Source organism: Phocoena sinus, chromosome 2, assembly GCF_008692025.1.
Source record: "Phocoena sinus isolate mPhoSin1 chromosome 2, mPhoSin1.pri, whole genome shotgun sequence".
NCBI classification, from domain to species: Eukaryota; Metazoa; Chordata; class Mammalia; order Artiodactyla; family Phocoenidae; genus Phocoena; species Phocoena sinus.
This window is the reverse complement of record NC_045764.1, coordinates 51,548,094-51,836,451: the sequence shown is the minus strand read 5'-3', so window position 1 is coordinate 51,836,451 and position 288,358 is coordinate 51,548,094. Positions and strand designations below refer to the sequence as shown.

At 40.3% G+C, this 288,358-nt stretch overlaps 3 protein-coding genes across 7 annotated transcripts; 2 read left to right on the top strand and 1 right to left on the bottom strand.

Moving 5' to 3' along the window:
- Positions 1–71,039: 71,039 nt before the first annotated feature.
- On the bottom strand, positions 71,040–118,808 carry ASB7 (ankyrin repeat and SOCS box containing 7). 3 transcript variants are annotated; one of them, XM_032624548.1, is made up of 6 exons: positions 118,319–118,808; positions 118,054–118,148; positions 111,301–111,425; positions 109,133–109,394; positions 87,141–87,746; positions 71,040–72,961 (listed from the first exon to the last, which is right to left on the bottom strand). In XM_032624548.1, exons 4-6 carry the CDS (start codon positions 109,341–109,343, stop codon positions 72,822–72,824), a joined length of 957 nt encoding a protein of 318 aa, XP_032480439.1. In that variant the 5' UTR covers positions 109,344–109,394; positions 111,301–111,425; positions 118,054–118,148; positions 118,319–118,808; the 3' UTR covers positions 71,040–72,821. The 3 variants fall into 3 exon arrangements, with proteins under 3 accessions (XP_032480439.1, XP_032480440.1, XP_032480441.1); XM_032624549.1 differs by having other exon boundaries at positions 118,054–118,163; positions 118,319–118,753; XM_032624550.1 differs by having other exon boundaries at positions 118,372–118,753.
- Positions 118,809–119,124: 316 nt separating this feature from the next.
- Positions 119,125–142,240, top strand: LINS1 (lines homolog 1). Of its 3 annotated transcripts, none has more exons than XM_032623704.1 (7): positions 119,125–119,226; positions 134,491–134,985; positions 135,088–135,177; positions 136,018–136,159; positions 136,618–137,097; positions 138,440–138,611; positions 140,466–142,240. In XM_032623704.1, the coding sequence occupies exons 2-7, from the start codon at positions 134,587–134,589 to the stop codon at positions 141,349–141,351; spliced, it is 2,169 nt and encodes a 722-aa protein (XP_032479595.1). In that variant the 5' UTR covers positions 119,125–119,226; positions 134,491–134,586; the 3' UTR covers positions 141,352–142,240. The 3 variants fall into 3 exon arrangements, with proteins under 3 accessions (XP_032479595.1, XP_032479594.1, XP_032479596.1); XM_032623703.1 differs by having other exon boundaries at positions 119,129–119,226; positions 136,618–137,208; XM_032623705.1 differs by lacking the exon at positions 134,491–134,985 and having other exon boundaries at positions 119,179–119,226; positions 136,618–137,208.
- A 19,345-nt stretch (positions 142,241–161,585) lies between these two features.
- CERS3 (ceramide synthase 3) lies at positions 161,586–283,150 on the top strand. Its single transcript, XM_032623620.1, has 11 exons — positions 161,586–161,625; positions 183,356–183,529; positions 200,544–200,661; positions 206,505–206,623; positions 213,985–214,042; positions 214,998–215,048; positions 218,677–218,769; positions 221,482–221,610; positions 224,952–225,058; positions 242,576–242,729; positions 282,773–283,150. Exons 2-11 carry the CDS (start codon positions 183,357–183,359, stop codon positions 282,935–282,937), a joined length of 1,167 nt encoding a protein of 388 aa, XP_032479511.1. The 5' UTR covers positions 161,586–161,625; position 183,356; the 3' UTR covers positions 282,938–283,150.
- The last annotated feature ends 5,208 nt before the right edge of the window (positions 283,151–288,358 follow it).

The window sequence follows — 288,358 nt, the reverse complement described above, 5'->3', positions numbered from 1 at the left end:
TTTATAGGGTCAGTTCTATAGGCTACCTAAAAAATTCAGAATCCATGAGTTAAAATCACCTCTTGCTTTTGGCTTTATTTCCCATGGTTTTATTTTCACAAGCCAAATACACCTTCAATGGACCCAAATTTGCTAGCATTAAGGGTTTCCTGTATGGCTAATTCTGCATGTAAGATCCTGGAAGCCAGTTCCAAAGATGGGTTTTGAGAATGCCTTGGTGTTGTCCCTGGCATCATGCCTAACTTCTCAAGGAGGCCAACTTTCAAAATCAGCACTCCTTTAGAGGCAAAAATCCTGGTAGGGTCACCATACCTAGGGATATGGTGGTGACTTTGTTTTTTGTTTTTGTTTTATTTTCACCAATCTTTATTACTGGGTTATTTGGCAACAATCCAAATTCTCCAGAATAGGGAAATAATTAAAGTACAGTAAACCCATACAGTGCAACTCTATACACCATGGAAGGCAATAATGTAGATATTGATGATACATAACAATTTACATGGAAAGATGTTAGTGATGTAATGAGTGAAGGTTGTACAACCTTACGTAAAATATAACATACATAATAAGTATGTGTCTATTCATCAATTACATACTTATATAGATATAGGATTGGAAGATGGGTGCAGAAAGATTTGGCTGGTTTAAATTTAATTTTGTTTATGTGATTTTTCTAATTTTTACATAATGAATACACATGACAAGTGCAATAAAAGTATTTTTATTCTTTTAAATATGTAGTAAGATGTTCTTTCTGGGATGGTTTAAGTGACATCATTGTGACGTGCTCTCAGGTTATGTGTTTTCATTTTTTCTTTTAAAGAAGGTTAAGGGATCAGATGATGACTTTCTGGTCTTCCAGCAGGGTTCCCCATGCAGTGGCTGCAGAGCCCCAAGGGACACTTGCTCAACAAAGACTGAGGATGGGCCGTCCTGCCAACCTGGGGCCCTTTTGGGAGACAAATCCAACAGCGGCTGTGCCGTGTGAGATGGGGCAGAACTGGACACGGAGCAGGTCCTCACGCTCCACTGCAGACAACAGGGTGGTGACTCTGAATGGGGTAGATGCCACTGGGAGTCCGGGTCCTGCTGGCTGCCTTGCCACACCCCTTGGGGAACCCCTGGTAGGCCTCTCTTGTGGGGGCGAGGGAGGCAGGGAAGTTGGAAACTCACTAGGCTTCTGTTTGCATTTCTTTTGCCAGGTGTAGCCACTTGTCGGGGTGAGGGAGGCAGGGAAGTTGGAAACTCACTAGGCTTCTGTTTGCATTTCTTTTGCCAGGTGTAGCCACTTGTGTGGACAAGTATTATTAGGATGACCTACCTGGATTTAGCTAGTCAGGATAAATTAAAAATCTTCTTGGCTTTCAAAAGTACTTTTGAATTTTATAATAAGGACTCTGTGCTTCACTGCAATCAAGATTTAAACACCACAAACCAGTAGTTGGAAGTGATGATTCATTTAAACAGCACATTCACTGATTTTGAAACAGAGCATGGACCTCTCTGTCCACATAAACTCGTTTTATTTCTTTTTCAGAATTCAGAGTCATCAGGCAACTGAGACCTGAACGTCAGCTCATTCAGGCCATGTTCACGGTTTTGTTTCTGTCAACCTGAGGAGTGGGATGCCCTGACATCAGCAGTGTCAGCTCCTTCTCTGCCTGGCTCCTTGCTTCAGCTGGATTGACTCTTGACTGCAAATGGTTCTCCACAGTGCCGTAGGGCCTTTCTTCTACAAGATTTATTAGGGCCAATTAGCTCCTCAGAGGGGTATTGCAAAAATACCCACAAAGTACGTTCAGGAGACGCCTCCCTTCAAGTGGACAGTGTTCTACCAACAAGCTGTAACATACCAAGAACAGTGACACTAAATTCTCAGTCTTCAGGACACAGCCTGCAGCCCTCCTTCTTTTCCCCCGCTGCCTCTGGAAGCATCCTTGCCGCATGGACAGGGGACAGACAGGCAGATGGGCTGGAAAGCAGCGGGGCACCATGACATATGTGAAGGGGATAACTGGCCTGGGGTTACCCACTTCTTGTATCTAATCTAACCTGGATAGTTGTGAGGCTTTCCACAAAACTATTTACATACTGAAACTGTCTCAATAATTTGTAGATACTCATCTCTTCTGGAACTTTCATGAGTAATTTGTCTCGGTATCTCTATGTAACTGAGACAGAAGGCTTGGCTCTACCCACGAAGGGATTAGTCATTTATATAAATAAGGATACAAACAGCTTGGGGAAATAGATTCTGTGAGACTGTAAACCAGATCACTGGGAACTAAAACACACAACACTGGAGCACGTCATGGCACATGCCATCTAAGTGTCATTCCATCCACTCACCCCCAATATCAACACCACCAGCAACATCAGCAATGAATAATGGAGAAGAATGTGCCCATTGTGGTACCATAGACGTGCCCTCTTTCCAGCTAACCAGCACACAGCACTCACGAATTGATTTGTTTGACATTCCTTCATTCATTCCTTAATCTGTCTTGACTCCCCATTCCCTCCCCGCCCCAAACCCTTGGCCAAGTTCTCTGGAACTCTCCACCGCCTCAACCTCTTCTCTTAATCTTCCCTCAACTCTTCACCTTAACCTGAAGCTGGCTGCCCCTCCCTAGAGGACTCCACTTGCCCTGCGGCCTCTCGGGGAGGAGAAGGGGCACTGGTTTAAGAGGAAGGCGGTGTGCCAGAAGACGGGCACTCCCCGCTGCTGCTTCTGCACCACCGTCTTTCCTCCTCCTGCACTGTCTCCCTCTCCTCGCAGCTGTCATCCACCAATCCTCATTCACGCAGGACTTGAGCCAGCTCACTGGCTTTGTCTCCTGTCACCCATGTGGATGACCGGCTACTCAATGGACAATCAGGTCCTGACCTCCTCACCACCGCTGACCTCTCCCTCCCCTCCACCTCACCGATCATTCCCATGGTCCCACCCTGTAACTGCTAATAACTGACATAGGGAAATGAAGGTGCTGCTGACAAGAAGTGTGGAGGGTTGCAGGGCAGGGCAGGATATCAGATCCACACAGCAGTAGATGGGGAGCTGGAGGCCAGACCAGGGAGATGCTGAAGGCTTGAGGAGAGTAAAGCTGAGCATGGCACCTGAATGGACCACAGCTGTTTTGCATCTCAACCTCTCCCATAAAGGCCATAACGACTTGAGATCAGTCTGGCTCAGGCAGGCTGCTGGGGCCGAGCATCCAGGGGTGTCCTCTGGGCATCCTCCTCCATGGCCGCCACACTCTGTACCCACAGCTCACTTCCTCGGTGTCCCCTCTGCTGCAGGTCATTCTCCTCACTCAGCACTTGCTTACTCCCTTCTCTTCATGCCCCTCCATCATTATAACCCTTACCTCCCTGCCCACCCCTGGCACTGTGGCTACTTCTGGCAGAACCCCAACCTTGAGTGGATGCAACAGTTTGTCTTTTCCACATATTTGTCATTTCCAGAGAAAATCTCCCAACCAAGCTGACTGGTTTCACCTCAGTCCATTAGCACAAGTCTCAGGAATGCTCAATACCCAGACTCATTCCCCTGGGGTTGATTTTCCTTCTCTTGAAGCAGTTTCTTGCTCTTTCCCATCCCACGCCCCACTTTCAGAGGTGCCCTCACCTCATATCTTACGTGTGAGAAACTGAAGCCATCATAGGGGATATCCCTCAACTTCCCACCACTCCATGGGAGCGCATACCTACATGGTCCCCAACTCCCCATCCTCCCCCTGGTGCAGCGGGGATGCATCCTGCTCTGCCCCTCAGCCTCGCGGGGGTCCTGCTTCCTCATCCGCTGACTGTCCCTCTCCCTCACTGCCACCTTCCACCTCACCACTGGAACATTCCCCACAGAGTACACACACACTCTAGCACCTTCCAACCTGAAACAACACTCAACCAGGACACAGAGCCCCTCTGCCTCATTTCTCCTGTCTCATCACTCTGCTCTCCTCACCACCGTCTCCAGATTGCTGTCTCAGCTCGCTGTCTCCACTTCTGCACCTCCACGATCCACGGCGCTTCTACTCTCTCCAATCTAGCTGTTGTCCCCTTGCTTCACTGAGACTTCCTTTATTAGGGTCACAAGTGTGTTCTTGTGGACAAATCCAAAAGATGCTTCCTTCACCCCATCAGTGTTGCACACATTTGTCCATACCCCCAACTGAAGTGCCCTCCTTGCTCGGCTTTCCAAACCCTCCACCCCATCCACCTAGTCTCCTCTTGCTGCATTTCCCACCCGTGTCTTGACACCATTTTCTGGCTCCTCATTTTCTGACCAACACTCAACATTCCAGCACCACATGCCCGGCACTGGGCCCTCTCCTCTTCCCTGTCCACATTCTCTTCCTTGGTGACCACATCTGGTCTCATGGTTTTAAACAATTTCTATTTGCTGAAGACTACAAGGGGACCTCTCCAGCCCTTGCCCCTGATCCCAGTGTTCTTATACCCTGAAATGTAAGAACTGCCCCCCTGAAATCCCTATCTGGGTGTCTAGGAGGCATCTGAAATCCTCCTTGAAATCCCCACTGCCTCCTTGAAATCCCCACTTGGGTGTCTAGGAGGCATCTGAAATGAAATATTCAATACAACCAAAATGGAACATTTGATCCCCTCTTCCCTCTGGGAAAACAAAGCAAAACAAACACATTTATTCTCTGGCCTTCTACAATCCCGATCTCAGCCTGAATGTCCACGGGTGCCTGCTGCCCAGAGGACACAACTGGTTGCTCGGCCCCAGCAGCCTGCCTGAGCCAGACTGATCTCAAGTCGTTATGGCCTTTGATGGGAGACGTTGAGAGGAAAAGCAGCTGTGGTCCATTCAGGTGCCATACTCAGCTTTACTCTCATTCAAGCCTTCAGCATCTCCCTAGTTCAGCCTCCAGCTCCCCATCCACTGCTGTGTGGATCTGATATCTTGCCTTGTCCTGCAACCCTCCACCCTTTGCTGTCAGCAGCACCCTCATAGGGAAATCTATGTCCCTATATTCCCATAGTCCCTGGGAGGAAGCCATCTCTCCTCCAAGCTCAGTTTGCCTGTCCCAGTGCAAGATGACACTATGCCCCAGACCCATGACAATGAGCAGGTGACCCAAATGTGGCCAACCAATCTATCCCATTTCCCTGGGAACATGACCCAAGCCAGGACAAAAAGACCAAATTCTAGGACTTTGGGCTTACTAGAAGAGTAAAGCTCTCCTCCAGTTGAGAGAGTCCTGATGCCATTATTAGAGTCCCTGGATCCAGCTAAGCCCCAAGTTATTTCTGCACTTGTCAGTTATGGGAGCCAGTAAACACCCCTCCTTTATTTTTACTTAAACCAGTTTGAATAGGATGATTTTGCTCACAACCCAAAGAGCTCTAATTAATGCATCAATTCATTCACTTATTTACTCACTCATCCCCCTACTAGGTAACAGGCACTAATCCCTCTGCTAGTGACTTGTCCAAATCATGTCACTGAAACCACAGATATCCCCCCTCTCTGCCCCATTGCCTATGGGGTCAAGCTCTGGCATTTATAATTCCTTAATTGGGTCCCATCCGATCTCATTTCTCAAGACTCTCCTTAAATGAACCCACTACACCAAGGTCAATTGTAGTCCCCTTCAAAAACCACATTTAGGGCTTCCCTGGTGGCGCAGTGGTTGAGAATCTTCTTGCCAATGCAGGGGAAGCAGGTTCAAGCCCTGGTCCAAGAAGACCCCACATGTCGCAGAGCAACTAAGCCCGTGCACCACAACTACTGAGCCTGCGCTCTAGAGCTTGTGAGCCTCAACTACTGAAGCCTGCAGACCTATAGCCCGTGCTCCACAGCAAGAGAAGCTACCACAATGAGAAGCCCACACACTGCACTGAAGAGTAGCCCCTGCTCGCTGCAACTAGAGAAAGCCTGTGTGCAGCAACAAAGATGCAACTCAGCCAAAAATAAACAAATTTATTTAAAAAAAACCCACACACATGTATTCCACTCCCAATCCCTTTCCTTGCATGCTCCTCATCTGATTCATCTTCCAGACTCATCTCTCAGGCACAGCCCCTTTGAGGAGTTGCCCATGTGACTCTGGCTTACACATCACAGATCCTCTCCAGCAGCTCCTGGACAACATCCCCTCACCCCCCCCCCCCACCCCAATGGAACTCAGCCTCCCTGGTCTCAGTGAACATGTGTCTTGTTTCCCAAAGGGCAACATGAAGGCAGGCCTGGGTCTCATACTCCTTTCAGACCCCAGAGTGTCTGGGACAGAATTGGACATCCTCATTAATAACAGGGTTTAGCATTGGCCAGGCCCGGTTCCACATTAATTCTGCTAACTCTCACAGTAATCAACAGTTGAGAAACTGAGGTGCTCAGAAACCCACCCAGCGTCACCCAGCTGGAAGGTGTTGGGCCAGAGTAGGAACATGGATCTGCCTTAGGATTCCCTGGGCAGGAGTGGACACTTTCTCAGTGAGGAAGGGGAAGAGAGAGGAAAATGCATTTCTGAGGCCACTTTTTCCCACCCAGCGCCTGTCCTGCCATCTGTGGTGAAGAACAAACTTGAACCCATCTCTGCCCAGTTGGTCCAAGAAGAGGAGTCCACGGATCACATGTTTGGCGCTTGCAGCCAGGACACACTGCTCTAAACGTGTTGAAATGCTTCCGCTCAGCACCTGTATTCGTAGCCTCACACTCCAGCAACAAACAGCAAATAAGGCTTCAGGCAGCAAATCCAGCCACTGCTTTTCAGGGGAGCCTGGTGCCTTTCTCTCCAACCTTTCCTCCTCAACCCTGTCCCTTGTGGGCAGCTGCATCTGAGCCTGGAGTCCACATGACCAGAGAGCTGAGCAGGGAGGCAGGGAGCCAGCCTGGAGGAGACACCAGGCAGAGCGGGACCCTGGGCAGGGGCACTGCTGAGACAGCAGAGGGGAAAGCAGCGCTGCTCAGCCCCCAGCTCCCGGAGGTCAGCTCTGTCACAGACCAGCGAGAAACCTCGGGTTCAGCACCAAAGGCTGTCGGGTCTCCTCAGACGTCAGGCCGATGGCCCTCGAACCAGAGGTTAATGGCCTCTGTCCAGTAAATGCTCCAAGTTTCATTCATTCTTTCAACAAATGTTTATTGATTGCCAGGCTCTGCGCCAGCATTCAAGATAGAACCAAACCATGTCTCCTGCTAGTCGGGGGACAGACGCCTAGATAAGAGTTCAGGCGGACAGTCATGGATGGGTAGACAGCGAAGAAGAGGGGCGACAGAGAGCCCGGAGCAGGTCTCCGGTTCTGTGCCGTGGGAAGCTGCAGGGAGCTGCCTTTGCGCTCACCTGGTCCAGACCATTCTTGGCATCAGATCTTTCCAGGGGGCCCCCCAGTTAACAAATGAAGGAAAACCTGGGATCTGCACCTAAGGAACTGGAACTGGGCCAAGGGGCCCCTGATAAATCCTCCCCCTCCTCTGACCCGTTTTCCACCCGCCATTCTTTCTCATAGCAGGAACCTGATGCTCTGGGCCGGAATCTGTCACTTTCCCAGCAGACACTGAGAGGCTGTTAGGAGGATAATGCTCCTTCTCTATCCTGAGAGGCAGCATAGCAGGATCAGGAAGCTGGTCTTTGACCTCAGGAAGATCTGGGTTCAAATCCTAGCCTGGTCACTTTGCGAGGATGATGTAAAGTGGTTGAGAGCCAGACTCTGAGCCAGACTACCTGAGGCCAAATTCCAGCACTAGCTGTGTCACACTGTGTCACTTAACATTCCTGTGCCTCAATTTCCTTCCCCATAAAGTGTAGAATCACTGTAGTACCTGCCATGGAGTGATCAAGGGGACTGAATGAGTGAATTCGTGTAAAGTGCTAAACAGAGCCAAGCTAACCATAAGCACTTAGTTATTGTTAGCTATGTTATTTATTGTATGTTAGTTATTGTTAGCTACAGTTATTACACCAACTCACAGGGATACTGAACAAACTAAATGGGCTAATCACTCAAAATATTGAATAGGTGCCTGACAAGTATTACTGTCCTTTCTCATACATTTTTTTTATGCTTTTTTTTTTTTTTTTTTTTTGCCGTACGCGGGCCTCCCACTGTTGTGGCCTCTCCCGTTGCAGAGCACAGGCTCTGGATGCGCAGGCTCAGCGACCATGGCTCACGGGCTGAGCCGCTCCACGGCACGTGGGATCTTCCCGGACCGGGGCACGAACCCAGGTCCCCTGCATCGGCAGGCGGACTCTCAACCACTGCGCCACCAGGGAAGCCCTCATACATTTTTTTGATAAGATAAAGAGCGGGTGGAAGGCAGAATCTGCCCTCCCCACCAACCCAGGGAGCAGAGGCCTGCTGTAGATGCGCATGTCCAGGGGCTGCTCCTGCTGCCCCTTGGGAGGGTATCCCCAAGTCCTCTAAAGAGGCTGTGAAGTTCTTGAGAAAATATCCATATAAGTTCACCTTAATGCTTACACACTGTTTTTAAAAGGTAGATTTTTAAAAAAGAAGCAGGAAGGCAGAGAAGTGGGAGAAGCTGACGGCAGTGGCCAGCCAGCTGTGGGTCCAGGGGAGTGTCAGGGTGGAGCCCAGGTCACCCCTGCCCATGACCCTGGGGGCAGATGCCAGGAAATCCTCTCCCTGGAACAGATCCTTCACCTTTTGCAGGGAGGGAAGGTGAGTGCTGCCTGGAAGAGATGAGCTTAAAAATGCTTAGTCCTCCCAGAATACAAGCTTTTCTTGTTGGCTTTCCCAGACATTTTTGTGAAGGAAGGAAGAAAATTGTCCAGGGTCCCTGAGCTGAAGCTTGGAGGCTGGAGGTGGGAGGGGAATGGGAGGACCCCCAGCTACAATCTCCCACTGGAAATTGCTGCCCACCGCATGACCGAGGGGTAAGGGGTCTGGCTTGGCGTGAGGGGTCCTCAGAGCCCTCCTCTCTGTAGTCATCCTGGTGTCCAGTCCCTGCCCATTTTCAGGGAGGGGAAAGCCCCCTGAGGGCCTTTCTCCACACAGCCACCTGAGACCCTGAGATCATCCCCACACGTGCTCCCAGGAGGGCTGGGATGCACCTGGCCTTAAACCCCTCTTCCTGAACCCAGACTGGTGCCCCGCTGTGCTGACTGGACTGTCCAGTTGGGTCAGTAAGTCGGAAAAGCTCCCCAGAAGTCACTTGTTCATGCTGGCCCTCCCCCAAACTGCCCCCTATGGCTTGGGTTGATTTGCATTTAAATGGTGACCCAGCTCCTGACTAGGGCCTCACCTTGGGACTCGGTTTCTCCTCTATCTCTGACCCCTGGCCTCTGTCGGCCTCTCTAACTGGTAATGTCCTAACATGCCAGGGCTGAGGGCACAAATAGATACCCCTGGGCTGGGCTGGCTGAGGTGAGACCAGGGGAGCCCAGGCCAGACACAGGCAGGCGAGGCAGGTAGCGTGTGATGAGGTCTCCTTGGGAGAGCAGCTTGGCAGGTGAATCACTCCTGAGGAATCCTCTGCATTATAAATAGGCCTGGCTGGCAGTGATGGGAGGGAGAACAATGAAGGACCATTGTCCTTCCTGATAGGTTGTCACTAAACCATGAATAATCCCTTTGAGGGAACTGAGTCTACAGATAGCCCCAGAGCCCCTTCCTTTCGAGGCACCAGCACTGTTGATGATACTAGGTGCCCGGAAGCATGCTGGGGCTGTACCTATATGACGGCATTTAATCGATCAGGATATCAAACCAGGAGATAAGTATGCTTATCCTCAATTTAGAGATGGATCAACAGATCAGAGAGGTTCCCTGCCCATGTTCACGGCTGAGTCAGTGTTGTAACCCAGGTCTGCCTGCAATGAGGCTTCTGCTCCTTCAGCCAGGCCATGGAGCTCCCAAGGGCAGGCCCAGGAACCCCAAAATGACCAAGCCAAAGAATCCACTGAGACTCAAGCGCAAAGCTAGCTGTGGGAAATGTCACCCATGGAGAGGAGTGGTTGGAAATCCTTTTAAGCAGGTATAGATCTATTACATTTTTTTCATCTTTATTTCCCTTAAAAACATTAAATAAAGGGCAGGGCCAGGAAAGTCTTCCAATAGGAACTAAGCAAAACCTGTTCTTTGTTACAAGGTCATCCTGCTTTCATTGCCAATGAGGGTCAGATCCCTGTCCCCACAAGAGGTCCAGAGACCATTCTAGCAATTCCTGAGCCATCACACCACGCCTGCCCCTCCCAAATGCCCCTGGGATGGAACAAGACTGGGCCTGCCTAGGTGGGCATCAGAGGCCTCAGATAACCAAGATGTGGTTTGATCGGGACCCCACCCAGTTCCTTGAGCCTCAGGCTCAACATGCAGGGGTACTCACATTCCAGAGCTGCCTGGGACCTGGACCCCCGGGGGCAAACATCATCAGAGCCTGAGAAGAGCCTCCTCCTGGTTGGCCGTGGACTCCTGAGTCTGCTGGGGTTGGAGTATGGGGAAGTTTGCCTGCTCCCTAGGCATTACAAGCCCAGAGCTGGAGCAGGCCAAACCAGGTCTACACTGGCAAGGTTAGAAGGGCACATCGCAGCTCCATTAATGCAAGTTGGGAGGGAGGTTGGTTTGCATATTTTTGTTTTTTGCATCAGCACCAGACACCCATCTCTCCTCCCCTTCCCCAAATCTTCCCTAAAGCTACATGTGAAAGCTCTTAGTGGGGGATGCATTTTAGGGAGGAAGGAAAGGGGCCAAGTCTGCCTGGGTGTCAGCAGATCTGGGTTGTCTGAGAAGGTCCCTCCCACAGTAGAAATCCGCATGGAGCTGGCAGCAGCCTGGACACACGGGCTACCCCCAGAGCCACCACTGGAAGCCCTTGCCTTTTCCTCAATACCATAGGATGACATAATTCCTAAGCCAGGCCTCAGGGTTCTTCCTACCAGGGATTTTCAAGACCTGTGGCTTCCTCAAACCCTGGACATCTTACACACAAGTCAGAACCAAGAACAACTGGTTTAGGTTAAAATGGACTTTGAACTCAACAAGTAAAACCTCAAAAAATGGCTCTCTTTGAATGACTATTTCAATGAAATATCGTGCAATGTCTGTGTACTTGGGGGCTACTTTCCTATAATGCCTCTGAGTACAGGAACCCAGATTCACAAGCCAAACCCAAACCCACAGCAAGGATCCCCATCCCCCACCCCCAGCCTTCCTTCCTGACATTGGCATCAGTCTGTGATGATATGTGGGCACTTCATCAAAGTTTAAAGAGGCCAAATAAGTGCCAGGCACGCTGCCGGGGCCTTTGGCCTTCAGCTCCACTAGAATTGCCAAGACATTTGTCAAACAACCCAAGATGGCAGAGGCCACTGACACAGTGCAGCCTGAAGGGCTTGAAGGAAAGGAATCTGTGTGCTCTGAACACACACCCAGTTGACATGCAAGCAAGACACCCATCTGCAGAGCCATTGTTCACTCCTGTGCCAAGCCCAGCTCCCTTAATCTGCCAACCCAAGCCCAGCCAAGGGAATGAGACTAGGGCCTGTCACTTCCAAATGGCACACAGACCCTTCCCTGCCAACAGGCTGCCTGTGAGAAACTGGGCCAAAAGCACGAACCTACTCCCTTAGGTCCATGACAAATAGGGCAGGGCCATCCTGGTTCAGATGGAGCTGTATTGGCCCTCCTTCCTGTAAAAGCAGGACCTGCATTGGACCACTGGATCTTATGCTTAGGAATTTTCTGGTAGATGTGGCACACCAGGGACATAGCTGTCCCTTCCCATTGGAGCTTATCTAGGAGACCGTGACCCAAGCAGACACTATCTAGACCCCTTATCTTCATCTCTGCTTGATTTTCCTATGGTTCCATCTACTTCTGTGGCTGTTGACCCAAATCTATACCTGCAGCCCGGAGCCCTCTCCTGAGCCCCAGCTCACAAAACAGCAGTTCTTCAGGACACCCTGCGTATGCTCTGCAGATGCCTCAAACTCACTAAGTCCAAGATGAGCTGACTTTATTTTCTCATATCCCATCCTGGTCCCAAACCTACCTTCTTTTTACATTCCCTATCTTGATAAATCCATCCAGACACCAGGTCAGAACTTTCTACTACTCCCCACCATCACCACCTCCACCTCCACCATGACCATTGCTACCACCTTCATCACCATCACCTCCACCTCCACCGCAACCACCATAACCATGATCATCACCACCACCTCCACATTCACCTCCACTAACACCTCTACCTCCACCACCAACTCCACCACCTCCCCTCCCCCACCACACACACACACACACAGACACACACTCATAATGTGTCATCCAGTCCTAGTGATTCTTTCTTCCAAATTCCCCTGGAGTCTGTCCCTTCCCTGCACCCATCCAAACACCACCTGAGCTTAGGACTAGTCCGTGTTAATGTTGCCCTAACCAGCTCTCCATTCTTCAGCTCCTCCCCCTCCCCTTTGCTTACACACAGCTGTAAGAGGAAACTTCTAGAGTGCTCAAAGCCCTGCAGTGACTCCCTTCCACCTGCTCCCAGACTTTCTCAAACATGCCCTTTAAAAGAGAGTTTTGATCAAATTTCGGGGGTGCTGGACTAAAAACTTAAATGTTTTTCGTTATTGCAAGATTTGGCAGTCTTTAATATGAATGAGCATGGAAACACTTCCAGGGGAAGAAAGTAGATGCACTGTGAAGAGCTTCCTGAATTTCCCTAATCATGTAACTTTGGCTGGAGCTTCTCAGGGAGGAGGAAGGGAAACCAAGGCACCCATTTGGCCCTGGTTTCCCCTTCTCATGATTCTCTCCCTGCTGGTAAGTCTCCTCAGAAATGTCCCTCCTCCACTTCTTCCAAGGTAGACATAACCACCCCCCACCTACTTCCTCACTCCCTTTCTAACACTATAATTGTTTACATCTCTGATTTCCCCACTGGTCCAGGAGCTCCCTAAAGGCAGGGAGTAATGGGGATCCCCTCAGCTAACACAGCACCTGAGAAATGGTGCCATCAGTGTTTGTGGAGCAGCTGTCAAATGCTCACTGGTCTGGGCAAGAAAAGTGGAAGGAAACCAAGCAGTGTCTGCACGACTTGCCTGCACCATGCATCTCCTTCCCTCCCCTCCCCCACTGCTCAGCCCACTGGCCCCTGGAATCTGTTTCTGCCCCTCCATCAAAGTAGCTCTTACTCGTGTCACCAATGATGCAAATCACTAAACTTGCCCTGCTGTGTGTCAGTTTTCAGCTGCCTCAATCTCTAGGCAGAATCTACAGTTGCCCCTCTGTCTTTCTGGGCCAGTCTCACGCACAGGCACCCCCCCACCTCGACCACTCTGTCCTGGTGTCCTTTGGGCCCAGGCTCTCCAGGCTTCCCTCAGTGCTGCATTCCTCCAGGCATGCCTGGCTGCCCTCTCCTGCTCTGGGCGCTCCTTCAGCCATGTCCCTTGCAGCTGCCCCCATGGCCTCAGCCACTCCGAGCCCTTTAATAACTCCCTCATGCTGTGTCTACCCCGGTCCTCGGTGCAGAGCTTCCAGTCTGATTTCACCAGCAGCCCACTTGACAAATATACTTTGATGTCTCACTGGCACCTCAAACTCTCTGTGGCCAACATGTTAACTCTTGTTCCTCCCCATCAAACCTAATCTGCCTCCAGCATTTTCCCATCTCCGTAGACGACACAACCACCACTTGCTTCCCTCAGCTCCACAGCTTTGCCAATAGTTAGTCTCCCAAATATATTTTTTAAATTTTTTAAAATTTATTTTGTTGTAAAGGAACATTTGACACGGGATCTACCTTCTTAAATTTTCAAGTGCACAATACGGTATTGTTAACTAAAGGCACAGTGCTGTACATCAGATCACCAGAATGTCTTCATCTTGAATAACTGAGTCTTTATGCTCATTGATTCCATAGCTCACTGCCCAGCCCACTGCCTCCAGCCTCTGACAACCAACTTTCTACTCTCTTTCTATGAGTTTGACAATTTTAGATACTTCATATAAGTGGAATCATACAGTATTTGTCAGAAGGACAAATCTTTCTTGAGCATCTTTCTTAGTCCACCCATTTCTCTTGGCTGCCACCCAATCCAGATGCCATCCTCTCTTGCTAGGATTCTTGCAGGAGCCTCCAAACAGTTCTCACCTCACCCAACCTCACCCACCTGCACCCGCATTCACTCTACACAAGCAAAGAAATCTTTCCAAACACAAACCATTCCCTTGCTGAAACCCTCTGTTTCCGCATTACTCTCAGGATAAAACTGAGCATCCCTAGTGTGGTTCCCTCACCTCATCAGCGGGGTTCCTAGTTGCAACTCCAGCTTCCTGCAGGTCAACTACACCAGCTTTAGTGGAAGGGGTACTTCTCCCTTCCTGCATCACTTACACAAACTCCTACATGTAACTCCTCACGTCCTTTGGAGCTCAGTTCAAATATCCCTTCATGCCAGACACCTGCCGTACATCCGCATACACATTCTTGTGACACCATGTGCTTCTTCTTCTTAAATTCACTATGATTGTGATTAAATCCGTAACTATGTTAGGATCTGTTTCCACTGCCAGAATGCAAACTACAAAAGGGCAAGGAGCATGTGCATATTGTCCTCACTGTGTCCCCAGTGCCTAGAAACAGCCTAGCACATTCAGGACTCAGCCAGTACTTCTGCAGTTAATGCTTGAGGAGCTTTGCTTATTCAGAGGCAGCTTCTCTGTGTTGAAAGCAAAGGTCTTGGAGTCAGACACACACGGCTCAGCCTCTCGCCAGCTTTGGGACCCTGAGACTCAGTTTCCTCATTGGTAAAGAGGGATGACTGTGTGGGGGATCTGGCCTGGAGTCTGAGTTCAGCGAATTTCAGCAGCTATGGTGCAAGGCCAGAGCAACAAAAAATCTCTATTCTTGCCTCTTGAAGGAGATATTTTTCTCACTGAACACAGAACAGAGGCTGTATTAAGTAGTTTCCTAGGGTTACGATAACAAAGTACCACAGGCTGGGGGCTTAAGCAACAGAAATGCACTGTCTCACGGATCAGGAGGCTGGAAGTCTAAGACCAAGGTGTCAGCAGCATTGGTTCCTTCTGACTGACCGGGAGGGAAGGTCTGTTCCAGGCCTCTTCCACAGGTTCTGGTGGTTTGTGGCAATCTTTGCGTTCCTTAGCTTGTAGAGGCACCACCCCCATCTCTGCCTCCATCCTCATATAGCATTCTCCCTGTGGGTGCGAGTGTATCCAAATTTCCCCTTTTTATAAAGACACCAGTTATTAGGGGCCTTTCCTACTCCAGTATAATGGCATCTTAACTAATTACATGTGCAACAATCCTATTTCCAAATCAAGTCACATTGTAAGGTACTAGGGGTTATGACATCAGCTTCAGTTTGGGAGGGATACAGTCCAAATCATAATAGAACCTGTCCACCGGGTCTGAAGAGGAGCCCCCACTGCCCTGGATGGGGTGACTTGGTGTGGGTGGGGTCCTCTGTGCTTGGTGGCTCTCAGGCAGGCTGGGCTACCCGCAAGGTGTGGCAGGTACGAGGCTGCGTAGCCAGCATGATGTGCCCTCAGACTGCCTGGGCTCGGAATGTCCCTTCGGAATGAAGGGGATTTCTCTCACCTCCAGGGCAGGCAGGTAGCCCCACTATGTCTCTGGTGAGGGCTTGAGAAAGGGCTTCTCCAGCGCTCTCCTGAGACCCCTTGCCCAGGGGCCCCACTGGTGGGCTCCCCCTGACTGCAGGAGGCCTTGGCCCCCACAGCTTCTTGCCTCGCAGAGGAGGGAGCCCGCCCTCCCCTCCCCTTTCACCACATTACCAAGAACTGAGGCAAGCTGGAGCCTCCCCAGAACTTGCAGACCGAATGGGAGTGAGCGAGCATTGCTGGGCCTCGGCTCTGTCCCCGAGACTGCTGGGTGAGCTTCACGGGAAGGGCTTCTCCGCCCACAGGGGTCCCAAGGGTGCGCCCACCACAGCTACACTGGGCTGTCCAGACCCCACAGTCTGTGTGACCCTCAGCAGCTAGAAGGCATGGCAGGCCTTTTGCACTCAGCGTTTTGTCTACTTTAAAGGTGGCAGAGGGATTCCCACTGAAGCTACCCCCTGAGGCTGCGTGGTCACCATCATGATTTCCCCCTCACCCCCTCTCTCTCTCACACACCCCAGCTTCTCAGTTTTAAGCTGGGACCTAAAGCTGGTGAGTGACAGCCCAAGCACATAGTAGGTGCTTGATAAATGTTTCCCTGATGCTTCCCATGCGCTCCACTGGCATTTCCAGCTTCTAAGTGAAACTATCTTTAGCCAAGCTCTCTCCCAACTCCTCCTCGTTGTCCCCTGCCAGTCAGGGCACCAGCACCACAGCTGTCCAGTTGCCTCAGCTAGAAGCCCTCTCATTAAAGGCCCCAGCATCTGTCTTCCAGTTTCCCTCAAGCCCAGCCTCATCTCTCCACCCACACAACCTCCCATCAGGCCCACACTTGTCTTGCTTCCAGCTTGATGACTGTCTTCTCCCTGGGCTCCACTCTCGTGGTTTCCTTCCATCCTATCCATCTGCCCCTCTGCCTCCAGAGCCCCAGGACAGCTTGGGACCCCGCATCCAACTCTGTACCATCTGGATGTACACAGTCTGTCCTCCACTTATCTGGTCATCTTCCCCTGCCAGCTTCCCCACGTCACCCTCTGCCTCAGCCACTCCAACCCACACGCTGTGAGAACCAACTCCAACATCACCTGTGACTCAGCCCTGATCATGCCACTCCTTCATCCTTCCTCCCAAGACAGGTTGGACACACGTCCACTATGGTGTTTGTCCCTCCATATTGTGATCCTCTGTCAGTTAGTCATTCTCTCCCATAAGAGCCCCAAAGTGCACAAAACCACAAGGCAGCATCACAAAAAAGGTAGGTTGTCTGGCTCCAAGCCAAAGATTCTGATTGTGGGGCCCAGGAATGTGCATTTTAACAACACACCGGGTGGTCTTGTTACGGGTGGTCCTTGGGTCCCACACTGAGACCTGCTGCTCCTGTGAGTTACAGGCTGGGGGGTCTGGTCTTGTTCATGGGTGAGTGTCCCCAGCTCCAGCTCAGTGTCCATCACAGGAGAGCCCTAGTGGGGGCCTTGGCTCACATCGTGGCTGCCCCCTTCCACCAGCTCAGGGACTATGCCAAGCTCCTCAGCCTCTCTGAGGCTGGCTCTGGGCTTCCTCTGGAAAAAGGAGGATACCAGGCCTGGCTCACAGAGCTGTGAGGAGAACTGGAGGACAAACAAACCTCAGCACGGCTTTGAACCCAATACACCATCCTTGAACAAGGCTGAACCTATGGCAACCTGTGCGTCATAAGATTTCCCAGAAGTGCTGAGGCCTCACTCCAGCCCTATCAGGGGATATCTATTGCAAAGTAGATGGAAATTCTACTGGGAGGAAATATCTCCTCCCTTCTTTGGAATCAATAGAATTTAAATCCTGTTCTGAGTTTGCCTAGGTCTCTTGTCAAGTTTTAGGAGGGTGGATATTAATGCACAGAGATGAAGGCACCAGCATTTCCCAAGAAGACAAAAGGTGAGAAGTGTTTCCAGCATGCTGCATGATGGAGATGGGCCCTGATGTGAGAACAACAGGGTGCAGCAGTGGCCCTGGGCCTGACATGCTGACCAACGGAAGTGCAGGTGGCCAAGGGCCAGGGCCTGCCTGGAATTCAGCACCCTTGTCCAATTGGGTTTGACCCTGCACCCACCTCTGGGCTCTGTCTCACCCTCACAGTAAGTCATTCATTCATGCAGCAAATATTTATTGAGTGCCTGCTCCATGCTAGTGCTGTGCTAGACCTGGAGATACAGAGGTGATAAGATAATCCTCTCCACAAAAGGATTTACAATATTGGGTGGGGGACAGATAAGCAAGCAGGAGCAAGGCAAGATGGTAATGCTGGGATGAAAGTAAATAGAAAGTTCTGGAAGGACTTGAGAGAAGGACGACCAAGATGGAGTCTGGCCTTTACCTGTGAATTGGGATAGAAGAGGCCAATGCCTCCTGTATCAGAATCAAGACCTGTCTGGGCACCACATGCTGCCCTACTTCTCCCAGTATAGCCCATGACCTGCAACCTCATCTACTGACTCCTGAGTCCACAGGCCTGCAGGGGTGCTGGGGCTGTCCAGAAGGACCAAGCAGAGAGGGCAGAAAGAACCCGGAGGAGCAGGCTTATCAAGAATCTGAGATGGGAACCCTGCCACCCAGACACAGATTCCCTGTGCTAATTCTTGTAGTGCCTAACTATTTGGGGCTGATTCTTCTGGGATTCCTGTGAGCCCTTTGTAGTCTTATTTAAGGAAACATTTTACATGAACCAGTTTTGTTCATTTGTTTATTCAAAAAAGTATTTACTAAGCATAGACCAGGTGCCAGGTGTAATGCTAGATGCTTGAGTTATATCAGAGAACAATTTTAACAAAGACCCATGTTTTCATGGAGTGTGTGTTCTAGAAGGGGAAAACAGACAATAAACAATAAGCATAACAAATAGGTCAATTATATAGTATGTAGAAAGTTGTAGGTGCAGGAAGAAGAAAGCAGAATAGAGTGAGGGAATTGGGGGCCTCGCGAGTATGGGAGCAATTGCAACATTAAATAGGGTATAGGCTGGTCAGGTGAGGCCTTGCTGAGCAGGTGAAATGAGAAGGCTTTGAGAAGGTGAAGGAGACACTGTCAGGGTATCTGAGGCAAGAGTGCTCCTGGCAGAAGGCACAGCAAGTGCAAAACCCTATGTGGGAGTGCTCCTGGAATGTTTGAGGATCAGCAAGGTGACCGGGGCCTGGAGCAGAGTGAGGGAAAGGCAGAGCTGTGGGAAAGGAGACAGGAGAGGTGAGGGGGCCTGAGGCTGGGGGCAGCCACTGGAAGAAGTGAGCCGAAGAATGTCAGCATCTGAGTTTCACTCTAAAATGATCACTCTGACTGTTATTTGAGACTTGATGGGGAGTAGAACAGGAAGACTAGTTTGGATGCTATCGCATACTTCAGATGTGAATCAATGATGCTCTGACAAATGTGGGAGCAGGAAACCTGCTGAGCATTAGGCAGTTCTGGATCTATCTTGCAGGAAGACCAACAAGGTTTCCTGACAGATTGGATGTGGGCTGTGAGAGAAGAGAAAGGTTGAGTTTGAGTGGGTTTCTGTTGCTTGCAGCCTAAAGAGGTGAGTCCTGAAACTGGTCCCCTTTGCTTTCACCAGAACTCTCAAGGTGGGCCTTCTCAAGCCCACCTTTCCACTGGGCTCAAGGCCTGGCAAGACACTGCCTCAGAAACCACCCATTGCCCTGTGAGGAATTAGAGGTGATGACTAAGCCAAGGGATTGAGTGAGCTGGGCTGTGTTTACACATAGAAGCCTGAAGTCAGAAAGAACAAAGGGTGTGAATGAGAAATCCAGGAAATAGACCCAGGAGCTTATTTGGATTCAGCACATTTTCCCACACACTGTCAGCAACTGTAAGGCTATTCTTCAACTCTGTGGCTGAAACTTCTCAGTGAAGGCATCAGACCACACACATCATTCCTTTTACCACAACTCTGCTGGTCTTGTGGAAACAGTTGATGCTCACCTACCTACTATCCATGAGCTCCCCTACATTTCCCAGCCTCCCTTACTATTAGGTCAGGTCACATGACTAACTCTGGCCAATGGACTGTTAGCACAGGTGATATGATTTCCTCCCAGGATAAGCAATAAGAGGCTGTATGTGTCCTCCATCCCTCTCTTCCCCTGCTCCAGTGACCTGGGAAAAAACGGAGGCAGCCTGGTTCCCTGAGTCACTAGGTGGAAAGAACTACTACCAGACTTCATTGGACTTTATGTGAGCAAGAAATAAACTTTTGTTTATTACAGGGTTAATTTATTGTGACCGCATGGCATAGCTTTCTCTGATGAATACCACTGACCAAAGACTTTGGAACCAATTTAAACAATAACAAGATAACTAATATTCCCAAACTACCTCATAGTTTAAAAGAACTTTTGCTTACTTTCATTTGATACTCACCTATTCCATGAATTTGGTAGTTCCCTTTGACCATCTTCAAATGAACACCTTCTGACCAGTTGAAAAAAAGCAACCATAGAGAAATCAGTGGCTTTCCTCTGTAGAAAACAAAGTGGAAAAGAAGACTTCTTTACCACACTATCAAAAATTAACATATACATAGGAACAAAGTTACCAGGAGAAAAGCAGGATTTTTAAGAAAGCTATGAACTCTACTGAGGGAAACAAGATAAAATTTTAATAAATGGAGAAAGATATTTAGTTTTTTATTAGAAAGATCAACATTGTAAAGATGAAAACTCTTCCCAAATCAGCTTGTAAGTGTTATGTACTTCCAATCAAAATACCAAGATGACTGTTTGAGAGACTTGACAGCATTAATATAAAGTTCCTCCTGGAGAATGAAAAGGTAAGAGAGGAGAAAATTTGGCGGGAAAAGTACAAATGCACGAGCAGATAATAAAAGCCTATCTTCAAGCCATAATCATCGAGAAAGCATGGTACTGGTGGAGAAATAAACATATCAATGAAATATAATAAAAAGCCTCCAAGGAAACCCAGGTATTTCAGTAATAGAAGATAAACTCCAAAGGCATAAGTGACAAGAGTTTAATTATTTTCAAATCCCCAAACTCTGGAGTACTGCACACATTCCCAGGGTAACAGTACTCACCATGACAAAGATGTTCATTGGAAGGGCCTGAGATGGAAAGGGAATCATTTAGAATGTGTGTGTGTGTGTGTGTATGTGTGTGTGACTTTGAAAAATTGTCCCTGTATGTACATACGTAGTAAAGTGATGAGAAAATGCAAGAGAATAATAAGCAATTCAAGACATCCCTTACTTCTTCAAGAGAAGGAAGAGAATGAGGTCAGAATGACCTTCAAAGGGCCTCCAAAGATTTTGTGATGTTCTATTTATTAAGTTGAGTGTTGGGTAGATGCGGGTTTATTATATTATTTTTTATTCCTTAGATAGACATTATACTTATTTTTTGTATGTATAAAAAAGTTCTTAATACCTTTTTTTTTTTTTTTTTTTTTTGGGTACGCGGGCCTCTCACTGTTGTGGCCTCTCCCGTTGCGGAGCACAGGCTCCAGACGCACAGGCTCAGCGGCACTGGCTCACGGACCCAGCCGCTCCGTGGCATGTGGGATCTTCCCGGACCGGGGCACGAACCCGTGTCCCCTGCATCGGCAGGCGGACTCTCAACCACTGCGCCACCAGGGAAGCCCTCTTAATACCTTTTAAAGCCCCTGAGGTATATTGATATCCCTCTCAGGAAGGTGTATCTACCCCATCTCTAGTTATGAATCACTGAAATAAGAAATGATTAATAAAAGAAAATTTGAAGAATGGAAGAATTATAAGTAGTATACATGACTCACCATATTTTGAAAAAAAAATGGTGGTGAGGAAGATGAGGTCCAAATGCTTCCATGAAAGCAAGTGAGGAAATAAATTTTAGTGCCATCCCTTTCTTTCCCCAGCAACTCTCCCTCCCAACCCCACCATACAAAAAGTCATTGACTTCCTATACTTTAGCAATAACCTTTATAATTATAATAGAGGGGAAATTTCATTTAAAAGAACATGAAATAATATTTTTTAAACCCCCATAGGAAAAAAATTATAAATTCTATGTGAAAAAAATATATTTATTAAAGAACATTTTTAAAAGCCTGAATAACTCCATAATTTTCATTGGAAATGCTCAATTTTATAAAGTTTCCGTGAAATGATACACAAACTGAAAAAAATCCCAACCAAAATCCTAAAGGAGTCCTTGAAATTTGCAAAATGATTCTGTTTTAAAAATATCTGATAGTATAGCCATAAGTGTTTAAAAAATAAGAAAAAGGAAAAGTCTTGATATACTAGATATCAAAATAGTCTATAAAGTTAGAGTAATTAAAATATTATGGTACTGGTACCAGAATAGACAAGTAGATGGATGGAAAAGAACAGCAAGTCTTGGAACAGACTCATGATTTTTTAGGAATGTAGTACATGATGGAGGTGTCATTTTAAACCAACAGAGACAGACTAGAATGTTCTAGTCCCATAAATGAAGATAGGATGACTAATTAGTATTAAAATAAATTACATAGATCCTTAATATATCACTATTTACAAAAATAGAATCCAACTGGATTAATGAATCAAATGCCAAAAAATAAAATCATAAAAGTATTAAAAATATATATATGGACATATCTTCAAATTTGATATGCAAAAAGTTTTTCTGTGTGATCCCAAATCCATTAGCCATAAAAGAAAACACTAACAGATTTAACTACTATCTATAATTTTTAAAACTTCTGTACATTAATGACATCATTTGCAAAGCTTATTGATGAGAGAAAATTAGGGGAAAAATACTTGTCATATGTATAAAAAACAGTGTTTAACTTACAAATTATATAAATTTCTAAAAATTTATAAAAGAAAAAGGAACATCCTAGTAAAAATAAATAGGCAAAATATATTTATAAACAATCCACAGAAGAACTACAAATGTTAGTTAAGTCATGAAGTATTGCACATGGAAATGCAAATTTTAAAATCTATCAGAATGGCAAAATTTTTTTTAAGATTGATAATGTGGGTTAGAGTGTGAGAGAAAGAGATCCATCACATGCTTTTGGTGGGATTGTGGAACATGGACTCTGTTGTGGAGGGCATTCAGTGGTACCTGTCAATGGGCCACTCTCTGGACAAACAATCTCACAGTTAAGAATATAACTGACCTAAATCTTTATGCCATGCACAGGGCCATGCATTCAGGAACATTCTCCACAGCATTGTTGGTAATAGCTAAAATTAGAGAAATTTAAACATGTCAGGATGGGGCTTGCAAAGTAAATGATGGTATATTCCTACTATGAAATATCATGCAGCCTTTCTCAAAAAGGAGGTGGTTCTAGATGTCCAGAAGTGGAAAGAGACCAAAGATCTATTCTTAAATGCAAGACATAGAGCCTCAAAACAACACCTTTATTATGACCCTTTTGTGCAAGTGCAAAAAAAAATGTATTATAAAACAAAAAATTTAAATGGTCCTCACAAAACTATTTATATTACTCTAGCAAGAAAAATGAGATTGGAGGTGAGGTGGAGATATTGGATTTGCAATGAAGAACATTTACTTTTTTTTTTTAATTGGGTATAGTTGCTTTACAATGTTGTGTTAGTTTCTGCTGTACAACTAAGTAAATCAGCTATATGTATACATATATTGCCTTCCTCTTGGACCTCCCTCACCCCCCCACCCCACCCATTGAGGTCACCACAGAGCACCGAGCTGAGCTCACTGCTCTATATAGCAGGTTCAGCTATCTGTTTTACACATGGTAGTGTATATATGTCAATCCTAATCTCCCAGTTCATCCCACCCCCCTTTCCCCCCCACATGTCCACACATCTCTTCTCTATGTCTGCGTCTCTAATACTGCCCTGGAAATATGTTCATCTGTACCATTTTTCTAGATTCAGCATATATGTGTTAACATACACTGTTTTTCTGACTTACTTCACTCTGTATGACAGACTCTAGCTCCACCCATGTCTTTACAAATGACCCAATTTCATTCCTTTTTATGACTGAGTAATATTCCATTATATATATATATATATATATATATATATATATATATATATATATACACCACATCTTCTTTATCCATTCATCTGTTGATGGACATTTAGGTTGCTTCCATGCCTTGGCTACTGTATATAAAAGACACATGCACCCCAATGTTCATTGGTTTTAATAATCTATACTTTTCAGACTCACAGATATAGAGAACAAACTAGTGATTACCAGTAGGGAGAGGGAAGGGGGGAGGGGCAATGTAGGGGTAGAAAATTAAGAAGTAAACTATTAGTTATAAAATAAGCTACAAATATATATTGTATAACAGGGGAATATAGCTAATATTTTATAGTAACTATAAATGGAGTATAACCACTAAAATTTGTGAATCACTATATTTTACACCTGTAACTTATATAATATTGTACATTAACTATACTTCAATAAAAAAAAAACTCCATAAGATACTCATCCATAAAAACAAATTGCCCAGAGTTATTTAAAGTAGAATTATTTAACAATAAATTGTTATATTGACTAACAAAACGTTTTTGTTGAATGTACACACAAGTGAATGAATAAAGCAACAAGTAAATATTTTTTACAATCTATACTTCTTTTGAATTTGATATTTTAAAAGGATTTTTTTAAAACAATAAGTACAGAATTATTCCATTTTAGTTTTTAAAAGACAAGTACTTAAATACACATATAGTGGTCCTCACTTTGCATGGTAGTGTGGACCAAAAACTGACTGTGCTATCTGAAAGCATGCAAAGAGATCTTAATAATCAATGGAGAGGGTACACTCTAAAATTCCTCTGGGGAAGGAACTGGGACTGGGTCTTGAAGAGGGACATACACATTTTTCTCAATATACTTCTGTGTTATTGGATACTTGACAATGATCCTTGGAATTTTAAAAAGAAATACGACATGCAGAAAAAGAGAAAGTCATCTGACACAAATACCATTGTTTTTCTAAAAAGATATTAAAAACACATTTAAATAAAAATACTTCGTTAGATTTTTATTTAATTATATTTATTAGATTTTTGAAATTATGAAGTAATACATGTCTATAATAAGTGAAACAATGCAAAGACAATAAAAATGTTAATATTTATGGACTTTATTTTGTTTCATTTGTTTCTGATTTATGTGATTATTTTTATGCCAATTATTAAAGCCGTTTTAAAGTGAGTTGTAAAAATCTGGGGAGGCAAACCACTCCCCTGCCACCATTCTCTTATAAAGTGTTCTGAGTTATTCTCAGACTTTATTCTTTCATATTACCCCAACGTATAAATATTTGTTCAACCCCAACATATAACATTGGAATTCCATTTAGAACTATATTTTATTTTTGTTTTTATACAAATTTGTGTTTATATCTAGGAACACAGTATGTCTCTCCATCATTGTTTTGCTTTATTTAATAAAGCTATATAATTTTCTTCAATAGGTGTTATATCCTTTTTGCTAGATTTATTTCTATGAATATTGTTGAATTTTTGTCACAAACATGAGTAGGATCTTTCTATTTTCATTTCTAACTAAATTTTATTAATATGAAGAAAGGCTACTGATTTTTATATATTTACCTTGTATCCAGCAAGCTCACTTAATTTTCTTACCAATACTATTTTTTTAGTCTCTTGAGTTTTCAAGATGTCCAATCAATTACAACTGCATATAAAGCTAATTTCACCTTTATTCCTAATACTTATATTTTTAATTAATTTTTATTTTTTATCTTAGTAATAAAAGCATATATTTAAAAACCATATAATACTAGAAGACTTAAAATTTAAAAGCAGCAGTTTCTTGCCACACTCTTGTTTCCATATCCTCAGACAAAGCCACTTATCTCTTTTAGCTATTTTTTCTGACTTTTTCACAGTGCCATATTTCTAAATGACATGCTTATACTAGTATCTTTTTATTTTTTAGGTTTAGATACTATCTATTCACTTCCCCAAATGGAAAACAAGAATTTAAGTCTCTTACACCACCCCTCACCCACATATATATTCCACATCTCTTAATATAGTTTTTTCACAATAAACCAGTTTTCCATATTCATAAAGTCATGGCTTTGTAAATATTATCTATAGATGAGCCATGCACCCAATGACTATGACCATCTTTCCTTTACTTACAGCTTTTCTTTTTTTTGCAGTATGTGGCCTCTCCACAAAAGGAGAGGTTGTGGCCTCTCCCATTGTGGAGCACAGGCTCCGGACACACAGGCTCAACGGCCATGGCTCACGGGCCTAGCCACTCCACAGCATGTGGGATCTTCCCGGACTGGGGCACAAACCCGTGTCCCCTGCATTGGCAGGCAGACTCTCAACCACTGTGCCACCAGGGAAGCTCCACAGCTTTTCTTTTTCCCAGAGTTAATAATGGCTTTACTTTTCTGTTTGTTTCTTTGTTTTAGATGTGTGTATATGTATGTTGTCATTATTATTTTGTTTTGCTTAGTTATTCACCAGCATCACTTCTGATACATTCTCCTCTCAAAACACTTAAACACATCCAATAATCTATCAGTTTTGTTTCTTTTTTGGATATCTTTTTCCTGTGGCTATCTTCCTGCTCCAAATGAAACTGGCTGTGTTTAGCCAACAATGTGGCTGCAATCCTGGACTGTCATTCACATTAGCCATTCACAACACCCATTTGCCTTTCAACTGTGTTTCCTTTTCATTTATTTCTGGTTTTTCCTCATCTTTCTTTTCCCTGCTTTACTCTCTCTGGTAAATAGAAGGTAAATTGTGAGAAAGAGAAGGTCATTCTCACTTGCTTAAAATGTTTTCTAGTAAAGAGAGAAACATAAATTGTTAACCAAAAAAGGCAGATGAGAAGGAATTAGCTAAAAGAGAGAAACTGTGATCACCCGAGATAAGGAGATAATCTGTAGGAGAGTTTCCAGAGATTACACATGAATGAGCTGGCTTTGGAAAGGGAAGTCTTCCCACAACCATCATCAGGGACAGCTGAAAGATAGACTCCATTTCTGGGAATTTGGCAGACAAGATTACTTGGCCAACCCTCCTGCTGAAAACAATTTAAAATGCTAGATAAAAATAGAAGAAATATCCAAAGGCTGGCTAAATATTAGATTTATTAGATTTGCCTTTTGACAGCCAAAAATGGCCAACTGATAATAATTCCATATGTTTCAATCTGGTAGTAAAGAATCTAATAGTAAAGTAACAGGACAAAAATATAAGGGAAAGAAGGATCCCTAGAATTGTAAGAGCAGTACTGGAGCTGCTTTTGCTCCAAGGGCATTTGTTTTTATTATTTATTTATTTATTTATTTAGTTAGTTAGTTAGTTAGTTAGTTGAGGTAAAGTTGTTTTACAATGTTGTGTTAGTTTCTACTGTACAGCGAAGTGAAGTTGTTCCCTGTGCTATACAGCCGTTTCTTATTAATGATCTATTTTATACTTACTAGTGTATATATGTCAATCCCAATCTCCCAATTCATCCCACCACCACCACCCTTACTTTCCCCTCTTGGTGCCCATACGTTTGTTCTCTACATCTGTGTCTCTGTTTCTGTCCAAGTGCATTTGTTGATCTAAGCAAACCTGAACTTTGGCTTCTTGATGGTGGGGCAAAAGTCAAAAGTGTAATAGGAGAATCTCCCACAATATTCTATGAACCTGAAAAGCTATACTCTTAGAAAAAAAGATGAATCAGGGAACTAAATGAGAGTTGCTGAGACACTGAGCAGAATGGGAGGAGGGAATCCCCTAAAAATTTGTAATCATAAGTTGACCTTTATGGAGATTTGTAACCCAAGTTCACATTTTTAGGAGGGTCCCAAAGTAAGCTCAAATGTGAGTTTGGTTTAAAGTGGGCTTGGTGGGAGTCACCCCAGACAACTTGCAGAAACAAATGCAAATCCTGAAAGGAAGCATTTCGTCCAACAAATACTTTTTCAAGGAAAATGAGCAGCATGCAATAAAAAATAACCAAGCCCATAAGGAAAAAGGCACCATGGTGAGATCCAGCGGAAACAATAGACAGCAGAAACAGACCTACAAAAAAGTCCTGTATTAGAAACATAAGACATAGATTACAAAATAACTGTAATTTATGATGTTAAAAGATATTTAAAGCTTAAAAAATATCTGCAGAGAATAAGAGTCTATAAAAAGTGACAGAAAATTTGAAATAGAACCAAATAGAACTTCTAGGAATAATTTTTAAAAGAATCATCAAAATTTTAAACTCTTATCTTTTTTTAACTTGTTTTTTATTTGGTAAAATATAACAAAACATGAAACTTACCATTTAAGTCATTTTTAAGTGTACAATTCAGTGGCATTAAATATATTCTTATTGCTGGGTAGCCATAACTACCATTCATCTCCCGAACATTTCCATCTTCCCAAACTGAAACTCTGTACCCTTTAAATACTAACTCCCCATTTCCTCCTCCCCAGCCCCTGGCAACCAACATTCTACTTTGTGTCTCTATGGATTTGAATACTCTAGGCACCTCGTATGAGTGAAACCGTACAGTATTTTCCCTTTTGCGTATGGCTTAAATCACTTAGCATAATGTCTTCAAGGTTCACCCATGTCATAGTATTAACATTTCCTTCCTTTTAAAGAAGTTTATTGTGATATACACACATAACATAAAGTTCACTATCTTAACCATTTTTAAGTGTACCATTCAGTGGTTTGAATAGATTGACATTCTTGCGAAGCCATCACCAACATCCATCCCAATAACTCTTTTCATCTTGTAAAACTGAAACTCATTAAACAATAACTCCCCATTCTCCCCTTTCCCCAGCTCCTGGCAACCACCACTCTACTTTCTGGCTCTATCAATTTAACTACTCTAAGTATCTTATATAAGTGGAACCATACAGTATTTGTCCTTCTGTGACTGGCTTATTTCACTTAGCATAATGTCCTCAAGATTCATACATGTTGTCACACATTGCAGAATTTCCTTCTTTTTCAAGGCTAGATAATATTCCATTGTATATATATACACCACATTTTGCTCATCATCTGTCTATGGACAGTTGGGTTGCTTCTACATTTGCGCTATTGTGAACAATGCTGTTATGAACATGGGTGTACAAATATCTCTTCAAGATCCAGTTTTCAATTCTTTTGGGTAAATATCCAGAAGTGGAATTACTGAATCATATGGTAATTCTATCTTTAAATCTTTGAGGAACCACCATTGTTTCCCACAGTAGCTATACCATTTTACATTCCCACTAATAGTGTACAAATATTCCAACGTCATTATATCTTCACCAACATTTGTTGTTTTCTGTTCTTTTAAAAGTAGCCACCCTAATGGGTGTAAGATGGTATCTCATTGTAGTTTTGATTTACATTTCCCTAATGATTAGTGATGTTGAGCATCTTTTAATGTGTATATTGGTTATTTGTATATCTTCTTCGGTGAAATGTCTATTCAAGACCTTTGCCTATTTTTAAACTGGATTGTTTATTTTTTGTTTTGAATTTTAGGAGTTCTCTATATGTTCCAGATATAAATCAATTACCAGTTAGATATATGATTTGCAAATATTTTCTCCTGTTCTGTGGGTTGCCTTTAGGCTGTGTTGATGGTGTCTTTTGATGCACAAAATTTTTAGTTTTCAAAAAGTCCAATTTGTCTATTTTTCCTTTTGTTACCATGGATATGTTATCATATCCAAAAATTTGTTGCCAAATCCAATGTCATGAATCTTTTGTCCTATGTTTTTTTCTAAGAGTTTTATTGTAGAGCTTACATCTAGGTCCTTGATCCATTTTGAGTTAATTTTTGTATATGGTTTTAAGGTAGGTATCCAACTTTATTCTTTTGCATGTGGATATCCAGTTTTCCCAGCACTGTTTGTTGAAAAGACTGTCATTTCCCCGTTAAATGACAGTCTTGGCACCTTTGTCAAAAAATCACTTGACCATATATACAAGTGTTTATTTATGGGGTTTCTATTCTATTCTATTGATTTTTATGAATGTCTTTATTCCAACACCACACTATTTTGATTACTGTAGTTTGGTAGTAATTTTTGAAATTGAGAAGTGTGAGTCCTCTGATTGTGGTCTTCTTCTCAAAGATTGTTTTGGCTATTCAGGGGATGTGTTTCTATTTGTATATGTATTCTTTAACTTTCAGCAGTATTTTGTAGTTTTCACTGTACAAGTGTTTTACATCCTTGGTTAAGCTAATTCCTAAGTATTTTATTCTTTTTGATACTAATTGTAAATAAAATTGTTTTTGTAACTCCCTTTTCAAATTGTTCATTGTTCATGTATAGAAATGTTACTGATTTTTGTGTATTGACTTTGTATCCTGCTACTTTGTCAAAGTCATTTATTAGTTCTAACAGTTTTTTTGGTAAAATCTTTAGGGTTTTCTACATATAAGATCATATCACCCACAAACATAGGTAATTTTACTTCTTTTCCAGTTTGGATTCCTTTTATTTCTTTATCTTGCCTAATTGCTCTGGCTAAAAGTTCCAGTACTATGTTAAATAGAAGTCATGAAAGCAAGCATTCTTGCCTTGCTCCTGATCTTAGAATAAAAGCTTTCAGTTTTTCACCAATTTAGTATGATGTTTGCTGTGGGTTTTTCATATATGGCTTTTATGATGTGGAGATAGTTTCCTTCTAGTCCTAGTTTTTTGAGTGTTTTTATAATGAAAGCATATTGAATTTTGTCAAATGCTTTTCCTACATCAATTGTGATATTACTTGAGCTTTTTCTTTCATTCTGTTGATGTGACATATTACATTGTCATTAATTTATGTTTAACCATCCTTGCATTCCCATTTGGAAGAATCCCACTTTGAACAAATCCCACTTGTTTGGTCATGGTGTATAATCTTTTAATACGCTGCTGAATTCTGTTTGCTGTACTTTGTTGAGCATTTTTGCATCAATGTTCATAAGGGATATTGGTCTGTAGTTTTCTTTTCTTGTAGTGCTTTCGTTTGGCTTTGGTATCAAGGTAATGCTGGTCTCAGAATGAGTTAGGAAGTGTTCTCTCCTTTTCAATTTTTTTGGGGAAAGTTTGAGAAAAATTGGTATAGTTCTTTTCTATATGTTTGGTAGAATTCACTAATGAAAACATCAAGTCACTGACTTTTCTTTGTTGGGAGATTTTTTTGTTACCGATTCAGTACTCTTACTAGTTATATACCTAATCAGATGTTTCTATTTCTTCCTGATTTAGTGTTGGTATGTTTTGTGTTTCTAGGAATTTGCTCATTGCATTTAGATTATGCCAATTTGTTGGCATGCAATTGTTCATAGTACTCTCTTCCAATCCTTTTTATTTCTATAGAATTGGTAGTAATGTCCCAACTTTCATTTCTGATTTTAGTAATTTGAGTTTTCTCTTTTTTCTTGATCCATCTATCTAAAGATTTTTCAGTTTTGTTGATTTTTTTCAAAGAGTCAACTTTTGGTTTCATTGTTTCCTCTATTGTTTTCTATTATCTATTTAATTTATATCTGTTCCAATTTTTATTATTTCCTTCCTTCTGCTAGCTTTAGGTTTAATTTGTTCTTCTTTTTCAATTTCCTTAAGTTGTAAAGTTAAGTTGTGGATTTGAGATCTTTCTTTTTTAATGTAAATGTTTATATCTATAAACATCCCCATTAGGAACTTTCACGTTTTCCCATAAGTTTTAGTATGTTGTGTTTTCATTTTCATTCATCTTTAAGTATTTTCTAATTTCCCTTGAGATTTATTCTTTGATTCATTGGTTATTTAAAAGTGTGTTGTTTAATTTCCAGAATTTTGTGAATTTTCCATTTTTCATTTTGTTATTGTTTTCTAACTTCATAAAATTGTGATTACAAAAAATACTTTGTATAATATCTATCTTTTAAAATCTATTGAGGCTTAATTTGTGGCCTAACACATGGTCTATCCTGGAATATGTCCAACGTGCACTTGAGAAGAATGTATATACTGTGTTTGTTGAGTAGAGTGTTCTACATGCCTGTTACATCTAATTGGGCTAATGTGCAGTTGATGTCACAAAATTACGTCTTTATATATGTTGCCCCAAAACACAAACTAATAATTATTTTAAATGCATCGGTCTTTTAAATTGTGTGGAAAACAAGATTTACAGTTCTAAACAAAAGTTACAGTAGTACTAGCTTTTTTACACTAGTAATAGTTTTATTCTTTAAATGTACTAGTCTCTTAAATCATGTAGAAAACAAAAAGTTCAGTTAAAAACCATTTTTACAATAATATTTGCTTTTGTAATTGCCCCTGTATTCACCTTTATTGAGATCTTTATTTCTCCATACTGCTCAAGTTCCATTGTCTCATCTTCAAGGTTGTGGATTCTCTATTTTTTTTAATAAATTTATTTGTTTATTTATATTGTTTTTGCCTGTGCTGGGTCTTCATTGCTGCGCATGGGCTTTCTTTAGTTGCGGTGAGCGGTGGCTTCTCTTGTTGTGGAGCATGGGCTCTAGGCACATGAGCTTCGGTAGTTGTGGCTCACGAGCTTTGGTAGTTGTGACACACGAGCTTCAGTAGTTGTGGCTCATGGGCTCTAGAGTGCAGGCTCAGTAGTTGTGGCAGATAGGCCTAGTTGCTCTGCAGCATGTGGGATCTTCCCGGACCAGGACTCAAACCCTGGTCCCTTAGTCTCTGTTCACTTTTTTTCTATCTTTATTTTTCTGTTCCTCAGATTCAATAATTTCCATTGTCTCATCTGCAAGGTTGTGGATTCTCTCTTTATTTTTTAAATAAATTTATTTGTTTATTTATATTGTTTTTGCCCACGTTGGGTCTTCATTGCTGCGCGGGGGCTTTCTTTAGTTGCAGTGAACGGTGGCTTCTCTTGTTGTGGAGCATGGCCCCAGGCACACAAGCTTCAGTAGTTGTGGCACATGAGCTTCAGTAGTTGTGGCTCACGGGCTCTAGAGTGCAGGCTCAGTAGTTGTGGTTGATAGGCTTAGTTGTTCTGCAGCATGTGGGATCTTCCCGGACCAGGGCTCAAATCCATGACCCCTGCATTGGCAGGCAGATTCTTAACCACTATGCCACCAGGGAAGCCCTGTGGATTCTTTCTTTTGACTACTCAATCTGGCTTTGAATCTCTAGTGAATTTTTCATTTCAGTTATTGTACTTTTCAGCTCCAGAATTTGGTTTATTTTTAGGTTTTCTATCTCTTGAGCATTTCTTAACTCTTTATTGATATATACATTTTGTTCACACATCATTTTCTTCACTTTCTCCACATCTTCCTTTAGCTCTTGGAGCATCTTTAAGATGGCTGTTTTAAAGTTTTTGTCTACTATATCTGCCATTAAGTCTTTCTCAGGGACAGAGTCTGATGAATCATTTTTTCCTTTGAATGGGTCATACGTTTTTGTTTCTTTGTGTACCTTATAATTTTTTGTTGAACAATGGACATTTGAATCTAATAATGTGGGAACTCTGGAAAGTAGAATCTCCCCCTTCCCCAGGGTTTGCTGCTTTTTGTTACTGTTTTTGTTTATTTGTTCATTTTTTAAATTGTTGTAGGCCATAGCTGTGTAGAAGATCAGGCTGAATTGTACACTTAAGGTCTTCTCAGGTCTTTTCTGAGCCTTTCCCTAATGCCTGGTCACTTCTAAATTTTCCCTGTAAGTGCAGTTGTTTTTTGAGTGTCCTACTCTTTAATGTCTGATTCCCAAAAGGGGGCAAAACAAAAAAATAAGCTGGAGAAAAAAGAGATGGCAGCCTTTTAAATCCCCTGGAAGTCACTTTGGCCAGAGGAGAAAGAGCTCCCAACAGTGGGAAGAGGTGCAAAAACAATGGCTGCATGCCTCTTTGACTGCATCTCTGTGATCAAAAGCAACAATCAATGATCACATTTGGAGTACAGATCCTGATACTTGGAGGACAGGAGAACAAAGTCCTTTTTGCCTTCCCTGCCTCCTCCAAGAAGTGTGCAGGCTGTTCCAGGAACTCAGACACACTGCCTGACACATGGCTGGGGGTGGGTGATGGGTAAGCAGCTGCTGTGCTAAGAGCTGAAATTGACCAAAATTAACCACAATTTATGATCTAAGTCTTCCCCTGGAAGTTGTAAGCCTTCAACAGATTCCAGCGTTCCAAAACTGTATGCCAGACAGATTCTGCAGTACAATTGTTGTTGGTAAAGAGATAGATTTCTGGCATTTCCTACTGCACCATCTTCACAGAGTTCTCCTCTAAACTCAGATCTTTTAACAAAAGGTTAGAAAAAGCTAAAGAAAGAATTTGAGAACTGGAAGTTAAGTTAGTAGATATGATCCAGAATGAAACACAGAGACACATTTAAAAATAGAAAATATGAAAGAGAGATTAAGAGATATGGAAGATAGAGTTAGTAGATAAACACGCATTTAGGTAGAGTCAGAGTAAAGGAGAGATAGAACAAGGCAAAGTCAGTATTTGAAAAGATAATGGCCAGCAATTTTCAGAACTGATGAAAGTATGGAATATATCCCTGGGTGGTATTCCTCAATAAATACATAGCAAAATTTGCTCTGTTATCATATTGTGGTGGGTATTGGTAGGACTTGGGAAATTTTTAAATTTTATTAAATCAGGATCACTTCACTCCATCCCCTGAGTTAAAATCCAGTATCGGTGTGATAACACACTGCAAAATCAGCCCCCACCCTGCATGGGAAGTAATGATTTACAGCCCAGCTGAAATAGAGCAGAGGAGGTTCTTTAGAGCACTGATCTCAGGTTAGGATTCCTTTGAATTCTCCCCAAAGAGCCATGAAGTTTCACTTTTTAAAATCAGTATTATTGGTGAAAAAAAGCATAACTTCCTCAGAGGAGGACAAAGAAAATCCCATAAGGTTCTACATCAGCAATCAAGACCAAGGCGCCAGAAAAATGTTACATGCTCTGTCTTGTCATGAGTTACAATCATTATTCTGGGAAATTTCTCAGAGGCTTGGTATTTTTCCTTATAAACAAAACTACATATCATTCTTGAAGCTGTCTGATAACTGGAATGCAAGCAATTGCAGCATCTTTTTCAGGTCAAAGTGTGATGCCCGGTGGTCCCAAGTGACAACAAGGGGTTTGGGTTTCACTTTTCACTCCCCAGTGGAACTTCCCCCTTTCAGGACACATATCAAGACAGCTATCTCCTCAGACCTCTCCAATCTGTCCCAGGCATCTCATGCATGGATCTCAGAGGGCTTTTTCCTCTTCCCCACAGAGCCTGCGATTTTCTCTGCCTGGCGATAAAGGGCTAAGTTTTCTGAGGACCCATTAGTGTGGACATGAGATCCCTGTGATCACTGTATCAAGTGCACATGTCTGGTACATCATGTTTCTTATTTGTAAATTAATTCTGGGGTGAAGTTTACAAGATAAAGTTTGATGACCTCTTGGATAAAGGGATGCAGGCTCAGAGATAGTTTAAATAGATCTGAATAAAACACAGAAGAAATAATCTTTGCCAGCCACCCCTTCGCCAGCCAACTTTCTTCTAGTTTCCCTCACACCCTTTCTTATTTTCCCTTCATTAATAATATCAGAGTAGTGTATCTCTTTATTATATAGTCTTGATCCCTAGTACCCTGAGCACAGAGCTCCTGATTCCTCTGGAGGTGGATTAGAGATCATCCTTCACATCTGTCTTGTTATCACCCCTTCTGGTTGTGGTGTTAGACCCTTTCCCATGTGCATACAAGACTGACCACAGTAGGAAAGGCAGCAGGTGACTCACAGGTATTCTCAGCTATCTTGACAGTCTTCTCTCGTTTGAGTATGAGGTCTCCCATTCCCCAATTTCTCCTCCACACCAGTTCCTCCCCTGTACTTCCCCCAACATTCTTCCTTGCCCATAAACCTTCAGTGATTTCCCATCTTCTTAAGGATCAAGGCCAAGCTTGTTCCCCTGGCTTCCAAGGCCTTCTTTAGTCTGATACCAAATCTCACCCTGATTTCCAACTCTCATCTGCTCTAGTGGTTCTCAACCAGAGGTGCCCTAGAGGGTGTTTGAAAATGCATGGAAGCCTTTTGGCTGTCCCAAGGACGGGGGTGGCAACTGGCATTTGGTGGGCAGGGTCCAAGCATGCAAATTGCCCTCTGATGCCCAGGACGGTCCCACGCAGTTGTCCCATCCTGACGCCAGCAGTGCCCCTGTTGAGAAACACTGCTTGATTCTGACCAAACTTGTTTATTCTCCATCTATCAAACCAGTTATATGTGTTTGTCCATGCTGTTACATCCTACCTGGAATTTACCTCCTTTCTTCTCTGCTTATCTGAGTTTTACCCATTTTCAAGAACTGCCCTGCTTAAATGTCCTCCTGAAGCCATCGTGCCCTCTGATGCCTCAAAGCCACCATCATCTATGACTGAGAGGCTGTCAGGCCACATGAAAGATAGGACCCTGGAGTAGCACAGACCTGAGTTTGAGTCTCATTCTGCTGCTCTACCCACATGGCCTGGGGAGAGTCACCCCAGGCCAAGTCTAGTTTCCGCATGTCTGAGGTAGAGTGATAACAGCACCTCCTTAGAAGGTTTGGTGAGGATTAGATGCCACACAGTAGTAAAGTGCCCAACACCATCTGGCATGTGGTAGGAACTCCATTCATGCTACATATTTTTAATTCCTTTCAACACAATGTATATATTCAATAAACACCTGTGGAATCACCATTCACCCCTAAGACTATGAAGTTGAAGTGCTAGGTCCTGTCATTCTAGACAGAGACTGTGTAGGCAGACTCTTATTCAGCCACATAAAGTGTCTTAGCATGTGAGCCACTGAGAAGGGGCAAAGGAAGAGTCAGGATTCAGTACCTGCTGAATCCTGACTTTTCATTGAACGGGAGTGAGTCGCTGCCCCTCTGACACAGAATGCCACTGCCATGCTGCCTCCCCAGCTTCTCTTGGCTGCTCTTTCCTTGCTCTGGTTCTGCACTACAGACACACCCAGTTACCTTTGAGTCCTCCCAGCTTGGCTTTGCTCTATGTCCCAAGAAACGTCATTGTCTCCTAGTCAAGAAATGGCAGATATGGAGTCAGAGAACAGTTTCACTGCATTTATCCAACAATGTAGGGTGGCACAGATATCTAGGGAGTGTGCAAGGGCCTTGGCCAGGCCAGCCCAGGCTCCTTGGCCTGAGTCAGAAGCCCAAGTCCCCACAGACTGTGCATGAGCTCTTAGCAAGCACTCAAGGGCTAGCCGATGACAGCTCAGGATGTCACTGGCTGAGGATGACAGCTCAGGATGTTACTGGTGAAATTCCTGGTAAGGGAGGACCAAGAGTGATATTGCGACTCAGGGAACTCTATCCAATCCCTCCTTATGATTTTCTACTTCCAAAGTTAGCAACACCCCAAAAGTTTAAGAAGACCCATCAGGAGTATTCCAAACCTCCTATAGAAGTAGCTCAGCCACAAGGCACTGGATTTCCTATGCTCTGAAGACAAGGAAGTGGTCCCAACCAGATGTGGGTCAATGGACTGATGGAGCAGACAGCACCATCCTTTGTGGGGGGAGGAGTGAGGCCTGGGCCTGTGGCCTGGCTCTGGGCACCTCACACAGCTTCTCTGGGTGTCTGTCTTATCTGTTCCACGAGACCATTGGTCTCTAATGATGATGATGATCCAATTAAACAACCAATAGAATTTTACCCAAAGGATTGATAAGTAGTTGCAATGATCTGTTGGTTGTTTATTTGGCTGCTGGCCCTTCCCACAGAAGACTTCTCACCCACCATCTACAAAGCCACCATGAGGACACCCAGCTCTGTCTGGTCACCCAGAGAGAGGGCCCTCCATCTGACCAGGTTATATGTTCCTGGCTCAGGCTCTGCCTCTGACTCCAGTCATCAGTTAATTAACCCTTTGGACCACCCCTTCTTTGTGTCTCCACTGATTCTTCTCCCAGCACCGGGGCAGGACCAGTTTCATCAAGGCCGTGGGGGGATGGGTCAGATGGTACCTGTGACCCAAAGGCCAGAATCGAGAACTTTAATGACTTCCACTGTCCACACTCCACTGGGTAGTGGCTGGTGTCCAGTCAGAGCAGACAAGTGAAAAGTGACAAGCACCAGTTTGTGCTCCTGTTCTTGGAGAGAAGGCTCTGTGGCTGCCCCTGGTGGCACTGGGGATGGAGACATTGGTTGTACAGCACGCGTTTGTAGATGCCTCTCTCAATACAAGGTCCCAGAAGAACCACGATCATTTGTACTCCCGGGAATGACATCCAAAAGAGAAAGGCTGAGCAGAATTCCCTGGCCAAGGACTAACACAGCCTCCCTCCCTAGGAGCTGGGGAAGCCCTGCCTTCAACGTGGAGAAACAACAATCCTTCTCAAAGCCATCTCCAGCCACACATCCAAGTGTGTTCATGTCAGGGGCCAGCTGGACACAACCTGTAGGCCTTCATGCTTCTGGCCTCTTCAACTTAGAGGTTTTACTACAGAAAAAAAAACCTTAATAAACTGGAGCATAATCAAAACTCTAAATTCATCAGGTTATTTTGGAAAGACTGTCTTGTAACAGAAAAAGAAATCACAATAACACAAACTCACATCAAGGATATAATTAGAGCACAGCAACACCAACAATCACAAACCAAAATGGTCCTAACTCTTGTCACCCGCTGGGAGGCAAACTTAGGATGGTGGCCCTAAACCCATCAAAGCCCAAAGGAACCACCCTAACCATCTGAAGAGAGAATTAATTCCGGAGACCCTTGCTGGTTTCTACAGCAGAGAGCAAATACATGCATTTCAGACTGTTGAGAATGAAGCAAACGGAAACTTTTCTCTCATTAATCCTCAGTGAATTAAACAATTTTGTTAACCGATTCTTGAGTGTCTCGGACCCCTTGAATATTGTGCTGAAGTGACATTGGTGAGATATGCAGAGTATTCACACCCTGCATCTTGACAAAATCAGATACCTCAAATCTTTTTTGGAAATGAGATAGAGAATGAAGTATAAAAATCCACAAAACAATGTGGAAAGAAAAGGGGACATTGTGATAAGCTACTCTTTTGTAGCCCTTTGGAGTCCTGGAAAGGTTAAGAGTGTTCTCAGAGTTGTGGCATTGGCTACCCTCCAAAATTTGAGAGGCACCTCAAGGCATTTGGAAGAAAGCACCATTTGGCCAGGAAAAGTGGTACCAAGGGAGGTTTTTGGTCCAGGAATTACAAGGAAAGTAACAATACTGTTAATCAAGTGACTAGAATTGGCTTCGCACAGGCTGTCTATGCAGCAATTGGCAAAGGATGTCTTTCTGTTTATTTGCATAGTTGACAAAAAAATCCTTCTTCCCTAGAATGCATTAACCTCTTGTTCTACTTGTTCTTAAAACTGAGGAGGTCATAGATTCCTTTGCGAATACAATGACCAAAAATTCCCGCTAGCACACAATTTACAATGAATTTGAAAGGACCCCAAAGTCAATCCATAGATCCTGGCCTGGAACCTCTGTGCTAAAGTGGGCTCCATTTGTGACCTGTGAACTAAGGGTGGGTACAGGTCCATTTCCAGAGAGCTTCACTGCCAGGAACCAGTCTTCTCCGGGAGCTGATGGACAATTCTGATCACAAGGGAAGGACCTTGCAGCTCTCCAGTTTGCCCTGTGGGCCCACAATGTCCCTGGTTATTGTGTAGGCATCCATCTTAACCCGCCCAAGGCCATTCCTCCCAGGGGTTTTCAGGTATTTAAAAAATACTAACTGGCATGACTAGCCAGTTAGTGGTTTTAAGTCAAGACAACCTAGCAGTAGTCAAATCTAGACTGTCCCCATTAGGTTTCATCCTGTAACTGGTGTGCATGTGTGGGTGTGTGTGCACATTACAGCAACCTCAGGCAGTCTCAGTGGCCAGCTGGGTTTATCTAGGCTCAGGTCTACACCTGGACCAATTCCTCACTTTGGAGCATTTCCCCAAATGAATTGTGAAAGAGACCAATAGAACCAGCAACTCAGTGATTTGGCTCAGAAGTGACCCATGTCACCTCTCTCACAGCCCTTGGGCTCAGAGGAGGCCTATGGCCCTGCCTAAGGAGGAAGAAAAATGGAGCCTCCATGTGGTCTGAGAGAGTGGAGCGCTGGATCCAGACAAGCTTGGGAGTCTCCTCCACACACTAGGTAGATTGATATGCTCAAGGTCACCTATGTAGAGGGCTATGCCCGGATTCCAGCCTGTCTCTGTGGTACTCAGTGGCTATGCTCCAAATCACAGTCAGCACGAGGCAGGGATCTGGAAAGGGACAATATAAACACAGCAGGTCCCTGCTCCACGTAAGGTGCAGCTGTCTGCATGCTGGGAGCTGTCTGCATGATGGGAGACCCCTCCCCCATCCTCCTCTGGGAGCAGACACGTCAACATCCCCCCTTGCCTGATGTCACCCATGTCTTGGAATACTGGCCATAAAATAGGTGGATTTTCACCGGAATCTGACCTGGTAACACGCTACGGTGACCACGTGCCCCAGGAGCCACCTGGTGGGCTTGAGGCTCATGGTACAAGGTCTCAGTCAGCCTGGGCTGCCATGACAAAATACCACAGACTGGGGGCTCAAACGCAAGACAGTTATTTCTCGAAGTTCTGGAGGCCGGAGCCCAAGGTCAAGGTGCTGGCACTTGGTTCTTGTTGGGAGCCCACTCCTGGCTTGCACCAGCAGCCTTCCCGATGTGTCCCCACATGGTGGAGAGAGAGCAAGTTCTCTGGGGTCTCTTCCTATTCTTATAAGAGCTCTAATACCATCTTGAGGGCCTCACCCTCCTGACCTCATCTTAACCTAATCAGTTCCCAAAGGCCCACCCCCTAATGCCATCACATTGGGGGTTCTGGCCTCATCATATGAATTTGCGGAGGACACAAACATTCAGGCCAAAACAAACATTCAGGTTCTGTGGCACTGGTGTCACTGGGGTGCCCAGAACACATCTTCGTACTGTCCCAAATCTGCTCTGGCCAGGGAGGCAAATAGTGCAGGACCCATTTCCTGTGGCTTCCTGGGAAGAGTCAGAAGGGCAGGGAGTCAGTGAGGGCTGGGGAAGGGAGGCTGGCTTTAGTTTTGAGGTTTGTCGACTTTAGACATAAGACCCTGAGCTTCCATGCTGACACCTTGCCCACAGCTGGAGTGCAGGCCTGCATGGCACAGGCTTCCTGTTCTGGGCCGAAGAGTAGAGCCGGGACTGTTCCCCGGGGCAGCGTCTCGGCAGGAACACATCACACAGCAGCACCTGAGGCTTGTGGCAGCGGCTGAGCTAGGGCCCTGGGAGGGAGCCTGCAACACTACCTAAGAAGGGTTTGGAGTTGAGCCTCTGGCTCAGGCTCGTGGGGCCAGCTGCCTCTCTCCTACACCTTGTTTGGGCTTTGCTTGATTGATTCTGAGGGTTCATTTACAGTCAGAGGGCCTGAGCACCTCACTGTCCCAGGGATCCCCCTTATTTCCCTGAATCCTCTCTCTCACCTACACTCCCTCCCTCACTGCTGCTGTGACATCAGCCCTGGGAATCCGGCTGGCAGGATGGATCATTCCTGCCAGACTGGCTGGCTTGCGGGGAGAAGCCGGAAGCTTCTGTCGGTAACAGGGCCACCTTCTTCACTTGCATCAGCATTAAGAGGCTGCACAGCCCACTTTTCCTGTAATTTGCTCTTCCCGCTCTTGCAGCCCTGGGCTGAGTGATGTAATGAATGCCTCTCTGTCCACTGCTGCAAGGATTTCTTTGGCAGGCCACGTGGCAGCCTGAGGTCCACCAGAACGTTTCCATTTTGTTCCTTCCATTTCTCCTTTTCCATCACCCTTTTGGTCCATCCTGAGACCTTCTGAAGAAAACCAGGGCAGCGAACTCTGGCTTAAAATGCTCCAGCCGAAAGCTCGCTACGTTTCCTGACAAACCAAGAAGCTTCATGTTGAGAATCTCTGAGAAACTCACCCAGCTGATTACAACATTGCTGAACTTTTGGCAGAACATATGTTTATCCATTTAATTATCATTATTAAGTTTCTCTCCCACTCAAATTTTTGGCTTTACGTATTATATCATTTTTGGCTGAGTGTGCATGGCTGGGGGGTGGTGTATGGAAGGATAAAAAGATGTAATTTGCTGCTCTTGACTCTCATGCTGTGTACTTAAATATTCATTTTCTCCCAAGGACAGCTATCTAAGAACTGTCCATGGCACTAAGCAAACAAATATTCTTTTCTTTAAATCAATTTTCTTTTGTTTCCATCAAAAAGTCCCTTCCACTGTTTCTGCTCTCCTCAAGTCTTACGCTCAGTCACTTCCTACTGGGGTCATAGATAGTTTTTGTTTCACCACTGGTCTAAAATGATGTCTTTTGAATATCCCAGACAGACAGCAGAAAGATTGAATCTCAGCTCTGGAAAATAAAATATTAGTCATCTGCTTTACTCACTCATGAAACACAGTGAAGGATTAAAATCCAACTCGCTTGTCCAGATTTCCAGAGTTTTCATACTGCCAGTTATTCCCAAAATTCAAATCAACTTCACCTGTTATATATGCCTTCCTTGGTGCATTTGCATTTATGTGGACTGTTTCCAAGCCACTGGCCAGGGAAGACAGTAGGGGAGCTGTGGATGACCCTCCTTGACAACCTCAGGCCTGCCCACTTTCCCACCCAGATCCAGAGGAGGACCTGTGCTGCTACCTCCCAGGGCTCTCTTACCACTGGGTTGCCCTGTTCTGAAAGGACCCCCACATTTGGCTCTGCTGTAGCCACCATTCCCTAACACACTCCCTCTCTCTTTTGCTCACCACCAATGCCCACCAGGGTCCCCTGCTCTAAGTTTGCTCCCCAGGATGTAGGCACCAGCCCAGAAGCCTGCACCCGGGAGACAGTCTACAATGCCGAGGGTCCATGCTCTTGCCTATGTGGTTGACCTCTCTCCCCATGACTGGGATCCTGATGGCTCTCTCTTCTCTTTCTCCTCTCACTCCTGAGTAAGTGGCCCTCAGAGAGCAGCCCTCTCCTCCTGTCACCTGCTTCCCTCCAGGCCGTGTATCTACTGTGGCAGAGAGGGCTATGTGCAAAAAAACCCATGTTCCCCTGCCCTGCCCGGTGGTCCCTGGGAGGGATCCCCACCAGGACTACCTTTTCCACTTCCCTTGCACCCAGGTGAGGCCGTGTGACTGGTCCTTGTATCAGTGGACTGTAAGCAGATGTGCCAGAGTCATCTCTAGGCTGGAGTTCTTAAGGAGCAGATGTGACTTGCCTGTCCTCTCCTCTCCATTTGCTGGGTGGACAAAGAGTAGATCAAGAGCCTGGGGGTTGCCAAAGATACAAGATGGAAGAGTACTGGCCCCTGACAAAACACATGGGAGAAAATTTGTCCCTTGACCAAGAATGCCTTCCTTGGACTCTTACGTGAGTGAGACATGAGGTCTGTTGTGCAAAATCACCGCCAAGTGGGGGTCATTTGTTACAGCAGCCAGTGTTCCCATCCATCCTCCAATGGCCATCTTTGGCCCGTTCCTCTCTGGGGCTGCTGCCCACTCTCCCAAGGGGCTAACTTCCCCACAACCGTTGAGACCAGCACCCTAAGGGCCAGTGGCAGCAGCAGTCTGGAATCTCCAAATCTTCTGTCCAGGTGACCTCTCCTGTCCCTTGAGAGTTATCCCCAGCCAGTTCTCTCTCCCCACAGAGACATACGGGGTGCTCCCAGGGCATGGTGTGGAGGTAGGGTTTGCTCACAGTAGAGGGGAGGCTATCTTGGGGTCAGCTCCCCAGGTGACTGCACAGTGGCCCAGCCTGTCTCTGTGTCAGTCCTTGCACCTGTTAAACAAGGTAATGGCCTCTAACCCACAGGGAAACTGTGAGGCTTTCAAAGCATAAGCCCCCCCACAAAGTACCTGGAGCAGAGTGAGGGCTCAGGAAGTGTTAGCTCCCTCCCCAACACCCGCCTCCCTCCCTGAGGAAGAAATTCACGCACAAAACCTTAGCTGTCTGCCTGAAAATCACCTGGAGAAGCAAAGCAGGGAAATCTTTCTAAAAACCAAACCTGGCCAAGCCAGACAGGGCGCATCACTTCCCTGGTCAAGGAGCTCAGCAGGCCTCTCATGTTCCAAGGAGGTCAGAGGCCTGGGCCTTGTCACAAAGGCCGCTCCAGGCCCGTCCTGACCATTCATCAAACTCCCAACACCCCCAGGAGCCTCAGAAGGGGCCACTGGTGGTGTGTGAGAGCTTGGGACCCCTCTCGCCACACCTAGGCCCACCTGGTAACAGGAAGAAGCTGTCCCAGAGCTCTTTAACACAGCCCTGCAGGGGTGTGGCCTCCTCCAGTCTGGGATGCAGAATCAGTGCTGACCCTTTACTTACATGAATGCTGTCCAAGGCTTGGCTCTGGAAGCCCCACCACTACTTCCCCACAGCTGTCTGCCAAGGAGGGGATGTGCTGGCTCTGGATGGGCTCCAGCTCTCCATCCTCCGGGCCTGGCCCTCCCCTTCCCGGCTACGCCCTCCATCCTTCCCTGCACCTGGGCAGCCCACTGGGGTGTCCTAGGACGCGTGCCATATGCCCTGAACTCAGCAAGAGTACCCACTGGAACCCAGGCTCAGGTGCCTGCTTGTCATCTGTCGTTGTTTCAAGGCTCTGGTCTTTGTTGAAGTCCTTCCACCTGAATGCTGTTTCCTGGAAGTCCTCTCACTACACCAGAAGGTCAGCTCTCAGTGAAACACAGCCACAGAATTTCCTTTAAAATGGAATCAGATACTGTACAGTTATGTTGGACCTCTACCCTCCAGTAAACCTTGAGCTTCCAAATGTCAGCCAAGGGAAGCTCCATTTACAGGAAAGCTGGTTAGGTTCTGAAGCTGTGGAGCTCATCAGCAGAATCACCATTTCTTTCTGTAAAGAGGCAGCTGGGGGGCTCAAGGTGGCCTCCCTTCTTCTCAGGAGGGTCAGGGTCCAGGAGTAAGGGGAGAAGTAAGGACATTACCTCCATTCTTGCCCTAAAGAGGTGCTTCATCAAGGCAGTTCTTCCCCAAAAGACTGGCTTGGGATCACTCTGTGGCCAGGACCTGAGAGCCTCCTGAAGCCAGGTTCCAAAATAAAAAGGGAGAAGCCGACCTCTGATGGCAAGGCCTGACTGTCTCCTTCCTGGAACAAAGAACCCGGATTCTCTTCCAGATCTGCATGGCAAAACATGAGCATTTGCTGAGGATGGAATAGAGGAAACCCTTCCTGTCCTCTCTTCTCTACAAATGGAGAGACTGTCACCAGTGCCCCAATGCCTCCAAAATTAAAGGGGCTGCTCAAGTCTTAAGCAGGGAAAAGGGAGAGGAAAACATGTGTAGACTGTAGCTCTGTGTGGCAGGGTGGGGACAGAAAGGGATTCAGGAATAGAACGAGGACCTGCTCTCCCATGGCCACTTACTAGGTTTTCGTAAAATCTCAGTTGCATTAGGGTCCACAGGAATCTGACCCCGGCCTGCCCAGATGGCCCCCAAGGGCCCTAGATATTTAGAGAAGACTCTAGTAGAATCCACAATAAAACGTTCTACAAAGAAGTGACATTTGGCTTTTGAGGCTAGTGCAATACTTAGGCTAGAATTGCCAGTTGCTTCTAAAATGACAGACCCAATCTTTCATTAAAATATCCTTTCCTGCCTGATGATAAAATGTTAGCAACTATATAAAGCACTTTTGATTTGTTGATGCTGCAAAACCATCAGACTTCAGAGGATTTTGACAAAGGCAAAATTCTCAGGTGGTACCTAGGTAGTTCAACGACATCAACTGCTTCATTCTCAAACACCAGTGAAAGAGAAAAGTTTGGCTTTGGGGGAACTGAACTTGAGCGAGAAGCTCCATCATTGCGCCTGGCCTGCTCCTCCCCGCAGGAGGCACACATCAGCCCTTGAAGGCAGGACATGTCTGAGATGCCCTCAGTTAGGAGTAGGAATTCACATCCCAGATGGTTCTCTGTGTTCTTGTGTGCAAGGTTTGGCCTTGTGCCTCCAGTTTCTCAATTTGCAAATGACACAGAGAGGGCATTCTGAAAGGACATGCCATGTGGTTTGTGAAAGAGGCTGGGAGGAGGGTTGTCCCCTGGGCACACACGCTGTATGAGGAAGCGTGGCAGTTGGGAGGAAAGTGCTGTGCAATCCTTTGATCCCAGGACACCATCCTTATCCCTGCCTCCTGGAAAATCTTTTCATCTCTGTCCCCCTGATCAGAGGATGGTGTGTGAGGGCTTCTAGAGAATGGATTGTACTAGCAGGAGTTGCCGTTGCAACATTTTAATCACTGTCTCTTCACCAAGTGTTATAACACAATGGTCACTGACCACCCACTGTCTTAAGAACTTTGTGTTAAGCTGGATGAGCAAGACACACGGGCCCCTGTGCATGAGGGTCACAGTCTGCATGGACTAAAGAGCAGACAGGGACTAAAGGGACTCCACCTAGTCTGGGGGTCAGAGAAGGCTTCGGGCAGGATGGGAGCAGGGGAAGAGAGTGTGAAGTGGAATGGGGGGCCCAGGCCACACGAGACCACAGCAACGCCAGAAGCAGAGAGGGTGAGTGAGAGAGGGTGCCATACCCTGGGAGGCCGCCAGGATGTGGCCGAGAGGAGAGCTAAGCACCGGCCAATGGGAGTTTGAACGTCATGCGACTGCTGGTGGGTCAGCTATGGATGTCATTGACTCCCAGATACCATCAATTTTAAGCCATTTCAGAAATGTTAAAGTATATAAACTGTACATATTCGAAGATGAGAAGTATAAGCCTCAAGTCCTGACTTAAAATTTTTAAAGGTCCAGAAAGTGTCCACAAGTGGGGTATGAGGACAAAGAGAGCCCATGTCCTTCCTTAGGGGGCTGCTCACACCACAGAGCTACTTTTCTGACCCCCAACTCACAGCACCCCCAAAGGCTCCCCAGCTCTGCTTCCCACCACCCCCAACAGTGAGGCAGCAGCCCCCCACACCGACGCTCAGCACTCACCCATATTCCCCTGTTTGCATTTTACCCACATTTTAATGTTTCAAAATCACAATATCTCTAACAATCGATGTGGACATTGGATGTGCTTCTCTCCCTGAAAAGCTGTTAAACTGATGGTGCATCTTTTTTTTTTTTTTTTTTTTTTTTTTTTTATGCGTTACGCGGGCCTCTCACTGCTGTGGCCTCTCCCGTTGCGGAGGACAGGCTCCGGACGCGCAGGCTCAGCGGCCACGGCTCACGGGCCCAGCCGCCCCGCGGCATGCGGGATCCTCCCAGACCGGGGCACGAACCCGTGTCCCCTGCATCGGCAGGCGGACTCTCAACCACTGCGCCACCAGGGAAGCCCGATGGTGCATCTTAGAGTCATTTAGAACCTAGCCTTAGACCCTAAAATATTCAGTAATCCACAGGCCCAACACATTATGCTGTAGGGACTGTGTGATTTACTTAAAAAAAAAAAATAGGGCACTCTTTTTTTTTTTAATATAGCTATCTCCAACTCATCTCCCCTTTTTGCAGATGTGCACAAGAGCCACTTATAAACAAATTCCAACATCTATGGGGTAATTCCTCTTAAATTGAGGAATATCTGGATGGTTACAGGCATTAGAGTTCCAAATATTTTGCGGGGGTGCCTTTTGCACTCACACCTAATAGTACTGTTTTACAGAGGGAGAAATTACCACAGCAAAGCAAGACTGGGCATTTGGCTGGCTGCAATTTGCTCTGCTTGCTGGCTGTCATTTGATGGTGCTGAATGATACAGAGCATCTTAGTAGCCCTGTGACTACTTTTCAGATGTGGAAACTGAGTCTTGGCGACAGAGGGGGCTGCCTGGCACTAGAGAGGCATGTAGTCAGGGCTTGAATGCAGGTACATCTCATTCCACAGAGCCACAGAGATTCCAAGGGGCACAGCGTCCTCGGTGCTTTAACCCATGATGCAAATCAGTTTCCTTAATGCTTTTCCGGGGAGAAACGGGTGTGCACGATTCACCTCCCTGCTGCAGAACCTGGTGCTGCCAGTGCAAACTTAGCCTTTGCCTCCCCCCACCCCCACCACCAATCCTATCCTCCCTCAGACTGAGGGGCAGGGCTGGTGGGGACCGAGTGCCAGGATGCTGATGGTGGCCGGGCAATTCTGGCCACTCTTAGGGAGCCTTCAGGGTGCTTCTTTTCCAACATGGAGAACTTGGGCCTTCCATTTACAGGTGTGGCCTTGTGCCGAGCCCAGCCTGAGCTGCTAAAAAAAGGGAGTTCAGTAGCTGGGGAGCAGAGCTGACTCTCCTTGGGCAGTAGCTTATGTGTCCAAACCTTCCCATCTTCTCCTTCTTATTGCCCTGAAACACAGGTGCGTGCCCATTACTGCTAGTACTGCAGCCCCACTTTTTCACAGCCTCCCATCACTTTGCTGAGCAAATGTTGAAAGGTGAGTCCTCAACTTTCCCATCTAAATCTGGAGTCCAAAGACACTGGGAGCTTGATTAGACCAAGGAGGCCTCAGACAGGTGAGGTGGGAGCTTGATTAGACCAAGGAGGCCTCAGACAGTTGTGGTTTAACACAGTGAGTGTTATGGGCTGAGTCGTGTCCCCCACCCAAATTCCTATGTTGAGGTTCTAACCCCCAGTACCCCAGAATGTAACTTATTAGGAAACAGTGTCTATGCAGATTGAACCAAGATGAGGTCATTAGGGTGAGCCCTAATCCAATATGACTGGTGTCCTTATATAGCGTTAAAATTTGGATGCAGAAAAACATGCATACAGGGAGATTGCCATATGAAGATGAAGGTAGAAATCGGGACGATGCTTCACCCAGCTAAGGAACTCCAGAGATGGTCAGCAAACCACCAGAATCTGGGGAAGAGGCCTGGACAGATGCTCCCTCACAGCCTCCAGAAGGAACCAACCCTCCTGACCCCTGGATCTCAGACTTCTGGCCTTCAGAACTGGAAGATGATATATTTCTGTTGTTTATGCCACCCAGTCTGTGGCAGCCCTCACACACTAACACAGTGACCGACATCCTGGATTCTCCAGAAAAGTTACAATTCCAAATGTTCTAAACCTGAGTCCTCATAAGCTGTCAAAATATTCCAGAAATTCAAATTTCAGCTAGAAAATATTCTTTCCCAAGCTGCCTCCCAGACTCCCTAAAAGCAGCAAAAACCCACTGAAGGACCATAAATCTTGATTTAGGGTTCAGAAAACATGGACACCACATGTGTAGCTCCATCCATGCAAGCCCCTGTGGTGCCCGCAGACCAGCAGACTCTTCTCACACAAACTCTGCGAGAGTGAGCCAGCATGCACAGTGATGCTCCCGGCTTGCGGTACCAGCTCCTGCTCTCACTGCCCTGCTCTCCTGCTGAGTGCGCAGGAGGCCAGCCCAGCCGACGGGCTCCTTATTGTATGTCACTGCCTGTCTGTGCTTGAACACGTCTCAGTCCTGCTGCCAGTGACCCAATCCACCACAGTGACACAATTAAGATGATTCTAGTAAAACCAACTACCAAGTTTTCTTGGAGGATGGGAGGATGGTTTTTATGCACCATTAAGCTTCTCGAGCCAGAAAGCCATGGGTTTTTGGTTGGGTGGTGCTGCTTGCTTTAGGGGGGACATTGTTGCCTGTCCTTCCCCAGATGGGCTGACAAGGACCCCAACACTCTGGCAATGTGAGCAACGCCAGAGTGTTGACCGAAAGCCCCAGTGACCTTTGTCTAAGTGGAGAAAACTATTCACAGTGAAACGTGCCCAGGTGTCTTCCATCAAAACCCAATCCGTGGTGCCACAACAACGGGGCTCTGGGTGAACAGGTAGAAACGCCCCAGGAACATCAGCCAAGGGCTCAGACCAAATGCAGCGCAGTACATTTCTGGGAGGATTGTGTGTGTGTGTCTGTGTGCGTGTGTGTGTGTGTGTGTGTTTAAACACAAGAGTCTGAGCCACAGAATTTAAAACCTAAGGAAGGGAATTTTCAAGTGAGTCTCTTCAGCTCCAACTCTGTGGGACCAACAAGCTTGGGCCATCTATTTACTTTGTTATTTGGTTTTTGGCCTGAGAGATGAAACACAAGATTAGAGAAAGAGAGGGGGAAAAAAGAAACACCATGTGTAAAGAAATGAGGAACAAAATCCTCCATCCAAACCAAAACAAACAGGCCTGGCCAGGCCTTGCCCTCCATTGGCTGGCCTGTTTCCTCACCTCACTTTAGCTTAGCGTAAACGTGTAGGGAAGGGAAATGCAACTCGGATGCAGTGCTGTGCATCACCAAACACTAGCTATTCCTGGAAGGGACATAAGCCATTCCCAGCCTCTGCTAAGTGGCCAGATGTTTTCCTCATTAAGGCTTTCCTAGGGTAGAAATGATTCTTGCCTTTTTTAATGCAAGATTAGTAGTCCTTTGGCAAGGCCTAGGAACTGTCTACTTTCAACTGCCTTTAAAGATGAAACTCTTAATATGTATTCTAATACACAGCATCATCTATAAAATGTTTACCCTGAATACAGCCTAGCTGCCAGATTGACCTCCAGCTTAACAGGAAATACCAACAGTAGATGATGAACAAGCTAAATGACATGAGGAATAAACAGTCACACAAATCCAGATTATGGGATATTCTCCAAGGCAACTCTTCTAGACTCTTTACTCAATCTCATGAAAATAAAAATTAAATAGATAGAAGACAGATAGATAGATAGACAGATAAAGGTAGGAGGCAGTGTTCTAGGCTAAAAGAGACTGGAAGAGACACACTGAATGTAATATATAAACCTATATTAAATCCTGATTAAAAGTATCAAAATAGTTATAACAGACATTCTTGTGGCAATTGAGGAAATCTGAATATGGACTGGATATTACATTAGAATATGGAATTACCATTATTTTCTTAGGAATGATGTTGGCATCATGTTTATATTGAAGAATGTCTTTGTTCTTGGATACAGGGTAGAGTGTTTAGGGGTGAAGTGTCATGATGTCTACAACTTACTTTTAAATGGCACAAAAAAGATACCTATGTGTGTACACACAGGGATAAAGCAATGATGTTAAAATCTTCACAGTTGTTGGATCTACATGGAGATATTCAGTGTATAATTTTTTTCTACTTTTTCATGTGAAGATATTCATGTTAAAAAGCTGGGGGAAAAAAACAAGCAAAATAAAAATAAAGAGAAATCCAAGAGAATAAAATTAAATAAAAGGAAAAATATTTTAAAAATTAAAAATTTTAAAAATGGAAGGGGAGGGCTTCCATGGTGGTGCAGTGGTTGGGAGTCCACCTGCCGATGCAGGGGACACGGGTTCGTGCCCCGGTCTGTGAAGATCCCACATGCCACGGAGCGGCTAGGCCCGTGAGCCATGGGCGCTGAGCCTGCGTGTCCAGAGCCTGTGCTCCTCAACAGGAGAGGCCACAGCAGTGAGAGGCCCGTGGACCGCAAAAAAAAAAAAAAAAGAGGGAAGGGGAATTTGTTGTAATTAGAAGACACACATTCCATTGCTTTGCCTTCTGAGAAACATAGTGGAGAAAATATTGCCAGCAAGCACATACACAAGACTGCACTACTACAGTCATCTCTTAGTATCTGTGGGGTATTGGTAATAAAAGAAGAAACCAAAACCTAGAAGAAACCAAAATCCACGAATGCTCAAGTCCTTTGTATAAAATGGCATGGTATTTGCATATAACCTACTGCACATCCTCCCCTATACTTTAAATCATCTCTAGATTACTTGTAATATCTAATACAATGTAAGTGCTATGGACATAGTTATCAATACAATGTAAATGCTAATGTACATAGTTGCTTGTGGGCAGCAAATTCAAGTTTTGCTTTTTGAAACTTTCTGGAATTTTTTTTCCAAATAGTTTTCATCTGTGGTTGGTTTAATGTGCAGATTTGGAACCCATGGATATAGAGGGTCGACCATACTAGTGAGACAAGGAAAGAGCAGCATTATAAAATCCCAATGCAGGTTAGTGGTGATGTCTCAGGAGGAAGGAGGAGCACAGATATCAGTGAACATTACTATCAGTATTCCAGTTCTTAGATTCTGTGGAAGCTTGATATCTATAACATATTATTAATAAATGAATAAATAAAATGGGAGTGGGCCATGCACAAACGAAGATGGTAGCTCAAATATCTTGTAAAATCATTGTCCAGTTCCTGTACTTGGTTATGTGAATAATGAGAAATTTCCTCATGTAGGAATCTTTAGTCCTCTGAACACTGAAGCAAACAATTATACTCATTACGTGATGTTTCTATTTATCCACTTCTTTATTCAGTCCACAAATATTTATTAAGCGTCTGCTATATTCCAGGTGTATAGTATGTATATAAACATATATATAATTTTTTTAGGGTCTGCTATATTCTAGGTATATTGTATTATATAGATGTTATATATAAATGCATGATATATATTTACTGAGGGTCTGCATAAATCAAAGGTTATGAAGACAACATAAAGTGTATAAAGGGGCTTGGGAGCAGAGAGGCTGACTTTTTTGCCAAGCGGCCAAGGGCAAGCTGTCTGAGAAGGGGCCCTTTGGGCAGGTCTGGAATGACTGAGTGAGCTGCTGTGTCTTCTCTGGGCAGGAGTATTCCTGGCAGAGGAACAGTAAGTGCAGAGGAAGGTTCTGCGGCAGGAGTGTGCCCTGTGTCAGGGAACACAGGAGGTCAGAGCAGTTCCAGAGAAGTGATGAGGGTCAGAGAAGGTGCTGAGGCCATCATAAACACTTCAGATTCAGTACATTCAAAGCAATCAGTGGTTTTGAGCAGGGAAGTGATATACCTGATTTGTGTTTTTAAAGGTTAAAGCTGAGTGATTCTCTTGAACAAGTGAACCAGAATGTTATTGTGTCCACAAAGGCACGGGTGATATTCAAAACACTGAGCAACTTTCAAGACAAGGGTCCTGACCAATCAGAACTGACACTGGTCCTGCAAAAGGGCCACGTGCTGGTAAGCCCCTGCTAGGGCAGGTGGCCAGTTCTGGAGCTGCGGGATCTGGGTGAGGTCTCCGATGTCGAGGAGGGCAGGGGCAGTGGGGGCAGGGGACATTGGAGGGCTCAGGGAATACCTGATGCCCAAATATAGAAGTGGTCAATATTTTAGCAAAAGAATGGGTAAATACATGCTTGTATAAAGATATAATGAATAGAAATAAGACTAAATCATATCTCTGTCTAAAGTAGCTAGGATTGTGGTGGAAGTTGAAGGAAACACAAGCAAGGTGATCAATGAGCAGTTCTACTTCTTCCCCTGATCCCTTTATTCATGGGAAATACAAGAATCATCCATTCACCTGTGTGTCCATCCACATGTCCATCCAGCTATGCAGAGACTCAACAGGTTTTGAGCTGCTGGTATTTACCTGTCAAATACTGTTTTCAGTGCTGGGGATGTATCAGTGAATAAGATAGGCAACATCATCGATTTCATGGAGTTTACATTTTAATGTAGACAATTAAAATATACACATTAAGCACATTTCAGCCTGAGAAAATAAAAGCTCTTGATGATATAGTGATTGAGAAGCAGGTTGGATACTTTAGATTTTAGAAACAAATTAGCAAGAAACAGACAATACAAAATAACTAGTTCCTGCAGTATCACTAGTCCCTAGAGAAGTGCCTGGCACATGGACGATGCTTAATATACATGAAAGAAAAAAAAGAACATGGAATATTATTTAGCCATTAACTAGAATTAGGTACATTTACACATCTACACATGGTAACATGAAAGGGTCTCTATGAGTAGAGGTAAGCTGCAGAGAGTTCATTTTTGTAAAACTAAATGTAAAACTAAATTCATAGAGAAAGAGCTGTTAGAATACTCACTACACGGTTAACTCTGGGAAGAAAAGAGAAGGGACTTCAACTTTTTACTTAATATATATTTATTGTTTACATTTAAAGGGTACACACACATTTAGAAATACCAAGGACTTTTTGAAATATGCAAACATGGAGGCTAAACAATACACTACTTAATAATGAAGTGATCACTGAAGAAATCAAAGAGGAAATCAAAAAATACCTAGAAAAAAATGACAATGGAGACACGACGACCCAAAACCTATGGGATGCAGCAAAAGCAGTTCTAAGAGGGAAGTTTATAGCAATACAATCCTACCTTAAGAAACAGGAAACATCTCAAATAAACAACCTAATCTTGCACCTAAAGCAATTAGAGAAAGAAGAACAAAAAACCCCAAAGTTAGCAGAAGGGAAGAAACCATAAAGATCAGATCAGAAATAAATGAAAAAGAAATGAAGGAAACGAGAGCAAAGATCAGTAAAACTAAAAGCTGGTTCTTTGAGAAGATAAACAAAATTGATAAACCATTAGCCAGACTCAACAAAAAAAAAAGGGAGAAGACTCAAATCAATAGAATTAGAAATGAAAAAGGAGAAGTAACAACTGACACTGCAGAAATACAAAGGATCATGAGAGATTACTACAAGCAACTCTATGCCAATAAAATGGACAACCTGGAAGAAATGGACAAATTCTTAGAAAAGCTCAACCTCTGAGACTGAACCAGGAAGAAATAGAAAATATGAACAGACCAATCACAAGCAATGAAATTGAAACTGTGATTAAAAATCTTCCAACAAACAAAAGCCCAGGACCAGATGGCTTCACAGATGAATTCTATCAAACATTTAGAGAAGAGCTAACACCTATCCTTCTCAAACTCTTCCAAAATATAGCAGAGGGTGGAACACTCTCAAACTCGTTATACAAGGCCACCATCACCCTGATACCAAAACCAGACAAAGATGTCACAAAGAAAGAAAACTACAGGCCAATATCACTGATGAACACAGATGCAAAACTCCTCAACAAAATACTAGCAAACAGAATCCAAGCGCACATTAAAAGGATCATACACCATGATCAAGTGGGGTTTATTCCAGGAATGCAAGGATTCTTCAATATACACAAATCAATCAACGTGATACACCGTATTAACAAATTGAAGTAGGAAAACCATATGATCATCTCAATAGATACAGAGAAAGCTTTTGACAAATTCAACACCCATTTATGATAAAAACCCTGCAGAAATTAGGCATAGAGGGACCTTTCCTCAACATAATAAAGGCCATACATGACAAACCCACAGCCAGCATCATCCTCAATGGTGAAAAACTGAAACCATTTCCACTAAGATCAGGAACAAGACAAGGTTGCCCACTCTCACCACTATTATTCAACATAGTTTTGGAAGTTTTAGCCACAGCAATCGGAGAAGAAAAAGAAATAAAAGGAATCCAAATCGGAGAAGAAGAAGTAAAGTTGTCACTGCTTGCAGATGACATGATACTATACATAGAGAATCCTAAAGATGCTACCAGAAAACTACTAGAGCTAATCAAAGAATTTGGTAAAGTAGCAGGATACAAAATTAATGCACAGAAATCTCTGGCATTCCTATACACTAATGATGAAAAATCTGAAAGTGAAATTAAGAAAACACTCCCATTTACCGTTGCAACAAAAGGAATAAAATATCTAGGAATAAACCTACCTAAGGAGACAAAAGACTTGTATGCAGAAAATTATAAGACACGGATCAAAGAAATTAAAGATGATACAAATAGATGGAGAGACATACCATGTTCTTGGATTGGAAGAATCAACATTGTGAAAACGACTCTACTACCCAAAGCAATCTACAGATTCAGTGCAATCCCTGTCAAACTACCACTGGCATTTTTCACAGAACTAGAACAAAACATTTCATAATTTGTATGGAAACACAAAAGACCCTGAATAGCCAAAGCAATCTTGAGAATGAAAAATGGAGCTGGAGGAATCAGGCTCCCTGACTTCAGACTATACTACAAAGCTACAGTAATCAAGATAGTATGGTACTGGCACAAAAACAGAAAGATAGATCAATGCAACAGGACAGAAAGTCCAGAGATAAACCCACGAACATATGGTCACCTTATCTTTGATAAAGGAGGCAAGAATATACAGTGGAGAAGAGACAGCCTCTTCAATAAGTGGTGCTGGGTAAACTGGACAGGTACATGTAAAAGTATGAAATTAGAACATTCCCTAACACCATATACAAAAATAAACTCAAAATGGATTAAAGACATAAATGTAAGGCCAGAAACTATCAAACTCTTAGAGGAAAACATAGGCAGAACACTCTATGACATAAATCACAGCAAGATCCTTTTTGATCCATCTCCTAGAGAAATGGAAATAAAAACAAAAATAAACAAATGGAACCTAAGGAAACTTCAAAGCTTTTGCACAGCAAAGGAAACCATAAACAAGACCAAAAGACAGCCCTCAGAATGAGAGAAAATATTTGCAAGTGAAGCAACTGACAAAGGATCAATCTCCAAAATTTACAAGCAGCTCATGCGGCTCAATAACAAAAAAACAAACAACCCAATTCAAAAATGGGCAGAAGACCTAAACAGACATTTCTCCAAAGAAGATATACAGATTGCCAACAAACACATGAAAGAATGCTCAACATCATTAATCATTAGAGAAATGCAAATCAAAACTACAATGAGATATCATTTCACACCAGTCAGAATGGCCATCATAAAAAAATCTAGAAACAATAAATGCCGGAAAGGGTGTGGAGAGAAGGGAACACTCTTGCACTGTTGGTGGGAATGTAAATTGATACAGCTGCTATGGAGAACAGTATGGAGGTTCCTTAAAAAACTAAAAATAGAACTACCATATGACCCAGCAATCCCACTACTGGGCATATACCCTGAGAAAACCATAATTCAAAAAGAGTCATGTACCAAAATGTTCATTGCAGCTCTATTTACAATAGCCAGGACATGGAAGCAACCTAAGTGTCCATCGACAGATGAATGGATAAAGAAGATGTGGCACATATATACAATGGAATATTACTCAGCCATAAAAAGAAACGAAATTGAGTTATTCGTAGTGAGGTGGATGGACTTAGCGTCTGTCATACAGAGTGAATTAAGTCAGAAAGAGAAGAACAAATACCGTACGCTAACACATATATATGGAATCTAAGAAGAAAAAAAAAGGTCATGAAGAACCTAGGGGTAAGACAGGAATAAAGACACAGACCTACTAGAGAATGGACTTGAGGATATGGGGAGGGGGAAGGGTAAGCTGTGACAAAGTGAGAGAGTAGCATGGACATATATACACTACCAAACATAAAATAGCTAGTGGGAAGCAGCCACATAGCACAGGGAGATCAGCTCGGTGGTTTGTGACCACCTAGAGGGGTGGGATAGGGAGGGTGGGAGGGAGGGATATGCAAGAGGGAAGAGATATGGGAACATATGTATATGTATAACTGATTCACTTTGTTATAAAGCAGAAACTAACACACCATTGTAAAGCAATTATACTCCAATAAAGATGTTAAAAAAAAAGAAATATGTACACAATGATTATATGCTTCAAGAGGGGCGACCTGGAAATGGAGCATGAAAACTGGTGAATAATTTGATCCAATCATGAAAACTTATACCAGATAGTCACTCTACAGGTGATGACTCTTCAAACGTTTGGGCAAAGCAAGCTCACTCACACTCAGTGCCATCCATCAGCCAGGCTCCCTGATGCTCCTCCGGGCCTGGCACGTGTCCAGGAATACCTGTATGGAGCATGCTACATTTTCTAACGCATGCATATGTGTTATCTCAGAAACAATGAGCAGAAAGCATAGTGTAAAAACAGAAAATAGAGAAAAGTATTTCACGTTTCAAATTATAGCATCCGGGTGACACTGTTGAAATAAAATTGTCAGGACCTACGGGTATTTAAATAACCCAGATCGTCACCTTGGAGGAAGATTAGAGACTCTGAGTGGATGAACTCTCCAGGTGAAAAAAGACCAACCAGGAAGGACGAGCCTATCCTTGTTTCTCAGTCTAGAGAGACCTGACGCATGGTGGGAATATCAAACACCTGGAAACAAAGGCATCCTGTGCAGATTTTTGTGGAAGGATTAAAAAACTAACAAGCATGCCCTCCATAAATTCTCCTGGGCAGTGGCGGCCAAAAAGCCCCACCGTGGACAGCTGCACACAAAAAACGGGTGGGTGGGATGCCGGCAGGAGAGCATCCAGGGGTGAGGGTTCCCTGACCCTACAGGCTGAGCAGGAGAATCACGGGGCTCAAACTCCTAAAAAACCCTGTAATTTTCAGTTGACTAATGGTGGGAAAATCAACATGTGAATCACCTTTCAAGTATTTAATTTAATTAGACAAGGAAAATGAGGCTTCTTTAAAATTCTTACTTGGTATTAACTTCTGTCACAAAGCAGCCTAGCGTAATTGGTAAAAGTGAAAAAGTGATTACCGAGACTTAAGCTTATTTATCACAGCTGCTGCACTTTTACAAAGTGAGTTTTACGGTGCTAAACCCTCCGCCAGAGCAGTACAGACCCGGGAGCATGGATTCCAGTGTTTTCATAAGCCACCTCTAATAAGCTGCTGTAATAGGATGGGTGCGGAGGGGAGGGGAGGGGAGGAGAGTAACAAACATCCCCCCACCCCCACACTGGAGCTCACAGTTTGGTCTGTTGTCCTAGGTGCCCATTCTTCGCCTTCCTGTCTTCTCTGTCACTTTTGAATCAGACAGTGATGGTGGGTGAAGGAGTCCTTAGCTCAGATCCTCTAATCCTTGGCAAAGCACTTGCCCAGGGTCACACGGCCATTTACCAGCAAAGCCAATTAAACCCAGGCCATGTGACATCCATGTCACAGACCTTTTCTATCTTCAGCAAGCCAATCAGAAAGAACAGGGATACAAAAAACAAATGCTGGAGAGGGTGTGGAGAAAAGGGAACACTCTTGCACTGTTGGTGGGAATGTAAATTGATAACAGCCACTATGGAGAACAGTATGGAGGTTCTTTAAAAAACTAAAAATAGAATTACCATGTGATCCAGCAATCCCACTACTGGGCATATACCCAGAGAAAACCATAATTCAAAAAGACACATGCACCCCAATGTTCATTGCAGCACTATTTACAATAGACAGGTCATGGAAGCAACCTAAATGCCCATCGACAGATGAATGGATAAAGAATACATACAATGTATTCCACATACATACAATGGAATATTACTCAGCCATAAAAAGGAACAAAATTGAGTCATTTGTTGAGACATGGATGGATCTAGAGACTGTCATACAGAGTGAAGTAAGTCAGAAAGAGAGAAACAAATATCGTATATTAACGCATGTATGTGGAACCTAGAAAAATGGTACAGATGAACTGGTTTGCAGGGCAGAAGTTGAGACCTGGATGTAGAGAACAAACGTATAGTCACTAAGCGGGGAAAACCGCAGTGGGCTGGGGATGGTGGTGTGCTGAGTTAGGCGATTGGGATTGACATGTATACATTGATGTGTATAAAATTGATGACTAATAAGAACCTGCAGTATAAACAAACAAACAAAAAACCCAACTAATACTAAACTTTCTTTGGGTTATTTGTATGGAAATATGTTAATATAAATGTTTCAGACATTACATGAAATTTCTAAAAGTCTTATATATTCTGGTATAATGTTATAAGTCATAATTCTAGTTATTACTTTAAAATGTATATCTCAGAAATAACTAAATTTCCTTGTCAACTGCATTATTATGAACTTTCATCAAATCTTTAACCATGGTCATTTTTAAGTCTTTTGTCATTTACAGACAGTTCTGGGTGTACTCTGATGCTTTCGCAAAAATGTTCCTGTAAAAGGGTTTCATCTTCAAGGAATTCACGGAAAAGACTCTGACAAGTACAGGTTTCTGGTAACTGACTATACTGCTGAACTGAACGAATAAGCATTTTCAGAACTCTAATGGAAAACTGATGAATTCATAAAAGTGCTAACAAAAGATCAAGATAAAAAAATAATTACACGGGACTGTGAACTGATGAGGATGATTATAATTTTTGTGACTTTCTGTTTGAATAAAAAAAAAAAAAGAAAGAAAGAACAGGGAGCAGCATCTCAGGAGGCAAAATCAGAAGTGTTGCTCTGCAGCTTTCTGTCTGGTGCTCTTCTGTGGCCCTCCCTGCTTCCCCACTGTATTAGTAACTTCTGTTTACCTCCTCTTCTCCCCAAAGCTCTAAACATTTGGAAGGCAGGTTCCTGACCCCATCTCTCTTCGATTACCGGAGGGTCAACTGCAGCAGTTAGTAGGCACTAGGTACAGCTGTGTTGAAAGAAAGAAACCTCTCTATGCTAATAACTAATGAATTTTAGGAATCACCTTCCTCTACTCAAATAGACCAAAATTTCCACCTAATGAGTGGTTGTTTGCAATGTGCCAGCCTCTGTGCTGGAATCCAAAAAGGAAAAAACAGACCCAGTCTGCAAAGAACTTACAGTCAAGTGGGCAAGAAGACGATTTTTCTTTTCATTTTTGGGTAAAATATTAAATGAAGGCTCAGAGAATAATAGCACAAACACCCATTTACTCACAACCCAGACATATAAATTTTGTCATATTCATGTGGTCTCTCCCCAAGCCAAAAACCAAACAAATAAAACCAATATTACAGCAGGCCAGGGATTGCTCATGACCCTGGACTTCCAGGCTGGGGATTCCGCTACATTTCCCTTTAGAAAACTACTCGATTAGGTAAGTTAGGAGATACAGGGGTTGGAGAATAGGACTGTTAAAATCCTTCCAAGAATCCAAAGACCCCAAATATTTCATTAAGCATGTTTACCTGACAAAGGATTTCTGGCCCCCTGTACCTCCACCTCAGCCAGCTGTATCCTTGTAAGGAGGCCACATGGCTGACAGGGAAAGGGCGGGCTGCCTGCAGCCACCTCCCAAGACCTGCCAGGCCAGGCTTTGGAACGAGGGATAGGCTGAGCCTCCCTCGGGGAGTTCCCTCAGAACATTTGGGACACCACTATGTACTGTCCTTGCCACATGAGTTCCAACCTGCTCCTCTACCCCAAGGCCACCTGCCCCTGGAGACTAGAAACTTGTGCCACTTGTTACCTGTCTGAGGCCTTGGATTATGTGCAGTAGCCTATCCTACCATGAGGAGGAACTTGGGACATTCCCCTTCCTTCAAGTTGTCTGTTTTACCACTTTCCAGTGAGAACAATCAAACCCATCACATTGTAAACATTAAAACGTGCAATTTTTTCTATAATAATTACACCTCAATAAAACTTTTTTTTTTTTTTCTTAAGTAACTGGTTCTTCCTTTTAGCAGGCAGATTCCATCCAGGGATGACTCCATGTCAGTGGCTCTCAGAGTGGCTCCTGGACCGGTAGCAGCAGCATCGGGTGCAAATCTACACTCATCTCCTAGCTGATTAGTTTTTCTTTCTTAAAGCAGGTAACACCAGTTTAGCTCCCAAGAAACCCAGGCTGCATCCATGGGCTGGGTTAGGATTCGTGGGTGCTGTTGTTCCCTTGGGCCCCTCTGGGAGCTCAGGCTGCACCCAGCCTGACCTGGCAAGGTGTCTCCCATCTGCCATCAGCGCTTGGGGAAAGGTTGCTGATGCTTCTCCCATCTTCAGGACATGCCATTGGCAGCCTGACTTGTCAGCAGTACCAAGGCACATGCTGGCTGGAGCAGCCAGAGTCATTGTCTCCCCCACCCCTGAGCAGGCCAGGGCTGTCACTATTAATGTTGGGCAGACATATTATTTACGAGCTGCTAAACTAGGCTGACGAATAATAACAGCAGGATAACAGAACTACAGGCTACCAGTTTTGTCTGTGCCCAACTTAAATTAAGCAGTTGCGAAAGATAATTGGAGATATAAAGGCCCAGATGTAGAGTCAGCATGTAATACGGCAAGATAGATTTGTAGTCTTTGTTCACATAACACATACAGAACTATTCAAGGCTGCCCATAGAATAAGGCTCATTTCACATGTGGCTTCTGAGAATCACTAGAAATACTATACGCACAACTCATGGACAAGTAGGTAGGTGGTTTCTGAAACATCTCATAGTAACTGTTGGATTTTTCTCTTTTGCTTTCTCTTCCATTTGCCATGGAAGAACCTAAATACCCAAATGCAGTGGTTCTAAGACCGTCTCCAGACCAGCACTGTCCACATCATCTGCATTAGAAATGCAGATTCTCAGGCTCCACCCTAGCCCTGCTGCATCAGAAACTCTGGGAGGCTCAGCAATATTTTAACAAGCTCTCCAGGGGATTCTGATGCCCACTCAAGTTTAAGACCCACACCCGGTAATGTATACAGTGGAGCACCACAATTCCACACTCGGGAATTATACACATTTTGAATTTAGAACGTGGGAGTCCTCGGTCAAGCATAACCCTACCCGATCTCCACACACTTGGTCTCCCCACACCAGCCCTGCCTCTTTCTTTTCCCAGGTACTGCTGGCTATGAGTACTAGCACGATGCTGGCACCTCAGCACAGGTGTTCCAAAAATATGTATTTAAGGGACAACCAATCCTCAACTGATCATTTCCAAACTTTCCCCAATTTTGTGAACATCTCAGTAAATGACATGAGGGTGGAATCTATGAAGGTTGTATCAGGAACCTCCCAGAAACACTAAGCTGGGGTTCTACCGCATCAGGAAGACCAAGGGACTGCTCTCAGGAGCTTTATTATCATTACCAGGGGTCCAGTCTGACTGGAGGAACAATTCAACTTGTCTATCATGTGATGATGAGCTTCTACTAAGCAAGATTTTTATTTCTGTCCATTAAAACAGAAGGTGATTCAAGCACTTTTTAATTTATAAAAATTTTAAATGAAGAAGGTAGTAATGGTATCAGTTAATCTCAGGTCAGGTTTTTTTGGAAGCTCCTAATAACTTCTTTTAAGTAGTACATTTTAGGCAGAAGTATTTATTTATTTATTTATTTTGCAGTACATGGGCCTCTCACCGCTGTGGCCTCTCCCGTTGCGGAGCACAGGCTCCGGACATGCAGGCTCAGCGGCCATGGCTCACGCGCCCAGCCGCTCCGCGGCATGTGGGATCTTCCCGGACCGGGGCACGAACCCGTGTCCCCTGCATCAGCAGGCGGACTCTCAACCATTGTGCCACCAGGGAAGCCCACCTAATAACTTCTTAAACATCAAGCATTTCCATGAAGCTAGCCAATTAATTACAGGATTTATGAGTAGGCACTTCTACAGAATTCTCAAAGGAATAGCCAGGATCCTCATATAACAGGGTTTAGATGTTCCATACTTGGAGACTGTATACTCACCCTTTTATCTTAACGCACAAAAGTGTCCAGAAGAGGATGCAACGAGGGGTTACATACTTTGGGGAGCCAGCCTGGCTCAAGACTGGGAACCTAGTTTCCAGCCACTGGCCCTGCTCACTGTGGGCCACTGCAGGGCCTACTCTGGTGATATAGTGACCCTCCAGTTTGCCTCAGGCAGGTGAGTAACATGAAGCCTCATCATCCAGGACACTCAAGGTTGCTACTGTCCCCCTCCCAGCTCTGCGAGTCTTCCTTTCAAGGTAACACGGGAGCCTGCAGAGGACAGACTGATGGTGCGATGACCTGGAGGCTGGTCCATTAGCATCACCTGCTGCCAGGCTGCGGACAAAGCCCACCAGCCTCTCCTATCCCTGATCTGCGGCATGGGATCCCGCAGGTCTCCTCCAGCTTAACAAGTCTCTCTACCCCCTAAAACCTTCTCACTGAAGAAAGACGTCCAGGACCCATGTGGAAACAGTTAAGCGAGGAAATGGTAAGGTCGGGGAGAAGAGGGCCAAGGAAGCAGACCCCAAGCCCCAGCCCAGTCAGGGCCAGATGGGGACTCCATGTCCAGGAGGCAGGAGGTGTGTGCTACACCTCTCACCACGCTCAGCGTGGAACTTGGGCAAAGGACACGGACAGGGCCCCCAAGGTGGTGGGCGAGCTGCCCTTGGCATTGGGCTGGCAGGGAGACAGATGCTCGGGAACTGCTTCAGGGGTCGGTCAATGTACTGTTTCTGACACTAGGGGGCTACAGACCCCTCTGACGACTTGACGGCACAGACCCTCCTCCCAGGAAAAGCCACGTGTGCGAGCACACATTTGCACAGCCTTGTGCGGGGTTCCTAGCTCTGTATTAAGAACCTGAGGAGCAGAGGTACACAGAGAACAAGACAGCGAGTGGCTGGTACCTGGGATAACACAGGGAGTAAAGACTCTGGGGAGCCTGGGGAAGGGGGAGTAAGCCCAGGTGGGAGGCTTAGGGAAGCACCCCTGGTGAGGAGGCATGAAAGGCTGGGCCAGGGCCGGGCAGAGCCAGACAGGAAAATTGGAGTGGGGAAGACTCAACCTCAGTCTCTTCATTGTGAAGATGACCAAAACACCTACTTGGCAGTATGGGGATGATAAGTAAGTTAGAATGAGCATAAGTCCACACAGCTTAGAGTCCACACAGTGAATCTAGTGTTGGTTCCCTTCCGGCTTTCTTACCTGCTACCAGGGCTTTGAAGGGGCTATCACACCCACCTCCTCACTCCCCAAACATATGGGAGGCAACTGACTGTCTACTCGCAGGTGCTGGTCTTGTTGTTGGGCCACAAAGCCTAAGGCCAGATCCCTGCCTTCCAGAGGCTTCTGGCATGGCAGGTGGACACCAACATGCAGAACACTTTCCCCCCTAGAAAGAGGAACTGCAAGGCAAAGCCTCCAACTAGGACTTCCCAAAGGAAGGGGCAGGTCCAAGAGGTGGGAGGCTGGGAGGGAAGGGCATCCTCATGGCTGGGACAGGAATGCCTTGGAGAAGCAGTCGCAAGGGCAGCCCGACTACCAGCCCAGCAAGATGGGACCCATCCCTTGCTCTCCCCAGCCACAGGACTACCAGCTACCAGGTACTCACACCTGAGTACCAGCCCCCTCCATCACCTCCTTAGTTTCCCATCCCCTTCCAGACTTGACCAGCCCATTACTGTAAGTCCACAGGCGACTCTCAACACAGAAGCCGTGCTCACAACATACAACCACAGCTGACCTCTCTGCAGAGGCGCCACAGGCCCGCCCCACTCCCTGGGGAGGAGAGTAACACTCTCCTCCCCAACACATTTCTTTAATCAGAACCTTATCTTTGTCTTCTAAGGCTTTCTTTCTAAGACACACACGCGTACAAACACATCCCTCCAGGGGTGGATGACAACACACATTTGTCACTTACACGTTACGGAGCAGATATGCCTAAGGACAGATTTAATAGGAAGCAGGACTAAAGACAAGTGTTCTGAACAGGCTGCAGCGAAGTTGCTGCTTCCTAGGCCATACTGGGTGTAGGACGCAGTGGCAACGCTGTGCAGGTCCAGGCAAGGCAGTGTCCCTCATTCTTTAAGGAGCCAAGGCAAGGCTGTTATTGCTACCAGTTCTGCCTGGCTCAGAACTAGGTTCCTGGTGCACCTTGTTTGTCATCAGACTGTAGCTGTGTACCTGGCCCATTTCTCGCAGGGTCCACTCTCCCCAAAAGGAGAGGCATGAGGCAAGGGACTTCCATCTCTCCACCACTGATATTACATCAGCAGGTGGAGGCCCTAATTCCCTACACCTCATGCTCTAGAAACACCTGCCAGGGGTGGAGAGGTGGTGGTGACTTTCATTGGGTTTAACAGGAAGCTGGAAGAGAAATGACCACCTTGTTACTGACATGTCCACTGTAATTTTAACCATGGGACCTCAAAATATTCTATGGATAGTATATTTGAGTCGACAGTACTTTCTGGAATAAAAGCATTATAACTTTAGTCTCAAGGACTGATGAATTAGGGTAAACTAATAAGGTGACATCCTCCAAGTCAGCAGCTCCACTCAGCCAACCACATCTAAATTGACAAGTCTTATTTTCTATTTGTTAGAGATAAATACCTGACAGAAAAATTTATCAATCAGCTTCTTACAGAAAAATTTCAGTTGAGGCCTCCAGGTAAGAAACGCTTACTTTAAAGTGTACATAACAATTGCTATGTGATACAAGGATTTGTGCAATTTGTTTCAGTTCAACTTTAATTCTAAGTCAAAATGTCCAAGCTCCTCTCTACTCCTCTGCAAGTGTCTTTAACTCTCAATGGAAATACATACTGTGAATGTGAGGGATCATAAAATATGATGAAAAGACAGTGGTGGATCAATCTCTTAGCTGCCTGTAATGAAAACTTAAAGGGAAAAAATGCTGAGTATAAACGCCACTGGCATCGTTGAGCAGCCTCATATATGCAGTTATTCAACTCGCCTTGTAAACACAGAGCAAAACAAAAGCACAGCACAATGAGAATTCCTATCCCCACGCTGAGGAGGCTGGCGATGCCGTTCCTAAGGTCACCCCCAGAACCTAAGCCCTTTCAGTCATGATTTTTTTTTTTTTTTTTTTTGCGGTACGCAGGCCTCTCACTGTTGTGGCCTCTCCCGTTGCGGAGCACAGGCTCTGGACATGCAGGCTCAGCAGCCATGGCTCACGGGCCCAGCCGCTCCGCAGCATGTGAGATCCTCCCAGACCAGGGCACAAACGCGTGTCCCCTGCATCAGCAGGTGGACTCTCAACCACTGTGCCACCAGGGAAGCCCCAGTCATGATTTTTCAAAAAGGCACATCGGAGACCAAGATGGAACTCTCAGGAAGCATTCTGTAGGAAATTAGAGGCAGTTTTATGGATGTGTGAGCTTTAATCCAGGAACTATACGTATAGAGTCCTGAGCCTTGCCAACTCTTGCCAAAATGTATCTCATTCCATCATTGCTCTGTTATCAAGGGGTCAGTTTCTGTTCCACAGAAAACACCGGATGCAAGTGAGGGCCAAGCCACCCGAAGCTGGGATCGCTGAAGAACCAGAGGTTGAGGAGTGCTGGCTGCTGTGCCCTTCACTGCCAGCCATTACAGGCAGGGCCACAGTTACTGAGTCACCTCAATTCTCAACCCATAAAAAAGGGCTTCCCTGCCTGTAAAAGAAAGGGCTTGGACTAGATTAATTCATTTGAAGAATAACAACTGAGCACCCACGATGTGAAAGGCACTGTGTGGCAGGCACCATGGAGAGGAGCAACAGTTAGACGCAGGAGCCAGCTATGCAGTGCTCCCCTGCTACGTAAACAGTGACGTCGTTCGTGCTGCCCGTGGGAAACTGGGGAAGAGCACAGCCGGGGGTGATGAACCAGGGGCTCTACCTCAGTCCCCACCTAGCTGCCCTGAGATGTGAGGAGAGCACAGCTGTAACCCATAGAGACACATCAGTGAGCTGGGGTCACTGCTGGGAAGCTCTGAGCTAGACATGCATGGAGGGTCCTCAGGAGAAGTGTGATCCTTCAGAGGCTCAACACACTGCGGGAGCGCAGGGAGGGAGACTCCAAGTAGGCAGAATTCCCCATGACCAGAGCCCTGTGGCATCTCTTTGGAAGTCTGCCATCCCAGTGTCCACACACCATTGATCATATGGGTCCACTGCTCAGTGACCATGATGGAGGGGAGGGCAGAGAGGTGGGGGCAGAAGGGAGGAAGGAACAGCAAAAGACAACACTGGCAGGAATTAGGACAATACTTACCTGAGATTTGGAGCTGGGAAATGCTGATGCTGTCATCCACATGGCCCTGGGTTCCTTGGAAGCTTGAAGGAATAAAGTTACTGGCTGAGGACCAACTGCCACATGTACCTATGGCTCTGGAAAACTGATTCTTTCAGCAAATACTGTTTGAGATTCAGGCAAATAAGACCCAGGGTCCATCCTCAAGGAGCCCACTGGGCAAAGGACTCACAGAAAATGATTTCTTAAGAACACGTAATAAACCAGGAAGAAATGCAATTTGTTCCTCTCTGGTGCTACCCAAGATGGGAAATGGATGTAGCCCAGACTTACTTATTAGGCTTCTTAAATGATATTAAGCTGTATTTCCAACCAGGTAAGGCAGGGAAAACAAGCAATCAGGGAGCTCAAAAGTCAAAAAAGCAACTTGGCGAGGCCATGATTTGTGCATGTGTGTGTACTTCACAAAAGGGTTAAGTGGACAGAAGTAAGAGAGGGAAAATCTAGAAAACCTCTAGAGAAATATAAAATGGTCATGTACAGTAAGTCCACCCCTACAAGTGTTCTTCTTTTTCAGTAAAGAAAAAGAAAACTGAGCAGTGACCTGACCCAAAACTATCAGAGGAAGAAAAGCAACATCAGCTCAAGACTGAGCAGCAAGAAAAATAAGACTCTGTTTGCCAGATAAAATAGGAAATATCTGCAGCTGGATTACCTCTGTGTCAGTCACAAAGGGTCAGTCTACTCAGCACATAACTGAGTTTCTCAGCTTCAACTGAATCCCCTCATCCAAATTAAGCCATCTCATTTCTGATTCATAAAATGCTATTTCACAGAAAAGTGAGTCACTTAATTACTACCTAATGTAACATAAATTACATTTGCATTCACTTAAAACAATTTCCTAATTACAGGAAAACATAAAAAAAAGGTTCTGAGTGTGATTTTTAAGATGCCGGAACAAACCAAGATTTAATTTAAAATATATTTACAATAACTACGAACGATTACATGATTTTTTCTTAAAGGTCATATCTGCAACAGAAGAGAAATATTTTGCTTTAATCTGATCCTTTACTTCTAATGGTTTATGGGTCTTCAGAATTGATAAAGCATTTTAGCACAACTGAAACCCAGCACGAGGCACTGTGGGCACAGGTGAGTGAGAAATGGAAAGAGCAACACTTGGTGGAAGACACTCCCCTGCAGGACAAGAGACCATGCTCTGCAGCAACAGAGCTATTGCCAGGTTTTATTCACACAATGATGATCTCTCATAGGACCTTGTGCAAAGCACCTCAGTCTTTTTTCATATGGGATTGAGCATGTTAACTGTCACTCAGGAATCAAGAGTTTTTCTGGAAGATAAAGAAGTATCTATAAAATGTACCATGATCTTAGAGAAATATAGTACAAGATTTTGAACACTATTTATCAGCAGCATACGAGAAGAGTCATGGGCTCCAGCAGAGCCATATGCTGGCTGACCCTCTGCTTTTCATCTAAGACTTAAGAGACCTTATAGGTAATGACAGAATAACTAATGATAAAATAAAGACAAATTTGCCTTGGTATCTTAGGAGTCTACATCAACCTAAATAACAGTATCTGGCAGTGGATATTTAAAATCTTTATTGGTATTTAAGCTAATATAAATGCTAACATCAAAGTCTGTCAGACGTGTTAAGAGAACACAAAGCTACATTGTTACATAAATACAAAGATGATACAAAAATCCACTTTCTTTTACCTTTGAAACCCAACTACATGGGATGTGGAAATATTTTTTTATAAAGTAGATAATCTGTTTTATCAATAGCTAGAAAGCCATTTTTGTAAGCTGTCTTTCAGCTGAAAAAACAATACACTACTTACATCATATTGGAAAAGGAATGACCTCAAGATTTCCAAGCAACACAGCTCTTTTTCACATCTGAACTCCCCTGCTGATCATTAGGAACAGTTTCAGATGTCCCATTCTTGGCTTTCATTTGTGCCAAACCCTGGACAAGTCTGTAACAAGGTTATGGTAGCAAAACACTGCGTTTCTGCACGGGGTGCTAAGTCGTCTGTCCTCCCTTCTTCTTAGCACAGCATCATTCACATTAGTCTGAGGTCTCTCCTAAATCAAGCTGTGCTTATATACAGAGGAAATATGAAAGCAAAGTTATTTTCCTTCTATCTCTTGTAAGCTAATAAACCACCTCAAATTAATTGTTTAACTGAATATATTGTTCTGTGCTTAGAGATGCTGTGGTCCAAACTCTGTCCTCAGTCAAGGTGAGGCAGAGGTGAATATGGCCCCAAAAGGCTCAGTGCTGGATCAACACACTCAAGAATGGGATAGATAGTCTTTTGTTGGTAGGTATTTGCAGAATACCTTAAAAAAGGGAGGGGGGCTTCCTTATCTGATCCAAAATGGTGCTGTTTTCTGTATCACATTCTTACACAATTCCCAATTATCTAAAATGCTGAGGAATGAAAGACAGCATTCTGTTTCGTTTGACCAAATAGCTGGAAGTATTAAAAAGTTAAGTATTCTAGACCAAATAGACTAGAAATAAAACACAATTCCAATATGTTTTAAACCAGATTTAAGTTTTTTTTTTAATTCAAATTGACCCAAAGCAAAACTTACATTACAAAGGAAGAACAAAATACATTATGATATAACACACTAGGAGTTACATGAAAGCTAAATTTGTGGGCAAAGGGCCTCATCCCAATCACATTCTGGGCTGATGAGCAATTCTGCAAGAAAGTTAGAATCTCAGTTTTTGTATGGTCCACTCTGGTAATTAAACTACACATTTTCGTCTCATAGGGTGTGTATCTGACAAATCAAGCTAGACTCCCTCACGCTCCAGATGTGTACTCTTGCTACTGCCAGAACACTGAATTCTCTAGCGGAAATGCTGTTCCAAGCATGACTGATAATGAATTAAAAAAACAAAATAGTCAAGTCCTCCAAACTAACAAGCATGGATTATTCTGTGGTAAATAGTTTAGAAATATGGGAATTAAATAATCTAAAAAACTTACTCTGCTGTACATTTATAAACACAAATATTTACACACAAAAAAATCTGTTTTTAAAAGATGAGGTTTGCAGTTCATTAATGATCATAATCTTTTATGAGCTGGTTTCTTTGGTGTACTTGCCAAATATATTTCTATAAAGGTTTAGTAATAGGCTTAAATAATAAATTTCAAAAGAAACATAGAAGGATCAGTGACAAATTTGATACTATTCTGAACATTTCAGTCAAGATTCTGGAAAAACCAATCAGTTGATTTTCTGAAAATATTTGTTCTCATTATGTTACTACAGAAAGCTTCTCTGCCAATCAAATTCAAGTGCAGACCGGCACGTTCATCCCTATATTCCACCAGTTACCAACTTGGAGACATTTTAGTTACTGTTAAATATGATATGTGATTGGGATTCTATTAACAACAACAAAAACATTCTTTTTAAACTTCCAGAAAAATGAAACCTCAAACAATAAATAATGGAATTATACACTTCTTCATTAAATAGAAATTTTGATTCCAGGAAGAGCATTCATAATTTTTTTCTGAAGTCGCAGCAGCAATGCAGAACAAAGAATTTACCTTCATCTGACCTTTTTACTTTGAATTCCCTGACTCAAACTCAGTGGCTAACTTAATTTGGAAACCTTTGACTGGCTGGGGAAAGAAAATCATTTTGAACTAACTGAATAAATTAATAGACACATGAGGAAATAAGTCCTGTGCAAATGTAACATTAACACCACTGCTCAGAGTGCAGGACCCCACAAGCCCTCCCATCTCCTCGTCTCCCTGGGTCCAGGGTTTCAGGAAGAAGTAACACAATTCATTTCTGGCCATGCCAGGTCCTTGATGCCGCAAATGTGTCCTAGCTCTGACCTGGCTATTGGTTTCCAGAATGAGAACACAGCTCAGCTCCTAGCTTCATAAAGGACTCTCTCTCAGAAGATAACTTTTTGGAGATATTTTTAGGAAAAAAAAAAGACAGACCACCCATTTCTATCCATCATGTTCCAGTTACAGTTTGGGGATGGTTACAAAACTGGCCACACTCTTAGTGGCTCTCTGTAGAAGAGGCTACGTAGCCCATCCGTGATCCCCCACAACAACCTCTTCCCGAAGCTGCCTGTTCTTCAGAAACCTGTACCCAGCCTAGGCCCAGCAGATCAGACATCTGATGCCACAGCTACTCTGCATCCAAGAGAATAAACTCTGTGCTTGAGGAAATAACACTGCTGGCTCTGAAAAGGGTAAAGCCAGAGTAGACTCCTAATTTTCAGGTGAAATTCAGACAAGAGAAGCCCTTCATCTTGTAAACTTCTCATAACGAATTTATTACTGGTATGTAACTATTCTGAAATTTCCTAAAGCACTAAGAACAATACTGGGATATTTTTAAAGTTTCTTCTGAAACTAGTATGATGACAAATCAAGCACAGAACTCATTTCCAAGGGCATCACCATAGATCTCTAATGCCTCTAGAACCATTGTTATTGACACTTTATCATATTTATGTTTACACTACAAACATATGCCAATCAACCCAGAAAATAACTGTTCTGAAGAGCGTCACTGTGCATAACTTTAAAATAGATAGGAAATGCTTAATTAGCATATTAGGAATTAACCAGATTTACAAATGTGCACCCATTAGAAATTTTACCCTTTAGAAATTTTATTTCAACTGGGAGGAAAAAAACACCATGAAACCACCCCAAATTATTTAACCATTAAAGCCAAATGGTTTAACAATATCTGGGGCTATTTTTAGGGAATACTCTACCACCAGGACATGAAATTTTGGGCTTAAAGTGAAGTAAAAGACAAAGCTTAAAATGGAAATTGCAACTGACATACTATGGTTCTGCAATTAAAATTAGTGGTGGTTCCTGTTCTCACAGGCATGTCAAAGCCAGCTGTGGAATGAGGAACATCAAGTGAAATAATGGATAAAATACACCAGAAAGAGTACTGCACTGGAGGCACTGTTTTAAAAACAGAATACACGGGCTTTATAAAGTTATTTTCTTTCCCATTAGTTTTTTTTAAAAGCACAATTCAACTAGAGACAGAAGTTGAGACGCAACGTCTCTGGGTAGTGTACTACAGTTGTTAAAAAAATAAGTTTAAAACAAGAGCACACCAACAGGAAAGCAGAGGTAATGGATTTATGTCATCCAAAGCTACATTAATTAGGAAAAGAACAGTTTGAAACAGCCAATTTGTACTCATTAAAAATGACTGAGGTGACAGCGTTACTTTAAAATTTTCTTAGAGCATTTTCCAGTAGAACCCAGGATGCCCCGGGTAAAACTGTGCCTCCAAACTGTAACAAGTGCTCTGCTGGTTTATAATATTGTGCACGTCAATGAAACCATAAATTTGGAAAGGGTAAATTCTCCACTCCTAACCTGCTTGTGTCATTTTGGAAAAACAATTGTTTTAAATGCAATATTGTATAGAAAGCTTGAACCTCGTAAACTTGGACCAAGAAACCAAATTAAGACCTTCAAGCATGTGGGGTGTGTGTGTGTGTGTGTGTGTGTGTGTGTGTGTGTGTGTGTTTATATATATAAAAACATCCCTCCCCTACAATGAAAACCAAACAAACAAACAAACAAAACCTAAAAGTGTATACCTGCTTTCTGATTTCACAGCAAATCAGAAATTGCATAGGATATACTTTGTGCAAGGCAAAAAGCCTTTTAAGTATCTGGAATATAACTCCTAATCTTGCTCACAGTTCTGTGTATATCAGATATCATCAAATTTGTGTTTTAAGTAGTCTTTCATGACCTTGGCAATTGGTAGTTCATCAAGTAGCTTTAGGTTTTGAAGGCCTATACATTGTCGAATTTTAATTCGGCACAGGTCCTGCAAGTTTCTGGGCTGTCCTATAAAGACAGAAAAAAGAAAATGTTACAAAGCTGAAAAGCACAACATTTAAGGCGGGCTTTAAGGTTTTGAAAAGAATAGTTTATTTCACTGGGAAGTGTCTCTCTGTGGACTTTACATGCAAAGGATCAGAGAGACTCTAGCTAAGAGGACATGTCCTGGGTACCTTCATATGGCATCTCATTTGATCCTTTTCACATCCCTGGGATGGTCGATATTTTCACCTCCATTTTACAAATAGGGACACTAAAGATCAGGGATTTTAGTCAATTGCTCAATGTCAGATGACCAATTAAAGCTTTTTAGACAGAGGCTAAAACCAGATCTTCTGACTCTAAGCCTGGTATGCCTACCAGTACAAACTGGAATGTCAGTTATTGTCCCAGGTAGGCCTCTAATATGCTGGGTGAACCAGTGTGAGGCAAATCACTCAGTTTCTCAACCTGAAAAGTGAGAGAACTAAAAGAGATGCTTTCTAACATGGCTCCTCCTGTCAGCTCACTGTCCAGGGCACAGAACACAATCCTGGGGATCTCTCCCAAATGACATCTGCCCCGCTGTTCACCATGATTCTGGACACAGCAGAACTTGGCTGTGGGGAGAGCGTGGACTGGGAGGGCGGGGTGGAGGGGGCAGAAAAAGCACCCCAAGCTATTCTGAATCCCCATCTCTTCAGACATGCCACCCTGACCATCTGCCAATAAAAACCTCTGCTATAACCCAACTCAAAAGAAAAATTACAAAATGCAATTTCTTTCACTTTTGAATACTTTGTTTTACCGAATCAATACAGATGACCACAAACACAAGCAAAAATTCTTTGCCACAGAGCCTCAGAAGTGTTTGGATTCACATAAATTCTACTTTCATATTAAATGGTAATAATAATACAAACTAACATATGTTGAATGTGTACTCTGTGCCATGTAGTCTTATAAGCTCCCGACATATACTAACTCGTTTAATCCTTTTACGAGGGAAGTACTTTGATCAACATCCCCATTTTACAGACTGCTTGCATCTCTAAGTAACATGCTCAAAGTCAAGCAGGATGCTATACTTCAGCGATTCTCAAACTTCTTGGCCTCAAAACCTCTTTACAGGGACTTCCTTGGTGGCACAGTGGATGGGAATCCACCTGCCAATGCAAGGGACACGGGTTCGATCCCTGGTCTGGGAGGATCCCACGTGCCGTGGAGCGGCTAAGTCCATGCGCCACGGCTGCTGAGCCTGGGCTCTAGAGCCTGTGAGCCACAACTGCTGAGCCTGCGCTCTAGAGCTGCCAGCCACAACTACTGAGCCTGAGATCTAGAGCCTGTGGGTCGTGACTGCTGGGCCCGCGCGCCTGGAGCCCGGCTCCGCAACGGGGGGGCACCGCAATGAGAGGCCCACGCACCGCAGCGGAGAGTGGCCCCCGCTCGCCGCAACTGGAGGGGGCCCGTGCGCAGCAGTGAGGACCCAACGCAGCCATAAATAAATAATAATAAAAAAAAAAACTCTTTACACTTCACCATATTAGAAGTTAAAACAGAAATTTCAGAAATACTTAATTCATTTAAAAATAACAAAGATAAACCCATTATATGTTAGTTAACATAAATACCATAGTTATGAAGGTAACAATATTTTCAAAAATAAATGAGAAGAATGGCATTCTTTCACATTTCTGAAAACCTTTTAAAGGTCTGGCTTAACAGATGATAGCTGAACTCTCATATATGCTCCTACACCCAATCTGTTGTGATGAAACCACATCATCCAGTCTCTGGGGAAGTCCACTTACTCTCATAAAAGAAGGAATGTGGAAAAGACAAATAATGTCTTAGTATTATTATGAAAATTGCTTTGACCTCGATATCCTGAAAGGGTCTGGCTAACTCCAGAGGTCCCCAGGCCATACATGGAGTACTACTGCTATACTTAGTACTTACTTGAATAGTACTCGTTTACAGGGATCACCATTATTCAAAATTAAGTAATTCTTTATAAATGAGAAAGAGTCCTTAAAACTTAGACCTCTGCTCTGTAAGGCCTGTGCTTTCCAAGAGGTACTTAATACATGGTCTCTTAACAGAATCACAGCTGAAGCTACTGCTTTCCTAAAAATGGCTGTAAGCTAGGAGCACGTGTATCTGTGGATGTCTGCATAAGGATCCCTGTGAGGCTGTAGCACTCACTCATGAGTCTCTTGGTGAGGTATGTCCCCCTCATCGTCCAGATCTCTACTAAAAGGGCACTGCTGAAAGGGAGATGAGGTCAGGTTCCCCATCAGATTCTCTCCAAGCTCCTTTTCTCTACAGTACTTAACAAGGCTATGATTTTACATTTACTTGGTGATTACCCATTAATGTCCATCTTCCTCACATGTTCCACGAGGGTAAGATGATTTCTGGCTGCCAATGCAAAAGTCCAATGCCTAACACAATACTCAACAAATACTAGTTGAACAAATGAACACTTAATAGGCTTGTCCTTAAAGTATAACTCATTGCAAAACACACCCATGTCAACGGCAAATCATTTTCTAACCTGTTTTGAATTATTTTTCATCACCATTCATGGGCTACCTTTAGGAAGAGAATAAATTATCACTGTCATTTTTCAATAAATGCTTATAGTATTTGATCTGCAAATGCAAACCAGAATATGTATCAGATTTGAATCTTCTTTTTTTAAAGAATTTGATTTTCCTAATAGATGGCAGGTTCTTTTCAAGTATAATATTAATGAAAAGAACAACCATGATGTATTCAGGCAAAAAACAGATGACATAGAATTGACATATATAAATATACATGTGTACTTAAATGAAAACATATCATCTAACAATGTGGAAAACCTGTATTATTGGAATTTGCTTAGCTAAGATAGAAAAGATGGAGACAACAGGTTCCAAATAGGGGATCTTCTGATGGTCTCGTTTTGTGGCAGATTATACTCTCCAAAAACGACCACAGTATCTCCTATGCCTCATGCTCTTTTTTTTACAATGTGACTGGATACCCCACCATTAAGAGACGGTATCTAGGTTCCCTCTCCTTGAAACTGGGTGGGCTCATGACTATGGTGGAACTCAGATCATAGCTTTCACTTGGCTCTTGGGACATTCACTCTTGGCACACAGCTATCACCATGCCATGAAGAAGTCTCAGCAGTCTACAAAAAGGAACTGAGGTCACTGCCCAACATCCAGGCTGAGCTCCCAGCCAAGTGCCTGCACAACTAGCCAGCCATCAGGGTGAGCCCTTTTGACAGTGGAGAGGCCCCAGTCAAGTGGCTCCAGATGACACTGCTTGGAGTAGAGAAGTAAAATAATCAATTATTATTATTTTAAGCCACTAAAATTTGCAGCATTAGATAACCAAGTGAGATTCTGGGACGTAGAAGTAGGGGGTTGTCATTAAAAAAAAAAATCTAAAATAGATGGCTTTGTCATTGGGACCAGGCAGGGGGGAAAAGCTTTGACGAGGCTGTTGGTCAGGGCTTAAAGGAAAGTTTTAAAAATGTTACTAGAAGCTGGAGGAAAGGGGAGACTTTTAATCGTTTAATAAGTTCAAGGGAGGCAGCTACAGAAATACTACCACCCTCAGAAGCTATTGGTGCATTAGCCTTTCCCAGGGAAAAATGCACTTTCTATGACTAAATATCAGAAGGTTTTACTCAGTTTGCTACCGAATTTTCTTCTTCTTAAGCAGTGTGTCGTGGCAGTCTTTTAATGTTTGGGGAGAATGTGATCTTTTGAAGATTTCCTGACCATGTATAATTCCTGTCTGCAGAAAGACCTTGAATGGTAAAGGCCAGAGTGGTTAAAAGCATCAACTCTGCAGCCAGCATCAACTGCTGGCCCCAGCAGCTCTTGGGTGAGCTACTTAGCCTCCTGCCTTGGTTTCTGCATCTATGAACTAAGGATAACACCACCTACATAATAGGCCTTACAAGCACAAAAAGAATTAGTTTTGGTAAAGTGCTTACAATAGTTCCCAGGCATATAGTAAGAACTATAGAGTATTTGGTAAATAAATGTTAAAATAGTAATTTTAAATACTTGTAAGGGTATGTTTTGCTTCCCCTCCTCAGAATAGTAGAGGGCTCCTTTTTGGAAGATGAAGCTTCCTGGTGTTAAGACGGTAAGAAAACTAGCTGACAACTTAACAGTAAAAGAACAACTCGTAATCTAGTCCTGGGAAACAGTGCTGAGCAAACTGATGGAAATCATATTCTGGAAATCACTACATGACCTGGATTCGGCAGAGATGTGAGAACTTTGTATAAAAAAGCTGTGCAGTGATGAAGTGAGGTTGTTTCGTTATACTACTGCTCCACAAATATACAGATATTCCCTCACCTTGCCAGGTAGTAGCACTGAGTGAAAAGCAGGCTACATAATAAAGAGTAATAAAGACTAATTGTAATGACTGTTATTTCTAAGACTATTTAAGGACCCATTTTTTCAAGAATATCATATTAGGAATAGAAGATTATGACTGAAAAAGAAGTACAGCCATACCTCGTTTTATTGTGTTTTGCAGATACTGCATTTTTTACAAATTGAAGGTCTGTGGCAACCCTGAATTGAGGAAGTCTATCAGTGCCATTTTTCCAGCAGCATTTGCTCACTTCATGTCTCTGTGTCACATTTTGGTAGTTCTTGCAATATTTCAAACATTGCCATTATTATTATATTATTATGGTGATCTGTGATCAGTGATCCTTTTCTTAAAGTTACTACTAGGCTAAAGGCTCAGATGATGATTAGCATTTTCTAGCAATAAAGTATTTTTAAAATTAAGATACGCACATTGTTTTTTTAGACATAATGCTATTGCACACTTGATATACTACAATATAGTCTAAACATAACTTTTCCATGCACTGGGAAACCAAACAATTTGTATGACTTGCTTTATTGCAACAGTCACTTTATTGCAGTGGTCTGGAACAGAACCTGCAGTATCTCTCAGATGTGCCTATTATTTATTTTCTTGTCAATATATCACTCAAAAGTATTTACTGAGCACCTACTATGTACTTAAAAATGCACTGTCCCAGAGATTAAAGGGGCAAGAGAAAGGAGGTGGTGGCAGAGGAAAAGAAGGCAGAGAAAGAGAATAAAGGGAACAAAAGCAAAAAACCAACACACGTGCACGCTGTTTACCAGGTGTCTTAGAAAATTACTCCTGTCCTGTTAAATAGCAACTGCCTTGTCCATGGGATGACAGGGGAGACCTTGGGGGACATCTCACAAAAAGAGTAAAATTTAAGGAATTATAAACACTATGGGGGATGCAGAAACACTACAAACTATTATTCATACTAATGAACTACAATGGGATTACATAATACTTCAAAGGGTTATTAGTCTTTCCATTTGGTAAAGAAGCCCATCATTAGTAATAATTGGGCTGGTATAAAATAGGAAATCAGCTTTTGAAGGGTCTGGTCTAGTATAATTACAAAACCAGGGCAGCAGCATAATTTTGAAAATTAAATATCCTAAAGCACCTCCTTTTGACATGACCACCACTGCATTTATAATAGGCTAAACTTATTTATTTAGCACTCTCCATCTTTGGTCAACATCTGGAATGGTCTCCCAATACCTCTTTGTTTTATTTCAGTTTCCCATTTTAAGACCCTACCATAAACACGTTTTATTCCTTTGCCCTTGCCTCTGAATTCCCTTCACAGGGACTTACTATGAAATGTGTTAAATCTTATTTTACAGGAAAAAGGTAGTTGCGAGCTCACCTCAAAATAAAGATCATGGTATTGTAAAATAAAAGGCTACTCTGATTTAACTCTTAGATAGAATCCAAAAGTACACAATGTCAGCCTTGATGACATCTGTCCACTTGTTACATTTTTCTTCACAGGCACACGAGCTTTGACCTATTTTTCTCATTTGCAGTAAGCCAAACAAAAGCATATATTGCTTCCTAACAAATAACAGAAATCCCTAGAAGCCTACATAAAAAATAGAAAGTAATACAAATATGACAGAAATAGTACAGAATATGGTTATACTTTCCATATCAAAGAATCTTAAAATGTGGTGTAATTTGACTTAAAACTGTGTACTATTTATTTCTAAAAGTGATTTTAATCATTGGGACTAAATAACCTAATAAGACTACAATGTAGATGTGTAGCAAAATCCCCAATGAGAAGAAAAATCAATAATCAAAAATAACCTTAGTTAAAATGTGTTACACAAATTATTTCCCCAAAGAGTTATACTAAGGTAACACTATTTTGGTAAGTCATACTAAAAAAAAAAAGAAAGAAAAAAGTCAAAGAAATTGATTAAAGAAGCATTTGAAAGGAACACAGGAGTAAGGGCACCTGATGCCGAGGGGTTGTATGGGGTCATCTACTTACATACCTACCTGTTGCTGTGCTGGACTTAGCTGAGAAAGCCACAGCCTAAATTTCACTTTCTTAAAATTAAAGTCATGATTTATATTCTTACTTTTTTTAAAGTTTAAAACTTTGCAGCTAAAACATACTACTTGACTATGACTAAAATTTAAATAAAGACATATTTAAATAAAAACATATAGTGTTTATAAAATAGTATTTTTAAATGCCCATGATTTCAGGTTACTGTAGTGTTTATAAAATAGTATTTTTAAATGCCTGTAACTGATGTTCTAGAAAGTAACAATCTTAAGTACTTGATGGATTAATTTTCTGCAAAACAGTTTATCCAACTCATTCCCATTTACCTAATCTTTTTCTCTTAGAAGTATGAGCCCTTTATTTTTCAAACTCCTTTTGGTCAATTTACTTATTTAAAAAGATTTTATTTAAATAAAATATTTTAAAATTATTTAAATTATTAAATACATTAAAATTATTTAAAATTTAATTTAAATAATTAATTCCTTTTATTAACTCCTTTAATTCCTTAAAACATACAAATCAAAATATTGATACAACCCAGCACTACCTTTTACCTACCACTGAAGCATACTGAGCAGCTGCTTCAAGTATTTGGACAGCATCTACTAGAAACACAGATCAGTGCATTACCTTAGACTCCTCTGGATATTAAACACAAACCCAATTGGCATATTCTCTGCCTTAAGAGTAATTTATACGAGAGCCTGCTATGCTATGTAAAAAAAAAAAAAAATGTGTTAGTGAACAGTTAAGTCGTTAACTTACTCAAGGACTCCTTGGCACCTCTGATATGCTGCTGTGCATGGTGAATCTCTGAAACTGGGATCTAGAATCCAGGGTACTAGTCTTCTAAACTGACTTGCACTCTTAAAATTATAGGACCTCAAAGAATTTTTGTTTATGTGTGTTATATCCATCTATATTCATCATATCTAGAAAATAAACTTCAGAAATTTTAAAAATACTTATTGATTCACTTAAAATAATAATAAATTTATTATCAGTTGAAATAAGTTTTTATGGGAAGAAAAAGCTGCTTTTCAAAACAAGAAAGATTTCATGAGAAGAGTGGCACTGTTTTACATCTCTGCAAATATCTCTTAGGTCTGGCTTCAGAGAAGACTGCTGGATTTACAGATCTGCTTCTGCGTACCATCTGTTGTAATATGCTGTCGTGATTGAAGTAGATGAAGAAAATCCAGACTCACATAGGTAGTTGGAAAAGGAAGTAATATTTTAATGGCCTTTTTAGATAATCATGGATCTTCTTTGATACTTCACCAAAACTCAACAAGAGTTGTTTTTTTAAAGGTTAGATGCAGTATGGAATCTGAAACCACAACAATGAACTTCTTTATACTCTTTCACATTAAAATCCATTGGTCTGTTCTGCCCTCTGAATGGATCTTTTATCCATGCATGATTTTGTAACATCATGCATTAGTCATTTGGAAAATACTGGTTACCTGGGTTATTATGCAGATCTTCCAAATGCTGACCCAATTTATTACATGATATCAAAAAATTACTTTTGTTATTATCTCTACTAATCTCAAAAAAGTTTTTACATGTTGGGAAACTGGCAATATCCCAGTGGCAAATACAAAAACACAAGCTTTTCAAAATTCTAACTTTCACTTGAAAGCTCAAATTTTATAACTCCCCATAAATACTGTCAGTTGTTTTCCTTAAGGTGACAAATGCACTTTATTCATTTTCAACAAAATGTCTACCAAATACCAAAGCCTAAACAGCTATAGTTTGGCTGTCCATCCATCCTTCAGGTAAAAATGGTATTCCACCAAAAATGCTGCTGGTTCAGCTCAAACAAATCACAGATGTACTTTTCCTCCATTCAATCACAGCACTTCATTACACAGTAAGAATACTTTCAACTTCCATCCCACAGAATTTTTAAAAGGTACATACTGAAAGGGATAAGATTTAATAAAATTAAATCAAAGAGATTCCTAAATGGAACTGGAACAGTCTTTACTGAGACTGCCTTGTGGTGAAGAACACAACTACTAGTACCCTCTGGGACTACTGCCTTGATTAATGCTGAGGTACCTGTCATTTTACCCACCACAGCTCTTACACCATCAGTGCAAAAGTCAGTGCAGAGACACAGATGCAGAGAACGGACATGTGGGCACGGGGGGGAAGGGGAGGGTGGGATGAACTGGGAGACTAGGTTTGACATAAATACACTACTATGTGTAAAACAGATAGCTCATGGGAACCTGCTGTGTGGCACAGGAAGCTCAGCTCCATGCTCTGTGATGACCTTGATTGGGGGGGGAAGGGGGGAGGGAGGTCCAAGAGGGAGGGGATATAGATATACATATAGCTGATTCACTTCATTGTACAGCAGAAACTAACACAACACTGTAAAGCAATTTTACTCCAATAAAAAAAAAAAAAAAAGAAAAGGCAAATAATATCTTAGTATTGTTATGAAATTAGTTTTGGCCTCATGGGCACCTAAAACTGTCTTGAGGACCCCCAAGAGTCCACACTGTTCTACATGAATCCAGAAACAAAATAAAATAAAACCACAAGCAGCAGGATATCATCCCCTTTAAGAGTGTTTATTGGCAAGAATTTTTAAAAGGAGGGACTCCACGGACTATGGTCTAATTCCCCCATTTTTCAGAGAAGGAAACAGACCCACGAGGCAGGTGGAGGCTAAGCAGCTTGCCCAAGTTTATTAGGTAAGTCAGACACTGGGTCAAGAGCCCATTAACTGCTCTCTCCACCACCAGACTCAGCTGATTCAACAGCAACCATGACACAGGCACAGCTGAGAAACCTTCAGGACGCTATAAAGGAGACATGTGCCTCTGAATACAAGTGGGCAAAACTCTACTCAGCCCAAGGGACCATGGATAGGATGATTTTCGCATTGTAAGTAAAAATGATAAAAATAATGAATAGACTTCTGGTTTCAGCTCCAACATATAATGAACTTGAAGTCCTCACTCCAGTCCTTATAAGAAGAAAAAGCCAAACAAACTGAAATTAATGACTTATCTAGGACCCATCGGTAAACTGATGTCACAGGGCAAACCTCCACCATAAAATCTGGAGAGAGAATCAGATATAGAGTCACAGCTGAAATCTGTGCACCTGCAGCAGTAGCTACTGGAGGCACAAACTGGTAGGAACACTTAAATGGTCATTTTGACAAACTGCCAGGAGCTGTGCATGGACCAGCCTGAGAGGGAGAGCCACAGCCTTAGGAAACACCCGATGTTCTGAGCTTTCCGTTCAGGAACCCCATCAGGTTCTCACATGAAGAGCCAATAAAGACCCCCTCATGGCTCTGCCAGGGGGAGGGTGAGAATAACTATCTGACATACACTCAGAAACTTCATAACAAAGTCTGTTCTCCAAGGGAAGAGACTTCACCAGAGTTTTACCCCACCTGGAGAATAAATGTTTCTCTGACTCCAGTCACTGCAGTCCTCCTAGCTCACCAAGGTGTGGGTATTTGGGGGTGGGGGGCAGGGCATGAAACAGGGGAGAGGGCAAAACTGCTTTCTCATGAAATCTCTCTCTTTCTTAAAAAACTTTCATATTCTGAGTAACTCCTTGACTCGGAAAGTTTACATTGTAGGGCAGGGAGATGATAAGGGGAAAAGAGCACTAGATTACAATCCCATTGCTCAAGGAGAGTTCTATTATTATTTAACCATTTCTCAGGGTAAGCTTTACTTATGAAATAGTCTTTCTTGAAGTTTTAACGTTGTACCTCTTTTAACAACATTTTCTTGTGCTCGCCCTTTCTTGTGCATAAATGTTAACTTTTTCTTTTGAATTGGGCAAACATTCCTACAATCTCTGCTCTTTATCTTCAGCTAGAGAATTTTTGCCCATTCCTATATGCCAGAGTTTCCATGATCCTCTTAGCTCCAAATGGTGTCTGTGCAAACGCTACGTACAAATTATTCTACTTTAATTAACTGCATGCATTTACAAGACCCTCAGAATGAGTGTCTCCAATAGACCTCCATCAACGGACCTCCATCATCCTCCATCAATGGGCCTCCATCAGAACGTCTGCTGCTGTCTGTCATCACCACCATTTCTACCTGTCGTCGGTCACATCTTCATTGCCCTCTCTGTTGTTGTCCCTTTAGTTTATTTGCTCCACTCTTTTTTTATCTAGTAAAAGAACTAAAAGACCAAAAACTGGCTTCTCTAAGCAGGAAACACCTTTCCCTCAGCAAGGTGATCCTCATTCTCCAGGTAGGATCCTTGGCTCTTCTTAGCTGTATTTACCGTTCCAGGGCACAAAAAAGCTGCTCCTTCAGTTGACTGGCTTTCTGGAGGTGACCACATTGAGTTCCAGCCATTCTAGAAGGCAGAGGTTTCTGGAAGTCTGTCTGTAGAATTAACAACACCTCTTTGTGGCTTCTCCCTCTACTGTGACCAACAAGGCACCCACAGATACTACCTTATAACTAAGCCACTTGACCTGCTCTGTTTTTATGGAGTGTGTATCAGAGTTTTTATGGCAATTTTTCTAAAAAGCCACAGTAGCTTTTAGATTCTAGGATTATGATTGTCTTGAGTTATTCCAATTTAAATAACTTGCTCTCTAGTAAAATGGCCCTGAATAAAGACCACCAAGTGGCATTTCTGCTGTCCTTACACCTCAGGAGTCTGAGTTCTCAGATGTGAGGCCAAGGACTCGGGGCCTAGAGAGCGGTAGCTCTCAGCAGCAGTAAAGACTGAAAGGAGCTCAGGGATTTGACTTGCTGGCTCCCTGAACCACCCAACCATCTTTCACTCTGGTTTTCTTTTCTTTTTTAAAAATTATTTAATTAATTTATTTATTTTTAGCTGCATTCGGTCTTCATTGCTGCATGCGGGCTTTCTCTAGTTAGGGCGAGTGGGGGGCTACTCTTTGTTGCAGTGCACAGGCTTCTCTTATTATGGAGCACAGGTTCTAGGCGCGTGGGCTTCAGTAGTTGTGGCACACAGGCTTAGCTGCTCCGTGGCATGTGGGATCTTCCCGGACCAGGGCTCGAACCCATGTCCCCTACATTGGCAGGTGGATCCTTAACCACTACGCCACCAGGGAAGTCCTCACTCTGGTTTCCAAGAGAGCCAGTACAGACCTCCAGAGGGCATCAGCTACAGTTGGTCCTTCTAGCACATAATTACTCACTAGGAAAAGAAAATCTAATAAATAATGCACAGGTGAAGCAGAAACACTTAATTTGCTTTTGGCAGGAAACACCACTGACAGCAAAGTCAAGAAGTAATGAATTATGTTGCATCACCTGAAGACAGAGGATAACTGCAGCCTTCCAAGGACAGATGGTCCTTCGCTTCTGAAAAGCATCCCAAGTTTGCTCAGCTACCATCCTTACGGATGCAGCCAATAACCAACCCACACTTACTGAGGACCTACTAGGTGTATGGCTCTGCTCTAGGTGCAGTGGAGAACTCAAACACAAAGAGGCAGTCCCGTCGACTTTTCTATCTGCCCTAATTTTAAAGGTATGTGTGAATCCCTTTTTTAACTCAACATTCTTGCTCACCAGCAGCACTCCATGGTGGAACTGAGCAGCTCCAAGGGCCGGGGGACAAAGGGGCAGCTCCCCCCATCCCCCTGGCTGCCTGTCTCCAGATGCAGACCACACAACAGTTTATAGATTTGAAAATAGAGGCTAGGGTAGAATAAGAATCTAAGGGATTCACTCTGTAGGTAGCAAGCCAGCTCTTGCTGTTCATCTACCCTCACTTAATTATTTTATTTAAAAAAAACATATATAGCACTTCAAATGTGCCAGGTACTGTTTTAAGTGCTTTATAAATATTAACTCATTCAATCCTCACAACAAGCCTGTTAAGACAGATATAATTACCCCAATTTTAAGATGAGGACACAGAGGCACAAAGTGGTTAGCTAACCCACCCAAAGTTACAGCTAATATGTGGTAGAGTCACGGCTGGTCTAACATAGTCTAGCCCTAGTCTACCACCATTAACCACCGAGCAAAGTATTTAACAAACAAGGCTGCGGCATTTATGTGTATAACATGCCTTCCTGAAGACAGACAAGGTAATTTAACCATGAGCCTCTAGTGTTAAAGTTAAAACAACAACAATAGCAGCAACAACAAAAATATATTCAGAATTTATTAAGAATAAGATATACTTTATAGGCTACATACCACGACAGAATTCTAACCTCAAGTTCAAGAGTAATCTTATCTTTCACTACACCAACACCCCTACTGGTCTATATAAATGAAAACTGCTAGAACATTTGCTGAGAGAATCAGCATTTGAATTTTTGCTGTAGTCTTTTCCTAAAATGCGGCCTGGATCTGAAGGGTCAGCTGGGGAGGAATCAGCACGCATAACATCTCCTGTCTCTGGGTACATCAGTGTGCCTCAAAAGCTTTCTGCAAGGGACCACCTACCAGATAGCCCAAAACACCTCTCCCAAGGCAGGCGTATCTGTGCTGTACAAGTCGACAGCCACTAGGCACTTGTGGATGTTTAAATTTAAATTAATTAAATAAAATTTAAAATTCAGTTCCTACGTGGCACTTGCCACATAATAAGTGTTCAACAGCCACATGGGGCTAGTGGCTACCACAGTTGACAGCACAGAGACCATTTCCATCATTACAGAAAGTTCTATTGGACAGCATGAGTTAGATCCTGAGTGTGATTTCTTTTTATGCTTGAGTCTGAACATACTTAGTGGTAATAATTTCATCCTTCCCTTCTTATGAATAAACAAAATACAAATTACACTTCATTTCTTCAGAAGTTTTCTACTCCCAAATTCAGCTCTCAGGGGGGCAGTGGATTATTTACAAGCAGGTCAAGTAAACTCCTCACCCTCCAGTACCTGGTACCCAGAATGTGTTTCTTCTTCCATAACAATGAATGAAACATAAAACTTAGGTGAGGAAGGGGAATTCATTAAAAAGTGTGGCAGACAAATGTTCTGTTTATAGACTGTGGCTTCATGTGTGATGTTAAGCTCTGAGACACATACTCGACTGGTCACAAGGAAGTCGGATAGGAGAGGGTGGCTACTCCACACAAACTAATACCTCTATCCGAAAAACAACACAAACACATGCACCACTACACACAATGGGTCAGACACTTTTCCTGGCTTTAAAAAAAAGTGCCCACACAAAAACAGGTCAGTTTTACAGTCCTGTGTGGGCCAGAGACAGTGGCACCAAATTTTCCACTGGGAGCAAATTTTTCTTTACAACACTTTCTGATTTCTATCATCCTTAACCTGCATTACTAGGATGTCTGATAAATAACACTGCTGTTCCATTTCATGTGTGTTCACATTGTAAAGAAGAAGAAAAGCAACAATAAAACATGAGCAACAGCTTAGCAATAAAGCACAAATTCTAGGACACTTCCATAGCTATGGATGCTAAGGTCCAAAATTCTCCTAATTCCTCAGTCTCAATTCCAGGAAAGCCTGGAAAGACTATGTTTATGACCAGTAGGAACTGCCTTGTTCTAGCATCGATCTTAACATCTAACATCGAGGGTGTTCTAACACCCTATCTACCCCCATTTACTTTTAGTAACACAACTGAATTTTTAATGAAATCCTGTGATATAGAGCTTTCTTTTCAGTTCAGATGAATGGAATGAGCAAGGCTAATAAGAATCATTAATGTCTGGTCATTTTAAGTTGTAAAAATACCTTAAGCTCCTCAGAAGATGCAAAATTTAAAAAAAAAATGTAATAGTAGTAATAATTAAATTACATACTTGTGACTTCTTGTAAGAAATCCAAACACGGTCGACTACTTCCAGAAATGCTTATTGATACAGCCAGTGGGGTCTGTCCTTCATAGTTCCTTGTGTTCGTGTCTGCTCCATAATTATATAACATCCGTGCACAAAGCACGTCATCCCTAAGGGCAGACAAATGTAAAGGAGTTTGTCCATCTTCTAAGCGACCCAAGTTTGTGTCTGCTCCTCTCTGAAGGAACATTCGGCAATAAGAGTGATTGCTTTTGATCACAGCGTATCGCAACAGGAAACCGTTCTGAATGTCGATGTTGGCATTGTGGTCCAGGAGGATTTTCACACAGCTTGACCTCTCTCGGATAATGGCGAGCTGAAGCGGCGTTGTACCTTTATCACTGAGCGGGTCGACCTCAGCCTTGAACTCCAGTAGGAGTCGGACAAATGAGTCCCTACCATAGTGAGCAGCCACATGAAGGGGAGTCCAGCCATCATTGCTTTTTGCATTAATAATGTCGCTCCTGTATTCAGATTCTAACATCAGGCGTGCAATCCGAGCCCGGCCATGCATGGCTGCGTAATGAAGTGCAGTGAAGCCTCCGATTAAGTCCTTAACTGTGGGATCAGCTAGAGTTAAAACCAAAATGAAAACATTAGCAGACTCTGAGACAAAGCAACGAACTCTGCCATGGCACAGCACATCTTAGCCAATTCTCATATGAAATGTGAAATGATTAAACACTATAATGAATATTAAGTCCTTCTTGCCTCAGCTTAATTGAAATACCGTTTTAATGGAAAAAAAATTTTAGTAGAAAGTTATCAAACCTCGATTAATAGGATGAGTATATGACTTACAAAGCATTTAAAAGCTATATACAAAAAACACAGAGTCCAGATCACCACATCCCCTCTCTGCTAATTTCACCAATTGCCCTTGGCTTCCCAACTCCCTCATCTCTGTACTGTTTCATGTTGCTCTTCTGTTTTGAACTTTTTGTTTTATTTTCTCTTCTGCTGCTTCTTGGTCTTAAAAAGAAGCATGTGTAGCAACATCTGCTGCTCTAAATTACAGATGTACTGTGGTCTGGCAGACTGTGTTGTTTTAGGGTGTATTAGGTAAAAATTAAAAAAAAAAAAAAAGGTTTTCTGTGATCTGTAAGAATTCCAAAACATGTAAGATATATGTTAAGTGATCTTGATAAATCATGTTTTTATAAGATAAAACTCTATTCTGAATTCTTTGTTTTACAAGAACTTTGGAGTTTTTAAGAATTAAGCAGCACACATTGTGTGAAAAATTGGGAGAAACCTCAGCACTGAATAAATATTATTTTCTAAAACAGTTCCAAACCTCTCTCCTAAATCGACAGATTTCTGGAAGAAAAAAAAGAAATAAAAGAGAAGAAACTAAAATGATTTATCTGCTGTGTGACTCCTCAAGTCACAGACTTTTGTCACCTGCCCCCAGTCTTTCCTAAAGCTGAGGATCGGTTCTACACAGCTCTCATCCCACTAGCCTTCCTGGACAAGGGCAGAAAAGGGGCAAGAACCCTCATATGCTATAGGTAGGTCACTTCCTGGAGGCCAGCAATTCTGTGTGAAGATAACTGGTTGGACCTAACTACCAAGGATTAAAATACTTTCTTCTTATAAAAGTCACCATTAATTTTTAGCTTGTTCATGAAAGAGAAAAATTCATAAGTGTTCTTCAAACAAACAAACAAAAAAGCCTCCACAGTCATGTGATTAAACACTTGCGTTTTGTTTAGTAAAATGTTGCTTAGTCCTAGAACATTTTATGACAGCTTGGTCTCTTAGAAAAACCTGAGGCAGAAAACTGTATCTAAAATAGTAATAATACTGTGGAGAATACAAATTTCAATTAAGAAATAGTTACAACAAAAGCTATAAAAAGTTAACACTTTTTAGGTAAGCTATATCAGTTGAATTTCTAAGATTATTTCATATAAACTGATATTACACAACACTAATATGACTTTTATGTGTTTAAAGAAAATGAGGGTATCATATCTGCCTTGGTCTTCACTAAAAGAAAAATATACAGTACCTATTCACTACTTAATTTTAAAAAAAGAGCAAGAATATTTAAACAATGCACATTGCTGCCATCTACTGGTAAGGCATGAACATGAGCTACTGTTGCCATTTTGACAGATGATGCTGAGCCCTCAAATCTGTTTTCAGATACCTCACTTACCTAAAGTAGACTAAGACAGGCATGAAATATAAAAGAACCCCTTCTATTCAAATAAAACCGTAAATCTTGCCAAGATGGCCATTCCTAATCTATATCTGACCAATCAACTGCTTCCAGACATTCTCTTTTAATCTGTTAGTGAAATTCAAGAATACCTTTTTTCACTTCTCCCACCTTTCATCCACCATGGGTGCCTTTAAAGTTGCCAGCAAACAGTCTCATGTGCATCCTATACTCGCTTTGTTTGACAGTAAAATTAAAATTATGTTACATAAAATTGCACTGGCATCTTTAGTTTTCCACCTCAGGTCTTTTTTAGATTCTACCTACAACTTGGTGCTATACTGAGCTAGGAAAAACAAAGATTAACAAATACAGCAATGATCTGCTTAGTCTAAGTAAAAACCACTAAAATCCATTAATTGAGCACACACTGGAAACACAGCACAGAAGGAAGACTGTAGGTTAACAACGTATAAAATCTGTATAGTTACTTTCCTCAAGAAATTAACAAATAGGAAATATAAGACAAATATGAAAACAAAAATTAATTTAAGGATTATTAGCCAATGCAATAAGATAAGAAAAAGATCTTATTTGTAATAGTAGCAGAAACTACAAAACACCTAGATATAAATTCTGTAAGAAATGTGCAGGGCACATGTGAAGAGACCTTTTTTGACTTAACTGAATTCACTTCCTCTGTGTCTGTTCAAATGTTCCTTCAACAGAAAATCCTTCGCTGAACACTAACATGGTAGCCCCATCACCTCATAACTTTGTCCACTTTAGCAAGCTTTCTCCCCCCAGGTGCAACCTATTTAATACAAATTGTATCAGTCTCAAGAAACCCATTTGAAAAGTTTGAAAGCATATATAAATAAAAGCAGACAAACATTCCCTACCAATATGGTTCTTTCTTTCCAACAGCTTTACTGAGGTGCAATAAAACTGAACCATTTTAAGTATACAGGTTGATGAACTCTGATGAATTGTATACAGTCATGTGACTACCACTACAATCAAAATATTCCCATCATCTCAAAAAGTTCCTTCCTACCTCTTTACAGACAATTTCCTGCCCAGACTCTAGACCTCAGGCAACCACTAATGTTTTGCCTTTCTATAGTTTGATATAAGTGGAATCATAGAGTAGTAGGCTTTTGTATTTGACTTATTTCACTTATCATAATGTTTTTGAAATTCATACATGTTGTTGTGGTTCATCAAAAGTTCGTCCCTTTGCAGCTTGGTGCTTTGTGACTGCCTGGAGGGGTGGGATAGGGAGGGTGGGAGGGAGGGAGACGCAAGAGGTAAGAGATATGGGAACATATGTATATATATAACTGATTCACTTTGTTATAAAGCAGAAACTAACACACCATTGTAAAGCAATTATACTCCAATAAAGATGTAAAAAAAAAATTTCATCCCTTTGTATTGCTGAACAGTATTCCATAATATGGATATATAGTTATTTATTTATATAGTCAGTAGCAAATGGATAAATGGGTTATTCCTAGGCTATAATGAATAAGGCTACTGTGAACATTCATATACAAGTCTGTTTGTGGATATATGTTTTCAGTTCACTTGGGTAAATACCTAGGAGAGAATTGCTGGGTCATATGTTAAATGTACATTTAACCTCCTAAAAAAGGGCCAAACTGTTTTTCTAAGTGACTATACAATATTACACTCCCACCAGCAATGTATGAGAGTTCCTAATGTTCTACATGTTCACTAATACTTGGCATTATTAGTAATTTTAATTTTATCAATTCTATTGAGTATAAAGTGGTAACTTATTGGGATTTTAATATACATTACCCTGATGACTACTGATACTGGGCTTATTCTGATACTGGGCTTATTCATATACTTTCTTTTGTGAAGTGTCTGTTGAAATCATTTACCCATTTTTATTGTGTAGTTGTTCTCATTATTAGTTTAAAACTCAATTGTGTATATATTCTGGATACAAGCCCTTTTGTCAGATATGTTTTGTATTTTCTCCTAGTCTATGGCTTGCCTTTTCATTTCCTATACTGTGTCTTTTGAAGAGCAAAAGTTTTGAATTTTGATGAAATCTACTGTCATTTGTTTTCTTCTATGGTTTGTGCTTTTTGTGTCCTGTTTAAGAAATCTTTGCCCAACACAATGTCACATAGGTTTTGTTTTCTTCTAGAAGTTTTATACTTTTAACTCTTCTATTTAGGGCAATGGTCCATTCCTAGCTGATTTCTGTGTACAGCGTAAGATCAGATCAACGTTCATTATTCTCCATATAAATATCTATTTAATCCAGCACAATTTGTTTAAAAAACTACTTTTTCCTCGATAATTTATCCTGGTGCCTTTGCCACAAAACAATTTACCATACAAGTGTGGATCTATTTCTGAACTCTATTCTGTTCCACTGATCTAAAAGTGTATCCATATACCAGTACCAGATTGTCTTGATTACTGCAGCTTTATAGTAAGTTTTGATAGCAGGTAACATTCTCCAACCTTCTTTAAACTGTTTTGGGCAATAAATTTTAGAATCAACCTACCAATTTCTTCAAACAAGCCTGTTACAATGTTGATTGGAACTCTACCAACTCTAAAAATGTAAATCTGCCCCAAATTATCTAAATAATATTTATTCTTCCAAACCATGAGCACAGAATACCTCTCTATTTATTTAGGTCTTCTTTAATTTCCCTCAGCAATGTTTTGTACTTTTCAGCATACAAGTACTGCACATCTTTCATTACATTTATTACTAAACTTTGTTGCTATCATAATGAATTGTTTTTACATTTCATTTTCTAAATGTTAATTACTGGTATAGAGAAATAAAATTGATTTTTGTATACCAACTTGTGTATTCTGTAATCTAGCTAAATTCACTTTTTAGTTCTAGAATGTTTTTGAGATTTATTACGATTTTCTAAACATACAATTATGTTCTCTGCAAATAAAGACAGCTTTACTTCTTCCTTTCCAATCCCAGGACCCTTATTTGAACAATAAAATGTTGACAAAATGTAGTAAAAGCATATACCCTTGCCGTGTTCCTAATCTCAGAGGGAAAGAATTCAGCAGTTCACCATTTACTATGATGTAAGTTGTAGTTTTTCACAGGTGTCTTTCCTTAGGGTTTGGAAGTTTTCTTCTGCTTTTGGCTTGCTGAGTCTTTATGATGAATGGGTATACTATACTGTCACATGCATTTTCTGCATCTATTGAAAGGATCATTTGGTATTTACTTTTATTCTATTAAGAGGGTAAATTACTCATCATATTTTCAGATGTTAAACAAAGCTTGCATTCCTGGGATAAACACTACTTGGTCGTGATGTAATATTCTTTTTTATATAATGATGGATGAGATTTGGTAGTATTTTGTTAAGGTTATTTCTAACTTTTGGCATGAGTGAAACTGGTCTGTGGTTTTCATTTCTTGCAATGTCTTTATTTGGTTTCAGGGTACTATATGCCTTATACAGTAAGTTTGGAAGTGTTTCCTCAAAGAGTTTGGGTAGTGCTGTTATTGTTTATTCCTTTAATATTTGAAATATTTCAACAGAAAAGGCAGCTGTGCCTACCTGAAGACTTTTAGTGTAAAGTTTTAATTATGAACTAAATTTCTTTGATGTAGGACTATTAGATTGTTCTATTTTTCCCTTGGGTCAGTTGTGGCCATATGTGTCTTTCGAGGAATCTGTTCATTTCTTCTAAATGGCAGAAGGGTGTTCATTATATTCCTTATTATCCTTTTAGTATCTATAAGATCTGTAGTGAAAACAGTTTTTTCCATACTTGATATTGGTATGTGTCTTTTGTTTTCTTCATCAGTCTAGCTAGAGATTTATCAATTTTACTGATCTTTTCAAAGAACCAGCTTTTTCTTTGTTTCATAAATTTTCTCCATCATTTGTCCATTTTCAATTCCACTGATTTCTTTTCTTCTGTTATTTCATTCCTATTCTTACTTTGAATTTAATTGTAGCAGTATATAGAAACTGTTCCAAGATAGCCCCCTTTCCTCTCCCTTCCTTTGTCCTATTATTGTCATATATATTACATCTTTATATAAACCCAACAATAGTTTTATAATTATTGTTTTATGTTGTCTTTTAAGAGATGAAAAGGGGGGAATATATTTCCATTGTCTCTGGCAGCACAATTTTAAGGGGGCCCCTCCCATAATCCCTGCCTCTTGATGCTCATGCCTTTGTGTAATTCTCTCCCCTCGAGTATGAGCAGGAACTGTTACTTCCTTCTAACCAATAGAATCTGGCAAAGGTGACGGAATGTCACTACTGTGGTTATGTTATGATACACAAGACTCCATCTTGCTAGCAGACTTACTGTAGCAACTTTCACTGCTGCCTTGATGAACTAAGGAGCCTTGGTGGGAAAGCCCACAGGCCAAGACTCTGCAGGTTATCTCTAGGAACTACTGGCAACCTTCAGCCAGTAGCCAGCAAGAAGCTGAGGCCCTCAGTCCTGTACATCCAAGGGAATTCATCTGCTAACAACCTGAATGAGCTTGGAAGCAAATTCTTCTCCATTTAAGCCTACAGATGAGAACAGTCTGGCCAACACCTTAAAACTGTGAGGTAATAAGTATATCTTGTATTGTCATATGTTTGTGTAATTTGTTACACAGCAATAGAAAACAAATATACTGTTTTTTACATGCATAATTACCTTTACCAGTGATCTTTATTTGCTCTGTGAATTTGGATTTACACATGGTCCTTTTCTTTCAGCTGGAAGGACTTCTTTCAGTACTTCTCGTAAGGCAGGTCTGAGAGCAACAAATTCCCTTTATTTATCTGGAAACATCTTTATATCACCTTCACTTAAAAAATTTTTTTTTAATATTCTTATTGGCTTTTACTTTTTTAAAATTAATTAATTTATTTTTGGCTGAGTTGGGTCTTTGTTGCTGCATGTGGGCTTTCTCTGGTTGCAGCAAGTAGGGGCTACTCTTTGTTGTGGTGTGCGGGCTTCTCATTGTGGTGGCTTCTCTTGTTGCGGAGCACGGGCTCTAGGTGTGAGGGTTCAGAAGTTGTGGCTCACAGACTCTAGAGCGCAGGTTCAGTAGTTGTGGCTCACGGGCTTAGTTGCTCCGTGGCCTGTGGGATTTTCCTGGACCAGGGCTCGAACCCATATCCCCTTCGTTGGCAGGCGGATTCTTAACCACTGCAGCACCAGGGAAGCCCTATCACCTTCATTTCTGAAGGACAATTTGGCTGGATTTAAAATTGCTGGTTGACTGTTATTTGTTTTCAGTAATTACAAGATGTCATCCCATTGTCTTCTGGCCACTGTTGTTTCTTATGAGAAATCAGCTGTTAATCTTATCATTGAGGATCCCTCGTACATAATGCATCACTTCTCTAGGTGCTTTCAAGATTTTCTCTTTGTTTTTAACATTCCCCAGTTTGACAATTACATCTCTTAGATGAATATCCTACTTGGAGACACTGAGTGTCTCAGATGTATAGTTTAGCATTTTTCATCAAATATAGGAAGTTTTCAATCATTTCTTCTTCAAATATTTTTTTCTTTCCCTTTCTCGCTTTCCCCTCTCTTTTCTGGCTCCCATTATGCCTCATGCATATATTGGTATGCTTGATAATGTTCCACAGGTCTATGGGGGCCTGAGTTGAAGCTGTGATACTGCTTGCAGCAAGCAACACAGCAGCCTCACATTTAACAGGAGACCTGGCAAATGAGACAGCCATGTGGGCTTTGATAAGCTGCTACATATTTCTGGGAATTGGGAAGGCAGATGCATGCTTAAGAAAGACCAGAGAGGACCCCAGTTATCTACTCATCCCTGGCTGAACATGAGGCCAGAAAATGGAAGCTGGGGCATACTTGTAAATTGTCTGATTATTAAATGTGTCTCATCCTATACACAGATCTCCTTGGCAAAGGGTAGAAGCCTTACCGGCTCAAATTGCTTAAGCACAACCTCTGACCAGTTACCAGTCAAACATAAGTTATTTTGGTCATAAGATGTCTTACATATCTTATTGTTGTTGATATTTTTAAAAATTCTTTTTTCTATATGTTCCTCAGACTAGATAATGTCTATTGATAAATTTTCAAGGTCACTGATTCCTTCTTTTGCCAGCTCAAATCTGCTGTTAACCACTCTAATTAATTCATTTTAGTTACTGTACTTTCAACTCTAGAATTTCTATTTATATACATGTATATACATACATTCCCATTTTCATATATAAAATTATATGTATTCTCTTTATTGATCATTCCTATTTGATTTGTCACTGTCACATGTTTTCATTTAATTCTTTGAACATGGTGTCCTTAGTTCTTTGAATACATTTATAATAGCTATTCTGAAGTTTGTTAACTAAGTGTAACATCTGGGCCCCTTCATAAACACTTTCTATTAGCTAGTTTCATTTCTTGTGTATGAGCAATACATTCCTGTTTCTTAGCATGTCTCATAATTTTACTGAAAATTGAAGATTTTAGACTATATCATAGCACCCCTGGATTTTGAACCTCACCTCTTCCAGGTGGGCTGCTGTTGCTATTTGTTTTAGTGAATTACCTAGACTAATTCTACATAGTCTGTCTCCCTTATAGCATACAGCCACTTATGTCTCTGCTCAGTTGTTATTATTTTTTTTTTTTTTTTTTTTTTTTATGCGTTACGCGGGCCTCTCACTGCTGTGGCCTCTCCCGTTGCGGAGGACAGGCTCCGGACGCGCAGGCTCAGCGGCCACGGCTCACGGGCCCAGCCGCTCCGCGGCACGCGGGATCCCCCCAGACCGGGGCACGAACCCGTGCCCCCCGCATCGGCAGGCGGACTCCCAACCACTGCGCCACCAGGGAAGCCCCTCAGTTGTTATTATTAAAGTCTGGCTTCTAGGGGCCGCTCCTAGGAATAACTTACGTTTGACCAGTAACTGGTCAGAGGTTGTGCTTAAACAATTTGAGCCAGTAAGGCTTCCACCCTTTGCCCAAGAGATCTGTGTATAGGCTGAGACACACATTCAATAAACAGACAATTTACAATTTACAGCTTCCATTTTCTGGCCTCATGTTCAGCCAGGGGTGAGTAGATAACTGGGGCCCTCTCTGGCCTTTCTTAAGTATGTATCAGCCTGCCAAATTCCCAGAAATATGTAGTAGCTTATCAAAGCCCACATGGCTGTCTCATTTGCCAGGTCTCCTGTTAAATGTGAGGCTGCTCTGTTGCTTGCCCCAACTGGTATTACAGCCTCAGTTACAGCCTCAGAAAGTCCAACTGCTATTGGCCTTTCCAGTTTGTTTGCCACCTAGATCAAGACCACAGTTATTTTCAACAATGCTCCAGGCATGGGGAATTTCCATGGGCTCCAAAATCAGGTCAGTCCCTTCCATCATCGAGGAGGATTCCAGATCCCATGATAATGTGACACAGAGATTGTTGGGGAGCAGAGAGGGTAAATGGCAACAGCCACTTTGGGCTCAATTTCTTCAAGTTTCTTAAGGTAAAAACTTCAGTAATTGATTTAAGATGGTTCTTCTCTGCTATTCAAACATTTATAGCTATAAATTCCTAAGCACTGCTCTAGTACATCCCACAAATTCTGATATATTGTATTTTCACTATCATTCAGTTCAAAATTTGTTTAATTTCTAAATGTCTGAGTTTGTCCTAGACATGTTATTGTTGTTGATTTCTAACAGAATTCCATTGCAGTTAGGGAATATACCCTTAAGATTTCAGCCTTTTAAAATTTACTGACACGTATTTTATTGCCAGCATATGGTTTATCCTAGTGTCCACAGCATGCACACAAAAGAATGTATATTCTGAAGGTATTGGATGCAATTTTCAAAAATATTAGGTCAATGTGTTTGATAATGGTTTTTAGATTTTTCTATAGTTATTGATTTTTTTATATCTAGATGTTCTATCAATTGCTGAGAGATGTTAAAATCTCCAACATTCAAGACTGTGAAACTGTCCATTTCTCCCTTTAACACATATTTTGAAGTTCCCTTCAAATTTTTTGCGTCACGTATTTTGAAGTTCTCTTCCTGGGTGTATGCACATTTTATGACTATTATTCTTCCTAATGAAGTGCCCCATATGTCCCTGTGAAATGTCTCTCTTTAGTTCTGGTAATAGTCTATGTCTTGCAATCTATTTTATATGATATTAACATAGCCACTCGGGCCTTCACATGCTTGCCATTTGCATGACATATTTCCATGATATATCCCATCCATTCATCCACTTTCAACCTACCTGTACCTTTATATTTAAAGTATTATCTTTGTAGTCAGCACGTAATTGAGTTTTGTCTACTTACCTTTCTGATAATTTCTAACTTTTAATTGGAGTGTTCAGTCCATTAATGTTTAATATAATTATTGATATAGTTGAGTTTAGATTTACCATTTTATTATTTGTTTTCCATCTGTCTCCTCTATTGTCCCTCTTCTTCCCTTTACTACCATTTTTTTTCTTTGTACTATCAGAACATTTTTTAACATTCCATTTTAATGTCTCCATTGACAGTTTAGCTATACTTCTTTGCATTATCTTTTTTTTTTTTTTTTTTTACTGGTTACTCTGAGGATTGGAATATATAAACTGAACTGTTCAAAAACATTACCAGGATTTGTACGGAGGTTATTATAAGCTTCCCATTTGTGTCTAAAAGCTCAAATACTTTTGGACATTACAAAATCCTAAAAGCAGGAAAGTCAGAATTTTACAAAATATATGTATAAGCATTGTACCATAATTTACTATTTATGTGATTACTCTTCTTAAAAGTTTTAGAAAGCACCAAATGCAATTAGCTAAGTTACACAGGCACAGGCACTGCTTGGAGTTCTAAAAACCAGGTATGCATTGTGCCATATTATTACAGGAAAAAAAAGCAACGATGGAGGAAATAAAAAAATCTAGACAAAAACCTAAAACTTGACTAATAATTCAACACAGAACAAAGAGCCAGAAAGTCAGATGGTATAATGTTCCCAAACAGAATTTCCCCAAGTAATATTACTTTTTTGTTAATGAAAAACTAAAAATTTAGAAAAGCATCAAAGCAAAAACCAGCATTCTCTAATAACTACTGTCAACACTGATGATAGACTTCTTTCAGCTTTCCTTCTATACATTTTAAAAAATTACTCGTAATTGTAATCATAGTCTAATTACTTAATTTTTCCTCTATATTTGGGCACTGAAAATGCCTCCATTTTAAAAATTATATATAATAAAGGGTAAAATTTTCATACAGAAAATAATTCCTGTACTTAAGACTGCTTCCTTGGAATAAATTAATAGAAGTAGATATATTGGCAAAAAAATCTCCCATTTCTCAGGATCTAACATACTACTAAACTTCTTTCCACAACTGCTTTAATAAACTTCTACCATCAATGTTCCTGTTTCATCACATTTGGGATTACCATTTGTAAAATCTTTCATTTTTGAAAAGCTAAAAATAATTTCTCACCATTCTGCTATGGATTTTTCTAATCACTTATCTCTTTCATTTATTTTCTTGTGTTTCATCAAGAGGATTTTACCTACTGTACCAAGAGAAGACCTGAGACACTTATCAGGTGTCTCATCTCAGGTTCCTCCAGGGATGTGTTTTATGGAATTAACTTCTAGAGCTTCAGCTGACCGCCCTCCAGGTCAGTTTGCATAAACACTGAATCTGAAGATAAAGAAACACACTAGCTAATATAGGGTCTCTTAATGTTACTCTCTTGAAATGTCCAGTGTAGTATTAGAATTTTCAGAAAGATTCAAAATGGAAAAATGAATATAATAATAGTGGGTTTCTTAAAATTCACACTCTTATAGTAGTGACTCTTCCCCATAATTCCAACAGCACACTAACCTGGTCAGAAAGATTACCAGGATTTGGACAGAGGTACTATTATATGCATCACATTTGTGTTTAGAAACACTAATATTTTTGGACATTATAAAACCCTAAGTGTTCATCATTTTGAAGCAGGATACTTGAAAGTAAAGCAGCAAAATATCACTTATCTGCACAGGCCAACATTTTGTATCTACAAGGTCTAATATGTCTACTAGTCACGTGTGGCTACTGAGCACTTGAAACGTGGCTAGCGTGCCTGCAGAACTGAATTTTTTGTTTACTTTAAATGTAAATACAGGCACATATTTTATTGCACTTCACTTTATTGCACTTCAGAGATACTGACTGCAATTTTTCCAAATTGAAGGTTTGTGGCAACCCCTCCTAGATCAAGTCCATCAGTGCCATTTTCCAACAGCATTTGCTCACTTTCTGTCTCTGTATCACATTAGGATAATTCTCAAAATATTTCAAAATTTTTCATCATTATTATACTTGTTATGGTGATCAGTGATCTTAGATGTGACTATTTTAATTATTTAGGGTTGCCATGAATCACGCCCATAATAAGACAGTGAACTTAATCAATACATGCTGTTATGCGTTCTGACTGCTCCACCAACCAGCCTTTCCCCAGTCTCTCTCCCTCTCCTCAGGCCTCCCTGTCCCCTGGGACACAACAATATTGAAATCAGGCCTTTAACTGTTCAAATGAAGAGTCACATGTCTCTCACTTTAAATCAAAAGCTAGAAATGATTACACTTAGTGAGGAAGGCATGTTGAAAACTGAGATAGGCCAAAAGCTAGGCTTCTTGTGCAAAACAGGTAGACAAGTTGTGAATGCAAAGGAAATGTTCTCGAAGGAAATTAAAAGTGCTAATCCAGTGAACACAGGAATAATAAGAAAGCAGAGCAGACTTTTTGCTGATATGGAGAAAGTCTGAGTGGGCTGAATAGAAGATCAAACCAGCCACGACATTCCCTAATTTAGCCAAAGTCTAATTCAAAGCAAGGCCCTAACTCTCTTCAATGATGTGAAAGCTGAGAGAGGTGAGGAAACGTCCAAAGAACAGTCTGAAGCTAGCAGAGGTTGATTCATGAGGTTCCAAGAAAGAAGCCAACTCCATAACATCAAAATGCAAGGTGAAGCAGCAAGTGCTGATGTAGAAGCTGCAACAAATTATCCAGAAGATAATTAATGAAGGTGGCTACGCTAAACAACATGTTTCAGTATGGATGAAACAGCATTATATTGGAAGAAGATGCTACCTAGGACTTTCATAGCTAGAGAAGAGAAGTCAAAGCACGGCTTCAAAGTTTCAATGTTAGGAGCTAATGTAGCTGGTGACTTTAAGTTGAAGCCAGTGTACATTTACCATTCCCAAAACCCTAGTGCCCTTAAGAATTCTACCAAATCTACTCTGCCTGTGCTCTATAAATGGAAAAACAAAGCCTGGATGACAGCACATCTGTGTACAACACGGTTTACTGAATATATAAAGTTCGACGTTGAGATCCACTGCTCAGAAATAAAGACTCCTTTCAAAATATTACTGCTCATTGACAATGCACCTAGTCATCCAAGAGCTCTGATAGAGATATACAATGAGATTAATGTTGTTTTCATGCCTAACACAATATCCATTCTGCAGTCCATGGATCAAGGAGTAATTTCGACTATGAAGTTTTATTATTGAAGAAATACATTTCCTAAGGCTACAGCTGCCATAATTAGTGATTCCTCTGATGGATTTGGGCAAAGTAAATTGAAAACTTTTTGGAAAGGATTCACCATTCCAGATGCCATTAAGAACATACATAATTCATGGGAAGGGGACAAAATATCAATATTAACAAGAGTTTGGAAGAAGTTGACTCCAACCCTCATGGATGCCTCTGAGGGGTTCAAGACTTCAGTGCAGGAAGTAACTGCAGATTACTTAGCAAGAGAACTAGAATTAGAAGTGGAGCCTGAAGATATGACTGAATTGCTGCAATCTCATGATAAAATTTTAACAGGTGAGGAGCTGCTTCTCAGGGATGAGCAAAGAAAGTGATTTCTTGAGATTGAATTTACTCTCAGTGAAGATGCTGTGGAGGTTGTTGAAATCACAATAAAGGATTTAGAATAGTACATAAACTTAGTTGATAAAGTAGCAGTAGAGTTTAACAGAATTGACTCCAATCTTGAAAGCAGTTCTGCTGTGAATAAAATGCTATCAAACACACTGCATGCTACAGAGAAATCATTCGTGAAAGGAAGAGTTAATCAATGGTGGCAAACTTCATTTTTGTCGTATTTTAAGAAATTGCCACTCCAGCCTTCAGCAACCACCACCCTGGTCACTCAGTAGCCATCAACATGAGGGAAGATCCTCCACCAGCAAAAAGATTATGACTCACTGAAGGCTCAGATGATGGTTAGCAATTTTTTAGCAATAAAGTATTTTTTAACTAAGATATGTACATTGTTTCTTTAGACACTGGGAAACCAAAAAATTCATGTGACTCCCTCTGTTGCAATATTCGCTTTATTGTGGTGGTCTGGAACCAACCCTCAGTACCTCTGAGGTATGCCTGCTGCCACATGTGCTATAGACAGCACAGGTTTAGATTAAACTAAAGAGAGCCTCACTTTTTTTTTTCCTTTTGGAATATAGACAGTATTAGCAATTCAAGTCAAACTTGCTCATTTCCTCAATGAAACTGGATTTCTCCCAAGCAGCAGCAAGCATACTTCACATACCTGCTCCACAACCAGGCTTCCCTCTGTGGTCACATGGCTGTCACCACAGCACAGGCAACCTCTTAGCTCTGAGTTTTGAAAGCTCTGTGTGATCACTCATTGGTGGTTTCATGATGCAGGTGTACACATTTAATTGTAAGGTCTGCTCCTTTAATGTACTTGAGATTAAAAATTTCTGGTAGGGTAAATGGCTGATATTAAACATCTATATCCTTTCTTCTTTTCAATTGCTTTGGCTATCTTTCCCCTGCTCATTCAGTAAATGACAACTCTTTTTTTTCTTCCTGATCCTCAGCCCCCAAACCTGTTATTCTTAATTTCTTTCCCTCTCACCTCATAGCCCATCTATCAGCACATACTGTTGACTCCATTTTCAAAATATATCCAGAATCCGACCACTTCTCAACACATTCACTGCTATCATGTAGCCCAAGCCACGAACATCTCTCACCTGAGCTATTCCAAAGTGTCCAGACAGGTTTTCCTACTTCTCCTCTGCTCCTCCACAATCTATCTTCCTCAGAGCAGCCAGAGTGAGCCCTTAAGGTAAGTTCATATTGTTGCTCAGTTGAGAAGTATTCAATGGCACCCCCATTCTCACTCAGAACAAAGTCCAAAGTCTTTTCCATGCCTTCTAGGAGCTACAGAACATGTCAGCTGACTCTCTTTAGCCCTGTTTGCCCCCCTCTCCCATTACTCTGCTCCAGCCACTGTCTTCCTGGCTTTTTCTTGAAAGTGCTAAGCATGTTCCCAGCCTAGAGTTTTTACTTTAACACTTTTCCTTTAACACTTTTCTCCCAGATACACACATGGTTTGTTCTTCGTTTCTTTCAGGCCTCAGCTAACATGTCACATTAGAGGCCTTCCCTGAATACCTAATTTAAAACAGAAGCCTGTACCTCTTTATCCCTTCTCTGCTTCCTTTTTCTTCATGACTTGATATCATATATTTACTGTCAACTACTGAAATGTAAATGCCACAACAGCAGTGACTTTATTTTGTTACTGTATTCCCAGCCCTCAGAACAGTGCCTGGCACATAGCAGTGCTCAATAAATACGTGTGGGGTGCAAGGAAATGAGGCTGCAGTCCTGACCAGGCAGCAGTGCCTGAGGTCTTGGGCCCTTTCACTAAGCTCCCAATACTACACCCAGTGAGCTTTCTACAACACACAGCTGTTTCTCCCACTCCTCTCTGTCAAATGGCTCACCACTGTCCCCCAAATAAATGACCAGATATGCTCCAATCGTACTGAATTTTTTTCAGTTCCTAAAACCAAACATGCTCCCTTTCTTCTTCAGCTCTTTACTCAGTGTCTTCTGTGTTTGAAAGAACCCCACACCTCCACCCTTCCAGCACCCCATGCAGCCTCACCTTTCAAGACCTTGATGCAAACCATGCCTTCTCTAGTAAGTCTTCCATGCCATTCCCACCACCTTTGCCCCAACAAATGGGGTGGTCTTTTATACACGGCGCTTAGCTCACTCTGCTGGGACTGCGTTGTTTTCTTACAGGTCATACAGAATCATGGTTAAGACAATGGGTTTGAATCCTGGCTCTACAATTTATGAAGTGAATGACTGTGAGCAAATTACTTACCATCCTGTGGCTCAGTTTTCTCAGTGGAAAAATTACTACTTACCCTCACAGAATAGTTGTGAGGAATTAGGCTGATACTAAATGCTCAACAAATGTTGGCTACAAATCCATCCACCCACTAAACTATGAAGTGCCAGAAGGCGAGCACAATGATTACGTCCGTATCTCAGGGCCTGGCCAGAGCCTGGCATACGTTACGTGCTCAATGAATATTTGCTGAATAAATATAAGAATAAGTGACCAACTGGCCACCTCATCCTCATCTAACTATCTATATGAATTCTACCTCAGAGGTGGGGGAGGGGAGAGAGAGGGAAAGAGGAAGGTGAACCCTTGTTTCTTGTGCATTTCTTTGCTCACTTTCCCATATTTGAATCTTTGACTGCATTTCACCTTAATGTCCATCACAAAATAAACGTATTAACAGGAGGGGATCAATCTAACTGGAAGTTTATAAGCTCTTAAAGAAACTGTGGTTTAAGGAAAAGAGCAGGTATGATGAATTCAGGGACTTTTCTAATCCCACCTGGCCCATTTTCAATCAATACTTTTTAATAAAAAGAAAAGGATCAGGGGCTTCCCTGGTGGCACAGTGGTTGAGAGTCTGCCTGCTAATGCAGGGGACACAGGTTCGAGCCGTGGTCTGGGAAGATCCCATATGCCGTGGAGCAACTGGGCCTGTGAGCCACAACTACTGAGCCTGCGCGTCTGGAGCCTGTGCTCCGCAACAAGAGAGGCCGTGATAGTGAGAGGCCCGCGCAGTGCGATGAAGAGTGGCCCCCGCTTGCCACAACTAGAGAAAGTCCTCGCACCCAAACGAAGACCCAACACAGCAAAATTAATTAATTAATAAACTCCTACCCCAACATCTTCTTTAAAAAAAAAAGAAAAAAAGAAAAGGATCAGCCTTGTCTCTGTAAGGCTGGGGAACAATTATTTTAGATAACTGGTGTTTGTTTCCTCTTTCTCTCTCTCATTGAGAATAGTACAGATACAGGTTCTGTCCTCATGAAGCCTCAGACTAACAAGAATAGAATTAAATAGAATACTACAAAAATAATTCATTATGCTTGTGATAGGAACTACAATAAAAAGGTACAGAGCCCAATAGTATCACATGATAGAAGGATCTGACCAAGTCCGGATGGTAAGGGAAGGCTTCCCTGAGAAAGTGTAGGGAGAAGTGAGGGAGAGGCAGGTAGGAGCCAGGCGAAGGTGGCAGCAGTGCAGGGAGCAGAGGAAACCCAGCAGGTCCTGGGCACACGCCTCTGAGCTCAGTGAGTCTGAAAGAACGCAGATGGGCTGCGGCTCAAAGACAAGCTGGAAAGATATCGCAGAGGAGCAGACGCTGCAGGGCCGTGTAGGTCACATTAAGGACTCAATATTGTCCCAAGAGAAGTGGGAAACCACCAACGGATTTTAAAAGGAAATATTTTAATTGTCATTTTTAACAGATCACTCCATTTAGAGACTGGTTGGAAGGGGGCAGGACTGGAAGCAAGGACGAAAGAGACATCATAACTGTCCTGGTGAGGAACAAGGTTTCCTTGCCCAAAGGTGGGGCAGTGCCTCCAACGAAAGGAAGTGAAAAGATCTGACAACTATTTAGAAGGATGGTTTCTAGATTTCTGGCACAGCAGTCATAGGCTGTAGTGCCATCTACTGCAAAAGAACATGGTCAAAGCAGCAGCTCATGCTGCGCTGTGTTGTGAGCCACAACTGTGGAGAAGCTGAACAGGCAGCTGGGTACACTGGTCTAGAAATCAGAAGCCAGGCCTAGACTAAATACAGAGCAAGTCTAAGCAGCACATGCGGCCAACGGGAGCAAGGAGGAGGAGGTCTCTCCTATTTGTGTTTCCAAATCGATACATAATGTGCTATTAAAAACTACTCCCTGAATCTCTTATTGTACTAGGGTAAAAGGAGGAAGTAAAAGGTGCTATACAAGAATAAGTGAGGGGCTTCTGCAAAATATGTAATTTTGTTGTTTTAAAATTTTATATGGAAATGTAAAGTGCTAAGAATAGCCAAGATATCCTTAAAGAACAAGGAGAGGAGATTTGCTCCCCCAGATATTAAAACTTATTAGAGAATAATAATAATTTACAACAATATTATACTGACCCAGGGATATAACAACAGACAATAGAACTAACGGAACCATGTGTATATAAAAACTTTATACCTGAGTTGGCAAGACATAACAATGAGGAAAGAAAGGACGATTTAGGCTACCTTTATGTATGCAATTGTACCTGACCACCTCATGTTATACACCAAAACCAATTCTGGATAGATTAAAGACCTAAATGCCATGAAACATTTTAGAAAAAAATATAGGCAAATAATGACCCTGTGGTATGATGTACAAGACACAAAAAGCACAAACCATAAGCCAAAAGAAAAATACAGTTTACCTACTTAAAATGCAAACTTCTGCTCCCAAAAAACAAGCAAAACAACAATGTGGAAAAGCTACAAGCTGGGAGAAGACTGTTGCAACATATAACTAACAGCAGAGAATACATAAACAACTCCTACAAGTCATAAGAAAAAGACAAGCAAGCAGCCCAGTCTTGCAATGCTTTGTTACTCATATGTCATTTTCGGGAAAAAAGGAGGCAAGCAAATCACACAGAGGAAGAGCAAACCACTTAGTGATACACTCCTGGCAAAGGCAGGGGACTGGGCACCCTCCCACCTGGTTAAGGGCAGAGCCATTAACAACCTTCTTTGGAGGACAATTTGTCAATATCCATCAAAACAACAACAACAACAACAAAACCCAACAACCCTTTGATGTGGCAATTGTACTTCTTGGAATTATCCAAGAGATAAATTCACATATGTAAAAAGATTAGTCAAGGACATTCTCTGTAATACTGTATCTAGAAGCAGAAAAATGAAAAGTTAGAATGTCCAACAATGGGGAATAAGTTTAAATAAATTACATCTATACAATGGAATCAATGACAAGGAACTATCACTTAGAGAAACTGTTTTGTAAAAAAAATCAAGATGCAGAACAGACGATTAACAAAAGAGAAGCAGGCTAGAAGATGGAGGGTGGAAAATATGCACACTTATATGCACAGACTATCTCTGCAGGGACACAAAAGAATCCAGTAAGAGTGACTGCCTCTGGGAAGGAGAGGAGGGGCCAGTGCTGAAGAGCAGACATTTCCCCCTCACTGAACAGTCCGTATCACCTTTCGTTTTGTTTTTAACCATGTATATATATGTATGTGTTACCTCCTTAATAAAATGTCCTACTGAGAAAATTTCATCCACTCAAAAAATAAAAAAGAATGGTTTAAACAAACGATAGTATATCCATACTAATAAATACTATATCTAGCAGTTGAACAGAGTAAACCTATATGTATTAATACTGAATAGGTACAAAGTTCCTTTTTGGGGTAATGAAAATGTTTTAAAATTGGCTGTGGTAATGGATGCCCAACTCTATGAATACACTAAAAGCCACTGAATTGTACACTTTAAAAGGGTGAATTGTAACATATGTGAATTCTATCTCAATAAAAGCTGTTAAAAATATCTATACACACATACATACACAAAAAGAGAGAGGGGGATGGTGAGGAAATAGGATTCAGCAAACTGGGACCAGAGGCCGAATCCGGCACACCACTGGTTTTTATAAATATAGTTTTATCAGCACATGGCCACACTCATTCATCCACATATTGTCTATGGTTGCTTTCATGCTACAAAGGCAGAGTTGAGTAGTTAACAACAGAGACAGGAGGGCTCGCAAAGCCCCAAATCTTTACCATCTGGCCTTTTACAGAAAAAGTTTGCCAACCCAATATTAAAAAAGTCTTAAGTTATATACAGCTGAGCAAAAAATAACAATTGCAGAATAATACAGTCAGTATGATATCATTTATGTTCTAAAAACCACACACAACACAATAAGACATATTTTCTATAACTACATTTAGGAAATGATCTAGAAAGATAAGGACCAAACCAAACTCATACCCATGAGTTACGTCTGGGCAGGGGTAGGCAGATAAGGATTGGGAGTTGGCCAAAGGGGACTTTGGCTTTATTTGTAATTTATTTGAAAATGTATTTTATTTGTTTTAAGGAGACAAGTTCATATATTACCTGAGTCATTGAACTTTCTTTCTTAATTAATATTTAAAATATTTTAAAAGCAAGGCTGGCAGAAACAGGAAAGTAACAGGACTAGGTAGAATTTAAAAATGTGAGTTCTGATCTTGGTCTTAATATTACTAAGCACTGCCAGAATTTTAAGTATTCTGATCCTACACCCACTTCTTAGTTTTTTCAGCTCTTTCTCCTGGCATTCCTCTTACATTTCTCCTTCGTTGCCTTCAGAGCTGAGGTTTTCAAGTTTCAAGGTGAAATGAGATATGAGCAAGGGTGTCAGGGAGGGATGGAGGATGGCTACAAACGAGGCACAGGCTAGCAAATGGTGGTGTCCTGTCAACAGTCAACTATTTCGGGGATATAATTCTTATTTCAGGGCCACTCGGATGTGTGATGATTCCTAGTCTCAGGTACAGCAGGACTTTGCAGTAAGTCCATGCTTATAGCCTTTGTATTCCTATCTTCACATAATTCACAAGACCCTAAGAGAGCTGTGTGACTTCTAACATTTTCTGTACTTCAAATTAGTTTGCAAGTAAGTTTGACTAGTCTTGTAACAAAGTACACCATAGAAATGGAACTAAATGACTGTTAATAAGCAATCCAGGCCCTAGAATGGTACATAATGGATCCTGAGTCCCAACCAAGCTGTTTTACACCATAATTTACAAAAATAATATGGGTACAAATGTCAAAATACACTTGTTCATCTTTAGGAAAATAAATTAAGTGAAAATATAATGGGAGAAAAAAGTAAACTACTTTAAGACAATTAGTTACTATTAATTACAGGAATGGACAGTTTTTCAAGCAAAAACATTAAATGTCAAATGTAGTTTCCAACTGCATATGTTTACACAAAATTAGACCTCAGCTAACCAATCTTGTAGGATACCTAGAAACTATGTACAATTCTAGAAAAGGCAAGTGCTCTAAAACAGTAATAAAAGCAACTAAAATTTTTTTATGAAGAGGTAAATTCAAAAGGTAGGGTATCCTGAAGGCCATGGTATTATCAGGGGGCCTGTGTTAGCTCAGTTAGCTTGAGCAAGTCTCAAAAGGGGAGCTTGAGCAACTCTCAGTTGTTGGGACCACAGCCACTTCTGCTTCTGAAACAAAGCAACTTGACAACCTGAAGAAGGACTGCTTTTGGTTGATATAATCTGGGGAAATCTGGCTATATAGAAACTAGAGTTACAAGGGGAAAAAAGCACATTCAACAAACTGATTTTTTAGACAATCTGGTTTTAAACAAGACTCAGCATAATTTTAACACATCTTCACAAAGGAGAGAATAAGAAGTCGAGTATTAGCAAAAAGAAGCATTAGAAATTATATACACAAGCACTCATATATTTTAAACTCAGTAGAATTTCATTTTAAGTTTCTCCTTGGGAAAAAAGGGTTTGCTTCTAATAAACTCACCTCCATGTTCTAGAAATACTCGAACACATCTTTCCTTTCCTCTTGCTGCAGAGAAATGAAGCAGGGTCCAGCCATTAGCATCCCGGCCATTTGGAGAATAGCCTTGTTCTAACATCTTTCGTACCGTGTGAACATCCCCGGCAGCCACTGCAGCTTGAATCTGCAACTCTTCCTGGAGTTCAGGGTTCCTTCGACAATGGTGGTGTAACATCCTAGCTGAGTCCACTTTTTACAAAGGATTCATTAGGTCACAGGGATCAGCCTTGAAGGGTAGGTAGAATACATAAAATTTAGAATACTTGACACCTGACAGTGTGTTCATTAAATAGCACAGAAGTTTCCATTGCTAAATCATGTAAACTTTAGTGATGACAGTTCATACTACTATAACAAATTAACATGTAACAGTTTTGACCAAAACTTTCAGTTATTTCCCTAAGATTATAAAAGATTTCAAAAAGAAAGTGAGGCATAAAGCCCTAAAATGCCAAAACAGGAAATTTCTTCTGCAGCCTTTTGTAAACTCAAAGCAAACACCAATGAACACAACATTTATTTTAGGTAAAATGGAAAGTGATGCTAGGTAGCTGAAGATGGAGACAACAGAGGAAGCAAATGAGTACTTGTCTTAGAAGTTCGCATTTACCTGATGCACACGGAAAATTTAAGTTATAAACCATTCAAGGATTCTATTACAGATCAGTGAGTACATATCGAGTATCAAATGGACAATTCATAGACTAGGACTAAAGACCTCCAGCTATGAGAAGTAGTCTAAAATTTTAAAAAAGCAAAAACCTTTAGGCTGGTCCCCTAAAGTATTTCAACAATATTTTATTTTTAGCCCCAAAGAGTGGAAAGTTGGGGGGAAGGGGAAGTGGGCGGGGTTTAAGTAAATTAGACGAAAATGTATAGATTATATTTACTTTCCTTTTGTTTCTGTCTCTTTCTATCCTCCCCACTTTATGTCCTCTGAGGCACAATTTACTACGACTCTTTTTCTGCCACATTTCTTTTGCACTTTTCTAATTTCCATTTTCCAGAAGTTTTATTCTACAAATACTCAAAGTAGCAAGATCATACAAAATATTTAAAAACTAAAGGAATCTAAACAATCTGTTGATTAACCACATGAAAAAGGTAAAAGCAGTATATAGAATTCCAACACTCTCTAATAAGTCACAAGAGAGGTGTGTACTCAAACTCAATGTAAAATGAGATCTCCTTCATGCAAACAGGGAAGTCCAAACTGAACTGGTGAAAAGTTACATCTTATATGTGTGTATACAAAAACTTTTTTAGTGCATTTTTAAGCTTTTAAATACATACAGAAACTTAAACTATATAATTCTAGGAAGCCATTCCATCTGGGCTAACTTTAAGGTATAGATTAAACTCACCTCCTAATTAGTAGCTTCCATTTCTAAAAATAAAAAATTATGTGAAAGTCCTTTAAAGACATTCTGGTCTCATATGTAGGTTAGACATCTTGGGATAATCTCGTTACCAATAATAGTTTACCTTCCAAGACTTCTCCTTATAGACTGTACAAAGGTCAACTTAAGCCTAACTTAGGTCATAATTTAGGTCATATTATCACAGCTTAATAGTATAATCACATATCCTACTTTGTTTCATACATAGGAAATGGTTATTACAAAACTCCTAAGTATCACTACTAAGTAATGTAATTTAAAAATATCAGGCTATCTCCTCAAGGAAAATTGGGAAATTAGAAATTTCCTGACAATTTGTTTTCTTAATAAACGTGATTTCCCCCATCTCTTCACTTACTTTTTCAACTGACACTAAAATTAAGTCTCTTGTCTTAGAAATTTTAAAACCAAGAATCCTTTTAGAATAGGTTTTTGCTTATTTTTAGCATTATAAGGAAAGATGAAGACCATCAGAAGGAGTTAATAGAAACTACTACCATATACTCAAAACAATCATCTTTAACAGATTTTTCTTTTTTAATTGGGATGATCACCTTGGCACTTAAGGCATACTATGCAAGGAAAAAGATTCAAACAATATCAAAACAAACCTGGATTTTCTTTTAGCAAGTGCTGTGTTTAGTATGAATTAGGTGATCTGAAGGAGAAGTAAAAGCTAAATGGATTTTCCCCCAAAACAGCACAGATGACCTATGACCCTCAGTCACTTACCTTACGGGAAGAATGCCCCTTTTCCTGATACGTGGATTGCCTAATAACCATTGTGCACACACAGCATCGTGAGTAGGGGGCTCAGAGTGTGTCCAGATTCCAGTGTCAATGAGCTCTTTCTTAACCTAAAAACAAATGAAATAACAATCACGAGAAATTTTCTAAAAAAATAAAGAAACATAGCTGCCTGAGTAGTCTACCTTTTGATGAGCTTATATTTTAGCACTTTACAACAAACTTACAGAGCAAAGAAAGAACTTAAATCAATGCTTAGAAAAAATGATCGCAAATCTACATTAATCCGCAAGGTGGTACAGGATATGACTTATTTTCAGGAATTTTTTTTTTCTGAAAAGGCAGGGTTTTTTTTAATGAATAAGGAAAATAATAAATCACACACTTGGAATTTGGATGCAAACACAAATTCTTCTTTTTGCTCTATTCAAAATATATTTTCAGTACTGAATTACTTTTTAATTGACATCGCAAATTTCTTACTCTTTCTAAACAATTAAAATGAGAATATATCTGCATTCAATACAATAGGTGGCCAGGGTCAAAATGAAATCTATGACAACTAAAAGGAGATTTTCTTTAAACGCTGGTTCTTCATACATGCAAAAGGCATCACGTTAATAATTTTGAAACTTTTTTATTCCTTTATGCATACACCAAACTAGGTAAAAGATTAACAGTCTTGCCAGCTTCTCCATATGGATTCTGAAAAAATTCTCTACAACTAAAAGAATAGGGATCTTTCTCCATGTCAAATAAATCCTAGATCTGTGAATTCCATTAAGGTTAAGAACACAGGCAAAGTGACTTCCATGCATTACACCAGAATCCCTCTAGGAATTACTCACTGGGAGAACTGCCACCCCATCCCAGTGGGGTGGATGTGCTAATAAGCCCTCCATCACTTAAACAAGGAATGGTCAAGCTGCCTGGCAACCTGATGAGCTATGGAGAAAAGTGACAGTCATAGGTGGTGGTGGCTACAGACCAGAATTTTCAACCAATCCAAATTAGTATGGTCTACTTTGAACCTTTCCTCTTTTCACACCTTATTTTTCCTTGTCAAATTTCTTCAAGGAAGGCCAAAGACTTTGCAAACATGCACTTGGAAATAAATAATATTTGGTTTAAAACTCTGCTTAACACTTCTAACTGAACTAGGCATGATCAGAACAACTCCTACATGGCAAGCTGTAAAAAATGCACAGTTATCCTTACAGAAATGGCTGATTCTAAGACTGGGCAAGAAATATAGATGAGCCTAGAGCATCTCATAGTGCCAAAAAGCAAGGAAGTGCTCCAAGAAAAATGCAATGATGGGGGTATGTCAAAGGACACAGGAGCCAACCAAAAGAGCTCTCAATAGCCAAGATGGAACAATTCGAACAAGAAGATAGTCAAAGTACTATTAGAGTCTAACCCAAAGTACAGAATAAATATCAATAAGTCTGTATTGATATAAATACCTAATTAAATTTTAAAAGGGAGAGAAGAAACAAATCTCCTGTGCAAAATTCCAAATAATTTGTGTAAATTCTCTCCCCTCAAGGAGGTGGAGCACAACTCCTCTCTCCTTAAGTGTGACTTCCTTTCAAAGAGGATAGTATGGGGGACAGGGGAAGAAACTTTACAGTGGGAAACCTGAAAAACACTGCCTCAGCCAGGTGATCATGGTCAAAATCAAGAGTGCCAAGTCATGTTGTCAGTATGATATGATGAGAATGGCAATTTACCTCTGTGCTCTTTCTCCCCCAAACCCATAGACCTAGCCTAATCATGAGGAAAATATCAGACTAATTCCAATTGAGGGGCATTCCACAAAATACCTGACCAGTACTCTTCAAAATGTCAAGGTCATCAAAAGCAAGGAAACAAAGAAGTCTGAGAAACAGTCATAGCCAAGAGGAGCCTAAAGAGACGACTAAATGGAATGTGATATCCTAGATGGGATCCTAGAACAGAAAAAAGATATTAGGTAAAAACTAAAGAAATCTGAATACAGTATGGGTTTTAGTTAATAAGAATGTTCATTACTGGTTCATTAATTGTGGCAAACGTATCTATTAATATAAGATGTTAATTAGGGGAAGGTGAGTGTGCAGTATATGGGAATTCTGTATTACCTTCGCAATTTTTCCATAAATCTAGAACTGTACTAAAATAAAAAATGCAAACCAATGTCTCCAATGATAAGCCTGCAGCATTTCCACAAAGGAACATGTGATTACTTCACATGTGAGCTACACCTACAGTGCAAGAATGAACACCACTGAATGCCTTACTTCTAAGTGCATCCTCAGTACTCCCTGCCTCCCAAGAAAAGTGGAGATGACCCTCTACGGTCTTGAGTCTTTAAGAGTCCTTGTTCTTGTTGTTGCTTTCCATATAGCCATCATCACTTCCATGAATGCAGTGGAGTGGTGGGGAGGACATGTGAGGTGGGGGTTGAGGAGAATATGAAATGGTATTAATTTATTAATAATATCAAGAAAGGCTTTGTTGAAAGTCAAAGTGACTCAACTATTTCTCTCTTATAAGGAAGATGCACAAACAATATAGTAACTTGTGATAATCCCACATGGTCTGCTTCAATTAGACAAATGAAAGCCTACTGAGTGCCTGACACATGCCTGGCATACTACTAGCCTTTGGCCACTGGTATTATCCCTGGGTAGAACTTTAATAGAGAGTTCTGCATACTTCAAATGAATCAAATACTCCTAGAATGGTTAAGATCCTTTTTCTCTTTTCTGACAATACCAAGCTCTATAAATAATAACCATAGGTTTAAACCAAAAAAGCGCTTCAGTCTTTATGGGAAGACACACATAACATGCACACATGACCCCTGTCAACTGCATACCTTAAATTATGAAGGCCAATGACTTATTACCAAAATATCCTAATAGTTCAAAGCATCAGACGAGTTAATTTCATTCTGGTGTAATTTTATGAGAGTTTGTACTTACTAGAGTAGAACCATCCATGTATGTATAAGTACAGGGAAAAAAGACTATTGAACTTAGTAAATATAATATCCAGTGGTAAAGTTACCTATTAAAAACTACAAAGGAAGCCCAGAGATGAGAATGGAAAAAAGTCTATTCCCCCTCAAAAAGTGCAAGTTTGAAAGTCTGATAGCTCATGGTAGTGACCTATAAAATAAAAAAATATGGCAAAGGAGGCAATTTTCTAAATAAACATATGTACAATGTAAGTTGACTCAGAATGACTAAAACTCTGAGGGTGCAATCTTTAGAAATCCCATTCTAGGTTTCACAGTCAGAAAAAGAAAAAAAAAACATACTAACAAGGAAGACTTCAGAATTATGTATCAAAATGAGCTGCTTCCCAATGTATATCGCTTTTAGATAAGATTTTACTGCCCAATGTTAATGGTGTGTTTAAATTTTATGAATTCATCTTTTCTACTCTACACTTTTCTTAAAAAAGAAAACAATCTAGGCATCCGAGCTTTTATACTGTTGACCGTATTAGAAACTATAAATTTAGGAATTAAAATGTTGCCATCTAATTTCTATATAGATGCCAAATGAACCTCATTAAGTTAAAACCAAAGCCTTTTGCTTCATATAATTAAAAGAAATCTATATTCACAGAATAAAGAATAAAATAGCTATAAAACGAAATATATTTAAGATCTGTCTAAAATTATATAACTTCCACCAAATTTGTCCACATGTCCCCAGTTTCCTTTGACATAAATGATTAGTCATTAATGGCTTTTTACATATTATTTTCACTAAAAGGCCACACATTTTTTTGATTAAGTGACACACATTAGAACTGTGCTTTCAGATTTCACACAAACTAGAAACAAGATAACAGCTTGCTACTCAAAAGAAGAAATAAGCATTTCTTTGCAGAGTAAACAGAGATACAGGCTGGAAAGGAAAGAAAATCAGCAACTCCAAGGATACTGGCCCTGAGCAGAGAAAAATAGACAAAAAACAAAAAAACCAATAGTTCACAAGTCCTAAGAAGGAAGATGGATGCAGAAACACTACAATGCCCGAAGTGTGCAACATGGGTGAGATGGATGTTAACGAGGTCTACTCATATAACTAAGAGCCTGGAACCCAAAATGAAGTAGAAGTGTTATTTTAGTATCACTCAACAAAGCACCCTAGTGTTTAGGTTCCAAAACAAGTGAGGGTATCCCTTCAAATTACTGGGCCTCCAAATAACATAAGGAGTTATTATCATGCAAGACTTAATCTATAAGTCTCCTAAGTTCTAACAGAAAGACCAACAAATTTCATGAAACGTGGACAAGGCAACAGAGGAAATTTTGTAATTCACTTACCCAGACCCAATTCAAAGCATAAATCACAAGTATTATAAATGATGAAGTCTTGTCAGTCTTATCTCATTAACCCATTCTGGCATTACCACCTTAGCAACCTCACGTTGGTACCTAAGTTTGTAAGAAATGAGACAAGCATTCCACATAAGGCATGCCTTCTGTTGAGAATGAAATGAAAGGCTAAAAGTCACGTATCAGATATGCTTATAGAAACTACCTGACTTTAGACTTTTTAGGGACAGTATGTACTTCTGTGTTATCAAATAAAGAGATATTGTACGTGTCATAATTGTGAATGGCACCACTTTAGGTATGAAGAAAATAAGTACTGGCCATAGCATACTCAAAATACAACACTTCAATTAAAATCAGTGATTCTTCCTGTGTGATCATAAATCTTACGTGGTTACCAAAAAAATTGGGTGTTTAAAATTTTTTTTCCTTTCAAAACCATGTGACTGACAACAGAATTAACACAAAGTTAACTACCAGATTGAAAAAGATAAACTACCTAACTGGCGATGTTGGTAACGAAGTACTAAATTAAATATTTTACATGACTGGCATAATCTAGACCAAATACTCTCAATCATGCTAATATTAAGAACAGATGCTGACAATTTATATATATTCTGTAAACTTAGAAAAATAATTAAAAGCTGAGAGGATCAACGAAACATTTAAGCAATGAGAATGAACTCACTGGAAACCAGAGGAAAGCAGTGTTCCTCTCTTTACCTTACATACTTGACTCAGCACAGGTGATAATATCCCTCAGAAATGAAAACATGCTAGAGTTCAATCTAAAGCAGAAATATATTTAACTGAGAAGGCCTGAATAAAAAATACATAATTCATTTTTACCTTAAAAACATATTTCAAGTATTTTAGCATTTTTTAAAAGTTCTAAAGGAATCATTAGGCATTTCTCTAGTGATTCACATATTTAAATAATGAAAGACGCATTCTACCTAGCTTTTACTGAAATGAAGTGGACTACATATACATACAAAGGGTGCCCTAAATGCTCACTGTGTAATAGTCATTGGTAGATACTGATTTTAAATCCCATTCAGTAGCATACGCTCTCATTTTGGTGTCCAGTTCCAGGTTTCAAGAATATGCAAACCCTCAGAGCCCCTTAAAAGTTTCTTTAGCTGTACCTTGACAATTAGAAGAATCAGGAAAGACATTAATTTCCTTTTCTGGAAGGCAGAAAGTCCAGTAGAACAGAGTAAGTCAAAGATTTCCTAACAACTTCTGCTATTTTAAGTACTTCTTTGTACCTAAAATTCCCTAAACAATCTGAGATATTAAAATAACTCTGAGATTAACAAGTCACTTTATACTCCTGCTATTGGATGTTGGAGAAGCTATTCATTTGGCTAATTTCTGAATTAACTCTTACAGAATTTCCCTGTTCATATCCCCTCTTTAGGACTTACATGAATGTCCTAAACCTACCTTTAGTGCATTTTCAGAGGCAGCAACGAAATACAGCAGCAGAAATGTGATCACATGAATTAGATGCTTAAATTTCAATTTAACAAATTCTCTGTAAAGGTTTTGAAATGAGAAATCTTATGAAGAGTGCCAAAATAAAACCCTAGATTCTAAACACACCAAAACATTCTTTTGTTTTAAAATTCCTGACTGTCAAATGATTAACAAGATATTCTGTAAAGTTTTATAAGTATTAGAAAATGAGGTATAACAAATACGATTTATCTTTTTATAAGAGTTTCAGAGCCCATCCACATCTGTCACACAGAAACACACAGAAGCCCAAAGAGTTAATTATACATAAGTGCTTTGGGAGGGAGTATTGCTTTCATACCATTCATACTACTAAGGTACACAGATTCACTTTTTACTAGAGAAAAAAAAGTCACATTATTTTCTGAAACTCACAAATTTCAAGCTATTACTGTACCATCCTCTACCAAACCCCTGTCAGTTAGGTAACTCAAAAGATTTTCTGATGGAGGTAGAGGAAAGATGATAGGAAAGAACAGGGGAAAACAGAAAATTGTGGTTTAACTGAAAAGCAGAGTCATTCAGAACTAACAAGCCATTAACAAGGAACTGAGGAATTCCTATGAGAGTAAGAGGAGCAGGGGGAGCTACAAAAAGGTCTCAAAGTCTCTGAGCTGGGTAAATGGTACAGTGCACCAAAAGATAAAGCAAAACACGGAAACACACTGTACAGAGAGAAAGGGGAAAAACGTTCCTGGGAAAGAAAAGTTATTAAAATGTTAAGGATTGGGGCACGGACAGTGTTTTTGTTTTTGCTGGGAAACTGGGAACCAGGAAAGCGTTGCATTCCCAGGTAACCATCCTGAAAATAAAGCACTGCTTAATGAGTAGGGGCCAGGAATAAACAGTGGGGGAGGGGAGGGCTGGCTTATTACCTTTATGGAGGATGCTGGTCAGAGGCTCTCTGCTGCTTCTCTGGTGGGTGGGCAGCCCCGTTCCTGCTCTTTCGCCTCCCCTAGCCAGCTCAAACCTGGAAATCAGAAACCTGTGAGTCGTGCAGTACCCCGGGGGCGAGGAGGAGGGGGCTCTGAGGAAGGGGGAGCAGAGGAAGAGACTGGTAAAAGGCAAGCAGGAAGAAGCAGTGATTCTCCTCCCTCCCAGGCCAGCCCCCTTCCCCTCAGGGGAGGTAACTGACTTTACCTGTCTCCTCAGCTGCTGCTTCTCTTCTTTCTTTCAGCCTCCTCCACACTCACCAACTTCTCCATTGAAGAAACAGCCCAGGCAGGGCCGGACACGGGTGTTCTTGATCCTCCTCGATGCCTCACGGCCCCAGCCCGGCTAGCATCCAGACTGCCGAGCAGACTGGAGGCGGCGGTCCTGGCCGCCGGGCAGCCTCGGGGCAGGGGTGCAGGGAGGAAGTCCCGGCTCGGGTGGGGGGGCAGTCCCCGTCTGAGGGCTCGGAGCAGGGGGCTGCCGCGCTCCGGGCCGGAGGCTCCCAGCTACGAGGGGACACGGGAGGTCTCGGGGCAGCAAGGTCCCAGGTCATTCAGGGTCCGAAGTGCCAGCCACGGGGTATCCAGGCAGGGGGCTTTCGGGATGCACTTTGCACTGATCCACCCTCGCCCCCTCCCTCCAGCACTTTGGGGTCACTGGGATGGGACCAAGCCTTCAACAGCCAATCAGTGGCCGCACTGGAGCCTGAGCCCGGAGCCGTAAACTAGGTCCGGGGTGGGTGGGGGTGGGGGGTGGAGGCGACTTGGTTGGTTGGTTGCTTCCTTCCCTCCTCCTTACCCCAGCAGCACCCACCCCTTGCCTGCCGTAAAGCCGCCTATGCATTCGCGACAGTAAGAGGAGGAGTGCCGATCGAGGTTAGGACTCGTCTCCGATTGGTCTCAGTCACTTCCCCCTCCCCTTGGCTTCCGCTGCTCCGCCCCTGGCGGATGGACTCGAAGCGGTTGCTAAGAAACACTGTAGGCCGAACAGGCCCTCTGCGCATGCGGAAGAGGAAACGCCTTGTACTTTCCGCGAACTACGGTGTCTCGGAAGGGGCCGGGGTTCGCTCGAATGGCGGTGCAAAAGCAGAGTGGCTTGAGTTAGATCCCTGGCAGGTAAGTGGGCGCAGCCGCTAACCTCGGCGGCGGGGGAGGCGTGTGTGCGGCCGACTGAGAGGCTGTTCCAGGGCTTAGGATTGCGGAGGCCTCAGTCCCCAGGAAGCCAGGAGAGGGGCGCCTTGTCCTGCCGCTCTCCTCAGAGCTTTTTAGACGCGACTGCCGGGTCCTGGGTTCCTCTCTCGGTCCCTGAGGCTACGCTAGCTCCCAGGCTGGGCGTGCCTCGCCTAGCGTGGCAAAGAGGACTCTCTGTGGGGTGACGGTAACGCTTCAAGGGCTTTCCTGCCAGAACAGCGACCCTCACGAATTCCTGTGAATGAAAGGGAAAAGAGTGGAAAGTATGGGAGATGGACGTGTTTATTAAGTGCATTTTTTTCGTTTAGCCGGTATTTACTCTCCGGTCACTGTTCTAGCCGTTAGGGAGACAACGGTGAACAAGATAGGATAGATGCAATCATTTGCCCTCGTCACTTTAACAGAGAGACCGACAAACAAAATTATTTATCAGATAGGGATAGGTTATGTAAAGAAAAGCAGAATAATGGGATCGAGATTGGCTAGGGCGCGATGGCTATTTTAGATAGGAAAGGCCTCTGAGGAAGTGACATTTGAGTATCGATCTGAGTGAGGAAGAGCTAGCCATGCCAAGAACTGAGGGAAGAATTTTTCAGGCAGAGACATCAAAAGGGCAAAGCTTCTGACGCTGGAATAATCTTTGCTGTTGACAGGAACTGCAAGAAAGAAGGCCAGGTAGTCAAGCAGCGTAAGAGGGAGCATGGTTAGTAATGAAGTTGAGGGTGGGGGAGGGGGGTGCGACAGGCTGCGGATCTTGCAAGACCTTGTAGCGGGGTGGTCGGAAAGTTATCGTATCTGTTTATGTTTTGAAAAGATCACTGGCTGCTCAGTGGAGAAGACTGTAGCTGGGAGTGAGGTTAAGGCAAATGTGAAAGACTGTTGTAGTAGTCCAGGCAGTAGTTGACATTATCTTAAACTAAGCCACCCAGTACACCAGACGTTTGACTACCACCGATGTCCTCAAAGAAAGGTATAAAGGAAGTATGCATTTCAACATATCAGCTGTTTTTGTTTAATAAAATATATTAAGATGTTTTGTGGCAGATGGGGGTCACTGCAAACACTTTAAATTGATATCCTCGTATTTTATTGTACATTATCATTCATTTATCAAGAATACTAGTTTTGGTGCCTTCTACATGAGCTACTTATTGGCTTAGGTGGGCAAACTGGGTTCAGGCCTGCCCAGGGAAGCTCATAGTCAAGCGTAGGGGAACCAAACTAGAAAACAGTTATGGACAATTCAGTGAGAGAAATACTGTGTATAGGCTGAGGGAGCACTTGGCAGGGCCCTCTAATCCTGACTTGGATATGTGGAGGGCTCCCCAAGACTGGAGGTTTCCTAGTTGAAGGTTGAGAGTGGGAGGGAAATGGTTGAGTGTGATTTAGAAAGAATGGGCCAAGCAAAGCTTGGGAATCCTTAAAGTGCACAGAGTTTCTGAGGCCCTCAGAGAAAGCCTGGAGCTAAGTTTGTGGGGCACAGAGGTGAGAAGACCCCAAGAGCCAGATCTCAAAGGACATGCTAAGCCATGTTCAAGGATTTGGACTTTATCCGAATGAAAGTTGAGATGTTTTTCAGAAGGAAGTGGGTGTAGGGTGGGCGAAGAAACAGCCGCTTAGCACGGACTCTGTTGTGGTTGTCCAGGATAGGAGTGGTGTACTGTAACAGTGGCAATGAGGATAGAGAGAAGTGAGGTTAGGAAGGGTCCAGGGACATAGCCAGGTTTCTCACTTGGGTGACTGTGAGATACAGGTGCCGTACACTGAGATGGCAAGTTTGAGAGACCATAGACTGAGTTGAGTTTGTATTGAAGGTGCTGTGGAAACTCCAAGTACAGCTTTCCACTGGCATTTAGATACATGAGTGTGGAGCCCAGAAGAGAGCTAGACCTAACTGTGGATTCTGAGTTGTTAGCATGTAGATATTAATTGAAGACATTGAAAGTCCATGAAACATTTAAGGGACTACAGTCAACCCTCTATATTCAAGGGTTCCACATTCAACCAACCTCAGATCAAAAATATTTGTAAAAAGAAAAACATTCCAGAAAGTTCCAAAAACCAAAACTTGAACTTGCCACCAGCTTAGCAACTATTTACATACCATTTATGTTGTATTAGGTATTGTAAGTAAGAGATGATTTAAGGTATAAGGGAGGATGTGCATAGGTTATATGCAAATACAACGCCATTTTATGTAAGGGACTTGAGCATCCACTGATTTTGGTATCCCTGAGGGGTCCAGAACCAGTCTCATACCCAGAAATGACTGTGTCTGAGAAGGAATCTCCAGAGAGGAAGAAGGAAGTCAAAGAGAAATTGACTTGTCAAGGATTAGTGTGTGTTTAGAAAAAGGCAAAAATATTTTTAATGGAAGGACTACACAATTATTATCTGTGTGAACATGTGCCCATTTTTCCTTTAAAGAATATACCCGTTTGGCCAGCAAGTCTACTGATGAAATTGTAAGCAGAAGCCCCTTTTAAGAAGAAAACTTGGAGACTTGCAGGGGGAGGGGAATGAAAAGATGCATTATAAAGTGAGAACCCTCATGCATGATAGAGAAGGCACTGAAATTCTATGGATTGATGATTAAATTAATATTCACATCTGGTGAGCCCTAAAGACTTCTTTCCCTTGTCCTGTGTAAGGCTTTTCAGAAAATACAAATTCTTAAAAGAACATTCTTGCTAAACATTTGCTTAGATTAGAAAAAATTAAAGTTGTGTATTATTAAAAGCCAGGCTGCAAATTATACAAGAAAAGTTTTTAATTACTTCTGGCTGTTTCTTTAAACCAAATCCACCCAGAAAGTATCATATCTAACTGTATATTCAAAAGAATATACAGTGCAAAACTCCGCGAGCAGTTTCCAAAGGGGTTTCAACAAGAGCCTGGAACAGAGGTACTCTATTTGGAGGTAACTTCATAAAAAAACTACTTTGAAGGCTACTACATATTTTGGGGTGTATAATTTCCAATTTTTAAAAAATTAGGGCTTCCCTGGTGGCGCAGTGGTTGGGAGTCCGCCTGCCGATGCAGGGGACGCGGGTTCATGCCCCGGTCCGGGAAGATCCCACATGCCGCGGAGCAGCTGGGCCCGTGAGCCATGGCCGCAGAGCCTGCGCGTCCGGAGGCTGTGCTCCGCAACGGGAGAGGCCGCAGCGGTGAGAGGCCCGCATACAGCAAAAAAAAAAATAAAATAAAATAAATAAAAAATAAGCTATTTTTTATATCTTTATACTTCTCAGCAATATTTCATAACTTTGAATTTCTAAATTTCCCTTCCTCCTTGAAGTACGTAGCTGAATTATAATTAGAAACCAGTTATATTCAGACATATTAAATGATATTACATATTAGCAACTTCTGATCTTTCAATTCTGCCATGATTTCTTACTGGTTTATTATAAAAACAAAATAACATCACAAAAAGTTTGGAAAACAACTTACAATACCTCAACTTCAGTACCACCAACAACTGTATTTTTTGCGGGGGAGGGGGTGGTACGCGGACCTCTCACTGTTGTGGCCTCTCCCGTTGCTGAGCACAGGCTCTGGACGCGCAGGCTCAGCGGCCATGGCTCACGGGCCCAGCCGCTCCGCGGCATGTGGGATCTTCCCGGACCGGGGCACGGACCCGTGTCCCCTGCATCGGCAGGCGGAGTCTCAACCACTGCGCCACCAGGGAAGACCCCAACTGTATTTTTGCATACTCTTTTTGTCTTCAGACATTTCACACGGTTCCAACATTATTTGTGCTATGGGGAATTCCCTGGCAGTCCAGTGGTTGGGACTCCCACACTGTCACTGCGGAGGGCCCAGGTTCGATCCCTGGTTGAGAAACTAAAATCTCACAAGCCACATGGCGTGGCCAAAAAAAAAAAAAAAAAAACCTCATGAATTTCTAGACTTTATCTGTGCATTCTGCGTAAATAATTACTGCTTCCTTCTTGGGAACCTGGATTGCTACCTGACATCCCTAGTACTCTTGGTTTCTGGAATTGCGTAGAGGCTTTAGGAATCTCCTGGTCCAGTGATTTTCAAATTTTCGTAGCAGTGGGACTCCAATGTAAAAAAGTCTATTAAAAGTGGTATTTTACTAGTATGAATGTAAGTTATAAGTTCAGTTTTATAACGTTTACTGATTATAGAATCAGGCACTTTTGAATTCCAAAAAGAATGAAAGGAATGAATAAATATGTGAATAGTTATGGAGAACACATTCAGTCTTACAGCATCTTCAGCACCCACGCAGTTTGGATAGTGTGTTTGCAAAATGCTGCTTCAACCAAGACATGAAGGTCTATGAGCTGCTTAACAGAAACTGGTATCTGAGTTGAGTCCTAATTTTTCCTAGCTTTTACACTTCTCTGGTCATTTATTTTTCACTTGAAATCCTTTGTTCAGGTTGCAACAATTTTTAAGATTACTGACAGATACAATTATATCACAACCAGGGAACATGGTATTACCACACTTTCACAGAATGTGCTACTAGATAATTCTAAGTTGCTTTCTTGTATTGGTGCTCTCAAATTTGGTAATTCTTAAATTATAACTTTTCATTGATTTAAAAGTTTAGATTGCATAATATTTTTTAACAAGTTAAAATTGATTAGATTTCACCAGACATACTTCATTTTCCATTCAGTTAGGTGATATCAAATTCACACAAATAGAAACACTAATTTTACAACATATAAATGAAATAATTCAGGATCAACGCTTATGATGTTTTAGTTTATAAAACCCTGACTCAGCCTGAATTGAGTTTATACCCTGCATGGAAGCAGACTTGATCGTTGGAAAAATGCTCAAGCCCCACTGCAGCAACTCTGATTCAGTTGGTGCCTAGGGCTCAGGCATTTTCCTAGTGCCCCAGAGAGTTCAGTGTGTGACTGAAGTCCAGAATCACTGCCCAGGAGGCTGTGTCTTAAAGCACGCAGTATTGGTGGAGAGGGTAAGCAGGTTATGCCCTGATGACAGCAGACACCATTCTTGGGACTGCAGGGAGATCGGGACCTGTGTGTTGTAAATAGGGCCACCAGACACGCAGTCCCGTTATCTGCCTTTTAGCCTAACTTTGTTCAGCAGTACCTGGCAGGAAAGGAGGATGGGGATGGATAGAGAAATTCCACTTTGACCTCACGGTCCCAGCAAAAAAAATTGCTGAAAGAAAGGAAGCTAACTACTGGATCTTGAGCTTCTTGTAGCCCTGATTTTGCTAATTTAAGGGGTTTTTTTCCCTCAACGGTAGTTTTAATTTGCACTTTATTGTGACTTCAACGTGTGCAGCTCGAGCACATTGTTAGGTGTGTAACACAGTAAAGACTGAATGAGCTCAGAACTCACGCCCTGCTATAGATAGTACTGCATTTATAATTTTTTGACATGAAATTTTTATTGTATTTTAAAATTAATAAGTTAAAAATTACACAGCAGTTAAAAATTTTTTTGAGATCAAAACAGTACTAAAATGAACTTTGGAACTGATTTTAGGATTATTTTGGACATACACACTACTCATGGACACTAAATGAATGAAGTTAATAAATCCCTGAGAACTTGACTGAAGCAGAATATTCAGCCATGAACATATTCAATAAATATTTGTTAATACTACTGTGTACCTGGCATTGTGCTAGGAGCTGGGGAAGAAGTGATGAACCAGACTCCTCTTAAGGCAGGAGTGTTAACAAATTATTGCACAGATAACTTAAAGTACAATTGTGACACATTCTTTAAGACAGCAGTGGTGCTGGGAGACTGAGCGTATCTCAGGAGGACCCAACCTTGATGGAGAAAGTCATTATTATTAGTTTCAGGTGAGCAACATGATGATTCAATACTTGTATATACTGCAAAATGATCACCACAATAAGTCTAGTTAACATCCATCTCCTCACATAGTTACAGATTTTTTGTGTGATGAGAACTTTTAAGATCTACTCCCTAAGCAGCTTTCAAATATACAATATTGTTAACTATAGTCACCATGCTGTACATTTCATTCCATGACTTACTTATTTTTGACCACCTTCAACCATTTTTCCCACACCCCATCCCCTGCCTCTAGTAAGCACCAGTCTGTTCTCTGTATCCATGAATTTGGGTTTTTTTTTAGATTCCACATATCAAAGAGATCATATGGTATTTGTCTTTTTTAATCTGACTTATTCACTTAGTATAATGCCCTCAGGGTCCATCCACATTGTCACAAATGGCAAGATTTTGTTCTTTTTTTATGGCTGAACAATAATATCTATATCTATAGATATATAAATATATAGATATCACATTTTCTTTATCCATTCATCCATTGATGGACACTTAGGTTGCTTCCATGTATTGGCTATTGTGGATAATGCTGCAGTGAACATAGGGATGTATATATCTTTTCAAGTTAGCGTTTTCACTTCCTTTGGATATATACCCAGAAGTGGAATTGCTGGATCATATAATAGTCCTAGTTTTAATTTTTTTAAGGGACCTTCATACTGTTTTCCATAGTGGCTGCACTAATTTACATTCCCACAAGGGTTCCCTTTTCTCCACATCCTCCCCAACACTTGTTATTTCTTGTCTTTTTGATAAACAGCCAATCTGATAGGTGTGAGGTGGTATCTCATTGTGGTTTTGACTTGCATTTCCCTGATGATCAATGATGTTGAGCATCTTTTAGTGTTACCTGTTGGCCATCTGTATGTCTTTGGAAAAATGTCTATTCAGATCCTCTGCCCGTTTTTTAATCCATTTTTTTTTTGTTTTTGCTATCAAGTTATATGAGTTCTTTATATATTTTGGATATTAACCCCTTATCAGATATATGGTTTGCACATATTTTCTCCCATTTTGTAGGTTGCCTTTGCATTTGCTGCTTGATTCCTTTGCTTGCAGTTAATGGAAACAACCTAAGTATGTGTCGATGGATGATAAAGAAAATAACAAAAACACCAAGCTCATAGATAGATACAGAAAACAGATCGGTGTTTGTTAGAGATTGGTGGGGTGGGGGGAGGTGGAGGGCAAATGAGTGAAGGGGATCAAAAGTTACAAACATCCAGTTGTAAAATAAATAAGTCATGGGGATGTCATGTACAGCATGGTGACTATGGTTAGTAATACTGTATTGCATATTTGAAAGTTGCTAAGAGAGCAGATCTTAACGGTTCTCATCACACAAAAAAATTTTTGAAACTATGTTGATGGATGTTAACTGGATTTACTGTAGTAATCATTTTGCAATATATATAGAGTCATTATGTTGTACACCTGAAACTAATATAATGTTATATATCAATTATACCTCAATTAAAAAAAGAATCTGGTAAACGGTGTCTCCTATTTGCGCCTTTCTTAACTTGCCACTCCTTTAAAAAATGGGGGAGGAGCATTGTTTTTTCTCAAAATAAATCATGTTCATTCATTTTTTTTAACAATTTCACACCATAAATAGAAGTGCAAAGGAATTAAAAGGAAGGAGTGGGGTGGGCAGGGCCTGGAGTCATTCCTGCAGTGTGTTATCTTGTTTAACAGGGCCACCTGGGGCGTAGGAAACACTGACAGATGTGCACTGGGGATTATTACGGAGGCAATCATTTAACCCTCCCAGCGTCATTATGCCCTTGAACATGGAAGGAGACTGAAGCTGAGGTGGTAGCTTGCCCCATGGTGACCCTGATGTGGTAGAGACATATGACTCTAGATCCCAGATCCCAGGTTCTTACCAGTATACCACGTTGACAGAAAAACACTTTTACGTATTGTCTTAATCATACATTTTATCTTTTATCTATAACTTAATTATCAGGCTTTTTCTTTATGCTAAAAAAAATGCCTGACCTGGATCAGAGTCCTGCCAACAAGAGTTTAATAGGAGGACAATCTACAAACATGAGGCAGGGTCTAAGTGTTCTTAGTGTTTTAACAATAACCTGGAAACTTGTTAGAAATAAAAATTTGAGGGCCCCATCCCAGAACTGCTATATCTGAAACTCCTGGGGTAAGGCCTGCAGTCTGCTTTTACGTGCCTTGGCAAGTGATTCTGAGGCAGCTAAAACTTATTTTAAGGAAATGAGCAAGGGATGGTGTACCCTGGGGGCTGGTAACCGCCAGTACCTGCTCTAGGCCTGGAGGTAAGTAGAAGGAGCCGTTCCTGAAACTGGAAAGAACAGTCTCCTGCTCTCCCTCTCCCCCCTCCCACCCCCATCTACTACAGGAGCATGTTGGGACGCAGAGAAAGGGGAAGAGTAGAACTAGCAGAGGGAAGGGAAGGTGCCTAACACAGGATGTGCTGTTGGAACATATCCTTCCCCCTCTTGTCACTAGCGTAGAGAGGTGCTCTTGAAATCAGAGTTGGCCAGCTATGATGGCCCTGATGGTGGACATGGATGATGGGAACCTCTGTCCTTTCATCTTCTGGGCCTTCTCAGTGCCTTCACTGCCCTCTCAGACTTTCCTAATCTTGGCACTGCCACCCAGGTTCCCCGCCCCCTCCCAACTTTCTGTGGAGTCTAACCAGACCCACTTTAATTTTTTGGACAAAGTAAATGCCATCTCAGTTGGGGGAAGGAACTGGAATCTTAGAAGCAGCCTTTGTTTAGAGTGCCTCAACTTCTGCCTCAAGAATCACAGCAGCCTTGTTATTGGAGAGAGAGATTAAGTAACCTTTCTGGCTGTGGTCAGATTTGAACCTATTGTTCCGTTAGGCCAAAGCCCAGTATTGAGAGAGTCTAGTCACTTAGCAAACCATTAGCTTCTCATAGAAAGAAAAGCAGTTTTTTACTTTACATACTGACCATGAAAGTAATTATTTTTCTGTATTCTGAATTTAATGTAGAGTTTATGTAAAAAAAAAAAAAACTCCCTAAAAGTAATGTCATCTTTTTTTTTTTTTTAGACAAAGGAGTAAATTACTAGCAGCTTGTTTTCTGATAATTTTAAAATTAAGTTGTGGGAGAATGTCTTCTAGTGAATAGACTATGCACTTAAAAGCTCTATTTCTTAGGAATACTTTTTAAGAAAATATTTTAAAATATTTTTAAATTCTCAGTTTTCAGTCTAGAAATTTTTAAAATCAAAGTTCTAATGAGTTTACATTTATATTTTAGTTGATATTAATGAAGTCTTATGCATATTGTTGCTAAGGATCAGAAGGCTGATGTCTATAGCTGAAATTGTTTTTTTTAATTTAACTTTTTATTTTGAGCTAATTGTAAATTCACGTGAAGTTGTAAGAAATAATACAGAGAGATCTCGTGTACCCTTCAACTAGTTTCCTCCAATGGTAGCATCTTGCAAAACTGTAGTACAGTATTACAACCAGGATATTGACATTGATACAATCAATCTGCTGCTCCAACTCAGATTCCCCTTTTACTTCTGTTAATTTACGTGTGTGTATTTAGTTCAATGCAATTTTATCGCATATATAGGTTAGTGTGTTCCCCATCAGTTCTGTTATCACAAGGCCATTATGACCCTACCCACCAAGTGGGAGGGGCCCTCACTAACCTCTGGCACCACTGATGTGCTCTCCAGCTCTCTAATTTTATCATTTCAAGAATTGAACCATACAGTATGCAGCCTTTTGACATTGGCTTTTTTCTCTTAGCATGATTCCCTTAAGGGTCATCCAAATTATTGCATGTATCAATAGTTCTTTCTTTCTTATTATTGAGTAGTATGGATGTACCACAGTTTATTCATCCGTTGAAGGACAACTGGATTGTCTCTAGTTTTGGGCTGCTGTGAATAAACCTACTACGAACTTTCACATACAGGTATTTGTGTGAAAATAAGTCTTTATTTTGCTGGAATAAGCGCCCAAGAGTGTAATTACTGGGTCATATGGTAGCATGTTTAGCTTTTTTGTTTTGTTTTAAAGACTATATTTTTTAGAACAGTTTTAGGTTCACAGCAAAATTGAGAGGATGGTACAGAGATTTCCTGTATACCTTCTGCCCCCCCCCCATGCATAGTCTCCTCCATTATCAGCATCTGCAGATGGGATACCACAGTGGTACATGTGTTACAGTTGATAAGCCTACGTTGACACGTCATAATCACCCAAATCCATAGTTCACATTAGGGTTTACTTTTGGTGTTTTACATCCTATGGGTTTACACTATAATAGACAAATGTATAATCACGTGTATCCATCATTGTATCATTCAGAGTAATTTCACTGCCCTAAAAGTCTTGTGCTCCATGTATTCATCCCTCCCCTCATCCCCCAACTTCTGGCAACCACTGATCTTTTTACCGTCTCCATAGTCTTGCCTTTTCCAGAGTGTCATATAATTGGAATCATACACTATGTAGCCTTTTCAGATTGACTTCTTTCACTTAGTAATATGCTTTTAAGTTTCCTCCATGTCTTTTTCATGGCTTGATAGCACTTTCTTTTTAGCATGAATAATATTCCGTTGAGTGGATGTACCACAGTTTATATATATTCATTCACCTACTTAAGGATATCTTCGTTGCTGCCAAGTTTTGGCAATTATGCACATGCAGGTTTTTTTCTGGGCATAAGTTTTCAACTCCTCTGGGTAAACACCGAGGAGTGCAGTTGCTGGAACGACGTGGTAAGAGTATGTTTAGTTTTCTAAGAAACGGCCAAACTGTCTTCCAGTGACTGTACCATTCTGTGTTCCCACCAGCAATGTAGAGTGGTCCACTTTCTCCATGTTCTGGCCAGAATTTGGTGTCACTAATTTTTATTTCAATCATATTGATAGTGGTATTTACTGTGGTTTTAATTTACATTTCCCTAATGGCTAATGTAGTTGGACATCTTTTTGTGTACTTACTTGCTCTGTATCCTCTCTAGTGAACATGTCCATGTCTCTTGCCCATTTCCTAATTATTATTATCTTTTTTAATGTTGAGTTTTGAGAGTGCTTTATATATTCTAGATACGAGTCCATTGTTGGAAATGTGGTTAGCAAATATTTTCTCTCAGTCTGTACTTATCTTTTTATCCTCTTAATAGGGTCTTTCACAGAGCAAAAGTTTTTAGTTTTGTTGAGGTCCAGTTTATCAGTTTTTACTTTTATGGATTGGGCTTTGAAGGCCAAGTCAAAGAGCTGTTTGCCTAGCCTTGGATCCCAAAGATTTTCTCCTTTTTTTTCTAAAAGGTTAATTTTAAGTATTAAGCCTGTGATCCATCTTGAGTTAATTGTTGTAAAAGGTTGAAATTATTTTAAATGAAGTTAAATCAAGGTCTTAGTCACTTCTATTTATACTGCCTTTAAACTGTTGATGAACTGATATCAAAGTATGATAGTTAGGCTTTTCACCCTGGGTTTGATGTAGCTACTAAAAGTAATTTAATGTAAAAATCAGTCAAATGGGTGTCCTGATTAATGTTTCAACCTTTGGTTGCTGACTATCATTTGAAAAAATTAATTGTAGTTTGCACTGGGAAGTTGCATAGTTGGGAAGTTGTATAGTAATTGGCCTTGATTTTAGAATTTGTGCAGCATGTAGAAATGATTCTGAGGATCAGTATTCTGCTTTAAGGTATTGTGAGAGTACCTATAGAAACTGTTAAAGATTAGGCTGTGCGAGTTACTCCTTACACTTGAGAAGTTTATTAGAGAACTTCTATTCACCCATTGCCCTGAGGCTTTGGAACATCAGAGGAAATTTGAGAAGGGGCACTGGCTGTGAAATTAGACTTTCTGGGTTCAAATCCTGATTCTGCCACTTAACTTGATCTCTTTGTGCCTTAGTTTCCTTATCATAAAATGGGTGTGGTAATTAAGTACCCACCTATTACAGTTGTTATGAAGCTATTACTCACTGAAAACAGTTTCTGATACATAGTGGGCGCTCGATAAACTTCAGCAATTATTATCCCTAAATCGTTGATTTTATGTGAAGATGGGTGGGGAATATATATTTTATATTAAGCATGATTCTATTAGGATTTGACTGCAAAATTCAGATAGTTTACAGTCCTTAAACTATAAAAGAGAGACTTTAAACAAATTTTGTGCTTGTAATGGGCACCCCCTTAGGCCCCCTGACGTGGGAATTCACTTTCCTTTTCCAGGAGGCGTTTTCTGAAAGAACTCTGAGAAGCACTGCTCATTCACTTTTCCTAATTAGGTCTCTCCTAATGTTTGTGTCCTTTACAGGCTAGACAGATCTCTCTCATTTATCCAGGATAGCTGGCTCCACAGCCTCTCAGCATTCTGAGCATCCTTCCCCAGACACTTCGCTTTGGCGATGTCTCGTAAGAGCTTGGTGTCGGAGGGGTATGCCTTCCTCCAGACCAGCATGGTAATGCAGCTTGAGATGTCCCAATCTCTTAGCAGCCACTACAAGGAAAAAAGTGTGGTTGGTTAATCCCCTAGTTCGTTTTTTCAGGATTTGTCCTTTCCTTTAGTGCTATGATTGCTTTAAAACAACAACTGCAGTTCTCAATTCTCAGTGGGTTACCATAGACATTTGTTTCAATGCAGGTTTCTTTGGCCAGCATTAATATCTTAAAAGACACTGTAATTAGGAAGGGTTTATAATAGTCACAGTAGAAGCAGCCTAGCACCTATTGTCTTCGTTCATTTGTTATCTGCCTGGCATTTGTGACCCCTAGCTGATGCTTTTGTTTTTCTTTCTGTCTATAAAGCATTATTTTGACTCTTTGTATCTTCAAGTTTATACTTTTCAATCTGATTTCTCATAACCACTCTTATCAAGGTCCTGGGTCCCACCGTGATAGAAAACAGCCCATCCTCTCCTCCAACCCCCCCCCCCCCGCCAAACCCCCAAAATGCTTTTTTGTTTACCTATTTATTGGCATTCACTTTAGTTTTGTGTGTGAAATGATTGAACCATTTGAAATGGGTCTTTTTATAGGTTGAAAAATAGTTGAAATAGCAGTTTTATTCTCATTTGTGGTAAAATTTAAGGACTTAAGATGTATAGGAATATTATTAGAAGTATTTTTATTGCTATAACATTGAAATAAAAATCCATTTGTGGTTGAAAATTATATTAATAGAGTTGAGCATATAATATTAAAACCTAATTAGATAGATTTACTGATTAAATTAGTTTTAAAATAAAAAATATTGTCACAGAATATTTTATGTAATAGAATATATATAGAAATGTCAGTAGTTTTATTGGGAAGAAATGTTATAACTAAAATATAAAGTAAAATAAGTATGATGGAATTCATCTTCGAAGTAGAATATGAAAACTAATTTCTAGTATGCGACAGACAAAATATACCAGACAATTAAGGAGATGATTTTATTCAAGCTATTGCAACAGGGAGAATGAATATTAATGGAAAAACCTCTCAAAGAAGGAAAAAATGGGGAGTTTTATAAAACTAGGGAGTCAGTAAGGAAGGGTGAAGGTGGGTCCTATCTGGAAATACAGTCAGCCCTTTCTTGGAACACAGAAGGTTCAGTGCTTCTTAACCATGGCTGCTTTCTGGGAGCACAGGGCTCAGGTAAATTTTAACATTGTCAGATGGAACAAGGTTACTGATATTACCGTATTAAGTTGTGTTTATAAATTGTGTGAGATACACACCACTGTTTGAAAATAGAATTCAGTGAAAACTTTACAGAAGCTTCATTTGTAACCTTAAAATCTATAGGTTTCTTAATATTTATTTCTGTACTGGAGGACTAGAACAGGGCGGCTTTGTCTTGTAGGGGTGACCAGGAATTGAAATTCCTCACAAGCTAAGCAAGGGGAAGAAACCAGTGGAGAGGGAGGTTTGAAGACCAAGGGCAGGCCAGTAGGCCCTATAGTAAAAGTGAGACCCGATAAAAGTGACAGCCCTCCCTATGAGGTCTCTTCCAGTGAGGAAGGAAGGAGGTTAAAGATGGGCATTTATAAGTGGGTCCGGGTAAAGGAGGGAATTTCGTGGATTTTGTTAAATATAAATTTTAAAAGGACAAAATCATGACCCATATAAAATGAACGCGGAACAACGATTTTATTTAACTAGTTAATTAATGAAAGAACTAGACAAATGTCACATCCATTTTAAAAGAAAAGTTGACTTTATATAGAGTAAAGGAATGTTGAAATGAGTTTACAGATGGAAGCAAAACTGGCTTTTCCCACTGCAGGAAGGGTTGCCCCTTCACCAGACAATTATGAGCATGTCCTCAGACAAGAATTATTTGCATTGCTATCAGTCACCTACAATTTACCAAGGTGTAAAATAGCTCAAAGGCAGTGAAAAGACCAAACCCTAGTAGGATCCGATAATTCCCCGGAGGCTCCAGTATTCCATTGAAAGGATATTCAGTAATCTCTTTTGCTTGCACCAAAGTCTTTCATTTTTCCTAGCCACTCTTGCTGTATAGTAACTACATGCTTTCTCTAATATTCAGTTATCAGTTGATTGCCCATTTCTCTGCTTTAAAAGCCACGTCTGATCCTTTCCTTTCTCCCTACTCTTTCTGGTCTCCATCAAGTCAAAGGAGCCTGGGGCAACCAGGATGTCTAAATTTATATCCAGCTACAAATACAAAATACAGTTTGCTCACGTTTGGATTGCTTTTGCTTAACGTCTTGTCTTTTTCTTGGGATGGCATTTAAAATTTTTTAATTTAATGTTATAAATGATAACCAGGGTTTCTTTATATTATCATATAATTTTAAGTTGGGAGTTAATCAGCAATAACCATAATAGTTTGACCACATAGCAATCTAACTTTAGGTTTCCCTCTATAAGTTGAAGGTAAAAGTTAATGAATTTGAATTATTAGCCAAATGGTTCTCAACCTGGATGATTTTGCCTCCCAAGGGCATGCTACTGGCATCTAGTGGGTAGAGGCCAGGAATGCTGCTAAAACTTCCTACAATGTACAAGACAGCTCCCCCAAAGCAAAATTACCCAGTTCCTACTGTTAATAGTGCCAAGGTTGAGAAACTCTGACAACCCATTGAAAAATGTTAGAGGAAAGCTAAAGTTTTACTGTAATAAAATTAAAAATAATTTTATGATCTTAAATCTATATGAAAAACATAAATTTTATTTTTATTGTTTTAAAATAATCTTATTACCAATTTTTCATTTTTAGAAATTAAGCCATCAGTATTACCTTTAACTTGAGAGACTAAATGTTTAAGTGGAAATAGATGCCTTTCCCTTGTAATGTAATGTATATAACACTTATATTTTTAAATTATTTTTCCTGTTTTAGGTTTTATTGAAGAAACAGAGATTCATCCCATTTCTAAGATTAATATTTACAATTTGGATTTGTCGACCTTCTTGTAAGATATGTTTGGCAATCAAAATGAAAGCTTTCTTTGAAGTTTTAGAACAATTATACAGGAAAGTACTTCTTGGAGCCACACTTGAAAATGACAGCCATGATTACATCTTTTATCTCAACCCAGCATTTTCAGATCAAGATTGCTCTACAACCACCTCCTCAGACTGCTCAAACATCCTTGATGTTCAGGGCAAGCATCAGCCATCCTCTGTCAATTTGGCTACCCCTTCTGTAGCACCTGTGTGTTTGCAGAGACATTTTCAGATGAACAGTACCCGAGAAATAATGCTCCTTCAGTTAACAGTGATTAAAGTGATGATGACCAGAATATTATCTGTCGAAACTGAATTGCATGCAAAGGAGAAATATAGAGATATAATTAAAATTCTTTTAAAATCATCTGACGTCGATTCTAAATTAGTAAGCCCATTTGCTTTTGTTTTTTTTTTTTAAGATCTAGATTTTTAAAATATAAGTTTTAACATTCAGTAACAGTAGGTAAATTTATTTGTTTTCTTGTAGACCTGTATGTTCCAAAACTCGGATAAATTGTTATCTCACATGGCTGCAAAGTGCCTTGCACTACTTCTGTATTTCCAATTGAAGGAAAAGGTAAGATAAGTAATCAAATTATGTTACTGTTTCTTTTATAGTTTCTTTAAAATTGCTCTCTGGCATTCAATATTTTATCAATAAAATATTTGCTCACACAATAACGTGTAAATCCACAAAAGTGTAAGAATAGAATAATATGATGATGGCTTATATCAAGGATTAGAGTCTTAAATATGTTGTAAATCTTCACAAATCAGATTTTTAACCCAAAAGATGGGTTTCACGTCAGAGAGTTCATAACTTTCTTCAGATTGTCAAAGAAGTAGGTGGGCCTCCTTTCTCCCCTCCAAAAAAAGGTTTAGGAACCCCTGCTTGAGACTAAGACCATTTTCACAGGTTTAACATAAATAAATTCTAAGAGTGGTCCTCAGCATAATGAAAAAATATGAACAACTTATCAGATTTTTCTCTTATCTCTGAATTAGTTAATAAACAAATCTAAATTTACTGACTTCTTTCAGCTATAATTGCTTGTTCCTTTCTTAAAATAACATTCTTTCCTGAATTAAAAAAGGCAGTATTTGCAGTAGAAAATTTGGGAAAAGAGAAAATGTATAAAGACCAAAATAAAAATTACATATCATTCCAGCTACCAGAGATAATAATCACTGCTAATATTTTCATGTTCCCTTTGATCTTTTATTTCTATGGCATATTGAATTTCTTGATTTAAGGAATATTAGGATATTTGTGTCCTTGTTTTAACAAATATTATCATACTTTTTTTTTGGAAAGGAGTAAGCAATGTTGTATTGAGTTGTATATAATAGGTAATTTGTAATTGTAAAGAAAATATTGTATTATAACTTACTCCTTTAAATTTTTTCTAACTTCTAGATAACATTGAGTAATTCCTGGATTTCTTTTTGCCAAAAAAATCTTTCTGAATATTCTGAAAGTGATAAAGTAGTACACTGCCTCTGGATGCTTACCTTTGTAATAAAAGAAATCTTTAAAGATACATGTTCACAAAAAACAGGTATGAATTATGTTTCCCTGTAAACAATGGTCATTATCTTGTTCCCAAGGAGCATTATACTTATATAATGAAGAGTAAAACTTACTTTACAACGTCTGATCTGTCTTGAAGTATGAAAAACTAAAGAATTGTGCCCCATATTTTTTGATTGAGGATACCTTTTTAAAAGGAAAAAAAGTAAAACTTCACTATTATTAAAAATTGAAATTAAAGCTTTTCATTTTTATATATCCTTTGTATCGTCTGATGTTACTGATATTTGTAAAATGGGTATTAGCCATGGTTATTAGCTCTTACTTAGTGTGCATATCTTCATTTGTTCATGTTAGAGATAAACAATCCAATCCATTTCTTCATCTTATAAAGGGATAATAATTATAAAAATTGAATTGTAAAATTGCTTTTTAAGAAGTCTTTGTTTTTCCTGTTGCTTATAATTACTATTTTTTTAATCACAGAAATTCTAAAGCAGTTCCTGACTCCTTTTGACACTATTTTTGAAGTCTTTTACAATTCCTTATTTTCTCAGCATTTTGAAAACCACCAAGATACTTCTAAACTAATAAACAGCTTGATATGTTTCCTGGAATTGCTTGAACTTCTTATAGCCTCCAGAATCCACCTGAAGTTACATTTCACTTGCCAGAGGATGTTATTTTTGAAACCTTCTTGTGTGTTCGATGTTATTACCTGGCCTATTCAGGCTTTTGTCAAAAGGAAATTCATCATATTCATCAAAAAGTGCCTTCTCTGCAAAGTGGGTGAAGACCTTTGTCGGGGATCCGTCCCTACCTTCATGGCACCAGATCATCCTTTAGATGTGGACCTGTTGGCTTTGGCTGATGCTGTTCTGCAAGCTGTGGATTTGGGCTTTTTGAGGACACTGTCTGTCTATGGAAAACCTTCCTGCTTTGGAGGCGATGAAGTCCAACCTGGATGTGAGTGTGTCCCTGGTCCAGATCATGTGATCCTTAGAGCAGCGAGCTTACTTATCATTAGATCCTTAGAAATCAAGTTTCAAAATGGTGCTTCAGCAAGTGAAATGAAAGGTAACTCTCTCAACTCCTTTTGTATGCAAAGTAATGGGTAATTATTTACTGAAGTAAAATTATTCATAATTATCAAATCTCAGGACTGTAATTTCACAATTTAAGCTATATGTTATTCTAGTTATAATTTATTAATTTTCTTCAAAAAAAAGATTAAAAACTAGAATTACCTTAAGAAATAAAGTTTCAGTTTTGTGCTCTAAACTGAATTTGCATAGTATAGTTAATAATTGTGTTTAAAAAATAAAGATGCTGTTGAGTCACTTCGAAGTAAGCAATGTAAGTCAATTCATATTCAGTTACTTGTAGTATATTATTCATATTTTCCTTCATAAAATTGGTATATCTACTAATACAGATTTTTGACAATTAGGAGTTGAATCGAAACTATTACGTCAGAAGTTATAGTGATGAAGAAATTTTTGTATAAAATTTCCAGGATGTTAACTTAGAGTCCAAAGAGAGCCATTTAAAGTATTCAGTATAGGTGCTGGGGAAGATTATGTCCTCTGTTTCATTTGAGAAAAATGAATAGTAAACGTCTCTAAGCAAGCAGCATAGAGTTTCAGTGAAAGGTCTGAATTGTAAGCAGTGACTTCCCTGAATTGCTTTAGGTAACATTTAGCTTGTAGTAACAACATCCAAGATATAATCCTGTGCAGTTATCATTTACAACACTAGATGGCGCGTGTTATATGTCAAGAATTTTAAATTGCAGTTAAAACTCCTCAAAACCTTTTTGACTTTTGTGCGTAATAGTAGTACTTTCATTTAAAACTTTAAACAATTTTAAACAAACAAAAAAATTTTTTTCTGTTATTTTGAGGGCAAATTATTTTTGTTTGGGTGCATTGTTGCCTCTAGTAACAAACCATGTGACATCCAGTGAAGTGATTTCTGTTGCCTACCACTCATTCATTTATATGCTTTTAGCAAGAATTTATGTAACTTTTATTTCTCAGAGATAATTAGTTATTTGGCAGCGTGGGAAGTAGATGATCTGGCTATACATTTTAACTGTATCCTACTGACTGGGTCATTTTTTTCTCTGAAGCTCAGTTTCCTAATATACAGAGTGGAGATAATCCCTAACTCACAAACTTTTTGAAAGTGTGAATTATGAAAATGAATTTTAAAGTACTCTAGATATTATAAATTTATATATAGGCAAGTTATTATAAATGCATTCATAAACTGTTGCTTGCTCTTTGAAATTTGCATTTTTTTGAAGTTGATTTACAGAGGTTCATGTCTGAGTTACTGACCTTCTTAAAGCCTCACCTTCAGCCGTCTCTGCGATCACACAATCTTTGTGAGTGGTTGTCTAGGGTCTTCATAGAACAAGACGATGACATGCTGGAGGCTGCCAAAACAGCAATGGGCATCTACCTGAAGTTGACCAGGTTCGTATATTTTAAAGTAATTATACTAACTACATGCCAGGAAAGCAGAAAACATTTTTAATAATGTGTTGGACATACTATTTACTTTCCATCATTAGGGGAAAAAAAAATCCCTAACAATCTTGTGGTTTCCTTATAAGTTCCAATTCCTTTCTTTAACCCTGCCCTACATGAAAATAGATTACATTTGAGTTCTGATTATGAAAACTTGGCTGGCTAGGCAGATCTATCTAGGGATTAGAACTAGACTGATATTAGACAGCATGGGTTCTGGCTGAGTCACCACCTTTGCTTTACCTGTGTGATCAGGAGTAAGTTAATACACTTGTCTAAGTCTTAATTTAATTGATGTTTAAGAACTCTCTTCACCTCTAAGACTAACTTATCTGTATTGAACTTCTGTAAGGTGATTTTTGCCTTTGTAAAGGTGAGTACAATCTTGTAAGTAATCAAAGGAGCTGTTGTAAATTTTCATTTTAGTGTACAGTTGAACTGGGATTGATATCATCTTGAGGCAGATATCTGAAATTGATTATGAACTTACGTTACTGATGACATTTTATACTGATCCTATTTCTGTTTATTAAAACAGCTGTACTTGGTCAATCTTGGGTCAATCTTCTTGTGGCAAATATCTAATTGGTAATGAAGTTAATAACTGAAGACCTTTTACACTGTTTCTGCTTCTGCTTTATTAAAACCTTAAAGTATTTGCTTTATTTCCATTTCTTTCTTGGCTTCAGAGAAAGGGATTTCTTACTAATGACTGTCGGTGCAGTGTTGTGCTGCCAGTTCTTACTTGTATTATGACACTGCTGGCAGTGGCTGCTTTCAGACTGTAAGAGTTTGGGGCCAATTTTCAAAAGGTTCTAATCAAGAACACAGAATTCCTGCATGCGATTTGAATTAGGCTTAGAAACGGTCAAATACAAATTCTGTCTGAATGCACATGCCTCGTAGAGTATATCTTAGTTGTATTCAAAGCTGACTTCTTACTCCTCAAGAAAGAGGAAGCCTCTGAATTAAATTTACTTTGTATGTGAATTTCTAACTTCCTTAGCTTGAATGTAGTGTGCTCGCAGAGGCATGTGCTCATGTCACATGTATTTTTTTTTAATGTAACTGTATTAGTTAAGAGTGATTGGCTATAAATGATAGAAATCAACATAAGTTAGTCTAAGCAAAAAAAAAATGGAATTTATTGGCTCTTAATTGGGAATTCTAAGGGGTCAAACTGGCATCAGATGTAACTGTATATGACTCAAACCATGTCATTGATTATTTCTCTTTGTTTCTATCTCACGGCTCTGAATTAATTCTCAGACAGGGCCACCAGCAGTGCCAGGCTTACAGCAGCCTTACAGTTATAATCTTTAATGGTGCCAGCAGAAGTCCTGGAGAGATCTGATTAGCCTACATGGGTCACAGATTCATGTTGGAATCATGGTGGCCAGGAGCTTGGGTACTCTGATTGGTCATTCTGGGTCACATGCCCACCCCTGTTGAGGCAAGTGTGGAAGGAAAGCAAGGAGGTTAATTCCCACCTTACCACAGGGAATTAGTTACCTGTAGGAGCAAGGAATTCTGATGTCAAGAGACAGGAAGACAGAGGACTTTAATTGGGCAGGTAGAAACTAGAACTACCAAAGTCAATGGATTTTATTTATTTTATTGAATCAGATTTATATGGAGTTTGTGGAAAAAGAGATTGTTTTGAAATTTTTTTGTTTTTAAAATAATGCATACATTAAAAAGAAATCTGATAGGAGAATTTATGGTTTGTGAATTACATCTGTCAAAACTTGTATTTGTAAACAGTCATTAATCTGAAGTCTCTGCTCTCTTTGTTTTCAGAGAATGTGAAGCTACTGAAAGCTTGACCCAAGAAAAAGAAATGTGGAACCATCACACACATGAAAATGGCTATAATCCACACTGTATTTTTTTATTCTTTTTAAAAAATATAGGATTTGATTCTACCGTTCTTCTTGATTTTTTGATTTCATCAGAAACCTGTTTTCTTGAGTATTTTGTTAGGTATTTAAAATTATTGCAAAAAGACTGGGATAATTTTTTCACTATTTGCAAGTACTTTGATATAACTGAATCTAAAGATAACGTAAATATTTGTTGTTGTATCTCCTCACTTGTCCAAGACAGAAGCAGCAACCAAACAGAGCCTAGTCCTTTGGCTGTTCTTGGTAATCACAGAGATGCTCATGCTTGGGTCTCCCGGGCTTCTGAAGCATCTTCTGAACCACTGAACCATGCTGTGATGTCTGAGGAGGCCCAGGCCACACTCCAGGCTAATAGTCTGTCTCCCCAACGAACTTCTCAAAGTCTGGTAGATTACGAAACCTCTGATGATTCTGAAGAAGAATCCACAGACCAGCGTTTAGCAAACAGTAGACTAACATCTTTACACCAAGAAGCAATGAAGAAAATTCAGGACACAATTGGAACAAGTAGGGATAAAAAAGAACTTAGCCTGGAGTCTCAGTCAAGGTCTCTGGTTCCCAAAGAATCTAATACTCCCTTCTCTGTTGATTGTGACATAGGCCCAAATAACATTGCTTCTAAAGTGGGAATATCTTATAGAACAGTAAAGTGCTTTGAAGAGCTACAAGGTGCCATTTATCGTTTGCAGAAGAAAAATCTGTTCCCATATAATCCAACAGCACTTTTGAAGTTGTTAAAACATATTGAGACAATATATAATAGAAGTATGACTCCTTTGTAAAACAGGAACTGGTTTTCCCTAATATAATTGTGCCTTAATGAGGTAACAGTAAAAAAAAAAAAAGTTCAAAAGGGTTTTCTAACATGCTTTTCCTTTGCCTTTTGGAAGCTGCCTAGTGACTGAAAAAGATATATCAAATGATAAGTCACTTGATACAAGTACAGCACTCAAAATTTATGGTAGTTCAACTTACACAAATTTGGGATAGTTATTGTATTAGTTTCTTATTGCTGCTGTAAAAATTACCACAAACTTGGTGGCTTAAAACAACAGAGCTTTATCCTTTCACAGTTCTGGAGGCTAGAAGTTCAAAATCAAGATGGCTACAGGGCCACACTTTCTCTCAAGGCTCTAGGGGAGAATCCTTCCCTGCCTCTTCCTAGCTTCTGGCCATTGCTGGCAATCCTTGGTATTCCTGGGCTTCCTGGACATCACTCCAGTCTCTTTCTCTGTTGTCACATGACATTTCCCCTGTGTGTCTATCTGTATCCAGTTTCCCTCTTGTAAGGACACCAGTCACTGGGTTAGGGCCCACTCTCATCCAGTGTGACCGCATCTTAGCTTAATTATATCAGCAGGTACCCTATCTCCAAATAAGGTTACATTCACAGGTTCTGGGTAGATGTGAATTTGGGGAGGGGTGCTGTTTAAGCCAGTATGGTTATTATTTCCCCCTGAGGTATTTACGTGTAATGTAATATGTAAAAAACTTGAATCTTAGCAGTTTTTTAAAGAGGTGATTAGCTCTATATGTATATATGTGGTCTACGAACACAAGTGTATTCTTTAAGAAGAGTTTTAATAGGTAATTCTATTTAAAATTGTTGTGATATGGATAATTATATTCTGTCTTTTTGAGAGGAGGCAGTAAATTCAAGTTTTCATGTCATTACAGGCATACCTCATTTTATTGTGCTTCACTTTATTGTGTTTTGTAGATACTGCATTTTTTACAAATTGAAGGTTTGTGGCAATCCTGTGTCATACAAGTCTTTTGGTGCCGTTTTTCCAACAACATTTGCTCGCTTTGTGTCTTTGTGTCACATTTTAGTAATTGCAGTATTTCAAACTTTTTCATTATTTGTTACAAATATAAAACTTTAATGGATGAGGAGTTGCTTCTTATGGATGAGCAAAGAAAGTGGTTTCTTAAGATGGAATCTGCTCCCGGTGAAGATTCTGTGAAGGTTGTTGAAATGACAACAAAGGATTTAAAATATTATATAAACTTAGTTGATAAAGCAGCGGCAGGGATTGAGAGGATTGACTCCAATTTTGAAAGCACTTCTACTATGGGTAAACTGCTGTCAAATGCATTGCTTGCTACAGAGGAATGGTTCATGAAAGGCAGAGTCCATCAGTGGGGCAAAGTTCATGGCTGTCTTATTTTAAGAAATTGCCACAGCCACCGTGATCAGTCAGCAGCCATCAACATCGAGGCAAGACTCTCCACCAGCAAAAAAATTACACCTCGCTGAAGGCTTAGATGATGGTTAGCATGTTTTAGCAATAAAGTATTTCTTTATTAAGATATATAGGCATAATGCCATTGCGCACTTACTAGACTACAGTACAGTGTAAACATAACTTTCATATGCACTGGAAAACCAAAAAATCCATGTGACTCACCTTGTGATATTTGCTTTATTGTGGTGATCTGGAACTGAATCCACAATATCTCCAAGGTCTGTGATGGATTTATATACTGAGAGCATAACTATATTGCGCTGGTCAGTCTGTCATTAAGACAGTCTGAAATGTCCTTAAAATATTTTTTAAATGATCCTTTTATAGAGAAATATAAGGAGACTGAACCTGTCAGACATTAAAATATATTTTAAGGCTGTGTTAATCAAAACAGGGTAGTACTCATTCAGGTAGAAATGGGAAGATCAGTGGAACTAAACAGGATGGCTAATCAAAATAACAGATACTAATGTTAACCAAAGAGAAATGCAGAGGTCAAAAACTCTGTTTGGCAATAGAGTTGGGGGTATACATTGGGGCAGCTTCTACATAAATAAAAAAGTATGTATCTTCAAGGATTTTCAATGCCACATTGTTTATAAAAGTAAAACACTAGAAATAATCTGGTTAAGTAAGTCATAATATATATATTCATAGTATGTATGCTCAGTTATATATACTTGTGGAAAGAATGAGCTGTATTCATGTTTACAGAAATGAAACATCTACAGTTAAAAAAAAGTGAGTATATTGGGCTCCCATTAGTTTAAGAAAAGAACGTGGGGAAGGAGTAATACACACACATTTATATATGCCTTTGTGTGTTTATAAAATATTTATGTAAGAACATATAAGAAAATACTAAGAGTGGTTGCCCTGGGAAACAGATCTGAAGTAGAAAATTTGACTTCTCATTATATATCTCTTTCTACTCTTACTTGTTTTTAATTGGGTACCTTTTTTTTTAGTTAAAATTTTTTTAAGGAAAGGAAAAAAACAAACCTGATTCTTTATGTTCCTAAGGGTACATAAATGTTAAATGCATTAAAAGTCATGCTTATAAAGATGTGTTTTTGACCTGTGTTTCTCTATAAGGTTAATAAGGAACCATCAGTCCCTTGTTATAATATCTAAAATTAGGAAAAGGCAGTCTCCTATGTATGCAGAGTGTTGGCATTTCAGAGATGCTACATATATTCAATATAACTAACCCTTAGGTGTAAGCCAATTCCTTCCACCCTCACTGGAGCCCTACTATTGGTGAAGGTGACTTGACTCTGGCCATGTGATAACTTTCCTGGCTGTTCAGAGTACCAGAGCTGTCCTGAGGTAGTCCATAAAGGAACACAAAACTAGTGATATTTGCACGATGAGTTTCCAGTTTCTAACTCCACCTCTTCTTCAAGTAAACGCATGTGTGTCCAAGTGACCACAAAGTGTCATGAATCTAATTTATTGTTTTAACTTAAAATACAACAGATACAGCAAAATACATGTATACGACTTGATGAATTTTCACAACATACCTGTGAAACCAGGTATCCAGATCAAGAAACAACATTACTGGCACTCAGGGGTCCCCCTTGGATCCCCTTCCAGTCACTATCCACTGGTAAAGGTAACTATACCCTAAATTGAGACAACATAGATTAATTTTGCCTAGCTTTGTCTCTTATGTAAATGGAATCATAGAGTATGTGTTCTTTTATATCTGGTTTCTTCAACATTATTTGGAAGTGTGTTCTAATTTATTTTTTAAATAATTGCCAAGTAGCTGCATTTCAGCTATTAGTAACAAAATACTTACAACTCCTCAAAATTGTCTCTGGCACTCCCAGTGTGCTAGGATGGTGAAATTGACAAACAGTGGTTGAAACAAAATAGAGACTCAAACAGGTTATACAGGGCCTTGTGCAGTTGGCCCCAACCTGTTCCTCTAGTCTCACCTGTGGTTCTCGCCCCACTCACTGTCTTAGGAGCACCACCTTTTGCCTTACATATTCATTCATTAAGCCCCATCTTTTTTTTTTTTTGGTCAAGCCCCATCTTAAATGTTGGACCTGTGAAGCCTTCTCCACCTGTTTTGAACCATTAGATCTTACATGCTTTATGTTCTCTTCACTGTGCTCTTTCCTGTATTGTAGCATTTGTCACATTATGTTTTAATAATTTGCCAACTGTCTCCATTTGCCATGCTCTTTTTACATTGTCCCTCGTGAACAGCATCATGTCTGCCCCATTATTATAAACACACCACAAATGTTAAGCAAATAAGAGGAGATCCTCTCCAAGGACTTGATAGTCTTCTGGGGCAGACAGGTGTGCAGAGACCTAAAATCTTTAACGCATATATCAGTCACACTTCCTATATGCCGGTTGCTGTTCCAAGTGCTCTGATAAATCCTCACAATAATAAGTACTATTATGATCCCTATTTTGCAGATGAGATTAACTTGGTAAACTGGTAAAGTGGCAGAGCCGAGACAGTGGATCTAGTCAGTCTAGTTCCAACCTTCTCTCCATAACTGCCTGTCTTCAAGCAGAGGGTGGTACACGTGCACTATTAAAACTAACGTTTTACTATGTGTGGTAAGTGGCATGAAGAGAAGTCATGCTGGCAAGCTATGCTGGGGTCAGAGCACCCAAGACCTTGTGTGCTGTGCTAAGGAGTTTTGACTGTTTTGTAGGCAGTGGAGAGCCAGTGTGGTTTTCAAGTAAGTGACTGGTTTTGTGTTTGAAGAAAGTGACTTCCGTAGCAATATATTGGCTAGGCAGACAAGTAGAAAGATTGAAAAGAATCCTGGGGAAGTCCCACTGGCATCAGGGGCAATGGGAATGGAGGAGGGAGAGCAAGGCCTTCTTGCTGAATGCCTGCATCAGGCCCCCTCCCTCCATAGACCCACTAAGACATGAGTAAAGGAGCAGTGAGACACACAAGCACTGACTGAGCAGTCCAAGAAAGCCAAATCCTTAGCAGGTCTTTGGACTGAGGAACAGCAGGCACAGCTGACGACAGGGCTACCACACTGAAATGGGATTAATTAGACACATACTGAATGTTGAGAACCACCACCACCCCTAACCTTTTCCCCCAGGAAATTAGAAGAGAGTTCTGTGGAATCGGACACAGATTTAAGAGGAAAGATCTAAAGATACATTGTGTGTGTGTGGAGCGGAGGGGGGTCCCCAAAGAAATTACTCAGCCAAGTCTCCCAACTATGAAGCCCACAGTCACAAACCACCCATGGGCAGAGTTTCTAGTTGGCATTTATGTGCCCAACTCTTACATAGGAGTGAACAGCCAAGGATCACGAGGCATTTGCGGAAAGCCTCTTAACATGACAGAGGCCAAAACAAGACAGATTAGGCAAGGAGGAGATTAATCTAGTAATATCCTCAGAGATAAATGGTTATAAAAGATAATACATAAAAAAATATTCAGGAGAAACAAACTTCTTATAAATGAATAATGCAATAGCAGAAATGAAAAAATAGAAATGTAAGTTGAGGAAATCTAAGAAGTATAACAGCAGGACAAAAAAAATTGGAAAATAAAAATGACAAAATTTGAGGACAGTTCACGAGGTTCAATAACTGAATAGCAGAAGTTCTAGACAGAAAAGTGGAAACAGAGAGGGAAAAGTACTAAAGTAATCCAGGAAAAATTTCCAGAACTGAAAGACTGAGTCTTTCAACAATGTGTGAATATATAACTGGAAAAAAAATACACCTAAATTTTACAAAGGACGGAGAGGATCAGCCTGAGACAGGAGCTGTTTTCTCACTCGCACATCCACGGTGGAGATGCAGCTGCTGCTGTTCACAGAAATAGGGGAAGTAGATCGTTACAGTCTCGAGGAGGAAAATGAGTTCCATCTTCACCTGAGTGACTTGGGCACTGTCTTCAGCACATGTTCATGCCCAGCAGACAGAAATCCTGTGTTGAAAATGAGAAGATCAGCGTTAGAGCAAGACATAGGAGTCATTTGCCTATGCATTATGAAAATCACAGGAGAAGGTCTGATTTCCCTGAGACTAGGGAGAGGAAGGGAAAGAGGTCTGGATGAAGAAGGAAAGTGAAAAAAATTACAGAGGCCAGAGAACAAGAAATACTTTGCAGAAACTAAGGTCAGGTAGGGCTTTGAGAAGGGAAATGTATATGGAGTTTAGTATCTAAGAAGAAGACACTGGGCGTTTTGACCATCAGGAAGCTGTTGTTCACTTGTGACAAACCAGCTTTAGTTGGACCCGGAGAGAGGAGAGAGAGAGGAGGTAGCAACCACCAGGACAGTGATTTTCAACTTATTTGTGTTCTCTGTGCCATCTGAATACTGGGATTTGTTGTGGCACCTGTGACATGACTGTGTCATCACTGACTTGAATGCCATCCCCAGAGGCAACATTGTGGTCACCAAGCACCTGCTGGGACTCTGACCTGCCTCCTGACCTCTCCTGAGGGCACATGTGGCCCACTCATGCTGCATTTAGCCCACCTGTGCTGCCCAGGGGTTTGGAAAAACTTGACCTAAATACTGAACTTTAATTGGTCTTTTATGAATTGTCATTTGTGACACCGTATAGAGTTGTCTTGCTTTATATTAAAATACTCATTTGAAAATTGTGGTTGATAAAATGCCTTTTCTGACTATATTATTATAGGTCAGACTAGCAAACCAACTGTAAGTTTTTCTAATTATTCTAAGGAAAGTGGAGCTGAACAAAGCAGATCAAAGCCTTTACAGTTAACCCCATGTATCCCCTCCTAATTATACAGCTCACTAGTATTTTTTAAGATATAGAAAAAACAGGGATCCCCTTCTAAATTTGCCATTGGCATCAAGTAGATTGACTAAACTGTAGTACAGTTACTCACTGTGTTGGGTAAAATACATGTTTATATATACCCTGGATTGCTTGTGGGTTTTTTTTCTCTTTGGAACTTTAGCTATTTTTTCAAAGAAAGTACAGTTTTCTAATACTTAGAAGAACTGAGAAATGGAATGTGATCAGGGTATGATTTCCTTTCCAGTGAGAAAAGTTCAGGTGTTTTTAGTCTGGTTTGAGACAAGAGTCTACCTAATCATTGAAAGCCGTAGAGTTTAAAACATGGGTTTACATTAAAGATATTGTCTAGGAGTGGGGATTGGGATTGTCTGTGGCATCATGGATAGCATGTGGGGTTTTTTTACAGTGCTTTAGACCTCCTGCCAGACACATTTCTCCCTTGAGGCCCACAAAGTGAACACACCAGCAGCACATTTATGATTGCTTATGACTTTGTTTTTTAAGTTATTTAACAAACTATAATAAGGAAGCACAGGTTTTCCTGCAGCTAAACTTTTTTTATGTGCTAAGAAAGGAAGTTTATTTTCCATTTCTAAATTGCTGACTTTGTTTGTTCATTTCTGTAAAACATAAGAGTAATATAGCCCACTACTGTAAAATAGAATTGGATTTTTGACTGCCGATTTTCCTATAAATTTTGTTTTAAAATTTTTCTGATTTTGCTATTTTTTTCTGTAATAAAGTGGAAAGATTCCCCTTACTAGATTGTTGACAAGTAAAGCATTTTGGGTGTCATGTAGTATTCTTTGCTTGAATATGGCATATGTCCTCTTGTGTGTCACTTTTAATATGTATAATGAATGATTTGATGGTTATATGGAAGTGAAAATGAGTGGTGAACTAGAAAATAAAATTGATTGGCAACAGCTTTATACGAATGAGTTTTATTAACAACTAAGAGTGAAATCAGAGTAACATTTAGGAGTAATCACAAACAGCCTGATTCTCTGAAAGGTCTGTATGGACAAAAAAGTATGTCAAGACACCTTCAGATAGGGATTTGGAAATGGATCTTGAACAGCACTCTGCACTTCCTAGATCGGCATGGAGAGAGAAGAAACAACCAAGATTCCATCAGAAGTTTTTCTTTTAACAGCATTATAAAAAGTTAACAGTATTGTTTATTTTGTTCTTTAATAGTCTGTTATGGAGGGTGGCAAAGGACCATGTACAGCAAAGGTATGTCATTCCAGGTGTTATAGGTCAGTGGTGACATACCCACCATGGGAGGCTGGACTCACAAACACAGTAGCATGCCATGTGGGACAGTGATAAGTAGAAAATATGATGCTAGAACTCTTATGCCATCTGTTACACACCCGGGCTGTGCAACTTGATTTGTGAACCAGCTGATGAAAAAAAAAATCACTGTAGTATCTCAAGAAAAGTGCTTTGGGACCACCCAAGACCAGCGTTTGAGGTTCCAACTGTATTATGTGACTTTTAACCTAAACCTTTGGGTATGAGTTCTTTGGTCTGGTCATGTACAAGCAGCAGACAATAAACAAATGGATTTTATAAACAATCAAAAAGTTGTTCCTTTTTAATAGTTGAAAAGTTGTTCCTTTTTATTGAAGTATAGCATACATAGTTTTAACCTTAAAATGATTTTTCTTGTCATAAATTACATTTTTGCCATTACAGTTTATTCTTTCTTGTTATTTCCTTTGTTTACTCTTGGGTTGCAGATGGGTTGTTAGTAATTTGTACTAAGTCTTGTAGCTAGTTGGAAAACATACCTACTTTTTTAACTATACAAATCATTACCTTTTATGCTTTCAAAAAAATGTTTGAAAATTCCTTTTTCATCAAAGCCAAGACTGAAGCTATAAGTGTAGACTCCATTGTATGCAAATTTAGTTCACTTTCACTTTTCCTGCCCCCTCCAGTTTTCTGGCCATTGTTAATTTCATCTGAATTCATAAACCAAATTGCTGTTCCCCCAAAATTTGTACATTATATAGCTTCTCCCAATTTTAATTTTTCCTTTTACATTCCATTATATTATTACCATTATATTTATTTATTACTTAGTCTTAACTCTATTTCACAATCTGTCCAATGAACTAACCTCAATTTTGGTTCCTCTCGGGTAATGTTTCCAAGAAGGAAGTCTAGGGTATGTCTCTCAGCAATTTTTCCAGGAAGGGGGATATATTTTCTGAGACCTCATATATCGGAGTGTCTTTTGGTTGCCATTCCTTTGTTGACCTGAATAACAACTTGTTTGAGAATAGTTTTTGTGTTACAACTTTTCTTAAGCCTTTGCCATTTTGCTCTTGTTTTCTATCCTTAGCTTCTGGAGAAGAAAGCTAAATCCATCCTCATTTGATTATTTTTAGTTTAACTAATTTTATGATGGATGCATCCAAAATAATTTCTTGTCCTTGAAATCCAGAAATTTCCTGAGGTTCTGACTACGTCTGGTTCTCTTTTGAGTATTCTTGCCTAGAACAAGATGAGTCTTACATACCATCCCAGATATGTTTTCTAGGTTCTCTTTCGCCATTCCTTCAGTATTCTTTACATTTCATTTTTTAAATCATCATTTGTAGATTGAGTTTCTGCTTTCTAATCTCCATGCTTACTTTCCTCTCTTAACACCCTCATCTTTGTTCTTTTTTCTGAGTGTTCTGGTGGAATATCTGAACTCTTTCCTTCTTCATACCTGATTTGATCTTCCTCAATGTCAGTTCAGCTCATCATCACCTCCAAAGCAGGTGTTAAATTATGGTTATTTTTCTACTTCCTTGAAAGCTCCTTTCATCCATGTCTATTCGTATATTACCTGCATCCCAGCTCCTTGTTTTCTTATCTCATCCTGAGCAAACCTTGATCCCTTTTTGTTTTTATTTCATGGAGAACTAATTAAGACTTAGCACTTAATAAGACTTAATCATTAAGTTGCTCATTATTAAGAACATTTTCTACATTTTTTGTGCACTCAAATAGTAAAAATAGCTGTCATTTTCTGAGTGCTTAATTTTTCCAGATATTATGCTAAATGCTTTCTAGACTTTTTTTCTCCTCATTTAATCCTCAGGACACCCTGCAAGGAGGAATTATTATCCTTATTTTACTCATGAGGAAAATAGCATTTAAAAGGACTATTAAAAAGCCCAAGGTCACACATCCCAAAGTTAGTAAGTTGAAGAGTCGTAGTTTAAACCCAGGGCTGTCTGGCTCCAAAGCCTGTTTTCCTTACTACACTATACTATCTTCTCTATAAATGATTTTCATAGGTTTATATTTAATAAAATATTCAGAGGAATAATACTCCCCCTTTTACTGGAGGGGTTTTTTTCATTGCCCCATTTTATCTGTCTTCTACTTATGATCTATCTTTGTTAATTCAACCTTGTAATGAGAGATCACTGCAGACCTGGGTTTATGTAATTATTCTAGAAGTTTCCTCTTCCTCTCCCTACCCCCCGAATTGTGAACAGTCTACAGCCCAGTTACAATGTTATTTTCCCCCTAGAAACGTTGTGTAGTTGAGTAGCAAGGGCACTGGGTTTGGACTCACGAAAAACCCAGATTCGAGCCCTAGCTGTGCAATGTACGAGCTGTGTAGTTTGGGCAAGTTACTTAGCCCCTCCGTTACATGCCTGTGCTATGAGGTCAGTGTGCCTATTAGGAGGAGAGGTGTAGGCCCAGGTAAATTCCTGCCACCAAAAGCAAGCTGTTGTTACTACGGTGCAGCATGGTGGCCTGTTGGAGCTCCCTCTCGGCCCCACCCAGGGGTCCCACGCCCTCAGGCCTCGAGCGGCCCGCATCCCAGGATGCACCGCTGCGCTGACCGCCCAGCCCAGCTTAGCGATTGGAGCCTCGGCCTCAGGACAAAGGAGGAGAAAGGTGCGTGGGAAGGATGCGGCTCAGGGGCCCTGCGGCCGGGTGTGCACCGGGCGGGCCCTACCTCACCGCCCGGAGACGTCGCTGCACAGGCAGAAGCCGAGTCTGGGTCCCTGTGCCCACGCAGGCCAAGGCTGTGCCCCTGTCCCCGCGCAGGCTGTGTACTGGGCCCCTTCCTCGCCCAGGCCGAGGCTGAGTCCGGCTACCTGTCCCCACGCAGGCCGAGGCCACGTCCTAGGCCGAGTCTCTGCCCCTCCTGCTGCACCCCTGCTTATCAGGCCTTGCAAAGTCGGTTAGGCGTGTCCCAGGGCTACAGTGCCAAGCAGGTTTCCATCTTTGCCTTTGTCTTTGCCTTCTTGGGTTTTTGTGAATTGCTGGGTTGGCTCCATCTTCTCACCCAGGTGAGTAGAGGTCAAGCCCAGATTTCTGCCGAGTTCGAAGTAAGGGAACCTCAGAGACTGTCGGGAAGTGGACTGAAGGCCTAGACTTGATTCCACAGGCCACTGTGGCCTTTGTACTCCTGTCCAGGACATCTTTCTGTGTGGGCTTTTTCTCAGGTGAAAGTTATTATCCGTATGTGACTTTAAACAAACTCTAACAATACCCTTTTATTTACTCTAAAAATTCAACATAATGTATCAAGGACCCAGTATGTGCTTAGACCCAGTATGAGATCTGGGTGCTGGGACCTCAAAAATGAAAAAGGCACCCATCCTATTCCCCATAGTCATAGTTTGGAGGCCTAAATCACCCTCCGATATTTGATGCTTACTCCAATTTTTCTTTTACCCCATCAGAAAATGTCTTTAAATCAACTGAAATGAGGGGAGGAAACATCTAAATAGTATGTGGAGTTGTAGAAAGGGTAAGTCGATCCAGTTAGGTTGGTTTGGGCCCTGTAAATTGTGCCTCATAATCCATTAATAGGTCAGTAAACCAATTTAGTAAGTCCAGACCAGCATTTTTCTAAAAGATTAGAATAGAACAGACAATAGAGTACATCAAAAATAGTATGGATAAGTATTGTTGTGCAAAACTTTGGTTTCAGTTATATATATATTTATAGGTGTATTTGTACTAGGTTGTGATGCAAAATGTATTTATTGTGAATTACATTTTAAAAATTAAGTTACAGGTTTAGATCAGGACAAATATGTTACGTATATACAAAGTACCCTTGCAGTAGTGATAATCTATCTTGATAACAATTATTTGCAAAGATTGGAACTATGAAAGAGTCAAATGGTATTTCTGCCCTAATTAGCTTCATGTTTGATATTTACTTTACATGGTATTAGCATGGCATGTATTTGGGTATCTGATCCATCACATTCATTATAGATCATTGCTGATGTGTAAGGAATGGAATGGCAGAATTGCTCCAATATATGAGATCAGACACTCTGGTGGTTGCCGATTATAGAAGCCACAAGCCATCATTGTTACTGTGAAAATATGCATGATTTATAGGTTATGTCTGTTGTTACCATGTGTGACCATATGAAGATCTTTGCTTTACATTGTCCTTACTAAAAGCCAGTGGTGAAGTTTAACAGTCTGAGTATTTTCTGGTCTGTTCTAGTTATGATGTTACTTTCTCTGAAAACTTGATGCAGAGCATATCTGAGGTCAAAGGGTTTTTGCTATTGAAAGATATTTTTCTTTTCAGCTTTGATAAAAGATTTTTTTTTAGTCTTTTTATTTATTTATTTTTGGCTGTGTTGGGTCTTCGTTGCTGCACACGGGATTTTTCTAGTTGCAGCCGTGGGGGCTACTCTTCGTTGCAGTGCGAGGGCTTCTCATTGCCGTGGCTTCTCTTGTTGCGGAGCACAGACTTTAGGCACGTGGGCTTCAGTAGTTGTGGCACGTGGGCTCAGTAGCTGTGGCACACGGGCTCTAGAGCGTAGGCTCAGTAGTTGTAGCACACGGGCTGAGTTGCTCCACGGCATGTGGGATCTTCCCAGACCAGGTCTTGAACCTGAGTTCCCTGCATTGGCAGGCGGATTCTTAACCACTGAGCCACCAGGGAAGGCCCAAAAGATTTTTGTTTTTAATTTTTGACTAAAATTTAAAGCTCTTAATTCTTACTGTAATAATTATTTTTTATATTTGTATTTATTTGTTGAATGATTAGTTGGTTGATTTTGATTTTAAGGATTTAAATAACTATAAGTTTGGACTATAGTTGTTGAAACTAATTTCCCAGTGTACAATTTATCCTCTAATGTTTAGGCCAGACATTTAATTGTAAATGGCTAATATTTTATTTTGCAAATGGGCCTTGCAGACAGTTTAACATGATCAAGCAAACTATTATATTTTTATTTTAACCATGCTTACTGGTGTAGTAACTGCTATGATAGGAATTCCATAAATGTATGAATGAATGAACACTATAAATTATTCATGTAAACATTTGGTGATACGTATTATTAGTTTTTAGTAAAACAATTTTTATACCTGGAAAGGTTGTGTAGTTGAGTAGCAACTTTTAAGAGAAACTGGTTTCTTTTAAGAGAAACATATTTGGCAGGTTTAGTCCACAGAAATTGTAAGGCATCTATTTTAAATGAGATAAGCGAATAGAAGTCATCTTGTCCTATAGAACACTTTCAAACAGCACCTAACAGTGAAACAAGTTATGTGACATCTGAATTTCTAATTCAAAACCAGCCTAACACAAAAGAGGTTAAAAAAGGGGGAGGGGGTATTAGTTTTCCTTATTTGAGGTCTCAGGAGAAGCCAGTGAGGGGCATTTTATAATCAACTTAGTATGTGGTATTTTGCTCATATCCCTTTAGTCTCTTTCAAAGTGTTAGACCCCAGCAATTGCTGTGTAGTTCAGCTGATCTGTTGATAGTCTCCCACAAAGAGAGAGTAGATGACTGCGGACATTCAGGGAATGTACTTGCTTTTTCCAGCCATAGCCAAAGCTTGAGACTCTTAAGTAGCTAGAAAGCAGGGACCATAGCTGCCTTGTTCACTGTGATTTCCTATTTTCAGGCACGTAGGAAGTGCTCAATAAATAATTGTTGAAGGAATGAAAATACCATGGAAGGAGGAAGAGCAGCAGCAGAAGGTACATATAGCTTAAAACATGGGGGAAAGAGTATTATCAGATCCTTACTATTTATTGAGGGTCTCCTATGAACCTGGTAGTGTTTCTAGGCTCATGGGCTGTTTACAGCCTAGGGGAGACAAGGCACATACTGATCAAGTTGTGTTACAGGAGGATTTTCTGCAGTACTATTAAAAAATGGGGCTGCACATAAAATGGGGCTAATGGTGTGATCTGGATAATAAGTGTAAAGAGAAAGAGAAAGGTTGATTCAGGTTGATTTGAGAGGCAAAGTTTCCCCGAGGAAATGTGTGGGGCTGGGATAAGGAGGGATCACAGGTGGGGCATGAGCATAGCCACTGGCTCAGGCCAAGGGGAGATTTGTATTGGGGTACAGTGGAGAGTAAAGTGGGATAGTCTGGGTGGAGATTATATTTTGGAGGAGAGGTTAGGAAATAGATAGTCAGGGAAGTTAGATTTCATGTAACCAGCATAAAGAAGCCATAAGTTCTGGAGCAAGGAAGCATTTTGTTGAAGGCTGTGTTTTGAGAGTACTTGGTAGCTGCAAGCAGGAGGGCAGCTCTCCCTCAGAGACCAGAGAGGGACAGGAAGCAGCCCCCAGGATTGGAACCTCAGCACCACTTTCAGTTACACCAGGATGTTCTGGTCACTTTGGATGCTTTGGTGGCACAAAAGCAACTGATGAGGGGAAATGCCTTTGGCCTAGAACTCCACTTTAGGAGGGTCTGGAAATGACTAAAGGGTGACCAAGTCTGCTCAACTGCCACAGAACTACACATGCTTACTCCCAACCTCAAACCTGTCTGTGTTTCTAATGCCCTGTGGAGTAACAAAGTCTTTTATTAACAAGGAGGCAGAAGTGTGAGTTCTTGTTCTTGGGAATGAGTCTTAGTTGCTGATCTCATGAAATTTAGTCCAGCTTCTGTTTTCCATAAAGCACTCCATCCTTATTTTTAAAAAATTGCTCCCCAAAATTCATAAGCTGAAGAGAGGTACCCATCCTTGGGGGTCTCAGGTTGCCAAGCACATCTTCTCCCAGTTCTTTGTCGGCAGGTGGCATATAGGGTATGGGGTAAGAGGGAGAATGGGAGGGAAAAGATAGACAGTAAGTTCCTTGAGGTCAGGGGTCTTGTGTTCATCTTTGTGTTTCAAGCAGCTTATATAATAAATGTGTTGAATGAATGATGGATGGATGGATAAGGGGCATTTTGTTTCCTTACGGTCTAGTCACACATAACATGGTATCAACGGCCCAGATATTTATTCAAACACTCGTCTTCTTCCTACCTCCTCTTCCTTCCTACCTGTTTAGTGCTGATGCAACTCATAAAGCACATGGAATGCCCAGCACAATGCTGGATAAAGGGACTGTAGATGTTAAAGCTGCCAAGTCCAGCCTTCACAGACTGAGATAATCATGGGATTAATGATTTTGAGGATGAAAAGTTTATCTGCCCACTCCAGTCTGATTCCTGATGCCATACTGTGTAGTCTGAGCTCCTCATTTAAAATCCATGGCTTATGCTTGCATGCACAAAGGATATGAAATAATAAATTTTGAAGTCCATCTCCTCTATAGTCCCAATTTGTACCTGGGTAGAACATATAAATAGACCCGCACCACATACACGTGTGTTTCCCTCCACACTCTGTATAATAGGGTTAGTGAACAGTTCTGCTCATTTGTGTGAGTATGCATCTGTGTCAGTTTGGGCAGTCATGCTATATTGTTATTCTTGAGATCCTTAGCTCCTTCAAAAGACATAATGTGATGTGCCTGGCACTAGTATGAACCCAATAAATACTTGCTGAATGAGTATTTATTCATTGAATAACAAATACTCTGTTCAGAGAATGGTAATGGGTGCTACTTGGAAACTTTATACAGTCCTTATACTCAAGATTTAATTGGAGAAACTAAGTCTATGTGCAAGAAAAAAAGTCTGTTAGGAATAAACATAGGAATAAAACCTATAGATTAAATATATTAATAATAATTATTATTATAATCATAGCTAAAATTCACAGAGTGCTTACTATATGCCAGGTACTCTCCTAAGTGCTTTGATGGATATTAACTAATTTAATGTTTTCCTAACTCTATAAGGTATTGCTGTTGTCTTCCCCATTTTGCAGTTGAGAAACCTGAGGAACTGAGAGGTTAAATGTCTTGTCTAGACTCACACAGTCAATAAGAATAAGATCATATAATGAGCACAAAGTGGCACTGGGGGCTTAGCAACGAAGCCTTTCTGCAGGAGGCGAGTTGAGATGTGGCCTGCCCCATCACTGAGGCAGAGACCATCTGCTGGCCATCACTGGGGGTGGTAAACGAAGCTGTGGAGAGCCCGCTAACATGATGATGTGTGATCTGGCTGGCACGTGACACCACAGCCTTCCCAGAGAATGTGCCAGCTGGATTCTAAAGTTCCTTTGCTTCAAGTACTCAATATGTGACAGACTTAAGTCTTCAATGGAAGTCTCTCCCCTTCTCCTAACAAGCTCAAAGTAGAACTGGCCATCTTCTTGACACACAAATGCCGACTTTCAATTTTGAAAAAGCCCAGTGAATTACCTTTGAGAAAGTAACTACCCGTTGTGGTAGAGAGGAAGTTACAATGGTAAATAGCTAGATAACTGAATGTACTCTCTCAGCACTGAGTGTCCACTCTGCCAAGAACTGTTTGGACTCCTGAGGACTCAGCAGTGAACAAGGCAGATAGAAGTCCCAGTCCTCGTGGAGCTGCCATTCTAATGGGGAGAGACAGTAAAACAAAGAAGTAAGAGATAGTGAGGAGTGACCAGGGGAAACAAAGCAGGAGAGGGGATGGAGCTTTGGGAAAGGGAGGGCACTTGAGTGCAGGAGAACCCTTAGTTCTGATGATTCTCTCTTCAGTTTCCTCACTTTCTCACGAAGTAGCCTCTCAAATCACCTGTCAGGGACCCTTGCAACACTGGGCCAGGGAAAGTGTGGACCCTGGTGGGTGGGGTAAGGGAGACACAATTCAGTTCCTACAGTCTGCAATCTACTGTGGAGATTGAATCATGGAGGCAGGGGGACTATTTTATGTCAATATTCAATCGGTGTAGCTATTTGTGCAGACATTTCCTTGTTTCATTATATCCCACATGAGTTTTCCCATATACCTATTTAAAGAGTACACGGTTTGGTAGCATTTTGAGTTAATATTTCTATCTCTGAGCAAACCTTTGCATTTGAAAACTCTGTGTAAACGATGAGATGAAACATTACAAGAAAACAGAGTTTGTTGATAGCAAAATCTCAGAAAATTGGACTGGTTAGGTTAAGATCGACATGGCCAAAACTGTATTCATTATGTTTCTTGGAAGGGATTTTCTCCTTTGAGGAGAAAAGCAGATCAGTTCTATTAAACTTATATTTTCTTCTCTGGAAAGTTAGATTAAGGTTCAGTGTCAAACATAACATGCAGCTTAGAATATCAGAAGCTGCCCCACTTCCCTTTCCTCCACACCCACACCACGTGCAGCTGTGTACCCTCTGCTCCTTGCTAGCAGAGCTGTGGCACCATGTCTAGTCTGCTTCCTGCTGGGGCCCACAGTCCATTTTCCTGTGTCCTGCTTCCTCTGTTTTCCTCTTCTGAGATCCTAAGTAGCCTTCCAGAATCTTGATTGGATTTACCTGAGTCCACACTGCTGTTATCCCCTGCCCCTCTTTTACTCTGTGAAATATCCTTTATGCTCTTTCTTACTTTAGTAACCTTTAGTGACAAGATTGGTCTGTGTGTAAAAACGCATCAGTTTTGTAATGTACCCCTTATTGCTCCCCTCAAAACTTCTCCACTCTTATGAGGCTTAATTGCCTACATTTAATTGTCAGAGGTAATATTCACTTTTTAAAATGCAATGATCATTAAGATTTTAATAAATGATTTAATATCTATAATGTAGATTCAAATATATAAAACTGATTCAATGTCTTAACTCCTAAAGTTTTCTTATAAAATGAAACAGTTAAGTATTGCCTAGAAGTAACACCCACACATGCATCTTGCTCTATCGTGCTTCCTTCAGGTTCTCTGTTTTCTGTTAGCAATGAACTGATACATTTATCATGAAGCACAAGTGAGAAAGAGAAAAAAAAAAGAGAAAAAGAAAAGCATTACTGTAGGAATCCTGGAAAGAACCATGTTTATATTTATTTATCTTCCTCAGAGGAACTCCCAGACATGAGGCTTACATGTCTGGGAGTTCCCCCAATTCACAGCTCCCCCAAGTCACAACTAGCAAACCTCCAGAATTCCTCTCTTCCATCCCTCTAGCTGTTGTCCCCTGTTGCATAGGTTTTTCATCTGTCTCTAAAGAAGGAGGAACTACACCTTGACCTTGACTCAAAAAATACAGCAGATGTGAAATTCTTTTAATGATAGAGAAGGTATTGAGCTATGTATAAATACTTCATATTTGATTTGAACATTGTATCTCATCAGTAGATGACACGTATTTAGTTATATAATTGACAAACAAAAAAATGTGGTCCTACAACACTCTTGGCTTGTTTAATTCTGAGAAAGGGCATCCAGAGTAGAGTTCAGGAGTATCCTCTTCCCCAGATATCTGCAGAGTGAAATTGAGTGTTTGATGCCCACAATTTAACTGTTGACAAGTGTTAACTGTTGACAAGTATTGAACAGCTCAGCACTGTGCTAAGCTCCAGGAATATAAGGATGTGTAAGGCATGGCCCAGAGGGATTCCCAGTGTAGTGGGGAAGCAGATACAGAATCAGCTAAGTAGTAATAGTAGAGTGAGCATTGTAATATAGGTATAAACACAGAACAGGGAGGGCTGAAAGCTGCAGGACTTGGCAGGGGAGTCAGACTTTCATCACTCAGAGAGGGCAGAGAGCAGTCAATGGAAGGGCATGGAAGCTGCCTGTTTGCTTTGCCTGGAAGGTAGTGGGAAGAGACAAGAGAAGATTCTGGAGGAGTAGCTATCTCCTGTGCTAAGGAGACCTATAGGAAAAGGTGGCTGGTGGAGCTTTATCAGCAGGGGAAAGAGACATGATAAAGAAAAAAACTTAATTGGGAAGATAATGTTACACAGTCCAAGCTTGTACTGCTTACTGTACAACAGGCCAATAAACTGAGAAATGAGTTGTTGGGGTGAGGAGTAGCAACTTTATTCAGAAAGCCAGCAGACCAAGAAAATAGTGGACTAGTGTCCCAAAGAACCATCTTCCCTGAGTTAGAATTCAAGCTTCTTTTATACTGGGGGTGCATTTGGTTCTGCAATTTCTTGGTGCCAGAATCCTTTGTTCTTGCAGAGGTCCAGTCACAATGATCCTATAAACTTCCAACAAGACAAATGTTTTTCTCTGTTTTGCAACTTTTTATCTCCATGTGAATGGAAAAGTGTTATATATTTAAAGGTCAGAGCCTTGTGAATGAGCTATCCTGTATATTTCAGGCTATAGGCAACATTCTTAACTTGTAGCCAAAGCAATAGAATACAAGGTTTAAAGAAAAAGAAACAGATCCAACATGAAGTTAGATTTGTTCTTGCCTATTACAATAAGTCTGGTGGCAGTTAGAAGGCAATAGACTAGAAATGGATAGTGTGAGGTAACTCTGCATAGTCTCTTGGCAAGATCTGATGAGGGTCTGAACCACAATCTGCGCATTTAGTGCCCACTCTGCTGGAAGTTCACCACCTTCCAGATTAGCTTTAAATTTTATGACCACCTTAATAGAAAAAAGAAAGTCTGGGTAGAGAAAAACAGCCTAGGAGAATTGAGTGAGCAAGTGTTAAGTGAAAGGGCCTTGACCAGGCTTCCTTCTTTGAACTGAATTCATTAGAGAAATTTGAGAAACTGGAGTTTCAAAGAACTTGAAACTGGCGTTTCCCCTTCTCCGCCTCTAGTCAGCTTTTAATTTGCTCTTAGCTATTAAGCTGATAGAAGAAAAAAGCTGTCTTTCAGCAGTTGAAGTCAGCCAATGAGAAGAGCTTCGAATCAGGCATTCAGAGGAGGCAGCACCTCCTGCCCAGACCTCCTGGGAGGCAAGGTTCAGTTTATAAGACGGACAGGAATAAACTTGTGAAGTTTTCTTACTTGTCAAAGCACCTTTAAATAATCCACGCCTGCAGTAGTTTCATCTTCAGGCAAGAGAAAGTGAAAATGGCCCCAAAAGGTGCAACATCTCAAATAAACACTATAAAATGAGGGACACTTGCCTTTAAAGTTGAAGTGCCTCAAGCAGGCAAACGACATTTATATTGTGCTATTAATAGGTTTGTCTTTCCTTGTCTGTGATGATTGTTCTTTGAGACACAAATAAAAACAAAGCGAATCGCATCCAACTATTCTAAAAAGAAAAGATGATCTGATTTTTTTTCTATTTTTGGTCATTTTATGGTTCAAAAAAGGGTTTTCTTTTTCAATTGCTAGGAAACAGGTGGAAAAGTTGCATTTCTGAGACTGATATGCAGTCTTGGTAATGAGTTTTGTGGTGCAGTGCTGGTGGTAGTGATTTAGTTAGCAAAAAGCCCTGCCTGTGTTCCAGGCTTCTGGAGAGTACTACGGCTGTCAGACTAGCTCAGAGGATAGTGCAGGGCTGTCAGCAGTGTTGCAGGTCTCTTTCTGCCACATAAACCCCTTCCTTTTAATACAAACAGCAAGACTATCCTGTTCAGTAGTTGACTAATGACTGTGTGCACTGAAATGCAATGAGGATGAAGCAGTTGATGCATTTGTGACTCGGTGTCCCACTGAATTCCAGTTTTCTCCTCTCCATGTGGTCAAACAGGAAACAACATTGCATCAGGAAAGAATCTGAAGGTGCCATCCAGTAGCTGTGCCTCACGTCACTGACTGCCCTCAGTCAGAAATCTAGACCTGCAACTTTAGAGGGTGGGTCTCTGAAAGAATTTCAGAGCTTACACAGAGCTGAGGTGTGTTGCTCTCTGATGAGAACAAAGCTGGCTGGAGCACTGAGAGTCTGGCTCTGTCTCTTCACAACCAAGGGGCATCTTTGTGGACTGAAGTTTCAGAAAGGTAGGCACCATCTTGTGGATGTTGTTACTATTTGAGAAACTTCAAAACCAAGTTGGCCTTGGCTGTGTGTGTGTGTGTGTGTGTGTGTGTGTGTGTGTGAGAGAGAGAGAGAGAGAGAGAGAGAGAGAGAGAGAGAGAGAGAGAGAAATGATGAAAATGTTTGTTTTTGGCCTGATTGTGGGAGAGATACAGAAAAGAGAGCTTTGAAGCCATTTGCTTGATGAGTTTTACTTCAGAAGTCTTTAGTAGTGGAGAGTCAATGTTGAATGCAAACTTCTAACTTGTATTACTTGCTCTTTGGCGAGTTTAAACTGATTCACTGAAGGGACAGGAAGAATTGTTCAGAGAGTGAAATCACATGAGGCTGAATGCTCAATCGGCATAGCTTGGTTTATTTTGAAAGCCTTGACTCAAGCTGAAATGCAAAGGGTGACCAAGGATCTCCAGGCAGCATAGCAAAAGCCATTTCAGAATGTCTTAAATTTGGAACAAGGCAGAATTTTCTCATCTCACAGTAAGAAGGTTTTCTAAGCTGGTTCTGTCTTAAGGGAGATAGTCTAAATGTCATGTCCAGAAGACATTAGGTGATTAATTCTAAAACTACCAGCTTTGTGAAGAAAAACGAAACAAAAACAAAACTTTATTTTTTCTAACCCATGTTTAGTGAAGATGTTCTTTTAAGCAATTTTATTTCCTGAAAAGCCTTACACAGAGCAAAGGAAAGAAACCTTTGGGACTCACCAGATGATGAATATTAATTTATTCATTAATCTATAATGTCCAAGGTCCTTCTCTACCATGAGTAAGGATTCAGACTTTAAACACCTTTCATTCCTCTCCCCTACAAGTCTTTTTTAAAAAGGGGGTTTCCGCTTAAAATTTCATCAGTAGGATTGCTGGACAAAGGGACAAATTCTTGAAGGGGAAAATAGGCATATGTTCATACTGACAGTAATTGTATAGTCTTCCCATTAAAAATATTCTGTCTTTTCTAAAAGCAATCAAATTTATATAAGTTTGAAGATAATTCTGGGTTAGCAATAATCTGCACTTTTTGGGTTCTTGCTGTATGTATATGCATTTCCCATTTAATTCAGTGAGACAAGACTCATCTTATGCAGTTTTCAGATAAGGATATTTAGGCTCAGTGAGATTTTAGCAGTATAATAGGGAAGTGAGAAAGCCAGAACTCTGTTGCCTTCCTACACACAGATATATATATATATAATCATATATATATATATGATTGGAGCCTTCTATTCTCCTATTGTATTCCATCAGCCCTTTACAGAGTCCTTGTCACCTGGAGGTGTTTCTGAATCCAAAATAATATGCAAAATATGTTAATTTGGTGTCATAGCAAAAGATCAAGAGCCAATCTATAATTTGCTTCTACTCTTGGGGTGAAGGCATGATGAAGTAGACTGAACATAGGCTAGAAAGGCAGACAGACCTAGATTTGAATAGCTCCTTCCTGATTACTAATTATGTGACCTAGGCAAGTCAGTGAAATTCTTCAAACCTCACTTTCCTTATTTATAAGCTATTTATTATAACGTCCATCACATGGCATTGTTTGTTTTAAGGAATAGAGAGACAAGTTATGCAGTGTGTCATCTGCATGACTGAAAAATGGTAGGCTTTCGATAAATAGTAGTCGTTTCTCCAATTATTTGTTGATGCTTTGTCAGGCTAGATCCTGTTCTGGGCATGGGGATATCAGCAGTGAACAACGGAGGCAAGAACCTGCCCTCATGGAGCTGCCTGGTGCTTGTTTATTATAACATCGTGTGATTGACTTTCTTTGAATATCACGTTGTAATTATTGAGATCCTTTATAGTGGTTACCATCCAGCTTTGACATAGCCTCTGAAGCAGGGTAGTGAAAGTCCTGTGCCAAGATTCCCCTAAAGCATAGTAAAATCAGGCAAAAAGCAAGAACATCAGATACTTGTTTTACAAAAGTCAGTTTGTTGTGCTAATCACTTCAGAGTTAGAGGTCAGGAAAGATGTGTTTTTATGCACACATTCACACACACACACACACACACACACACACACACACACACACACAGAGTTCATCTGAGTTTTCCTGGGCTCCCAAAGCCATAGCAGAAACCTTGTTGGCAGGGTGCATGTGGGAGGAGTGTCTGGCTCCAAGAACTCATGGAACAGAGTATATAGTGTGGCAACCATTCATTTGCTTTGGGCCCCAGGCCATCTACTCAGGAGCCTTGGGCTTTCCAAGGCCTCCATAGTGTGAATTTAGGGATGCAATACAAAGCTTGAACTGGAGATAATATACCTTTATAAAGACAGATTCAGGACAAGAGTGATTGATTTATTTACTGGCTAAAAGCCTGGAGTTAAGTAAGCCAGTTGGCATCAGGAATGGCGTTTCAGCATCTGTCCCTAACTTTGCATCCCAATGAACTGCAGATCATAGGAGAGAGATAGGAGAGGAACACAGGGAAGCTCCCTCTGGAATCAAATGCAATTGTATTCTTCCTTTTCCTGGAGACACCTGCGCACACAATACCACTGACTTTATTGGTCTTACACATTGTGAGTTTGTTTTTATTTAGCTGGTAGAACCAGAATGATTGAAGAAATCTTTGTGTCATCCCAGACAGACCAGACAATTGGCACTCTGAAAGAAGACTTTCTTAAGTGGCAGGACTTACTTTCCTAAGCCCAGTGCAACAACCAATCTCATCATTTTATGGGCCATACTATATATTGCCTTAAGATTGTGTCTTATAGCAAGGATTTTAAATGATGAAAATATAAACTAAATTAAAAGCCTAATTAGAATAAATTAGGGTTTAGGTATAAAAACATCAAACAGCACGTAGATGGAGAGATTAAGAACCTTTGACCTTGGGACTTCCCTGGTGGTCCAGAGGGTGAGATTCCACACTCCCAATGCAGGGGGCCTGGGTTCAATCCCTGATTGGAGAACTAGATCCCGCATGCATGCCACAACCAAGAAGTCTGCAAGTCTCAATGAAGAGCCCGCGTGCTGCAACTAAGACTCAGCACAGCCAAAATAAATAAATATTTTTTTAAAAAAGAACCTTTGACCTTATACAACACTGTAACAGCCTAAATTTTCCCCAGGAATTTCTGTGGATAGGGGACAGACGTTCCATTGTAAATGGACTTCAGCAATCACTGTATTTTTGAAACAGTTAAATTATTTCCAAATTTCATTATTATCAGACCTTAAAGTCTGAGGAAGCCCATTAACAAGTAGAAGAGGGCTGTGTGAGAGGGAGTTTGACCTTGAGACACATTTCCCCTTTCCCAAGTAGGAGGATTTAAAATTTCTCAGGCAGGGAGTGTTTACATGCTGCTCAAATATAAAGTTAAAGGGTTTTGGTTCATTTAAAAAACCATTTCCTCTTTTTTTCTTTTTGCCAACCTGGTTGCTGGAAAGTCTGTGGAGGGTATCTGTACAGCATTCTAAGGAGTGTGAACTGAACAGACCAGAGGCCTTACGCATAGCTGGCATTCGGTTTACAGAAGTTCCAATTCAATGGAAACTTTCCTTTTTTTTTTTTCCTGAATTTTATCTTCAGGAAATACCAGGAAACTAATACATTTAACCAAAATTTCCAAATTCGTCTGCTCAATATTGGTACACACAAACACACACCACACAGACACACAGATGCACATACACACACACGACATAGACACAGATACACACAGACATACACATACACACACTACACAGACACACACACACGTTCGTGTGCATGTGCACAATATAAAAACAAAATCAAAAGATATATACTTTTTGCATGTGTGCAGCAAAGGTTTAGTTCTCCTGTCATAGATTGTGCTGCCTTCTTCCATCCTGTAGCTCTGCCTTCTGGAACATGTGACGTGTGGTCACTGGGCCTGGAGAAGGGAGAAATGGAAGCAGTTTTCTAGCTTTTTTTAAAACTGAGATATAATTGACATATTATACTAGCTTCAGGTGTTGTTACATAATAATTAAATATTTGTATATATTGTGAAATAATCACCAAACATAATTCTCATTAATGGGAAAACTATAAAATTCACAGCTAATGCATATATTTAAGTTATATGAAGAGATAAAATATTACATTAAGGGACTTGAAATAATTTTTATTTATATTTCCATGTTCTTAAATGAAGTGATTAGGGAGGAAAAAGCATATGCCACAATCCATTTGTTCTTTATAGGGTAGTTGTGTTCAAGAACAAGGCTTATTTCTTTTATTTATTTTTTTTAAATTTTGTTTTTTAGCGGTACACGGGCCTCTCACTGTTGTGGCCTCTCCCGTTGCGGAGCACAGGCTCCGGACGCGCAGGCTCAGCGGCCATGGCTCACGGGCGCAGCCGCTCCGCGGCATGTGGGATCTTCCCGGACCGGGGCACAAACCCGTGTCCCCTGCACCGGCAGGCAGATTCTCAACCACTATGCCACCAGGGAAACCCTGTTTGTTTTATTTTGATTCATTTGCCAGACATACTTTAGCAGGTAGTCAATAAATACTTGTTGGTTAGATTGATCCTGACACAGGCTGAACAATAATTATTTCAAGATTCAAGCAAAAATTCTGAGAGCATTTTCTTCAATAATGAAGATGACTTGACATCATTTAATAACTAAATTGGCTTCAATTTCTTCCCTTCAAATTTTGTTTTCTTGCTTGCCATCTGATTAAAAATGTAAAATATGCTGATGATGAGCAAATCTCAAACTGCGCAGATGCGCAATTTTCATTTGTGATGTTCCCACAGGCTCACTGTCACTTCCGACCTTGGGTCAACGTTATAATGAGCTCCTCCTTTTCCATTAGCTGTAACTGGCTTTCCCTGACTTGTTTCCAATGGAAATATGCTTTCTGTGGAATGCTGGTCTACAACCAATTGTGGAAGAGAAAACGTCAGAGCATTACTAGATGATGACTGTAAAATAATATTCAAGTTGGATTTTCCTAAGTAATTGTTTCACAGATTACACTATTGTAGTGGTTTTCAAACCTCTTTTAATGATCACTGATGGTAAATACTTTTAGATCTCAACTCAGAACACACACACACATTAACTGGAATAAAAGTTTCACAAAACAATACTTGATATGTATTGATGTTTTCTCTTCTATTCCATTCCACTCTATAAAATTTCTGGTCATGATCTACTACTTAATTTTGTAGCTGGTAGTGGTTCTCAATACTGGCTGAAAGTAAGAATCAACTAGGAAACTTTAAAAAAAATACTAAAGCCAAAGGCACAACAAGACCAATAAAATGGACTAGAAATTCCAGAAATAAACCTTCACTTTACATATTGGACACATTTACTCCAATACATATTGGACCTTTGATTTATGACAGTATTGATAATATACGGAAAGAATGACCATTTGAATATCCATATGGAAAAAAATTAACCTTGTTTCTAACCTCAAAATATATAGAGACCTAAATGTTAGTATGGATGTGACAGGTAAAATAATATAACTTCTGGATCTGTACTGTTCCATGCAGTAGAAATTGAATATCATGATTCTCTTGTTCACTTTCAGAGCATCTTTTTCTTTTTGGTTAACCTTAAGACATTTATAATTAAATTTCACTGACATGAATGACACAGGGGAACTCTGAATCCTCTCTTACAGCATGTGGAGCCAGCAACCTGCCCTGCGGGTCAGCCCAACCCCAGTTCCACCACTTTCATCTAGGTTCACATGTGGTCCTGCTTTACAGAATCAGACTAGTCATTCATGGTAGCACTAATGGCAACTGTATGTTTTGGCAGAAAAAAATCTGAGGAAATACCCAATAAGTCTTAGTTTAGAGAAGAAGATTTTAAAAAGAAGGCTTAGAAACCCATAGACCCCAGATCAAGATCAATAGAGGAGTAGCCAGCAGATCACATTGGCACATGTTGGACTTCCCCCGACCAGGGAAACGGGAGTTGGCTCTGTGCCTGACATGACACTGACCTGGTACCTTGCTTGGTACGTGTCAGCATGGTGTTTTCTCTGATTCACAACAGCTAATGGCAGAAATCAGAGACAAATGAAAATCATATAAATATATATTGGACAGAAATTTAAGGATGCCCTTTTGAAAAGAATGTATATTTGAAAAGTCTGGAAACCTAGGGAAATTTTTATTTTTAAATATGTTACATTTTCGTATAATATACCCAGAATGTTTTTTCTTCCAGATACTTTTGCAGTCAAAATATCCCTAATTTTTTATAAAATAAAATAAATAAAATATATTTATTTATTTGGCTGTGCTGGGTCTTCGTTGCATCATGTGGGATCTTCGTTGCAGCATTCGGGATCTAGTTCCCTGACTAGGGATTGAACCTGGGCCCCCTGCATTGGGCGCACGGAGTCTTAACCACTGGACCACCGGGGAAATCCCAAAAGATGCCTAAATTTAAAGCCATGGATTTAATCATTAATCTCCCCCATAAGTATAATTAATAAATGAAATATTTTCTCTATGTTGCAGACTTTGCAGATACCCTATATGTCTCTCTATGTCTCTGTCTGTCTCGGTGTCTCTGTCTTTCCCCCTATCTACTTAAAATCTGGGTGTTATGCATTTTTTTTTCTTTAAGGGGCTTCTTGCATTAGATAGAGCTAGATAGGAATGACTAGTTCTTTTCAGTTTTGAGATGTTATGAGTTACTTACTCTTGGTGAGTAAATAGCAAGAGCTAGTGGCCATGGACAGAGGGAGAGGCTGGGCTGAGGAAGGGAGATGACCCATCCCTGTTTGCTCAGAGGACGAAACAGTGACTATCCCAGCAGGTGCCCAATTTCCTAATCTCATGCCAGCACTTCTTGCCAGGGGGAAATCTCCCCTTTTATTTATTTATTAATGATTTCTGAGTTAAAGAAGGAAACTGTTGGGAATGTGTAATTGAGATTATTTTTCTGTACTCCTTCACTGCTTCCCTGCCCTCTGCTCTAGGTTCTCACACCCACTGCACCCCACTCTCATCTGAAGATTATGGGAATCTTTGTCATCTTGTTCTTTTCTAAGGGATGTTTCCTTCTGCAGTGGCAGCAGGAAACATTTCATAAGCATATATTTTAAATATTAAAATTGGAGGCTTGCTTCATCAGTTCTCTAATAACACCAAGTCCTTCCCTAAAAGTAACTTGCTTCCTCTTTATCAGTGAGTGAGACAGATGTTCCAGATTCCTTCTTGATCAAGGTGTGGCTCTGTACCCTTCTATAGATTTCACTCTCTTTCATAAGAGATTCCTTTGGTGACACTGCCCCTGACGACTACCGTGTTGTAAGAAATCCTGCTGACACTGAGGAAATGAATTACCCTGTCAAGGAAATGGATTATCCCTCAGAAAAGCTGCTCCGCCACCAACACTTGGTCGGGTAACCTCAATACTGATCAGGGTATTATAGGAAATCAGTGAATGATGGCTGGCTGTTATGCCACCTGGAAATCCATAGTGCCATTGATGAGGAAATGTAAATAGTGACCACAGTACCAACACTTGCAGCTTACTGGGCACTTACTATACACCGAGCGTTACAAAGTGATTTAGACACATGACCTCATTTCATCCTGACCTAGAGTTTACAAACATAAAAATCATTATATCTGTTTTACAGATGAGGTCATATAGCTGGAAAGGGGTAGGATGGGCATTCAGATTCCCAAACATCTATTCTTGACAAGCCAATAGGCCTTGGGTTCCTACTGTCCTGTCCTGAAATTCTATCCCATTGTGTTGTGGGGGGAAGGTCTGGGCATCCCCCAGGTGAGTCTGATCATTGGAAAGGTTGGAACTAGGTGACTCTATGCAAGACAGCCTCTCCAGGACTTGTCTCTGGACTTTCTGTTTAGCAGAGTTTTTGCCCATTATGTGGGCTTCCTTTACTGAAAGAAGAATATGAAACGAGTTATCTTTTCCCAGTAGTGAGAGATGTGGACATAGTGGCGGGAAGGCAGCTGTGAAGGAGCAGGAGATGTCCCATTCCTCTCCCTTGGAGAATCTTTTTAAGCTTAGCATTTAATCTTATTATTTAAACCAGCCTGACATGGGATTCTTGCCCCTACCCAATAAAGTCAGGATAATAAGATAGTATCATTACATAACACTGATTCTGTACTTTACTGTATTCAGGTAAAGTACATACATACCTAATCACTCTTAATCCACAGCAGGTCTTTGCAGTAGGTAGAATTAGCACCATTTAATTCAGACGAAGATTCAGAGATTGAGTTGTAGAAGACCTAGCTATTGACAGGTCTGGCCCTTGAACGGGCTGTCTGACTCCAGGGCCAAGGTTCTTTCTTTTTCAGCTGTTTGAAAGACAGTGAGCTACTTGAGGCAGTGTATGTAGCACTGCATTCTTTTTAAAAAATTCTTAAATTGCAGGCTTGCGATTTGTATGGTGGTCTTCCTGACCTGAGACTCAGTGAGTGGGGAGCTTCTGCAGAACCTGCCACAGTGCACAGGAGGGCTTTGCACCCAGCCAATCCTCCAGTTTCTCCAGTGGGAAAACCTGAGACAGAATCAGGGCCTGGCCTCGGGTTCCTCTGTGAGTCACTAGCAGCAGCGAGGTTCTCAACTCCCTTGCTTTTGCCTGCATCAGTCCCTTGTGCCTGAGACTAATAACAGCATAATTTATGAAGCAAGATGTGTGACTCACCAGGCAAGGGAGGAGAGCTTGCAAGGAAGGATGCGGCAGAGAGGAGCAACATATTTAACAGCAACTGGAAAGGAAATGCTGACATGATGGTAATTGGGTTAAAATTTCTTTACATTGCAACACCATTGCCTGGTTACCCAGCTGTTAATTTATATTTTAGACTTCTAAAGTTAACTAAAAAGGGGGGCGGGAACAGGGGGAAGAGGGGAAGGGAATTCTACCTTTGAAGGCAGAATTATCAAATCTATGTAACTTTCTCATAGATTTCTTCTCAATCATCTTGGACCCCTTTTCTTTGAACCCCAGGATTTGCATTCTTCTAAAACTTATCCATTGTGTAATTTTGCTTTACACCCTTCTGATTTCAGTCTTACCTGTTTTTCTGCAACCTCCTATCCATGTTACCAGTCTAAATAAACTTCCTCAGTCACTTACCTCTCTTGTTCCTGAGCTGGCCTTTGGCAATCTTTGTCAATTAATGACCAGGACAGAGATGAACCAGAGATCCGATAAAGGTGAAGAGGCATCCAGGAGAATTACTTTTTGGTGAATACTCCCTCCTTAAATGGCTTTTTCTGCATTATCTTTATTATCTCCAGAATCTAAAGTCAGTTTATAGATAGGTCACACAAGCCTGTCTTCCTGTTGAGCAAGGAAGCACATTTTAAATTTTCAGTTACCTGTTTGTGTGTGTAAAAAGGCTGTGATAAGTTTTACGTAGGTAGCAAACTTGCCTTACTTCAAATCATCTATTACTTTTTGTATATGAAACATTAACTTAAAAAGTTAGCCTCTTAAAATATATTAATGTGAAATAAATCACCTTAATAACACCTTTTAGTATGGGAAGCTGGGTGCATACTGGGAAAACAATAATTTAAAATCTTAAATATGCAGAGTTTTACTGTTCTAGCATATCAATTATTTTTTCATGTTTCTTTCTAGTTTTTGTCTTTACACACACGCTCACACACATATATGTGTATGATTAAAATAGTATATTATACGAGATCATATACCGTCATATGATCATAGTATAGATATAATTTTGAATTTTCTTTTTTAAACGTGTCATAACACTTTTCATGTTTATAAATTTTACAATTTTAGCATTAATTGATTATTATTAGAGTTAACATTTCAAAATGTACTTAAACATTCCATATTTTAAAAATCCATTATTTACTAGTACTGAAGTGTTATTTATTAACTATAGTTTAAAAAGTTTTCTTTCCAGTTTACATGTATTTCTAGGTAGGCAGGAACATTTTGGTGACTCCTAAAATTTATTATCCGATTCCAAAAGGGTAGTATCATTTACGTTGCCACCAGTAACATAGGAATGTACATTTATATGTAAATGATATATATGAGACATTTATAGCATAGTTAGCACTGAGTATTATTTTTAAATAATGTCTTCTAATTTAATAGGTGTAAATTATAGAATTTTATGACCTGGAAGTTCATTTAGTTGCTCTCTTTAGAAGGGCAACCTGGTATTTGATAGCTTGACTCCAATTTACATTTAACAGGCATGTAATACAGTGATTTACAAATATTTACTCACTTTGTTATTTAAACAACCTCATCAGGGTGGTACAATTATTATTTCCATTTTGTAGATGGGGAAACTGACATTAAGTTAGTTGTCCAAGGGCACATAGCTAGCTAAGTGTCAGAACCCAGGCAGTCTGGCTCCAGAGTCCATGTGCTTGACGACTGTGTTATACTGGCTCCCTTAATATCTATTTAGCATTTACTGTTTGTACGCTTTACATATGCCAAGTTATGGGTGCTATTGTGAGTAAAACAATTTTAGCCCCTGACCTCATGGATCTGGAAGTCTGGGGAGGGAACCAGACTTTAATCAAATCAACATACATATAATTACAAATTTGATACATGTTATGAAGAAAAAGAATGGAGTGATGATAGCATCTAACAGGAGTATTTCTTTTAGCTCTAAGAGTGATGGGGGTGCAGGGGTCATGGAAAGTCTTGGTGAAGATCTTAGAGATACTTAAATTGAGACTTGAAGGATAAGGAGGAGAGAGTAGGGTGAAGATGGGTGAAAAGAGCATTCTAGGCAGAAGGAATAGTCTATGCATATGCCCCGAGGCAGGAAAGGACTTTCCCTTCTGCTCTAAGGGTCATAAAGCTGACCGGCTTGCTTGTGGGATCACAAAGTGAGGGATGCACAAGTGAGCCTGGAAAAGCAGACAGGGGTCCAGTGGTCCAGGGCCATGCCACAAGCTTCTCACTCACAGAAGAGTGCACACAGGGGGAGGAAGGTGAGCGCTGCCTCCAGACACAGCTGGAGTTGTTTTGGGCAATAAGCCTCAGGCAGAGCCATCCCCAGGTGGGGTTTCTTCTGCACACAACAGCAAATGGTGACCCTGCCTGTGCTTTTCTAGGAATTAAAACTTCACTGGCTCATTATTTGAGTTAGGAAGGGGATATTTAAGTTAGGAACCTAGATCAAGGCATATTGTGAAGTCTTATTATAGAGCCAAGAGAAACATGGCCTGAAGAGAACAGCACCAGGGGAGAGCCTTCGCTTGAGAGAGAACATGACCCCGTACAGATGCCAAGTGCCTTGTTGGCATTTTAGGGGTTTATTAGTTTTGCTGGAAATTTTTCCATAATGTGTACTAACAATGAAAGAGTATTGTTCTAGTAGAAAGTGATAGCTGGCTCTTGGGGACATTAACCTATGCTTTGGAATCAGTGGAAGCAAAAAGTCAGAAGCACATCTTCCTAAAATCTCAAGTCAACTTTTACTCTATAAGCAAACTCTATATACAGTATTAGAAGGGGAAAATGAGAAGGCCCTTTCTTCTAATTTCAATTTCAGAGGCCTTTTTGATTTGCTCAATATAACTTAAGCTTTTGTTAATTAGTGTTAGAGTAAGCACATAAAGTTTGTTGGACTTTTCCATCAAGTCAATCAGGATTAGAGAATGAAGGATCGGCCAGTAGGAAGAACTCTAAAGAGTATAGGAATCACAGCTATAGGAAGCAGTCACGACCCCTGGGGCAGAGATACAGTACGCAAGGAAGAGGCCTCCAGGGCTGATGTGCAGACCCTGATGAAGAGGGCACAGAGGGGTCGCTATGGAAAACCAGCAGAACTGGCTGGCTATGGAACTAGCCCTCAGAAACTTGCGGGAAATCTGCCCTCTAGGGTGCTGTTCATCGGGAAGTGTCTCGCTGGAGACACTCTGGCCACAAAACTCCCCAGGAAGGTGCCGGTGGATTCTGCTGGCTGATGGGGGCTGCTGGAGTCTTCACTGGGAGTGCACCAGAGCCAAAAGCGAAACTTCTTCCTCCTGCAGTATCTCTCCACTACTCCCTACTTGGAAAGGTCCTGGGCCAGCTGGCAAAGGGAAGTAGGTAAAGGGACCAAAGGGACCAGACTTATTTCACAGAGCAGGCAAACAGGGTCAAAATCTAATGACTTACATGAAATAGAAGTTTATTTCTCTTGTACATAACAGTTCAGATATGGGTGGACCAGGGCTAATGTGCTAATTGGCTTCAAAAATTGCTCCAGTTCTGTCATCCCCATTTCCAGCTGTCAGGAAGGAAGACAGAGGGAAGCCAGGACATGCAGCTTGGTCTTTAGGGAGGTTACCCAAATCAGTTCCCACTCCTGTGTCATTGACCCAGACACGGTCACGCATGGCCGCACCTAGCCGTGCTAGAGGGAGGTTGGGAAATGTTGCCTCGTGTGGCAGGGTAGCCACGTGCCAGGTTAAACTGGGGGGGGGGGGTGTCTGTAACTAAAAGGCAGAATCAATGGATACTTAGGACTTCCCGACACCCCTCAATGGCATCTTTGAGGCAATACCATGTTTCTGCTACAGATCTTCTGAAATTTTCTTTTTCATCTCTAAATCTGTTCTGAATTTCTTTGAGGCTTTAAATTGGTATAATTGTAAAATTCAATATGAGGGAATTAAAATTGTTTTTATCTTGTTGTAAGTTAATTACTTCTTTACATAAAGTATAGGGTTTTTTTTTTCCCTTCTCTTCAGTTTTCTAAAGTTATAAGCCCAGGCATTTATTATCTTTTTATAAACTAACTTAGTCATAATAAATATCCTTCAGAGTTAAGTTGCTCTGTCATTTGCATTGTCTTATCCATTCGAAATGGCGCAACTCAAAATGCTTTCAGAATTGGAAGTTACAGCTGGCTCAGTCCTTACACTGTTCACAGGAAGCAAGTAGCTGCTCATGTTTTCTTTTGTGTTTTATCTTAAAGGCATAAACCAGTTCTTTTGGTTGAGTTAGTAGAGTTAAGGTAGACTAAAGGTGGATAAACATGTTTACCTGACCTCCTACACCAGATTTTAAAAATTGTTCTCCAGCTAACGAAAATGAAGTTGTACATAGTTATCAATAAATTAGATATAATTTCTGGCCATAGTATCATGCCTTTATTGTTCAAAACTCCATTCCAGCCTCAGTAAACCCTCCATCAGTTCATTCAGCAAGCACTTGTATAGTGTCTACTGTGTGGCAAACTTTGGGTATACAGTAGTGTATGAGCCACGCAAAGTCCTTGCTCTTCTGGAGCTGACTTTCTCTTCACCAGAGAACCCTGGCCCCTCTGTAATCCAGCTGGTCACCCAGTCACAAAAACTCTCACCAACTCTCATATCCTCCAACCATAATAATACTCAGAAATTGTGAATACTGATTCAAGAGTGTCTCTCACTGCATTGCTCAGGAATATGCCTTTACTTCAATTTAACTTGTTTTCCTAACTTCCCATTTCTCATCACCGTCCTCTATCTGAGAGATATTTTCTGTTCTGTAGAGATACTTTCTTGTCACTCTCCTCTGTCCAAGAGATATGTTCTGTAGAGTTATCTTCTAAACTGATGTGATGTTTACAGTAGGGATTAGATGGATAGTTACCAGAAGCTGTCCAAAGACTCAGCCTGACTTGGAGTTCTTACCTCAGCAATAGTTAGAGTACCACATTTTTTCAGTACTTTACAAAAATGTTGCTTCAAATAGTGATAAACTTGTAACCCAGATAATTTTATTTCTTCAAGTACTAAGGTCAGATTTAATGGTGTGTGTCTGAGAAAGTGGTTCAACAGGCTTCCTTCACCCTGATGGGTTCTGTATCCATGAGGTCAGAAAATAATGAGTCATAAAAACCTACATTCATTAGATTGTCTTCCTGCAAACTGCTGGCACTGGAAAATAGGGTTTAAAATTTCCACAGTATTACTGGGAAAACACAGCTGGGCTATGATGCCACCTCCATTACTGAACTTCCCCAAAGTAAAAAGAAATAACTGCAGGTACTTTTCTTGTAAATATTTCCTATTTTTAAAAATAGCTTCAGATTCTTTTATATAAATAAAAATTGTAGTTCCTTCAGATTTTTTTTTATGTTAAGTAGGAATTTCAGTACTTAGAGAATGTACAAAGGATGGGAAAAAAATGGAGTTTGAGTAGCTGATGAGAAAAAAAGGGACTGAGAATGGCCAAGGAGTAAATGAATACGTTTGCTTCTGAGAGAACACTAAGCAGAGACTGAAAAGTTGTCAACATGGTTGGCAATTTTCAGTTGCCAGAAAGGCCTAGAGTTCAGCCAAATGAATCAAGATGAGATATGGGCTATGAGTTTGATGTGGGAGTCAGTGAGCTTCTCAGAGTGTTCAAAAGTGACTGAGTCACAGGCAGGGCTCCTGAATGACAGATTCATTGTTGCAAATGCTCAGGATTTTTTTTTTTTTTAGAGCAGTAACTTGTGGGGTTTTAAAAACACAGGTATCTCTCCATCTCAATATTTTCTAATTCTCTTTCCATCTAAGGATTGTTTAAATATCACAATAGTTAGTTAACACAGCATACAGGTACCGTTCCACTCACTGTGTAGGTAATGTTTGTCATCCACCAGGCATCTTTTTAAGGCTGAGTCAGGGAAGCCAGCAGCCTCTGTTACACTGAACAACCAAAAAACCCTTAAGTAGTGACTGAGTGCCACTGTCGCATTTGAAATGTAGGCAGAACAGGAGCAAAAATGGGAGAGAAAGAAAGAAAAGGGGACCAACAAGTGCCCATTGTGGGCAAGATGAGATCCAAGGCTAACCAGAGGGAGAAACTGACAGATGCTACAGGCTGCCAGTCCCTCCTCAGTTACTCAAGGGAGTTCCTGCTTCCCCATTTAAACTTTAGAAGGAAATCCTAAGAACAGGCACTTCTGCTAAATTTAAGGTTCAGACAGCTTAATTGGAGCTGTTTCTCCTGAAGGAGAGTGGGGAAAATGCTAGGTGTATCAGTCAGTGCTCTTGATTGTAAGCAATGGAATCCACCTCTTTCTTACTACCTTAAACAAAAGGCTTCACTGAAAGTGACTCACAGCACCAAAAGAAGGGTGATGGGCCAGACCTGGACCACAGTAGAAACCAAGAGACTAAGGTGATCAGGAAAGCCAGAAAGCTGAGAAATGACAACTGTCTTCTCAGCAGCAGCAGCCTAGGCAGAATGCCATCTGCTGCTGATGCAGCTCGTCCCAGTCTGGTCCAGATTCAAAGTCCTGAGTAAAGCCTCCATTTTGCCAACCCCAGGCCATCCCAGGTCAACTGCTAGCAGATGGAAAATTGTCCATCTTGGCTTTCACAGTGGGAAAGGCATGGTACCAACTCTACACACATTGCTGATTTCCTCTGCTACTAGGAGGGCTGGAAGCTGGGCTACCTCAAGAACAGCACATCCTGTACACTAGAGTCAGGGAAAGATGACTGTAAAGGATGCCAGAGGTCCTGGAACAGGCTTGTGGCCTTAAGACAGCTACTGAGAGGCTAAGAGAATGTGACTTGCTTCTTGCTACTAGAATGAAATGGCAGAAAAGAGGAGGAAAGTGCCAGTCCCAGTTCTCTCTCTGCTTAGCCCTGGATCTCGTCTTGAGAGCAAGTATGGTAGAGAGGCTGGCTGGAGGGTTAGCCTGGATGAGTAAAGCCCACTGCCCAGAGCTAGACTGTTGACCTGAACACTCTATACCAAAGTCTGTCATCTGAGAGAGCCATTTCCCCTTCAGAGGAGTTAGTCTGTTTTTACTTTTTAAAGCATGAAATTTTTATTTTCTCCCAGAAAGCCATTAACTTTAAAAACATGCTGAAGTCTGAATCTGGATATAGTCTTTCCTTCACTACTTATTTTTCTGGGTTCATGAACACAATCTTTTTTTTTTTTTTTTTTTTTTGGCTGCACCGCACAGCTTGTGGGATCTTAGTTCCTTGACCAGGGAGCAAACCCACATCCTTGGCGGTGAAAGTGCGGAGCACTAACCACTGCACCGCCTGGGAATTTCCCATGGACACAACCTTGACTCAGGTGAATTTGGGAGGTAAAACTCAAGACCCTTAAATGAGATGATAGGAAGCTTTAGCATGAAGTTCAGGCTGAGTCATGGATTAAAAGATATAAAAGTTAAAGGAGGATGAAGCTGAGAAGGAGACTTTTATTTATTTATTTTATTAAAAAAATTTTTTAACATCTTTATTGGAGTATAATTGATTTGCAATGGTGTGTTAGTTTCTGCTTTATAACAAAGTGAATCAGCTATACATATACATATATCCCCATATCCCCTCCCTCTTGCGTCTCCCTCCCACCCTCCCTATCCCACCCCTCTAGGTGGTCACAAAGCACCGAGCTGATCTCCCTGTACTATGTGGCTGCTTCCCACTAGCTATCTATTTTACATTTGGTAGTATATATAAGTCAGAAGGAGACTTTAACTTTTTTTATTTTAGATATAACTCACATACCATAGAATTCACCCAAAGTGTGCAATTTAATGTTTTTTTTAGTATATTCACAGAGTTGTGTAACCAGCACCACATTCAATTTATGAACATTTTCATCACCCCCAAAAGAAACCCTGTACCTATTAGCAGCCACTCCCCACTTCCCCCCACACCCCCATGTACACCCTAAGGAACTACTAAACTACTGTTTGTCTCCCTTTATTTGCCTATTCTGAACATTTCACATGACCGGAATCATACAATATGTGCCTTTTCTGCCTGGCTTCTTTTACTTAGCATGTTTTTAAGAGCCATCCATGTCATAGCATGAATCTTTTCAATTCTCTTGAGTATATACCTAGGAGTAGGATTGCTGGGTCATATGATAACTCCGTGTTTAACATTTCAAGGAACTGCGGACTATTTTCCACAGCAGCTGCACCATTTTACTTTCCCTCAAGCAATATATGAGGTTCCAATTTCTCCACATCCTGCCAACATTGTTATCTTTTTGATTATAGCCATCTTAGTGGGTATAATGAAGGGTATCTCTGGGTTTGTTTCTTATTTGCATTCCCCTCATGGTTAATGATGTTGAGCATTTTTCCATGTGCCTATTGGCCATTTGTATATCTTCTTTGATGAAATGTCTATTCAAGATCCTTTGCCCATTTTAAAATTGGGTTATTTGTCCTTTTATTATTGAGTTCTAAGTGTTCTTCATATATTCTAAATACAAGTCCCTATCAGATATATGATTTTCAAATATTTCCTCCCATTCAATGGATTGTCTGTGGTTTTTTTTTAACATCTTTATTGGAGTATAATTGCTTTACGATGGTGTGTTAGTTTCTGCTTTATAACAAAGTGAATGAGTTATACATATAATATGTTCCCATATCTCTTCCCTCTTGCATCTCCCTCCCTCCCACGCTCCCTATCCCACCCCTCTAGGTGGTCACAAAGCACCGAGCTGATCTCCCTGTGCTATGCGGCTGCTTCCCACTAGCTATCCACTTTACGCTTGGTAGTGTATATATGTCCATGCCACTCTCTCACTTTGTCACAGCTTACCCTTCCCCCTCCCCATATCCTCAAGTCCATTCTCTAGTAGGTCTGTGTCTTTATTCCTTTCTTGCCCCTAGGTTCTTCATGACCTTTTTTTTTTTTTTCTTAGCTTTCATATATATGTGTTAGCATATGGTATTTGTCTTTCTCTTTCTGACTTACTTCACTCTGTATGACAGACTCTAGGTCCATCCATCTAACTACAAATAACTCCATTTATTTCTTTTTATGGCTGAGTAATATTCCATTGTATATATGTGCCACATCTTCTTTATCCATTCATTTGTCGATGGACACTTAGGTTGCTTCCATGTCCTGGCTATTGTAAATAGAGCTGCAATGAACATTTTGGTACATGACTCTTTTTGAATTATGGTTTTCTCAGGGTATATGCTCAGTAGTGGGATTGCTGGGTCATATGGTAGTTCTATTTTTAGTTTTTTAAGGAACCTCCATACTGTTCTCCATAATGGCTGTATCAATCTACATTCCCACCAACAGTGCAAGAGTGTTACCTTTTCTCCACACTCTGTATATGGATTGTCTTTTAACTTTCTTGATGGTATCCATTGAAACACAAAATGTGTTAATTTTGATGAAGTCCAATTTATCTATTTTTTATTTTGCTGTTTGTGCTTTGGGTGTCATATGCAAGAAGGCTTTGCTTAACCCCAGGTGTTGAAGATTTACTCCTGTATAATATTCTAAGAGTGTTATTATTTTAGCCCTTATATTTAGATCTGTGCTTCATTTTGAGTTAATTTTTGTATGTCCTGTGAAGAAGAGATTCTTAACTCTTTTGAAGCTGCAGTAATTGATGTTTGGTGGCAGCACATGAAGAAAGAGGAAATAGTGTAGATTTTTTTTCTCAATTTGAACTACATATACCAAGGGGCCACCCTTAACTTCTGAGTTCTTTCTCTCTCCCCATATATGTTTTTTGTTGTTTGATACTAAAGTTACTAGGCTTTCAACAAATCTTTTTTCATTGCTTGCATATTATTTAGCGTGGCAACCCCTATATAACCATTGTAAGCTGTTTATTTAGTTATATTTCACACTGGACAAAATAATCTTTACTGCCTGGAGTTACATTTTAGGAGTGAGCAAACTATTTTGTATAATGATTATTATAATAGTATCAAAACTAACTCACTGCCATTGCTATTTGTTCCCTGAGTCATAGTCTATTAAATTTGGAGCTAATATAGTAATGAACATGCTAAGGCAAACTTTTAGGAAGAAATAGATCTCCCCTTGCAGGAGTAGATCGCTCTGATGCAGTGAGGGACACAGGCACGGTACAAGGTTTGTCCATTACAGGAGAGACTCCCGTGACCTGGGCTCATTTCTAAGATCTGTAGGAATTTTGAATTTTAGCTGTAGTCTCACTCAAAGAATTGTGCCTGCTCTTGTTCTGACCCAATCCGGCTGTGCACTTCAATGCAGATTTCCTCTCTTTATTCCCTCTTTGGTTAGTTATGTCAGATGGCCCAGGCAGCCAGGCTGGAATCCTCAACTCCCTTGCCAAAGTGTGTTAATTCTTCCTTCCTAACAACTCTTTCATCAGTTCTCACTGTCTCCTCCCTAGTCCAAATCCAGGTCAGTCCTGACTCAGTTGTAAGCTCCCTGAAGTCTAGGATCATCCCTTTCCTTTCTGTAGACCCAAAGACTGATAGAAAGTATTCAGTAAATATTTCCTGATGATCTTTATTCCACCATATTTGCACAATTTTGCAACTGTATTAATGCTACTTACCCTCCTCCAGGGTAGAAGTTACAGTAAAATGATTAATACATGAAAAAGAAGGCAGCCCCTCTCCTTCTCCACACAAGGCTTGCAGGTGTGGGTGTGACTGGTTTCCTGCTACTTTGCACGCACGTGTCTCTGAGCAGCAGATGAGAAATGAAATAAAGTAGGAAATATCTCACCATGGTTAGTTATTTGGTTTTGGTGTGGATTTTTCTGAAGCATATTGATGTCCACACTCTGGAATTCTTCTTCATCTGAAATCAGAAATCTGTAATGTTGATACTCCACTCTGATCCTCACCTCTGATTGAGTTTTTCTGCTCTCTTGGGTCCCACTTCCACCAGACTTGTTCTTTGGCCTCTGGTCCCTTGAGTTTTGTATTTTTTTCCCTCCTTCTCATTTCTTTCTTGGCCTCTCTTTATTCTCTACCCAGTTTGGATCTCATGTGTAATCTCATAAATGGCGTGATCAGCAGGTTCAGCTGCCTGATACCGCTGCTCTCTGCAGCTTCCAATTTCTGACCATATTTAGTGCTTCAAACTCCTAATTGCTCTTCAGTCTTCCTGTGTCCTGAAATGTACTCCATATTGCTGCCAGAGAGCAGCCATGTGTGTGCCTGGCCGAGGGTTCTGGAGGCTGAAACCCAGATCTCATTCTGCTGGCAAGAAGGGCTGTGTCTGCCCAGAGGGGACACCATCCTCTAATCGACACAAAGATACCACGTGGGCTCTCAGAGGACCTGGCTGCCCAAGCAACCTTTCTAAAATATCTGATTATTTTATTCCTCTGCATAATACTCTTCCTGGGTTCCATTGGTTAAAGCCCAAGCTCCTTAGCCTGGATTGCAGACACTCTGTGACCAAGTCTGAACTGTCTCACCAGCCATTTTTTTTTTTTTTTAAGAAGATGTTGGGAGTAGGAGTTTATTAATTAATTTATTTTTGCTGTGTTGGGTCTTCATTTCTGTGTGAGGGCTTTCTCTAGTTGTGGCAAGCGGGGGCCACTCTTCATCACGGTGCATGGGCCTCTCACTATCGTGGCCTCTCTTGTTGCGGAGCACAGGCTCCAGACGCGCAGGCTCAGCAGTTATGGCTCACGGGCCTAGTTGCTCTGCGGCATGTGAGATCCTCCCAGACCAGGGCTCAAACCCGTGTCCCCTGCATTAGCAGGCAGATTCTCAACCGCTGCGCCACCAGGGAAGCCCTCACCAGCCTTTTGATGAGAGTTACCGTATGATTTATTACCCAAACTGGGACACTTATGAAAGGAAGGGGCACTATTATTAATTATGCCAGGACAATAAACCGAGACTCTGGGCACTTGTGTGTGACCCAGCATCCCACACCTTGGATTCTTAGGCTGTGGTGGAACCACACTGCTGGTGGTGTTCCATGGGCACCTGGTATTTACAAATCAAGAGGTTTTGACAGAGTTATTTTGACCACCCTGCTGTGAATCTGTCGACATTTGACTTCTTTGTCTGATTAACTGTTAAAGGATTACATCAAAACATGCTCAAGGTCAAAATGTCAAGATTAAAATTGTCATAGCCTAAATGATGAGATTGGAGCATCTAAATGTTCTTCTATGTTTCTGGTTACTTGATCAGTGTACTTTCTCTCCTTAAAACTTCTATTCCCTCTTTCCCATTTTCCTGCCTTTCTCTGGTTTACTTCCACTTACCATTTAAGACATCTTGAACATTGTTCTAGATCATCTGCTCCAGTGGGCTTTCCCGACGCATCTTGGCTGGGCTCAGTGCTGGTCACCTTGTTCCCACAGCACCCACTACAAACCTGTTTCATTGTACCTGAAAAAAGTGTGTCAGAGTCGTCTGTCAGGCCTGCCTTGCCCACAGAATATAAGGTCCTTAAGGCAAGAACGCTGTCTTTTTAATTTTTGCATCCTCAGTGCCTAGCACAGGGCTTGACAAATAGTAGAATCTCTGTAAATATTTGTTGACATGGACTAATTTGAATTCTTTATTGTAATACAAAGTTAAATATGCTTGCCCTTTATCTCCTGGAGAAGTTCTTAGGATACTAGCGAAGGTTTATACATACTTGGAGCTTTCATGAGGTTGGCCTTTGGCATGTTGAAGTTGTAGAGATTATTGTTAGATTAATTTTCATATGATAGAAACATATAAGAGGAAGACACATACCCATAATATTAACACATGTTGTGCCAAGAGTGTGAACAGTGGTGTATTAAACTTCAGTTTGCCATGCCACAGCCGAAATTCTTCTGAGAGTGTTGGCAGAGTAATTCCTGTTTAATGCAATGAAGCTCCATGAAGCCCGGTAAATAATAGTACTCCGTTCTGTTCAATAATAGTACCCTGTGTTCTAAACTCTCGGGTTTAGGTATTTTGATTAAAGGTGTCAATGTTGTCTCAATTTTAAGTATTTGTTCTATAAATCTAATGTATTCTTTTTCCATCTCTCTAGAATGTTTCAGATGTTTAAAGAATGGTTTTGGTTGGAAAGATTCTGGCTTCCTCCAACAACAAAGTGGTCAGATCTTGAAGATCACGATGGACTCGTCTTTGTGAAACCCTCTCATTTATGTATGAGCATTCCATATGCTTTTGGCTTGATAATTATCAGACATTTTTTTGAAAAGTAAGTAGTGTTTGTATGTCTTTCCTCCCCATTCCCCTTCTTTGCCCCACCTCTAGAATAAAGAATTTTGGTAAGATTCTTAAAGAATGTGTTGTTCGGAGGTCACCACTAATGGGCTACAGATTCTTAGGAGAGTTCATGAAATTAAATGCACACTAAATATTATCTAGACTGAACAAATAAAAATTAGAAACACAATCTCCTCAAGTACATTAGTTTTACAATGAAGAAAATTGAGATCAAGAGAGATTAAGGATCACAGAGCTTATTAGTGTCAATGACGGTACAAGAACTCAGCTCATGTTCCATGTACCATGTTGTCTGACAATGGATATGCATCCCCATGTCTTTGTTGGCAGTATTAGGAGAGTATGACTAGGGGATGCATTATCATTTTAGAATGCCTATAAAATAGCAAAAATGGCTCATTAAAGACCAAACTTAATATTGCTTTATAGCATAGTTTACTTTAAAGGTTTATTGAAAGTTTTAATAGCAGACCTTCAGTCCAAGGTATAAGGAAATCAAAGAAAAATATCAATTTGCTTTCTCAGAAAAAGTAAACTTCTTTTCTTTTTCTTAATTTAATTTAAATAGATATTACCTCCAACCTTCTATTAAAACGGTACTAGTGTTATGATAACTGAAGATAAATGTTCATCTATAATCTCTGTAGTTGTCTCTATTTCAAAAAACTGTTATTAGCACATTAATTTTTTTGGAGCAAAAACAATATTCAAATGTCAAGACTTGGATAAACTTAAGACAAAATCTGATAAAGATCATTTTGTCCAAGACTAACTGTAATGCAGATCATATGTTTATAACCATTTGCAGGGTCCTTATCTCAAGAGTTAGTTTGACCAACTCTGTTTCATGGATTGTCCAAAATGTTTTTGTACAAATAACAGCTTCACTTGGACCAATAATGTGCTATTGCTATTGGGAGGAAAAGAAAGCCCCTCAATACCACTAAGCTCTAGCTGAGAACATCTGAAAATGTTCTTCCTTTTTGACAGTTAATTTTACTTTTACTCACATGTTTGGATTTGTCAAAGAATGCCTAAATAAAGTAGCATTGTGCCACTGCACTTCCAAATTGGCAAATTACTCTGCTATCCTGAAATACTTGCTTTTCTTGCAGTGTCCGGTGATCTTTGAACTTGTCATGCAGGTCCTCTACTTATTTGCACTGCAGATTTCCTACTTTTTGGTGGACAGATCCATTTTTAACATTTTGATCAGACAGTGAACTAGAAAAATTTTTGTTTGCCAAAGCAGCATAGTTGTGGAGGACCTACTTGTTATGCCCTGGTCTTGGCCTCTCCAACAATTATCAGGAAGGAATCCAATCTTCTTTTAATTCCTAGGACCATTCTTGCTTCTTCTCAAGGGGTTAAGTATAGTCTTTTGTAACTCCTTATAACTTTAACTACCAATTACTCACCCTTAGTTTTTTCCATCCCATGACACTACAGAAAACTATGTGTTGCTCCACTAATCTCATATCTCTCTTTTTTTTCATATTTCTTTTAATGCAATAGAAGGAAGGAAAATTTAACATGGGAGCAAGATCATGCTTTTTGAAGTATAAGTTTATATTTTTTCAGGGCTTCTATATCATTTGCCTTAGACTAAACCACTTAGATCATAAATAAAATATTACTTACACCTTGCACTTGAATAGAAACTTATATTTTAAGAGGTACAGAAAATCATAAGTGGTGTGATCTCAGTCAAGAAAATGAGAGGTAAGTGAGATGGCCAAGGTCACATGGTTAGTATGTCGGGAGTAGATCTGGGACTTTAACCCCCACGGTATGAAACCAGGTTCAGGGTTGCTGGGTTTTTGTTTTCCCCTGTACCGGTACTTCTTGGACTTTCACAATGAAATACTCCTGGTGGCAAAAGAGAGTAAATTAATATCCTTTGGGAGTATAGAAGACATGGCTTAAGGGAATGATAGCAAATGTGAACTTTTCTTAACTATCAAAAATTCGTATAAATTTGACACAGTGTTTCAGCATATCCTATGGTATATGTATCACAAGAAAGCTTCCTTCTTTTGTCTTGGACTGTGTTTGTGTTACACCTCCTCATTCTAGGAAGTGACCAGGAGTTGTGATTTGGCTGGCTTATTTTTATCCTTTAGTACTAACCAGGAGCCATTTAAGATGAGGAAGTAAGGGCCCTTCCCAGGAAGTAGAGAGACAGATGGATAAAGAACAAACAAGTAGATCATTTGAAAGTGACTGACATTTGCTTTGTATTTAGAATTTCCTTTCCTTACAAGTTTTACCTTATGTTTTAATTTTTTTGGTGGGGAGGGGTCTAGAATAACAATTTCTAACTAGTATACCCAGACTCTTCTATACATTCTTTTTTGTGTCTGAAGTATGATTTAGAGAGGATTTAAGCTACTCAAATTTAAGCACTTGTGGAATAAGCACATTATCTCAGAGTAAATTATGGTCCTGGAAGAGTCCAAGGCAGGGATGGGGGTAGTAAAATCAGAAGGTAATCTTTTTGCTTTTACTTAATGGTACAATGAATAGATACCCCACCTCTACCATTTCCACTGAGCAACATGAGGGCATGATGGGATTCTTTAAAGAAGGGTAGGTGTAGCAGTTTACAGGAGTTGAAAAAGGATTGTTGCTAACCGTCTTCAACTGAAACAGTCTCAAAATAGTACAGTGGATTTAAATGTTATCTGAGACTTGCATTACTTCAGATATTTTGTTCTCTCATATAAAACCCTCTGATTAAATCTGGTCAAAGAGCCTTTCAAACTTTAGGAAATGGGAATCAATCTTAATGGCAATAGGCTGTTGTTTCCGTTTAGGAGAAGTATTTAAACTTCACATGCTCTTTTTTTTTTTTGTGGTACGAGGGCCGCGGGCCTTTCACTGCTGTGGCCTCTCCCGTTGCGGAGCACAGGCTCCGGACGCGCAGGCTCAGCGGCTATGGCCCACGGGCGCAGCTGCTCCGCGGCACGTGGGATCCTCCTAGACCGTGGCATGAGCCCGCGTCCCCTGCATTGGCAGGCGGACTCTCAACCACTGCGCCACCAGGGAAGCCCTCACATGCTTAATATCTGCCTAGGCTTGCCTTCTTTTTTATTCTACAAAACAATATTGAAAAAAAAATATGTGGGGGGTAGTGCTCTGGGATTCCTTGTCTTTTGGCTCACAGGTAACTGATGTAGTGCTAAAGGAAGAGCGGGCTATGTGGGTGTCTGAATGAGGCCATCTGAGGGCTCAGTTCTGCAGTAGTAGCAAACCTGAGACTCATTTCCTGGTAATTAACCTAACTTTGAACCATTTACATGGGAGCAGAAGTTCACATTCTCTTTTCTTTCTCTTGGACTTTTCCCTTCTATTCTATATCAATAAAATGAAAGTTCAGGAAGTTTCATCTTAGTCTAAGGTCCTTCTAGAGCTAAGATCTGTCATTTCCCTCCTCTTTTCAGTTCAGTTTATCAAATACTTATTGTGCTTCTTTATTCTCTCCTTTTTCAAAATAGGTTTTTAATTAAGTACCTATTCATATTTATTTACAGTTACATAACATGAATTGATTGATTTTCTAGATTTTTTTGAAATGAAAGGATAATGCTAAAGTAGAAAACTGTACTTATATACTTCCTCTGTTCTACTGAAAATGTTATTTCTGTCCTTGAAGCCTGGACATGTTAACAAACAGGACCATTATTTCTCTTTTTTCTTTCTTTCTTTCTTTCTTTCTTTCTTTCTTTCTTTCTTTCTTTCTTTCTTTCTTTCTTTCCTTTCTTTCTTCTTTATTGGAGTATAATTGCTTTACAATGGTGTGCTAGTTTCTGCTTTATAACAAAGTGAATGAGTTATACATGTACATATGTTCCCATATCTCTTCCCTCTTGCATCTCCCTCCCTCCCACCCTCCCTATCCCACCCCTCTAGGTGGTCACAAAGCACCGAGCTGATCTCCCTGTGCTATGCGGCTGCTTCCCACTAGCTGTCTATTTTACATTTGGTAGTGTGTATATGTCCATGCCACTCTCTTACTTTGTCACAGCTTACCCTTCCCCCTCCCCATATCTTCAAGTCCATTCTCTAGTAGGTCTGTGTCTTTACTCCTGTCTTACCCCTAGGTTCTTCATGACATTTATTTTTAATTCCATATATATGTGTTAGCATATGGTATTTGTCTTTCTCTTTCTGACTTACTTCACTCTATATGACAGACTCTAGGTCCATCCACCTCATTACAAATAGCTTAATTTCATTTCTTTTTATGGCTGAGTAATATTCCATTGTATATATGTGCCACATCTTCTTTATCCATTCATCCGCTAATGGACACTTAGGTTGTTTCCATGTCCTGGCTATTGTAAATAGGGCTGCAATGCACATTTTGGTACATGACTCTTTTTGAATTATGGTTTTCTCAGGGTATATGCCCAGTAGTACGATTGCTGGGTCATATTGTAGTTCTATTTTTAGTTTTTTAAGGAACCTCCATACTGTTCTCCATAGTGGCTATACCAATTCACATTCCCACCATCAGTGTAAGACTGTTCCCTTTTCTCCACACCCTCTCCAGCATTTATTGTTTCTAGATTTTTTGATGATGGCCATTCTGACTGGTGTGAGATGATATCTCATTGTAGTTTTGATCTGCATTTCTCTAATGATTAATAATGTTGAGCATTCTTTCATGTGTTTGTTGGCAGTCTGTATATCTTCTTTGGAGAAATGTCTATTTAGGTCTTCTGCCCATTTTTGGATTGGGTTGTTTGTTTTTTTGTTATTGAGCTGCATGAGCTGCTTGTAAATTTTGGAGATTAATCCTTTGTCAGTTGCTTCATTTGCAAATATTTTCTCCCATTCTGAGGGTTCTGTTTTGGTCTTGTTTATGGTTTCCTTTGCTGTGCAAAAGCTTTGAAGTTTCATTAGGTCCCATTTGTTTATTTTTGTTTTTATTTACATTTCTCTGGGAGTTGGGTCAAAAAGGATCTTGCTGTGTTTTATGTCATAGAGTGTTCTGCCTATGTTTTCCTCTAAGAGTTTGATAGTGTCTGGCCTTACATTTAGGTCTTTAAACCATTTTGAGTTTATTTTTGTGTATGGTGTTAGGGAGTGATCTAATCTCATACTTTTACATGTACCTGTCCAGTTTTCCCAGCACCACTTATTTATTTTTATTTTTTTAATTTTAATTAATTAATTTATTTATTTTTGGCTGTGTTGGGTCTTCGTTTCTGTGTGAGGGCTTTCTCTAGTTGTGGCAAGTGGGGGCCACTCTTCATCGTGCTGTGCGGGCCTCTCACTGTCGTGGCCTCTTTTGTTGCGGAGCACAAGCTCCAGACTTGCAGGCTCAGTAGTGTGGCTCATGGGCCTAGTTGCTCTGCGGCATGTGGGACCTTCCCAGACCAGGGCTTGAACCCGTGTCCCATGCATTGGCAGGCAGATTCTCAACCACTGCGCCACCAGGGAAGCCCACAGCACCACTTATTGAAGAGGCTGTTCTTTTTCCACTGTACATTCCTGCCTCCTTTATCGAACATAAGGTGACCATATGTGCATGGGTTTATCTCTGGACTTTCTATCCTGTTCTATTGATCTATATTTCTGTTTTTGTGCCAGTACCATACTATCTTGATTACTGTAGCTTTGTAGTATAGTCTGAAGTCAGGGAGCCTGATTCCTCCAGATCCGTTTTTTGTTCTCAAGATTGCTTTGGCTATTTGGGGTCTTTTGTGTTTCCGTACAAATTGTGAATTTTTTTTTTCTAGTTCTGTGAAAAATGCCAGTGGTAGTTTGATAGGGATTGCACTGAATCTGTAGATTGCTTTGGGTAGTAGAGTCATTTTCACAATGTTGATTCTTCCAATCGAAGAACGTGGTATATCACTCCATCTATTTGTATCTTTAATTTCTTTCATCAGTGTCTTATAATTTTCTGCATACAGGTCTTTTGTCTCCTTAGGTAGGTTTGTTCCTAGATATTTTATTCTTTTTGTTGCAGTGGTAAATGGGAGTGTTTTCTTGATTTCACTTTCAGGTTTTTCATCGTTAGTGTATAGGAATGCCAGAGATTTCTGTGCATTAATTTTGTATCCTGCTACTTTACCAAATTCATTGCTTAGCTCTAGTAGTTTTCTGGTAGCATCTTTAGGATTCTCTATGTATAGTATCATGTCATCTGCAAAAAATGACAGCTTTACTTCTTCTTTTCGAATTTGGATTCCTTTTATTTCCTTTTCTTCTCTGATTGCTGTGGCTAAAACTTCCAAAACTATGTTGAATACGAGTGGTGAGAGTGGGCAACCTTGTCTTGTTCCTGATCTTAGTGGAAATGCTTTCAGTTTTTCACCATTGAGGATGATTTTGGCTGTGGGTTTGTCATATATGGCCTTTATTCTGTTGAGGAAAGTTCCCTCTATGCCTGCTTTCTGCAGAGTTTTTTTAATCATAAATGGGTATTGAATTTTCTCAGAAGCTTTCTCTGTATCTATTGAGATGACCATATGGTTTTTGTCCTTCAATTTGTTAGTATGGTGTATCACGTTGATTGATTTGCATATATTGAAGAATCCTTGCATTCCAGGAATAAACCCCACTTGATCATGGTGTATGATCCTTTTAATGTGCTGTTGGATTCTGTTTGCTAGTATTTTGTTGAGGATTTTTGCATCTATGTTTATCAGTGATACTGGTCTGTAGTTTTCTTTCTTTGTGACATCCTTGTCTGGTTCTGGTATCAAGGTGATGGTGGCCTCATAGAATGAGTTTGGGAATGTTCCTCCCTCTGCTATATTTGGAAGAGTTTGAGAAGGATAGGTGTTAGCGCTTCTCTGAATGTTTGATAGAATTTGTCTGTAAAGCCATCTGGTCCTGGGCTTTTGTGTGTTGGAAGATTTTTAATCACAGTTTCAATTTCAGTGCTTGTGATCGGTCTGTTCATATTTTCTATTTCTTCCTGATTTAGTCTTGGCAGGTTGTGCTTTACTAAGAATTTGTTCATTTCTTCCAGGTTGTCCATTTTATTGGCATAGAGTTGCTTGTAGTAATCTCTCATGATCTTTTGTATTTCTGCAGTGTCAGTTGTTATTTCTCCTTTTTCATTTCGAATTCTATTGATTTGAGTCTTCTCCCTTTTTTTCTTGATGAGTCTGGCTAATGGTTTATCCATTTTGTTTATCCTCTCAAGGAACCAGCTTTTAGTTTTATGGATCTTTGCTATAGTTTCCTTCATTTATTTTTCATTTATTTCTGATCTGATTTTTATGATTTCTTTCCTTCTGCTAACTTTGGGTTTTTTTTTCTTCTTTCTCTAATTGCTTTAGGTGCAAGATTAGGTTTTTTATTCGAGATGTTTCCTGTTTCTTAAAGTAGGATTGTATTGCTATAAACTTCCCTCTTAGAACTGCTTTTGCTACATCCCATAGGTTTTGGGCCGTCGTGTCTCCATTGTCATTTGTTTGTAGGTATTTTTTAATTTCCTCTTTGATTTCTTCAGTGATCACTTCGTTATTAAGTAGTGTACTGTTTAGCCTCCATGTGTTTGTATTTTTTACAGGTCTTTTCCTGTAATTGATATCTAGTCTCATAGTGTTTTGGTCAGAAAAGATACTTGATACAATTTCAATTTTCCTAAATTTACCGAGGCTTGATTTGTGACCCAAGATATTATCTATCCTGGAGAATGTTCCATGAGCACTTGAGAAAAGTGTGCATTCTGTTGTTTTTGGATGGAATGTCCTATAAATATCAATTAAGTCCATCTTGTTTAATGTATCATTTAAAGCTTGTGTTTCCTTATTTATTTTCATTTTGGATGATCTGTCCATTGGTGAAAGTGGGGTGTTAAAGTCCCCTACTATGATTGTGTTACTGTCAGTCTCCCCTTTTATGGCTGTTAGTATTTGCCTTATGTATTGAGGTGCTCCTATGTTGGGTGCATAAATATTTACAATTGTTATATCTTCTTCTTGGATCGATCCCTTGATCATTACGTAGTGTCCTTCTTTGTCTCTTCTAATAGTCTTTATTTTAAAGTCTGTTTTGTCTGATATGAGAATTGCTACTCCAGCTTTCTTTTGGTTTCCATTTGCATGGAATATCTTTTTCCATCCCCTCACTTTCAGTCTGTATGTGTCTCTAGGTCTGAAGTGGGTCTCTTGTAGGCAGCATATATATGGGTCTTGTTTTTGTATCCATTCACCCAATCTGTGTCTTTTGGTGGGAGCATTTAATCCATTTACATTTAAGGTAATTATTGATATGTATGTTCCTATTCCCATTTTCTTAATTGTTTTGGGTTCGTTATTGTAGGTTGTTTCCTTCTCTTGCATTTCTTGCCTAGAGAAGGTCCTTTAACATTTGCTGTAAAGCTGGTTTGGTGGTGCTGAACTCCCTCAGCTTTTGCTTGTCTGTAAAGGTTTTAATTTCTCCATCAAATCTGGATGAGATCCTTGCTGGGTAGAGTAATCTTGGTTGCAGGTTTTTCTCCTTCATCACTTTAAATATATCCTGCCAGTCCCTTCTAGCTTGCAGAGTTTCTGCTGAAAGATCAGCTGTTAACCTTATGGGGATTCCCTTGTGTGTTATTTGTTGTGTTTCCCTTGCTGCTTTTAATATGTTTTCTTTGTATTTAATTTTTGACAGTTTGATTAATATGTATCTTGGCGTGTTTCCCCTTGGATTTATCCTGTATGGGACTCTCTGTGCTTCCTGGACTTGATCAACTATTTCCTTTCCCATATTAGGGAAGTTTTCAGCTATAATCTCTTCAAATATTTTCTCAGTCCCTTTCTTTTTCTCTTCTTCTTCTGGAACCCCTATAATTCAAATGTTGGTGCATTTAATGTCCCAGAGGTCTCTGAGACTGTCCTTAGTTCTTTTCATTCTTTTTTCTTTATTCTTCTCTGCAGTAGTTATTTCCACTATTTTATCTTCCAGGTCACTTATCCGTTCTTCTGCCTCAGTTGTTCTGCTATTGATCCCTTCTAGAGTATTTATTTTATTTATTTATTTATTTATTTATTTTTCTGCAGTACACAGGCCTTTCACTGCTGTGGCCTCTCCCTTTGTGGAGCACAGGCTCCAGACGTGCAGGCTCAGCAGCCATGGTTCACAGGCCCAGCCAGTCCGTGGCATGTGGGATCCTCCCAGACCAGGGCACAAACCCATGCCCCCTGTATCGGCAGGCAGACTCCCAACCACTGCACCACCAGGGAAGCCTGATCTAGACTGTTTTTAATTTCATTTATTGTGTTGTTCATCGTTGCTTGTATCTTTAGTTCTTCTAGATCCTTGTTAAATATTTCTTGCATTTTCTCTATTCTATTTCCAAGATTTTGGATCATCTTTACTATCATTATTCTGAATTCTTTTTCAGGTAGACTGCCTATTTCCTCTTCGTTTGTTAGGTCTGGTGGGTTTTTATCTTGCTCCTTCATCTGCTGTGTGTTTTTCTGTCTTCTCATCATTTTGCTTATCTTACTGTGTTTGGGGTCTCCTTTTTGCAGGCTGCAGGTTCATAGTTCCCATTGTTTTCGGTGTCTGTCCCCAGTGGCTAAAGGTGGTTCAGTGAGCTGTGTAGGCTTCCTGGTGGAGGGGACTAGTGCCTGTATTCTGGTGGATGAGTCTGGATCTTGTCTTTCTGATGGGCAGGTCCACCTCTGGTGGTATGTTTTGGGGTGTCTGTGGACTTATTATGATTTTAGGCAGCCTCTCTGCTAATGGTGGGGTTGTGTTCCTGTCTTGCTAGTTGTTTGGCATAGGGTGTCCAGCACTGTAGCTTGCTGGTCGTTGAGTGAAGCTGGGTGCTGGTGTTGAGATGGAGATCTCTGGGAGTTTTTTGCCGTTTGATATTATGTGGAGCTGGGAGGTCTCTTGTGGACCAGTGTCCTGAATTTGGCTCTCCCACCTCAGAGGCACAGCACTGACTCCTGGCTGCAACACCGAGAGTGTTTCATCCACATGGCTCTCTTCTCTTCGAACCTGCTAGGCACTGGTTCGGCCCGGACCTGCTGGGATCAGACGAGACTGCATAATTTGCGTCGTACCTGCCAAGGAGCAAGTCTTCTTTAAATTAATGCTTTGACTGTAGATATGATCCTCATATCTGCAAATATGCTATGGATATGTATTTTTATCCATTGTGTATACTTATCCACCCTTTATCTCTCACATGACTCTCTAGAGGGGAATGTTATACTTCGTTTGGCTTTGAGATTGGTTGTATTCCCTTACTGAATAAATCTTCTTTTCTTAATTCTGCTTTGCTTTTTTATTTTTGCTAATTTCTTCATTTCTAATATTTGAGGAGATAACATTGAGTGAGTGTGATTGAGAACCCTGCCATATTAAACCATTTTGTGTTTGCATTATTCTACTAGTAAAGACAGTGAGTGTTTTCTCCAATAAAAATTTTTAACTAGTAGGTTAGATAAATGACCCAATTCTGTTATTTATCCAAAATCCTGTCATATATGTTTTTTGAGTCTTTGTTAGTTTTAAGATCATCTAAGTTTTTGTTTTATTTGGAACTTTTATGCAGAGGGGGAATTAATCATATTCCTTGAACCACAGCATGTCTTTGGTCTGTATTAGATCTCTTTTGATTGATTGACTGATTTGAATTAACTTTTTCATTAACTACCTTTTATCCTCATTTCCTAGTCCTGTTGCCATTCTTGCTGTAGGTATTTGATGGCTTTTTGTTTGTATAACCCAGTCAAACATGAGTATGAACATAAAGTACATGTATTGTTAGTTGACATAAATGGTATAGTAAGAAGACCTTCTTCCATATCTTCTTTTTTTTTTTAATACAGCACTGTGCTTTATGATCTATCCACATTGCTCTGTGTACATATGGTACATAATAAGTTTGTTTTTTATGTCTCTGAAATGTATAGGTCATTTTCAGGAGAACTTAGGCCATCTGGAAGTTGGATTGGCTTATATATTTTATCAGAGTATTTTAGGAAATTTTTTTAATTTTTATTTTTGGCCATGCAGTGTGGCATGTGGGATCTTCGTTCCCTGATCAGGGATTGAACCCATGCCCCATGCATTGAGAGTGTGGAGTCTCAACCACTGGACCACCAGGGAAGTCCCTAGGAAAATTGTTATTCAACTCCGTGGTTATAAACAATGAATTTAAGGGTTAATGATCATTCATAACTAAAATTTCCAGCATTTAATTAAACACAGAAACTTTTAAGTAAGTACTAGAATAGCCTGACCCGGCAGACAATGGAGCCTTTGTTAGAAATGAAGGAAGAATAGGGACATATCATGCTTTTAAAAAATCATCTTTACTGAGGTATGATTTACATACAAGAAAGTTCATCCAAAATTTGACACATTTTGACAAAAGTATACAGTCATGTAACTATCACCACGATTATGATATAGGAGATTTCCATTGGCTGAAAACACCCCTGTACCCTATTCAGTTAATCCTCTTCCTACTTACTATCTCCTCGCAATCACTAAAATGCTTTCTGTCAGTATAATTTTGCCTTTTCTAAGATTTCCTATAGATGGAATCATATAGATTATAGTCTTTTGTGTCTGATTTCTTTCACTTAGCATAATGCTTTTGAGATTTTTTTCATGTCATTATATGTATCAATGATTCCTTGTCATTTCTGAGTAGTCTCAACATATTGATATATTGCTATTTATTATCCTTTAATTAGTTGATGGAAATTTGGATTCTTTACAGTTTTTGGCTATAATGAATAAAACTTCTCTGAATATTTGAATAGAAGAATTTGGGCATATGCTTTTATTTCTCTTGTTAAATTGCTAAAATGTTCTTCAAAAGACATTGTTAATGTATGTGTATCTATACAATAGATTATTTGGCAATAAAAAGGACTGAACTCCAAATGCGTCCAAATACATTGATGTATCTCAAAAACATTAAACTCAATGAAAGAAGCCAGGCACAAGCAACCACATATTGTATGATTCCATTATGTTAAATATCCACAAAAGGTGCAGCTATAAAGACAGAAAGTAGATTAGTGACTGCCTGTGGCATGATTAACAGGAAAGAGGGATTAAAGTAAATATGTACGAGGTATTATAGTGGGATGATGAAAATGTTCTAAAGCTGACTCATGGTGATAATGTACAGCTTGGTAAATTTAATAAAAAAGAAAAAAATCACTGAGTAGTATACTTGAAAATGGTGAATTATATGATATGTAAAAATGCATTAATTGTTATTTTTAAAAGATGTCAGTAAAATTAAAAGATAAGACAGACTAGGAGAAAATGTGAAACATATATCTGATGAGGGACTTAAATTCAGAATATATAACTCAATAATATATTAAATTCAGAATATGTAACTCAATAATAAACAAATAACTTGATTTTTTTTAATGGGCAGAATATTTGAGCAGAAACCTCACCAAAGGAGATATACAAATAGCAAGTAAACACATAAAATGATTTCAACATCATTAGTCATTAGCAAAATGCAAATTAAAACCACTACACACTGAAAGTTAACAAAAATGTCAGAGTAAGGGCCTCTGAAAATTTTCTCCTTCCTAAAATCAGAAAACTAGCAAAAATTGTCAAGATCAACTTTTCAAAATTTAGAATTAGCCAAAGACTTGCAGCAATCTGGAGAGTGTTATTTAAGAAAAATAGCTGACTGTTGGAAAGAACAGCAAGCTTTGTGGCATTTTAACTTGCCCTATTTCTGTCCTTACCTTTCTTCCTCTGTGATAGTCTTGAAAAACCAACAGCCCACAATTTCAGTGGAAACCAGCAGCCTGGCAGCCGTTGACGGAAGCAGAACAGAGTTGGAGCTCCTTCAAAGCATCATTCCCAGAGAGCTGTCATTATCTGACCTGTCTAGTGGTTCCCTGGAAGGGCATTACTCACAAGCTGTCTTTGTTTGCCTTTTTCCTTGGGGAGAAGAAGGGTGCTTGTCTAAAACAATTAAATGCAATTGATTAACTTTGGAACTGCCTGAGGTAATGGATAGCAGTTGGGGCAAACAATAAACTAACAGCTTTTCTTGTTAAAGGATAAGCTGGGAAATGATATGTCCATAGGGGGTTTTGAAAAGCTCTGACTTATTCTTGGAAATTAGAAGACCACTTGAATTTGTAGAGCTTTGGGCATGCCCAGGGCCATCCACATGCTCAGGTAAGACCTTAGTAGACCTTAAGTTCTCACCTCTGGATGACCTTGAGGCTCTGTGCAAACAGGAAGTGAAGGCTAAGGCAGAGTTGCCCACTATCTTAGTGTTGAAGGTGTGCCCTGAAACATACACAGAGCCTCTTAGTAAACACTGGAAGACTTATTGGTTCCAGGCATTTAAGGAAATCTCTGTCTAATCATTAGGAGACCACTAAGCTAACCGAATAGATACTTTAGTGCCCACACATGACAAAGAATACAGACTTTACAGATCAGTTCAAAAATGTAAACAAACAAGTGGACAACAACAAACTCTGAGTATGGGGATAATCTGATTTCCAGAGTTGTCACATTATATTATTAAACTTGTCCACTTTTCAACAAAAAATTATAAGACATGCAAAGAAACAAGAAAGTATGGCCCATACACAGGAAAAAAACAGCAATCAATAGAGTGTCCCTTACAAAGCCTAGATGTTGGACTTCTTATTAGACAAGACTTTAAGTCAGCTATTTTAAATATGTTCAGAGAACTAGAGAAAACCATGCTTAAAAACTAAGGAAAGAATGAGAACAATGTCTCACTAAATTAAGAATATCAATAAAGAGATAAAAATTATAAAAAGAAATCAAATAGAAATTGGGACTTGAAAAGTACAATAACTTATATTAAAAATTCACTGGAGGGCCTTAACAGCATATTTGATCAGGCAAAAGAAAAAGTCAGCAGTCTGAGGAAAAAAAAAATGTAGAAGAACAAAGAGCCTCAGAGACCTGTGGGACACCATCAAGCACAGCAACATATGCATAACAGGAACTCCAGAAGAAGAGGAGAAAATGAACAGGATAGAAAATATTTGAAGAAATAATTGGCTAAAAATTTCCCAAAATTTGATGACAAACATTAATCTATATATCCAAGAAGCTAAACAAATTCCAAGTAGGATGAACTTAGAGAGATCCATATCTAGATACATCATAAGCAAAATGTTGAAAGACAAAGAAAGAATCTTGAAAGCAGCAAGAAAGGAGCATCTCATCACATAAAAGGGATCCTCAGTAAGATTGAATTGATTTCTTATCAGCAACCATGGAAGCCAAAGGCAATGGGAGGACAAATAAAAAGAAAGAAAAAACTGTCAACCAAGCACAACTATCTTTAAAATGAAAGAGAAATTAAGACATTCCCAGATAAACAAAACCTGGAAGAATTTGTTGCTAAGCAGACCTACCCTATGAGAAATACTAAAGGGAGTCCTACAGGCTGAAATTAGAGGACACAGACATTAACTTGAATCCACATGAAGAAATAAAGAACACCAGTAAAGTTACCTACATAAGAAATAAAAAGAAAATATAAATGCATTTTTTGCTTGTAACATGTTTTTCTCCTATCTGATTTAAAAGGCAACTGCATAAAATAGTAATCATAAATGTATGTTGATGTGAACACAATTTATAAATATATAATTTATATGACAGTAACAGCACAGAGAGGGGAGATCATGGAGTTTTTGTATAGTGCTGAAATTATTTGGCTATTAATCTGAGCTAGGAGGTTATAAATTAAGATGTTAATTGTAATCCCTAGATGAACCACTAAGAAGGTAATTTTTTAGAACAGTAAAAAAAAAAGAAAATTTAAAAAGTATGCCAGAATATCTATTTAACACAGAACAAGATAGTAATAGAAGAAATGAGAAACAAAAAGGCATAAGCTATACAGAAAATAAATAGCAAAATGGCAGATATAAATCCTGTCTTATCAGTAATTAAATGTAATTTACATTAAATGTAAATGAATTAAATACTCCAACTAAAAGGCATAGATAGGAGGACTTGATAGAAATATATGATCCAACTATATGGTTTTTACAAGAGAAACACTTTAGGTTCAAAGAAATAAATAGGTTGAAAGTAAAAGGATGAGAAAATATATACCATGCAAGCAGTAACCAAAAGAGAGCTGGAGTGGCTATACTAATACCAGACAATTTAACAGCCTTTAAATTGTTATTAGAGGGCTTCCCTGGTGGCGCAGTGGTTGAGAGTCCGCCTGCCGATGCAGGGGACACGGGTTCGTGCCCCTGTCCGGGAGGATCCCACATGCCGTGGAGCAGCTGAGCCTGCGCGTCCGGAGCCTGTGCTCCGCAGCGGGAGAGGCCACAACAGTGAGGGGCCCGAGTACCGCAAAAAAAAAAAAAAAAAAAAAAAAATTGTTATTAGAGACAAAGGACATTTTATACTATAACAGGGTAAATCTATCAAGAAGATATAACATTTATAAATATATATGTAACTGGCAACATAGTCCCAAAAACGTGAAGCAAAAGCAAACAGAATTGAAGGGAGAAATCGACAATTCAACAATAATAGTTGTAGACTTCAGTACCCCATTTTCAATAATGGATAGAACAACTAGGCAGAAAATCAACAAGAAAATAGAAGACTTGATTAACATTATAAATGAACTAGACCTAACAGACATCTGTAGAGCACACCACCAATAATAGCAGAATACATATTCTTCTTGTGTGCACGAGGAACATCTCCAGAATAGACCACGTGTAAGCCATAAAACAAACCTCAATACATGTGAGAGGATTGAAATCATACAAAGCATGTTTTCTGATCACAATGGAGTGAAATTAGAAGTCCATAACAGAAGGAAATTGAGAAATAAGCAAATATGTGGAAATTAAACAGCATACTTCTAAATAACCAATGGGTCAAAGGAGAAATCACATGGTAAATTAGCAAATAGTTTGAGATGAATGAAAAAGAAAGCACCATACAAAAACTTATGAGATTCAGCAAAAGCAGTGCTTAGAGGGACATTCATAGCTGTAAACACCTATATTTAAAAAGAAGAAAGATCTCAAATCAATACCTTCTACCTTAAAAAACAAGGGAAAAAAGCAAACTAAATTTATAATAAGCAGAAGTTAGGAAATAATAAAAACTAGAATGTAAAAATCAATAAAAACCACCACACATGCTGTAGAATTGCTAAAATTAAAAAGACTGGCAATACCATCTACTGGCAGAGATATGGAATAACTGGAACTCTGGCACCTTATTGATGGGAATGTAAAATAGCGCAGACACTTTGGAAAACATTGGACCAGTTTCTTATAAAGTTAAATGTATACTTGCCATACAACCCATCAATCCCATTCCTAGATATTTACCCAAGAGTCATGCCATTTTTCGTAAGTTAGAACTTCAAATAGGGACATAATAATTTCTTGAAGATAGTATCACCAAAGAAAACCTTAATAACAAAACTATTATTTATTTTAATCCCTGGTAGTCTTAAAAATGAAACTCTAAGTAAAATGGCTTATCTCAGTTCCTGGATCTTGTATATAAATATATTTGGGTTTACATAAAATGGATTTTAGAACTGTGCAAGTACAGTTGACCCTTGAACAACAAGGGTTTGAACTGCAGGCTCCACGTATACGCAGAATTTTTACATTAGTAAGTACTACAGTACTAGATCTACAGTTGGTTGAATCCATGGATGTGGAACCTCGGATATGGAGGAACCACTTACACGGGGGCTGACTATAAGCTATACAAGGAGGATTTTCAACTGTGCTGCTGAGGGCTGGCACCCCTAACCCCCATGTTGTTAAAGAGTCAACTATATTTTATTTTTTTAAGTGATTGCATGTATAAAAGTTCTCAAATTTTGCTCTCTTTGAGTTTCTGTAAGGCAGATATTGGCTTTAGATAGCCCAATGACTGATCTTTCATTTGGAATCTAAAATTACAGCTTGAGTTTTCTGGTGACATTGTGAATTCATTCTCAGATTTTGAACTTACTTTTGTTCATATTTTTGCAGGTTTATTGCTTCACCTCTAGCAAAAACAATTGGCATTAAAGAGGAAGTTCGAAAGAAGATTACACCAAATACTGTTTTAGAGAATTTTTTCAAACATTCCACAAGGAAACCATCTCAAGTAAGTACAGATTCTTCGTTTTTGGATTTTAAAATCTCCTTTCTTAATGTTTCAATCATCTGTGGTTTACCTTATCTGTGCAAAAAATCTGTTTCAGTTGAGCAGCAAATGACTTGAATCATTTGATTTCTTTTTCTTTATTGATAAGTTATACAGCATTCTGAGCATAATATAAAATGAAAAATAAATATTATAATATAAAACTACAAACATTGCTAGTGTTGAATGCTAACAATCAATGCCATAATTTGGGTGTACATGTCAAAATTTAATTTTTAATGGTAGCATATATACAAATATACTAATGAAAAAAGATCATTGTTAAGGCAGAGTTGCCCATATCTGACACTTTTGATAATTGTGACACCATCAATATACACTACACACACTATGAAAGTGTCTATTGGGTGGCTTTCCTGAGAAGGACACTTTACTTTATCCAAGACCTCAAAATACTCAGAAATATACTGTGCCCCTACCCACTCCCCAGAGATAGAACAGTTAGGAGAGTCACAAATCTCTTCTCAATATGAGATGTACTTGATGAAATGTTATGGTGCGCTGCATGTTTACGCCACAGAAAATGGCTTTAACCTAAAAGTTATATTTAAAAATAATAGTGTCTAAGCAAGTCTAGTTATACCCCCATATTTAAATGAGAGATGAAATAAAAACTTCTCCAAAAGTGGCGCACCCTCTATGATGAATACAGACATCTCTCACCAGTAATTTAAAAGTCAAAAGTATGTGCTAACACAATTTTAGGATAGATAGATTTTTAAGGTCCTGAACTTGTCTGCTGAATTCACTTGCTTTTCCTATGAGCCTTTCTATCACTGGTCTGGTGGGCTCCCTGCACAAAGAAGCCACGTTGAGGTCTGACCACATAGCACCAGGCATCATGTTCAGAATTGTTCACAGCTAGCCAGCACTGTCTCTAACTTGTTCTGCCCTCAACTTCTGTATGTGCCTTTTTTTCTAAAATGAGGACAGTCTGACAAGCCATCTCCACGTGTTCTTTATTTCCTTGTGCTCTAAAAGACTGCAGTCATTCATCTAAATACTGTTGTTACCACTGGTGATAATAATGCCTAAGCATCATTTCATGTTTTTCAGACAAGAAATTATTTAGCTGTGTTTATGAAAAGTTAGGACTCTTTCAGAGAGTCCTTATTATCCTTCTCTGTTTCTCTCTGAGAATAACTAACCTTGGTAATACCTTGCATAAAACATGAAGAACAGTAGTAGCTATCAGTTACTTGCTGTGCTTGCTGTACAGCTTTTTAGGATATTTTTTTAAATGTAGAAAATTCGGCTCTTATCAAGTTTCTCTGCTATGGAGAGAAATTAGCCATGTGACAGTTAAAGAAAAACTAAGAAAAACTGAAAGAGATTTAGAGATTAGGTCATCTTTCTTCTTTATGATCGAGATGAGGAAACTAAGGTCAACAGAGGAAATGACCTGTCCTAGGTCATGCAGCTAATCAGTGGCTAAATCCCCAGCTGGACCCTGGCCCATGGCTCCCATGCTGTTTCTGCTATGCCCAAATGATGTCTTTTTCTGTGAATAGAATGTTAAAAATATATTTCAGAGTCTGGAGCTGTGTGTGTAAGTATTTGTTCTAACTCAACTGACAGTACACCATGGCTTAGTGTAGATATAATTTGGACATTTGCATCAAGTAAGAGAAATGTTATATATCAACTTCAAGTGTTAGAAAGCTTACTCTACTAAACCATGAAGATGAAGGGACATAATTAAAACACCTAATTTATATTGCTCATAGATTACAAAATCAAGGCAGTATTTGTATAACAGATCAAGATGACAAGTTGGCCAGTAAAATGCCCATAGAATAAAAGTACTAGAACTTAGGAAGATAGAAGAATATAGTAGAGGAATGCAAAGCACCTGCCTTAATAGTGATTTCAGATGTGGAAACAAAATAATATCACAATACCTCCACACATTAACTTGGCCAGTGTCATACAGGTAGCATTTTTGCTTAATTTATAGCTGAAGTAAGACAAGTTGCTGGGAGGACTAAAAAAAAATTTTGTGCTGATTCAAGGGATGGGTGGGTATTCCGAACCTGTAATCTCAAGGCACTGCAGTGGTAATACAGGTATCTAACACCTGACTTTATTAAAAGAAACTGCGGACACAAATCTGAGGATGCTTCTTCAGCTGCAATAGACTGTACCAATAAAAACAAAAACATTTCAGTATATGCAGTATCAATTCTGGACTGGTTAGCACAGAAGGGTATAACATGGTATTGATAGGTCCAAAATGCTGTACACATGAACCTCCATTGGGAATTGTTTTGTTTTTTTCATTTAAAAAAATTTTTTAGCTGCGCCATGCGGCACATGGGATCTTAGTTCCCTGAACAGGGATCAAAACCACACCCCCTGCATTGGAAGCATGGAGTCCCTGGACTGCCAGGGAAGCCTCTCTATTGAGAGTTTTGATCTGCGATTTCGCACACTTCTTTTGTGACTGTGTATGTGCAGCTGTGTGTCCACTGTTTTTATATGTGCGTGTCTCGCTCTGTGTGTATCTCAATGACAACTTCAAGATGTACTGAGAGAGAACCATGATAACATACCAATATCTCTGGCCAGCAGATCAATTTTCCTGCTGTTGGTAAAATGAAGGAACAGCAGAACTTATTAACTAGCCCATTTCCTCAGCAAAATCATGTTGAGAACTGCTGCAGAACAAACGAGTGTGTAGTTCTCTAAGATGTCTAAAGAAAATGTGGTGCCATAAGGCTGACATAAAGCAGGTATTGTGGTCCACGGGGCATTCCAGTTTGCTAGCTTGTTTCAACCACAGATTCAAACATTTTTAGGGCAAACAGCTCTCTAGTCCAGTTTATTTTACGGATGAGAGTCAAAGAATTCAAGTGGCTCCTCCACAGTCCCAGAAGGTTGGTTTTTGCATCAAGTAGCCAGGCCTCATAGCCCCATTTGGTGCTCTTCCTTCAGGCCACACTACTTCTCCCTGAGGTTCTGCTTGAGAGCCTTTCCCTTCTACAGACACACACTCTATCGTGTCAGGCTAAAAACATGGATTGTGAGAAAAGACTGTGTGTGGAGGTGAGCAAATTAACCACTCTGAGCCTCAGTTTCCCCTTCTGTGAGCTGAGCATGTTAACAGCACTTACCTCACAGCGCTCTCAATTCAGAGATTGAATTGAGTACTTAGAATAGTGCCCAGCACACAGTCAAGGTCAGCTGTTGTTATTTGTAGTCTGTGCCTATCATATAGACTTCTCCAGGAGCATTCTCAAATATGTCTTCCCAACTTAAATTATCCCAAGAGAATGTCATTTGTTTCCTATTTATGCTTGTTTGTATTTCCATAACATCTTACACAATTTTCTGTACATAGTAGGTGTTCAATAAAATGTTTGTTTCATGTATCATTAACAAAATACTACTAAAGACTTTTGTTTGCAAGATGATTTCTATCCCAATAAAATTGTAGGTCTATGAGGCCAGTATTGCCAAGACTTTCAACCAGATTCATCTGTGCTCCAAATCAGAAAAAAAAAATGCTTCAGATCATGTTTGATCACTGTCCTCTAGAAGCATTTATTCAGCAGATATCTGTAGAAATGATGGGATAATTAAATTGGATTGTTCTCAGATCTGGGAAAATTCCAGTGTGAGGACAGGGACTTTGCTCACTGCTGAACACCGTCTCCACCTCTGCTCACTCCTGGCACTTCATTCTTTACACCTGCAAGAGGGAGACTTCAAAATGTAAACATTCTGTAACCTACAGATAAATTCCAGGCAAGGCCCTCCTTGCTGTGGCCTTAGCCACATCTTTCCTCCTCACCTCTCTGTATGTTTCCACCCTGCAAGGCCTCTATCTGTCCCTCAAGTGCCCCCAACTCCCCCATGTTCTCATCTCCAGACAACCTTACATGCTGCCAGGACACTCCTTCTTCATCCTCTCCTTCTTGGGGCATTTTTCAGGGTTCAGCATAAGTGTAACTTCCAGGAACTGCCTATGTAAAGTTAGGTCCCATGGTACCCTTATCCTCCCCTATCTCAGCACTCATGATATTTTTTTAGAATCCTTTGTTGCATTTTCTGACTTCCTCGCCAGACAGACTTTACCCTGTGAAGGGGAGGCCCATACTGGTCTTTTTCATTTAGATCTCCAATAGAAAGCAGAATGCCTGCAGGAAGTAGACACCAATAAATAGTTGCCAATTCAGTCTTGTCAAAAACACAAAAACAAACCAAAACAACAACAACAAAAAACAGCAGGTGAACCCTTGGCCTACAAAATAATAGGTATTAGAGAGGATAATTTACAAGGAAACAGAGTATAATGTGGGCTATATCTCGGTTTTGTTTTGTTTTGCTTTCTTTCTCTAGATTAAGTAATAGGCTAGCAGTTCAGTAGGTATGTAGTTGCAATTAGTCCTTTGCCTGTCTTCAGCACGAGAGCTTCTTTAGGAATTTTATCTACTGTTGTCCTGTGCGCCTGAACAATTATGTAAACTATACACAATAACATAGCAGAAGCTCCACGACTGATCACAGACAGCTGGGTGTGCAGCCAACTGGCCCACGGTCAGGCTTTGTTTGACCTTCACCAATCTTGGTCCATGATTGGTTTAAATTTACTTTAAACTTAAACATTTAAATTTAAACATTAAAATTTAAAGTAAATTCAACATTTAAAAAAAAAAAAACCTAGCGATTTCACATCAGATTTCTGGGACTGCACTTTCACTCTGGGAGCCATCAGTCAGAGCTGGGTCGCCACTCTCCCTTTGGGATGGGCCATGTGCTTTCCTGTTGGCTGCATCCATATGGCTCCTGCTTATTTCCTCAAAACTGAGGCTGAGGGACAATTTTATTTTTCTCCTACTAAAGTTAGGAGTAAGCTGAAATATTTCTTGTACTCAACATAGGAAAATGAAAGATCAAGGAGACTGATGTTTCAAAAAATATTACAGAGCTTATTTCCTTGTGGAAGTGGAAAGTACTGTAGGTTTAACATATAAAGCATGTCTGTGTTGAAAGAATAAAACTTAAAATCCCACCATGAAGCAGACCTGGTCCTCTCAATCATTTTGGGTTCTTGTTTGGCCCTGGGAGAACTTCAAATCTGTGACCTTTGAGCTAATCCATCATCCATATTGTTTTCAATTTTAAATCATAACCTACAACTTCTGCCTTCCAGAGGAGAAGCAATCATCATTATTATAGTCAGCAATCCTTAATCCTTTTTTACAATTGGAGTTATTTCAGATTAGTTTGAAATAGGCTGTACATCTGATTAAATGTGAAAGTTTTGGAACTGGTAGAAAGATTGTGTGAAATAACAGAAAAGACAGGAGCCTAAGTTCTTGTTTTCACTTTGCTACTGGTTTTAGGTCTTGGACAAGTTGTTAAAACCCTTGGAGTTCCATTTTTTTCATAAGAAAAAATGAAGAGATTGGGTTTGATTGACATCTTAAACTACACTACTCTACCTGGAACCTAGGAGGCCCTAAATAAAATTGGCTGAATGAGTGAGCCACATATTAACTTGAATATATGGGTTGCTACCGACTTACAGAGAATTGGTCTTTCTTAACAACTCAGAGTTCTGGGAACTAACATTCTCTCTGTTTTGAGGTGTGTGTGTGTGTGTGTGTGTGTGTGTGATTCCATGAGCAAAAGAGGTAAATGCACTGGCTCAAGGTCTAATGCAGAACTCTCTCCTCTCCAGTGCACAAGCACTTGTAACCCAATCTCACTGTCTCTTGACTGCCTGCCACCCTGACTCTACTCTTAAGCACTCATTCATTTGTTTCATCCCCTTTCAGACTGATATTTATGGACTGGCAAAAAAGTGTAACTTGACAGAGCGCCAGGTTGAAAGATGGTTTAGGAGTCGGCGGAATCAAGATAGGCCTTGCAGGATGAAGAAATTCCAAGAAGCTTGGTAAGAAGGACAGTTAAAGCTTTTGAAATGGTACAGTTTTATATGGAGCAGAATAGTCATCTCAGAAGGAATCCTTAGGATGCAGCAGAAGAAGGGTTTGAACCCTCTCTGTCACTTACCAATCAGGAGTTTGATGCTAGTCACTCATCCACCTCTTGTGCTTCACTTTCCTTCTCTATGAAACAAGGTAAGCTATGAACTCTCTTAGTTGAACAGGAGATGTTATGTACTTATCTTTAAAGTCCAGAAAAATCATAAAAATGTCTTAACCTGGTGTTTATCTTTTCTAGGGTATCAGTTGGCCCTAGCTCATCTGACTATCGCCTGTTTCTAATCACATTACTCTATCACATTATAAGAGCAGAGAATGTCTGAGAGGGTGCTGTCCTCCTCTCTCAACACAGATGGAGAGGACTTCGTTCTGTCTCACTTGGCTCTTACTCCACCCCTGCCTGTGGACTGGGCAGCCAGTTCCTCTGGGTTTCTGCCTGGTTTAGTAGGGGGTCAGGATGAACTGGGCAACACATAGGGTTTTTGCAGAGCTGACTGCTTCAAATACATTCTGAGTGCAGTGAGACTGTACCACACTTATTTTTGGCTTCATTACAACTCTGTTTTTTTTTCTCTTTGCAGAGTATTATAGTATCGATACTTTAGGTTACTCCCTTGGTGGCAAAAACTGACACCTGTGCCAAAAAGAGGGTCTAGGTCATTGCTCTTACTTTGTTCCTCTTCTTTACATCCAGACAATGTCTGTTAGTTGGGAATTTTTTTTTTTTTTTTTTTTTTTTTGCAGTACGTGGGCCTCTCACTGCTGTGGCCTCTCCCACTGCAGAGCACAGACTCCGGACACGCAGGCTCAGTGGCCATGGCTCACGGACCTAGACGCTCCGCGGCACATGGGATCTTCCCGGACCAGGGCACGAACCCGTGTCCCCTGCATCGGCAGGCGGACTCTCAACCACTGCGCCACCAGGGGAGCCCAGTTGGGAAATTTTGATGCCACATTCTACATGCCAATAGCATTCCTTCTTTTTGCCTGTTTCTTAAGGTCCTCACATTGCCTAGTGACTTTCACCAGATGTTTTTGTTTTGATGGTAAAGTGGATAGGGAGCTGGCATAAGACTCAAATAAAGAAACCAAGCCTGTGGAAGGCTAAACTTTAATGACTTTTTAAAATACCTATGCATTGCCGGGTACAGTCATCCTGCTGTGAAACTGGTGATGTTTAGAGGCACAGACCAAGTGTTCATGGTGTCTCGAGACTTTTTTCCTCATCAGCAGGCTTCCGTTGCCTTTCCCACAGTGGCTAGAGGTATATGACCTGGTTTGTTTTCCAACTGCTTCTCTCTGAGTTTTAGCTCTTGAGAGATTGGTTAATACTGTGTTTCTGCTATGTCAGCTTGGCCCAAGTGAATCTCTCTGGACCGTCACTACAAAACACTACAAACTGGAGCTGTTTTCACATTACATCTTCCTGTCTTTCTGCTATCATTCATTTATTCTTTCTTTCTTTCTTTCTTTCTTTCTATCAAATGACTCTTATCTTAAATAAAGTCCCCAGGCAGGGACTAACTCTCAGCCTCTGAGCTGAATCATACTGCAGTGAAATTCTGGGAATTTCTTATACATTATAGTGCCTTCCAGTTTATAAATAATCTTGGATTGATCCTCCTAGCAACAGTGTGAGGCAGTCAGGGAAAGTGGGGCCCTGTTTGAGAAATGAGAAACTGCACATCATGTAGTTTAAGGAACTTGCTCAAGGTCGCCGGGCTGTTGGATGTCTGTTGCCCTTAGGCCTTCTGACTCCTTTTCTGATACTCTTTCTGCTCACTGTACTGCCCCTGCCACCTAATGCTGACCTCTCAGAAGCAGGGAACCCTATATGTCAAGTAACTGGGTGAGAAGGACCCAACATTTGGAATCTAGCGGTCAGTGAGTCTGCTAGAAGTCAGCCACAGAGTTCAGGCTAGAGAAGGGAATTTCAAGTTGCTATTATCAATCAGTCAGGCAATGCAGAGGGTTGTGTGGACCATCTTCTTGGTATGTGGCACTATCCTAGATCATATGGACTTGTAGATATTGAGGGAAGTAAAAGTGGAAGGTATGGTCACTGGCCTAAAGCAGCTAATCAGGGAGATGAGACTATCACTTATGAAACCACAACATCTGTTGTTGTTCCATTCCCAATGGTACATGGGCCTGTATACCTGTGGTCTACAGTCATGTTCAGATGTGATCTGGGCATTCAAAGGAGGTGGCGTCAGCAGAGTTGGATACATTAGACAAAGGCTTTCTAGAGGTCAGGCATAAGCTGGACCTTGAGGGGAGGGATGGGTCAGATTTCCATAAGAAAAGAAAGCATGGGGGCTTCCCTGGTGCCACAGTGGTTGTGGGTCTGCCTGCCAGTGCAGGGACACGGGTTCGAGCCTTCGTCCGGGAGGATCCCACATGCTGCAGAGCAGCTGGGCCCATGTGCCACAGCTACTGAGCCTGCGCTCTGGAGTCCGTGAGCCACAACTACTGAGCCCATGCACCACAGCTACTGAAGCCTGCGCACCCGGGGCCCGTGCTCCACAACAGGGGAAGCCACCGCAATGAGGAGCCTGCGCACCGTAACGAGGAGTAGCCCCCGCTTGCCGCAGCTAGGGAGAGCCCGCATGCAGCAATGAAGACCCAACGCAGCAAAAATAAAATAAGTTAATTAAAAAAAAAAAGAAAGCATTATTTGAGGGCAGCGTGTTTTAAGTAAAGCAAAGGCAGGAAGCAGTACAATGTATTCAGGAGACAGGAGTGAACCCACAATTTTATAATTTAACTTTTGCATTATTCTTTAGCAATGTCACAAATATCAGGGAATTGTTAAAAGTTATTATGGATCAAATAAATAGACTAAAGCAAAGTACCAAGCTCTTTAATTGTATAGGGACTGCACTTTATTCCCTAGCTATGGGATGTGCTACAGGAATCATAGCAAGAGATACCTAGCCCAAGGCATTTTGGAAATCTCAGGAAACTTATTCTCCAACACAGAACTCTTACAAATTACTCTCCAACAGGCAGACACTTCTCCATATCAGGATGGATTAGTCTCTGAACATCTTAAGTTCAATGTATTGTTTCCATGGTTACTTTATTTAAGGATGACCCCTAAGCCCTGTTTCACAGAATTCAGGATTTTAATCCATAGCGACTCCTTTATTTTCAAGTCAAATTCCATATTAGCAGATCACTTTTCTTTTTAAAATAAGCATTTCCATTTAGCAATGAAAAGTTTAATAAAAACAGAGTAATTTCCAAGTATCTGTTGTATATAGGCAGTGGCGCCCCCCGGTGGTGGAGAGAGGCGCTCTCCTCCCGCTGGGTGGACTGCCGCTTGCCCAGCTGGCCCTCGGGCAGGTCCACTGCCTGCTTCATCCAGTTCCCCCACCGTTGAGCCCCATGTCCGTCCTGTCAGCGTCTCTCATGTCGCCCGAGTTCATTCCATCCAGATCCTCCCTGATCTCACCTGGCAGTCTCGTCTTTCAACATCACCATGTGAGTCTAACCAATCAATTTCTGGGTTTTTTTCCAAGAGTTTTTTTTTTAATTTTTCCGCTTACAATTATGTTTGTGTCAGCCATTCCTGGGGGTAAAAAAAGGACATTTTACTGCCTTAGGTTCATTTGAAGCAAGGAAGATAGCATTGACAAGAACATCATCATTCAGCTCATGGTTAGTGAAGTGCAGCAGCTCCCAAGCTTTTTGATTTCAGGACCCCTTTGTTCTCTTAAAAACTATTACAGAAAGAAGTTATACAGATTGCCAACAAACACATGAAAGGATGCTCAATATCACTAATCATTAGAGAAATGCAAATCAAAACTACAATGAGGTTATCACCTCACACCAGTCAGAATGGCCATCATCACAAAATCTACAAACAATAAATGCTGGAGAGGGTATGGAGAAAAGGGAACCCTCTTGCACTGTTGGTGGGAATGTAAATTGATACAGCCACTATGGAGAACAGGATGGAGTTTCCTTAAAAAACTAAAAAAAGAACTACCATATGATCCAGCAATCCCACTACTGGGCATATACCCTGAGAAAACCATAATTCAAAAAGAGTCATGTACCACAATGTTCATTGCAGCTCTATTTATAATAGCCAGGACATGGAAGCAACCTAAGTGTCCATCGACAGATGAATGGATAAAGAAGATGTGGCACATACATACAATGGAATATTACTCAGCCATGAAAAGAAATGAAATTGAGTTATTTGTAGTGAGGTGGAAGGACTTAGAGCCTGTCATACAGAGTGAAGTAAGTCAGAAAGAGAAAAACAAATACCGTATGCTAACACATATATATGGAATCTAAAAAAAAAAAAAATTGTTTCTGCAGAACCTAGGGGCAGGACAGGAATAAAGATGCAGATGTAGAGAATGAACTTGAGGATACGGGGAGGGGGAAGGGTAAGTTGGGACAGAATGAGAGAGTGGCATGGACATATATACACTACCAAGTATAAAATAGATAGCTAGTGGGAAGCAGCCGCATAGCACAGGGAGATCAGCTCGGTGCTTTGTGACCACCTAGAGGTGTGGGATAAGGAGGATGGGAGGGAGGGAGACGCAAGAGAGATGAGATATGGGGATATAAGTATATGTATAGCTGATTCACTTTGTTATACAGCAGAAACTAACACACCATTGTAAAGCAATTATACTCCAATAAAGATGTTTAAAAAAAAATACAGGATGCCCAGGTGAAGTTGAATTTCAGATAAATAACAATTTTTTTAGTATAGGCAGGTGCCAGTATTCATTGTTTATCTGAAAAATTAAAATTTAACTGTGCACTCTGTATTTTAACATTTTAACTGGCACCTCTATTCTTCACCATCAACTAGGAAAATATCTTGGGGATTTTGGTGAACTTCACTGATCCCTGAAATAAACAAGGTTAATGACAGAAAAAAAAAAAAAAAAACTATTACAGACCCCAAAGAGCATCTGCTTGTGTGTGTTATACCTACTGATATTTACTGTACTAGAAATTAGAACTGAAACATTTATAAAGCATTAGACTACACAAGCACATATGTCATCAGCTCTCAGAGGAATAATAACATCACAGGACATGTAGCCTCTGGGAAGAACCACTTCACACTTGAGAAGGAATAAGAGTGAAAAAGGCAAATAACATTTCAGTATTATTATGAAAGTATTTTGATGTCAGGGATCCCTGACTTTGAGAACCCCTAGCATAGCGTAACAGACCTGATAGGACTGGTCCAGGAGGATGTGAAACTTGTATTTTACTCTTGCATCTGGTTGTTACTGTACAGCCTTGAGGGTGAGTTATGTGATCTCTCTCAACCTCAGCATCCTTTGGTATTCATCTTATCTACCTTTTAAGGTTGTTGTGAGAACCAAGCAACAATACATAAAAGGGACTAATTATAGTACCTACTTAAGCTTGTTTTGAGGAAGAAAATGTGACATCACACAAGTGTGCTTAGCATAGTGCCTGGCACAGTGTCAAGAGGTCAATACATGTTTGAGAAACAAATAATATGAGATATGCCACCTAGACTTATGGCTTCCTTTGGGGCTGGCAGGTCTCATCATCACTTTTTTGTGCTTCTCGTTTGGCCAGAATAATCAAGGACCAAGGAAATGCTCTCTACATCTAAGCGTGGCGCTTTGCTGGACCAACAGTAAATAAAACAAGTGGGATCAAGTCTCAACTGGCTCATTTTTATGGCTCAACTTTCTGAGTAATTGAACCCTACTTTTTTCCCTGATCAAAACAAGCCATAAAGAAAAACTGCCATGTAGCTTAGAGACAGTGACAGTGTTCAGTAAACACCACTGGATTCAGGGTCCAAAGACCTATATTTCCGCGTCGACTGTGTCATTGCTCAGCTGGGTGAGCTGGGGGACGGCCTAGCCTTTATGAGCCTGGCTTCTCATCTCCCAAGTGGGGATAGGCCGATATTCCTCTTTCTTTTTTATCTCACAGATGTGTCGAGGAGAGCACTATAGGCATTACACAAATGTAAGGAACAAATGTTATTTTTAATATTGTTGCTTCAGCAATCATTAGATAAAACAGCACTAATTTTTTAAAACCTTTTCATTTTGCCAAGTAGTAAACATATACAAAAGTAGAAAGACTAGTTAAATGAGCTGTGTATGCTATGATTTCATCACCAACTTTAATAATTATCAGGGCCATCCTGTGTCATTTCTGCCTTCGTCTACTTCTCTCCCCTACCACAGATTGTGTTTTTTGTATGTGGATAATAATTTTCTTTCAGTTTTATTGTGATATATTTGACATATAGCACTGTATAAATTTAAGATGTACAATGTAATAACTTATGAATGTTGTGAAATGATTACCACAGTAAGTTTAGTTAACATCCATCATCTCATATAGATACACAAAGGAAAAAGAAAAAAAATTTTCCTTGTGATGAGAACTTTCAGGAGCTACTTTCTTAGCAATCTCAAATATACCATACAGCAGTGTTAATAGTCATCATGTTATACATTACATTTCCAGTACTAATTTATAACAAGAAATTTGTAACTTTTGATCACTTTCATCCAATTATTATTGAAGATCACTTGTGAAGCAAATATCAGATATCGAATGATTTCATTTGTAAGTATTTTAGTATGTATCTCTAAATGATAAGAACTATTTTAGATATTATCATACCTTAAAAATTTATTTAATAGCAACAAATATTCAATCAGTGTTCAGATTTCCTTGATTGTCTTAATTTTCTTTGCAGTTTATTTGAATCAGGATCTAAATAAGACCTGTGCATTACAACTGGTCTTTTAAGTCCCTTAATCTACTGTATAGGTCCTTCTCCATACATGAGAAAAAAATATTCTTTCATAATCTGCTTTTCAGAGACATGACTAAAGTCTAGCGACATAGAAACCTTTTCACTGGGAATTAAATTGGGATGAAATGAGTACCTAGATAATACGAAGTCAAACCATCGTTTATCATGTGTCAGGAACTAGGCTAGGCATATTAATAATAACAATAGCTATGACTTATTGTTGCTTACTTTATACCAGCCACTATGATCAATATTTTTCATAAGTTATCTTCGATTCTTTTTACATTTTGAGGTAAGTCTTGTTATTCCCATTTTATTGATGAAGAAATTAAGGCTCCATGAGTTAAGTTACTTATCTGAACTTATAGCCATCCAACAAGTGGCAGAATCAGGATATCAGCTTAGATTTTTCTGACTCCAGATGTGCATTCTTTCCAAACGGTTATAGCAAGTGTTTTTCTCCTCAGTTGTCAGTCACCTTAACAAGACTTTTCTTTCTTTTGGCAGCTGGCGATTTACATTTTACTTAATGATTACCATTGCTGGAATTGCATTTCTTTATGATGTAAGTTGTCTTTCTGATATCTTTGATTGGAATTTGTCTTTAATTTTTAAAATTCCTGCCTGTGAATTCCTTGGGATATAATACTTTCAATAAGGTAACTAGCTTTTAAACCTCTACTCACTCTAATGCCTAGAGAAATAGCAACTCCTTAGTCTGTCTTTCAAAGCTTGTGAAGCTTTGCATTTGTAATGTTAGTCTTTAAACCTAATATCTCCCTATTTCCACTCATGTAACCCACACACCAACTAAACTGGACCACTGACAATCCACTGAATATACCTGGCACATCCCCACTTTAGGATCTTAGCACATATTATCCCCTTTGCCAGAAATGTCTTGCCCTTCCCCCTCTATCTCTACCCATCAAACTCCATCTAGTCCCATATCAAAGGCCACTTGTTTATGAAGACTTTCATTTCTTGCCCATTAGAAATCAAATCTCTCCTTACCATATTCTCTTTGCATTGTCTGTTTAAATAATTATTAAACAATTACCTCATTAAGTGATATATAAACTTAATAGTAAATTGTTAAACAGAAAAAAAATATAGCTAGCTTTTAGAGATGTCTCTAAAGATTCTCTCAAGATTTCTCTTAAGATATTTTATTGCTACGGATATTTCACGATATTTTTATTGCTACAGAAGCAGTAATCTAATTGGTTCAGAAATAATTTCATTAGCAGAGGCACTTGTTTGAAATAAGTAATTTCCTTTGTGACACAGGACTATTATTGGTTACAGATTCACTAGAAGTCGTGCATGTCACAGGGGTGTTGTATAGGAACAAGTAGAAACACCTGTGGAGGGAGAGAGGTGCAGCTGGAGCAGCAGGAATGTGATAAAAGTGCATCTTACTGTGCATGTTTCCTCCCTATCAGTGACATAAGGAAGAGCTTATGTCTCTGCTGAAATCAGCCTTTGACAAAGTTTCTCTTGGTTCCTTGTTTTTCCAGAAACCTTGGGTATATGACCTTTGGGAGGTTTGGAATGGCTATCCTAGACAGGTAAGTCACACTGATGTAGTCCCTTCCCTCCTCAGCAGCTTGTCCCCTGATTTAGGTCTGAGTCCCTTCCTGCTCTCCGTCCACTTCAGTGAAGTCCTGGAGTTTACTTATCCTTGTTCCTTATTTACCCTTCACTTGTCTCATTCCTTTTCTTTGTTCGTGGTTAATGTAATTATGTATTTGAGTTTAAATTTACCATCTTAGTATTTATTTTCTACTTGCACCACCTGATACATTTCATTTATTGTACTCTTTTCTTACTTTTTTATGGGACAGTGAAGTTTTAAAAAAATTATTACTCTGTTTCTTCCCTTATATTAGCTTTTCAGTTATGCATGTTTTTATTCTTTTAGTAATTATCCTAGAGATTACCATATGCATCCTTCAATTATCAGAGTCTAATGTAAATCAGTGCTCTTACCTCTTTCCAGTCACTGAAAGATCATCAGACTACTCCTGTCCCCTCCTTCAAATATTTAAAACCCTACAAGTCACTACAATAATTGATTTGTAAATCAGTCAAATTGCCCTTTCCTTGCTGTTCCTTGGCATCTTGCATTTCCATGCTTCCATCTGGGATTATTATCCTTCTGGCCATAGAAGCCCCTTTGGTTTGCTTGTCTGGAAATGTTATCATTTTACTCTATTTTTTTAAAGGATATTTTTGCTGGGCATAGAATTCTAGGTTAGTAGTTATTTTCCTTAAGCACTTTAAAGAAGTCATTCCATTGTCTTCTGGATCCCCTCAGTTTCTTTAAGAATTCAGTTGTCCGTTTTATTTTTGCTTCTTCAAATGGTGTCCTTTTTCTCTGATTTTAATATTTTGTATTTGTCTTTTAGCAATTTTAATATGATATGTATAAATGTGGTCTTCTGTGAATTTATCCTGCTTATTGTCCATAGTACTTCTTTAATCTGTGGCTTGATGTCTTAAGTCTATTTTGGAAAATTCTTAGCCATTGCTTCTGTTCTTTTCTCTCTCTCCTCTCTTTCTGGAATTCCAATTACAAGTGTGCTAATACATTAGACTTTTATGCTAGGTCCCGAAGCTCCTTATGCTTTCCCTAATATTTTCCATCCTCTTGCCTTACTGCTTCAGTCTATAGGGACACAGTTCTCCACAGACCTCTTGCATTTCTGCATGTCATATGAAGTGATACACGGACTGACTTTTATTCTGTACTGTCTTTTCAAGGATGTTTGTATGGCAAGCAACCTTGGAAGATAGAGATAATGTCTCCTCTGGAGCAATTGGTATGCATGTCACTGTCCATTATAAAGATTTAGGTTCCCTAGCTCAGTGTTCCTCTCTGGTAGCAATACCCACTGCATGTGCAGATGTCACCTGACCCTCTTCGTTTAGCTATGGGAATTGGGATGGGAGAACTGGCCCAAATACTGATATTCTGGCAACTGTATTAGTGTGAATAATAAGCTATTCTTTTTCTCTGACCCAGGAGTCTCATATCTTCTATCAGCATTCATGAAACTATGGCAAGCTAACTTGCAAGTAGGGTAAAATCTCAGACCCTTCACAGTTCTGGATATTTTCTGCTTTCATGTCCTCCAGTTCACTAGTGCTTTTTCCAGCAGTGTCTAATCTGCTCTTAAACACATCTTTTGAGTTCTCAATTTTAGTTATGGTATTTTTCATTTCTCAAATTTTCACTTAATTATTTTTTTATGGATTCCAGTTCTCTACTGAAAATTCCCACTAATTTTTAAAAATAACTTTAAATACCTGGTTAGTTTTTAAAATTATTTTAAAGTCAGAGTCTGATAAATCCAATATTTTGCTCACCTATGGGTCTATTTTCTTTCTTATTCCTGTCTCCTTATGCTTGATAACATTTGATTGAATGATAGACATTGCATATGAAAAACAATGCTTAGAAATGGTATTATCTACCTCCTGAGAGGACTTACTTTCACTTCTGTTAAGCAGAGTAGAGACAGATCACCTTAAATTTTATCTATGATTGAACTGGTTTAATATAGACTCCAGTCTTTGAGAGGGCAGATGTATTTACAACATACCCATATTCCTAGGGTATTCCCTTACAGTGGTTTTAAATAAAAGATTATAGTATTTACCAGGACTCCTTTTCCCTGGCTGGCCCTGAATACCAGTTTGCTTCATAGCACTATGAGATTGCCAAAAGTCCTACTTAACTACTGCTTCTTAGTCTCTGGGCTCTATACTGCTTATAAATTAGCAAATGCAGACTTTATGCTATACATAGGTGTGGTTTTCTTTGAAACTATCCTGCTTAGGGTCTGTAGTACTTCTTGAATTAAGGATGCACTTGAAATAAAGGATTCCATTTAATGCATTTTTCTTCTCTTTGAAATCTTGGCTCCACAGGTTCTGGATGCCTTGGTTGTTCTCCAGTGCCTTCAAACAGATATTTTTTTTTCTTTATCCATACTTTATCCATATTTTTAAGTAGTTCTCACTAGGAGAGTTAGTCTCATACAGGCTTGTTTGTCATAGAAGAAAGAAGAAACTCTTATTCTTTCTTGGCCTTATCAAGGATGATGAATTGACCAGAAAATTATTCCATTTAATGTGTTAGCTTTACTCTTCACTTCTCAGGTGTGTCAGTTATATGCTGGTGTATAATAAATCATCACCAAAGCTTAGTGCCTTAAAACAACAACCATTTATTTGCTTATGATATGGATTAGCAATTTTGGCTAGGCTCAGCCAAGCAGTTCTGCTCCATGTGATGTTAGCTGAGTTCATTCATGCATTTTCAGTTAGTTGACAGGCTGGCTAGGACATATCACATGTCCCTGGTGCCCTCATTTGTATTTTTGTCAGTGGACACCTTGATGCTCTACTTTGTGGCCTCCAGCAGGGTAGCTCAGGTTTCTTACATGGTGCTTATGGGTCTCTGATTGCATCATAGTTGCTATGTCCCCTTGACCAAAGGCCAAGATTCAAAGGCCTCCTGGTGATGTTAGAGGAGACTGTACCAGGGCATGAATATGAGAAGGTGAGATTCATTGAGGGCATTAATGTTACAACCCATCACACCAAGTAATATAATGTCTCAGCTTAGCTAAAATAAGCATACCGCCCCTCCTATTTTAAAGAAAATTCTAGCCATGGAAATTTCATTGTTTTTTTCAGGAGACATTTTTAGAGTACTTAAATAATTGTATATATTTTATTACTGTCCCATTTGAGAATGGGCCAGTTTGGATCACCATCTTGTCACTACAGAAGAGGTTAGGACATCAGATTTGAGTAGTATTCAAGAAATATAAAACAAGGTATTTTGTGGGACAAGCAGAACAGCTTTTCCATTGTTCTTAAGTAAAGATTTTTAAATTATTTTTCTAATTTAACTCTCATTCAACTAAAAGAATGCTTTTACACCTGTTGTAGTTTTATTAAATTTTAAACAAAACATTTAACTTGACTTTGGAATTCTTGTCTCCCTTTTTAGAAACAAAATGCCTCAAAATGTTGTCTCTGATTTCTTCTCAGAAGTTGAAATGTAAAACATTATTATTTGGGAGAATTCTGTGGAATATAAATAGGTATAAACAATAGTTTTAATCCTTAAAATGAGTTGTTTATATGGTGACATTAAAGTAGTGAATACTCTTGTTTTCTCAGCCCTTGCTGCCATCTCAGTACTGGTACTACATTTTGGAGATGAGTTTTTATTGGTCTCTCTTATTTAGCCTTGGCTCTGATATCAAGAGGAAGGTAAGTGTCTTATTTACAAAACTACTTTATCCATTTTTTTCAAAAGTTTTTATCCCCCTGCCCCAAATCCTAATCTTTAAATCATATTTTTATATATGTTCAGTTCCAGTTCATAACTTTTTTGCTTTTATAACACAAAGAATAGTGCAAATATGCTCATACTTTGGTACCTTGGTAAGTATTTGTAGTGAAACATTATAGAAAAGTTAACTTTGAAGCTCTACACTTGTTCAATAAGAAAAGAACTCCCCTTTATGATGTCTGTTTCTTTCTTTTAGTTTGGGAATTTAGTATTCTTCAGTGCAAAGAAGAAAAGTGCTGGTAGTTTTAATTCTACAGCCACGTCCTTTACAGACCACTTTATATAATTCTTTTGATGTATTCAGTGACTTTGAAAACATTTTTTCCTTAATTCATCCAAGATCCTTGTTAGAAAACATTGCTTCAAGTACTATTAGCTTTGCTTTATTTGCAGGGAAACTGAGTCACAGGCATGCTAAATGCATCCTCTGAAGTCACAAAGTGTGGTATTTTAGGAACTGTTTGGTTGTTACTGATTCCTATTTGCTGGTACAGAAAATCATATTATGCTCTCAATGCAGTCACGGATTTCCTCATATACGTTAGCAGTACAGATCAAATGACAAATACTCTTGGCATGTACTTTATATGCTACGCTTTATATAAAAGATTGGTTTGTAGCAAAATTTGAAAATTAAGTTGAATTCAGTATTAAGGAAATAAAACCAAGTTGGCTTGACTAAATGATGTTTGAGTGAGCGATGGTGTACAATCTATCACTAAGGGGCCCAGTCAGCTGCTCAACTGGAGATCTGAAAAGAAACTTACAGAATAAACCATAAGAACATACTGTGAAAAAATCTGATTGAAATGATTTCCTTTTTCAGAAAACTTAATAATAGCTATAGTTTAACTGTTATTAACTTAATTTAGGCTAAGAACATATCAAAATTTAATTGATTGGGTCATCTTCTGAAGGGATAGAATTGAAAATAATCATTATTTAGAAGGTCTTCGTAGATATACTCAGGTAGGTTGATCCTGTAATGATCCTATCTTTTTCCCACTTTTGATCCTTTTATTTTTTTCAGTAGTTGCTTTCTCTTTATTATTTACAGGTGCATTTGACACCTTTTCAAAAACTAAATGTAGATATATTTCATATATTTGTAAATACACATCTTCAGAGACATAAAATTATTAGGAGTTGGGTAAAGCACAGGCTCTGGAGTCAAATTGCCGAAATTTGGATCCCTGACTTCACTCATTAACATCTTGAGCTAGTTGGTTACATTTGCTAAACTAGATCTGTCTCCTCATATATAGAGTAGAGCTAAAAATAGTTCTTATCTCCTCCAGTTGTTGTGAGGATTAAACAAGTTAATTCATACAAAGCACTTTCTGGTGTATAGTAAGTACTCAATAAATTAGGCTGTTATTATTATCATGTTTATTCTTTTACTTTGGCTACAAGGAAACTGAAGTCTTTAAGTTTTTTTAAACGTTTTAATCAGGATATTCACAGACCATACAATTAATCTATTTAAAGTGCATAATGCAATGGTTTTGAGTATATTTGTAGAATTCTGCAGTCATCACCACAGTCAATTCTATTTCCATCACCTCAAATAGAAATCCTGTACCCTTTAGCAGTCACTCCCCATTTCTTCTAACCTCCACAGCCCCAGGCAACCACTATCTACTTTCTGCCTCTATGCATTTGCCTCTTTTGGATATTTCATATAAATGAAATCATACAATATATGTTTTTTTGTATCTGGCTCCTTTCACTTAGCATAATGATTCATTCATGTTGTAGCATGCATCAATAATTCATTCCTTTTTATTAATGAATAATATTCTGTTATATGGATATACTACATTTTGTTTATGCATTTATCAATTGATGGATATTTGAGTTGTTTCTACCTTTTTGGCTATTATGAATAATGCTACTATGAACACTGATGCGCAAATTTTTGCACGAGCATATATTTTTATTTCTCTCATGTATATACCTAGGGGTGGAATTGCTAGACTACATAGTAGTCCTATGTATAACCTTTGGGGGAATTGTTAGACTCTAACAAAGCAGCCATGCCATTTTACATTCCTACCAGCAATGTATAAGGGTTCCAGCTTCTCCACATCCTAGCCAACACTTGTTATTGTTTGTCTTTTTTATTATAGCTGTCCTGGTGGGTGTGAAGTATTTTGCTACTGTAGTTATTCCACTTTCATTTGTTCCTTATTTCATATGCAGTAACTCTTATTTTAATAGTTGTGTAGTTTTATTATATTTGTCTTGGAATTAGGCAGGGAATTAACAATAAATGTAAATGTACACAGGAATATGCTTGGGTGTGTATGTATGTCTTTGTGTGTGTGTGTGTGTGTGTGTGTGTGTACATATATCCAGTGTAGAACAGTGGGAAGAACAGCAGATATTAGGACTTAGATGACAACTATTCAATGCTATCTCAAAGTTAAACGACTTAATCAATGAGGATAACACTTGTTATATCTCCCTCACAAGGATTGTGCTTAAGAATAAACGTGAAATCATTTTACAAAGTTCAAAATATGCAGATGTCAGTTGTTAGTTTTAAAATTATTATTATTATTATCTCTTCCAGTGATTGAGAAATAACTGCATTTGCTTAATGGTTTCCATTTCCCCTCATTATATAGGATTTTCTAGCTCATGTCATCCACCACCTGGCTGCTGTCAGTTTGATGAGCTTCTCTTGGTGTGCTAATTATATTCGCAGTGGGACCCTCGTGATGATTTTACACGATGTGGCCGACATTTGGCTGGAGGTAAACGTTTGCCATTAAAAAACTAATAACAATACCATGTCCTGGGTTTAATGTGACTCCTCACAGGAAGAATTGTCTGTGAGTGATTTAGCAGAGCTCTCTGTCCTGAAAACACCCAAAGTCTGCAGATGTCTCTAGGTCCCCAGATCTTTCAAGCTCAAAGAAAGGAAAGCTTTCAGTTTTTAGTTTCTAACCTTTTTTCTCCATGGTACTCGAGAGGGAGGTTAATTTGTGGGATTCCACTTATGCAAGTTGCATGGAGATATTAGCTTAGGAAGTAAGCTGAGGTATCTGAAGAAGGAATGAACTCTAAGCTTTTAAATGGAAAACTTGGACTATGACATTGTAGATTTTTAAAGTTGGTCGGCACCGTATATTCACTTAAGCAAAGCTAAATACGCACTGAATGCTTGCACCTCCCTGCGTGGACCCTCCTCCAGCTTTAAGGAATGAGAGCCGATGTTTATTTAAATGACATTTATTTTCTAAGGAAGGAATGTTTCAGAGCAGGGGACATTAAAACAAGAGTCTTCCTAATCCCAAACCACACAAAATATAAGGAACGATGCAAAATTAGGATTGTTTTCCTACATGTTTCTGATGTGCTTTGGTTCCTGTTTACCCTGAGGCAGTGGGTCCTGCTGTACTTAGAGCCACATTGTTCATAATTTAAATATACTCATTTATAATGAAGCCGGGGAAAATGATGCTAACCCATTTGCATTCAGGATTGCCTCTTCAAGGGCTAATAATTGAATGTAAGTTGATATGGAAGAAATTAAATTTAATTTAATAAGATCTTGTTCTTCTAGATCAGGGTTCCGCAAACTTTTTGGTAAAGAGCCAAGTAGTAAATCTAGCTTTGTGGACCTCATAGGATCTCTTGTCACGTATTTTTCTCTTTTGTTGTTTTTTCTTTTCTCTTATACCCCTTTAAAAATGTGAAAACCATTCTTACCCTTCTTAACACAAGGGCTGACGAGCTTTAGCCCATAGGCTGAACTGTAATTTGCCAAACCCTGTTCTAGATATAACCAGAAGTCATTTGAAGCCATTTCAAAGCAACTGGCTGTTGTTAAAATATTAGCTGTGTACAGAATTGTATTTCTTGTACGTAATCGTAATTAGACATGTAAATACCATTCTAATGGTCAAGATTATTATATGTGCTTCAGGGCAACACGTGGCTTAGCAGAAGAAGGATTGTGCCAGTTTTTCCGTGTGTTGCTCTCTGAATGTAGCCATCTCTGCTATAATTACCTCCTTCTCCGATCATATCTCAGAAACCCTGCCTGAAAATTAAGACCAAATTGTCCATGAGTTAAAAATTTTATGCTACTCTATTCTTCTAACCCTCTAGTTCAATTGCCTTTGGTGTGTGTCCACCGTAAAAACAGCTTCATTGTGTTACTAAAAGGGAGCGTTAGGTGTTGGGACTGGGAATAAGCACCGTGTTATCCCTGTCTACCCTGCCATTGACATGACATAGCTCCCTAGGTGACCTGGACAAATCACTTAATCCTTTGTTTCTATCCTCAGCTGTAGCATGAGAAGTCATATCTACCTCTTAGGGTATATTGTGCAGTTTAGCTCACTATCGTTTGAAAATGTTCTGAGGTCCTTAGGTAAAAAACAGAAGAAAAATGAAATGTCAAACTCAGGTCCCTACATAGGTGAACTATGAGAACAGCTTCATGTCGTTAATGATCATCAATAATTCTTGATTCACAAGTCAGGATCTAACTTGAGGTTCAGTGACCGAGGCCAGTACCCTCCATCAGCTGGTGGTAGAAACAACATTGAATAGTGGCATGGGACTGATTTTTTATATTCTCCAGGAGTGCCTATTCCATAGCTTCCTCAAGTAGTTTGTTTTAGTGTTTGTCCTCTCAGTCAAGTTCTAATTGAACCCAGACATGGTACAACTTTTACCCCTGTTTAGACCTTCCTAAAGATGGAGACTATTAATCTTTCATGTTCCTTAAGACAGTTGTTGGGTCATTTCTTTGTTCTTTCTTTGCAAGGAAGAACAGCCTCAGCATCTACAATTTTTACTCATAAGCAACCTTGTGCCTTCTTCATGCATCTTCATGATCCTCTCTAGTTTTCTGCATGTTAAGTTTAGATCCAGGACCCAACACTTTAACAGTATCTTGACTGATACTTAGCAAAGGAGAAGGGTTACTCTCTGATATCCATCTTTGCACAGCCCAGAATAGGCCACGTGTGCATTTGCCCAAAGGAGTGCTACTTTGCCATTACAAGTGGGGGCAAAGTAGCACTCTTCATGCCTATGCACATCTCTAGCTTCCCGCCCTGGCCTACCTTCTGACCCTTCAAACAGCTCCCCACTCCATTCCAAGCCCTCTAAACTTCTGGCCTTTCTCCCCATACGCAAGTCCTCCAAGCTGGCATGCCAGACTTCTGTCTCAGCAATGGAGGCTGTTCCCTTTTGGGCCCCTGCCAATCCCATAGTCTGATCACATTCTTACTCCATGGTAAGTATGGAAAATGCAATGTAAACCATTCCTGAAATGTAATAAGCTGCTTCTCTTGTTCTAGATGGGCCTTGAGGTTCCTGGGTGATTTCAGTTCTGAAACTGGCAGGGCTAAGCCACACCACCCACCTGCCCACCTTCCACCCCCAACTTCAGACTCTTTCCCATTCAGCCTTTGGGCCCCGCTGGATAATGCAAGAGAAAATCCTCGTTACATTAGTACCACATTAAACAACACTTTCTGTAATTCTTTTCACTCAACACAGATAATATGAGCACTAGAGGCTAGCATAAAGTAAGTAGAGAAAATCAAGCGCTTGAAACTTTACTTCAACCAGGGCATGGCCCCAAGGGCTGCCTCCTAACTCCACTTCTTCTGTCATCTGCCTTAAAGTAGCTGCCTTGATTGCAACATGCCCAGCCCAGCCCAGGACTTCACTCATATCCCAGCCTTTCTTCAATTCAGCTCTCCTCCCAGTTAAATGGAGGAATTCAATAAATGCCCAGATAAAATACATGCTAAAATTAATTATGCTAATTTGTAGTGCTTGTGAAATACAGGAGTAATATTACAGTCATTCTAACTAATTTTTTAAACATTATATTATGCAAAGTTTCAAACATATGACAAGGTAAAGAGTATAATGGGCCCAATGGACCCATCATCCAGCTTTAACAGTTATCAATATAGCCAATCTTGTTTCAGCTATTTCTCATCCATAACCCAACTCCCACCAAGATTTTGAAGCAAATCCCAGGTATAATTTAATTTATAAATATTTAATTTAAAAATTTTACATGAATATCACCCTATCTGAATGCAATTTCTTTCTATTTTCTCAGTCTGCTAAGATGTTTTCTTATGCCGGATGGAAGCAAACCTGTAACATCCTGTTTTTCATCTTCTCCATCATATTTTTCATCAGCCGCCTCATTATTTTTCCCTTCTGGTGAGTAGACAAGGTGCTGTGTGTGCCTTTGGTCACTGTGCTGAGGTAGCCTTGCATGTTGTTCAGGTTGGAGCATTGCCCTTTCTTTCTTTCTTACACTGATCTCCAGCTATTTGTGCCAAGTTCAGCTGGAAAGAAGAATGTGAAGAGATATTTTTATAGATAATTAAAACCACACCTTCCAATGTGAAAAGGCTTGTTACAAAGGGAGATTAAAGATGTGTAACCAATGGGAAGCAGCAACTCTTACTCTGTGTCTGATTTCATGAATCTGGATCTTTCTTTGTGATTAACAGCTTTTCCAGTTATTCAGTGAAATGTCATTGGCCAATTATCAGCTCTTTAAAAGAGAGGCAAATTCTGTGTTAAAATTACAATAGTTATAACCACCACTAATTGAATGCCAGACACTGGATTAGGCCCTTTATACATCTTGGCACTAGCTACACAACAAATCATAAAGATAGGTATCATCACTTCCAGTTTGCAGATGAGGAAACTGATGCTGATTTCATTTTCCATGATCACTGGTCCTAACAGTGATTTGGACCACTGGCTCTTGGTCGGTCTGTTGATTTTGTTTAGCCAAGAGCTGGCAACATAGAACCTATGTTGTGTCTCTCCTGACAATCATTCCTTTGGCAAGCATAATTTTCCATGTGTTGATTGACAGAAACCAGAGGAAAAATGTGAGGAAGACATTGATGGTTTGGAAAGAACAGCTTAAAACTAACTGTAGTTTGGGGATAGTCTAGGAGTTTCAGATATTCTCAACAGAAAAGCTAGTGCTATTGGAGGTACTAGGTTCCAGCAGAATGAAATGGGGACCCAGGTTTCAGGCCTGATCCCTTGTGGGTGGAGAGCACCCTTAACTAGCAGCATGCAGGGAAGACTGGTAAGAGAGTGTGGGTGCTGCCTGCCCTGTGGAAGCCAGGTGCGTTCTTTAACCCAGGATTGGGTGTCTTGATTAGACATTCTTTTCTGGAGAGGAGCAGCATCATGCAGTGATGAATTTCACAGATGCAGGTCAGTCCTGGCTCCAGACTTACTACCTGTGTGATCTTGTACAGGTTAGATCATTTCTCTGTGCCTCAGTTTCTCATCTGTAAAATGTAAATAAGGGTTGTCATGAGCCTTAATTGAAGTAATACATATGAAATAGCTTAGGACAGCATCTGGAACATAGTAAGGATTCAGTAAATGCCAGCTGTTATTACTAAAATTATTAATGAGTCTCTGAGAATTTGAAGTTTAATCTAGAATCAAATCTGAGATACATGTTTAAGATATTCTTCCTGGTTGATGAATCATATTACCATCACTTTTGCTTTGGCTGATCAGGTGTGTTTATGAAATTAGAATATTGTACAACAGCAACTATTGATAGGGTAAGTATTGACTTGCAGATAGCAGTTGAGTTGTGGCTTTTCAGTGTGACTTTCATGGTGCTCTAAATCCAGCATTTGCCCATTGGTGACACTTATTTTGTTCAAAAAGTACCATGTGTTCCAGTTATCTATAGCTGTAAACAAACCTTTTGAAAAATTTAGTGGCTTAAGGCAGTAGTGAGCAAACTTTTTTTTTTATAAAGGGCCATAGAATAACTGTTTTAGCCTTTGAGGGCCATATATGGTCTCTGTTGCATGTTTTTCTTTGTTTGGTTCTGATTCTTTTACAACCCTTTAAAAATGTTCCAAACCTAGCTTAGATCACTGGCTGTAGAAAAATAGGTACAGGCCAGACTTTACCAACACGCCATGTTTTGCAGGGCTCTTTCTTAAAACAACAATACATTATTATTACTATTTCTTATGGATCTGGGAGTTGACAGGCATCATCTACATGGTTTTCACTCATGTGGTTACAGTCAGATGGTCGCTGGGCAGTCAAGGTTGGAGTTTTCTTGAAGCCTTCCTCACTCACAGGGTTCAGGTGACACCCGTGACATCAGCTGGTTGATGCTGATTGCTGGTTGGAACCACTGCTGGGCCTGTCAGCTGGAACACATGCCCATGCCCCTCCACTGACCTGACCTTCTCTTAGCACAGCAGATGGATTTCAAGGGTGAGCAGTTCAAGAGAGAGCTTGGCAGATGCTGTTTCCTTTTATAACCCAACTTCAGAAGTCACAGCATGTCACTTCCAGCCTCATTTTCTTCATTGAATCCAAGTCACTAAGGCCAGCTCATATTTAAGGGAAGGAAACTTAGACTCCATTTCTTGATGGGAATAGTTTCAAATAATTTGTAGAGATTTTGTTGTTGTTGTTGTTGCTGTGGTACGCGGGCCTCTCACTGTTGTGGCCTCTCCCGTTGCGGAGCACAGGCTCCGGACATGCAGGCTCAGCGGCCATGGCTCACGGGCCCAGCCGCTCTGCGGCATGTGGGATCTTCCCGGACCAGGGCACGAACCCGTGTCCCCTGCATCGGCAGGCGGACTCTCAACCACTGTGCCACCAGGGAAGCCCTGTAGAGATATTTTTAAAGCACACACCATGGAAGTTCTCAGTCTGGGGAACTCTCTGAGAAGCTTCTAAGTATTGCTGCTGTGGTTGACTACTGATTCAGCATCGAAGGATCTTCGCCTCGGACCTTCCCATGATGTCTCAAAATCAACAGGCCAGCTAACTCTGCCTCATAGACAGTCGAACATCGGGTTGGGGTTGAGTAGAGTGTTACTTCCCCACATACCCTCAACTTTAAAATCCTAGATTTAAGTGACTTCCCTGGTGGCACAGAGGTTAAGAATCCACCTGCCAGTGCAAGGGTCACAGGGTCGACCCCTAGTCCGGGAAGACCCCACATACCACGGAGCAACTAAGCCCGTGTGCCCCAACTACTGAGCCTGCACTCTAGAGCCCACAAGCCACAACTACTGAGCCTGTGTGCCACGACAACTAAAGCCCACGTAGCTAGAGCCCGTGCTCCACAACAAGATAAGCCAACACAATGAGAAGTCCGCGCACCACAACAAAGAGTAAACCCACTCACCGCAACTAGATAGCCCATGCACAGCAACGAAGACCCAATGCAGCCAAAAATAAATAAATGAATAAAAATTAAAAAGAAAAAGAAAGGAGAGGCTTCCCTGGTGACGCAGTGGTTGAGAGTCCGCCTGCCGATGCAGGGGACACGGGTTCGTGCCCCGGTCCAGGAAGATCCCACATGCCGCAGAGCGGCTGGGCCCGTGAGCCATGGCCGCTGAGCCTGCGCGTCTGGAGCCTGTGCTCCACAATGGGAGAGGCCACAACAGTGAGAGGCCTGCGTACCACAAAAAAAAAAAAAAGAAAGGAGAATGATCAAACCAGAAGAAATAAAGATATTATTAAAAAAAAAATTCCTAGATTTAAGAACTCATTCTCTTGCCAGCATTTCTGGATTTCAAGGAGAATTAGTTACATGCATTTGGCATTTTCTTGATCTTGATACTTTGCTGAATTCACCAGCCTACTGCAGAGGGCAACCAATACCACTGTTTGCTATCTTCAGGAGGTTGGGCTGTGAATAAACCAGTATTAACAGACTTGACTGAAAAAATTTTTTGTGGGTAAAAATTCTTCTGTACTGACATTGACTGCTCTTCATTGTTTGGAAGCTTAAGGAGAACCTCACCAAGCTATTGGAAGTTTGGGAGATGGGTTTTTCATGGTTTTTGAAAGCATTAGTTGCAGTGTATTACTCTGACTTAAATAGCCATCCTATCAGCTTGAACATGTTACACAACCAAGTGGTGGTACCAAAGAGGAAAAGTCAGTTCCTTGTTGTTAGTCTGGCTCCCACCATCTGTCTAAAACTTGTAACTCTGCAGACTCACTTTTCAAGGATATTTTATTAGTCCAGATTTGTTGGGAATTTACCATGGACCAAACAAAGTGCAGACAGGCCCATTTCAAGATTCAGACATTTTAGAGGTTCTGTGGGAGGTGGTTCGCCATCTAGTTGCTCTGTTCTTCTCAACTGCTTTTGTTGTACATTTTGTGGTGAGGTGAAGGGTTGAGTGGGGAGAAAGGTGACTGGGGTGGTGCCATCTGAAAGTCATCTGAAACCTTGAGAAAAAGAACAGGAGGGTTTTTTTGGGTTTTTTTTTTGTTTTTTTGGCCGTACGCGGGCCTCGCACAGGCTCCGGACGCGCAGGCTCAGTGGCCATGGCTCACGGGCCTATCCTCTCCGTGGCATGTGGGATCTCCCCGGACCGGGGCACGAACCTGTGTCCCCTGTATTGGCAGGTGGACTCTCAACCACTGCGCCACCAGGGAAGCCCAGAACAGGAGTTTTACATCATGTGTGTCTTTCCCTTTCTTCTCCTTTCCTTTTATTCCCCCAGCCTCAAGCAGATTTGCTTTCCCCTCATGAGTTTCCTTTTGTGTCCATACAACTGTGTCCCCAATTCTCCTTTCTTTCTGCTCTTTTCAGGGATGTAATTTAGCTAGTTTTCAGTCAGTGTCAGCAAGAGTTAATTACCTTGATTTTCTAAACAGTGTTACTGTCAACATTAGGTAGACATTCCAGTTGGCACTGGCCAAACTGCTTTAATCTAATTGCCTGGTTACCCCCATTTATTTGCATTTTTCTTCAAAAACATTTAAATCTCAGGCTTACGTTATTCACATTGTATTCCCAACTATTGTATTAAAATAATGACTTCTATATTTGTGAATTATTGGACGTATCTATCTACTTGAATATTATACAAATACCACCCGAGATCATTCGGTTAGAAAGACCCTCCGAAGGTCAGATAAACGGTTCCCCTGACTCCTGACAATTTTCCTCCATAAATAAAAAGAGTAGATAATAATTTAGTCCAGGCTGATTGATCTGAAGGGAAGGAGCACTGTTTCAACTGAAGTTTCCAAGTGGCAGTGCTGGCTCATTGCTTTGTTTCTGGAACTCACCACTGCTAGATGTTGTGAGGAGCTCACGGATGAGTGAGACGCAGCTCCTAGCCTGCAGCAGTTCATGATGGCAGTAGAAGAAATCTTTGTATCCACCACCTTTTCCATGTATTTGAAGGCTGTTAATACTGACCCATATTTTTTGGCTATTCCAAAAAGAAAAAAATAAAACATTTCCTGCAAATCAAAACTACAATGAGGTATCACCTCACACTAGTCAGAATGGCCATCATTTAAAAGTCTACAGAAGTCTACAAATAATAATTGCTAGAGAGGGTGTGGAGAAAAAGGAACCCTCCTACACTGTCAGTGGGAATGTAAGTCGGTGAAGTCACTAAGGAGAACAATATGGAGGCTCCTTAAGAAACTAAAAAATAGAGTTACCATGTGATCCCACTACAATCCCACTCTTGAGTATATATCTTGGAAAAGATGAAAACTCTAATTCAAAAAGTTACATGCACCCCAGTGTTTATTGCAGCACTATTTACAATAGCCATGACATGGAAGCAACCTAATTGTCCATTGACAAATTAATGGATAAAGAAGATATGGTACATATATACAATGGAATATTACTCAGCTGTGACAAAGAATGAAATAATGCCATTTGCAGCAATATGTATGGACCTAGAGATTATCATACTAAGTGAAGTACAATAAGACAGAGAAAGACAAATAATCATATGATGTCACTTATATGTGGAATCTAACAAAATGATGCAAAGGAATTTATTTACAAAACAGAAATAGACTCACAAACATAGAAAACAAAGTATGGTTACCAAAGGGGAAACAGGGGGAGGGATAAATTAGGGCTTTGGGATTAATAGGTACACACTACTATATATAAAATAGATAAACAAGGACCTACAAAGGAATTATATTCAATATCTTATAATAACTTATAATGGAAAAGAATCTGAAAAAGAATAGATACATATATGTATAACTGAATCACTGCTGTACACTTGAAACTAACACAACATTGTAAATTAAATAGACTTCAATTTTAAAAATGGTTAAGAAAATAAAAAATAAAACATTTCCAACAGTGAATAATACTCAAATAAATAGCTTCCTTATCTCCAAGGGTACATATGCTAGTGGTAACTTTATTTTCCCCACCAGTGGTTCACAGGACTTTGGGCTTCATCTTTTGATGATCCAGGTCTCACTGGTATAGAAAAATGGTACCCTGAGAAGCCTCATACGAAAGAGAATTTTGTGGGCAATGAGGCCATATAAACCCTTGAAATGGCTATCAGAGAGAGGACAGTTTTAAGAAAAGACGAGACACAACAAAGCTGAAAGCATACAGCAGTGCTCTTAGCTGATGTCCATCAGAGAGAGACAAGAGTGAGGACACGATGGTCCTTTCTTTCCTCCTAAGGCCTGGGGCCTCTGTTCTGAATGGTGAGTCAGGGGCAGAGCAGGGGTCTGATGGTGCCAGGGTCAGCTTCCTCGCCCTCCTGGGATGGCACAGTGCCCTTCCCACAGTCATCAGAGGAGAGGAGGGCCTGCACCGTGCCAGAGAGGCTCTGTTGAAGTATCTCAGAACTGGACTTTCCAGTCACAGAGCTTATAGAGGAGAGGGCAAATGACACTGCAGGTGTTTGCTCTGCATCTCATTCAACAAGGAGCCCTCAGGGGAGCTCCTTCCCATACCCCATAGGCTTGGCACTTCTGTTGCTGCTTGTAAACTTATGAAGGACAGCGACAACAGTCCATAGAATTTTTTTTTTTTTTTTTTTTTTTTTTTTCCGGTACGCGGGCCTCTCACCGTTGTGGCCTCTCCCGCCGCAGAGCACAGGCTCCGGACGCGCAGGCTCAGCGGCCATGGCTCACGGGCCCAGCCGCTCCGCGGCATGTGGGATCTTCCCGGACCAGGGCACGAACCCGTGTCCCCTGCATCGGCAATTGGACTCTCAACCACTGCGCCACCAGGGAAGCCCCAGTCCATAGAATTTTAAATTCATAATTTAGTCCAACCCCTTTATTCATATATGTGTTTGGAAATAATTTTAAGGTTACAGGATAATTTCAAGTATATCACAGAGAACTGAGAACTCTTACATATTGCCTTTACCCAGATTTACCAGTTAACGTTTCCCCCATTTGCTTTGTCATTTTTTCCTCTCTCTCTGTTTCTCTTTCTCTCTCAACACACACACACACACACACACGTGCTCACACATGTGGGTGTGTGTGTGTATATATATATATATATACATATATATATGTATACATATTTTTTCTGAACCAGTTGAAAGTTGAAACCATCACGTCCTTTTAATCCTAAATAGTTCAGTGTGTATTTCCTAAGGACAAGGACATTTTTCTACAGAATCACAGTATAGTTATCAATTTCAGGAAAGGTAGCAATCTACCATCCATGTTTCAGTTTTGTCAGTTGATCCGATAGTGCCTTTCATTGCTTTTTTCCCTCACTATTGGATTTGGCCCAGGATCACATTCTGCATTCAGTTGTCACCTGCCGGGAATAGTCCTTACCCCTTCTTGCCTTTCGTGTCATAGATATTGTTGAAGCGTTGCAACCCTGTTTGTTTTTCACGTGAGAAGTTAAGATAGTTCCAGGATCGCACAGCTAGTTATGAAAGAATCAAGATTAGAAACAGAACATTTGAAACACAAAAGAGATATGTTTCCAGTTAAGTTACTAAATTTGATAATTAAGAGCAGGCATCATTGCCTTACCTAAGTATTATTAAGTTTTCTTCAACTACTTGGTCACTTCGAAATATAAGCCATCTCTAGAATGTTAGGTGAGCAATTATGCACCTGTAGAACCAGTATTTGTTATCCTGAAAAGGCTTAATGCTCACACCTACAATTAGCAAGAAAAAAAGACCTTTAACTTTCATTAGAAAAATTACTTTTGGTGGCTGCCTTATCCAGCCCAGCAAAACCAACTACTATTTATACCAACAATGTGATTTTTTTCAAACCATGTAAACTTTGGTGATTGAGTAAAGAGTAAAAATGGGGGAAAAAACCCAAAACAGGAAAAAGGCCAAGCTTTGCAATCCACAGGCACCATGGTAGTGCATCCATTTGTACAGGTTAAAGGCCAGCGTACAGAGCAGAATTGAGGAGTATTCTCTGTGAAAAGGGAGATTCCACAGGACCCACAAGGTAAATGTGCAAGTGTTTGTGGGTTCACTCGTGTGTCTGCACACTTGATACACAAAATTGAGAAAGGCAGATTTGTTTTTTTTCCTTCCCATTCTCCTTTTAGCAAAGGACCAGAAGAAATCAAGGCTGAGATTGGACCATCTTTTAGTGAGGGCAGTGAGACCCATAGAAAGAGGCCCTGAAAATGCAACTGAAGCCCCGTAACTGCTGTCCTCCCTTTCTGAACTCCTCTTCACTTCTTGGGCCTCCTGTCCCCTCTGTCCTCCCACAGCACAGGGTCCCCACTCCTCCTTAGCTGGCTCCTCCCCTCCAAAGCGGCCTCCTCCTTCTCCCTGATATGCAGAAAATCCAGCTATTTCAGCGGCACCCTCCCTGGGTGTTGCCCTCCCTGTATTATTAACGAAGCCCTCTGCAGTAGGAAAGGGGGTGGTGGTGGAAAGCCATCTCGTCATAATGATGGTAATAGTAATGTTATAACTACCATTTCTGAGTGCTTACTATATGCTAAGCTCTTCCCATTTGTCAACTCATTTAATTCTCATAACAACCTGACAAGGTGAGACCTGTTTTATTACAGAAGAAACTGAAGCCCAGAGAAGCTACGTAACTTGCTGCAGACCCCAGGGAAGCCATGATCCAAATCTAGCGGGCTCCAGCGCCCATGCCATTGACCTCTCCTCTCTGCAGTGGCTTGGCTGTCTCTGAAGGCATTTGTGTTTAATGGCAGTCTCTTCTGTTTCTAGGACTCTGCAGTTTGCAAAGCTGGCTGTGTGTTTCTCTGGAGCCGCTCATTCAGAGATGTGGGGTTAGTTCTACCCAAGGAATGGGAGGTTGTGCAGGTTACCAGGCAAGAAAATAGCAGCCTTAGCCCTGGAGCCCAGCTCTGATAATTCTAGACCAGGTGTATCACTCTTCTTTCTAAAACTGGCAAAGCTTCCCAAAGCTCTTACAACGAAGGCCACACCCTTGACCTTGACTTTCAAGTCCAACAGGAGATGGCTGCATTCACCAATCCAGCTTTATCTTCACCCCACCCCCACCCCCTGCCACTCCTCTCCCTGAAGCCACACTGGTCTTCTTTTAGCCCTTGAATTTTTCATGATGCCTCCACCTGAGAGTTTTGTAGATGTCCTTTCCTCCGACTGGAATCCTCTTTTCTGTGTCTTCCCTTCAACTAGAGGGAAGAGGGAAATCTCCATTCAGTCAGAACCCTGCAATATGCTCCCTGGCCTTTTCTTTCTTTGCATGGATCACAGTGAGTTTAATTATATGTTTAAGTAATTATTCACATTCTCTGATAGAATGCATGAAGGAGATAGTTTTTAGTAGATTCCTTTGTTAGTTTTGACACTGACAAATTCCCAGTAGGAGACCTTGTATGGGACCAGGCCCTGGAACAGGTGATGGGGGGATACAGAGATGAAGGCATCATGGCTGCTGCCTTTGGAAAGCTTGCTAGCTAATGAGGAGTCAACTAATATAAGAGCTTTTACTGCAAGGCAGGGTGAATCAGCCAAATGCTCTAAAGAAGCTGGTATCAGGGGAGCCCAGACAAAAGTTATAAATTCAGAGGTGATCAGAATAGTACAGAGATTTTGGTATGGAGAGGGCCATGCTTTGATAGGTGAAAAGAATTTCAATTGAAAAGGGGAAAGGCATTATAGGCTAAGTGAGTCCAGAATAAGGCACACAATTGCTTAAGGACCCAGCAAATCAGAATAGCAAATTGGCTTTATATATATTATTTCCTTTAATCCCTGTGGATGCAGGCACCAAAATGTAAGCCCTACTAGTTCAGGAATTTCAGTCTGTTTTATTCATTGCTGTATTTCTGGCTCCCACAAAGTTCCTGGTAGCACTTTGGTGCTTAATAAATATTTATTGAATGCATAAGGTAGGTACTCATTGTTTCCATTTTACAATTGAGAATATGCACAAATAAGTGACTCAAGATTACATAGAGCCAAGATTTTAAGAAAATATGGAAAAATATATTTTAAAATGTTGGGGGTGAGAAAAACCTTTTAAAGCCTAATATGGAGGAAACAATTGTTTCATATAAAGGAAACAATTGATAACTTTTGTTACAAAAATGTTTTAAAAATTGATTTGTCAAGAAAAATTATAAACAAAGTTGTAAGAATCAAAACCATGTGATGTTATTTAACATGATTAAAAAGTAATGTTATAATCCGTAACATATAAAGAGTACTTAGGAGTCAACAGAAAAAGTAAATACCCCAAAAGAAAAATGGGCAAATAGATACCATGAAGAAGCAGTTCACAAAAGCACAGATCACAATAATTTTAAAAACTCATATATATATCTTCACAAGAAATAAAAATGTAAATATATAAATAGTGTGATATTATTTTACATAGCAGCTGACAAAGTACAATGTTGGTCAAGATCCAAGGAAGCAGATACTCTCATACACTGGGTGCAAGACTATGAATTGGCACAGTCTTGCTGGAAAGCATCTAGCAATACACTCCAAAATGTAAATTGAGTATACTCTTTGATTCAGGATTTTAACAATTCTAAGGAAATATCAAACAATTTTATCAAAATGTCTTTACAAGTAATATTCTGACAGTGTTCTTTATTTTTTTTCACTGTTGTCAATTTAATTAATACTTTTGACTACACAATCTCCAAAAGAGTAGTTCTCAATTTAACCAAAGCACTTTCCATGATGCCAAAAATTAACGTTTGGTTGCCATCACTCTTGCAACAAAAGTACTTGGACAGCTGCCAAATGCAGAGCACTCAGGTGGGTACCTCAGGATTACACAGATGCAGTCAAGAGCTCAAAGAAGCCTTCAGGAAAACTTGTTAATTCTTTGATTTTCCTCAGCAACTTCTCCCCTCTTATTTTCTTTAGCAAATATCCAGAACCACCAGTAGTCTCTGTAAATATACTATTCAACTATTCAACTCCTCACCCTCAGCAAGGGTTGCCTTTAATCAAGCAATTGGCTGGAGTGGAATTCTAACCCAATGCTTTCAGCACCATCTTGACTCCCTTTTTTTTTTTTTAGTTTATCTTTGGCTGCGTTGGGCCCTCATTGCTATGTACGGGCTTCCTCTAGTTGTGGCAAGTGGGGGCTACTCTTCGTTGTGGTGCGTGGACTTCTCATTGCGGTGGCTTCTCTTGTTGCAGAGCATGGGCTCTAGGCGTGCGGCTTCGGTAGTTGTAGCACACAGGCTCAGTAGTTGTGGCTCATGGGCTCTAGAGCACAGGCTCAGTAGTTGTGGCACACGGACTTAGCTGCTTCGCAGCATGTGGGATCTTCTTGGACCAGGGCTCGAACCTGTGACCCCTGCATTGGCAGGTGGATTCTTAACCACTGCGCCACCAGAGAAGTCCCCTATATTATTTTAAGTAGTGTCAATCCCTACTCTGTGTCAATCTACTAGGTTAACACTACCACCTCCCAAAGTCCTTCAATCCATTAGGTCCTTTCAAAGTCCTGCTGGTGTTAGAGGGTCTCCTGCAGAGGTGGGGGCTGGCTGTGGCTCACCGTGGGGTCAAGGACACTGGCAGCAGAAGCTCTGGGAAGCATTCCCCGGTGTGAGCTCTCCCAGAGTCCACCATCAGCCCCACCAAAGAGCCAGGCAGGCTCCAGTGCTGGGTTGCCTCAGGCCAAACAATCAACAGGGAGGGAACCCAGCCCCACCCATCAGCAGACAAGTGGATTCAGTGTTCTTTATAATACAGCGAAAATTTGGAAACAACTTAAATGTCTATCAATTAGGGATTAGCTAAATAAGTTATAAGATCTATAAGTGGATTTCTACGCAGCTATTACATAGGATGGTATATAGTATGGGTTGGCAAACTGGCTCACGGGCCAAATCCAGTTCACTGACTGTTTTTGTTAATAAAGTTTTACTGGCACACAGCCACACTCATTTACTGATATATTGTCTATAGCCAGTTTCACACTACAATGGTCACTTGAACCTTTGCAACTGAAACCAAATGCCCCAGGGGCCTGAAATATTTACTGTCTGTCCCTATACAAAAATGTTTGCTGACCCCTGTTTTATAAATATGTTCATTGTCATGGAAAGCTCTCTGTAACATATTATTGAGTGATAAAAGCAGGATAAAAAATCACAACCATAGTGTGATCCCTGTTATATGAAATCATGTGGTAATAGGGAAGGGGGAGCAACACCTTAAATAATATATTTTTAGGAAAGATGTCTTAAATTATGTTCACCAGACATAATATATACTGGGTTACCTGTGAGTTGTGAGATTTTAATTTAGTTTTTACTTAACCTCTTTATATTTTTCTGTAATTCCTAAGTTTCTAAAAAAATTTACATAAGTAAAACAGATAAATGGCTATTATTTTTGTTATATTGAGTTCAGAGTTCATATTATTTCTTTTAAAAAAATTAATTAACTAATTTATTTATTTTGGGCTGCATTGGGTCTTTGTTGCTGCATGCAGTCTTTCTCTAGTTGTGACAAGCGGAGGCAACTCTTCATTGCAGTGCGCGGGCTTCTCATTGTGGAGGCTTCTCTTGTGGAGCACGGGCTCTAGGCACGCCGGCTTCAGTAGTTGTGGCACACAAGCTCAGTAGTTGTGGCTTGTAGGCTCTAGAGCCCAGGCCCAGCAGTTGTAGCGCACAGGTTTAGCTGCTCCACGGCTTGTGGGATCTTCCTGGACCAGGGCTTGAACCCGTGTCACCTGCATTGGCAGGTGGATTCTTAACCACTGTGGCACCAGGGAAGTCCCATATTATTGCTTTTTGAATAAAGGTCTTAAACTAATAACTCACAAAGAAAGGAAATAGAGCTACTAAGCAGACTGTCAAAGGGAACTGTCAAAGGTTGCAAAAATTGCAAGTTGAAATTGTTTTGGAGGGAGGATGGGGCAGCCTGCAGGGGCAGCAGCTCCTGCCTTCTCTGCAGCTCGGTAGCCAGGGGTGGAAGGAAGCCTCAGGTGAAACCCCAAGTCAGACCCCACACTGCATCCCACTGTCTCATCTCTCCCCCCTCGTTTTTCTTTTACCATTTGGTTTGTGGTTCTATCTGTTCGTGTTTTTTTTTTTTTTCCTTCTTTTCTTCTGAGCTGTGTGGCTGGCAGGGTCTTGGTGCTGCGGCCAGGTGTCAGGCCTGAGCCTCCAAGGTGGGAGAGCCTAGTCCAGGACATGGGACCACCAGAGACCTCCTGGCCCCATGTAATATCAATCAGCGAGAGCTCTCCGAGAGATCTCCATCTCGACACTAAGACCCAGCTCCACCCAATGGCCAGCAAGCTTCAGGGCTGGATGCCCCATGCCAAACAACTAGCAAGACAGGAACACAACCCCACCCGATAGCAGAGAGGTTGCCTAAAGTCATACTAAGTTCACAGACACCCCAAAACACACTGCCAGACGTGGCCCTGCCCACCAGAAGAACAAGATCCAGCCCCACTCACGAGAACACAGGCACAAGTCCCCTCCACTAAGAAGCCTACACAAGCCACTGAACCAACCTCACCCACTGGGGGAAGACACCAAAAACAACAGGAACTGTTAACCTGCAGCCTGTGAAAAGGAGACCCCAAACACAGTAAGTTAAACAAAATGAGAAGACACAGAAATATGCAGCAGCTTAAGGAGCAAGAAACCCACCAGACCAAACAAATGAAGAGGAAATAGACAGTCTACCTGAAAAAGAATTCAGAATAATGATAGTAAAGATGATACAAAATCTTGGAAATAGAATGGAGAAAATACAAGAAACATTTAAAAAGGAACTAGAAGAGCTAAAGAGCAAACAGATAATGATGAACAAAACAATAAATGAAATTAAAAATTCTCTAGAAGGAATCAATAGCAGAATAACTGAAGCAGAAGAATGGATAAGTGACCTGGAAGATAAAATAGTGGAAATAACTGCTGCAGAGCAGAGTAAAGAAAAAAGAATGAAAAGAATTAAGGACAGTCTCAGATACCTCTGGGACAACATTAAACATACCAACATTTGAATTATAGGGGTCCCAGAATAAGAAGAGAAAAAGAAAGGGTCTGAGAAAATATTTGAAGAGATTATAGTTGAAAACTTCCCTAACACGGGAAAGGAAATAGTCAAGTGCAGGAAGCACAGAGAGCCCCATACAGGATGAATGCAAGGAGAAACATACCAAGATACATACTAATCAAACTATCAAAAATTAAATACAAAGAAAACATATTAAAAGCAGCAAGGGAAAAGCAAAAAATAACATATAAGGGAATCCCCATAAGGTTAACAGCTGATCTTTCAGCAGAAACTCTGCAAGCCAGAAGGGAGTGGCAGGACATTTTTAAAGTGTTGAAAGGGAAAAACCTACAACCAAGATTACTCAGCAAGGACCTAAATGTAAGACCAGACACTATAAAACTCTTAGAGGAAAACATAGGCAGAACACTCTATGACATAATTCACAGGAAGATCTTTTTTGACCCACCTCCTAGAGAAATGGAAATAAAAACAAAAGTAAACAAATGGGACCTAATGAAACTTAAAATCTTTTGCACAACAAAGGAAACCATAAATAAGACAAAAGGCAACCCTCAGAATGAGAGAAAATATTTGCAAATGAAGCAACTGACAAAAGGTTAATCTCCAAAATTTACAAGCAGCTCATGTAGCTCAATATTAAAAAACAAACAACCCAATCCAAAAATAGAATACCTAAACAGACATTTCTCCAAAGAAGATATAAGATGGCAAAAAGCACATGATAGGATGCCCAGCCTCACTAATTAGTAGAGAAATGCAAATCAAACCTACAGTGAGGTATCACTTCACACCAGTCAGAATGGCCATTATCAAAAAATCTACAAACAATAAATGCTGGAGAGGATGTAGAGAAAAGGGAACCCTCTTGCACTGTTGGTAGGAATGTAAACTGATACAGCCACTATGGAGAACAGTATGGAGGTTCCTTAAGAAACTAAAAATAGAACTACCCTATGACTTAGCAATCCCACTACTGGGCGTATACCCTGAGAAAACCATAATTCAAAAAGAGACCTGTAACACAATGTTCATTGCAGCACTGTTTGCAATACCCAGGACATGGAAGCAACCTAAGTGTCCATCAACAGATGAATGGATAAAGAAGATGTGGCACATATATACAAGAAATGAAATTGAGTTATTTGTAGGGAGGTGGATGGACTTACAGTCTGTCATACAGAGTGAAGTAAGTCAGAAAGAGAAAAACAAATACTGTAAGCTAACACATATATATAGAATCTAAAAAAAAATGGTTCTGATAAGCCTAGGGGCAGGATAGGAATAAAGACGCAAATGTAGAGAATAGACTTGAGGACACAGGGAGGGGGAAGGGTAAGCTGGGATGAAGTGAGAGAGTAGCACTGACATATATATACTACCAAGCGTAAAGTGGATAGCTAGTGAGAAGCAGCTGCATAGCACAGGGAGGTCAGCTCAGTGCTTTGTGACCACCTAGAGGGGTGGGATAGGGAGGGTGGGAGGGAGGCTCAAGAGGGAGGGGATATGGGGATATATGTATACATATAGCTGATTCACGTTGTTATACATCAGAAACTAACACAATATTGTAAAGCAATTATACTCCAATAAAGATGTTAAAAGAATTGTTTTATTTTTTAAATTAGCAAAGTTTAAACCCACTTAATACTGGTTAGGGGGGTTCAATAAAACTCTTCTTTCATAAATTGCTGGTCACCTTCTAAATTGTTATAATTTTGGAAAATAATCTGGTAAAGTCTTAATAGCTTTTAATATAACCTTGAACTTCTATACTTTTAATGTATGCCTTGGAATAGTATTCTCACCTTTAGGAATATACACATCTAAAGAAATAAACTTTGATTTGGGAAAGACAATATACACCAAGTTTTTCAGGTAAAATGTTTTTGATTTAAAGTTAAATGGAATTGAACATAAGATCCCACGTGTGCTACTTTTACTACAGTGGCAAAGTCTCTACAGGACAATAGCAAGTGCTGCTCAAGATGAGCAGCAACTGGAGCTCTTGGACATTGCTGGTAGGGATGCAAAACAGCCACTCTGGGAAACAGCTTTTCAGTTTCTTATAAAGTTAAACATGTAGTTTCAGTGTGATACCCAGCAATCCCAACCCTATGTATTTACCCCTGAGAAATGAAAACTTATGTGCACACAAAAACCTGTACATAAATATTTATAGAAGTTCTGTCCATAATTGTCAAAAACTGGAAATAATACAAATGTTCTGTAATGGGTACATCCACACAACGGAATGCAACTCAGTAATAAAAAAAAAAAGGAGCGTGCTGTTGATACCCACAACTTGCATGAATCTCAAAGGCTCTATGCTGAGTGAAAGAAGGCAATCTCAAAAGCTGACACACTGTATGATTCCATTTGTATGGCCTTCTTGACAAGACGAAATTAAAGGGATGGAGAATAGGTAAGGGGTTGCCGAGTGTTAGGCCTGGGGATGTGACTACAAAGGGACAGCACTGGTGTTTGGGGGATGATGGAACTGCTCTGTCTCCATATTGTGGTGGTAGTTACACAAATCTATGCACATATTATAATTCATAGAACTGCACACCCCAAAATAGTCAATTTTACTATATGTTAATTTAAAAATAAAATTTAAATAAATATATGTAGGAAAAAATAGAAGATAACACACAAAAATTACAGTATTATTTGTTTAAAATCATGATTTTATGGGCAACTTTCTTATTTTTCCAATTTTATATGAATAAATTATTTTTATAATTCGAATAATATACTTACAAACAAACCTATCCAGGAACTCTAAAATCCTAGCAGTGTATGCAGTTTGGGAAGACAACAGATAGCCTTCATACTGCAATTGTATCTGAAGACAGTGTGCATTCTGGTCATTGAGGGCAGTTCAAATTGTGTCCAGGAGTCTCTTTATGAAATTAATAAAGTATGCAATTCACTTTAGAAAGTGGAAGTAGAAGTAATAACAGAACTTTTGCTTCCTTAAAAAGTCTCTTTTATCCACAAAATTTACTCTTGTAGAATTCCTCACTCACTTTTTTTTTCCCTCATTCACTTTTGATGCCAAATAAATGAGATTGTGTCAAAAGGCAATAATAACCCCATATATACATTCATTATCTCGTGTTATCCAATCCTGAGAAGGTGAGTGGGGTTAGTGTACACTCATCTCTTTGCAGAGAGGAAACCGAGGTAGAGAAACATTGGAGTGTAGGCAGCATGGCAATAAAAATTCCATTTGCTTTAACTTTTCTCCCAGGAGGTAGACTGTATTTTTTTGTGGCTTGCCAATAATGATATATAAGGTAATATTATCATATTGTTTTCTCTTGAGACTTTCCTGGACATCATTAGGAATGAAATAAGTGTTGTATGCCTTGAGAGATAAAGTATTTGTTTTCTCACTGAAAATTCACAAGTACTTTGACTGTAATGAAATACTCTCATCTGTTTGGTTTTTCAGGATTTTGTATTTCACGCTGATTCTGCCTCTGCAGTACCTTGAGCCTTTCTTTTCATGCATCTTCCTCAACCTACAGCTCATGGTCCTGCAAATTCTTAATCTTTACTGGGGTTACTTCATCCTGAAGATGCTCAAAAGATGTATATTCACAAAGGTAAGGGCTGTTCAAGTCTCATTGCTCTTAACAAATAGATTTCATTGCCAGATTGAAGGTGAGGCCCAGCTGGTGGAACATTCTACTTAATTTATAGTTAACCAGAATTTTTTTTTCTTGATTTGATCCATCTTGATAAAAATTTCTCCAAACTATAGATTTTTCATTAAGTAGATTTCTAAGGTGTTCTTAAGAAATTGCTTTTATTAGAGGACAAGGGTCTTTTTTAAAAATTTCTGTCCAAAAATTGAATGCTGCTTCTTAAAGAATGTCCTAATAAGTCTAAATTTGCTCCAGTTTGGGGCAAGCTTTATGGTGTTGGTTGGGTACTGTTTCAGATCCTTGGTTTGTTTACCTTTGCTGAACATCCAATTTGCACATAATGCTCTCCCCCTGAGCTTTCTCTTCCTCTCTGAAACTTTGTCCATCATTTGCCTATACTTTTTTCTGAAAACATCTTCTTCCCTAAGAAATTAATAATACATTTTAGACAAAAGAAGGGGCTTTTCTGTTTATTTTGTTTTGAATTCTAGTTTTTAATTTCAGAACAGGGGAGGAGAGGGCTTCAGAAATGAGTAAGACATAATCACTGCCTTTGGGGAAACAGCCCAGCATATAGTTGGGGAATATTCACCTATTAGCAACTTACATATATTGTACAGAATGTCCGGTGCTGAAGAGAGGTCCCAGAAACTTGCTGAGAAAGACAAAAGAGAAATTAGGGGACCAGGGAAAGTTTCACTGAATAGATGGAATTTGACTGGAGTCTTTAAGGCATGTTAAAAAAAAAAAATCAAATCACAGCTCCTTCCTTGCCTGGAAATCATATATCCAAGGGAATTTTAATTAAGAATCTTTCAAGGTAAAAAGTTACAGCTGGCTCAGTTTTGGGTGTTACTTAATCCATGTATAACACAGCATTGTATCGTGACCAGAGTGAGTGACTCATATGTAACAGGTATGCTGGTAATTTACCAGATAAGCTCATTTTTTGATCAACTCTCTGATTAATTCATTTTCCTACTTTAGCAATTGTGTCTCAAAGATCATTGAAGAGCTGACAAATGAAGTGGATGTGGCCATAATTGACCTCTAGATCTTCTAAATCTAGACAGAGGTATAGGAAATTGGGCTACATCTGCATTAATCTCAAGCCAAATCCTGAAAGTTATTTTACTTTTTTAAACTAAATTACTGACTTGAGCTTGTTTTCCTGAGAGTAGATTCTTTCCTTTAAAGCTGGAGTGCCCAAAAAAAAAAAAAAAAAAATTTCATTGAATGGTTCTAGTTTATTAATGTTCTAAATAGTTTTTCTATGATCTCTGCAAAAGTTATTTTATCCCTAAGTGACAGATACAGTTCAAGTAACTGAGATAAATTTAAGAATTTGAGCAGTTAGACAATTTGCACATCCAGGGGTTGGACAGAAGGCAGGTCACTGAACTGAGCCTGCCTGACCTTTGGGTCCAGCCTTTCTGGAGCTCCTGTCCCTAGGCAGAAATGGTTCCCTTATTAACTGGTGAGTGACAGTAATTACAGGCTTGGAAGGGATCCAGGCAGAACAAAACTTGGAAACCAGAAAATACCCTTGTTTGGTTTCATCATGATTTTCATATTTCTGATCTCTAATGGGTTGTACGAAGCCTGATAAAAACCCAGTGGGTTGGGGAGCTGTGGACAGGAATTCCTGATTTCTCATGCTGTACTTTGGAAAAGCTGTTTCCAATTGCAATTTGACAGCAGCAGTGGAGGCCCCCGCAGCCCTAATCCTTGCAGTCCGCATGACTTCAGCTGGCTTGCATGTGCACTCTGTTTTCCACAGCAGTGGCAAATCTGGCTGTGAAATCAGCTTCTTCCTCCAAAGCCATAAAGCCGACTTTTAAAGAATGCTGTTTGAAGGCATAGTTGCATTGCAAAGGGGAGGAGAGGGACAGAGGCAGGAGTTGAAATTTTTAGAGGAACAACTAACAAGTCAGTTTTCAATTCTATTTAATAAATATTTAGCATTTCATACACACCACAATTGTTACCAAGGTGACTAATTCTTGATATTTAAAAAATGGAATTGCAGAGGTTTGTAGGCCTCCAAAAAAAATTTTTTTTAATCCTATAACAGCAATTGAGAATTTGTCTTTTCAAGTTCTTTATATCTGGCAGGGCCCTAATAAGTAATTTTGAATATGTAAATGAATAAATAATTTGGATGGCAAGTTACAAAATAATTTATTAATCTGTTTATGGTCTCTATGAATTTGCATGGTAGACTGAAAAGACAAAAGTGATTATTCTTAAAAACAGTGATTTTTTGAAGTATTCACATCTTATTTTCCCTAAACAATAATATCGTTGCATGCATATGATGAGTGAGGACCTTCTACGATTTCTACCTTAAAATAACAATATCACTGTAATTTCAGGCCACTAACATATACACACCATAGTTAGCAGTCATCTTGCTGTTTGAGAACAAGTGTTGGCACTGAAACCTAACTGGTTCCTATAAAGTGGATGATTTTGTGATGAACTACCAGCCTACACATCACATCCGGAAGTATGACGGGCTGACATATTCAACCTGTCATTCTCTTCGCAAACATGAGAAGTGCTTTCAGAGGAAATTAGAAGAAGCATAGCATGCTTTTGTTTAATGTTACTTAAGAGAACTTGATCATCCTTAAGCTTTTATTTTCTTCTTTCTAAATATCATACTGAGTGCTGGCCAGCTTGAGCATGTTTCTGTGACATCTTAGGCTGGTTCATTGCCAAGACGTGGAGGTGGAGCTGTAGCCTGCAGCCCTTACACCCAGGCTGGAGAAGCCAGCCCCTTGGCCACTGGCCCCAGCCATCTGCTCTCTACAGGCAGTGTCTCTTAAGTTCACAGAATGACATTTACACATGCTGAACTGTTTCAGTTAAAGAAAGGAACCCTCTAATAAACATGAGGAAACTGAGGCCTCAACCAAATTCACACAGTAATCACATGGCAAAGCCTGAGTCTCTTAACTTGTAATACTTCACCTTTTCTAATTATTCAGGGAAGAAAATTAATAACCAGAAAATTAATTTTAAATATTTGTATGGAGTAAAAAATAGTGAGTACAGAAACAAATGGAGTAATCAAGATAGTAGATTAAAACACAGATCCTTCAAGTTATTTTTGAACTTTTTAAAAGCATAAAAACAGTTTTGTAATGTAATTTTTTATTTTTAATAATTTTTACTTCCTAGTGAAACATTTAGGGTAATAGCTAAGACTACAGGCTCTGTGTAGATTCAAATCTTAGCTCTCCCATTTATGGCTGTGTGATCTTGGGCATATTATTTCTATTTATTGCCTCAGCTTCCTCACCTGTAACATGGGGCTGATGATATTAGTGCCTCCCTTACAGGAGAAAGCCCTTAGAACAGCATCTGGCATCCAGTGTGCACATGATACACATTAGCTGCTGTCATCACTGTCACTGTTACAATATACATGGGTTCCTTGGGCAGAGACCTTGTGAATTCCAAGTGGCCTGACAGTTTGCTCTCACTCAAGCTCTCTCTTCCATTTGCTTAAATAAGGCTGCAGCTGATGTCAGGGGTCAGTCCTAGACTTTCCACCAGTGGCTCTAATGACAGTTTCCTAAGCTGTCTTCTGCCAATTGACTTTCATGACTCACATTCTAGATGGCACTTTTTGACACATTCTCTCAGATATCAGCATATTAGGGAAGAAATACAAAATCTGTAACTTCCAAGAAGACTTCAAGTCTCTTTTGTTAGTAGGCAATAGTGGATGTAAAAACTGCCATTTGCTGATCAAGACATTATAAAAATACCACAAAGGCTGACTACTGAGAGTGTTAGAAAAATGCTATTGGTTTATATTTCCATATTTCTGGATATTTATATAGATTAACTAGATTAACAATCTATTCAAGAAACAACAGTGGAATTTATAAAATTTGATAAGAAAAATAACTTTGCAAAGTTGCTGGGCTCAAAGGATTTCAAATTTGAATATTCTATACTACATGTTCAGCCCAGCCACAAAATAGAGAATCCCATAGGATTTTAGAGCTAGAAGAGACCACTAAATGTCTACCAGGACACCAGGACCCTCCTCACGGCCTTGCTACTGTGGCTTACCACTCATGTTCATGTAGATGGTAGTCTCTCTTGTATGGAGGAAGAGAGAGCTGAGTGAGGAAGGGACGTGCCTTACCCGAGGTCACACAGGACTGGGGATTCCTCAGGCTAATTCTGTGCTCTCTGCCTCCCCAGGAATAGTGTGCTTCTGTGTGTATGTGTGTGTGTGTGTGTGTGTGTGTATGTTTAGTGTGGCTTATGCTCCGTTCCCACAAACTTCATGATCTTATCATAAACTTTGCTTGGTTACCTTACAAATAATCAATTAATTCCAGCTCTTCATAGAGGGTTTTCTTTAGAAAATCTCATTAAGGATATTCCCATTAGGGGATTTCCTGGCTTAAATCAGTCATAAACCTATTTTGTGTTTTTTTTTTTTAATAAACCTGAAGTGTAGAGTTGTTTAAAGGAGCCAAAGTAGACTAGGCAACCATATGAATGGTTCTAAGATAATAAAGAAAGGGAAAAAAAAGTATCATGAGTAAGAGCCAAGCCCTACAAGTAAACTGGCCTCTTCCTAGCTCCATATGCCCCCAACGGAATTCCTGTTGCTTTGCCTTCGACTGGGAGGCCTCCAAAATAGACCCACAGGTACAGCCAGGGCACCAAGGTGGTTGCTTGGGAGAAGACCCAACCTCACACTCACAATGGAGATGGAAGCAGCCCAGAACTGGAAGGAGGGGGTCACCTGCTAAAAGAGAAAATGGAGGCTCAGAGGGAGAAAGGGACTTCGTAAGGCCGTGCAAATCAGGACTGGAACCCCCAGCAACCTTCTCAGTGAATACCTCTTTTCCACACCAGGATAACATTATGCAGGCATTTTCTTACACTGGCATGGTCATAAAACAAGATTTTATTTCAGTTTTCTTCAATCCACCCTCTCTTCCTTTGGAGACATGGAAAGCAGCTGGGTGCCAGCAGCTGAGTGGGGCCTGTTCCCTCTAGAAGATTTCAGATGCTGGGTGTCTGTTTAAAAATGGCGGATCTGGGGCTTCCTTGGTGGCACAGTGGTTAAGAATCTGCCTGCCAATGCAGGGGACACGGGTTCGAGCCCTGTTCCGGGAAGATCCCACATACCGCGGAGCAACTAAGCCCGTGCACCACAACTACTGAGCCTGCGCTCTAGAGCCCGTGCTCCACAACAAGAGAAGCCACGGCGATGAGAAGCCCGCGCACCACAATGCAGAGTAGCTCCAGCTTGCCGCAACTAGAGAAAGCCCGCACGCAACGAGGACCCAACACAGCCAAAAATAAACAAATAAATAAGTTTAAAAAAAATGGCGGACCTCCCTTCCCTGCAATTGCCCGTGAATTATGTAATTATACTACAGTGATTTTCCATACTTACTTTATCACATATTGGCTCCCTTTGTGTGTGCTCTTAACTTTTTTGTCTTATGTGTTTTCTAACAATGGTTTTCAAGATACTGTTCTTGGAGGTACTGGACTATGCAGGTCGTTTGATGGACAAGAGGTTAACTGAAGCTGTTATAAAAGGAAGGGACTTGTTCAGGTGAGAGCTGTCCCATGAAGCATTTTTGAGGATAGCAATGGATACTTAAATCCTGCTTTCTTTCCTCTGTCTCAAATGTTGACCTGATGCTCCCCTGATGGTATTTCGCTGAAGCTGAAAAGGAGGGTGAGCTATGGGTGAAAAGTGAAGAGATAAAAGAAGCTCTGACATCTCTTGTACCCACGGTTTTAAAAATAATTTCACAAAATGCAGTGGGTTTTTATATATTCCTGAAAGGAATGGATATTCTTCATTTCATTAGTAGAAAAACAGACACACAAGCACATGCACGTAAACACACATACACACACAGATGTTGTATATGGAGCTTGAGTTTCTGTTTCTGTATCAGCCTAGACAAGGGGACAAGCACAATTCATGGCTTGTTAATAAATCTACGCATTCACACCAGTATGTGAAAGCTTTATTAATGGCCCCTTGGGGCAGAGAGATTGGTAAGAGCAGGTGTGGGGGGAGAGTGTGCCCTGGCCAACACTGTCCCTGTTTACCTACCTCCCAGTTTTCTGTGGCTGCGCCCCTCCCTGTGTGGGGCAAGGTCCCACCCCCCACTACAGAAGTCTCAGAAGGGAGCTTTATGTAACACAAAAGGAACCCTATTCTTGAAAACTCATTCTGTTTGTAGATATGGATGAAATTAGTTCCTTTTTAAAACATTTTCATTTTGATTTATCATGTGGGCTTTAGCGCTTGAATGATTTATGATGCAGATGGCTTTATCTGAGTTCTGTTTTGGGGAATAACAAGCATGCTATCTGTGGAACTCTGACTCTCAGTGGGGCTCTTTTCTGCAAATGGTGTCTCCTTGCCACACGCGGCAGACTCAGGAAATCTTAAAGCGAGCAGCACTGGGCACGTACCCTCTTCCTGTGGCTCTGAAGCACGTTCTGCAGGCCTGCCCTGAGACCTGTCATTTCCACAATGTTGCTTGAAGCAGCTCAGGCCTGTAGGTATACTTCTGTAATGTTTTCGGTGTGAACCTGGAGACTGTGGTCAGATCTTCTAAGGGAATGGGATTGGCAGTTCTTAGTCGTTGGCTGGGTTGGGACCTCTGACCCAGTCTCTGGAGCACTGCGCTGAGGCCTGGCCACAGTGGGGACACAGTCTAAACTCAGTACTGGTCCCACCCAGTAGCTACACCGGGTGGCTACTTACATCATGATTTGATAGAAGCCAGTCAACCTCCCTGCACCCCTAACAATCAATTTACCCACTTCTCTGGGTGTGAGATGGTGTGAAGAGTATAGAGAAAGTCCAGCCTCCTTGAGACCCCAAGATCTTGGCTGTCCAGAAAATGAATAATGAGGAGAGGGTAAAACTCAGTGAATGCGTAGAAGAGACCTAATCAAACTTTGTCTACTTTCTGTAGCCATTGTTTCTTCCCCATATCAGTTGTGAGTATTTGTGTGTGTGTGCACATGTGTATACACAGAAGGCTTTTAGGGGTACTCTGGGATTCCACACCTGTGAGGGAGGGAAAGGAGCTGGACTGGGCAGAGGGAGAAATTAAACTGTGATGTAATTGCTACAAAGGCCTCAGCCAACCCTACAGAGCACTCTAGAGCTGAGTGGCCCTTCAGAGATATCCCAGTTGAAGCAAAGGGGCCAGACCTCTGTACCCCAGCATTAGCCTGTTACTGGACATGGGCTGCCCTGTGCAAAGGGGCATAACTCTGGTCAAGGGAGTTCCCTTCATCCAAGGATAAGACCAGAGAAGGACACAGCTGGGAGCTCCCATAGCTGGGAAATTAGAGCTGTGGTCCTGAAGGGGTTTCTGGGCTGTGCATCATGGTGTCCACATGGCCTCCGATCTCTGCCTGCCCTACCCCAAACCTAATGCCAGCCCCCACAAACAGGATTGCATTTACCCTCTGTAGGGAGGCAGACTAAGGATCAAAGGGTATGGCTTCCCAAACACTGAGATGTGAGGCCTTAGAGAAGTTATTTATTTTTTCACCCTCTACTTTCTTTCTTTCTTTGTTTTTTAATTGAGGTATAGTTGATTTACAATATTATACTAGTTTCAAGTGTACAACATAATGATTCAATATGTTTATAGATTATATTCCATTTATGGCTATATTTCCCCATGCTGTACAATATATCCTCGTTGCTTATTTATTTCCTACATAGTAGTTTGTGTCTCTTGATCCCATACCCCTATCTGCCCCTCCCCCGTCCCTTCTCCCCACTGGTAACCACTAGTTTGATCTCTGTATCTGTGAGTCCATTTCTGTTTTGTTATATACATTCATTTGTTTTATCTTTTAGATTCCACATGTAGATAACATAGAGTGTCTTTGTCTGACTTATTTCACTAAGCATAATACTCTTTAGGTCCATTCATGTTGTTGCAAATGGCAGAATTTCATTCTTTTTTAATGGCTGAGTAGTATTCCATTGTATATATATACCACATCTTCTTTATCCATTCTTCTGTTGATGAGCACTTACTGTTGCTTCCATGTCTTGGCTGTTGTAAATGATGCTGCTATGAACATTGGGGTATATGTATCTTTTCAAATTAGTGTGTTTGTTTTCTTCTGATATATGATGGGAATTGCTGTGGGATTGCTGGGTCTTATGGTAGTTGTATTTTCAGTGTTTTTGAGGAGCCTCCATACTGTCTTCCATAGTGGCTGCACCAATTTACAATCCCACAAACATTGTACTAGGATTCTAAATGATAATCTTGCTGGGTAGAGTACACTAGTTTGCAAGGTTTCCCTTTCAGCACTTTAAATACATCATGCCACTCCCTTCTGGCTGGCTAAGTCACTGCAGAAAAATCAGCTGATAGCCTTATGGGGGTTCCCTTGTATATGACTCTTTGTTTTTTTCTTGTTGCCTTTAGAATTCTTGCTTCATCTCTAACTTTTGCCATTGTAATTGTGATATGTCTTGGGGTGGGTCTGTTTAGGTTCATCTTATTTGGTTCATCTTCTGTGCCTCTTTTATCTGGATATCTGTTTCCTTCCAGGTTTGGGAAGTTTTCAGCCATAATTCCATTAAATACATTTTCAACCCCTTTTTCTCTCTCTTCTCCTTCTGGGATACTTGATGATATCCCAGAGATCCCTTAAACTATTTCCACTAAGAAAAAGAATTTTTTTCTTTTTGCTGTTTTGATTGTGTGATTTCCATTTTTCTATCTTCTAGATAACTTATGTGTTCTTCTGTATCTAGTCTGATGTTCATTCCTTTTAGTGTGTTTTTTACTTCAGTTATTGTATTCTTCAGTTCTGACTGGTTATTTTTTTCTATATAAATTTATTTATTTATTTATTTTTATTTATTTTTGGCTGCACTGGGTCTTCATTGCTGTGTGCAGGCTTTCTCTAGTTACAGCGATCAGGGGCTACTCTTTGTTGTGGTGTGTGGGCTTCTCATTGTGGTGGCCTCTCTTGTTGTGGAGCACAGGCTGTAGGCATGCGGCCTTCAGTAGTTGCAGCACGCAGGCTCAGTAGTTGTGGCTCGCGGGCTCTAGAGCACAGGCTCAGTAGTTGTGGTGCACAGGCTTAGTTGCTCTGTGGCATTTGGGATCTTCCTGGACCAGGGCTCGAACCCGTGTCCCCTGCATTGACAGGCAGATTCTTAACCACTGCACCACCAGGGAAGCCCTGACTGGTTATTTTTTATACTTTCTAGTTCCTTGTTAAATTTTTTCACTGTGTTCATTCGTTCTTTTCCCTGATTCAGTTAGCATTCTTATTACTAATGCTTTTAATTCTTTATCTAGTAAATTGTTTATTTCTGTTTCATTAGTGTTGTTTTTTTCAGGGGTTTTCCTTGCTCTTTCAATTGAGACAAATTCTTCTGTCTTATTTTGCTTATCTTCCTCTCTCTATGAAATTAGGTGAAATAGTTACCTACTGTGGTCTTGAAGGGATCTCCTTATGTGAGAGCATCCCTATATAGTCTGCATGTGCCCAGTGGCTTTGGTGGGAGAGTTGGATCTGGCATGAACACAAGTCATGTCTTTCCTCAGGGTGTACTGGCAGCTATCACCTTGGTAGGAGGTGGGCCTGGAGAAGGAAGGGCTAGGACCAAAGCCAGGTGTGAGGTAGGGCTTCCCCTCTGCTCAGTGGATGTCACCCCCCTATTGGGGGTGGGGTCATGTCCCAAGTTTCTGGAGCAGAAACCCTGAGGGTCAGGTGGAGCTGGCACAGCTCTTTTTAACTGTGTGCTCTACACCCCTCCCAGCACTGGCATACTCAGCCCCAGTGGGAAGCAGTGCTGGAGCAAGATGGGCTGGTGTGGGTATTCAGCGAGGGACAGGGCAGGGGCTGTGGCAGTCTGGCTGCCAACAGAGATATAATCTGCCTCTGATGCACTGTCTCTGCAATTGTCAGGAATGGCTGCCTGCTTCCTGCTCAGGTGCTGCTTAGGGTTTGAGCTGCCACAGCATCTCACAGCTGAGCTTTTTCCTTGGTTGTGGCTGCCTATGTTCCCATGTGGAGTTACAATGCAAGGCAAACAGTGCTGGGGTGTTGGGTCAGCTCAGGCTGGGGTGCGCACTGGGGTGGTCACGGGAGACCAGTCAGCCAGCCACGTGGTCTCAATCCACCCTTTCTGCCCTGCTTTGGGAGCAAGCAAGCATTCCCACACTCCTCTTGAGCAGAGTCCAGGCTTCCCTCAGCCCTTATGTTAGCACCACCAGCCCTCCAACTAGCCAAGGGGTCTCATCTTCCCTTTGTTGGACCCCAGAGCTGAGGCGGCCAATATGTGGCTCAAACTGCTCACTCCCCAGGGAGGATCTCCACCCATGTCATCTTCCTTTTCTCTGAGTCCCCTCCCAGGGGCACAGGTACCGACCCAATTGCTTCTTTTTCCTTCCTGCCTGATTTCGCATGTATCTTTCTTACAGCCTTGGTTGTACAGGAGTCTTTCTGCCAGTTTTCAGTTAGTTTTCAGTGAGAATTTTTCCACATATAGGTATATTTTCAATGTGTTCATGGGGGGAGGCAAGTTCTGTGTCCTTCTACTCTGCCATCTTGATTTGAGTCTCCACCCTCTGTTCTGTAATTCAAGTTGATAACTGCCTTACCTTCCTTACAGGGTTGTGGCAAGGATAAAATGCTGTGATGTAAAAGAAATTACTCTCTAAACTGTGAGGTGTGGAGAAGTATGTGGTAGTGTCATAATCATGGAACCAAACATTCCATGGTCTCCGAGTCAGTCTCAATCCCAGTTGTACTTTCCTGTTCCCCGCTCACTCCCAAGACACTCATTTCTCTCATGCTGTATATCCTTTTTGAGCTGTGGAAAATAGGTTACTGAACGCTAGCCCACCCACTGAGGCATTGAAACACTTTGCTGAGGTGCTTGGTGAGAAAACCTGCCACTTGCAGGTTTCTGGAGTGGGAAGGGGTGAGGAGGTGGTCACTGCCCTATGAAGAGGTTTGGGGTCAGACCAGGCCTTTCCAAGAGGTTTCAGAAAGCTGTTGGGAAACAGGTGCCCCATGTGCTTGCTCTCATCACCAGTGGAGAAGGCGGCCCTCCTGGCTCCCAGTCTGGCTCCACAGGTCCCGGCAGTGCTGACTGCCTCTCTTCGCCATGAGGGATATGTGTTCCAGAGGCATCCTTGAAATCAGCAGGTCTGTCTCTGGCTCAGGGCTTCTCAGCAGTGAGTGGCACTAGAGACATCCTGGGCCAGATAATTATTTGTTGTAGGGGGTGTCCTGTGCACTATAGGTTGTTTAGCAGAATCCCTGGCCTCTACTCAGCAGATGCTAGTAGCACTCTCACCTACAGTATGACAACCACAAATGTCTCCAGATGTTGCCAGATGTTCCCAGGTAAAAATCTCCATGATTGGGAATCACCACCTATATGCACATATATCCTTTTCCCCTTTTTGTAAAATAAATCATGTTTTCTTCCTCAAGCACAGAAACAGTATTGTTTATAGAAGTTTAAAGGCTTTCATTGCCCTATTTATTTACTTACTCCTGTCCTTTGTGCTATTGTTGTCATGCATTTAATTATATATAATAATATATAATGTTTATATAAAAATATAAATATAGGGCTTCCCTGGTGGCGCAGTGGTTGAGAGTCCACCTGCCGATGCAGGGGAGTGCCCCAGTCCGGGAAGATCCCACATGCCGCGGAGCGGCTGGGCCCGTGAGCCATGGCCGCTGAGCCCGTGCGTCTGGAGCCTGTGCCCCACAACGGGAGAGGCCACAACAGTGGGAGGCCTGCGTACTGCAAAAAATAAATAAATAAATAATAAATATATATAAATATTAATTATAAATTACATATTATATTGCTTTTTTGCTTTAAACAATTAATTATTTTAAAAATTTAAAAAAATTTAATGTCTTTTATATTTCCCTACATGTATATCATTTCTGGCTCTCTTCATTCCTTTGTGTAAATGTAAGTATCCATCTGGTATCATCTTTTTCTCTGTTCTTTATTCCCCACGAAGACACTCATTTCATGTAGTGCAGGTGTGCTTGTGATTAATTATCTCAGCTTTTGTTTGTCTGAAAAAGTCCTTAATTTTTCCTTTTCTTTTTCTTTTTTCCCTTTTCTTTCACTACTTTGGAGATGCTCCTGCATTGTCTTCTGGCTTACATACTTTATGGTGAGATGTTACTATCTTATTGTTTTTGTTACTCTAAATAATGTGTCTTCTTCTGGCTGCTTTTCTCTTTAATACTAATTTCAGTGATTATGACATGTCTTGGTGTGCTTTTTTTTTTTTTTTTTTTTTTTTTTTTTGTTGTGGCCTCTCCTGTGGCGGAGCACAGGCTCTGGACGCGCAGGCTCAGCGGCCGTGGCTCACGGGCCCAGCCGCTCCGCGGCATGTGGGATCTTCCTGGACTGGGGCACGAACATGTGCCCCCTGCATCGGCAGGCAGACTCTCAACCACTGTGCCACCAGGGGAGCCCTTGGTGTGCTTTTTTTTTTTTTTTTTATAACAAAGTGAATCAGTTATACATATATATATGTTCCCATATCTCCTCCCTCTTGCGTCTCCCTCCCTCCCACCCTCCCTTATCCCACCCATCCAGGTGGTCACAAAGCACCGAGCGGATCTCCCTGTGCTATGCGGCTGCTTCCCACTAGCTATCTATTTTACGTTTGGTAGTGTAATTAGGTCCATGCCACTCTTTCACTTTGTCACAGCTTACCCTTCCCCCTCCCCTTATCCTCAAGTCCATTCTCTAGTAGGTCTGTGTCTTTATTCCTGTCTTACCCCTAGGTTCTTCATGAGATTTCTTTTTTCTTAAATTCCATATATATGTGTTAGCATACGGTATTTGTCTTTCTCTTTCTGACTTACTTCACTCTGTACGACAGACTCTAGGTCCATCCACCTCATTACAAATAGCTCAATTTCGTTTCTTTCTATGGCTGAGTGATATTCCATTGTATATATGTGCCACATCTTCTTTATCCATTCATCTGTCGATGGACAATTAGGATGTTTCCATCTCCTGGCTCTTGTAAATAGAGCTGCAATGAAAATTTTGGTACATGACTATTTTTGAATTATGGTTTTCTCAGGGTATATGCCCACTAGTGGGATTGCTGGGTCATATGGTAGTTCTATTTGTAGTTTTTTAAGGAATCTCCATACTGTTCTCCATAGTGGCTGTACCAATTCACATTCCCACCAGCAGTGCAAGAGTGTTCCCTTTTCTCCAAAGCCTCTCCAGCATTTATTGTTTCTAGATTTTTTGATGATGGCCATTCTGACTGGTATGAGATGGTATTTCATTGTACTTTTGATTTGCATTTCTCTAAGGATTAATGATGTTGAGCATTCTTTCATGTGTTTGTTGGCAGTCTTTATATCTTCTTTGGAGAAATGTCCTTTTAGATCTTTTGCCCATTGTTGGGTTGGGTTGTTTGTTTTTTTGTTATTGAGCTGCATGAGCTGCTTATAAATTTTGGAGATTAATCCTTTGTCAGTTGCTTCATTTGAAAATATTTTCTCCCATTCTGAGGTTTGTCTTTTACTCTTCTTTATGGTTTCCTTTGTTGTGCAAAAGCTTTGAAGTTTCATTAGGTCCCATTTGTTTATTTTTGTTTTTATTTCCATTTATCTAGGAGGTGGGTCAAAAAGGATCTTGCTGTGATATATGTCATAGAGTGTTCTGCTATGTTTTCCTCTAAGAGTTTGATAGTTTCTGGCCTTACGTTTAGGTCTTTAATCCATTTTGAGCTTATTTTTGTGTATGGTGTTAGGGAGTGATCTAATCTCATACTTTTACATGTACCTGTCCAGTTTACCCAGCACCACTTATTGAAGAGGCCGTCCTTTCTCCACTGTACATTCCTGCCTCCTTTATCAAAGATAAGGTGACAATGTGTGCGTGGGTTTATCTCTGGGCTTTCTATCCTGTTCCATTGATCTATCTTTCTGCTTTTGTGCCAGTACCATACTGTCTTGATTACTGTAGCTTTGTAGTATAGTCTGAAGTCAGGGAGCCTGATTCGTCCAATTCCGTTTTTTGTTCTCAAGATTGCTTTGGTTATTCGGGGTCTTTTGTGTTTCCATACAAATTGTGAAACGTTTTGTTCTAGTTCTGTGAAAAATGCCAGTGGTAGTCTGATAGGGATTGCATTGAATCTGTTGATTACTTTGGGTAGTAAAGTCATTTTCACAATGTTGATTCTTCCTATCCAAGAACATGGTATATCTCTCCATCTATTTGTGTCATCATTTATTTCTTTCATCAGTGTCTTATAATTTTCTGCATACAGGTCTTTTGTCCCCTTAGGTAGGTTTATCCTAGATATTTTATTCTTTTTGTTGCAGTGGTAAATGGGAGTGTTTTCTTGATTTCACTTTCAGATATTTCATCATTAGTGTGTAGGAATGCCAGAGATTTCTGTGCATTAATTTTGTATCCTGCTACTTTACCAAATTCGTTGATTAGCTCTAGTAGTTTTCTGGTAGCATCTTTAGAATTCTCTATGTATAGTATCATGTCATCTGCAAAAAATGACAGCTTTACTACTTCTTTTCTGATTTGGATTCCTTTTATTTCCTTTTCTTCTCTGATTGCTGTGGCTAAAACTTCCAAAACTATGGTGAATAATAGTGGTGAGAGTTGGCAACCTTGTCTTCTTCCTGAACTTAGTGGAAATGCTTTCAGTTTTTCACCCTTGAGGATGATGTTGGCTGTGGGTTTGTCATATATGCCCTTTATTATGTTGAGGAAATTTCCCTCTATGCCTACTTTCTGCAGGGTTTTTATCATAAATGGGTGTTGAATTTTGTCGAAAGCTTTCTCTGCATCTATTGAGATGATCATATGGTTTTTCTCCTTCAAATTGTTAATATGGTGTATCACGTTGATTTATCTGCGTATATTGAAGAATCCTAGCATTCCTGGAATAAACCCCACTTGATCATGGTGTATGATCCGTTTAATGTGCTTTTGGATTCTGTTTGCTAGTATTTTGTTGAGGATTTTTGCATCTATGTTCATCAGTGATATTGGGCTGTAGTTTTCTAAGATTGTGACATCCTTGTCTGGTTTTGGTATCAGGGTGATGGTGGCCTCATAGAATGAGTTTGGGGGTGTTCCTCCCTCTGCTATATTTTGGAAGAGTTTGAGAAGGATAGGTGTTAGCTCTTCTCTAAATGTTTGACAGAATTCGCCTGTGAAGCCATCTGGTCCTGGGCTTTTGTTTGTTGGAAGATTTTTAATCACAGTTTCAATTTCATTGCTTGTGATCAGTCTATTCATATTTTCTATTTCTTCCTGATTCACTCTTGGCAGGTTGTGTATTTCTAAAAATTGGTCCATTTCTTCCAGGTTGTCCGTTTTATTGGCATAGAGTTGCTTGTAGTAATCTCTCATGATCTTTTGTATTTCTGCAGTGTCAGTTGTTACTTCTCCTTTTTCATTTCTAATTCTATTGATTTGAGTCTTCTCCCTTTTTTTCTTGATGAGTCTGGCTAGTGGTTTATCTATTTTGTTTATCTTCTCAAAGAACCAGCTTTTAGTTTTATTGATCTTTGCTATTGTTTCCTTCATTTCTTTTTATTTCTGATCTGATTTTTATGATTTCTTTCCTTCTGCTAGCTTTGGGGCTTTTTTGTTCTTCTTTCTCTAATTGCTTGAGGTGCAAGGTTAGGTTGTTTATTCGAGATGTTTCCTGCTTCTTAAGGTGGGCTTGTATTGCTATAAACTTCCCTCTTAGAACTGCTTTAACTGCATCCCATAGGTTTTGGGTCGTCGTGTCTCCATTGTCATTTGTTTGTAGGTATTTTTTTATTTCCTCTTTGATTTCTTTGGTGATCACTTCGTTATTAAGTAATGTATTGTTTAGCCTCCATGTGTTTGTATTTTTTACAGATCTTTTCCTGTAATTGATATCTAGTCTCATAGTGTTTTGGTCAGAAAAGATACTTGATACAATTTCAATTTTCTTAAATTTACCAAGGATTGATTTGTGACCCAAGATATGATCTATCCTGGAGAATGTTCCATGAGCACTTGAGAAAAATGTGTATTCTGTTGTTTTTGGATGGAGTGTCCTATAAATATCAATTAAGTCCATCTTGTTTAATGTATCATTTAAAGCTTGTGTTTCTTTTTTTATTTTCATTTTGAATGATGTGTCGATTGGTGAAAGTGGGGTGTTAAAGTCCCCTACTATGAGTGTGTTACTGTCGATTTCCCCATTTATGGCTGTTAGTATTTGCCTTATGTATTGAGTTGCTCCTATGTTAGGTGCATAAATATTTACAATTGTTATATCTTCTTCTTGGATTGATTCCTTGATCATTATGTAGTGTCCTTCTTTGTCTCTTCTAATAGTCTTTATTTTAAAGTCTTTTTTTGTCTGATATGAGAATTGCTACTCCAGCTTTCTTTTGGTTTCCATTTGCATAGAATATCTTTTTCCATCCCCTTACTTTCAGTCTGTATGTGTCTCTAGGTCTGAAGTGGGTCTCTTGTATACAGCATATATATGGGTCTTGTTTTTGTATCCATTCAACCAATCTGTGTATTTTGGTGGGAGCATTTAGTCCACTTACATTTACGGTAATTATCGATATGTGTGTTCCTATTCCCATTTTCTAAATTGTTTTGGGTTCGTTATTTTAGGTCTTTTACTTCTCTTGTGTTTCTTGCCTAGAGAAGTTCCTTTAGCAGTTGTTGTAGAGCTGGTTTGATGGTGCTGAACTCTCTCAGCTTTTGCTTGTCTGTAAAGGTTTTAACTTCTCCATCAAATCTGAATGAGATCCTTGCTGGGTAGAGTAATCTTCCTTCCCGGTTTTTCTCCTTCATCATTTTAAATATGTCCTGCCAGTCCCTTATAGCTTGCAGAGTTTCTGCTGATAGATCAGCTGTTAACTTTATGGGGATTCCCTTGTGTGTTATTTGTTGTTTTTCCCTTGCTGCTTTTAATATTTTTTCTTTGTATTTAATTTTTGACAGTTTGATTAATATGTGTCTTGGTGTATTTCTCCTTGCATTTATCCTGTATGGGACTCTCTGTGCTTCCTGGACTTGATTAACTGTTTCCTTTCCCATATTAGGGAAGTTTTCAAGTATAATCTCTTCAAATATTTTCTCAGTCCCTTTCTTTTTCTCTTCTTCTTCTGGAACCCCTATAATTCGAATGTTGGTGTGTTTAATATTGTCCCAGAGGTCTCTGAGACTGTCCTCAGTTCTTTTCACTCTTTTTTCTTTATTCTTCTCTGCAGTAGTTATTTCCACTATTTTAACTTCCAGGTCACTTATCCATTCTTCTACCTCCGTTATTCTCCTATTGATCCCATCTAGAGTATTTTTCATTTCATTTATTGTGTTGTTCATCGTTGCTTGTTTCATCTTTAGTTCTTCTAGGTCCTTGTTAAATGTTTCTTGCATTTTGTCTATTCTATTTCCAAGATTTTGGATCATCATTACTATCATTATTCTGAATTCTTTTTCAGGTAGACTGCCTGTTTCCTCTTCATTTCTTAGGACTGGTGGGTTTTTATCTTGCTCCTTCATCTGCTGTGTGTTTTTCTGTCTTCTCATTTTGCTTATCTTACTGTGTTTGGGGTCTCTTTTTTGCAGGCTGCAGGTTCGTAGTTCCCGTTGTTTTTGTTGTCTGTCCCCAGTGACTAAGGTTGGTTCAGTGGGTTGTGTAGGCTTCCTGTTGGAGGGGACTAGTGCCTGTGTTGTGGTGGATGAGGCTGGATCTTGTCTTTCTGGTGGGTAGGTCCACATCTGGTGGTGTGTTTTGTGGTGTCTGTGGACTTATTATGATTTTAGGCAGCCTCTCTGGTAATGGGTGGGGTTGTGTTCCTGTCTTGCTAGTTGTTTGGCATAGGATGTCCAGCACTGTAGCTTGCTGGTCATTGAGTGAAGTTGGGTGCTGGTGTTGAGATGGAGATCGCTGGGAGATTTTCACCGTTTGATATTATGTGGAGCTGGGAGGTCTCTTGTGGACCAGTGTCCTGAAGTTGGCTCTCCCACCTCAGAGGCACAGCACTGACTCCTGGCTGCAGTACCCATAGCCTTTCTTCCACACAGCTCAGAATAAAAGGGAGAAAGAGTAGAAAGAAAGAAAGTTTAGAAAGAAAGAAAGAAAAAGAAAGAAGGGAAAGAAAGATGATAAAATACAATAAGATAAAATAAAGTTATTAAAATAATTATTGAGAAAAAAATTTTTTTAAAAAGAAAGACAAAACAAAACAAAAAAAATGGATGGATAGAACCCTAAGACAAATGGTGAAAGCAAAGCTATACAGACAAAATCTCACACAAAAGCATACACATACACACTCAAAAAAAGAGGAAAAGGGGAAAACATAATAACTCTTGCTCTAAATGTCCACCTCCTCAATTTGGGATGATTCGTTGTCTATTCAGGTATTCCACAGATGCAGGGTACATCAAGTTGATTGTGGAGCTTTAATCCGCTGCTTCTGAGGCTGCTGGGAGAGATTTCCCTTTCTCTGTGTTCCCACAGCTCCCAGGGCTCTGCTTTGGATTTGGCCCCGCCTCTGCATGTAGGTCTCCTGAGGGCGTCCATTCTTTGCTCAGACAGGACGGGTTTAAAGGAGCCGCTGATTTGGCGGCTCTGGCTCACTCAGGCTGGGGGGAGGGAGGGGTGCGGATGTGGGGCGAGCCTGCAGTGGCAGAGGCCGGCATGACGTTGAACCAGCCTGAGGCGCGCCGTGCGTTCTCCCGGGGAAGTCATCCCTGGATCCCAGGACCCTGGCAGTGGCGGGCTGCACAGGCTCCCCAGAAGGGTGGTGTGGATAGTGACCTGTGCTCGCACACAGGCTTCTTGGTGGCGGCAGCAGCAGCCTTAGCGTCTCATGCCTGTCTCTGGGTTCTGCGCTGATAGCCATGGCTCGCGCCCGTCTCCGGAGCTCCTTTAAGCAGCGCTCTTAATCCTCTCTCCTCACGCACCAGGAAACAAAGAGGGAAGAAAAAGTCTCTTGCCTCTTTGGTAGGTCCAGACTTTTCCCCCGACTCCCTCCCGGCCAGCTGTGGTGCACTAACCCCCTGCAGACTGTGTTCCCGCTTCCAACCCCAGTCCTCTCCCTGTGCTCCGACCGAAGCCTGAGCCTGGGCTCCCAGCCCCGTCTGCCCCGGCGCGGGAGCAGACAAGCCTCTCGGGCTGGTGAGTGCCGGTCGGCACTGATCCTCTGTGCGGGAATCTCTCCGCTTTGCCCCCCCTCACCCCTGTTGCTGTGCTGTCCTCCGCGGCTCCGAAGCTTCCCTCTCTGCCACCCGCAGTCTCTGCCCGGGAAGGGGCTTTCTAGTGTGTGGAAACTTTTCCTCCTTCACAGCTGCCTCCCACTGGTGCAGGTCCCGTCCCTATTCTTTTGTCTCTGTTTATTCTTTTTTCTTTTGCCCTATCCAAGTACGTGGGAGTTTCTTGCCTTTTTGGAGGTCTGAGGCCTTCTGCCAGTGTTCAGTAGGTGTTCTATAGGAGTTGGTCCATGTGTAGATGTATTTCTGGTGTATCTGTGGGGAGGAAGGTGATCTCCGCGTCTTACTCTTCCGCCATCTTCCCAATTCCTCCTCTTGGTGTGCTTTTATACTTGGGGTTTTTTGAGCTTCTTTAATCTGTGGGGTTTATAAATTTTCATCAAATTCAGATTTCAACAAAATTTTCAAAATTTCTTCTGTCTTTTCTTTTCTGTCTTCTTATAGGACTTCAATTACCTCTTTACTGGCCCACAAATCATTGATGTTCTATTCATTTTCAGTCTTTTTATTTCTGATTAGTTTCATTTTGAATATTTTCTATTGCTACATCTTCAATTTTTTTATCTTTTCTTTTACTGTGTCTAATCCACAGTTAAGCCTATCTAGTGTGTTTTAAAATTTCAGATATTGTATTTTTCATCTCTATAAATTACATTTGGTCATTTTTATATCTTCCATTTCTTTCATTATATTCATGTTTTTCTCTACCTCCTTGACTATATGGGGCTTATTTATTTATTTATTTACGGCTGCGTTGGGTCTTTGCCACTGTGCACTGGCCTTCTCCAGCTGTGGTGAGTGGGGGCTACTCTTCATTTTGGTGCACAGGCTTTTCATTGTGGTGACCTCTCCTGTTGTGGAGCACGGACTCTATGTGCGTGGGCTCCAGTAGTTGTGGCACGCGGGGTCAGTAGTTGTGGCTTGCAGGCTCTAGAGTGCAGGCTCAGCATTTGTGGCTCAAAGGCTTAGTTGCTCTGCAGCATGCGGGATCTTCCTGGACCAGGGCTCGAACCCATGTCCCCTGCATTGGGAGGTGGATTCTTAACCACTGCACTAACAGGGAAGTCCCTGGAGCATACTTATAATAATTATGTTAGCATCTTTGTTTGCTAATTCTGTCATCTCTGATAGTTCTGGGTCTGTTTCTATTGAATTTTCTCTGAGTTATGTGACATTTTCCAGCTTCTTTGCGAACCCAGTAATTTTTGATTGGATGCCAGACATTTTGAATTTACTATGTTAGATGCTGGATATTGTTGTATTCTTTCAAATAGTGCTTTTTTCAATGTAGTAAAACTAGTGTATTTTGGTTTTGTATGAAGTTAACTTACTTGTAATAAGTTTGATCCTTTCAAAGCCTGCTTTTATAAGCTTTGTGAAAATGAGAGTAGAATAGCCTTTAGTCTATGGCTATTAAGTGGAGTTCTTCATAGTATTCTCTTTGCTGTCCATGTACTAAGAGTTCTTTCTACTCTGGCTGGTGAGAAGACAACAAATGGCCAAGCCAATGTAGGTTCCAGGGGTTGTTTTGCCAACTCCTTTCTGGTAGTTCTTGGCCTGGCCTCCAGTAGTTTCCTCATACACATGCACAGATCAGTACTCAGCCAGAGACTGAAGGGGACTCCACTGCAGATCTCTGGAACTCACTCTCTGTGTAACTCCTTTTTTACCAGCCTTCTGCCCCATAAATTCTAGCTTCCTTGCCTTTGGTGAACTCTCTGTTTCCTCAACTCACTGGCACCACTGGGCTCTGTTTGGGGTCTTTGCTGTGCCTCAGCTTAGAAGCTTCCTCCAGGCAGTAACTGAGGCAGTTGAAGGGCTTCCCTTCTACATTTCCCTTTTCTTAGGAATCACAGTCCCAAGCAGCTTATTGAACAGTGTCTAAAAATTATTGTTTCATATATTTTATCCAGTTTTCTGTTTGTTTAACATGATAGAATAATCTATTCCCTATTTTTCTATAATAGCCAAAAGCAGAAGTCACAGTGTTTTATTTTCTAAATAACAACACTTAATATGCTTCCTGAGATGTCCTGTTTTATTTTTCAAACAAGTACAACTGTTTGGTGATTCCTTCTTTTTTCCTGATTTTTCTCTCTAGGTCAATGCTGTCCAATAAAAATATAATGTGAGCCACACACATACATAATGTTAGGTTATCTAGTAGTGTCATTTTAAAAATAATAAGAAACAGGTGAAAGTAATTTAATAATATATTCTATTTAACACAATACAAACAAAATATTATCATTTCAATTTTGCCTGATGTATATTTTGTCTGGTATGTATTTTAATCAGGGAAGGATTATAATCATTATTTAAAGCTAATATAGTGATTCAGCAATCAGTACAAACAAATCATTAATGAGATATTTTCATCCTTTTTTTCCATACTAAGTCCTTGAAATTCAGTGTCTATTTTACACTTACAGCATCTTTCAATTTGGACTGACCTTATTTCAGAAGGCACACGTGGTGAATGGGTGGCTACTACATTGGGTGTTACAGCTTCTAGCTCTAGACTAGCAATTCTGCTTCTCAACCACTGCATATGGGACAGGTGGCGGGATATGTTCTCATGTGTAATTTGTTCTCACGGGGTCCCTGGTGGTGTATTCAATTGTAACATGCTGGCTGTACCTACTACCCTTTCTTTCCACCCAAGAAAACTTTCCAGTTTGTGAGCAAGGGAGGAAGATACTATTCTCGGGATCTTTTTTTTTTTTTTTTTTTTAAGCCAATTCTTTGTCTTGTTTTTCATTCTTTTCTGCAGGTGCCTTACTTTGCTAATCCTATTTCCTTCTTTCCCTTCACTACTCATCTCCAGGTACCACTCTTCTCTGTATACCTGTTTCTCCCCCACAAGCTCTGCTTCTCCGAGGCTGACACTTGTATCTTGTACACGTTGGGGCCCCTTCTCTTTAGCAAGGGCTATGTACTTCCAGGTCATTTATGGCTTTACTTTCTGTTTCTGGGGGGATTTTGTCTGTGCTTCTTCTAAGTCCTGTACTCCCAGGCTGCTTGTTTTTCTAACCTCCTCTTCCCCCCACCCCCTTTCCCAGACACAAACTAGAGGGCTGTGGGAGCTAACTGGAATTTATAAATGTTTTCTTTTTTATCCAGATTCTCCTTTAAATCAGCACCAGTTTCTAGATATGGTCTGACTAATACAAAGTCAAGCAGTTTTGATGTCTCTTTCTGTGAAAACTATGCTGCCATCAATGCATCCTAGTTTTGCTTTGAGTTGCTGGTAGTTCACATTAGGTTGTTAATTCATATTGAGCTTGAAATTGATTAAAACCTCTAAGTCTTTTTCACATCAGCCAAGCCACATTTCTGCTCAGGATTGTATGTTGATGATTGTGACTTTTGTGGAAGTTATATTCCTTCTTGTTAAACTTCATTTTGCTTGACCAGCTTATCATTTAAGTCTTTTGTTTAAGAATGGGAGGGTTTCCCTGGTGGAACAGTGGTTGAGAGTCCGCCTGCCGATGCAGGGGACACGGCTTCGTGCCCCGGTTCGGGAGTATCCCACGTGCCGCGGAGCAGCTGGGCCTGTGAACCATGGCCGCTGAGCCTGCGCATCCAGAGCCTGCGCATCCAGAGCCTGTGCTCCACAATGGGAGAGGCCACAACAGTGAGAGGCCCGCGTACCGCAAAAAAAAAAAAAAAAAAAAAAAAAAGAATGGGAAAGCATGACATTTGGTGATGGGTGCCTAAACGTTTCAGAAGACCTTTTGTCTAAAAGGCCTATTAAAGAAATTCAGGATTATTCTATATAATCTAGTTCATGAAAAAGAGTCATTTTTTGGCTTGATATATATTTTAATCAGGAGAGGACTATAATCATATTTAAGACTAATGAAGAATAAGGTATTATTCTGGATCTCACACCCAAAAGATCTCCCAGGATTTCCACTTTTCGGTTCAGTTCAGCTTGTTACATACTGGCTATGTTAACTATAGCTTCACTAGAATGACCTTGTAGAGACTTAAAAATAATACTCACAGCCAGGTTCTAATTCAGACCAATTAAATCAGAATCTATGGGGACTAGACCCAGACACTGGGGTTTTTGACAGTCCTCTTCTTCCCCCAACATAAGTGATTCTACTCTGCCTCTCAGGTTAAGAGCCACTAGATCAAGTGGAGAAACCCAGCTGTGTGTGTGCGTGTGTGTGTGTATGTGTGTGTGTGTGTGTGTGTGTGTATGTATGTATGTGTCTTCTCTGTCCTACTCTGCACAAGTGTCCATGGACATCCCTCTGATTGCTGAGTCTGCTTTCTAAAAAGCAGAGATGGCTGCACTCTTCCCCACATCTGTAGAGTTCGCTGACATGACCTCAGCAAATACTCCCATCATGAAAATTTTAACAAGAGCAGTAGACTTCATGTTACATAGGGGTTCTATGCTGAAAAATCCTTATAAATAAAAAGTCAGACTGTTGAAACAGGCACCAAGCACTTTGAGATTCTTTACTTTCTAGAAAACCAGAATTCTCTAAATAGTACATTTCTCTGGAGAATTAAAGACATGAGTCATTACATAAAGTGAGACATACTGGTAATTTTATATTGCCTTTCTGGACTAAAAAGACTCATGACATACAGAGTCAAGGAAGTCAAAATTGTTTGCAATCATGGGATTTTAAAATGTGAAAGACCCTTAGGCACAGAAAGCAGCAATCTAGAGAGGGTCTGTGGCCTAAGCATCCACCTGCTGACTGCAGTGTGGTACCTGACTGTCAGCAGAGGCATCACCAGAGCTGGTGTGACATGCAGCCTTTCAGGCCGCACTAGATACTTTCTGAATGAGAATCTGTATTTTATCAAGAAACTTAGGTGATTCATATGCACATTAAAGTTTGAGAAGCACTGGTCTAGAAATTTCATATTACAGATAACTGATAGGAAATGTCCATATGTAGCCAAGTTTCAAAGAATCCAATTTAAATTTAATGCAGCTCCTTTGAGGAGAAAAAAAAGGGGAAAACTGTTTTTTTCTGTGACCTTGTCAACTTGGGTAATAAGAACTAATATGACAAAAAGGAATGTATTTTGACAGTAGTTCAGAAAATTAAACTCTGACTGAATGCACTTTCTTTTTCATACAGTTAAAGCTAAAATTTTCTTTCAAAACAGCATAAAGTGCTTATTATATTGTCCTTTGTTTCATTGCCAACTGTGGATTTAGATGTGGAGCCATTCAAAAAGCAGTGGGATATTATGAGTCATTCACGACCTCCTGGGCTTTTGACATTACTGTAAAGCCACAGATTTCCGAGCGCAGAGTTCAGTTAAGGCATTTCAAAAGCACAGCTCTGCAATTTTATTGAAACCATGGTTGCAGATGTCATTCCCAGAGTGTATGGAAGTGCTGTGGCAGAGATTATTTGTAATTTTATCCTATTAACATATTTTTTCTCATTGTCAAAGTTTATTTTGTTTGGTAATCCTTGCAATAATTTTTGAGGACTGCAGACCAGGGCCAGCTACTTACTTTCACTAATAGGCAAATCATGATTAATTCATAAAAGTATATATATTCTGGAATCTAAAAATATAAGAAAAATTACACAAAAAATAAAACTAAAAGCATAGACATCATCAGGGCTTGACTTTAAATTTATTGTACTCACTTTTTTTTTGGTGGATATGAAAGTGGTAAGTTGTGTATTAATTGAGTGATGCTGGTTGTGTTACACACATAATCCAGTGTAAGGCGGTGGCTGTGGATGGGAATATGTTCTCATAAGACACGCAGGATAGTGAAGGGTTTTGGTGCCATGTCATATGAGGATAAACTGAAGAAAATAAGAATATTTAGCTTGAAGAGGGGTTAATTTCAGCATTTGAAGGAAGTACACAGATCCCTTTTGGATAAGGAGGAAGATTTTAGCACCATATGAAAAAAGAAGCAGGTAATGAATTACTGGAAATGTACAAGCAGGAGAATGTACATCTTTTGCTCTGGTTGTTAAGAAAGGCATATCAGCATCAAGTAGAAATTAGATTAGATGAGCTTAAAAGTCCCTCCAAACCTGGAGGCCTTTGGGCACCATTCTTTCTTATGTAATTGCCCCTCTACATTTCAAATGCTACCACTCCAATCCAAGCCACTGGCATTTCTCTTCTGGTCTATGACCACAGCCTCCTAAGTGCTCCACCTTTGACCACCCTGGATTCTGTTTCCATACAGCAACAGAGAACACTGTTATATATAAACCAGTTTCCACAGAAAGCAGATTTCTGAGGATAGGCACCTTGTCTTTTTTTGTCACATGTATTCCCAATACTTCAAACAGTGCTACACAGCGGTTTCCATTTGGACTTAGAAGTAACTTGGAACTTTTTACCATGACCTATTAAATCTGTAATCTGGTCCATGCTTACTCCCTGACCTCATCTTAGGTCATGCTCCATCTTTCTTACCATGTTTTAGCTGCACTGGCCTTTCTAATTCCTGAGCATGCCACTCATCTCAGGGCCTTTGTACATACTGTGTCTTCTTCTTGAAATGCCTACCCCATCTTCCCTGACCACTCCTCCTTAACCTTCAGATTACAACCTTTGAGTTCCATTTCCTTAGCAAGGCCTTCCTTCCTTCCCATCCATCTAAGTGAGATCCCCAATTTACATATCATGGTATTCTCTGCTTCCTAACACTTACAAATATGTGGTTGAATATTGTTATATATTTGATACCTTAGGGTTTGGCTCTTTGAATAGAGTATAAGTTATTTGAAGACAGAAACCATTATATCCCCAAAGTCTTACACAATGCACAGGGGCTCAAGAAATGTTTTTTGAATCAGTGGTTCTCACCTGGGGTGGTTTTGCTCCCCGCCTTGCCCCCTGGGACATTTGGTAATCTCTGGAGACAATTTTGGTGGTCACAACTGACATCTAGTGCACAGAGACCAGGAATACTTACTACTAGCCCTTCTACAATGGGCAGAACAGTCCCCACAGAATAAACTGGCTGAGATCCCTGGAATAAATGAGTAAACTCCTCTCTCTTTTAGTTGATTTCACTTTGTGGTTGGTGTTGATCTCAAATTATTCCTTGCTTTCCCACCTGACAGTGTCATCCTATACAGAGAGAAGTTAGGTTTATGCAAGAACAGCCAAACACACTATTTCTTGAGGAGCCAAGCTCTCCATAATTATCTGTTTAGCATTTCTTCAGGTGTTGGCAGTTTAAAATTACTCAAGTGAGTAATTTTAACACAAATGGTTGCCAGCCATCTCCTTTAGAAATAAGACACCTGCATTTGGAAAGTTCTGATGGATTGAGAGAATGAGACTGTAGCTAATTGTTCAGGTGTAACTGAGAGAAAATTATGACTTTGATGGCACTACACCTTTCTGTTCCTGCATGGCTTTGTACAGTGTGGGTTGAGAAGGACATTGCGGGTGAGGCAGTGTGGACTGTGCCGAACACTCGTTCCTCATTCATTCTAATTCACTTAGTGACCAGTTCTCTCTCCTTACTTTTCACCTCTTTAACCTCGCTGAATGTTGGGTCTAAGCCAGCAGAGCCATTCATGTCCTGGAGGGAGCCAGTTCTCACCTCCTGCCCTGCACACACACATTTCTCTCCTAGGGGCTGCAAGGCTTCTCATCTTTAGTTCAAGCCCCTGCATTTATGAGGAAGTCTTCTAAGGTTGCTACTTAAGGAAACATTTCATTCCGCTCTGTAGTCATTCTAGGACACTGCTTCCCAGCTTCCTTACCTCAGGCACTGAAGAAATTGATATTTGTACAGCACACTGGGGGAAAATGACAGGACTACCCAAAGCAGGAGACTGGGGCTCTCCTAGTTGCCCCAAGGCCTGAGAGAATTAATATCTCAGCATATCTTTTAACCCTTTCCTGGCACATCAGTTGGGAAACACTGGTGTAGAAAAGCCCCACTATACTATGGCTGCTCAGCTATAAGCCAGTTATGTGTTTCCTTTTGAAAGTTGGCTGGTGGATTGGAGTTGTCTAAAAGCAAATCTTATTTCTCTATCCCTAGAGAGAGGCAGGCACGATATTTTTTAATTTTCCTTATTCAGAAATCTTGCCAACAACAGTAGTCTGGCTCCTCTGAGCTGTGGAAGCAGCACTGTCCGGCAGGAGCTGTCTGCAGTGGCCATCGCAAGTCTTGCAAGGCAGTACTGCAGGGCACTGTAGGTCAGCAAGGGTCTTTCAGGACCCAAACCTGTGTGACTGCATCTTAGAGGGCCCTCAGACTCTGAGGTCCTAGGCAGGGACTCACCAACAGAACAGTTCAGCTCAGAGTCTGGATGTGACCACAGATATTAGATGTAACTTGGAAACCACTAAGACAGGAGCTCAGGGATCTGTGTCAAAGAGTCACTCTGAATGCGATAAGCTAGGAAACAAGATCTCCCATAAAGGACAGGACTGAAGATGACCTGGCAGTTTTGCCTGGAGCAGCTGTGTGGATGGTAGTGCCATGTGCTGAAATACGAAGGCCAGAGAAGGTGGTGTAAACGGAGCCTCGAATCTGACAAGGCCTTAGGCAGCTGAGAGGAGATGGTCTGAAGCCTGGAAGAAAGGTCCACGCTGGGATACAAATTTGGGATCACCTGCATTCGGATGGGATTTAAGATTCCCATCTTGTGGTATTAGATTCTTTCATTCACTTGCTCATCAAATATACACTGAGTGCTTGCTGAGTGCTGGTGACATCACCTAAGAGAAACTAGAGGAGGAAGATGGCACATTCCAGTATATTCTACCCCATCCTTTCTCCCTCCCTCTGCAGAAGGGAAGCTGATGTCCTTCCACCCATGCTTTTATATGCTTATTATGTTTGGATATAGCCACAATTAAAGCATTGCTTTTTTGTTTTTAAACTTTACATAAATGGTATGATTTAGTTTATATAATTGTACAACTTGTTTTCTTCACTCATTATGACATTATTCATATTGACAAATATTACTGTGGACCAGTGTACTTACCTCCTGTATAGTATCCATCACAGAATAGTCCACAGTCTACATATCCTCCTGTTTACATCTTTATATATGTCTCCTGGTGGCACATATGGGAGTTTCTCTATAAGTAGAATTCCTGAGTCAAGTTTACCAGATGCTGCCAAACAATTTGTCAAAGTATATGGGAGTCTCTCTTGCCCCACATCCTCACCAATTTTCGGTACCACCAGATATTTTAATATTTACCAGTTTGATGAATAAGAGATTTTATCTCATTTTAATTTGCATTACTAAGCTTGAGCATTTCGTATAGTTGATTAGTCAATAGTTGTCTCTTCTGTGAATCATCTGTTTATATCCTTTGTCTGCTTTTCTGTCACATTGGATTTTTTTCCTTCTTAATGGTGCATATGAATTCTTTGTTGGATGCTAATATTTGAAACAAACTTTAACATTTTGTTGTTAATACACATTTTTCTGGGCTATATATTCATACTTAATCTTCTGTCTTTCCATGGTTATTTCCTAAGTGTTGCTTACATAAATCCTAATTATTTTTTTTCAAAATGGTTTTGTATATCTTTGCCCAGTTAAAGTTGTGGAATTTGCAGGCTGTTGAATCTAAAGCTGCATCTAAAGGATGCCAAATGTGTAGAAAATACACTAATTTTAATGGTTTTAATCCCCAAAGCAAAGTACATTCATGAAATCAAATCATTTTCTACATCACAAGTTGGTGATTACCACAGAGCCTTTTACATTTATTTTAAATTTACTTTTAGGTAATATAGAGAATATGAAAGAAATCCATGCATTTTTATCAAGAGCCACATAGCGTAATCTGAGCTCTTCTCCACCAAGCTGAGTCAGTGAGCTGAGTGGGTTCAAGTCCTGTAGTTTTTATCTCTTCTGGAAAATGAATCTGCCCGACCAGATACTCTCCAGAGTCCATCTCTCCCTAAAACTTACTTTTTCTCCTAGAAGCTCATTTTTTAAAGCCTGTAAGCCTTAGCAAAGTGAAATAATTTCTTAAGGAAATTAGGTACATTGATAGCAGCAAGTGTAATGAAAATAAAAACCATCAGTGGAAAGTACAATATATTTTATACCGGTGAGTTGGGACAGTTTAAAAAACAACCTTTGAGTCCAGTTCTGAAGTTCAAGAGAAGAGGCATTCTATGTATACAGACCAGTCACAAAAATTGGGAACCATGAGTAAGCCGGTTTTAGGGCATGTTTTCGATACTGCTTTGACTTGCACTCATGACTGCAGGGAGCCGGGACAGTGACCTTGGTCCTGTACTCTGTGTCTGAGAGATTTGACACCAGCCAAAGTGAATTACTGTGTGATATTACAGGTTCAAGCATTTTTTCACAAGCCCCCCACCAAAAAAAAAGGGTCAATAGGAGAAGTTGGAAGTGTGTCCATTGCTTTAAGATACTCCCGTGCTTGGGTGAATGAGTCTTTGAATGTGGTTCAGTTAAGCTCTGTGCCCCTGCTCCTGGAACATGCCCTTCAAAGGGAATGTTGGCTTCAACCGACTTTAATCTGGGGAAGATCATTTTGGTCCCAGTTTCAGGGTTTCTGTTTCTCCTAGCGTATGGGATGCTTTCAGACTGATTGCTCGCCTTCCTTCATAGTGACTGTGACTTCAACCCCATCCTCTGAATGCGTGTCTTCTCTGCCCTCCTGGAGTGCCAGGCTGATGACATTTGCCAATACTGGTGCCATTAGTGATGTGGGGGTTCCAAAGCCCTCGTTAAGACCAGTTAGTTACAAGGTCTCTCTTCCATAAGTAACTTGTTCTTCATTCCCTTCACCATCATTTTGTGTAACTGAAGGGAGTTGCTGGGGAGAGGAAGGAGATACTTTTAAAAGACATTGCAGAAATTATATTCATGCATTTCCATTTGTGGAATGAATAATATTGCCAATAATGTATTCTAGAGGGCCCAGGTCATTTCTGGAAAATGTCCAGTTGAATATTAGATATCTTTTCTAATTCTATAAAGAAAGTTATCTAAAGTTATCAGAATAGTAATATGCTGTCTGTAGTGGCACTGCTAACCCTTCACCAAGGGCAGCTGGTGGGCAGGTAACAGTAAGCATGTGTGCTGCAATATGCTTGGCATGTGTGAGAACTGTGCATCTGGTGGCTGCAGCCCTTGGTTCCCTTCGCTCTTCAAAGAAGGGTTTAGATCCTTCTTTTTTGCATGGATTTTCTTGGGCCCTTAATGATTTGTGGGAGGGTTCCGGGCCAACAAGTGGCACGAGACCAGTTCTACAAGCCCAGGGACAACTAAGAAGTAGGAAAGTAAGGGGCACTCGTGTGCAGAGAAAAAGCAAAGGGAAGGTCAATACAAGAAAAGAAGCTGGCTGATTCCAAGGGAGAGACTCACTGCTGCTGGTGCAAGCAGAGTCTTGGCATCCCATCAAAGCAGACAGGTAGAGTTCTAGAAAACACTGTGGCTTGACCTTTAGCAGGTGTTTAGATTTTGTTCCCCTAGAGCAAGGTTGACTTGTTTTTGATTTTTATTAAGTATTGTAATTACTGGAAAGGATTTACCATTGTGAAAAGGTACTTTGCAGAATACGGATTGTGATTTATATCTTAAACTTTTCTGATTTCAGCTGATTAGCAAAGCCTTATTTTTTCTAGCACACCTTAGCCAGTGTTTTTCAAACTGTAGGTTGCAGATCATTAATAGGTTGCCAAATCAGTTTTGTACATCATTTTTAAAATGGAATAGAATAGAATAAAGCATGCCAGTGTTTGTCTCACCCCGTGGGTGCCCTGTCTCTCCAAGTATTCCAGCAGGGGTTTGTAGAGCACTGTGTTTTGAGGTGTCTAAGTTTTGATAGGGTTTTCACCCTGTCTGCCTCTCGTAGCTGTGTGGCCTTGAAAAAGTTACTTAACCCCTCTAAGCCTCATTTTCCTCTCCTTTAAAGTAAATAGAATAGGTCCTATGTCCTAGGGTTGCTGTGAGGAGGAAACGGTATTGTTCATACTAACTGCTTAGTTCAGTGCCTGGCACATGGACATTTATAGCGTGGATAGTGCCTTCATTTATAATTGCCAAATCTTGGAAGCAACCAAGGTGTCCTCCAATAGGTCAGTAGATGCATACCTGTGGTATGCACATCCGAACAATGGAATATTCTTCAGCAATAAAAAGAAATGACGGGCTTCCCTGGTGGCGCAGTGGTTGAGAGTCCGCCTGCTGATGCAGGGGACACGGGTTCATGCCCCGGTCTGGGAAGATCCCACATGCCGCGGAGCGGCTGGGCCCATGAGCCATGGCCGTTGAGCCCGCGCATCCGGAACCTGTGCTCCACAACAGGAGAGGCCACAACAGTGAGAGGCCCACATACCGCAAAAAAAAAAAAAAAAATAGAAATGAGCTATTAAGCCATGAAAAACCATGGAGGAACCCTACATGCTTATTACTAAGTGAAAGAAGCTAATCTTCAAAGTTAAATACTATATGATTCCAACTACAAGACATTCTGGAAAAGACAAAACTATGGTGACAATAAAAAGGTCAGTAAATGCCAGGGCTTGGGAGGGAGGGAGGGATGAACAGGAAGAGCACAGAGGATTTTTAGGACAGTGGAAAAAAAGCCCTTTAAGGGTGTCATTGCTGTTATTGTTATATTACAGATAGCATATACAAGATGAAATTGTATAATATGAGGTTTTATTAATATTTTTGAATACCATTCAATTTCCAATTTGCATTATTCAAGTTTTTATAGTGTGCAACCACCTATACATCTATCTAACAAACTCTTACTACCAGGAAATCCTTTCTGAGCTTGATTCATCATCAAGGACAGTGGTTCTCCAACCTGTTGGACCCACACCCTCTTCACTAGCCTGAAATTAAATTCCTAGGTAATATCACTCACCTAAAAGCATAATTTCAAAAAGCAATATAATGCCACAACATAATAAAAAAGAAATAAGATGAAAGACATTTCTGATAAAATATGCATTTCGTGTGTAACGTGTACATGACTGCCCTAGAGAATGTAATGAAGTTGGCAGATGCTGTGCTTGCTTATATGGAGACTCAGCATGAGTGGGGCAGCTGCAAGTGCAGACTGACACAGCCTCAAATGCCACTGGTAGGGTTGCCATCAGTGACATGGCTTTCTGAAATTGTGAAGTTCTGAACAAAATGAAGTATAGTCTTCCTTGGATTTATGTACATAGTTGCAGTCCTGAAAAGTTGAGAATATATTAAAACCATGCAAGAATTCCTGTGCTTGAATGTACAATGGAATTAGATTCTAGGCTTGGATAATTACAAATGCAGGTCTGGCAGGACATTAGGGTGTCATGCACATTGTAAGGTATGCGGCATCCCTAGCCAATGCTCATTAAAAGTCAGTAGTGCTCCCCAACCTTTATGACTGTGAGGATGTCATACATTTCTAAAAGCCTGAATATGGTCCAGGCCCTCTTCTCAGAGGTGAAGGTGCTGGAGGATGTGGCTTCAAGCTATGGGGAGCATCCTCCAGGATGAATTTATTTCTCAGCTAAAGCAGCTATTCAAGTCCTGGAGAAAGGGGTGGGAAGACGCTAGTATGCCTTTCTGGGGAGAAATTAGTTTCTTTGTTTTGATTCAGATTTCCCCTTGTTCCCTACAAAAACTTTTTGAGGAAAGAAAAGGAGAGCCAAGAGGCACCATCCATGAAAGCAAACGTCAGCCAAGCATGGCCCTTCCCTGAAAGACTCCGTCTGCAGGGGGAGCATTCTGATCCTGGCTCCCAGCAAATCATGGAGAGGCTGTGTTTCTCTGTTGCATCTTAACTGATGAGATGCCAAGTTTATTCCTCAGTGTTTACAGTGAGCCTTGTTTATTTTGGGACCCTTTCTGTGTTGTTGTGAAAAGAGCAGAACATACAGAAAAGAGCCTATGAAGTTATATTTCTGTGATTAAGACAGCAGAATGTGTGTACGTTGTTGTTGATGTTGTTGTTTAAGCCGTGTTTGCATGAAGCTTGTATGCAAGGAAGTATTTTGTTACATATACCCCAAGAATCTCCAGAGGTGGTCAGTTTTAGTCTTCAGGTCACAAAAAGGGAAAACTCTTATGGTTATGGATGTCATCTTGGAAAATGATGCGTGAGGAAACAGCCTCCACCTTCCATAGTTTTTTTCTTTTCTAGGCTGGGTTTTATAGAGATGTTTCTGAACTGGCTTAGAGGGTCAGGGGTCAGATCCAACACTGGCCTTGCAGAGAGCTTGAGTTCTTGGTATTGTTTTAATAGTTCACACCATCATTATCTTTTGCAATGAAGTCTGATCTGCAGCAATTCCATCTGCATTCATTGGGACAGTGTTATTCTAGGAGTTTTCCTCACAAAATTCCTTTCAGAACACTGTAAAGAAGAGGAGAAACATATTACTCTTAATTAAGAACTGTCCTTGAAGGAATTCCTGCATAAAGAAAATAGGAAACATCCTATTCCCAACAATAAAAATATCCTGACAACCAAAATGCCCACATGAGCAATACTTTACTTAGCAGATGTTTATTGGGAAAACTATAGTGTTTGCGTTCTAAAAAGAAATACATTTAAGTTTTATTTTTAAACTTATCATCAGTGAAATTTATTTTTTCCTGTTGGTGTACAGTTCTGTGAATTTTAACACAAGTGTAGATTTGTGTAGCCATCACTACAATCTGGATACAGAATAATTCTGTCACCCCAATAACTCCTCCCTCCACCCCAGCTCTTGGCAGCCACTTATCTGTTCACCATCCCTACAGTTTAGTCTTTTTAAGAATGTCATGAAAACTACATCAGTATGTCTTTTGGTAGGTATAATTGTTTTACAATGTTGTGTTAGTTTTTTTTGGGGGGGGATAGTAGTTGTTTTACAGTGTTGTGTTAGTTTCTACTATACAGTGAAGTGATGCAGAGTTCCCCGTGTTATACAACAGGTTCTCTTTAGTTATCTATTTTATACGTATTAGTGTATATATGTCAGTCTCAATCTCCCAATTCATCCCACCTCCCTTTCTGACTGGTGTGAGGTGAACCTCATTGTAGGTTTGATTTGCATTTCTCTAATAATTAGTGATGTTGAGAATCTTTTCATGTGCTTCTTGGCCATCTGTATGTCTTCTCTGGAGAAATGTCTATTTAGGTCTTCCACCCATTTTTGGATTGGGTTGGGTTTTGGTTTTATTTTTGATACTGAGCTGCATGAGCTGTTTGTATATTTTGGAGATTAATCCTTTGTCCATTGATTCATTTGCAAATATTTTCTCCCATTCTGAGGGTTGTCTTCATCTTGTTTATGGTTTCCTTTGCTATGCAAAAGCTTTTAAGTTTCCTTAGGTCCCATTTGTTTATTTTTGTTTTTATTTCTATTACTCTACAAGATGGGTCAAAAAAGATCTTGGGGCTTCCCTGTGTGGCGCAGTGGTTGAGAGTCCGCCTGCCGATGCAGGGGACACGGGTCTGTACTACAGGGCTACAGTAATCAGTAATCACGGGTCTGGGAAGATCCCACATGCCACAGAGCGGCTGGGCCCGTGAGTCATAGCCGCTGAGCCTGCGCGTCTGGAGCCTGTGCTCCACAACGGGAGAGGCCACAACAGTGAGAGGCCCGCGTAACGCAAAAAAAAAAAAAAAAAAGATCTTGCTGTGATTTATGTCATAGAGTGTTCTTCCTATGTTTTCCTCTAAGAGTTTTATAGTGTCTGGTCTTACATTTAGGTCTTTAATCCATTTGGAGTTTAGTTTTGTGTATGGTGTTAGGGAGTGTTCTAATTTAAGTCTTTTACACGTAGCTGTCCAGTTTGCCCAGCACCACTTATTGAAGAGACTGTCTTTTCTCCATTGTATATCCTTGCCTCCTTTGTCATAGATTAGTTGACCATAGGTGCATGGGTTTATCTCTGGACTGTCTATCCTGTTCCATTGATCTATATTTCTGTTTTTGTGCCAGTATCATACTGTCTTGATTACTGTAGCCCTGTAGTACAGTCTGAAGTCAGGGAGCCTGATTCCTCCAGCCCCATTTTTTTTTTTTTTCTCAAGATTGCTTAGGCTATTCAGGGTCTCTTTTGTCTTCATACAGATTTTAAGATTTTTTTTGTTCTAGTTCTGTGAAAAATGTCATTGGTAATTTGATAGGGATTGCACTGAATCTGTAGATTTCTTTGGGTAGTATAGTCATTTTCACAATATTGATTCTTCCAACCCAAGAACATGGTATATCTCTCCATCTGTTTGTGTCATCTTTGATTTATTTCATCAGTTTCTTATAGTTTTCTGAGTACAGGTCTTTTACCTCCTTAAGTAGGTTTATTCCTAGTTATTTTATTCTTTTTGTTGCAATGGTGAATGGGATTGTTTCCTTAATTTCTCTTTCTTACCTTTTGTTGTTAGTGTATAGTAATGCAAGAGATTTCTGTGCATTAATTTTGTATACTGCAACTTTACCAAATTCATTGATTAGCTTTAGTAGTTTTCTGGTGGCATCTTTAGGTTCTTCTATGTGGAGTATCATGTCATCTGTAAACATGACGTATTTGTATTCCAATTTGTATTCCTTTTATTTCTTTTTCTTCTCTGATTGCCATGGCTAGGACTTCCAATACTATGTTGAATAATAGTGGTGAGAGCAGACATCCTTGTCTTGTTCCTGATCTTAGAGGAAATGCTTTCAGTTTTTCACCATTGAGAATGATGTTTGCTGTGGGTTTGTCATATATGGCCTTTATTATGTTGAGGTAGGTTCCCTCTATGCCCACTTTCTGGAGAGTTTTTATTATAAATGGGTGTTGAATTTTGTCAAAAGCTTTTTCTGCATCTATTGAGACAATCATATGGTTTTTATTCTTCAGTTTGTTAATATGGTGTATCACATTGATTGATCTGTGTATATTGAAGATTCCTTGCATCCCTGGGGTAAATCCCACTTGATCATGGTGTATGACCCTTTTAATATGTTGTTGGATTCTGTTTGCTAGTATTTTGTTGAGGATTTTTGCATATATTTTCATCAGTGATATTGGTCTGTAATTTTCTTTTTTTGTGATATCTTTGTCTGGTTTTCGTATCCAGGTGATGGTGGCCTCATAGTATGAGTCTGGGAGTGTTCCTTCCTCTGCAATTTTTTGGAATAGTTTGAGAAGGATGGTGTTAGATCTCCTCTAAATGTTTGATAGAATTCACCTGTGAAGCCATCTGGTCTTGGGCTTTTGTTTGTTGGAAGGGTAGGTAACCTTTTGAAACAAACTTTTTTTCACTTAACATAATGCTTTTGAGATTCATCCAACTTCTTATAAATGTCAGTAGTTTGTACGTATTTATTGGTAAGTAGTATTCCATTGTATGGATGTACCATTCATTTACTTCTTGAAGAACATTTGGGTTGCTTACAATTTTGGGCAATTATGAATAGAGCTTTTATAAACATTTGTTTTTGTGTGAATATAAATTTTCATTTCTCTAGTGTAGATACTCAGGGGTAGGAATGCTGAGACATACAGTATATGTATGTTTGCCTTTATAAGTAAAAACTGTTTCCAAAGTGTCTATACCATTTTGCATTTCCATCAGCAGTGTATAAGAATTCCTTCCAGTTACTCTTCATCCTTGGTATTCTCAGGATTTTTAATTTTAGCTATTCTTATGATAGTTTTATCTAATCATGATTTTAATTTGCATTTTCCTAATGACTAATGATGTAGAATATCTTTTCATATGTTTATTTGACATCCTATATCCTCCTAGAAGTGTGTATTTTTAAATATTTTCCCATTTTTTAAATGTTTTTCCTTATTGTTGAGTTTTGAGAATTCTTTATTATCCATACTAGTTGGATATGGGATTTGTAATTACTATCTCCCAGTTTGTAACCTGTCTTTGTATTCTCTAAATAGTATCTTTCTTTTTTTTTTTTTAAAATAGTACCTTTCATAGAGCAAAAGTTTTTAATTTTGATGCAGTACAGTTTATCATTTTTTTATGGAGTATGCTTTTTGTGTCTTGTCTAAGAACTCGTTATGCAACCCAAGGTCATAGGTTTTCTTCTAAAAGTTTTATAGTTTTATATTTTGCATTTAGATCTACAATTCATTTTGTGTTAACATATGTGTAAGGTTAAAATTTACTTTTTTGCCTATGGATTTCTCCTTGCTCCAGCACCATTTGTTGAAAAGACTATCCTTTCTCCATTAAATTGCTTTTGCACCTTTGTCAAAACTCAATTGGCAGTATTTGTGTGGGTGTATTTCTAGATTCTCTATTCTGTTCCATTGATCTATTTGTTTACCCCTTTGCTAATACCATCCAGTCTTGATTACTATAACTTTATAGTAAAGTCTTAAAATTGGGTAGTTCAAGTTTTCCAATTTTATTCTTCTTTTGCATAATTGCTTTAGCTATTCTAGTTCCTTTGCCTCTCCATATAGATTTTAGAATTAGCTTGTCTATATCTATAAGAAATCTTGCTAAGATTTTAATGGTATTATGTGGAATCTGTAGATCAATATGGGGATAATTAACATTTTTACTGTATTGAAACTTCCAAGCCATGAACATAGTATGTCTCTTTAGTTATTTAGATCTTCAATTTCTTTCTTCAGAGTTTTGTAGGTTTTACATGCAGATACTATACATGCTTTGTTACATTTGTACCTAAGTGTTTTACTTTTTGAAACTATTGTAAATGTTACTGACTTTTAAATTTCTGTTTTAGTTGGACATTGCTAGTCATGTTAGTTTACTATGGCTGCCATAACAAATTACTACAAACTTGGTGGCTTAAAAAAACAGAAATTTACTCTCTTACAGTTCTGGAGGTCAGAAGTCTACAATCAGTTTTGAGCAGAAATCAAAGTGTGGCAGATCTGTGTTCCCTTCACACACAGCAGGGAATCTGTTCTTTGCCTCTTCCAACTTCTGGTGGCTGCCAGCATTCCTTGGCTTGTAGCTACATCACTTCAATCTCTACCTCTGTCTTCATATTGCCTTTCCTCTGTGTTGACTCCCCTCTGCCTCTCTTAGAAAGACACATGTGATGGCATTGAGTGGCCACCTGGATAGTCCATGATAATCTCTCATCTCAAAATCCTTAATTTAATTAATAATATCTGCAAAAAACTTTACCAGGTAAGGTAACATTCACAGATTCCAGAAATTAGGACCTAATATTTTTGAGGACATTTTTTAGCCTACTACATTAGTGTCTAGAAATCAAGATTGTGTGTGTGTGTATGTGTGTGTGTGTGTGTGAGAGAGAGAGAGAGAGAGAGAGAGAGAAAGAGACAGAGAGAGAAAGAAAAAGACAGAGAGACAGAGACAAAGAGAGAGAGAAAGAGATTTTATGTGTTGACCTTTTATCCTGCAGCCTTAGTACTAAACTCACATATTAATTCTAGAAGTTTTTTGGTTGATTCTTTGGTATTTTGTACATAAATAATAGAGACACTTTTATTTCTTTCTTCCCAATTTGTATGAATTTTATTTCTTTTTCTTGCCTTAGTTCATTGACTAGGATTTCCAGTACAATGTGAATAGGAATGGTGAAAGTGAACATCCTTGCCTTATTCCTATTCTTAGGGGGAAAGCATTCAGTTATTCACCATTAAGTATGATGTTAGCTTCTATTCCTTCTTTGTAGAGAAGTTTTACAATTTTTTTTTATCATGAATGGATGTTGAATTTTGTCATATGATTTTTCTGCATCAATTGATATAATCATTTTTTCCCTTCTTTAGATTATTAATATGATGGATTACATTCATTGATTTCCAAATATTGAACCAGCTTTGCATTACTGGGACAAACCCCACTTTATCATAGTATAATTTTTTTATACATTCCTGGTTTTGATTTGGAATATTTTATTAAGGATTTTAATGTCTATGTTCATTAAAGATATTGCTCTGTAGCTGTATTTTCTTATACTGTCTGTCTGGTTTTGGTATCAGGGTAATTCTGGCCTCATAAAATAAATTGGGATGTGATCCCTCCTCTTTTTTCTAGAAGAGATTGTGGAGATTTGGTGTTATTTCTTCTTTATACATTTCATGGAATTTGCCAGTGAAACCATTTGTGCCTGATATTCTTTTTCAGAAGATTTTAAACTACATATTTAATTTTTTTTCATAGTTTTAAGACTACTCAGATTATCTCTGTTTTCAATTTTATTGATTTCTCATCTCTGTTATCTCCTTCCTTTTGCTCATTTTGGGCTTATTTTGCTTTTCTTTCTTTTTTTTTTTCCTAGTTTCGTAAGTTGGAAGCTCATATTATTACAGACGTTTCTTCTTTTCTAACATAAACATTTAATGGTATACATTTCCTTTTAAACACTGTTTTAACTACACTGAAGAAAATGTGATGCGTTTTAATCTTAATTCAAAATGTTTTCTAGTATCCCTTGAGACTTACTCTTTTGATCCACTGATTATTTATAAGGGTGTTGATTAATTTCCAAGTGTTCTGAAATTTTCCCATTATTTTTTTATATTGATTTCTAGCTTAATTCCATTAGGACCTGAAACATACTTTGCATAATTTTGATTCTTTAAGTTTGTTAAGGTTTATTTTATGATCCATGATATGTTCTATGTTGGTGGTTTGAATATTGTGTTTTCTCTGAAGGGAGCCATATCTCTAAACTGAGCCCATTTGTTTGCTTATTCACTCAAGAGTCTTTCTGGAAGGTTGCCACTCACAGCCCATTGTTTCTTTTGTCTAGAATATCCAGGATGTGAGAAGTGATGATGAGGATGAGTATGAAGAGGAAGAGGTTGAGGAAGAGAAGAAGAAGGAAGAAGCCACCAAAGGCAAAGAGACAGACGATTTGAAGAATGGCCTTGGGGCCAACAGGCACCTCATTCCCAATGGTCAGCATGGCTGTTAGCTTGAAGCCCGCATAGCTCCTGGCACACAGTGCACTGCAAGGGCTGCTGGGAGCTGGAAGTGCTCCCTCCTCCATTGCTGTGGCCTCAGGACCCACAGGGACCACAGATTTTGCCCTTCCCTCTTTCTAACCAGCACCTTCCCCCCCACCAAGATGTATTTAACAAAATGTTAATTTGTGTTAAAATGTTAAATATAAGCATCCCCATGGATTTTACTGGAGTTAGGACTCAGATTTCAAAGATTTCTCCTGAGAACCCTTCCACTTCTAATTGTTCTATTCATGAATTTAGACGTTTGGAGCCCATTTTGTTGTAGGCCTTCCCCTTCCCACCTTGCCTGTCCTCAGGATACTTTGGAAAGTGCTAAGTCAACCCACTTTTTCCAGGTGCGTTTGGCCACAGAGAGCAGCTCATTTCCCAAAAATGAGCTAGAGGTGGCAATGGAATGGTGGTGGCAGGACCAAACCAGGGGGCCAAGCTTCCAGGGCTCACGGATCCCTTTCTGCCATGGGCAGTGTTTAAACCTTCCATGCCGTGTGCTTCGTCTCTCCGATGGGAATAACCAGACCTGCCCTGCCCCCTCACAGGGTTGGAATAAGGATCAAATGAGATAATAATGGAAGTGAGAGTGCATACTGTAGGCTATGGTGTTGCTGTTACCTGACCCTCTATTCACTGTGATCACAGTCCTGTTTGGGAGAGAAGCCTGGTGAAACTTGGCACTGAACAGGCCTGAACAAAAGGCACAGTCTTGAAGAATTCCTTTTAAATGTGTCTGGAAATACCTAAACATGCAAATACCCAGAAAGCTGTTTCCAGTTTATCTGGTAACTATTTATTTGTTAGCTTCCCAAAGGTAATTCTCAAATCCCCCAGGTTCTCGTCCCTCAGGTTCCATGGCCAAGGGGAGGGAGTTTGGGCCCCATTCCTTCTTGTCCTTTGCTGATTTCTCATTTCCTCTCTGAAAGGGATGCTTCCCTGCTGTGGCCCTGAACCCCTCCTTCAGGCTAGCAGAGCTACCCAGCAGGCCATAGGGTCTACCTGGGGGCCTCTCTGGTGGCACTGGACCCAAGTCATGTTGTTCCCCTAGCCACTATCACCCAGGAAGCCCAGTTTCTGGGGCATGTGTTTGAGCTCCTGATCAAAGGAGGTCTTGGAAAAACAAAGAGACTCTGTACTTTAAACCCCTGCTCTCCAACCCAATCAGAGTGCATAACAGTAAAGCAGAACAAAACAAAGGGCTGGAAAACACTCCTGAGAATGTCCAAGGACAGGTGCTTGAGTCAGTGTCAGCTCCTGGGGCTGCCTTACCTCTCTGGGAGGACAGGTAGGGGCTGGAGGGTCAGTAGCCACCTCTTGACCCCCACAGGGATACATCTCCTGAGGCCAGCATGCAGGGCAGACCTCAGAGACTTTCTCAGGTTACTAACTGAGGAGAGGCAGAGCCTTGTAGAGGAAGAGCCTGAGCAAAATGTGCAACTTTTCCCCACCCAATCTCTTATATTTTGGGGTCACATTTTTCATCTCATCCTGTTTTGCTCAGGGCCCGTATTATAAAGCCAAGTAAGTGGAAGCTAAGACTGTGGGGACTAGTAAAACCCACACAGACTCCACCAATGGGGGCTGCAGCCTCTGGAGCACAAAGGACACTGTATACAGTAAAGGTGTCTGCTTTTTTTTTTTTTCCAGTAAAAAGATGTTTTTAAAACCTTCAGGCTAAACAAAAACAAAAAACTTCAAAATTCTTTCACAACACAATCTCTTTTTGAGAAATTGTTAGAACAACAGAAAAACATGTGTCAGGTTTCTCTGCATAATATTTGCATCTATGAGTACAATAACATTATATACGTAATGTATATTATAAATCTCAAATGCGTCCAGTCACTTTAGGGCGTAGCTGTTGAATTAATATTTATATTATTTTTTTTTGGTGAAAGATCACACTAAGATATTATTTTTATGTTCCAGTTAACAGTTTTTTCCTTGATTTATTTTGGTCTTGTCTCTGTACCAAATAACTTCTTGCTTTAGGTAAAAAAAGTGTTTAGTTGTTGCTCTATCCTCCAGTTCTTTCTTTTTTTCTTATTTGAACATTGAAGGTAAAATTGATATGCCAATTTCAACTATGTGATACAGCTGGAAGCACTAAACTATCTCTTAAGAGGTAGAGATGCATATTTTGTAACATTTTTAGGGCTTTTGTGGTTAATTTTAAGGGTAACCTGTCTTTCTACAGGAAACAAGAGCTCATAGTATATACCAGATGACTTTATAAAAATGTAGTCCACCATGCCACCAGTAATATTGTAATGGTAATGACTTACAATAAGACAGAGACAGAGCCCAGCATGTGTGGTGATTTAGATTCAGTACATTGTTTGGCTTCTTAGAGATCATTACTAGTCCTATTGAGTGGCGGAAACAAAGATTTGCCAGTCCTCTAGAAACACCCTGCAGGGAATCAGGGGGAGCAGTGAGGAGAACAGAGCCAAGTTAGGACATTAGGGCTGCTGGCCTTGGGGTACCAGACACCAGAGAGGAGAGGTAACAGGTCAGGCCTGACTGGGCTGAGTCTCTTGGCTGTGCACAGTGTAGACAGACAGATGCTTGTGGGCTGGAGACTAACCTGGGCCACAGCACCTTAGCCCTGTAGCAGGCCCTGTAGAAGTGCTAAGTGAGGGGCATGGTCCTAAAGATATTTTCTCAGCCCCCTTTTATATACCTACCTTTCAAAGGTGGAGGAGGAAATAGGGTCTATTGATGGTTCAACTGGCTGTCCATCAGAATTACCTATTGAGCTTAAAACACACCTTGCCTGTTGCCTGCTCCATATTTAGATTAAGTACTTCTGGAATAAGAAAAAGGAATTTGCATTTTAACCAAGTCCAGGTGCTTCTGAAGAGCAGTCAGGACTCTGTGTGACCCCACTTGGTTTTATTCCTACTAGCAGTTTTATATGCTAATAAATGAGAATATACAATGATGCAGAATATTTACTCCAAAATAAATTCAAATAAAATAATAAAGTAGAATAGGAAACTTGAGAGCAGTCAAGACAAATAGAAAACATTGTAAGAGTTTTACACTGGTTAGTACAATGGCAGTACTAATTACCAAATCCAAATTTATAGGTAATTGCATCCAGTGTAAGAACAGAGTACCAGATCAGATTTTTTAAAACTCCAACTATAGGCTACTTACTAGAGATATGCTATAAATATATGCAAAAAGAAATGTTGAAAGTAAAAGGAGGGATAAAGGTATACCATGCAAACTCTATCCCCAAAAAGCTGACATAGCTATTCTAATATCAGACAAAGGCAAGAAGAGCTAGTGGGTATTAAGAGGAATGTTTCATAACAGTGAAAGGGATCAGTCCACCAGGAAAATATTTAAAAATTAAATCTGTATACACTGAATAATATGCCTTTAAAATATATAAAGAAAAATTTTACAGAATTAAAAGGTCAAATTTTTACAGAATTAAAAGGTCAAATTGACTTTGATTACAAAGTCAAATTGTGTTTGGGTGGTTTTAACACACCATTCAGTATCTGATAGAAACAGCCAACCAAAAAGCAATAAGAATACAGAAGATTTGAACAATGAAATGAACAAAATTGGCCCAGATGACATATGTAGAGAGAGCACTGTACCCAACAAATGCAGGCACACATTCTTTTCAGGTGCATGTGAACATTTACCCAAATTAACCACATGATAGGCCTTAAAACAAATCCCAAAACATTTCAAAGGTTTTAAATCATACAGAGTATGATCACTGATCACAGTGAAATTAGACAAGAAAAATCACCTATTTTTAAGTTAAGTAATGCACTTCTAAATGTAGCAAAGAAGCAATCACAATGGAAATAAAACATTTTTAAATGAATTATAATAAAAAATAATGAAAAGTATGTGGGGTTCAACTAGTGACAAATTTAGAGGAAATTTTATAATATTAAAAGCTTTTAGGGGCTTCCCTGGTGGCGCAGTGGTTGAGAATCCACCTGCCAATGCAGAGGACATGGGTTCGAGCCCTGGTCTGGGAAGATCCCACATGCCGCGGAGCAACTGGGTCCGTGAGCCACAACTACTGAGCCTGCGCGTCTGGAGCCTGTGCTCCGCAACAAGAGAGGCCGCGACAGTGAGAGGCCTGCACACTGCGATGAAGAGTGGCCCCCCGCTCGCCACAACTAGAGAAAGCCCTCGCACAGAAACGAAGACCCAACACAGCCAAAAAATAAATAAATAAATGTCTCAAAAAAAGTAAAAAGGGAAATTAATAAAATAGAAAACAAACATATAATAGAGAATATCACAAAACCAAAAGTTGGTTCTTTAAAAGAAAACAATTCATAAAGCAAGACTGATCAAGAAAGACACAAATAACTAATATTAGGAATGAAAAGGATCTGTCACTATAGATCAAACAAAGAACAAATAATAGGAGAATATCATGAGCAACTTTATGTCAATAGATTTGAAGATGTAAATAAAATGTGTAAGTTCCTAGAAAAATACAGCTTGTCAAAATGGGCACAAGAAGAAACAGATATCTAAATAGCCTTCTATACAAAACAATTAAATCTGATATTTTAAAATATGTCCCCCCTTAAAAAAATCTTTAGGCCCAGATGGCTTATACAGTGAATTCTTCCAATATTTAAGGAAGAATTAACAGAATTATTACACAAACTTTTCCAGAGAAAAAAGGAAGGAACACTTCACATTTGTTTTACAAGGCTAGCATAATCTTGATACTAAAATCTGACAAGAGTATTAGGAGAAAAAGACCCAACAAGTATAGGCTAAGTCATTCATAAACAGAGGTGCAAATTTTCTAAACAAAAGCAAACTGAATTCAGCAATATGTAAAGAAGACAGTGCATAGCAAACAAGTTGGGTTTCTTTCAGGAGCATGTTGTTGATATACTATTTCAAAATCAATGTTATTAACCATTTTAAGAGAATAAAGGAAAACCCAAATCTTCCAAAGCCTTATCTAAAATTCAACCTCCATTCATTAAAAAAAAAAAAAAAACTCACAGAAAAGTAGGAAGGAATTTCCTTTATCTGATAATAGCATCTTCAAAAAGTGTAAAGCCAGTATCATATAATGCTATAATGGTGAGATATTGAGTTTTATCCCCTGGGATTATCACTGAGACAGAAATGTCCACTATCTTCAAGGAGGCCCATCATCCTGAATATATTCAACATTGTATTTTTCATCCCAGCCAGTATAATATTTAATAAATAAATAAAAATTACAAAGCTCAAAAGGAAATAATTGTTACTACAAATGTAAATGCAAAAAATCCCCACACATTGTATGTGTGTGTAAATTTATACAGAAATGCCAAGGATTAAGACTGGCTAAGACAATTATCTGTAAAGGAACATAATAATGAATC

Coding starts and splice junctions, on each gene's coding strand:
- CERS3 (XM_032623620.1), top strand. CDS start 183,357: ATGTTTCAGATGTTTAAAGAATGGTTTTGGTTGGAAAGATTCTGGCTT. Junction 183,530..200,543: donor ATCAGACATTTTTTTGAAAA/GTAAGTAGTGTT, acceptor ATATTTTTGCAG/GTTTATTGCTTCACCTCTAG. Junction 242,730..282,772: donor AAAGATGTATATTCACAAAG/GTAAGGGCTGTT, acceptor TCTTTTGTCTAG/AATATCCAGGATGTGAGAAG.
- LINS1 (XM_032623703.1), top strand. CDS start 134,587: ATGAAAGCTTTCTTTGAAGTTTTAGAACAATTATACAGGAAAGTACTT. Junction 134,986..135,087: donor CTGACGTCGATTCTAAATTA/GTAAGCCCATTT, acceptor GTTTTCTTGTAG/ACCTGTATGTTCCAAAACTC. Junction 138,612..140,465: donor ATCTACCTGAAGTTGACCAG/GTTCGTATATTT, acceptor CTTTGTTTTCAG/AGAATGTGAAGCTACTGAAA.
- ASB7 (XM_032624548.1), bottom strand. CDS start 109,343: ATGTTACACCACCATTGTCGAAGGAACCCTGAACTCCAGGAAGAGTTG. Junction 87,747..109,132: donor AGTATTTCTAGAACATGGAG/GTGAGTTTATTA, acceptor TTTTAACTCTAG/CTGATCCCACAGTTAAGGAC. Junction 72,962..87,140: donor TTTCTTACAAGAAGTCACAA/GTATGTAATTTA, acceptor CTGTCTTTATAG/GACAGCCCAGAAACTTGCAG.